This window comes from Epinephelus lanceolatus, chromosome 3 (genome assembly GCF_041903045.1).
Source record: "Epinephelus lanceolatus isolate andai-2023 chromosome 3, ASM4190304v1, whole genome shotgun sequence".
NCBI classification, from domain to species: Eukaryota; Metazoa; Chordata; class Actinopteri; order Perciformes; family Serranidae; genus Epinephelus; species Epinephelus lanceolatus.
The window spans coordinates 9,947,974-10,236,331 of NC_135736.1; the positions used below are offsets into that span (position 1 = coordinate 9,947,974).

The 288,358-nt window shown below is 41.3% G+C and overlaps 4 protein-coding genes across 15 annotated transcripts; 1 reads left to right on the plus strand and 3 right to left on the minus strand.

Annotated features, from left to right (window-relative positions):
* Nucleotides 1–5,190: 5,190 nt before the first annotated feature.
* On the minus strand, nucleotides 5,191–177,408 carry adgrl3.1 (adhesion G protein-coupled receptor L3.1). 11 transcript variants are annotated; one of them, XM_033624981.2, is made up of 26 exons: nucleotides 176,773–177,408; nucleotides 164,373–164,453; nucleotides 136,966–137,131; nucleotides 125,362–125,575; nucleotides 102,551–102,660; nucleotides 92,022–92,036; nucleotides 90,135–90,923; nucleotides 68,487–68,903; nucleotides 66,048–66,151; nucleotides 63,254–63,439; nucleotides 60,074–60,112; nucleotides 52,384–52,567; nucleotides 45,792–45,914; nucleotides 45,388–45,593; nucleotides 42,034–42,210; nucleotides 40,828–41,037; nucleotides 30,278–30,498; nucleotides 25,278–25,344; nucleotides 24,002–24,093; nucleotides 16,653–16,821; nucleotides 15,077–15,256; nucleotides 12,695–12,788; nucleotides 10,222–10,260; nucleotides 9,257–9,274; nucleotides 8,286–8,588; nucleotides 5,191–6,698 (listed from the first exon to the last, which is right to left on the minus strand). In XM_033624981.2, the coding sequence occupies exons 3-26, from the start codon at nucleotides 137,123–137,125 to the stop codon at nucleotides 6,055–6,057; spliced, it is 4,761 nt and encodes a 1,586-aa protein (XP_033480872.2). In that variant the 5' UTR covers nucleotides 137,126–137,131; nucleotides 164,373–164,453; nucleotides 176,773–177,408; the 3' UTR covers nucleotides 5,191–6,054. The 11 variants fall into 11 exon arrangements, with proteins under 11 accessions (XP_033480872.2, XP_078020924.1, XP_033480871.2 ...); XM_078164798.1 differs by having other exon boundaries at nucleotides 5,194–6,698; nucleotides 15,128–15,256; XM_033624980.2 differs by having other exon boundaries at nucleotides 5,194–6,698; nucleotides 10,222–10,350; nucleotides 15,128–15,256.
* Nucleotides 177,409–179,975: 2,567 nt separating this feature from the next.
* LOC117255555 (multiple PDZ domain protein) lies at nucleotides 179,976–243,332 on the plus strand. 2 transcript variants are annotated; one of them, XM_033624580.2, is made up of 44 exons: nucleotides 179,976–180,236; nucleotides 181,072–181,166; nucleotides 182,045–182,211; nucleotides 184,964–185,188; nucleotides 185,487–185,555; nucleotides 185,765–185,887; nucleotides 187,508–187,591; nucleotides 188,083–188,190; nucleotides 188,370–188,472; nucleotides 188,685–188,776; nucleotides 189,189–189,402; nucleotides 189,726–189,800; nucleotides 190,372–190,451; nucleotides 193,362–193,508; nucleotides 194,551–194,736; nucleotides 194,913–195,074; nucleotides 196,659–196,868; nucleotides 197,699–197,866; nucleotides 200,298–200,421; nucleotides 204,621–204,819; nucleotides 214,395–214,721; nucleotides 217,591–217,791; nucleotides 218,379–218,556; nucleotides 223,476–223,586; nucleotides 223,985–224,050; nucleotides 224,531–224,599; nucleotides 225,091–225,190; nucleotides 226,333–226,541; nucleotides 226,969–227,060; nucleotides 227,180–227,309; nucleotides 227,504–227,596; nucleotides 229,760–229,834; nucleotides 229,923–230,252; nucleotides 230,507–230,590; nucleotides 232,075–232,268; nucleotides 234,788–234,935; nucleotides 235,050–235,121; nucleotides 236,663–236,759; nucleotides 236,915–236,958; nucleotides 237,296–237,418; nucleotides 239,219–239,323; nucleotides 239,853–239,956; nucleotides 240,639–240,762; nucleotides 241,974–243,332. In XM_033624580.2, the coding sequence occupies exons 2-44, from the start codon at nucleotides 181,154–181,156 to the stop codon at nucleotides 242,118–242,120; spliced, it is 5,772 nt and encodes a 1,923-aa protein (XP_033480471.2). In that variant the 5' UTR covers nucleotides 179,976–180,236; nucleotides 181,072–181,153; the 3' UTR covers nucleotides 242,121–243,332. The 2 variants fall into 2 exon arrangements, with proteins under 2 accessions (XP_033480471.2, XP_078020953.1); XM_078164827.1 differs by lacking the exon at nucleotides 224,531–224,599.
* A 10,336-nt stretch (nucleotides 243,333–253,668) lies between these two features.
* tyrp1b (tyrosinase-related protein 1b) lies at nucleotides 253,669–261,107 on the minus strand. Its single transcript, XM_033624858.2, has 9 exons — nucleotides 261,006–261,107; nucleotides 259,720–260,078; nucleotides 259,330–259,438; nucleotides 258,343–258,556; nucleotides 257,753–257,957; nucleotides 254,868–255,035; nucleotides 254,449–254,628; nucleotides 254,218–254,364; nucleotides 253,669–253,972 (listed from the first exon to the last, which is right to left on the minus strand). The coding sequence occupies exons 1-9, from the start codon at nucleotides 261,017–261,019 to the stop codon at nucleotides 253,767–253,769; spliced, it is 1,602 nt and encodes a 533-aa protein (XP_033480749.1). The 5' UTR covers nucleotides 261,020–261,107; the 3' UTR covers nucleotides 253,669–253,766.
* A 421-nt stretch (nucleotides 261,108–261,528) lies between these two features.
* Nucleotides 261,529–274,247, minus strand: LOC117255711 (uncharacterized). Its single transcript, XM_033624856.2, has 6 exons — nucleotides 274,041–274,247; nucleotides 272,513–273,691; nucleotides 271,382–271,699; nucleotides 270,170–270,287; nucleotides 269,321–269,431; nucleotides 261,529–263,169 (listed from the first exon to the last, which is right to left on the minus strand). Exons 1-6 carry the CDS (start codon nucleotides 274,102–274,104, stop codon nucleotides 262,995–262,997), a joined length of 1,965 nt encoding a protein of 654 aa, XP_033480747.1. The 5' UTR covers nucleotides 274,105–274,247; the 3' UTR covers nucleotides 261,529–262,994.
* Between the last annotated feature and the right edge of the window lie 14,111 nt (nucleotides 274,248–288,358).

The window sequence follows — 288,358 nt, forward strand, 5'->3', positions numbered from 1 at the left end:
TCATCTGTTTTCTGATGGACTTGTTTTTTTATGTACAGCATACACCTTTAGAGTGCTAACAGGACTGACTTGGTTACAGACCACACCCTGTTCACAGACAGCTGCCTCAATTTTTGAAGAAGCCAACAACAGCAAGAGAACAGCCTCGTAAAACTGATTTTCCCATTCTTGGATCTATAATTGTAGCCAGCAATTCCCTTGAGTGTAGTCTGGGACAATACAGATTCTAGGAGCCCTTGAAAAAAAAGCAGGATTACAGGGGTTGAACCAGTGAGATGATGTGCCGACTGCTAACTGCAACATGTCTCAGAAATCTCTGACCTATTTGTGTAGATGAATCTCACTGAAGGTGCCCAAGGACCCTGCAATATCTCTACTTCCACCTTGCTACAGCTCAGAGGCCAGGCTCAAAATCCAAGTCCAACTTGCTCCGTGTCTGTAATAATAAGTCTTGCCAAGCTAGGAGGCCCCAGGTGGTCTCTGGTTTTCTCAGGATTTCTGAGAACCATGGCATGTGTAGTCAATACAGAGCTCACTTCCTCACTCTGCAGGAACAGAAAAAAAGGCATAGAAGTGAGACTAAGGCCATTGATGCGCCTTTCCAAGGCGAGTGCAGTTGTTTCCTAGAGAGAAGGATGGCTGACAGCAGTCTGTCCTTGCACTCTGGATTGTCCCTTCACATTGACCTCCACCAGAGATACGAACGAATCTTTGGGCCATTTTGCAGAGGCATGGGGGAACCTAAACTACCCTGCCTGTTGATGTTAGATGCTGCAACCATACTGTCCTTCCATTCAGACACAGAGGGAAATGGCAGAGGGCTTGCTGTATTTTCTTCATCTGCAGGACATATTATATATACTGCAGTCACAGAAAAAAGTAAAGCAGAATGTCCTCCTTTTAGATGACACAATCTTGTCCCTTGGCAGTACACCGTGCAGGTAACATATGGTAGCGCCTCTTTTTATAAGTGAATTTTATACCCTACCATTTGTAATTCTGGAAGGACAATAGTAATCTCTGTTAACAGATATCTGCATATGTATGGAGAATCTGTGGGCAGTGGGACAAGATTTAGGCATCAGAGACATTCTGGTTTCCGTTTGTAGTCCAAGTCATACTGACCAATGGTGGAACACATAAGCTGAAATGCAATCTTGAAACCCGTTGGCTATCGTCTGACTCTTTCTTTAAAATGTGTCTGCCTTCATATGCAGATATCTGCAGGAGAGAAAGTCTTGGCCTGGATATGCACTGGCTTGACCGGATCTCCTGAAATATTTACCATTGCCCCCAGAGACTCATCGTCATCAGACAGATAGCTGATGATTTCAGAGATTGGGACAATAGAAATCAGAATATAGGCTACCTTAAGGCAATAGTGTTATCATTTGGCAATATCGAGAGGATCAGAATGCTGTTTATTTTATTTTACCCCTTTTCACCTAATTTGGACTGACCTCTTCCCTCGGTCCTTGTTGCTATTCTGTGGTAACAACATTGGTGTGGACAGACCAACTAGCTTAATTGGCTAGCTGTGGTGCATGGTGACATGCTCCTCCACAATCTTCCCAGTACACTGCCAGTTATGTTTGCCAAACTCAAAGCACAGCTGCGGGAGATTTGACCTTTGTTTTTTGCACTGTGGTGCCCAAACCACTTTGTTATAAAAATAGATCATACCTCTATCATAAAATACACGTTCTTAGACAACTGTAATGTACAGGCAAACACAGAATCTTGTATTGTGATATCCCCTGTCTGTATCTACTTGTGTAATATCCCACTGTGGTAGTATCAAGGTATAAAATACATTCTGGAAGGGATCATGGTTCAGATTAAAGATCTTGAAGCAGGTATTTGACCCAAGTAGTAAAAGCTGTCCTCCAACACACATTTAATACAGCAAACTGATTTCAACCTAACCCTCAAGTGACTATTGAAGAATAGGTGCACAGGTGCTTTTATGATGTGCGTAGCCACTTCACAGGTGGTTTGTCTGAAAGTAATTACTTTTATCACCTGATCCTTGGGGGTCAGTCCTTCATACATGTGGGATAGGAAAATGGATAAGGAGTTAATCTCAGTGCAACAGAGAATTGGGGCATATGCACTTTCTAGCAGTGTTGTAGTACTTGACTTCGGTCTTGGTCTTGAAACTGGTCTCATGACCACTTTTTGAAGGTCTCAGTCTCGTCTCAGACTTTTATTTCAAGACAGACCAAGACCACAATTGTAGGAATATCACTAAATTGTCTGTGCCAAAATGGAGTGTTGAATAATAAAGGTTAACTTGATTTCAGCCCCATTTGCACGTATTTGTTCATGTAATAATAAATACTGAAAAATCATCTTTGCTATGCCTTCTGATTATTTTATCAACACACTTCTCCTGGTACACTAATACATACACACGTATCTTCAGTCTGGCAATAAAACAAGAAGTGGAATCTTTATTTGTTTTCGGTGAGTGTTTTTATGGGAATGTGGATCTGTCAGATCAATTTTAGGAGTGCCTATGGTTTGCATCTTCCACATTTTATCAAAAGTTTGCCATGCAGTGTAGGACTTGCACTGGTCTTGTCTTGGCCGTGACATGGTCACCACCCCTCAAAGTTTTGGTCTTGTCTTGGTCCTGATACACTCTTATATCCCCTTTTCGACAGTCATGGGCTGGCTTGGCTTGGTTATAGTTTGGTTTTTCATCAGCCCAGGGCGGCAGGGATTTGCATCTCCATTAAAACAGGTCTACCCTTTTGAAGGTGTGTCTTCACCATATGACAGCTTTTCTTGAGTGATAACGTTGAAAAGCAGCAGGCTGATCCACGGCTAAAGTTCACTGTTATTTTTGCTTCATGTTCTATCATACAGCACGGCAGGTAAAAGAAGTTTACCTGTCTCAGGTCAGCTGGTTGCGCCTGTTGTCTGTATTTCTTCTAACATCATTCATCTAACATCTCACTTTGGCTCTCTGCTTTCACTCTTCCTCCCTCCCTGTGGTATCATTATACTTGTTTTCATTGAAGAAAAGCTGCTAATAAAGTTCCACTGATTAAGTGATAAACACATTTATTTTCTATAGATTCTTCACAATAAAAGTCCTCTGTTATTTTTGTATAAAGATTAGTTATTAAGGGCTTTTTGCCTTTGTTGTGGGGCGGCAGGGGCCCAGGCCGCTGCAAAGGACTCGCCCTTTATGGGACGCACACTCCTTCCCCTCCCATTATTTTGTTAGGTAAAAGCTTTTATTGTGAAGCAGCAAAATAAGGAAATGTCGGGTTTTTATCAGCAGTAACTTAACACGACAGCTAAAAGTGGACATGCAACAGTAAAATAAAGCAGATGTCTTAAGTAAAAGCAGGATGACAGGAGACAAACTAAACTCCAAGCCAGTTAGAAGCTACAAAAGTACTAGAAGCTGAACACACAGACATTTAAAAACACCATTGTCTCTTCTCTTCTGCATACACAGAGGTGAGTTGAGTCTCGCAACACCCATGTTTGTTTCAGGGGGACAAGGGGGGTCGTCAGGGATTGGCTGCTGTCGGCAAGACGTCACTGCTACCTGCTTGGAGGCAGGCAGGCGCCATTTTGGCCCTACTCTAGAGAAGTCAATCTCTGGCATGGCTTGGCGTATTCAAACTGACAAAGAAAATGCAAATCAGCGTGCCATGGTTTGACTCAGCAGTCCATTGGTCATGAGATGATCTGAGTTTAGATGGTCTTGAATACAACACTGCTTACCACAGTCAAAGTTCTTCCAAAAAAAGCTTCATGTTGTTTTGTAAACTTTTGCCTTCCAATACAGCCAGTACACTAAAAAGCTTGTAGCAAGATGTTGGCATATCAACAGTATGTGATCTCCCTAAATGACTGGAAATGAATATTTGAAGTGAAAACCCTGTCTGGGTTTAACTCTGTGTTTGCATTTAATTTCAATGTAATAACTGATAACACTCAAGAGGCGGAAAACCGCAAAGCTATGTCAGTAATTTATTTGTTGGCAAACAACTTTCACTGTTACAACAAATATTAGTTATGAGATCATTCAACTTGGAACCCATACAAAAAGAATAAATAATTAGCAATAATATTGTAATAATAATCATGATCATAATAATTTAAAAAAAGAACCATAAAACAAACCCAGTGCTGTTTTATTTACTCCTGCCTAAAGCCTAGCTTTCTTTCCTTCAAGCTTGTTTTGCTGTCTTCAAACCAATAAACAGATAAATAAATAATTTCTCTCTTGGGGACATGGAGAGGGCTTGTGGGATACATGTGCAAGCTACACTTCATACACTTATGATTTTTTTTCTCTCCTAAATAAGTAAACATTGGCTTTCCACACTGGACAGTGCTGCTGTGTGCAGAGTTTTCACATCTTCAGTACACATATGTGGTGTAATCATGGCATTTCACAGGTGAGACCCACCCCTTCTTCAAATAGTGGAAATTCTTTTTTTTCTTTTCTTTTTTTTTAGAATAGAGAATGACATTTATTATTCTCAGCTTTCTTCTTCTGTACAATCTCAACCAGCACCGCAAGGTAATGTCAATTGGTAGAATATTTGGCAATAGAGAGGATACGCTTCATCAACCATTCTTTTGTAACTCCAAATATCTGATATCTTTGTAATTTTTTTTCACCCAGGCTTGTGCCTAAAGGAAGGAAACGCTTTATTCAAGAACAAATGAGATGAGATCCACTTCCAGCAAAGTCTAACACGTAGCATTTCCATAGCAACCATCTCCTTCATAACTTTGCCACTTCATTTCCCCTTTAATTTTAAATCTACACAGTGGTAAAGTATATAGTAACAATTGATTTGCAAAATGTAAGTGACAGTGGTGTTGCTATAAAAGGACCAAAATGAAGTGTGCGCAAGGTATATGCGTATTAATTAAGGAGTGCTTAACTGTCTCTGTATTTACGAAAGAGTGACATGACAGATTGTTCCTTGCTCGTTCTGTCGTCTACACGTGACCAGAACACATCATGACATTTCAGAACAGTTCCACAGACAAAAGGTTTGCAACTTAAAAAATTGAAAAATAAAAGACTTGGTCATATGCAACATTTGTATCTGTATCTGTATTCTGTACAATACATAGAAACAGTTTGTGATTTCTTTATAATCCTTTGATAACTGAAAACTTTTACAGAAGAAAGGAGAAGAAACGGAACCCATTGTTTTTTTTTTTTAATTCAGTCTGTTGTAATATGATCTTCCTTCTTTGTTTTCAGTGAAATACACAGTAGCCGCAGTCACTACAACTTGCAGGAATGTTACACCAGCCCAGACACAACTCCAGTTTAGCAGATACGAACAGGAAGAGAATTCAGAACATCAGCGTGATATGGTTACAGTTCAGTTGCCCAATAAAATAGTTTTTGGGATGATCGGTAGTGAGGGCATATATCATACATCCTCCACTTGATTGGCAGATAGTGGGGTGGGGCCTTTTTCAGGCCAGTTTATGGTGTGAACACCGGAGTTCGATATCCTGCTCTACCCTTTGGAGAGGTGGAAACATCATCCCAGTACGTGTCTTTAAGAGTGAGACAGAGAGACAGACTTACAGACGAACAGACAGGCAGCTCCTTTAACCAGGGCTGGGGGCCATGCCCCTGTTGTGGTGGTAGTGGAGACTATATGCTATGATCTGCTAGAGGTCCATATTGGGGGAACTTGTAGGGCTACGGTCGATCCAAGATTCCAAATTAAAGTTACAGGTAGGGTGAAATTACAGAATCCCTCCCCCTTCCTCTCCTTTCCAGGATAAAAGTTCCATTTCTGTTTGATGTTCACAAAAAGTCTCACAGAACCGCCCTTTCAGTCTGCACCATTTATGACAATACATTCAGTCCCTGCTTCATTTGACCTGCGAATTCTCGACCATATTGTCATGAACAATAGTTAATGTCACACACAGTACATCAATCCAGGGGTGGGCCAGCTCAGTCTGTCAGTCAACAACACAGAATGTTTTCATTGGAAGGTTGGAAGTGTGAGAATGGGCTGGGGAGGGATAGAAGTCTCTTGATTGGCTCTATAGACTGGTAACAAGGTGGGAAGGGTCTACGGGCGGCTCCTCAGGTGACGAATCAGACTCCTCCTTGCTGCCGGACACCATGTATCCATCACTGCCACCACGGCCCATGTGGTAGTAGCTCTGGAGCTCGTGAAGGTGATTCCTGGAGCCCAGGTTTGGCATGCTCTTATAGTAGACGTCATCCAGCTCCGGAGCAGTGGCACTCTTACAGGGCTGCAGCTCCCCAGAGCTGTCTTCCTCTCCATCTGTTAAACCATTCATCTGCCCATCAGGAAGGTCCGTCAGCACTGGCATGCTGGTGTACAACGAGTCTCTGTGGTTGGGTGAGTGCGTGTGCTCGTCAGTGTGCTCGTTGGTCAGCAGGGGGAAGAAGCTCTCGCTGGTCTCTTGGGGAATGCGCCGTGGCCGGGAGAAGCTGTGAGGGGGCGGAGGAGGTGGGGGGTGGCTGTCTGGTGGAGGAGGCCGTGGCGGCAGGAGCGGAGCGTTGGACTCTTCTCTGATAATCTCCAAGCCCAGGTTCTCCTCATGGGGGAAGGCTGCAGGGTTGTCAAGCACCATGGGACCATTGTCCTCTTTACTGCTGCCCACACATCCACCAACTCCACTGCTGCTGCTGCTGCTGCTGCCTCCTGCCATACTCCCTGAAAGAACCAGGCAGGAATAATGGTTATAGCATATTTCTAGGAGCGTTGCTATTGCTTGTGTGGTGTAATGTGGTGATGATTTCAGTATTTAAATAGTCAAAAAAGTTATTTGACTTTTTAAAGTGGCTTTATTCAATATTCATATTAACAGTGGATAAAGTGTACTGTGTGTATTGTGAGAAGGGGTTGCTTGTACAAACTCACAGAAACTCTTTCGGCATCTTTGATCTCATTGTTGTGATTTTCTGGCCCACAACTTTACTGTTTTGATTCAACTCACTGCTTTCATCAGCATCGTTCTCAGTAGCAGCAGGCAGCTGTTTTCAGCAAAAAAAGCTCTGCAAAGCCACTGTACACTCTCTGCCCAAGCACCAAACGGCAGGCAGGCAAATTCAGTAACTAGTTGGTGAACATACTAAAGCATTTGGAAGCTTAAGGGCCAGATATTTCTTTTTATAGTTGGTGGAGATCAGCTAAAAGGAGAGTGAAAATTGGACTTGCATTCACCAGGAGGCCAAAAACATGTCTCTAAACAAATGCTAATGATTCTCAGCGCCTGCTGGATTGTAAATAAGTGGCTAACCCTTTCACAAGTTCAAAAGTGATGCAGCCCTTTCTTCAGAAATTATATTTATATACAACTGATCTGAAAGAGCCACTACATTTTGGACCAATTACGTTTTCTTTTAAAGGTTCAATATGCAAGATTCAGAATGTTAAAATAGCCGCACATCAGTATTTCCTACGTGAAGATATAAAGAAATAATGGCTTCAGCAGAGAATGAAGTCATGCTACTTCTCTGTGTGTTGTAATCCAAGCCTCTTGCTGGTTTGTTGTGGTAAGCCAGTCCAGCTGCGCATGCATGTTTGTTCATGTGTGTATCCAACTGGCTAGCTCATCACCGCCGCTTTGCACTGCGCTCATATAGCGTTTAACACTGATATCGGGACGGTGTTAAAAAAGCGTACATCTAATGCTCTGGTTCCTCCCTGGTTAACACTGTTAGCACTGTTGCTGTTGTTAGCACTGCCGCTGTTGTGTAAAGCTGATTGTGGAGTTAGCAGGTTTAGCTGCTAGCTGCCGTCTTAGCCACCTCCATGTTGAGAACCATGTGCAGACGACTCATATGCTCTGAATTTTGCCCATTTAAAATAATGTGGAAATGTTGCCAATGAACACACTGGGAAATGCACAAAATGTTGATACTGAATGCATCAGCAAAATTTCACTAGCAATGTAGTTCACTTGAACATCATTCACAGGAATGATGTGTGCCAAAGTTTTGTCACCAAAACATAATTATGAAAACAATTTATTAACACAAATGTAATTTCTAGGAGACAGGGTTGGGGGTTGATACGTCAGTGTTGAGTTCACAGGTTATTTAAGCTGCCCCAAAGTGGCCAAAATATCAGTTACTGCAAGTTAAATTCATTCATATGCAACATATTTATATATGTCTATCAACAGTATAAATGTTGCCAGCAAAACACTTTTTGAGGCACATGTTTATGCACCTAACTTAGTTATGCGCTTTACAAGTAGTGTCCTAAACCTGAAATAATTTAAATCAAAGCGGTCACCTCCGTTGGCCATGCTGCTGTTGACCAGCTTGTTCATCAGGTTGTGGTTGCGCTCGGTGGTGGCCCTCTCGTGGTTGTTGAGGTAGGATGGGATGTAATTGGAGGTCAGCTCCTTGAGGATCTTCTTCTCCAGGGTGGTCTCCTTGTGGTTGCTATGGGTGCCGTAGCCGCCACTACGGTCCAGAATCTGCACGCAATCACTCAAGTACTCGCTGCTGGCCATGCTGTAGTTGTTGGCATGGTTACCATTAAGAGGGAGTGTATCCATAACACTGGAGTCTCTTGCGTTGTTCAGGATGCCCTCTGAGGAACAAATACATGTAAAAAAAAAAAAAAAAGAAAGAAAAAAAGTCAGAATTGTTAGGATTCTTAAATAAACTAAGTGGATTCCTCAGAAGAGAGATTTTAATTATTGTTTGATATCATAGCGTGTGCTGTGAATTGAGGATTAAAAAGTAGCAATGATAATTTTCTTGGAAGGAAAAATGCTTCAAGCAACCATAATTCATTTAAGAGAAACCTCTGAAGTACTTTCTTTTCTCAATTACTGCCAGCACTACAGCAATACACAAAGAAGAGTTAGAATTTCACTGCAACATAAGATAAATGCTTTGAAGTGACATTTAAAGTTGTTACAGTGCGAGTAATTTTAAGGGCAAACCTATTGCATTTGCATTATAACTCAATGTCAATATGCACATTTGATTAACAATATTTTAATTCAATGAGATCCAATGGTAATGCTTGTTTTTTTACACTTTGCCCTAAAAATATGTGACAAACCAAATAAGACAACTGTCTTGGATGGACTGACTAATGATTTGCACAAAAAAAAAAAAAAAAAGGTTTCGCCAACAAAACTACTGTTTGGATGTAGATCAGACTGAAAATGTTCAGAGCGCTTTGGAGGCAAGAAAAGAGAGAAGAAAGTCGATGTTATTGAAGTAGTTGAGTATTAATTTAGCCCATACTTGTGTCTCGGTACGGTGCTAATGGACAGCATGAGGGAGAAGAGAGAAAACAGACAGACGTGAGTTCATACATCGAGCGAAACAACTTTTAGCAGCTACAGAAAAAAATCAACAGTTGCACAGTAATTGGAGGCATGATGAAAAATGTCTAACAAAGAAACCCTGTCTGATACTCAATATCAAAGTCTGCTTTTCAGGGCCTTATTGTTAACTGGCTGCATTCGTATGCTTCGTTATTTATTTAACACAGAGAAAACATAAAAACACCTTACATTTAAAAACACAGTATATATATATATGTATACAGTAGCATGCAATACGAGTCCCAGCTGACACATACAAAATGACATTCAAAATGAAGCACGTACTGTGCAAAAGAAAACATCAACACAAACTAGTACAGATATTTCATGGCTCCCAAGTAGCTTATAAAAGACACAGTGAATCTGCAGCCAGTTACATATAGCGTGCATCTATAGCATACAATAAATCAGCGTGTGAACTTGTTATACTGTTTTGATAAATCATCACCAGAATTTCATCTCCACATTTATGTGCAGAGAGAACTGCCCAGTGGGTGTCCTTTGTGAGGGATTATTGCGGTTTGATTGATCGCCTCACTTGGGAGCCATAATAAGAATAGATCAGACATGCAGCGAAAGTGTACCACAGTAGCAAACAGTTTTAAAATGAAATAACCATGCAAAAATAAATTTAAGGTAGAGAAAAACAACTGTAAGCTTCGGAAGCCCCAAGGGGCAAGGTGAAAAAAAACAAAAAACATTTGCAGGCAAAGTTTATCTCCTATGTAGGAGATAACATCCCGTATGTAGGAGATATACATGTGAGATAAACTTTTTGGCCAACAGCGCCTGCAGTTTTTCTTTTTTTCACCTTACCTCTCAAGGCTTCCGTACTAATCTAACTTTCTGAATGTATGTTTATAATAGGAACATCAGGCACACCTTGGGTGTTGTACATGCCCACGGCTGGGTTGTTATAGACTGCCGAGTCCCCCAGGAGAGTGTTATAAGGATTGTTAGTACCATGGGGACGAAGGAGAGCATTAGTTATAAGATGATTAGCCATGGCTCCTGGTACAGGCAGATAGAGAAAGAGAGAGGAAGAGCAACAGCCAAGTCGAGAGAGGAAGAGAGAGGAAAAGCAACAGCCAAGTCAAGAGAGAAAAAGAGAGAAGCACTCGAGGAAATAAAAAGGCAGAGCGGAGAGACAAAGAGGGAGAGAAAGGGGTTGAAGGGGAGAGCATGTAGACGTTGCAGAGTGGAGGTAAGCGAGGAGGAAAAAAGAGGAAGGGAGAGTGAGATGGAAAGTGAGTGTGTGGAAGAAGGAGGGAGAGAAGAGGACAAGTAAATCAAACAAGCAAACATAGTTTGAGGTGAAAGCCAAGAAAAAAAAAGCTTGACAAGTCATTCTTGCAGCCGCTGCATACAGGCCGAGGGAGGGGACGAGGGTGAGAGACAGAGAGAGGCAAAGAGAGAGTAGCATGGCTTGGAGAAGATTGTGCTGCAGTTCAATACGCTTGAGCAGAGCAGCATGACTACAGGATAGTTAATGGACAAAGAGGTTACAAAAAAAAGTGTTCTCGGTGCATTTTCTTCCCTAGGTGGGAGACAGATCATGTACACATAAAGACACTGCAGAAAAACAGAAGACAAATGACCATGACAGTTCCTACACATTCATCCTCACATTGTATTCTCCACTGTATCAAACACACACCTCTACCATTACTCCTAAGTGTGTACATGTGTCATATAGCATCCAAACATAGGTGAGTGGGGGAAAATACAGAAACTAAAACATCTCTGGAGTGACTTTTTTTTTTTTTAAAGAAACACTGTGTCAGTGTAATTAGCTGAAAGAAAATGCCACATTTTAGTTATGTAATCTAATGTTTTAGGATACAACAGTTTAATAAGACTTCATTACTATTTCACAAAATGAGAAGCTGGCCAGCAGCCTGAACTTCGCCAATGAAATAAGAGCTCCAGGTAGAATAAATTAGAAGGAATGGAGAAACTGAAATGTGGCAGAATATTGAATGATTCTCTGGGCATCAGGGTAAATTTATTATAAGAGGGAGTATGACATTATTGAGGACAATACTGACACAAAATCATCAAGGTAAATATGTCAGGGTGTTACCAAATGCACCTAAATTGCACCCATAGTCCCAACACAACTAAAAAAACAGCAACAAATTAATATTAGACAAAATAATGTCTTCAAACTGAACTTTTAAGGTAAAAATGAACACATTCCTTCTCTTTTTTACTCTCCTCTAATTTCAACAAGTCAATCTCCAATCAGAATATCCAATTTATTCCATCCTATCCTCACTCACTAAGCTGCAGTACATAGTCATTTAAAACCTACTGGCTAAGTAGCTCTCTCTGCACCATGCTTTAAAGTGTGAGGGAAAGAGGGGGCGAGGGGGGGTGTCTTAAGCCCTGCCTCGCTAAGTGTGTGATAATTCAGGCGCTGACACACACCGTGTCTGCTTTAGCATCAATCTGTCATGCTAACAGCTTATTAGTGGCCTGAAGGAAGCGAGGGCCACACCTCGACTTAGAGACTAACAAATGGCAGTGTACGCGTGTGTGTGTGTTCCACTGTATGTGTGTGTGTCAAAACGTCTAGCCGTTAGGGTGTCTATGTCCTCATTACCCTAGCCCTTAGACAGCTATACTCGTGGAATCCATTCTTACAGTGACTTCGTCCTGAGGGAGAGCAAAAAACAGCTCCAAATACAGTGGAAATACAGTGAGCTAAGCCTGATGCCTTCATATAATGAGATGGACATACACTGCAAAACTGTGCTCTGCCACATTGCTAGTACTGTGGTGGAAACATACTCTCAGTATTTTAAAATCCGTAGCTTCACCTTGAAGTGAAACACTACAACATTTAGCTAATATAAAGCCTTTATCTAATGCAACTCTTCATAACTTAAAGTGTAATCATAAAGGGACCACTGGTGTTCAGCTCAAAGTTGCGCACATAGTCTATCTCAAAGGATTTATCTCCCACATATGCTTCAAAAGATAACTATCCTTGGAGAAGCAAGTATAGAAGCCCTCTGCAGCTCAGTCAACTCTGCACTTTGTAGATTTATAATGGGACCACAAACTGGTTGATGTTTTAGTTTTGACAAGAGTCTGCTCCTAACTCTCCCTCCTGTAAAGTCATCCTTTGAAGCAGCGCAAAAAAAATAAATAAATTAAAAAAAAGTAGTAAGTGATATTTACACTCAGCTCTGCTAATCTTCCTTTCTACAAGAACACAGTACCATTATCAGAAGTTTGGACTCCTACCACTTTACTAAATGACAGCGTATGCTGCCTGAGCCTCCCGCTATTAATAAAGTAGATATGGTGACAGTGATGAGGATGCAAATGGTAGGTATCCCGTGGTTACCTCTGTTGAGCGTGGCGGAGCTGTTGATGTCTCCAGTGATGAAGGAAGACTCCTGTTTCCTCACAGTGTCATTCCACATCCGCCTGATACGACTCTATACACAGGAGAAAAGAAGCAAGAGATAGAGAGGGGGGGAAGGAGGAAGAGAAGGTATGGGTGGAGGCACAGAGGAGTAGCAATAATGTAAGGGAGAAGGAATAAAAGGAAGGAGCGGGAGGGAGGACATGACGACAAAAGAGGGAAAGAAATATGGTAAGAAACGTAACATATGAAGGTATGATGTGCAAAAGGAGGGCAAATTAGTGCAGGAGAGGCCGTAAAGGAAAAAAGCAAAGCAACGACCAGCAGGAGTGGGACAGGTGGGGAAAAATAATCACCCGTCAATGCCATTTATACTCCATCTTCCTGTGTGTCAGCATCAATATGTGAAGGTGTAAGTCAGGGTTTGGGCTATCTCACTTTCCACATTTGAACTCTGCACATACATTGTTTTTTATTTAATCACATATTAACAAGTTGATGTGTTTTTGGGTCAAACTTGCCTAAAAGGAAATTGAAACTCTGAATCATGTTGAAAGTGATAGCCCAGTCAGTCGCTATAAGAAATGTTGGCACTGTAAGTTTCTGCAAACCCTGATTATGTTACACTTGGCCGTTTCATACCTATCATATCAACATTTCTAAAGTAATGTAGTATATGAGCTGCCTTTGTTATCAGGAAATGGAGGGGACGATGGATTCCGTGACACTGATGCCTGCCAAGCTGCAGACCACTGTTTGAGAGCAACAAACAACAAAATAGGCTGTTTTCTAGTGAATCAGTGACCACATTTATATGCACACTAACATTCCACTATTATTCTGAACATGACAATATTCTGAATTTGGAACAGGTCATGTGAACAGCATATTCTGTATATGCCAATATTATTGGACTTTTAGGAGCTGCCTTTGGCCATGTATACAGCTGCATTCAGAATGTGCATCTAAATTAGAGTTTTTATCGCAGCTTCCAACACACAGTCTCTTACTTATTTACATTCAGCACTATGTGTTGTCATGTCTCTGTTGTACCAACTAGCCAACATGTTGGTGGAGATTCTCGGTCATCCATGTCATAGTTATTCTAAGTGCTATATCATGGGCATCTGGACTTGCTTGTGTTTACTGAGGATGTTTCACCTCAAGTCCAGCTGCTTACGATATAGCACTTAGAAAGACAAGCCAACAGTTTGCAAGGCTGGTGTGGAGATGCATGCCCAAAAGAAAAGCCTTTCTGGTCGGAAAGAGAAACACACTTGGATAGATAGACTTGGATATACGCAAATATGACAACGCAGACCTTTTCAACAAGTTGGTCGAAGGTTTGAGTAGGAGGCTGTGTTTGCATGGTCAGAGACCGCCACTGGTGTAAAACTTTGAAAAAATCCTACTTTGATGCAAAGAAGCAAAATGGAACAAGTGGCTCCAGCCATTCTACTTTCCATATTTTGATATGATAAACACGTCAAAATGTCAACATTAGTAGAATATCCATTTTAGCCATGTAAACAGCTTCGTACGAATATTGTCCTTTTCAGATGAAGAACAAAAAACAAAATATTTTGTGCTTGTAAATGTAGACATTGGTATATTTCCAATTACTTTTTCAGCACCAAATGTGGGTGTTTTCAGGGACCTGTCACTGTGTTTTTTGTGGCTTTTTAGCCCCAAAACGTGGGTGTATTTTTACAGAGACATTGCTGCTTTTCCAGTGGTGACTGTGCCCCTAAAACCAGGTATTTAGGCAAAAATATGATCTTTTCATTACTACAACCAAGTGTTTTTTGTGCCTAAACCTAACCACTTGTTAACCACGGTTAACACAAAGAAATGTAAAGTTTTAATGTATTCTGGGTTTCACATGCATTCATTTACTTGGGGCAGTCTGCCACAGTTAGAAACATCTGCCAATGCGTTTTGATCTTCTATTTTCTAGCTTTTCTAGTTGCGTAACATTCTTGTAGCACAGAGTGCACGCTGGGTACAGACGTAGCAGCACAATATCACACAAAGTGAAAATGAAACTTGCACAGGGTAATAAATTACCCTTTACTCACAAACAGCTGCTTCTCTTATCCATAGATCTGATCTGCTCAGCTCTGATCGGACTGACTGATCAATTATCCACTCATACTCAAAACAATGACAGAAAAAAAAAAGTGGTCAGCTATTGCTGCTACACACACAGATACTACTTCTGGTATTTGCTACATAATAACATACAAATGTAATATAGTTTCCATGGTTTGCAGAAACACACAATGCCAACATTTTTTGTGGCGACTGGGTTGAAAGTGAACAGCGATAACCCAAAACCCTCATGGCGTGCTCCGGCCTCACCTGAGAGTCTGCTGTGCTGTAGCGTCCAGGTGTGCAGGCAGGTAAGCTCACCTGTGAGCCTGTGGAGTAGCGGCCCGGCGTCCGTGAGGTGGTGGTCTTACTGGAGGAGGAGATAGAGGTCTCTACGCTCTTGCCGCTGCAGCAGTGAGTGCGCAGGCATTTGCCATACTCTTTACGCACCTGGGGAGGGGGAGGTGTGAGGTGGAGAAAGTTACACCCAGACATGCTATGCTCTAATATAAAAACCACAAAGCACACATGTAGGGGGAGGAATTGACTGATGTTCTGCTTTTAACTTGCATTTATTAAAGCATATTTTTAAAATGTCATTCCGGGAAAGAAGCAGACTGGAGGGGCTTAACTTGATATAGTGTCCCTATTAACTTCTTCTTGTTCTCAAATTCCTTGTGCAAACACTAACTCCATAAAAATTTAGACATTAACGGATTAACTTCATAACCTTTTCCCCCCATCAGCATCCACCCCAAATGTTATTACTACCCACATATCAATCTGAAATGGACATATTCCTGAGGGAGACACATGATGCACTTGTACACACAGAACATCTGCATTTAGATCCCAATCAAGTTAGAACAAATAGGACTGTAATTGCTTTTTAACAAGCTTGTTGGACTGGCAGACGTGTATTGCCACATGCTCTGTTTGAACAGCTGTGTGGTGAGTCGCTCCATGCATCTTGGGAGAAACCATGTTGGGTTGCAGCCAAAGAAAACCTCAGCACTGTTCTGAGGACATCTCTCAAGATACCTGATCCCATGGCCTAACACATACTTAAGTACATTGTACACACACACACGCATGCACACACTGCACTTGTTTACTGGTCGTACACTTAAATCTAAAATCTCTCTGCGGGACTGCAGCCAGATGAGAGTATTAAGCATTTGATAAATTTTCTTTCCATATCCTACTCCCCTTCTGTACTCCCAGGCACTGACAGTGTGTGGGAGACTCTGTAAAAATATCCCAGGATGTGTAGGCTCTTCCTGGAAGCCACATATAATTCAAATATTTTAAAATAAGTGATCCATATGTACTGACAAATACCTCTAATCCTTAAGGCCAACCAAACCCAAAACATACATAAAGGAGGTCATCTTTTCAAAATGAAAAAGGGGGGCCGTACTGGGAGCTGTGTGTCAATGTGAGCAAGGTTGTTTTAAATCAAAGAAATCATCGGAGTATCTTTAACCACTGCCATTTAGACATCAGAATAGATATATTTTTCTTCTGAGTGTGTCCAAAATTTAAAACAAATGAGAGCTAAATATTATCAAAGTTTTGAACAAGCTATTTCAGGCTTCATGACCTCGCCTGATGATGACAAATACTGTTTGTTACCTGCTGCCACCAGGCGAGACAGACAGTGAAAGAGAGACAGCGAGGTAGTCAGTGTGAAAAAGTGAGACAACTGAGCAGCCATGGGGGTAACTGAATGACCAATCAAACCCCTGACAGCTCTGCAGATATTTTTGGTGTCCCTTCTCATCATTGCTAGCATGTGTGTGTCTGTCTATTTCTGTACAGCTTTGTCTCTGTTTGTCTCCCTCACCTTCTTCTGCAGGATGCAGTGAAAGATGAAGATGAACATGCCCTGTAGAGAGTTGAAGATGGTGAAGAGGTACGCCATGATGACGGTGCTCTCGTTGATGTACATCAAGCCGAAAGCCCAGGTCAGGCCCAGCAGACACAGCAGGGCTATGGCCCCGATCACCCAGGACCTAGAAGACGAGTGGAAATAACTGTGAGGGGGGGGGGGGGACTCTATATGTTTCTATCAGTTCAAAGTTCATTCAGTGTCATACATTCTTAACAACATCACTATTTGTTACGCCCAAGCGGCAAACGCTGAAGAATGAAGCCAAACGCGGAGGTGCCAAAAGCTGCAGTTCCTTGAATGGCCACTTGAGGTTGGCTCCAAGAGCGAGTCAGTCCTCATGTTAAAAAGCCCGACTTAACAGCAGAAATAAACATGTTGACAGCCTGGTACAAAAAACAGTTTTGTTCCCTCAACTGTATGGGAGTGAATTTTTATATAACTCACTCATTTGTATGTTATTAAGGCTTAAAGTCATACATAATTAACGGTGTGGTCACTCTGAGTGACAGGTGGGTGCCGTCCATTGACAAGTTCCTACCATGGGGATGAAGGTTTAATTAATAAACCATAGTGTAACCCAAGATTCACAGAGTAAAGGCAAAGCCCTAGTTGTCGCCATTTCAGTGTGTTTCAGTTTACCTAAAAAAGTCTTGTTCAGTGTTTGGTTGTTCTAAAAGACCCTCTACGGAGACGGATATTCAGTTTTTCCAGTACATACATTTTGTTTAATGGTTTTAAGCCCATTTTTCGCAAGCGAAAATTAGCATTAGCATTATCACAGTTAACTATAGCTGTAAATGCACCATGCTAACCAAGCTAGAAGGTAACGTCAGGGCTCATTCAAATATGGTCACCTCTGGCTAAAAAAATCCAAAATGGCGAAAACAAAATGCCGAACTTGTTGCTTCAAAACGGAAGTCCACAACCCAACCATTATTTTAGTCACATAAAAAAGTCTTGTAAAGCGTTTAGATGCACTCAAAGACCCTTTAAGCAGTTGGATATTGAGTTTTTTCAGGAAGTACATTTTGTTTTAATGGTTTTTAAATTCTGGGGGTTTTTTTGCAAAAAAAAAAAAACCAACAAAAAACAAAGTAGTGATATAACACCCTTTCAAAATACTATTTCCAGATGAAAGCCTTGTATTTTTTACAGTACCGCAGAGCTGTGTTCCCTCTTAATTAAACAATTTCTTGTAAACAGGAATATTGGTATTAATTTTCATTAGCTATGTAAACAGCTTAGTAGGAATACGGTCTTTTTTTGGGGAAAGGGCAAAAACCAGAAAATTTTTGTGCATGGAAACATACTCAAATGTGCTCTTGCTTAGTTAGGACAAAATACAGTTTTAAACTCCTAGCTATTATCGGGATATCCACAAAGATCGTTTTTTTTTTTTTGCGAACATTGACAGTTAACAGTTAGCATTAGCTAAGGTTAGCACTAGTGCTAAAACTTTTGCTTTCTTCATTGGTTTAACAATTGTAAGGGTGCCTCATCAATTTCAGCCATTTCCTCCCCTCTTGTTTATAGATAGGTAAGTGATAAAATAACAATGCCATCATTTTTTCTCACTCAAAACTGTTCAGTTAAAAGGGAACACAGCACTGCAATACTGTAAAAAATAAGAGGTTTGGACCTGGAAATAGTAATCTGAAAGGGAGTAACATCAGATTTAAAAACTGGATTGTCAGTCTCTTGTCTTAATATGGTCACTTACGACTCCAAAAATCCAAAATACCATTGAAAATGCCAAACTCAAGGCTTCAAAATAGGAGCCCAAAAACCAATGGGTGATGTCACGTTGGCTACGCTCATAATATATGTAGTCTATAGCCACGCCACATACTATGTAAAATATACTGTATATTGTAGGTTATATTGTAAGAAGGATAACATGAGAAGCTTGTCTCTTTTCCTGGATCAGAAAAGCCATTCAGCCAAGTTTAATGCATGTGGGATCATGAGGCAGGAGAAAGGGGTTAGAGAGGGTTCATTTGGAGTCCCAACACTGTGGGAGTGGGATGGAGAAAACAGTGGGAGGTTTTGCCTAAAAGAATTATACTCATACGAAAGCGGTGAGAGAATAGGGAGAAAGTGGATTTGCTCATTGAGATACCATCTCAAGAGAGGGAGGGGAGGTTATAAGCTAGCTGACGTCAGCCACAAGTATCGAGAAGGTCAGGCACACAGGACTTTTTCCAAGTTCCATCCAAACTCCATCACTCAAAGTGCATGGCAGAGGGTAAAAGACGTTTTCACAGGCAGAAGTGGCTGCTGAAGTCTGTTAGTGCAATTGTGACTGTAACACTTTAATGGAATGAATTGTAATAAAAAGTTTTCAAGGCTGTGAACCTCCTTTTCATATAAAGCCTATGCAGAAGTGAGTCATAAGGGGCCAAATGTCAAAGGAATGTGGTCGTGTCGAGGCATGTGTATGCATTGTAAGTTCTCGTCTGAGCGCGTGCATGCTGTCGTGCGTGCAGCCATGTGAGTGGCTCCACTGGGCAGTAAGTAGAGGGACATTACAGCCATTATAAATGACATTTCCCACTAAAGGTCACAGTTTCTGGTCTGCCACAGCCGCGATGATGGCTGTTAATTTGATTGGCTGACTGGACAGTGATCACCTCTCATGCGAGGGACTGAGACAAGGAAAGGGGGGTAAGGAAGGAAAGAGGAGTGGGGTGGAGGGAGAAAAAAGAGAGAGTTGAGGTATTAGAAGAGTTAGGAGGAAGGAAGAGAGAAAGAGGAGGAGAGTAAGTGAGTGAGACTGAGGTGATTGATTCGATGTTGCCCTCTGTGGCACCATTCAGGCGAGACAGAACCTCCAATAAAGCTCGTCTGACGACCCTCTTCAATAAAGGGTACACTCATCCCTCACTTTTCCATCCCTTCATTCCACCTCTTACTCCAGTGCTCCCTTGAGTCATAGTTTCTCTCTCAGACTCTGTTTCCCCCCGTTCACATCTCAACATTATAATATTTCAATAGCACATTAGGTCTGTGGGTCATAGGAGCTCACAAATCACACATCAACATGTAATCCATTTCACAAGGCGGGTTAATGGTTAATTGAGGGATATGCAGAGACTCTAGGCGGGTTGTACAGACAAACAAGACGACAAGCAAACCAATCAAAATGTCTCTAAGAAGACGAAAGGCATCCTGATTGGAGAGTGGCCTTACCCGAGCCAATCCACAACAAAGACAACTCATGATGGCTTGGAGTTAAAGAGACAAAGAAAACAAAAGGAAGAAAAAAAATAAGACAAAACGGCATGATGATGATTAACAAGTAAATGAACCACAATAAGACATGACTAATGAAGTGAAATAGATTAAAATCTATTCAGCCTTTAGTGTACTCAGAGAGACGAAGGAAAGTCATTAAAAAGGAAAAAAAAGATCCAAAAGCATCATATTCTAAATGGTTCTTTGATTTTCATCTTTCATCGAGCTTTTTGATTACATTCCCCTGAACTGCACTGAAGCAAAGATCAGCTGGTTTCGTCTTTTTTTTCTTCAGAAACGCTTCCCACTTGAAGTCCTACTTAAAACCGCTGTCATAAAAGATACATTGGCAGTAATATTTAAATGATAAATCAAATGAGCAAGCCATTTTGTGATTTACATTATAAATTCTGAGCTGCGCCTGAGTAAGGCGTTGAGCTCTGAGCCATGGCATATTGTTTGAATTAGACTGAGCCTTTTGTCTTGTGCTGCACTGGAACGAGAAATAACACAGTCCTGATTAGTTAGCTTAGTAGACAGAGTTTCAGTGTTCAGTGGAAATGAAGTCGTATTTCAGTGACGTTCTCTAAGGGCGATATGAGTAATGACATGACTGGGATTAATAATGTGATGGATTCAATGAGGAACATCTTGAAATGATGCAAGAAAAGAGTCCCCTTTATGTTGCTGCTAAACCAGTGATGAACATGGATTTAAAGAGATAGCTCAACATTTGGGAAATTCGCTTAGTTGCTTCCTTGCTGAGAGTTTGATGAGAAAATGGACGCCACTCTCAAGTCTGTAAGGTAAATTGAGATGCAGCCAGCACTTTTTATCTTAGCTTAGCTTAACAAGTGGCTTATACTTGAAGTGCAGAAACATGACTATAGAGTGCTCTAGGAATAAGTCCTAACACCTTGAAATGAGTTAGCATTTTAGCACTCCCGGTCTCCCAGTTCCCTTCGTCTTGAAGTCAGTGTTTTTCTTTTTATTTATTCTTTTGGTTAGATGCCTTAAATAAGATCTGTGGTCAACCCTCTAAGACCCACATACCGTAGACCCATTTTGTCCTTTTTATAGGGGGGGCAGGGGATCTTTGTGGGGAGATAGCAGGTCAGCAGTGTATGCCACATAGAGGTGGTATATATCATCTGAAAGAACCTGAAATAAATTTAAGATGCAGCTCAGCACTGTGTGTCAAGTCTTTCTAGTCATAAATCTGTATTAAAGGGCGCCCAGTAGCTCAGTGAGTAGAGCCGGCGCCCCATGTACAAAGGCATTTTCTGTCGCAGTGACCATAGGTTTGATTCCGGCTCCTATCTCTCCCTCTTTGGTCAGACGCGTATTTAAATTATGAAATTTAGAGTGTATAGGGGCTTAGAACATTATGATGGAGGTATCTGATGGCACTTCCCATGCTCAATTATGTCTCGTAAGTTGTTGGATCAATTTTTTCGGTTGATACCATTTATTACACATAGTTGGTGCTAAATTTAAGCATTTTTGACCTCTAGAAAATTGCAAAAAAATTGTCCAAAACCTCGCCAAAATACCACATTAAGACACCAAGACCTAAAGGAGCACCATAGAAAAATCCATGCTGTGATTTGGTATCAAAAACTTTTGATATTTGGAGATTTTTGTAAGAATTAAATTTTTTGATGATTGGATGGTGAGCACTTCTGTTCTGGAAGCTGCTGAGAAACACCCTTATTGTCAATATCCTATAAAATCCATCCATCTTCTGAATGCTCGAGGTCTCTAGTTTGTGGCTGTAAAGTTTTACGAGGCTGTGATTGTTCTAGAGGTCACTATAGGTTATTTTATACAGTGTCTGTTTCCAAAAAATGGTCTCACTACAATGAAATGGCTAACAGGGGGGCTAACATCATCACACATGAACAAAGCTGGGCTCACTGAAACCACAAAAGTCTCAGCCCTCCATTCATAAACAATTTATGCAATTCAAAGACTGTTTAGGAACCCCGGTATGCAAAAATAGTCAAATATAATAGGCAAAAATAACACATTATTAAACAAATGCCATTATTTTGAATTATTTTAACAAGCTACAAATTAGTAATGATAATAAGAGTGCTAAATGCAACCATTTCAGTATATTTCTTTAATGATAATTTTAACTAATTGGCAAGTCAGCATGAGGGTACTGCAAAAACATCAGTTTTATTTAGACAGCAGTCCATTGATGATCCCTATATCAGCCTGCAGTAGTAAAATGCGAGGGCTGGGAGGTGAGCTATTGTGAATGTTTGCCAAATATCCAGCATAAACTATAGTTTCAACTTAAAAATCTAGTTTCAAGCCAGTCGCAACCTCTGCACCTTGGTGAGGTGAGGTTTGGTGAGGTTATAAGGTGTAGAGGTCGGAACTGGCTTGACCGCAGTGATTTGTCTTTTCTGTCCATACATTGTCGATGTCTCTCCGCAGTGTTCTCACATATAAATTTGTTTTTCACCGCATGAGAAAATGGATGTTTAGCATGAGAGCGTGAGAGAAGTTTCCATTGTGTAGATCTCACGGTCAACGCGTGACAGTTGGCAGCCCTGTTTTTGATCCATACAAAAACCAAAGTGTAAAAAAAATAATTTTCTGAGGTTAAAGGCAGAAATATTTGTCTCTCCTGGCTGTGAAACAGTCTGGCACATAATCCACTGTAATACCACTGCTTGTTGTTTTGACACTTAGCTTTTGTACAGATAAAACAAACAAGATTTTATGTGTTAATTAGTGTGCTGGTAGCTCTGTGACCTTCTGACAGAGTTTGGCTAGCTGTTCCCCCCCACTGGATATATAAAGAGGACTAGATAGAGCGATGAATGTGGAGTTGCTCAATGGTGCATGAAGCCAAAATGGTTCAACTGCCGCATACAAAATTACCCGGTTGATCTGGAGGTTACTGGCACTACTTTCGCACTGTGCGGCCCATGCAGCATGCGCACTAGAGACTTAGTGCAGCCAAGTGTGGCTGAGCGGCTAAGTTCCATTTGCCAAATGCTCAAACTTTCAGTTTAGCGCTCCGCTAACTTGAATGGGGATAAAAATTATTAATCGTGTGGCTCTTCTAGACTTTCGATATGTTTTGGCCTGAATGCATTAAAGCCCAATAAAGAAATTAGTCATTTCATGAGGGCTGTAACACTAAAAAAAAAAAGTATTCACTGAGTTACACACATCTCCTTCCCAATGCAAGTCTATAAGAAAAAGTCTTTTTGGGCCACAGTATATCACGTGACAGACCCTGTAAATTGCAGTACCACTGTTCAACCACAACGAAAATTGGCTTTGAAGCCCGGTGCACTTCCTGGGGGCCTGGTTCCCCCTATTTCTAGTCTCAATGTTAAGCTAAGCTAACCAGCTGTTGACTCCAGCTACATAGGACAGACATGAGAGTCCTACCTTTCCTCTGATTTAAGAAAGCAAATAAGCCTTTTTCCCAAAATGGTGAATTATCTCTTTAACTTAATCCACACACACACACACACACACACACACAAGCAGGTGTGTTGAAATGGGGGGAAAAGTGGGACTGATTATCTAGCGCCCTGATGGAATGAGGGCTCTCAAAAAGCCAGGAATGAAAAGTTTGGATTTATTTACATTTTTTTATAACAAAATAATTAGTGCCACAAATAAATAAACATTGACTGAATAAACCAATGAACCTCTTTGAGGCCTCTCTCACCCCTTAAAGGTGCAAAATGGTTTAGTCCACCCCTGCGCTAGGATTTTTCTCTAAACTCAGCTAGAGCCGAGCGATTGACTGCTTTTGCTGCTCATCTTTCCAGAAGAAAGGGAAATCGGAGATCCAAAAAAGAAAAGAAAAAAAAAAGCAAAGGGAAAGAAAGCAAACTCACTTTGAAAAATCTAAAGGTGGATCAGAGAGACATGGATCAAGAGAGGAAGAGCAGGGGCCCCACAGAGACTGCTCATACCGAAGGCCCAGAATTTGGTGCTACACCCCTGCACACAAACGTGCATAATTAGCCCTGCTTTCCAACCCACGGTTGCTGGTGTGATGGCAGGACTGTATGCATACATGTACTTACTTGATGTTGTCTAGACATCCAGAGTCTGGTTTGAGAATGGCCGTATGATGGAACATCTTATAAAGAGCGATGCCGAGGAAGATTACATTCAGCTGAAACACATGCGCGCACACACACACAAACACACACACAACCAGACACACATACAAGTTAATATTCTGCAGCAACAAGCCTAATTAAAGACACAATGTCACCACAACAATTCACTCACACACAGTGCATATCATTTCATTTTCCCTTCCAGTAGTAATTGGCTTGGGGGACACAGTATCAGCCCACAATCAACATCCCTTTATGTGCTCAAAATACAGCAGCTTGAGCATCAGGGAAAATACAGCAGTCATTACATCCATTGAGGATCATTGTTACAATAGAAATCCAATTCTCACAGATGCTGTCTATTCTATTGGCCTGCTAACGCATAGATATGGTGGTTTAATAATGACTGTCTGGACTGTTGTACTGGGTCTCCAAGGCTGTATATGTTACCAGTGGGCGTAGAGTCATAACAGAGCAGTCCCACCTGCACCGCTCCCACTTACAGTCCCGGTTAGATCAGTGATAGCCTGCCTGACATTTCTAAAATGAGTACAGAGCATCAGCGTACATGCTGACATTCACCTAATTGGGAACATGTCCCATTGCTTTCATTCTCTCTTTCCCAAACAGTGTTTTTTATATATATATATTTTTTGCTTTTTCTGTCTGCCTAGTCGACAAACTCTATTTCTGTCTGTGTTTACTTGTTACAGGTAAAAGAACTGTTCCTGCTCCTCAGAACAGTTTCCTGACTGATGAAGCATCATTCAGTGACATTTCTCTATGAAGGCACTGGCAAAATGGTCAAGCTGAGTTCTTTGGCAGTCCGTGTTCCCATTTTTTTCACCGTGCAATGGACCGCATTGTAATAAAGAAGCTACGCCAGGAGGAAGCACAGTGCCTGGATCATCAAATAAGTGCTTAAGAGCAACATAACTTTGCAGAGTTCTTATCACAATCTGCGGTTTGTGCTCTGTGTCCTTCCGAAGATTTCCAGCTTGTTGGAATATGCGCCCACTCGAGAGTTAATCCATGAGTGGGAATTATCAAATTGACATGTAAAGTTCCTTCCGCTTTCACTTACGCTGCAGAGGAGCTCTGGCAAACCTTGTAGGAAGATTAACGAACACCTTAATGTAACCCGTCGTTCCCTGCGTGAACATGTGGCAGCTGGTTCTGCTTTGCACGTGTAGTGCTATGTCGAGTGTGTGTGAGCATGCATGTATATGTTTCTCACCATAATAATAAGCGTAGCAGGGCCTATAAAGCTCCAGATAAAGTATGTGTCCAATCGCAGCCAGCACCTAGGGAGACAGAGACAGAGATAGACAGAGAGAGGGAGAGACAGCAAGAGAGAGAGAGAGACATCATGCATGAGAAACAGAGGGAAGAAGAACAGGAGAGGAAAAGACGCATAGGGATTAAAAACATGCTCCACTCTCCAGATGGATGTAGGGTAGCAAGGATTTACCATCAGAGGACAGGACATGCATCATAGTTACACACACACACACACACACACATGAAAGGAGGCAAGAAGGGGGAAAAAAAGTAGTGCATTACATGACATACAGTATATCAAATGCATCACGATAGAGGGAGGACAAAAGGAATTGGAGGGGGATGAAAAAGCGAAAGAGATGGAGAACAGTGACGAAGGTGTTGCAGGATGAAGGAAACAGACTACACGCACGCCTCAAACATACATCACACGCAGAGGGGGGAGACAGCGAGGGATGAGCACCTGTGATAAATTCACCTTTACTTCCCCCTTAGGGCACAGATATATGACACGGCCACATCCTGTGGTCGCAGAAATATGACATGACTGTGTTCATTTGAATACTGAGTTATGGATGCAGCCCTCATAGCGAGCTATTTATGAAGTCTGGGAATGGCTGCGATTAGTTTAAAGGGAAGAGGAGGGACACACACACACACACACACACACACACACACACATAATAAATACACATAAACACAAGACATGCATGAACACACATAACCACACATTCATTTCTGACCACAAGGTTAGCATTGGTAGTAAAAGATATACTGCTCTGTGCTAAATTATATCACCCCCAAACATCTTCACTCGTCAATCGCAGCAAGCAGGGGAGGGAGGAAATAAATAAAAAAAAGCCCGTCCCCGAGTGCCCTCCACTGAGGTCAGACCCAACGGGTTGCAAAAAAAGGTGCGGAGAAAAAAAAAAATGCCGGAGCAAAAATGGCCGACTGATTCATGACCAGCTGCTTTTGAATTATTAATCTTTCAATTTCCAGCACATTAGAGAGCCCTCCATTATGGGTCCCTGACTGTGTCACTGCATCCTCCATTAGGGCTCCTTTGCTAAGTCACTGCCACCTTCATTATGGGAGGTGAATGAGAGTCAGTGCCACTGGCTAATATGTGGGAGAATGGGGGTGTGACAAGGTGACACAGCAGGGATGGCGGATGATATTTCCAGAGGTTTTGTCTCAATGTGTTGTGTCAAACATGATAAGCTGTGCTGTTTTCAAGGCTGGACTGATAAATGAGTCATGCAACTTATTTTTTTTTGCTTTTGATTAAATGTTCTTTGCCGCTAAAATAGCTGTGTCAATTTCCTTTCAATTCCATGACGCATGAGGACATGAAAAGAAGAAACACTGTTTGCTTTGGTGGATTATTATTTCGAAACTACAAGAAAGTGTTTCTTGGTGACACGCTCTCACTGAATTCAGTGTGATTTGGGAGATGTGGCTGGACAGTTATTTCACAAAACTCATCACGACATGTTCCATTTTCGCTGTTGAACCACGGCTATCGTCTCAAGGCAAGTCTCCTGGTCTGTTAGCTAATGGCATGCAGTCTGATTATTCATCCAGAGCTTGGCATTCAGACTCTCATGTTTTAATGATCATCCCACAATGAAATATTGATCTAAGTGGCATACGGATTGGCGTGGCTTGATGGTTAAACAACGTTAAATTCCAGCCTTTTTCCTGTATTAGATCAGGGATGTGGACAGACATTTTGAGGGGCTGTTGCTCTACCTCCCCCCGACCACCACCACCACCCCCCACCTAACTTAAGGTGTCAATCATTCATTGTACCTGAACATTGTAAAACATGGTCATTTAACTAACCACATATCCAAATTAAATTTGAGAGCTGTTTTAATTTCTAAGATTAGTGTAAGTTAACATAAAGCCTGTGTCTAAAGTAGACCAGGTTCATTTGCTGGGCTGCTGTTTTTTTTTTAAATTCTCTCTCAAGTGTTATATTTATTGTATTGTAGTGTATTGTATTTATTGTATTGTATTGTAGTGTATTGTATTAGAATACAAGAACATTATAGAACGTTATACAGGATTTCATGAACTTACTTTCAAGCCATACCATCCTATATATCACTAAAGCTATTAGAGGTATTTTACTTGATCACCAGGCTTTCCAAAGCTCTCTGAACGGGAGCTTTTAGGGTTGGGCCTCTAAAAAATAGCACTTTTCTAGCATTATGTTAAAGAGGAAAATTATTCACAAAACTATGCACTGATATAATATACTGTGTATTTGTTACCAATTGAAATATTACTTTTTAGTTTTTTTACTAGTCTACTTTTTTAAAAATAAGCCTACTTCCCATTAAATTAATTATGTAGGGAATAGCTGCTTGACATTTCTACCATAATGCTTCACCTGCTGGTTGTCTGATTCCAGCTCTGCAAAGTTGCACTCCTTCTGGCTGCCTCCCTCAGCTCTTTCTCTCTCTACTGTCTCTTTTTTGCATCCAGCCTGCTGCCTATATCTTAACCCACTAGATTGTTTCATGTGATAACATAATATAAGGCAATATTGCCAGTGGCACCCCACAGTTTTTTCCATAGGAGTGGCCAGCAGGGGCCACTGAAAATCTTTGGTTGGCACTCCAAACCCAGAAGTCAAAACTGACTTCTGGGTATTGGATTATGCTGTTGTTATACAGGATAGTTTAAACCTATGTCAATATGGAGAGTTAAGGGATCGCATAGTGATGTACTTCCGTTACTTATTTTACAGTCAATGCTACTAATTTCCTAATGTGCTTAGACTAATACCACCACAGTTAGAACTTTGAGTCTCAAATGCTAGGCTATTTATTTTTCATCAAATAGACTGGTTGTCCTTTGAAGGAGCACTTTGATTCTAAGAATCAAAACATTTATGGGAAACAAGCCTTGTCAAGTGTAGGGAAGACTTGTACTGTAGGTACTCACAGAAACCACTCTCATGAGAGGTCAAGGGACCCCTTTGAAAATGACCATGCTAGTTGTTCCCGAGACAAAATTTTGCCTAAAATCTGAGCATTATCTACACTTTTCCTGACCAGATATGCCATCATGGTCTATACAAATGGATAGCTTAAAAAGTGAGCATGCCACAGCCTCTTAGGGCCCTGAGACACCAAGCCAATGGTCAGCTATGACTCAATGACGAGCTGTCGCTGAGTGTCTGTCACCCTAGTTTTTGCAGTGTGTCCCACACCATTGGTACTAGTCGGCCAATGAAGAGAAGTGAAGAAAGCAAACAAATGACTAAGGTAAAGAGGGTGTGAGATTGAAACAAACTTGTCATATAAGGTAAGATTATGTTTTTAGCCACTCTTTGGCAGAAATGGTTTGTAATTGCTTGTTGTATTGTTTGCTGGCGCATAGTAAATTAAATTTGTTCTTTCAACATCAAGTTGTGTTTTTAATGTGCTAACTGGCTAATTAGCATCTTGAATCCATCCTGGCGGTCCTTCAGTTTCCCTTTTGAAAGATGAATCCAGATTACAACCACCTGCTGTTATGCTGGTGAGTTATTTCCTCTCACACAGAATGTATGTCCTGGTTGGCTGTTGAGTGTAGTCTTTGCCGTGTGTTCAAGTGCCACCTTTTAGCTGAGACACAGGTAACATGAGTTGGCCTTCATCGCCATTGGTTCTTTGATGAAGGTTTGATGTGTCTGAACCTTTACAGACAGTATTATTCACCCCTGGGGGGTGGGGGGCTGCTCATTGTTCCGATTCATATGTGAGGATTTTTTTTTTCTTTACAGGGCATCCCATTGGTTACACCTTGTAACCAAAGCAGCAAAAATTAAACCTTTTTTCCCCTGCAGCTCAGCCAAAAAGGGCAAACAGCCAGGTGCTCTGGCAACTTTAGCCCGTACCTGTGCACGTCCCTGTCCTCAAACCTCTACAATTTGATGTGTAGCTCATGGAGAGCTGCCAGGTCTTAACTACAAACGCCCCCAAGAGCAGCAGAGAACGTGAGCATTTGAGCATATGAATGATTTAACAGTCCTATAGTGTCCTGTCATTTTTCTCCTTCTATATCCAGCCGCTCATTTATAAGCAATTGAGTTTTTTAAACACGAAGACCACATTGTTAATGTCATCTTTAGTCCTCATGATTTCATACGGTCGCACAAAAGAGGAGAGGTCACGGACATGTATAGTGCACCATATGCATTATGTGCACATTATACACAGAATATGCATATGCACTGTATGAATAAAATGTTGGCCTTTTTTCAGAGTCCCACCATGAACGGAGTGGACAGGTTACGCATGTTAAAGTCATATTATTTTCACTCGGGTGTATTTGTGGGTGGCCTGTTATGCATATACTTATTATGAATGAGATGCTGGCTGACTTTTCTTGGAGTCGCCATGTGTCTCAGGTTGGACAAGTCAAGCATGCATGAATACGTTTCCATGTGCTTTTAATGTGTGTCCTCATCCCACTCACTACTCTGCACTTTCTCCAGGGGAAGCACGCACAAGTGCAAACCAGTATGGACGTGTACACACCTCTGACAGGCTACTCCATCACTCCCTTCTCCATCCTTCCACTCTCACACCCCCACACTCTAACCCCTCCCTTTTCTTCCTCAATCTGCTCCGCTGTGCACGCCCTCCATCCATCCCACCCGTTAAATCCTTCCATATTCACACATTGTCGCTGCTGTGCTCATGCAGGCACTCTGTGGTGCATCCTTCCCTGCTTGTCCCCATACTTCCCTCCCCCCTCTTCCTTCTTCTCTGCCTCTCTCTCCCCTCTCAACCTCTCTGTATTGACTCTTCAGAAGTGCCACAGCTTGTAGAGTCCACTGTGGCAGACGCAGCCAAAATGACAGCAGGCACTCCAGCCCTCCCTCCCTCCTTCCCCGGCCCTCATCATCCATCCTTCCTTCACGCTACACTCTCTTCGCCACCCCTCTATCCTTACACTCGGTCGGTGCCATAGCTCCTGTAGTCCACTGCAGCGGAGACGGCCACTATGACAGCAGGCACTCCGTAGCCTGCCAGGTAGAAGTACTTAGTCCTGGAGTGTTCGCTCTCAAACACCTCTACCAGCATGATGTAGAGCTGCACCCCTTCCAGGAACATCCAGGTAAAGGCTGCCAAGAAGAAGAAATGGAGCAAGGCAGCGAAGACTGCACAGGCAATCTGGTGAGGGAAAGAAAAGATGGAGAGGATTTAAAAATACAGTAACACAATAATGCACAGGAAATATTTAATCTGGTGGATGCTTGCATTGATGAGTTAGAAAGTGGAAAAAAAGACGCAAACAGTGCAGGAGATAAGGGTGTGAGTCAGACTTAGAAAGTAATCATTTATCACATTCACATAAAGAAGGAAATGTGAGGGATTAACAATTGGGCTGCCAATATTGGAATAGACAGCAGAGGGAGAGGATAAGGAAAATAGAAAGGGAACTCACAATCATAGTATACTTTAACAGCAATTACAGGCGACAGACTGACTCGAAATCACTTCAAGATAGCAATATTAGTCGAACCCCCTTCACACTTTATTCCGCGTTTACATCTACAAGTCATCTAAGAAGATAAATGAGAAAATAGAAGTGACAAGTCGGTGCTACAGCCTCTGCTGATTGTCCACATTTCAAACAGGAGCAGCAAAGCACTTTCAAAAGGGGCTGAGAGAGAAGAAGGGGGGGGGGGGGGGGGTGCTGACAGTGAGGAGGGCGAACGACTTGGCAACGCTGTTGAAAATACAAAATGATTTTTGTCAATGCCAACGATGAACAAAATGAGTAGAACTCCTGCAAAAAATGACTCAGCAGCTCGGCATGAAAGAGACGAAGCACTCATAAAATCTGACACATTTTAGAGATTGGAGAAAGCCAGCAGCAACATCAGTTTAGATACTGAATAGCTGGGGTTTTATGCCATTATTAGAGCTGAACTGTTTGCTTCCAGTGAACTACAGAGTCAAAATACTGTACGAGTTATTCATTCAGTTTCTTATGAAACTGTAATCATCCAATATAAAATAAAACTTATAACACTGGTACCCAAAAGCAGTGACGATCTTAGATTCTGGGGGATCGCCGGCAAAGAACCCGATCGTGGCCCCCACATCCCCACCAACCCCGTTCCTGCATGGGCCCCACGCCCCCATAAAAAGGCATTTTGAGTACACCTAACAATGGTCAATGACAATAAAGAACGTCTTTTATAATTCCACTTTTGAACCTGAAATTGAACAATATCTTAACTAATATATCTATAATATAATACCTTATGAATACTGTAAACGCTATTAACAAATTCACATAACATTGATGAAGATTCTCAGTCATCCAGGTCATGATAATTTTAGTTGCAGTCTTCAGATCCCTCCTCAGATGGCTTAAGGTGGGTCAACGACTTTCATTTGACCTGAACGCCTCTGAAACTCAGAGCTCACGTATGACCTTAACGGCTCTGTAAGGGCTCACACCCACACAGGGTTTAAAACCTGAGACTCTGCACCAGTCCGTTACAACTGAAGAGGCCTCTTGGATGAGAGGAGAAACGTCTTCAAGAGACTCAAGCTAGTCCAGTTGCCTATGATATAGCACTTTCAAATAACAAATTCACATAATGAATAAAAACAAAGCCAACAACAATAATGTAACACTAAATAACAATTAGTTCATTTATAGTCTAATGTTAGCTTTTTAATTCAGGTGAATTTATGCTCCAAATATCATAAAAGTGGTGTTCATTTGTCAAGATAATCTTGCTGAACTAAACATGAAAGTATTATAAACCTTTGTTTGCCACAGAGCTTATTTCTTATGAAGCTCAGCGTAAGTTCAATCATGCTATATTCATTCACAATTCTCTATCCCACTCCCACGGCTTCCTCCAATCAGCTGACTATGGGCGTTCCCTCTCCCGGTTAGCTAGTCAAACTTTGCCATGATCTCCTTCAGCCATTCATGTTGCTACTGCCAAACTTTAACTCTGTTCTCCTCTCTGCTCCTGTCAGCTGTCATTTAGGTTGAATCATTATTAAACCTTATCCAGAGCCCAGGACAAGCCCATCAAAAGCCCACTCCTCTTCACATCCAGATCCTCAGCTCCTCTTCATCTCATCATCACCACCATTACCACCACCAGCATCTAGACTCCATAGAGGGGTTCCCTAATCTACTATGTCTTTACCACCCTCCTGGAATGGATGACATCATGATGGGGACTGATCACCAAACACTGTTGTCATTTCTCATACTTATGTGCACATGTAAATAAATGTTCTTTCCTCTCAGACCTAGTCTCTTCTGATTGAACTGCAGTTATCCAAAATCCAATGGAAAAAACCCACAGGCTTTCTGATAAGGGAACCAGGGCGACGTTAACTTCCGAGTTGGCCTACAAAAAAAAAGTAATCTCTGCAGCACTTTAAACAAGACTATATTCGTTGACTTACTTTGGGGCGAACCCTGTTCACTTTAATCAGCAGGTGGCAAGCAAGACATTAAAACATGCATAACGACTACAATGAGACACAAAACGGCAACTAAAAGAGAGGCAAAACCACCACATAGTCTGTCCGTCTTGCTCCTGTCTAAGAAAGGTGGAGGGGCCTTTTGCATATCTGTGCCCAGGGGCCCATTGTCTCACAATCCACTCATGCCGGCACACACACACTGGCTGTGTCCAAAATCATTCACTACTCCCTACTCACTATGTAGGGGGTTCTATGGAGAGGACTGTACAGTGAGCTCCCTACGTATAGTGGGCACACTACTAAGGTGATTTTGTTGACGCCATTACTTATGTCATTGCTGTCGCAATATTAAAACATGTTATATGTCGGCTGGTCAACCATCAGTAACAAATACTGACATGCATATTTTCGATAAAACATGAAATTATACTGTGCATGTGTTCGCCAAATAAATAAATAATGTTACAAAGTACTTTGTGGCTGTTTGTGTTGTGTTGTGAGATGCTCTGCTCACATTAAATGTAGGCCTACTAATAATGTTACACTGGCAGACAGAGGAGAGGAGGGAGCTGCGCGATTGCAACCTGTCCTACTAAATGTAAGTATTTTCTCCTTTGTTGTGTTGAAGTTGGTTTTACCAGCCAATCATGTAATAACTTGTGAATTTAATGTATGATGTTATGCATTACATCATTACGGCACAAATCAGAACTAGAAGCGACTCAGCTTGCTAACATTAGCTAGCGTTATTAGCCCTACTCTGTACAGTAACTGTGAAGCACTAGAGAAGATCAGTTGCTGATTTATTTTAATCTCTTCAGGGGCTGACAACTACACATTAAACTGACAGTGACAATCTTTAACATGTCATTATAAGTTTAATGTGCAGCAGAGGCTAGGCTAGAGTAATTTTTACATTAGAAATGTGACCACATTCGAATGTAGCCTATAATCTTTTAATTCTTTAAGTCAAGAAAATGTGCCTATATTGGCCTATATGAAAAGTGAATGAGCACCAACGGCTGGACATAATTTAAATGTAAATGCAATAACTTAATGTTTGGCGCGGGTTGGGTGCAGGTCTCTAAATTTTAGAAGATAATTATGTCGGGTGGGTGGTGGGTGGATGATTGATGAGTGCACAAGGATTTGGTTGCGCTCAAACGCCATTCCCGCATCTCTAGCGTCTGTCCGTTCCTTTGGCGCAATGCATGGCATATATTGCTTGGTGAGTGACCATCAGTTGTACACTACTTTTCACGGTGCATTGTAGGATACTTTGAGTCCACTATATAGGCTATAATAATTCCCACTATACATTCGGACAGCACTACAAAATGGTGAAATCACTATAGAGTGGACTATTCTCTCTGTCTGTCTTTAGGGGCCCCGTTTATGGGCTTTATGGGCAGTGGCAGTGCACCGTATAGTGCTGTCAGGGAGCTTTAAGGGTGTTAATAGTTGTCATTGGTCCCTTTTTTCCCCAACTTTTTTGGGGGCCCCAAACATTTGCCTGATTTGCCTCTCCTTACAGTGCACCTCTGCCCACGCGTACCAGCCTGTGGTTATATACATTCACACAGAACGTAAGTAAATGGATTTTAAATCACTTTGTTAGTAGCTGGAGAAAAGTGACGGATGAAAGGGATGTAAAAGAGTTCGAGAGACAGACGATAAAATACTTAGAAAGCCCTGTAAGAGAGTCTCCTGAAAGTTTAAAAAAAAACAAAAGAGAGAAAAATGGAGCAGCAAAAGGATGAGCAGTGGGAAAATGAAAGAAGGGTATCAAACTTAAAACTGCATTAACAATTTAGGCAATAGGATGGGAAGAAAAGAGGGGTGCTTAAGAGAAAAAGGCGAGGAGAGAACGAGCGGCGAGATCTGGCCCGTCACGTTCGTGGCAATGTTCTAATCTAAAGAGTCACTCCTAAATCATTGAATGGGAGAGCTAACAGACAGACTTTTGTAATGGAGGGGTTTGCAGCGAGAGACAATTACCTAATGTCTGAGAGACAATGAGTTTAGGGGGCGAGGGAGTCACTCATTTCCATTTCTAATGATCGCACAGTGTAGCTTACACACACAGACACACATGCACACACGCATACACACACACAGGTAAAAAAAGAGTGGCTGCTTATGCAAAGTCATTTAGTTTTTCCTGCTGGAATTACTGGCTTAACCGGCTGCGAGCTAAGTGACGCTGAAGATGTTAATGGAGGTCACAAATAGTCACCAGTAATTAACGGCACACACAGATGCGGCGGCGCACATACATACAAAGAAACATGATCCCTCCCACACAAACATACACAAAGAGAAACACACAAACCTCAATGTCAAAACGAGTAAATCTTTTTCCCATTGAATGCTCAGCAGGATACAAAGGCCTGAGGCTGCTCTAAGGCTTCTTGAATACTATGGAGGGGATAAAGGATAGAGCCCTGAGCACTTCCTCCCCCACAGACATACACTCTGTAATGACTCAAACAGCTCACGAATAAAACTACCTAACACTGCGACGTTTACAAAGGCCAAAACTGCCCTGTGTACACACTTAGTGCGGTAAGACCATGACAGCGCACATCGAGGTATCCTACAGCATATGTTGATTATATTTGGGTGACCTTGCCACAGGGAATTAAAGCAGAATGTCTCATCTAAGAATCTGACCCATGCGATTTTTGTGCAAGTGCTTGCATCCAAGAGAGGTTTAAAGTCCTAATCCATGATTGGCGTATTGAATGCGGACCATATGGATTATACGAAGCGGGCTGTGACTGGAATGCAGACCATGTGGACCCCGGCAGTCGAGCCAAAACTGCACTGTGCATCATTAGGGATGGGGCCCGATATCGGTCGGTTCTTTTTCCACATGGCTTTAGATTTTGTTATTGTTCCTACTCTTCGTCGTAGCGCAGTTCCACACGAGCAGCAGAGGTCAGGCATCATTAACTGTAATAGAAAGTCCTAATCTGGTAAGGTTTGGGTGCGTGGGAGTGAAAAACAGAAAGTGAGCAATTAGGTTATAACTAGTGAAGTTATTTAAGCCGTGTTTGCACAAGCCTCGACAGCTGTAGAGACTCCACAGTTAGAATCAAATGGAACCCACTTGAGCCAGTCAACCTGCTACACTAAAGTAGGCATCACTGATATTAGCAGAGGGCCTATTAACTGCTACAGTGTGTCCATAGAGATGTAGAGTATGCTGCATCCATGAGCAGTTCTAACTTGAATGCATAGCTGACTCTGAAGAATAAGGGTCATTGTATTACTTACTTGACATTTTGATGCATACACCCAGTTCAGACTGACACAGTGACCCAGAATAAACCCCATGCTTGATCTGAATGTCAACATGCATTATGTGACCTGGCCTGGCTCTACTCAGGAGACGTTTATGGCACAGTATATAGTTATTCTCAGGTTTAATGTGAAGAACTGTTTCCATGCTCCGTAGGGGAAAGTACCTGCATGTCCTCAGTGCAGACAGTTCAGATCTTCAAGCAACAAGGACCAGCTTTTTCTTTAACCTCCAAGAAATGCTGGCCAACAAGACATTAGAGAGATTTACAATATCTTGCAAACACCAACAATCAAGATAAGAAGACCCTTTTTCTCCTACATGGCCACTAAACCAGCACACTGACCCAAACCACCTTTGACCTTACAAGATCTCTCAGATCTCCCAGAGCCACAGATGCAATTCACACCCCAGCATGAACTGTTAGTATGACTTAGATAAATATTCCCCACCATTGGCTTCATAACTCACCTCTAAGAGCCAGTCACCCGCTGGCACCAGCTTTAATCTCACGGTGAACTCTGATCTCTATTAAAATGTAGTTTGGATTTTGCTTAAGGACTATTAATATAGAGTATTAGTATGTGTGTGTGTGTGTGTGTGTGTGTATATAATAATATGTGTTTGCCTTAGTTAAGACTTTTGTTTCACTGCCTTTTAGCTGAGAAGTGTACCACTAACATAATACCACCAGCTTTGATAACGCTGCCGTTATGTTTAGAACCATTCTACGTGTTTCACTCTCTAAACGCTAAAGCTAAAAATACACAATTAAACAGCATCTAGAGGGGGAACCTGCCTGTCTGAGGACAGGAGGGAACAGACTTTGCAACCCAAGAACTCTGCAATCCCTGTGATTGGGTAGGATGCATCTTCTGGAAGGGCAGACCAAAACTTTACAATTATCTCTTAACTGAGAAACCAGGGTTTTTCCCATCTGGCCTTGTCTTTCTGTCCTCTTCTTACTCGTATCTTTGTTGTCCTGCCTTTTTTGCTGTGCGGGGTGGTGGCTTGCTCTTTGTCTGAAGATGTGATTTGGAACAATAGGAGGTGAAACCTCAAAATTCAAAGTCATGAGTTAAGAATCAAAACTAGGAGAGCCTAAACCAGGAGTTCTTTTCCAGTGGTAACTTTTCAAATCTGGACCGGCTGACTTACTCATCATTACAAGATCCACACTCCAGCTTCTCACCCAAGCACATCTAACTCCAATCTTCACAAGAAGCCACCCCAGGGAGCAAGCAAGTATTTCTACAAAACCTTCATCAACTTCCTTAAATCCTGGTGCTTTGTTAATTTGCAACTTCAACTGGCTGTTAAGAACTAAGCTGTTGTACCTGTTTTTTTGTAGCTGTTTTTGATTTGACTGGCTGCTTCTCAGGCAACAGTCACCTCATCTGTATATCAGGTCTCATGCCAACTACACAACAGATAACTGCATCATTCATCTGAGTCATCCACTAACCATAGCCTCGTGTACCAGTTTCACCTTTCCTTCTTGTGTCTTGTTTGTAAAAGTGTTTAGTCCTTGTAGCTGCAGCATTAATAATAAATGTGTATGTAACTAAAAGACAACTTGCTGATGTTTTCATGTGCTTACATCTCAGTCCCACAATCTTAAAAGACCTGTGCCCTCGCAAAATCATAATTAAGATTAATGACAACCATAATCTAATTGACCTCTCTTGTGTGGCCCACAAGGAGGACTATTTCCCTATTATCATACATACTTCCAATATGAGTTGTGTCGCTGGACGAATAATTCATTAGTTAATTTATTAAGCTATTATATTATTTGAGTCATGCAAAATAATAATTTAAAATCCCCCCCTTGAAATCATAAGACTATTTGAATGCAGAAATTCCTTTAACTCACAAATTCATGTAAATTTTCTACAACCATATTACCATACTGCACCACACACCTCTATTTTACTGATAAGGAGGAATCCGTGTCGCAAGATAACATCAATTCCGCTCCTCTCAATCTCAGATAGATTTGAAAATGATTCACTGCAGAGCATCAACTTTTCATGAGAAGGCCAAGACCGACACAGCACACTAATATGAGCGGTCGAATGCAGGTTGAACCCCTATTTACTATCCTGCCTCATATGGGCTTTGTTTGTGAAAGTTTTATTGTTCTACAAACATCCCCCTCACGACCAACAGGATTCCCTGGCAAAAGAGATAGACTGCAGCTTCTGTAGCCTGACGGGGGGGGGGATGACTAACAAAAGCAACAGAAGACTGAAGCACAGCATAAACAGCAGCCAAGCTAAAACAAAGCTAATACATAAGCCTTAATGCACTATCTAGCTGATTAGCATAGTCTATGTAATATGCATTTGTAAATTACTAATGTTGCAACTGGGAACAGACTAAAGAACAGACAAATTAGATTGTTTTTGTACCCTACATATTTATTAAATGTAGGTGGCATTGCCATTCAAGAGGTATAACAACCTTATTAAGCTAGTAGCCTAATGTTCTAGCAATTTTTGTCTCATTTTATGCTTTGGTTAGCAGTCCTTTCTGAATTAGCTGCAAACTGTAATACGACTAATCTGAGGAAAGCTCCAATGATCACTTTAGTAATGATGTCATAGGTAATGCCTTAGATTACAAGATGCAAAGTACACCATAATCACTCTAAAATGACAGTTTAATCTTTTGTACCAACGGTGTCCCAATCCAGTATGTACCAATACTTACTGGGGAAGTTATACAGTAAGGGGGAAACTTATACTGCTTGGCACATATTCTGTTATTACAGGGTATGTATGATTTACTGAGTAATCTTATCTAATAATCTGGACGTTTAGGAGGAATTTAAAGATTATTTATACTGAAGTTATTGTTTAACCACTGGGTATCTATTCTATTACTATTACAAGGTAAAGTAAGACCATTACATAAATTACCAAATACTTGATTGACATTGGTAACGCCTACATAGGGAGCCCCGGTAGCTCACCTGGTGGAGTGTGCACCCCATGTACTATGCTACGTTTTTAGCAATGGCCTATGCTTGAGGAATGACGCACAGTGCTATAGATTATAGCCCACATACCCTGTAGTTACCATGGATGTATAAAGAGACCTGAATACAGTGTTTCAGTCCCATGAAAGCTGGTCAGTAGCACATGAAGCCAAAATGGTTCAACTTCCATATATAAGACTACCTGGATGATCCGCACTAATTTCCCACTGTGCAGCCCTAGCCAGCTCTTTCTGGTTTAAGTGGGGATAAAATGATTTAGTCCTCTCAACTTTCCAATTGTAATTAAACCAAGTGTATCAAACTCCAATGGTGAAAAAAGTATGCTAAAAATAATTGAAAACTGATTTACAGAAATCTCTTTCGCCATTTAAATCAATGGGGAAATGTCTTTTTGGACATCATGTAACAGATCTGGCAATTGTAATTACACAGTTTGGCCACTACAACAATTGTCTTCAAGGCCTAGGGCACTTCCTAGGGTCCTGGTAGTTGCCCTGTAACTAAATGTAACAAGGAGAGAACTACCATTGCATACATATCTACCTTACTCTGTAACTACAGAGAACAATACTACAACAGTGTGTTTCAATTTTGCTTGCCTAAAAAAGTACACGAAAAATGACACTGACTGCACAGTTTGCTGTCAGAAGAGCATATTGACCAAAAGCAAATGTGTGGTGATTCATATGTTGTGTTTTATCTTGCTATATTTGTATTTATTTCCAGAATGATTATAAAGACACAATGATGCCTATTTATTCACTCAGTCTTACCTAAAACCTCTCGGTTTCTGCTCAGTTTTATGCTCATACTGTACCCTGTAATAGTAGTAGAAGAGGTACACAATAACTACAGGACAAATTCTCTCTAAGTTCCTTCCAAACATCCAGATTATTTCACCTCGTAATACTAGAACAGGTATCCAATTGGTTGTTTTTGTGATTCTTGCAAATGGCATTAGGAGCACCATTAGGAGGCAAGAAGCATAAAACATAACTATAATGTAAGTTCTTGTCAAGATCCTGAATTATTACCCCTTTATCACATAACTTCACATCTTGGTCTCCTGAACCTACATATATGTGTTGATTTGTACTGCACTGGTACAAAAGATTACTCCGTCCCTTCAGAGTGATTATGCTGTATGTTGCAAGCTGTGATAGAGTGTTACCATGGCATGGAAAACTGAGCATGCGCAGTACAAACAGTGCCAGTAAATTCTGTTTTTGCTGTTTTGTTCTCATCACATTTTATGAGAAAAACGTTGCACAATCCAGGCTGGTTTGAATACAAGGACATGGTTTGTTCAGCAGCCACTCAGAGAAATTCTCTGTTTTAGATTTATTCCGGGAACGCTGAATGTAACAAAAAAATCTGCTATTTCTTATTCATGTCGCTGCAATGTGGTCAACCACTGACAGCAAGTTAGTAAATATTTCACAACTTACTCTGCCAACAATGCAGCACGATCAGTGCTATTGGTCAGTGGACAGTTATGACAAGCCTGTGCCAAACACAGCATGAATAAAACATTTTGAAATTAGCCTGTGAAAAATATTTGTTTTCATTTATCTTCTTAATCCCCTCCAGTTTTGATGGACTGTCCATAGCTTCCAGTCAAAAGAATATGCATGCCCACAGCATGTTGTGCGCACACACACACAGACACACACACACACACACACACACACACACATACATACATTGAAAATCTCGCCCTTCTTACCGGCTGATCGGCCCTGTTGATCCCCACCAGGAACAGTGACTCAGCGATGAAGAGGCTGATGCAGAGGTTCTTGTGTATGGTATTGCGGTCACTTTGCAGTCCACGGAAGAAGCAAAAGGTGAAGATGCAGATAAGCAGGCACACCAGTGATAACAGGATCCCCACCCATGTGATGACGTCCAGGAGCAGGTCGTGCATGCTGTCTGCCTTCTGTGGGAAGTGCAGGAAAAAGTGAGAGACAAGCTTGAGTGGCTCATTTTATAGCAGTTTACAGCTACTACTGTTTAGCTATGTTTAGCTTCTGTTTGCTAGAAACATACATGAGTCATATTGTTGTAACATGAAACATACTGTAGGAACAGACACACATCCCCCTCCTCTCCCCTGACTGATGTGAGTCTGGCTGTGTGTCGCTGAGCGTTCAGGGCCACAGCGTTACGCTGCGTTGCACAGGTGTGCTGGCTCTATCCATCAGTGTCCTGCAACCTGGCAGCCAGAGCAATGTTCAACATAGCACTGCTGTGATGGATCTACTGCTCAAACCCTCACACTGTGCTCACAAAGGGGCTGCCAAGCTAGGTCTGACCATGACCCCTTTAGAAGTAACACACATCCTCTGGCCCAGAGGGAGAGATTGGGTGTCACACAATATCCAGAGTTACAAGAGCCGATTTGTGAGAAGGAACTTGGTCTTAACGTAACAAAAGGAGGGAGACAAAAAGTGCTTATCCCACATACAGCGGGACAATGAGGTTTTTATCCGCCGCCCACAGTGGCTCATGGATATCAAAATAAATGAGCCACTTTCACTTCCTGATCAGTCAAAGATTATTTTTGCAATAAAACAGGACCTGCAGCTTTTGTCTCTGGTGTAAGTCCATACAGTTGATTAAAATGCATCTGTTTTGGCAATCCAGAACTGAAATGCTTTTTTTTTTTTTTTTTTGTCAACCCATTGTCATCATCTGGCTTGACGAATCAATTGTAAAATTTCTCCTGCCAAGTATGATTACTCAGAACTGTAGAGTCTGGAGTGGTCTAATCTATTCTCCAGATGTTGTGGTCTTCCTCTCTTTCTTCCTTCCCCCATTTTTAGAATCTGTTGACCAGCCTTGCCAGCCCATGCTGATCAAATGATGAACAACTGACCCTTTGATCCTGCCCATCCCCGCCTGGCAGGCACTGCGCCGCAGAATAAACGCCTACCTTCACCTCCACGTGGGCCATGAGCACTGCAAAGCTGGTGAGGTGTGTGCAGGAGCAGCTGGTGTGTGTGCGATTGGTGGCCAGCAGACGACAGTCCTGGGTAGACCAGAATCCCGTCATGGTGCGCTTGGAGTAGCTCCAGAACGAACAGTTGGGATTGAAGTTCTCTTCCGAATGCTGGGGGCACGGGAGGAGGAGGAAGAGGGAGAGAGAGAGTGAGAGAGAGAAACCGAGACAGGGAGGAAGAAATTGAGAGAAAGGGACAAAAAGGAGGAGGGGTGGGGGAGCGGGAAGGCAGAGAACGGATACTTAGTCATGGGGAGGTGGGAGGTAGAAAGATGTAGTGTTGGGAGAGCCAACGAAAGTGAGAAAATGGTGGGAGGAATTATTGGAGGAAGGGATGGAGAGGAAGGAACACAGAGAGGGAGTCAAGCACACACAACAACAAAACAACAAACAGAAGGGACAGAATGCGAGAGTGCAGCAACAAATAAACATAGAGCGATGGCAGGAGGCGACAGTGCTGTGTCCGTGATTGTTGTGTGATATTCTAAAGTGTAGGAGCTGCTCGTGTTGTGTAAACTGATGAATTTGTGTGTGTTGGGTTTGTTAAGTTACTCTCAAAATGAGCAAGTGAAACAGTGAGGATTTCTGTGCTGCCAACAAGCTGGATCACCAACTGGATCAACATTTGCTTGTTGAATGAGCAACATAAAAGTGTGGCATTGAGCATCACAATTTCATGAGCAATGTGGAATCATACTCTAATTCAGTCTGTAATTATTGTTCATACTAGAGCTCTTCTCATGTCACTTGGGGCAAGTCAGCGTCAGTCAAGTCAAGTGTTGTCAAAGCAATTCGCAAGTTTTGTTAAAGAAGCTGTATATGCTGCACTCAGAGCATATCAATGATCCAGAGTCCGAGGTGAAATCGTCTGCACACGGTGCTTAACATGGAGGCGGCTGAGCTGGTGGCTAGCAGCTAATGGTGCTACCTCAATAAACAGTGCTAACCACAGCAACAGTGCTGACAGAGCTAATATTGTTACTCTGAGGGGGGTAGCCGTATTGACGCAGCACAGAGCGGCGGTGATTAGCTAGCCAGTAGGACACACTCACAGGGATTCACATGAAATGCATGTGGGGCTGGACAGTCCACAACATCAAAGAACAGAGAGGCTCGAATAACTACATAGAGAGAGGTAGCGTGACTTAACTCTCTGCTCAGGATCCCATTATTGCACAATGTCTTTTCCATGGTGTTATTTACAATGGGACACCAGGGACATGTCCCCTGCACTTTTTCAGAATGCAGTACTGGACCCCTCCACTTTAAGTTGTAGGAAATTACATAGAGAATGAATAGAGAGAAAGGTGGTAGTGCAGTGGTTAGCACCGTTGCCACACATCAAGATGGTTCTAGGTGGAGTTTGCATGTTCTCCCCGTGTCAGCGTGGGTTTTCTCTGGGCTCACTGGTTTCCTCCCGCAGTCCAAAGACATGCAGGCTAGGTTAATTGAGGACTCTTAATTGCCCTAAATAGTTTGTTTGTCTGTCTGTGTCTCTATATGTGTCAGCCCTGTAATAGTCTGGCAGTCTGTCCAGGGTGTACCTCGCCTCTCCCAATGTAAGCTGGGATAGGCTCCAGCCTGCCGCGATCCTTAATAGGATAAGCGGTTATGGATAATGAATGACTGAATGGAGACAATGAAAATGACAATAACCTAAAGACTAAGAGGAATTTTTAAAGTCTGTCAATAAAAGTTAAAAGTAGTAACAGTACAGATTATAGTGGAGCTTGGAGTGTGTAGTTTAAACAATGTAAGACCAATTTTGAAATTTTGAGCAATGAAATGCATTTACTCCTTACTTGACACATTTTGCTTTGTTGCACCACTTTTATTGTTTTTGTGCAAAGTTTCTTATTCAATGTGATGATCTGAGCTGTGCCAACATACCATCATTTACTACCCTTAAGTAAAAGCAACTTTCTTTATCTGGCTTTAGTTTATAGCAACTACATGTATTGATATTCATGTTGCTTTGAGAAGTTGGGCAGATATGAGTGCAAATCAGTGCCAATTTGAACTTTCTGAATTTGAATTGAAATTAAAAATCCAAGCAACAGGGGAGTGCTCTAATGAGATCACGTCAGTATGACCCCTCTCCAGAGTGGTTTTAGTTGCTGTGACCAGCAGTTCTGTAGCCTGCTCAGTCTGTTGGTCAGTTGGTTGGTCCACAAAAATTGCCCCGCCCTTTGACGGCCACAGTTTTTGCCCTAAGAGGCTGAAATTTGGCTTGGAGGTCAAAGCTATTGCAAATTCATGCTTGTTTTACCATTTTTATTATCTATGGGGTGAGTCAATATATTGTTCAATTTAATCATTTCTTTGTAGTTTTCTGCATATAAAATACTTGGTTATAATTATCCATTTCATAAAGTTACTACGAATAAAACATGGTCGTGTATTGATCTACCTCGGGTAAAGTTATACCACCCTTGAAATATTAATGCTCTGAATATCAAATATAGCCTTTAAGCAAAAATATCATATATATGAAATATCATTAAACATTTTCTTTTCAAAGCTGTGTAAGCAATTTCTTTTTTACAAAACTATGACCAATAATTGTACTTGGACATAAGAATTACATTGTCAAGTAAGTCAAGCCCACAGCAGTCACAATCCACTCATTTCTATGAGTCAGACAGTCTATAGTCTGGAGTCTATTTAAGGATAGGGCTTTTGTTATTCTGTTCTATAGACTTATTGTCAAAAAATCCCATGAAAAGACCAAAACCAACAGTGCATTGGTCCATTTCTCAGTGCTTTCTCACTTCCAGCCTGTCTGTGGCACAAACAACCCCACTCATTCCTAATGACGACGAAAATCTTTAAAATGACTCACAAATATATGTTTCCGTTTTCAAAGATGCCAAATAATTTCCAAAGACAGTTAGACACTGTAGATTTTAGCAAACATTGCTCAGTAAATAGCACATTTTCTAGGAACTATTCTCAGCTGTGGATTAACACACACTTGGTGCTCCAGTGGGTATTTATAGCACCAGAACAGCCTGCATGAAACTGAATCAAAATGAACTACAGCACCCATGTTCATTCTAATAATGGAACATGTCACCCAGTTCAACTAAGCGGTTCATTTGTGTGTTTTACAAAAGTTTTGGATGGCAGTGGAGGTCAATGGCACAATGGAATAAAGTAATTCAAGCTTTGGCAACACAGACAACTTCAGCCTCATCCTCTAAGCTCTGCTTATGTCCCATTATCTCACAGCAAGTTATTATTTTACTGTTTACAAAATTAGAAGTCATCACCTTACACCGTTTTTACCTGCAAGTGTTTGACAGTGAAGACCACGGGCTCAGACAGGTAAACCTTATTGCTCTCCTTGTTAATGGATGCTGTGATGACCGGGGAGTTGACGATAACAGAGTAATTAGGGTAGACCGCCTCGCTGCTCAGTCTGACGCTGGCGTTCTCCGTGGACAGGTAGGCCCCCAAGTTCCTGTACAGGACAAAGGCCATCCTGATCTCACCTGTAAGGGGACACGCGGGAACATTAATTGATTAATGATAATTGTTGGGTTAAACCGTGATGACTGAATGGTGGATATGAGAAGAGAGAGACTGCAAGCGGGAAAAAAAACATTGCAAGTGGGTTAGACAGAGATAGAGAGGGAGGGGTCATAGACCTCATAGTGAGAGTGAGAGAGAATGTGAGATTTCTCTTCTACCGTTTCTGCCGTGCTGCTTGAGAGTGCTGGCTGACAGCTGGATGGAGTTTCCATGTAGCTCTGACTGAGGGAATGTCAGGTCTGCTAGGTTCCCATCCGTGCTCAGCCTGGCCACTTCCAGCTCTGGAACACACACGCATCAACACACACCCTAATGTCAAGTCATAGCATAGCACGTTACATCAGGTTTGTTTTGCAGCCTCTTGTAATAACCATGTTTTCTCACTAAGTGCTTCACAGCAGAACACAGGCATGAATCCTGAAGCTGGCTTCTTCTAAACAAAGAAAATGAAAAAAAAGGCTGACACGCATCAAAGTGAAATAACTCAGATTTTTTTTTATACTAAAAAAGGCAATAATGTCTCTAGGCAACTGGTCCAACACATGGACGTAGTTAATCCAGCCTCTCTCTTGTATTGTGGGAATCTAATTTCACCATCCAGGTTCGTTAGCACATTCCCGATTACGCCTGTGTAATGTATTAGATAAAGTTTCTAATTAAGGACTAATTATACCTTTGCTGTATCGCTATCTTGTGCTTCTGAGTGATTTGGTGATTTAGACACCGCTTTCATGGTGGAAAAACAGCTCCTTGATCAAATAAACAACACAAGGACGTGCTCGGTGGAAATGAGAGTGGAGGAGGGGGTGGAGTGGGAGAAGAGGGTGAAAGGGAAAGGAAGTGGAGGAGGTCAGGGAGAAGTGGTGGAGAGAGGTAAAGCAGAAAGCACGCATGAGAGATGGGGAACGAGCAGATACGTCGAGAAGAGAGTGGCGACAGGCGGAAAGGAGATGTTCTCTCGCAGAGTAGAATAGATAGGGCACAAAGGCAAGAGATGCTAAGGTCTGGGCGAGAGGAAATGGAGGCAGGCAGACATAAACACAGACACTGATATGCAAATACTGGCAAAAGAAACGCTGGTTAAGTGTCCCTTACTTGCACAGGAGCCAAACTAAACATTCAATCTATGTACACACACACACATTACCCGACCCACCCACACATACATGTACACACACATCCACACCCACACACAGCGGCGGGGTATCAAAACACGCTGAGTCTAATCTAATTAAAGCATCCTTGTCATGACAATCCTCCTCCTAAGAAACACACTTGTTCATTATCGTTATCACACGCGCACGCTGTTACCGCTGTGTTATCCCTTCAAATCACTGTTTTGGTTCTAATAATAACACCATTTATTCATCTGCCTAATACCGCGCCGCGCAGTCACACAAACAATCTAACACAATAATATCACCTACAGAAGATGCAGTGGCTTCTTTAAAAATGTGTCATTCAAATAATTTATTCCTGTCGCTCACTCTCCTCTCAAAGACTTGTGAATTAAAAAAAAATAAAAAGACGAAGGGGGGCTTAAAAAGTGCAGTGAGGAGAGCAGAGAGGGAGGAGACGGGGAGAGAGAGGGAAGTGAGGATGGGAAGAGAGAGATGAGAGGCGGTTATGAATAAAGGGGAGAGATAATCACGGTGGATCTGCCCACTGGATTAGCTGGGAGGGAAGATTAACGGCACAAAAAGGAGAGGGATGCGGAGACAAAATTTTCCACAAAAAGATGATTTCCTGTTTTAAGTTCTTCAGAGAGATGTGCTAGCCTACATCTCGATGGCTGTTTATGTAACCACATTTATGTGGTGCGTTCAGGAGGAGGGGTGGAGGGAGAAGAAATGGAGGAGATACGAGTCTGAAATTACGTAAGGTGAAATTGTGTAGGATGGCAGTTGTTGGGAATGAACCGCTGTGCTTAAATTCAGGGGAGACAAAGTCATGCCGGAGGGACCGTGGCAGGATTCTGTGTCTAACGTCTGTCTGAGATAAGAAAAAAAGGGGTAATATGGTCAAATTGACTTGACTTACAGGTTCAGTGTGTAGGATTTCGGGGGATCTATTGTCATAGGTGGAATAAAATAACTATGTTTTCTTTAGTGTATGATCACCTGAAAATAAGTATCCTTGTGTTTTTGTTACTTTAGAATGAACGGGTTGCATCTACATAGGGAGCAGGTCCACAGAGTCTGCCATGTTCCTACAGTAGCCCAGAGCGGACAAACGAAACACTGGCTCTAGACATAGCCATTTGTGTTTTCGTATTGGCTACCGTAGTTCAGAGCCCCTCTGTGACAAGCAGCATTGCAAAACACCAATTTTTTTTTAACATGAAACTGCATTATTCTGTGTTTTTAGCGGTTTAAATCCCCAGGCCTGTTTGTTTGGGAGAGGAAGAGACCTCTAAGGATATTTCAGCTTCTGGTAAAAACCTTCTGAAAGTCTGGATCTTAAGTTATCAGAGAAAAAAGGTGCTCACACATTAGCAGGTGCTAGGCTAGTGGCCCTACTCCAATATGCCAAATGGTGTCATAGAAACACTGATTTGGAGTGTGAAACTGCTTTATTCATTGTTTTTACCGGTTTAAATCACCGGGTCTGTTTGTTTTGGAGAGGAAGAGATCTCTGCGGAAAAAGTGGCTCATGGTAAAAACCTCCTAAATGTCTGGATCAGGAAAAAGGTGAGTATCCTTTGCAGGTGCTGGACCAGCGGTCTGTCTCCAACATGCCAAACAGTGTTGATGACACACCGATTTGGAACATGAAAGTGCTTTATTCATTGTTTTTACCAGTTTAAATCACTGGGTCCATTTGTTTTGGAGAGGAAGAGATCTCTGTGGATAATTTGGCTCATGGTAAAAACCTCCTGAATGTCTGGATCAGAAAAAAGGTGAGCACACACTAGCAGGTGCTGGGCTAGTAACCCGGCTGCCACATGCCAAACTGGGTAAGAAAAACACTAATTTGGAACATGAAACTGCTTTATTCAGTGTTTTTACTGGTTTAAATCATGTGGTCTGTTTGTTTTGGAGAGGGAGAGATCTCTGTGGATAATTCGTCTACCTGTTAAAAAAACCCAAACGTCTGGATCGTATGTTATCAGAGATAAAAGGTGAGCACACGTAGCAGGTGCTGGGCGAGCAGCCTGTCTGCGATGTGCCAAACAGCGTAGGAGAAACACTATTTTTTAAAGTGACACTGCTTTATTCTGTGATTTTACCGGTTTTAATTGCTTGGTCCATTTGTTTTGGAGAGAGAGAGACCTCTGTGGATAATTCAGCTCCCAGTAAAAACGTAATGAACAATGAACACTGTAGGAGTTCTAACCCGGAGAAGTTTCAGCTGGTTGCAATCGTCACCGCTAAATGTTAAACACTGTTTCTTTAAATGATTTCATTGCTTACTGATGTGAAGATGAGCACAAAAAACACCCTCAGAGCATCATTTGACATTCCACCACCACCATCACCCTCAAGCATGCAGTCTTGTTCTTTACTCATCATCCTCCCGCTCCTCCTTCATGACTTTTCATCTCTTACTGGGTTCTACACAAGCCCAGTGAATCCCAGTAATGGGGAGATGAATTGTAGGAACTTTTGAAATATCACATCCAAAGGGGAGTAAACAGGGGGATAATCAAGAAAAACATGAGTGAGTGCAACTCGCTGGTCTGGCTGCAGATGAAAAGATGGCTCACAGATACAGTATATCATCAGCTAACGGCATGAAAGGCAAACAGGGTTTTTATGTTTCAGTATTTCTGCCTTATTCCATGGCCCAATGATGAGGGGATCAGTGGGAGAGGATGAGGAGCGATGGAAGGAGGAGAAAGAGAGAGGAGAGGAAAGTGATGTGCACAACACCATAATAACTAGCTTTGTTCTGCTTTGTCAATTCCGCCTACAAGCGGAGGGAGGAAAATACGGGAAAAATAAATAAATAAAAATTATTGTCTCTGGCAAACAATTTATCCCTGCCTTAGACGCCTCAAGGCCAGGTTTTTTCCCCCTCTTGCATTTTGTTAGATGATGATGTGTCTCTGTGGATTTGACCCTTGAAAAACCTCTCACACAACAACCTGGACCTCTTCATCATGACCTCCCTCTGACAGCTTTACAATCCTGCTCTACGTAATAGAACAGTCACGTACAGCTGTAAATATGTTTAGTCTATCTGACATGTTGCTTTGGGAATGCCACCAAAATGTTGAAATTTTTGCAAGTAGTTGATCATGTCTGGCAAATACAATCACAGCTATATTTTTGGAGTTTTTTCTTCTTTTCCCATTGATCACCCAGTCAATGGCGGCAGGCGAGAGACCGTGTTTCAGCAAAAGTGTGGTGAAATTACTCACCTCATCAATTCAAACTCCTATGGTTATGTTATTGTATTCATTCCATTTGCCCTTGTGACTCTTTATCGTACAATTTTGATATACAATCGGATGTTGTTTCAGATATCAGAGTGAGCCACTTCTGTTTTACACTCCGTTTAATTCAGATTTTAGACTGAGATACATGAAAAAAAGGTTGTTATCTTTGACATCCCTTTAATGTTTATTAAGGGATAACAGCTTTCTGTTCTGTCTCTGTTGTGTTCATTCATGCACACAAGTTATTAATTAATTTGACAGAGGGGTTTATGAGTTGCACACGTGGAAATTTGAAAACATTTTACACTGCGCAGTCGATCTGAATTTCTTACTGGCAGAAAAATATCTCGTTCCTAAAATCTACATATATACAAACACAAAATGCTACATATGGTAGGGATGGGTGACGTGATATCCATCAGTAAAGATTTGGCAGTACTGTTTCTACCATGGGGCAGGCTATGTAGCAAATCAGGACTTGATGCTCATGATCACGCAAGGTGTAATGTGATTTGGGCTGACATGGAGGAGGAGAGTGAAGTTGTAAATTGAGAAACCTGAAACACCTGCAATTATTAAATAACTAATTAGTTTAGATCTACTGTTTGATGATGTAAAGATATTAAACATATTGAATTACTGCTATTCTAACGCACTGTACAGTAAGATACAGCGCAACCGTGTCTGTGTGTGTGCACTGTATTACACCACAGATCAGCTGTTGGGGTCAGACTTTCGGCAGTTTATGGAGGAGACAACAAATACAAACAAAAAAGGCCAAGAAAGAGCACAAGCAAACTGTGAACTGTAAACGCATGCTCACAGACCCAAAGAGCGACTGCTGCCATGAGTGGGACCTGGTTACAACACAAAATTCCAAATCAGAAGATGAAGAAAAAGGGATTCACACATTGTTTGTCTGGTAAGTTGCTTCATTTATTCGTAGGTATTTATTTTACCCAATGATTGGGTACAGCAGTGCTCTCCAGCTGGTTTTACATAATCCTCTTGAGAGAAATATTCACTGCACACGCCGAGCTGTCTCAGCCTTGCAGGTGGAGTGTTGCTGTCTGTCTTCAGAGATGCCAGCCGCATTTTTTCATTTCTTTGTCTGAAATCTTTAAAAGTTTGAAAGTTTCGTTTCAGTCTGACCTGTGGCATAACACTCTGTGCGGCAAAGCTGCTCTTATGTGTAGGAATATCGAAGTTGTAGGGTTGAGAAATGGAGTGCCAAAGGAAAGGGCTGTCTGATGGCAAGGTAAAGTGGTGAAAATATTCTCAATGCAGCGTCCACTTAGACTGATATTGTTTTTCGTTTAGGTAGGCCTTTTTTAAGTGCCTAAAATACATTTTGCTGCCACCTCAGATCCACAGCAGGACATTGCTTAGCTCCTGTGGCAGTACTCCTGCCTGCTTCTTTAAACTGGGAGCTTGCTGACCACCATTAATTTTAGGTAATACACTGACCATTGACAAGTACCTCATACAACCACATCTGAAAAAAAAAAAAAAAATCAGAGCTATTCCTTTAATATGCAAGTTTAATGTTGTCTCTGCTTCACTATTAAAGTATTTTATTTTCCTTATTGAATCTACCTTGCATCATATTACTGTACCTTTTTTTATATGCAGTCAGGCAGTTGTTTAGCTAGTCATATGCATGGCCCCGGTGCTGTTTCAGTTTTACTCAGATAAACTACGACCTAATCTGGCATATGTTTCTCTCTTAACCGTCTGAGCAGTGAAACAAAAGCATTATTCTGCCCTATTTCCATTCATGTCCACTCACGTCCACTCACATGTACAGAACGTGTGTTATTGTTTAATTACACACATGGAAGATGATAATATTTGATGCACTGTGAAGTTAGATACTTTGTTTCTGGTTTGTATTATAAAACATAGAGGCAGTGGGTTCAGTAATGCCTGCTGTCAGCGTTGCCTCTTACTATGATATTACATCATATTCTTAGATCTTTAGCGGCCTGAGCTGGTTTACGTTATTAAAAGATCAGTAGAAAAAAAGAAGGAGGAAAGCACGAAAACTCTGAAATCTAAGAACAACGTTACTGCCAAAATAAGTGCACACTGTAATGTATCTCTCTACTTGACTGTATATAGGTAAAGTCAACAAAACGTACAACTTGCAACTGTTCCTGCCAAGCCATACCTTGCACGCCTGCAATTCAACACCTGGGACATGCCCATTTGCAGCCACAGCCTACAACACTTGGCCACTGTGTGGCTTCACTAGAGCAAATGGAGGTAAAGTGTCTTGCTTGAGGGCATCTCAACAAGCTTCTTGACAGTTGCGGGGTCCAACTGAGTTTGGAGGATGGGGAAGGAAGAGAAAAAAAAAATGTACTCACGGATGTTGTCAGTGGTCTCCTGCACAGTGTCAGTCTTGAGGAGGTTGTCAGCTAACATAAAAGCCCCAGTCTCCACAGTGTCGAGGAGCAGGGTGGCCGAGTGCAGCTGCTCGCTGGTGGGCAGCTCCCTCCACGCTGCCTGGGCTCGTGGCTGCAGCAGATTATTCACCGTCTCCACCATAGCCTGGGGCAGCAGCAGAGACACGGAGGTCACATGGAGGAAGCTAATGCTAACACTCTCATCCCTTTCAGTCAACAAGGCTAATGTGAAAATTAATGCAAATCCATTCATAGTGCAAATAACATTGCTACACCATAACTACTGAGGACAGCAGTCAGTGGGATGCAACAGTGAGAATGCAGTGGCTTTTCATTTATCATGTTGATAAATCATGACAACAAAAAATGTTAGCAATGCAAATGTAGCATTCCCATGCAGACATAACAAAGGCAAGAACACAGATGCTACTAAATAAAAAGTACATTTTCAAAATCTACTTTTTAATGTTCATCACCACCTTTTCTTTTTTTTTTCTTTCTAAATTCTCTTTATAAAAAGGATGTTGTGATAGAAAATCCATCACAGATGTTCTGAAAATCAAGCTAAGCTAATTAGCTGATTGCAATCACCATGTGTCCACACCCCCAAACCTGGTTCATTTCTCCTTTTTTTTCCCTTTAAAGCAACAGTCTTATCTTTAAGTTGGAAAACTTGTGCTTAAGGGGTCTGAGAAGAAATTAGCGTTTTATCAGATAATGTCTGCTGGGTCATATCCAGCCGCGCAGAGCAGTTATGAATCCAAAAATATTACCAAAAGGAGAAGAGTTGGCTCGTGTAGATGAATCGCTCTCTGTGAAACAATACTTATTTTGTCTCCAGCTCACATTCCTTTATGCTCTTAAGAATTCACCTCCTGATTTTCAGACTTGCACACACCACACACACACACACACACACACACACACACATACACACATCTTAAAAGACCCTGGGAGAGATAGAGAAACAGAGAGAAAAGGGAGCCGATGGAGGTGGGGGGGGAGAGGAAGGGGAGAGCCATGGGAGAGCGATAAAACAGTCCAGTGAGTCCATGGTGACAGGCGTCCGCTGGGAACAAGGGAGGCGGAAAAGCGAATACAGGTGCTATCAAACACACACATCTCACACTCCCGCCTGTCTCTTTATTTTCTCTTTCTCTGACTGTAAACCACCCTTTTCCGCAAGCGCGCTCCCATCCCTCACTTATCTCTCGCTCTTTCAATGCTTCTCCCTCTTGAGGAGGGTGGATGGGAAAGTGGGAAAAGGGATCGCAGGCACCATTATACAAGCAAAGAGGGTGTCCAGCGGGGAATTGCAAGGGCAGGGAGGAAAAGTGAGAGACATCAGTTTATTGGCATTCACACATCAACCATTTGACTCCCTCTCTGCCCCTTTCACTCAGGGTTAGGGAGAAGTGAGAGACCAGGAGGGAGGAGAGAAGACAGCAACAGCGATTGTGGAGAAGTAAAGAGTGTGTTTTCGGTGTGTGTGTGTGTGGGTAGGAAAAAGTGTCCTAGATAGATAAACACTGTAGATGATGACTCATGTGATGGCATGTGCTACAAAACGTGCAGTCGTCCTCTGGAATTAGAGCTAATCTACCTGTTTATTTTGGGGGTGTGATATCCACATGTAGATACAGTATGCTTAGCCAACAAGCTAATATGATAATATGATGTCCTCTTTTAGCGGTAGCAGCTAATTAGCTGGGATGCATATCGGATGAGTTTGGGAGGGCTACATGTAAACAAAAACTAATTAATCCACTGCTTCAGCAAACAACCAGAATAAGCAGGAGTGGATATGAAGCACACACATGCATACACATGCACCAGCAAAGCTGTTTCTGTCTCTTCATTGGTTGGGACAGATGACTACAAGCTTTAATGCTCCTTTGAGTTCCTGTAATATTAATATTCTCAGGTTCATTAATGATTGATTAATCATTTGAGACATTTTTTTGGGCAAAATCACAAAATATTCTCTGGTTCCTGCTTTTCAAACTGTGAGGATTCTCAGATTCTCAGTTTTTCTCACACATTTTATTGACAAAATCAGTAATCAGTAAATCTGGAGCATAATTAACATAAAAATCAATAATGAAAATAATCATCAGCTGTAGCTCAACAGTCAATAAAAAAACTGTCAGCAGTATTATAATGATTAATCATTTAAGTGATGTATTGAGGAACAATTCCAAACATTTGCTGGCTCTAGCTGCTGCTTCATTTCATTGTAAATATAATATTTTTTGGATTTTTTAATATTGGCCTGATAAAAGAAGAGATCTGAAGACATCCCCTTGTGCACTTAGAAATTGTGACATCCATTTTTTTTTTACACTTTTTTCTGTAATTTTACATCCAAATAAATAATATAATAAAGGCTGCATCTACCTTATTTAATTAATCGCTGGTTTTATGCACCACCCTGTGTGCATGCTCAGTGACCACATCCAAACACACCTACAATAGGTGCATACTGGGTCATGCTAAATACTGAAATCCTCATGGTGGATCCTCCAGCAGTGACTTCTGATTTTAAACTTTTGTGAGGTGTGCAAGCCCTTTCTGCTGTTTCTGAGCGTTAATCCCTGTCACTGTGACTGCAGAGCCTCTTTCTGCTCAACATGTTTGAAACCTTTAAGGAGCACAGTGGGACAGAGAGCCTGAGTGGGCTGGTTATAGTGTACTTGAAAGCATAAACGAATAAACAAGCAGAGAAGATGAACCTACAGCAGCTTGAGGAAGACACCGCATTGCACAAGACTCTCAAAATGATGTTTAGACAAGTGAGTAGGCCGCAACAACACGCTCATGATGGCTGTAATTCTCCAGAGGAGGATGTCAACGTAGCATTGTGTGTATGTGTACAGTATGTGTATGTGTATGTGTGTGTGTGCTACACATTGTGCAAAATCAGCGTGACTCTCTTTTTGCTTTAATAAACCACATGTGTTTGTGGCTTCAGCCACTGTGGAGTATTGTATATTCATCTCAGTGTTGTCTGCTTTGACGATGTTTTATTCTGCTACTGATTCTATAAGAAGTGTCAGGTCATTTCATTTCTGTAGCCTAATAAGGCTTGTTGTATTGGCAGCGGTGTTCATAGCTCTTTTTCTTTATTGTTGGTAATTTTAGTTTAATTGTCCACCTCTTATCTCTTTCTTGGTTGCGTAATTGATAATCAATTGTATGCATAGGCTGTAGAGTTATATAGAATTTGAATGTATTGTTGGTTTTGACAGCCTCAGTCACCAGAAGCAAATGTTGATATTGTGTGTGTCTGCAAACCACCCAAATATGCCACATTCGTATGTTTCATACCCATCACATCAGTGTTTCCAAAGTGACACAGTGTAAAAGCTGACTTTGTCACTGGAAGGTGGAGGGGATGGTGGATGGTGTGACACCCAGGCCAGATACCAACCAAGCTGCACATTACTGCAGACCACTGTTAAAAACAAACAACAAAACTGGTTGTTGTTTAGCGAGTCATCACTGCGTCTTCCAGCATCTTTTTAGCTACCAAACATTGGTGTTTTTTAGCAACCCATTGTTGTGTTTCCACTGGGGATAGTACCACAAAAAGCATTTTTTATTTTACAGAGACATTGCTGTTTTTCCAGATGAGGCTGTGCCATCAAAAGCTGTTGTTTTTACCAAGATGTTGACAGCTTCTCTGTGACTGTGGCCCCAAAACTATTTTTTAAGCTCAAATATGATCTTTTCCTAATCATAATCATGTGGTTTGTGTGCCTAAATCTATCCATACATTAACCACTGGACTGTTGAAATTTAAAGAAATGTGAAGTTCCAACATATCCGCTACATAATAACTTACAAATGTCACATATACATGGTTTGAAGATAATACAATGCGAACAATTTTTCTGGTAAATGGGTTGGTCTGTACATAAGGGCTCTGTGGACTGTATATGGTAATGAGTTTAATGCTTTTTAGTTTGTGGCCTAAATATGTTTTTTGATTTAATAGGCCTATCATAAAACATCAGCATCATACATTTTTCTTTACTCTCCCTCCACCCATTTCCCTTTTAAAAATGTAAGGCAGTGATGTTTGCTCAGAGTACACTGTAAGTGACCTACTTTTTATGTTAGTACAAAATACACAAGTCAATTGAACAACATTTCTAAACTAACAGAACTTCCACTTGAGTAAAATATTGTAGTTTCCATCTCTGCCCAAAATATTGGGTAAAAATCCCACATTGAGCAGAAACACTGTGAGCCCTCTCTGTCAGTACAGTAAGTTAAAGTTTAACCAGGAAATCAGTCTGTAAAGCATGATGGATGTCTACTGAGCAAGCAATACGGTAATAATTTTACAATTTGCCTTTGCAATCTCCTCTAAATAGCTTTGTCTAATTTGGGGATTCGTTCAAAACCTGTATGACTGTCTGACTGCTTGTGTTTTTTTTGCCCTGTTGGACACGGTGTTGTTGTGTTCCCAGATCTCTGCAATTAACTTGATGAGTACAATTATCACAGAATGATGGCCAAAAATTACAAAAAGTGGACCCAAGTTGTGTGAAACCAGAATTTCCTGTTAACTGTTTATACTGTGGGAATGATGCTGTTCTCTGTGGTCCTAGTGTTGTATGTGCATGAACGAGTCCACTTGCAGTGATATATATACATGCCACACATTCACTGTGGCAGTGCATTAATGTGCAGGTAAATGTGTTTGAATAGAGTGCGGGATGCATGTGTGCTGGCATCAAAATGTGTGTGTGAGGGTGTGCACAGGGGGCTGGGAGAAGCATTGCAGTGCATCATTCTGCTCCACTTGCTGTACAGTAGCAGTCCAGGCAACAGGGAGAGCGAGAGAGTGAGACAGACAGAGGAGTGGATGCTCTGTAGGCACGGCAGATATGACAGCGGTGGCTTTCCATTTGCTCACGCTGGTGGTGCTGCTCCCAAGCGCTCACTTTGATGTGTTTCAGATAACCCCCCTTTTCTACTCTCATTAAACTTTTCATTGCTTTTTATTGAACTTTTGATTATCTTGCATTTTCAATTTCATATAATTTTTTCATTGAGATTTAATTCGCTGGCGCCCGAGATTGGATCTGTAGAGGAGAGAGATAGGTAAGGAGAAGAAGGGGTGTGATTTCCTTGAGGTCCGGACATCTCCACATCACAAACTCAAAGATGGAATATATGTGTTTGTGTGTGTGTGTATGTGTGTCGGTGTGGGTGTGCCTGTAAGCTCTGGTGCCGTCGGTGACATTTCTATCCGCACAAGTATGAGGACTTGAGGGCTAAAATGGAGACAGGTTTTTTTAGAGGTCTTCAAAGAGGGGAGAGACTCTGCAGAGACAGATAAGGGTGTCGTTTGTGTGTGTGTGTGTGTGTGACTATGTGTTACAGGGTAGGCGTGTGTGCACGTAGCCGCGCACACGCACACGTACGCGCGCCAGTAAATGGGGCAGAAGTGAAATGCTTTGAAGCGTTGGGGTAATCCAGCGTAAACAGCAGCGGCAAGACAGACTAGAGCTGGGCTGTTCTACTACTCCCAACTACACAAGGGGAGCACACGCACAAGCACATGTGCATGGATGTACAGTATGTGCACACTCGCGCACAGTAGGACACACTTTGTAAAAATGATGGAGTTGGGATGTTCGAAGTATGGAAAAGGGGTGAGAGTAGAAGAAAGAATGGATTTTTTTCCCCCTTCTTTTAGTCGCTTGGCTGAGCTCTGAGAAAGTGCATGTTTTGAAAATGTTTTCATCAGAGGAGCAGGCTTATCTGTCAGTTGTTGTTGGGAGTTTGTCTTCCCTGACAGGATGAGTTTGCAGCTAAATCAGGCTTTAAATTCACAGCATGCCATGTTCTGACCCGCCATCCATAAATAGAGGGCAAATTAGACATTGTCATTGAGCATCACTGTCTCCTCACTGCCCCCTTTATTGTTTATCTCTTTCTCTCGCATTCCATTTCTGTTTCTGTGACTCTCTCGTCTCTTTCTGTTTAATTTCTACCCCCTCCCCTCCTCCACCCCTCTCTCTTTTTCTCTGTCTACCTTGCAGACTCTACCTCCCTCCATCAATCCACCCTACAGCATGAAAGCCTCTCCACACCACCAACTTCATCATGAATAAATTGCCAATTTAGTATACATGAAACGAGTCCCCAGTTCCCCAAACGAAGTGAGAGAGGAGGAGAGATGAAGTGTGAGGGAGAGAGAGAGAGAAAGAGAGAGAGAAGGAAAGAGAGAATTCAATTATTTTTTGTCTCTATTAAGAACCCAAACCTCCTGCCCACTCTCCTCACTTGGCAATTAGTGCTGTAGATAATTAACGAGGAGAGGGCAGCACCACACCACATCCCTAATCACGCACATTTCTATCTGGCAGAGTAAGGGACTGTTGGTATAATTTTGTTTCACATTACTAAGGCTAATTATATAATCGATCACTCCCAGCTCCATGCAGTACCCAAGGTGTGCGGTGGAACGTTTTGATTCGAACCTGTAACTATCTGTCTGCGAGCGACCGCTCCTTGAAAATGCATTGGATTAAAGAGACACGCATCAAAATACCCCGCCTGTTTGGATGCGACGGCATGAGATCATTGTTGAAAATATATTTATATATTTGTGGCGTGCATGCATGTGTGAGTGTGTGTGTCAGCTTGCATATCGTCCTAAGCCATGTTCTGTGATGTGACATTGCTGACTGGTGCTGACGTTAAGACTTTTCAGGGGGAGAGTGGGGGGGAAAAAGCCTGCATCAGGAGAAAAAGAGCTAGCCCATCAAGGGTGTGTGTGAGTCGGAGGATGCAGAGAGAGGGAAAGAGAGACTCTGCAGTCTATCTACAGCACATGGATGGGGAAGGTGGGGTCTTTTTTTGATGTTCTGAATAATGGTTTCAGCTGACCAACATGCCTAAACGATGTTGGAGTTTCTGTTCGTGGCGTGAGCCCGTGGCGTCAACATGAACAAACATCAATACAAGCAAGGCCAACAAGGACGGAAAAATAAATTAACACTGAGGCACAAACACAAGCTGGTATTATTTTTGAAGGCACCGAGGCCGTGACCAGGCAATATGCAACAGAGTATCCATCATACTCAGTTCTTTCTCTCTGATATAACAGCAGAGAGGACATTTCATTGAATGGAGATGGATAGCAAGTCATTTGGTTCCAGGCAGGCCTGTTTACAATTCTGCAGACAGAACTGCAAAATAGATGAGCTATTATTGATATTGATCATGGCCTCTTATCAGTGCCATTGATTTGGAATGCAAAAAAAAAAAAAAAAAAAAAAAGTGAAATTAAAAACAAAAGAATGTCAACCCTTTGAGGAGACGAAAACTTTTGTGAGCAGACACCAGTGGATGGTTTGCCAGCGATTCTGAGGCACGCTGTGATCCAGGAACAGAATACAGCAGATAAACGGCTGCCCTCCTCAAAGGGTTAGGATGCAAATCATGAGACAACTGCTGCAGCACAGAATTAGAATTCTACGTAGAGCGTTGTGATGTGTGATCACACGCACACACAAGCTTACTTTGCGGATTACATGCTGAGTGTGAAGAAAACAAAAAACATGTGGAATTACGGTGTGGCAAAAAAAAAAAAAAAAAAAAAATCATCTACGATACCAGGAAGTGGAAATACCTGTGTGAAAAACCTGCAGGACCTTTCTCTCTTCTGAAGCTGTGAATTCAAACAATTCAGCTGTTAGCAATGTAACACCACTCAGTCACACACACTCATGTGCACAAAGGCAGTCACACCCACACTCATTAACACTGCACGAAAAGACTTTGGTATACATTGTTATTCTCCTCACTCAGCCCCCTTTTTTCGTCCATTCTCCCTTAATCGTCTTTCTATGATTCCTTTCCCTTTTTATTTCCAGATCATTTTCATAATTTTCTGTTCCTTCATTCCCTTTTTCTACTCATTCTCTGCATCTACTGTCAAGTTAATTGATGGCATTAATTACTACGCCACTCGTGCGTGATTGGTCATATTCGATTTCCTAACAAAAATTAGCATAATAAGCTGGCATATTACTCAATTAGGTATATATAATTGGGTCATTATTGAAAACAAGAGGAATGCTTTTCCTCTTCTATCGAGGACCTTTTTTCTACAAATTCAACCTTTTAACAGGCCATGTGGTCAACAGCAAAACACAGATTAAATGATTCCACTTACAGATGCTCTGATATGTATTCACTTCACATGTGTAACCAAATTACTTTGAGGGAGCGGACAAAATGAAAGGAGTGTGACTGTGAAACAAAAATAGGCAGTCGTATAGGCTCAATCCTAATACACCCCTCCCCACTTACACACACCAGATAGCCCTTACACTAGGTGTAGGGAGTCCTGGTTGGAAAAGAGTGGTAGGGGTGTTGGGGTTACATGTCCCTCCAAATCTTTTTCAGAGGCACACTTCAAACCAAGCGTCATGAGAAATCATCAGCAAGATGGCTGCACAATCAACAGAAAAATCCACAAATTTTCTTAAATAAACATCCTTAATAAACATTTAAAAATGACCATAACCATCATATTATCTTGGTTTAATGTAGTTTCAATGTATGAAGGTCCTTTTCTTTATAACAAGCTTTACATGATAGCATGAAACTTAAGTTGTAAATGAATCATCACACAGCATCCATACTTTCCTGTCTCCATCAGATAAATGACAAATGTCTTTGTGATAATATCTACTGCCATAGTCATGTCTGTTTATAGAAACATCATCAGTGACAATGCTGATGACAAATCAGGGGCTTGAAGGGTTGTCCCTAGTGGTATAATGGAGGGTATACGCAGGTACATGGGTTATACCCATGTCTTTTTCTGGCTGCTTACAGTATACCTATGTATCAGCTCAAAAGCAATTGGAATATATAGAACAGAGGTGGAACCAAGTCATTGGTCTCATCTCTGTAAGGTAGTCACAAGTAAGTCTCAAGTCATTGCACTTAAGTACATAGTCAAGTCCAAAGTCATGACTCACAAGTCTCAAGTGAAGTCCCAAGTCAAGACTAACAAGTCTCAAGTCAAGTCTGAAGTCCTAAATTTTGAGTTACGAGTCTTAAACAAGTCATGATGTTGTCTTCACCAAATGTTGTGCCATTTTGACAGAGTATCAAAATATGAAATTTCTAAAAATCACAATTGCTTAAAAAATAAAAAAGTATTTATTTGTTAAAACACGTTACTTATGTGTTAAGCTAATGTCAGCTAGGCATTAGCTTGATAACTATTAGCCTCAATTTACCATTCTTTGTGCAAATTGTCGAACCAAGGTGGAAGTTGTTGCGTCTCTGTCTGCAGTTTTCAGCCCACGTTTTGCATACTGCAATTAGGTGTTTTTGTTGACCACCATGCGGTTTTTGTATGTGGTTTGAATGACTTTATGCAAACAAAATCCAACTGGCACTCACTAATGTAATGTTAGTCCGTCATGATTCTCTCCTGCAACTTGATAGGATGCTTTGGAATTGATTCAAATTAAGTGGATCTGTGGAAGTGTCAACCTGCTGGGAGTGTACAGTGTTAATGTTAGCTTATTTAGGAAATGAAGAGAAATTAGTTCATGGCACACTTTTAAACAATATACTTTTTAATCTTAAGGCTTGGGAAAAAGTATTTCAGTTTGGAAGGTTCAAGTCCAAGTGAAGTCACGGGTCTTTGGTATTAAAGTCCGAGTTGAAATGCAGTTTTTGAATTTGGCAAGTCTAAAGTCATCAAATTTGTGACTTAAGTCTGAATTGAGTCCAAGTCATGTGACTCAAGTCCACACCTCTGCTATCTAGTGATACACCCACCTCACTAACTACCACAACACCACTGGGGCACTCTTAAACGATGGGTAGGGGTAAAAATAAGGAATGGGGATTGGGCCATGGTATATTATGCAGACATAGTGACTCAGAAGCTAAAGCTAAAAAAAACAAGCCAGTGATTGTATAAGAGGTAGCAGCAGCTGTCAATCTGGCTGCTAAACCCCGCCTATCAATGTTGACCTCGACAGAGATGATCAAGAAACAGTCCGCCAGTCACTCAGTCAGTCAGTCAATTAGCCGGCCAGTCAGCCATTCCCAAATGATTTAACTCACTTTAATTGAACACCTACATGAACAAAGTAAAGAGCTAAATTCTTTCCTTGTCTACCGGAGTAGTAAAACAGATCCTTCGCATATTCAGGATCGAGTTTCCATTAATGTAATCCTGAAGTAAGCACTCAAGCCCACTTGTCGACAGCATCTTCATAGCCATAGCTCAAAGGCTGAAGTTCATTAAACAATGAGCTATGACGTAAAGTGTGTCCCAAGCCTGTTTTCATCTCAAGTACAGTATGTTTTAATGAGAAGAACTCCCAAGGTGAGACTGAGTTTTTATTAAATTTCAGTCTTGATCTGAAAAGAGTGGAGGAACCCTGCCAGATACTAAAAGCAGTTATCTATCACCCATAATGTTGACCAAAACTTGTTACGAAGACCCTCAGAAGAGGATAAAATACTGTCTACAAGCAGCTATTTATCATCTGCAATTCTACAGTGTTGTGTATGGTTCTTCATCAAACTCTGCACATAGAGACTTTTCTAAACCCTGAAGAATGAGTACAAGACAAAAATAGTAAAACCACTGACGCTATTCATCTGTTTGCTTGAGTTTCTCTATCTGTTCCCTTTTCTCTCCCTCAACCCTCTTTCACTTAATTTTCTTTCATTTACCTTCCCCCATAGCAGTGCCTGCAAGAAAATCATTCCTCTCACTCAATCACTCATAGTACATTGACCTCCCTACACGAGGGGTTTTGTGAGGCGTTACCTTGGTAAGGCTGCGGGCAGCGCTGTCTTTGCCCCCGGGGGTGAGGTTCCTGAGCTGGACATCCAGCAGTTCGACCAGTTGGGCCATGGCCCGCACCGTAGATGGCACATCGCCAGGGCGCAGAAGCCCTTTGGTCTGCTCTGCCAGCTCCCTGGCCACAATTGCTGCTGTCTCGCCCGAACGGAGCTGGAAGCCAAACAGGGTGACGGGGCGGAGAGTGGAATAAAGTCAAAGAATGAAAAAGACGGATGGAAGTTAAAAAAGAAAAAAAGAAAATGTCAGATGAGGTGAGAAGTGAAGTGAAAGTTGGGAAGAAAGTTAGTGAGAGCATGAAGAGGAGGACAGTGAGGGGGCGAAAGAGTACAGCAAAAGACAGATGGAAAAATGAAAGGACAAGAGATGAAGGGCAGAGAGGTAAAGGACAGATGGAGTGAGAGAAGTACATGTGGAGGAATGGGCAAGACAAGAACAAGGATGGGATGGGGGGGCATAAAAGAGGACAAGAGTGATTAGGTTATTTGAAGGGGCTACAGGAGGTTTTGTTTCCCTTCACCTTATAACTGTTATAAAAAACATTTAAGGATACTTTATAGAGACGACTTCTGCTTTAGCACCTCTGCTGCAATGCTGATTTCACAGGGACCATTTTCCCTTGTTTTGTCTTATAAAGAAAACCTTAAAGCCTTGTGGCTCCATGTGAGAACAGACACAAAGCATTAAATTGAAAAATGTAGGAAGTTATAACTGGAGCAGCAATTTCCAGAAAAAAAGTATCTTGAAGACAGGAACACAATAATGTTTTCCATGCAAAAGAAGCCAAGTAGGTAGCTAAATAAAACATTAATCTTCTAAACAAAAATGGACAAAATTTGAAGCCATTTAGAAAAAAACAAAAACAACCAACAACTCAGTGATGGGCAAAACAGACAATATAGGTAGGGTGATGACAGGTAGTGCTGGACGCTTTTTGATAGATTACCAGGAAAACCACCTAAATTTCTGAGGACTACCTTAAATATTTATTTTAGAACTTGTGTATCTCTGCTATATTTCTATAAAGAAAATGTGTTGCCAACTACTTTAGAAACTTTGGACCTTCAAATCATAGGCTGTATAAATAATGGACGTAGCAACAGTGATGTCACCCACTGGTTTTAAAGATTCAAGTTCGACATTTCGGCCTTGGTCATCTTGGTTTTTTGGAGCTAGAAGTGACCATATTTGGACGAGAGGCTGGCACGTGGAGAAGTGAGGGGTGGATCCGGCTGCGCAACCAGTACCAATGCCACGCAGACAGCCTATCAATCCAGTGGCCCCACCCTTTAATATGCATAACTTTGGCCCTTACTTAAATTCACCCCACATACAGTTGTCATGAATGTTTAAATTAGCTATAGAGACCAAAATGAGTTTTGCACCAGGCTGTAAAAATGTTTAATTCTGCTGTAAATATCGGCATATTAACACAAGGGTCTATGGGAGTTTACTCTGTTTGGGAGCCAGCCTCAAGTGGCCATTCAAGGAACTGCAGTTTTTGGCACTTCCACATTGGCTTTATTTCTGAGCCTCAGGGGTTGCTGCTTGCCTCAAATTCACTTCAGAAAAATGTCCCATTTTATCTTAATTTCCGTCCCACGTTACTTGAATGCATTAAGTGCTCACTCAAAAGCTTTTACCATAAAAGTGTACTGTGAAAATATATCGAAATTCGTCATACAGGAAATAAAATGCAACATCCTACAGCCATTTCTGTTGTTACACCCTTTTTGTTTTAGCTACAGCACTACAGATTAAAAAAATAAAAAATAAAAATAAACATGCCACATGGATTTCTTTGCAAGTTCTTGGACCAGTGATTTTTTTTTAAATCTTTGCCTTGCCCATTTTTGTTATCTCAGACCAGTCAAAATTATTGTTTCATGTAAAAGACACCTGTAGTAAAAATGCATGAATATGTTTTGTGACAGGCTGCAAATATACAAAGAACCCAAGATGTAAAACCTTATTTGTCTCATTTTACCTGACGTCCAAGATTGCCTGACTTTACCCTGGGCTATTGAAGTAATTTACTGTCCCCTAAGCACTCCCAGGATTCTGTGGTTTAAAAAAATATCACATTTTGTGGTTGTATTAGACATAATAAGTTAAACAAAATTAATGAACAAGAAAAGAACGAAATTCAGCACAGATTGGGATAAGTATCTTCACAAGCTATTCTTTGACACTTTGCCAGCACTGCAGCCTGCGATTTAAGTTTAATAAATTACATTTGGAGATTGGTTTAACAGGACCTTTCACAGGGTTTGGGGGTAATAGATAAATACTGTATTGAGTGTAGCCTATTTAAAGATAGTGTTGTTGTTAATTGGTCCCACTTGAGTCTTGACACGCTTGTTTGTACATCATGTGTGCTACTGATATACCGATGCACAAGGCTGTTCAGTGCCATATGAAGAAGCAACACATTACAATGAGGGAGCCCCAACCCAAATCTTGCTTGGGGCTCCAAAAAGTCTAGGGCTGACCCTGCACAAAAGCAATGCAAATTATGATGATAGCACGGTGTGAGTGACCTTATCGGACATTTCCATTCCCCTACAGCTCTCTCAGATCTCAAACACAAGTTAGGGTTAACAAATAAAGATGGATACATGGCCACAATCTTCCCCTGTAGTCAGTGCGTCTTCATGCGTGAGAAATTGCTCCAGGACTATATCCATAACACACACCCTTACACCCTCAAACTAGGACTCGGTGGGAGCTACGAGAGGCCAGCAGCAGCGTTCAGACTTACTTTCTGCATGATGTGGTTGACCCAGGGCGACGTGCAGTTGCTGCGGTCAGGGCCTTGGGGATCCCAGTAGCCCAAATGGGCGACGCACACGTATGTGGCCACGCCTGCAAGACAAGCGAAACAAACAGGGTAAGACAGCGTTGACATTCACCAGGAGACACAAAGACTCTTGAAGTGCCTGAGGTTCACTCTATGTCTAGGGTGTGTATCTGTGTGCGGATGGAAGGAGGATTGAAGAATCATGTTAGCTAATTGATTAGGATAGGAGAATTAGTCCTAAGGAAGTGTGTGTGTGTTGTGAGAATCCATACTTGTACTCCCCAACATTTTCAGAGGGGATTGTACATGTTGTAGGTATACATTTTACTTTTGTAACAGCCCCTACTCCACCTTCAGACCCATTACATCTTACTCTTCTCCATTCCACAATTCCTGTCAAAATCAATGAGTGATCAAGCACTGTTCATCCTGAGCACACATGATCATGTGTTCCTGTGTCAAGTCAATTTATTTATGTCATGCATTTAAAAACAACAAATGTTGACCAACGTGCTTTGCAGAGATATTTAACTTAAAACAATTAAAATAAATTGAATGTAATTATATTCTTTGGTATCTGTGCTGCACTTTATTCAACATCCATTGGTTTTAAATGTGTGGCATAAATACACTGACGTAACTTAACATTTAATTGTTACTTTAAAGAGTAAGGTTTCACATGTAAGTACACACACAGCTCATAAAATGTGACGCACTATTTGAATTACTAGCCAGCAGCAGGTTGAGTATCAGCCCTCTCCAAGAAATTACCCTTATATACAACTCATTTGAAACAGCAAGTGTGTTTTGGGGGAAAATGTAATGCCGAATTACATTTTTACAAAGTGATGTTACTAATTAATGTATTGGGCACGAACCCAGAAATCCGGTTGTCACAGCTCTGCGTTTGGCACGCCTGCCATTCACCCCAACCACCTCCTTACGAATTCACAGTAATAAATTTACCTTTTCCAGTATCGAGTGGTGTAACTAATTACTAATGAAATTTTAGTGATAATATTACAATTACTCCAAAACCAAACAACTCGTTACAACGTGACTTTTGTTATCACATCACTACTGACTTGAAATACAACAGTCACATCAATGGACCTACTCTAGTACCCATGTTAGCACGTCACTGAGCAGCAAGCTAACGTTAGTTTGAAACTCTTACCTTAGCGGCTGGAAATATTCCCATTACTTCGGTTTTGTCAGGAGGAAAGATGACAAGAACACTGTCTCTGTGTGTAGTCGGACTAAAACTCTTTCCACTGCGAAAAACACGTCCTCAAACCTCCGGTCTGAAACACCTCGGAAACTACCACCGACAACTCAACAACGTAAAGCTCCAGGAAATACACCCCACCAAAGGTGAGCCCTCCTCGGCCGCGGAGGTCGGCTGTAGCGCCGCACGAGCTGAACAACCTAAACTGGATTTTACGGGCGAGGAGCTGCAGCTTCAACGAAGTGATGAAGCTTGTGGCTGGATATGTGTTGGATAAAATGTTTCTCCGTGAGTGTCTCTCCATCTTTCGGGCAGAGCCTCGGGAAAATACCGGTCGCAGGCAACTGATAACTCCCAGGTAAATAGAAGCTAACTAGCATTAGCTACACTTACTGGCGATTACCCTGACATTCACACAGAGGCACACGTCTGAATTTTGGGGAGATAGCAGTTACGAACTCTATGGGGTGTAACTGAAAACTAAGGTTACGAGTGGTGTAACGAATTACTGTTGGCAGGGAGTAATTAGTGAAGTAACATTACTTTTGAAAAGACTGACGACTGACGAGTAATGAGTTATTAATTTTTTAAAGTAATGAGCCAAACATTGCATATCAATACCATGATATGAGACCATAACGTTATATCGTCTCTGATTTTGGATACGGTAATATTGTGTTGTGTTTTTAAAGGCTGCATTACAGTAAAATGATGTAATTTTCTGCAGTAACAGACTGTTCTGGCTGTTCTTTTATCTGCCTTTACTCACTCAGTCTTATATCCACATTACTGGTGACTGTATATGAAAAATCTCATTGTGTGAATATTTTGTGAAAGCACCAATGTCGAAAATATTATAATAATAAAATATAATAATATATAACAATAGTAATATCAAAAATATCATATTTGATTTCCTCCATATCACCCCAAACCTAAGTGATGGTGATGCTGTACTATTTCACTTGGTTTCCAACTTTACCAGTGAAATACCTCCAACATGGTTACTGTTGTAAATACAGCATTTTGCAAAGAAGAACAAGTACAACATACACTAAGACACATTTCACTGGGCAAAGCTTTTACACACACTCTAGCCAACAATTCACTGGTCCTTTCATGTCAGCTCCTCTATACTTTATGCTATTCACCCATCCATGCAGCTTCCTTACCCAGTGTCCCTACAGGGCAGGGCTGCTTGGCTGTCTGGCCTTGTTGTGTGCGGGGCCATGATATGTCGGACATCACCCTCGGATTGCAGAAGTCTTGGGGAGGCAGGACAGGAGGCTGTGGTGCTGCTGGTGGGACCTGGACCGGAGGGGAGCGCCCTCCAGCTTTCTGGTTGGTGTCGGGAATCTGGTTGGTGTCGGACGACGAGCCACCGGCAGGGATCAGGATGGGCTGACGGACGGTGGTGGTGGTTCGGTAGCGCTGGCCAGGGGAGGTGGTGAGGAGAGGCCGTGGGGTAGTGTAGTAGGGAGGAGAACGAGTAGTGGTGGTGCGGCTGGTGGATGAAGAGGAGGAACTTCCACCACCGCCTGGATTTCCCCCTCCTCGGTTGGGAGGCATCATTGGAGGCGGGCGGTAGTCTAAAAGGAAAGACAGAGGGTTTAAATTCACAGGCCTTGGTTCTTAACCCAAAAAAAAATGTGTTGTGTAGTTTTGTGGTTTTCAACATGACTGGAGTCTGCATGTGTCTCTGAGCTCCGCATGCCTGGACAAAAGTTAAAAACTTATTCCCAGGATGGAAAACAGAAGAACAACAGAGTTAAAAGAACTGTGATCAAGCAAACCGTCTGTGTCAGCACCAAGTGATGTGAGCAATGGGTCTACAAGCGTAAATAATATTACAGTGACCGACACAAACACATTTGCAGGCACTCATTTACACAGCACTAAGTAGCTGTGACAGGGAGTAGCTCATGTTTCTGATGACTACCCAACATTAGTGTTTCATCCCTCGTCACTGTAGTCATATGCCAGATCTGTGTTTTTGTATTTTTTTTTCTTTATCAGTTACTCCCAAGTTCAGGACATGTTTCCAAACAACAATGTGTGTGCTGAAGTGGAATGTAAAAATTCAAAATCTCCCAGCAAGAGCAACAACTGGTTTGACCTGCAAACATGCACAAGGTTATTGGTCTTTCCTGTGGGACTGGTACACAGTAGTGGCTCTTGCTGCCTAACCTAGCAGAAAAAAACATTTCTTTCAGAGTCATGCATGATTCATAGCAGTATGACATCATGCCAGGCAAGAAGGTCACTTAAATGCATATGACACACTCTATTATTGTCAATATTTCATTGTAAAAAGGCTCAATTATTCACACTGACCCTGTTCAGGGGACAGAAATAAAGAATGTATGGATGAGAGGAGAGAGGAAAAGAGCACGTGCTTATGAAGTCTTACAGTGTCCTCCTCTTGTGAACATACTATATAGCAGCGTGTCTCGGCTAACCTCTGTGGCTTTCAACTGCACGTGGGACAAATCAATATAGCAGGATCGAAAGTTGGATAGGAGCAGCTTTCCCTCACTTTCTCTTTGAATTATTTTATCAGTCTCAAATCGTTTGGAAGTCATTATGTATAATATTGCGTACAGGTGGGCCCCATTTTATAAAGCCACTAATTCACTCATTCTTTAACAACGCAGGGAAAAGCCTTGTCTCTCACTGCGCACACTAAGTACACAGCTGAGATTGCCTAAAACTATTTTTGAATAAACATGTAAATTATACTCAAGAATAGTTTTAGGAATTTGTAACATCTTGTGCATTATGTTTGAACCTTCAAATTACTTTGCACAGCTACAAACTTTTTTTTATACTTTGTAAACTACATACATTTGCTCTGAGATACAACCACAAGTGAGTGATTATGTCAAGTCAATACAGCACACAATAGTTTGCTTGCGGGCCTGTACAGCTGATAACAACAGTGCTTTGACTTCATCTTCCTATTAAAAACCCATAATATGTGGAGTGCCTCAAGTGCACATAAAGGCAAGCGCACAAGCAAACGGAGAGGCAAACAGACATGAACACAAAGGCAACTCTCCTGGATCACAAAGCTACTCAAATATGAATTCTCACATTTCCACGTGATGCCACTTTTACAACAGAAATATATATTTAATAATCTCAGGTTCCCTGTGTAGTCGCTGGCTGAAAATATTTTCTACGCACAGTAAGAAAACAATCTAACAGTGCAATGCTCTGTGCAGGGAAGGCTCAACCTGACTGAGCTTGCCTAAAAAGGTTTTCCTCACCATCTCCACGCCAACCAGCAACTATGAATAAGATTTCTTTTTTTTTGCTGAAGAGTGTGTATCACGCTACATGATTTCTGGGTGATGGAGTCCTTCAAGCTCTCAAAACATTCGGCTATCGCTTGATGCCAGTTGGAGTGGGAAAAGTGTGAAGTTGCCATGTGCGGCTTCAGGTCTGCCCTGATGTTAAAGGGACATATTAAATTTTGTGTCTAATATACAGTATAGTGTTACAATAAAGGATGTTCATATGAAACGTGGCAAAAGTTTCAAATAATTAGGCTAACATATGTAGAGGAATTCCCTGTGAGCAAAAATCTTAAACTTTTTTTTCTTCTCTGGCTCCGGTGTGACATCATGATGTACCCAATTTCGTGGCCATCTGCTCAGGCACACTACTGCAAGTGTTTACATTATGTGGCTTACACTGCTAAATGAAGCTTCACGCTAATGTCTGGGAAACATGTAATCTTGATCACCAATGTTGTAAATTTCTCTCCAATTTTAGATCATATTCCTGCTGGAAAATGTCAGGTTGGGTTTGGAAGCTTTTGTTGGTGATTTTTCATGCTAGAAATTGCCACTATTCTCTGTTACAGTCAACCAACTGCAAGTACACTGCTAATGCACATGTAGCCACATGCTGAAGTCAAGGAAACATGTAATGGTTGCTAATGTTGCGAAGTTCCCCCAGATTTCAGGTCATATTCCTGCTGGAATAAGCACTTTTGGGTTTAGAAGTTTTTATTGGTGATTTTTCAAGGTAGAATGTGCCACTATTCTCTGTTACAGTCATTCAGTGTTCAATGCTTTAAAGCCAATTTTAGTAGTGGTCAAACAGTGGCATTGCAACTCCCAGTCCATCACGTGATGCTATTGGGTCCACAAATACTTCTTCCTACAGTCTTACATTGTGAAAGAGACGTCTGTAAATGAGTGGATGCATTCTTTTGAGCATCACCACCCACCGCGAAATGACTCGTTTCACTATCAGGATTTAATCCATTGGGTCCGATAACATCTGTTCTCTGTTCATCTGTTCAGTCTAGAAAAGCAGCAAGATTAAATCTTTTGATCACATTTAAGTTAGGGGAGAGTTTAACAGGAAGTGGCTGGAAATGCAGCGCCGATCATTCGGGTCCTTTCATAACATAGAACCGGGGCTTTTTTGGCTTCATGGGCCTTTGACCAACTTCCATAGGAATGAATAGAGTCCTGCCTTCAACACTGTGCCGAGGTCTCTTAATACATCCATGGCAGAGACACTAAGATACGGAAGACCCAGAAACACTAACCAGTCAGAGCAGACTGGGCTTTTTTTGGAGTGGAACTTAAAGAGCAGGTGGTAAATGGAGCCTTCTCAGACAAAGGGTGAATACAAGTACTTCAGCACAGAGTATGAGGAAAATAAATGAAGCATGTAAACACACTCTTGTAGAAATCCAAAATACTAGTATGAACCTGAAAATGAGCATTATAGGTCCTCTTACAAATTAATGATTCCATGATTTTCAGGACAAAAGGAAAGCACAGGCACTTGTGTTTCTCGGGGTCGGTGCACCTAAGGCCATAATACGTACTACATGCTGGTCACTGACATTGAAGGGCTATAGAGTATGTTGTCTCTCAATGGGGTTGTGTGTTTTGCTCAGGAAAGGGGTGTGACTGCACAGGCTCGCATAATTGCATGTATTTGAATGGGTTTTTGTTGTGCTGTGTATGCACTGTATACTGCTTAATTTGGGGTGTGATGTGCACGAAATTAGTTTCCTGCAGTGTTTTTGTTAATGTTGTCATGTTTTGATGCTTTTTTTGTTCCTTTGGGGGTGAAGGGAACGTTTGAGTGTGGAGAATGAAGTGTATGGACGTGTGGGTTTTAGGAAGTGTGTGGGTGTTTATATTATTTACTGTGAACTGAAGTCGTCCCTTCCTGTGGATTTTAAGTTTAATCAAAGACACAGCACTCCTCTCTTCCACACTCCCTCTCTCTGTCTTTCTCTCTCTCCTTCTGTCTGTCTGTCTGTCTCTCTGGATGACTGACAGCCATGAAACATCCCGCTCCTCCTGTACGTTCTGTTCTCTTCCTCCACAACCCAATGGAGTGTTTCCGTACCTAAACTGTGCTGCTCCCCGTTCCTGAATCACCGCCGCCCTGCCTCATGCATTCTCCACGGAACATTGCCATCAATCATGCGTAGCGGCAGTGGCCTAGGGACTAGCTGTCAATCTGCGTGTGTTTGTGTTTGTGTGTGTGTGTGTGTGTGTGTGTGTGTGTGTACTTATGAAACGGGGAGTGAGTGTGTGTGTGTCTATCTGCACTCAAACGGGAAGCTCCATTAGGGGCTCTGCCACAACAATAGAAGAGTAATGGTGTGTGTGTGTGTCTGAGGTTGATGTCTGCTGTCATTTGAGTACAGGGCAGAAGACACGGGGGCTGGCAGCTTTGGGTGAGGTAACACAAAAGCCTGCAAGCATCACAGGCAAGGGGCCACCACAGCACTTCACAACTCTATCTCTCCGCTGTTCTCTTGACATTTTCCATCTGATTTGATCGCTCACTCATAACTTTCTTTCCCTTTCTGCCACACTTTTATTCTACCTATCTCAATTGCTATATTTCCCCAGCACTCTCTTTCAAGTGTGCTCGCCCGTGTCTTTATATCGTCCTCTTTTGCTCACTCTTTTGCAGCATTTAGATGGAGAGAAAAAAAGATCTTGTAATGTGATGAATTCATCACTGGCATCACTCAGGATGTTGTGAAAGATGCTGTAGGGAACTACAGGAACATGACATAACAGCTTCATGAAACATTTATAGTGAAAAAAGGCTAGAGGTTGTACTCATGGGGACTGATATATCTTCCTGCGTTTAAGCTTAGGAAGCCTTGAGTAAATGCGCCGTGACAACTTCACAATGTCAGCTAACCTAAACGTTGCGCTCTTTGCCAAGACTGATGCCACAAGAACAAGTGTGTGACACAAAACTAAAATACGGTTACAACTTCAGTTCAGATTTTTGCTTTGTGTATGCCTACTACATGCACGTGGGTGACATTCTGACAGATGTGTTTTTATTACATGTCTTTGAGTACCAGTAGTTGTGAAATAAACATGTCACAGCCACATTCCACCACAAAAATATAAGAAATCGTTACATCCTTTCTGCTCTCTCCTGCTGCACTGGCAGTCTGCGCTCAGCATTAAGTCCTCCCACAGCATTAACTATTCTACTAAGTACTGGACAATATGCTTGAAATCAATAGCATGATAATAAGCCTGCATATTACAATATGTATGCAAAATAGAGGGAGCAGTTATACACACATTACATGCAGATTATGTGATGCTGAGAATAAAGGAAAAGATGGCTATGAGGGTGGCAATCAGCTTTTAACATTTTGACGTGACTGAGATCCAACTGGAATTTAAAGTCTATCTAAATAAATTTGTGGTTTGCAGGTTGTACTGTATATGCATGCAATATGACATGTAACTTAGAGAATAAATAAACTCAAATATATCAAACTAACTCTCCAGTAACTTTTTTAAATTACAATTTACTTGGAATAATTCATTTTGACAAGATTTTTGCAAAACAATATCACAATTTAAGCATATCATAATGATGCAATACCATTACTAGCCTACTCCAGAGTCACATGTCACAAGTCACATGTTGTTATATTTTATTTTTGAAACGTGGTTGGCTGATTTCTAGTGCAAGGCGCCCAAAATGTGGCTACCTAGGACACAACAGAGCAACTAAGGCCAACGCACAATGCAGCTAAATAATAAAAAGAATTGGATTTGAGGATTATATTGTTGATGACGGTCGTAAGAAGAAAATAGCAGGATGAAAGATGTGCAGCTTAAAAATCTGTCACATGACCAGTATAGCATCCAACTTCATCTATCATTATCACAAAGCAAGTTATGTGAAGATGTGTTTTAAGCTAATGCTAGTGCTTCTTGACTGGTCAAATGTTAGCTAGTTAACTAATGCCAAGTACTTGTTTTAATTCTAACTTTTCAAACCCCACTCTCAATTATTGTTCATTTAGGAGACATATTATTATTTGCCACAAATGTCAAGTATCAGTAAGGTTTATAAGGTGTGCTGCAAAAGTATTTGTTAATGTTGAAAATAAAAACTCAACTTTTCATGACCACTGTCGGTGGAACTGATGTTGTAGATGTTGTGTAAATGTCGAAACTTGTGTAGATCATCAGAATTTCACTTAACTTGACTTGTGACTTGTTTGACCTGAACAAGAACTCGACTTGCTTGATTCTTACCACAGTAACTTTGGGCTTGCTTGAGACTTGAAGGTTAAGATTTGAGATTTGCTTGTGACTTGTACATGTGTGATTCACTCCCACCTTCTGTCTATTCTATTCTACTGGTCAGATTCCACCAGCTAAAGAAAAAAAGTTGGCCTGATATCAGATAGAATTTTCAACTTGTTTCATTCCATTTCCATCTTTAGTTAACTCAGTGGAGTGGGTGGATTCAAAGGTCTGGACCCAGGCAAGAAGAAAGTGTGACACAACTTAAAGCCCCAGAACTACTAATGGAACCTGTGTGAGATTGCTTTGTCCTCTGCTGTTTACAAGGTCAAGAACAAACTTTCAGTTTCAACTTTCTACCTTTCAACTTTCTATAGCTAACATGAAGTCCTTAAAGTGCTCACAAAAATATGGCAATTTGAACTTCTACTATGACAACTGGCAGACTCCTTAGCTAGGTCCAGACCTTGGAATCCACCTACTCCACCATGATGACTGATTTGTCTTGAATTGTAACATAAAACAGCAGCTTCAAATAAAAAACGATCCTATAGCATCACAGGGGAACTAAAGATTAGCTCATTAGTGCCACGGGACTAATGCTATTGTCAAACTGTTGTCAAATGTTTGAGGAGTAATAATAACAACAATGGCGACTGGCATAGACAAGATAGACGCTGCTATCAATGATGTTCTAAATCAACATGTCTTGTCAGTACTGCCCAACATCATACTTGTTCACTCGTAAAGCCCCAGCAAAACAGTATGCTGGCATGGCTTTGCATCAGTGTAGACTTAAAATGACATTAGATTCAGGTGGATACATTGGTCTCCAGAGATTGATTAGGGAAAATCAAATCTGCCTCACCTACTGAAACCAATCAAAGTGGGTGTCAGAAGACAGACTGAAGATGAAAACGGAGCATAGCAAGTTGACAAGTCTATCATATATCAGGCAAGCAAATTCAAGTTAGCCTGGTATCAGACAGCGTTCTCAACTCCATTTCCATGTTCAGTCAACTCAGTTGAATGAACAGATTCAAAGGTCTGAACCTAGGCAAGAACAAAGTGTGATACAACTGAAAGCCCCAGAACTACTAATGGACCCCGTGGTGATACTGCTCCATCTTCTGCTGTTTTCCAGGTCAAGGACCAACCTTTGGTTTTAACTTTCTAGCTAACATGGATGAGAAGTCCTTAAAGTGCTCACAAAAAAATGGCAATTTGAAGTTCTACTATTCCATTACGACTGCCGAACTCCTTGTGTGCGTCCAGACCTTAGAATCGTCCCACTCCAAAGACTTTACTGATTCGTCTGGCATTGCAACATGATATCTTAGTTGAAATAAAAAGCGCCATGGGAATTAGGTCATTGTCAAGCTGTTACTGAACACTGAACCAATGAGGAGTAATAACAACAATAGTGACCGCTATGGACAAGATAGATGCTGCTATCAAGGCTGTTCTAAATCGACATGTCTTCTCAACATCACCCAACATCTTAGTTTGTTTTATTTTGCTCCGCTCCACTCTTAAAACCTTGGTAAAACAAGCATGTTAGCATGGCTATTCATCAGTGACAACGTTAGATTTAGGCGAATATGTTGGTCTCTAGTGATTGGTTTGTGAAAAATGTATCATCAGACTGAAGATGGAGACGGACTGTAACAAGCTGACAATTCCATCTGATACCAGGCAAGCAAACTCCATCTGCTGAGGAAGATTCATTTGGGATGACTGAAAGCTCTGAATCAGTTGGAAAGGTGAGACCATTCTATTCTATTCTATTCTATTCTACTCTATTATGTTTGTTTTCCTGACCTGTAGCAAGCCTGGGGGAAGGTGAGACAATGGTAGGCTGGCAGTAAACTTGTTCCTGGAGTTGTCTATCTGTCACCAAACTGGAGGGGCCACAGAGAGAATCTGTCAGTCAGCCTGGGATGCCGGCACATGATCATCTGACATGCAGACAGATGTGTGTATGTGTGTATGCATGTGTGTGTGTGTGTGTGTGTGTGTGTGTGTGTGTGTGTATGACTGTGTGTGGCAATGTTTTTTCTGTGTGGGTAAGACTGCCTGTCTCTTCCTCTGCTGAGAATGCTCTTGTTGACTTCTCGCTCAGTAAACAGAGGGATCGTAAATCCACAGCACAAAAGGTAGAAGTAGAGAGGAGAGGGAAAATGAACTTCCCCTGGCAAGTTTCCCACATCGTCAGAAAAGCAGCAGACGGCAAGTGAGGGGGGAGAAGAGTGAAACGGGAGCAAAGAGAAGAGGGATTTGAATTAAGACAGACGTTTCACAGAACTGAGCCAGAGTGTCTATTATACTCGTACGGTCCACTTAATATGCAAGATGATTACTTTCTTGCAGTTTCCTTAAAAGTTACTGCCTGCACACACTCTCACACACACTATCCTGAACAGTATGAAGGGATGGATCCAGAGGGGTAACAGCAAAATGATAATCTGACTGGAGGGCACAAAGCTTTCTAGGTTGGATAGTAGCACAGACACTGAATAGGGCTGCATACTGCGATAACGCACTGCCCCTATAGCTGGAGTGCACACACACCAACGTCCACACACTCACTTGTACTTTTTGCTCAGTTGTGCACCAGGCAACACACACAACTGCATGCAGATACACACACTCGAGCAGAAATTTACTTTTCACTTACTTGGAACACACACACTCGTACGCACACAGAGCTCGTGGCGAGTGGCTCGCGCCTGCTGATAAGACAGAACAGAGCACTTCAAAGCAGTGATACTTGGAGATAGAAAACAACCTCAACTAATAGAGCCTCCCTCAAAATGGCTGCCGGGCACCGCCACGTTCCACAGCTAATGTTTCCACATACAGGCACATCATTGCTCTGCCCTGTTGGCTTACCAGTTGCATAATCATGTCATCCCTCTGCTGAGGTTGGAGACACCTGCAGCGAGTTTGCCAATTACATGCTTCTTTCTTAATCGGGGGGAAGTTCCCTTGTTCAAAGCAAAAAGCTAATGGTACAGGCCAGCTTTTTTTTCTTGTTTTGTTTTTCTGTTTAGTAATAGAGGGAATCATCAGCATATTCCTTTTAAAGTCCAGACCTTAGCATTTCCTATTTCAGACATGCACTGAATTTATGTCAATTCTGTGAGGACCACTGGTATGAATATATAGTAGGCATTGAGCAAAATCCTATTACTGTGTTAGAATGAGAGCTGTAGCCTGTAGCAAGTGACCCTGCGGCTATTCGATATTTTGCTCCCCATAATTTATCACCATGGCCCATCATTTGGAAATTAAGATTGTATCCACTTTGTTGCCCCCATGCACATTTTGATATATTTCATAAATGAAATCTGAATGGAGGGCACAGCTATGGTGGCACGCTCTGCGCGCTGTCTTCTCTCTTTACTTCCTGTGAGGCTGTGGGTTTCCCTTCCACCCTGTTGTCCTGGCTAGGCCTGCTTAATTTGGCATCTGCTTTTTGGCAGAAGGGAAGCAGCGCGGAGGCCAAATGCACGCAGAGGGCCCGGCTGGGGCGATCCAATCGATAAGGACACACTGCAGGCAAGGAACAGGTGCAGCAGACTCTGTGAAGCAGAGTTCAGTCTCTGCTGAGACGGCTGTGTCGTAATCTATTTGGGGATGAGGGACATGGGCAGGGAGGGAGAAGACGAACAAGGGAGAGGGCAGAAGTGAGAGCGGGAGTGTAGACTAAGGTGTGAAAGACATTATGTAGTCATGTTGCCTTGTAAAATACAGATTACTGGTGATTTTTTGTGTAGTAGTTTGACTCTGACAATTTTATTGTCTCAGCTAGGTGTAAGCCTGGAGGGGATCATGCATTTTGTCTTGTGTGTGAGTGTGTTTTTACATCTGTCTGCAGTTAATCTGGCATACTACTGGACCAATTAGCCTAATATTTTGTTTGCACATTTATGACTGTTTGCTCAAAGACCTCTCATGCAGTGATTCACAATTGTTGAAAAAATCTGTTTTATTGACAGTTTTATATCGTCATTGACGGCTAACTCCTCATTCGTCTTAACTGGCCAGTTGGGGCCACAGATTTTTACGAAATTGGCTCAGCTAAAAACAGTAAGCATTACAGTCTGTTGCAGGCCACATTTTGGCCTTCATCATGGCTCAAAAACGAGACCCATAGAAAAGTTTGGTCTCATTTTGAACTGGACCATCTGCACATTAACAATACGATGCGCTCAAACGCAGGCACGATATGCGATAAAGAAGTCAACTGTTTTGGTTATCTTCGCCACCATCTTCACTGTAATGGAGCTGGGAGGGACAGTTCTACCAGGCAAAATTGGCTGCCACCTGCGCTTCTACCATAAGTAGGCTAGGTAGTTAAATAGTTTATTTTTTGTCTATCTTATTTGTGTTAATTGTTATTTTCCCTTTTTCTGTCATGTATCCTACAGAAAAAGTTAATACCGTTAAAATTTCAGTTATAAATGGCATAGATCAAAGATTTGTGGCTGTGTTTCAGTTAGTTAAAGTGCATTCATCCTCATATATTGTGTTTATATTTAACATACAGTGCATTTTAGCAGGAATGCTCATCACAAAAAAACAAAGCGTGTATTTTTATTCACTTTTAGGACGCTGTGTCTGCTGGAATTACAAGATTCGTCTGGAGTGGCTGCAATCAGCCCCAGCAGTTGCTTGGAGGTCTAGCGGACATCTGCGCTCTACTGAGTGCACTTTTTTTGTTTTAGACATTCATTTTACTTTTCTTTTTTTTTTAACATACTCTCCCAAAATTGGGTGACTAACATTTTGAATTCAACAGTTTATACTTTGCAAACAATCATAAAATATCCCAAGAAAACCTGCCTTCATTTTCACAGAGCCAAATCATCCTAAGTGGTGAGCATTAAGGTCTGTGAAGGACTTAACAAACAGACAGTATGCACACTCACACACACACACACCATAACTTTGTGTGACAAGCCAAAAATGTGCTGAGGGTCGCTCTAATCAGTGATCTGGTGAAAGAGGGTCCCCACTTCAACCATTAACTCTTGTTATTCCTTCCACTTTAGCTTGTTTCCAACATTTCCTGCACTACTTCACCACGTCGCTTGATTGCAATCTGGTGCCAAGGAAGGCAAAAAGGGAGAGGAGAGAAGAAGAGCGGGGGAGGGGAGGGAGGGTGGGTGTTGTAAATAAGTGGAGAGGGGGTAAAGACAATAGCAGCTCCATGCTTGACTTCCCTAGGAAATGGAACTCTGTGATTCCATCCATTAAGGGTTCAAAGGTGAACCTTTAAATTTCCGTAAACTGACAGAGTGGCGAGAGTGGCAAATAGAGGTCATCTCTTTACAACTGTGTATTTGATAGATTAGAATAGAATGCCAGCATTTGATTGCTCTCTAATTAAGATTGAGGATATCACTTTAGACACTTTAAATATTTGACTGAAATAAGCAAACAGGCTAGGATAATTGAGTTTTAATTCGTGGTTACATGGATGTCACAGTGAGTTAGAGTTTTGACTTTTTTTAGAACTGCGCACACTAAAATAATGCCTGAGCAAAATGCACTCAAGCTCTTAAATCAGTGTAGACAAATGCAAAAACAAACAATTATTTTTAATGCTGTTGGGCCTCTGAATATCTCTTTCTCTTAAGAGGAAAACTAGAGTGTTTGAGATATTTTTTGCTATTAAATATTGTTTAGTACAGCATTATTTGGGTTGGAAAAAAAGAGCTGTACAGTTAGGCCTGTCACAAGAACTGCTTTTGTTGGACAAGATATTCTCTCAGAAATAGTTACAATAAACAATATCATTGTCATTTCATGCCACTGATATAACAATAATATAATAGCATAATAATGCATGTACACCCTTTCAAAGAGCAATGAACTTTAATTTTGAATATGAAAAAAAAAAAACAACAGAATTTAAAAAAACAACAGGAACACCTTAATGGGGTTAAAATGTACAAGAACGTTTATATATGATTAAAATACCTTTATGGGAATAGCTTAAAATCTCTAAGTTTAAGACTCGCCCACTAAAACAAAACCAAATGATGCCATCTGCAACAACTAGACAAGCTTAGTGAAGTTGCGGGAACACTACCGTTACCTTCAAAATCCAGTGTGCTGCAGTCAGCTCCTTGGATGGGTTAGTTAGATGGCTAGTGGATTTACAAAGTGAAGGTTTAGGGTTAAGGTTAAGGTTACAGAGTGAAGGATGAAGTTGTTGGGGGGTAAAACTACAAACAACAGACTTTTTGGCTCATTTCCAGGGGTTGGCAGGCCAACTACTATCAGGACTGCACCTCTTTACTTTCAGTAAGCTTTGCTGTGTCGTCCCTCTAGTGTTGTTTTATTTTAAATTTAGACTTGCGCAAGTATGCCAGGTTGGAGAGAGACAAAAAAGGGAAAATCACTGCACCCAATTCTTATCGTGGTCAGGAAAATCCAGTTGTTTATTCTGGCATCATGTTGGCTGAAATGCTGGTGACATTCTTATGTCAATAAATATTCATTTAAACACAGTGGGCAATATTGAGGTCATGTCCACATAGGTATGATAAGTCGACATGGTAATTATTGTGACAGGACAAGTGGTTGATTTTGAGAAACAGAACTGTAGCAGCAGATTTAATACTGCATATTTATGTAAAAACATTGGTATGATCTTGCACAGAGCAAATATCTTGCTGTTTTCAATCAAGCTGTTGTCATTAAATGCACATAACCATTTGTAAAACAGTGTGTTTTTGTCTCCTCCTAATTAACTTCTTTAACACCATGTCTATATGACAGAACAAAAATACCTGCAGGGTTGCTAGGGAAACTTCCACAGTTACATGCCTTTCCTCTAACACCAAGTTGTAAAGGTGCTAATTCTATCTTGCAGTATGTGCAATCAGATTATCTCACCTGAACTCAAGTAGATAATCACCTTAAGGTTCTAAAGTGAGACAACACTAGCAGAACATGTCCTTTTCCATACATATTTTGGCTTGACTCTGTTTGACTCGCTGTGTCAGCCACGAGTAGCAGGGATTTGGGTCTCCATACAACACTGAAAGTGTGTCTTTTACTGAGGACGTGCTCATCTGGATGGGATGGTGTTCAAAGCAATGCCTTCATTAGCCCTGTTTACTGTTATACTGTGCAGTGGTTGTAGGTAGCCAGTTACTTTTAATCATGGACCTTCAGGTTGTTGCTACAATTTTGTTTGGCGTCTACCACTTATTGCTTGGAAAACTTGTCTAGCAATAGCACCAGAGGCTGTTTAAACATGTTGCTGAATTGTCAGTGAATAATGACAAAGTCCATATGATGTCAGAGCAACCTGTTTAATGGTGGTTGGGAGCACTTTGACCTTACTCTGGAAATAGTCCAGGTCAACGCAAATCAATGCAGCATGGTTGGACTGGGAGTCGTTAGAAGAGCCAGTGGAAAACCCCTAAAAGTAAGAAGTGGGGTAGCTGGGGAAACTGAGACCGAAACGAGGAGAGAGAAAATAAGGGTAAAACAAAGATGTGCAAAAGCAGCATGTACAAGTTGAAATCTATTTAGTTATATCCCTGTTTGCCCCTCCCTTCCCGAAGATGCAGATAACATGAATAATTTTCGACTTTGTTGGGAAAACTTTCTAAAGTGTGGCAAGGCAGACTGGAGGTGATAAATTATTCAAATGTTTCATCGGAGCCATGCCGCTTGCGTAGGGCAGGCCTCTATAATATGCATGTAAGAAGACATGATGAAACAACTCCATAAACAGTAGAGAGTGAGAGAGTGTTTGGGGAGTGTGGTGCGCGGGGGGAGAAAGGGGTGATGCAGAGACAAGTGACTTTGACTCTTACTCTGTGTAGGCATTCACGCACTAGGCCTCTATAATATATACATCTAAGGACACTCGATGAAATAGCTTTGTGTGATGTGGGGAAGGGTTGGGCACAGAAAAAAGAGGGCAGATTAAGAGGGAGATAAGGACAACAGAGAGAAAAACAGTGGAAAACACGGAGTAAAAGGAAGATATACGAGAAGGGGAAAGGGGAATATTGAGATACCTGCCATTGTGAGCGCATGTGTTTGTGTGAGAGATGGGGAGAATGGGTGTTTAACAGACAAAGAAAAAACACAAACAGACATGGGAGACAATAAATGTAGAGAGGCAATCCACTTTCTTCTTGAGTACCAAGGGAGGAAAAATATGCATTTCAAAAAGATCATTTTCTGCTGCATGCTGCATCAACAGTGTGATGGAATGCATGGGAGTAAACCTTTTATATTATCTGTTGGCCTAAGGTGAACTAAACTTTGCCTTTTTATTTCTTCCCTGTGATATTTAAATTCTTATGATTAAAGCAAACCTCATGTGATATATAATGCTGGGCTGGATGTTTACATTTTTCAATACAGGGGTCAACTCGATACTTCTTTCATTACCATATACTTTGGGGGATATAAACACTTTCTACACACATTTTATGGCTCACTTAAAAAAACAAGCCAAACTCCTCAGACACAGAAGTGTTTAATGTTGGCTTATCATCACAAACACCAGAACAAAGGTTACGATATTGTAACCCTAGTTGTGTTAGCACGGGCGTAGCTCTCTACTGGTGCAAATTAGTGTGTCCTAGAATGGAGAAGGCATGCCGCACCCTACTGTCTGTCTGACTGTCTAAGGCTCATTGCCTTCATTTGTTAGGTTGGTTAGGTTTAGGCAAGAAGACTGAGATTGGTTAGGGTAAGAATATCAGGGTAAGCCAATCAGAGGTGGAGTAAGGCAGTGTAGGGCAAGACGTGCCTATGCTAATGTAGGAAATGCGAATTTGCCTACTAGGGTACAGTGGGTGGAGCTCGATGAATGAACGCTGTGTCACAACATAACATAAAATCAGCCACACAAAACGAGTAGCTTCATGATTATATTCAAGACATCCTCTCTGTTCAGCCCACGAATGTATGCCATGTATCTACCATGGCAACCAGTGTCATCAGGCCCTCCAGCAATAACAGTGTTCGTTTGACATCTCATTATTATTCTATGTGCTCTAAGTATTTAAACCCAGCAAGACTTGTCTGGGTAGATTAATTGCATATTAGAAATGTAGCATTGTAGGCTAAACAATACGTGCGTTTACATGGAGCCATGTATTCCTTTTGCATTCGGGTTGGAAGCCCTACCCGAATAGAAATGCTCCTTGTAAACACCTCAACCCGAATGGTGCACAGGGGTGGAATATTCCTTTTCATAACCCGAATGGAAGAATTTTTCTGTCTTGTATACACCTCCTACCCGATTCCAGCCATTCCGTTGTTTCTGCGCATGCTCGTTTCCTTGCCCTTCTGGCGTGATGACGTAGCGCGCATAGCAATGGGCTGAGATAGAGGAGTTGGACTCGTTGCACTCACTGATTTCCATACACCAAAGCACGGTCTTCTACCTCCCTTCTCCTCCTCAACAGACGAAGCATTAGCAGAACAAGATTGTTGTCGTACTGCTGCTTCAAGAATATAAGCAAAACAAGCCCGAAAAAGGCACTAAGAATGGCGTCGTCAAGCATCTTGTTATCCGGAGTAAGGACTACAGTGTTTTCTTCCGGCAAACGTAAACACGTAACATCCGCCCCGCCCCTATCCAATCAGAAACCTTCCCTGCCCCAAACCTTGCACAGACTTGAATAAAGGCGATTAAACTGATCTCCCGTGTAAACCCTCATTTGGAATAAATATTTCCCATGTAAACTACCTGGAAAAACTTTAATTACGAATGATTTCATTCAGATTTATTTCATTCTGAATGAGAAGCCATCATGTAACCGCAGCCAATGACCTACATGGTACAATGACTGACATCATCAGCAGCTTAGCTTTTAAGTTAAAAAGTACCCCCCAAGCTCTAATCCAAACAGTGCAAATGCTTTAGAATGACCTCTTCCAAAGCGTCCAGTGAGCTCCCTTTGTTAGCCAGTTGGACAGACAAAACAGTAATTGGTGCTTTCTGCATTGTACCTTCTCAGTCCTCAGTGGCCTTTTCTTACTCCACGGCCCATTTCCTGTCTCATTTTATATCTTTTAAGAAGTCCATATGAGCTGAAACAAAAACAGGGCGAGTATTACGCTACATCAGTAACAGGAGGAAACCCTCAGAATGGCCCCTTTCCTTGGCCTGTTTCCTGAACCGAGTATGAGAAAAGAAAAAAAAAAAAAAGCAGCAGGGCTGGAACACAGAAAGTTTACCTTACAGTGTATGCTTAATATATTTATAGTGATCTAAACTGAAAATCACCTTTCATAGACATGTCCATAAGGAATGAAGAGCAAAATTTAGGGTCTGCATACAACAACAAAATCAAACTTGAATGAATCGACTTGTCGCCTCATTTTCTGAAGAACGAGAAAATCATGCAGTTAAGGTAGTTAATTTATTCCTTGTCTTCATTGAGTGAGGGAGCAGAGCGAGGAGGGGAGTAAAGGAGCGGGGCGGCATTGATTGTATGTATTTATCTCCCGCTGGTCAGCAGTCTGGCTTGTTGCTGTGCACTGGAGGTCATTCTCCACATTGAATCCCCATTGATCTCCTCTTTAGAGCCTCCTGAGACACCCAGAGCTCCATTATGAGAGTGATCACACTCTCAAGCGTGCTCCAATAAACACACATGCACACTCATGAATAGAGGAACACAAACTCATACCAAAAGTACATTAGCACGTTAGCACACGGGCATGCACATTATGCATGCGTAAACACACACACATTTTTACAGCAAGGTCTCGCTTCCCACACACACACTGATCGGTAGAAACCAAGTTTAACACTGTCTCTCTCTATAATTCCTTGTACTGCGCCTCCTAACTGCGTGTAAGAGCATGCATTAATTCAGACATCATTTAATAAGACACGCAGCCAGACTGCCTTGACCACTCCATAGAAAGGTGCTGAAAGGCAATTACGCTGGGCAAATAGCCCTTCAGGCTCCAGGGGCCTAAGCCCTTCCATCCAGAGGAGGGAAGGAGGGGAGGAGGGACTCTAACCTCACACCAGAGTTGAAAGAGAGTCACCCTGGGTTACACACTTTTCCTCTAGATGGACAAAGCAATGCTCGTTAAAACACGCATTGGTGCTTGATCAAAATGAATTAACCTTCAAGCTGGATTCATGACCCCTCTGACCCAAGCTGGGAATGGGTCAGGCACTATACAGCTTAGATAAACAGACATATCCATCAATGTCATAAGTTTTCACCCCTTTAACCTTCATTTGTACTGATTTTCTGATTCACATGTGGCAGTCCCAGTGTAAAGAAGCGGTTCACCAGAGGCCTGAACTATGAAGCAGGATTTTGGGTTAGTGAGGTAACCTCAGGGTTAACCCTGGGTTTTAAGTACTGTGAGGCTGATTCAACTGTGAAAGATGCGATCGCAGAACTTTACTTTGAAGACCAAGTTCATAGACGGGTGTGGTCCAAGCAAGGCTGCCAGAAGTAGAGGGGTAGGAAATACGAAGAGGGCTATTGCTCCTCCACGTAACGTCCCTGGCCCTCATTTGTTTGAAGTCACAGATTACTGTATCGCAGCTGGAGTGATTCCATCCCAAGATGGTCTCTAGGAAATAGAGCTTCCAGCAAACCGAGATATTGTTTACAACACTAAACACATAATGATGTTTTCAGTTGCATTTTGTTTTGTGAAGTTAATTTTATCCTTGGATTGATAGCTGAAAGCATGGCTGATTTCATCACTGCAGCTCAGAACCTCACCTGTGCGATGAGAATTGGAAATAAAAAGATTGTCTTTTTATTAGAAAAACATCCACACACTATTAATTGGCTCCCTTGATTATAAATGCAACATTACGGTCAGATAGACTCATCAGTCATTAACTACTTTTCCACTCTTCAGCAGCAGAAACAGTCTGGAATTACTTTGAAGTGTTTTTATGTGACATCTTCAGAGAGGTTTCTTCATCATCCAACTAAATAGCACTCAGTCTATACTGAAGTGATATTTAATAATACCTACATGTATTTTAAGCCTTGGCCTACTTTTTATATTGGAAATGATTTCTAGTATTTCTACATCTTCTTACTCTGTTGTAAAATTACAGGCTGTTTACATTTCACTCCAATGAATATGACTTCTTGCTTTCCCTAAAGCAGAATACCCCTGCAGGTAATTAGTGTTATTGTTTCATCTTAATAACACTGTCCCTTTCACATTAGCATGCTCATGGCTAGATGGGAAAACCCAGAGATGACTGAGCCAGTCGCTAACCAATTTTGTGATAACCGTTAACCAGATGGCCAGTGTCAGGATTAGCGAAGAGAGTAACGTAAAGACATCCTGCTTCATAGTGCAGGCCCCTCGACTATTTGTATTACCTTACTTACCCCTAATTGTAAATAATGAAGATGATGCTTTGTGGTGCTCAAATGATTTAAAAGTGTTGCTTTAAACAGCAATAATTGACTCATTTGATCATTTGGTGGCAGAACAAGCTGTAAATACAAAACTGACACAATATCACCTTACTTAACCTTACTTATTTACATTATCACCCACCCCTTAGGGAATTATTTGGCTTTTAACAGCTAAACGCTCCACTCTGTTCACCAGCTAGTTGATAATCTTGCCATGCTGCCTGTGTAGCACCAAAAAGCAGACAATTTATCAAAGCTTTTTGTTAAAAACAGCTGGCTGCTATCATTGATGCTGCACTTGTGTTGTTCTAGTGGTAATATGTATGCGACTAAATTTGCAGATTTGGGTCTCTGTGAATGGTAACAGCCAGAAATAAACCTTTGACAGCAGCCTCTTTTGAATAGGTCAACGATAAAACAAAAAAATTTCAAACACAGGTTGAAGTGTCTTCAGATTGTCATCATAAGAGGATGTCCTGTATGAAAGCGGTATCAGTTCCCCTTCCCTCCAGACACTCCTGGCTCCATTGTCGAGGAATGCATCGCATTTGTTAAGCAGCTGAGGAATCTAAAGAGATGGCGGACAAATGGTACAGTAAAAGGCAAGAGGCATTTACAGTATGTAAGGCTCAGCATAGCACCGTTAGAGATATTCCTCTAAAGGTTCAGATCAAGGTATTCTTCATTGTTTGTGAATTATTCTTTGGCTGACTAGTGCAGAAACATGTCCACAAAAATAGCAACCGTACAGACATTTACAGTTTAAATGACACTTGTATATGCAGGACCAGCTCTAAAACTATTCAAGTTTCTTTGTTTTAATTGTGAAAACATGCTGATAGCATGGGTGGGGTGGTGGGGGAACAGTCATAATTGAGAACCGTGACGGCACAGATGGCGCTTTTCTTTTTCTTCCTTTTTTAAGTCATTTTGCAGAATTAATTATTAGATGAAGATTAGTGGCTGTAAGTATTCCTTATGTCACATCAAAAAAAGCAAAAGAAAAAACATTATGAATATTAAAATGAATGAATATTAAAAGCATTACAGACATGCCAAGGTATTCCATGTGAAGATTTAAAAAATCACATCACAGCCTGTTGAATAAATTTAGTGGGGAAAGTACGCAAACCTGCATCTTTTTCCTTATTAATACACATGGTGCTAATTAAGCACTAGAATTACCACCTTGTGGTTGTATGCCTCTGCAAACCGGCCAGTTGCAGTTAGAATTGATATCCATGTCTGTCCATGAAATTTTCCTGCAAAGTAGCTGCATATTCTAAAACATGAATGCTTCACACACATCTTCAACCCAGTGGCACAGAAGATCTACAGTATACAATCAGCACAGTTTCAAAATGGACACCCAAGATTAGTGTCACCAATTTAACAGGGTTTCCAACACATTAATGTTTGTGGCTGCCCACCACGAAAACATCTGAGACCATGTTTTGATTTTCTTTTTTTGGAGGCGGACTGTTCATTAGGTGTGCCGTTGGAATATATATATATATATATATATATATATATACATATATATATATATATATAAAATTAATTGTACCAAACTTTCAGAGCGCAGAGTGTACTTTGATACAGACAGAGAAGCAGAACACCAGGTGCAGTGAAAGTAAAACTTAACTTTTACTCAAAAACAGCTGGTTCTCTCTCTGATCGGATTGACTGATCAATTATCCACCCCACGACTCAAAACTCCACAAACTGCCACTGAGGGGAAAAAAAAGTTCCGCCTGTGCTGTGTTCACAGACCTGCAAAAACCTTTCAAATTTATAGAGGGGACACAGACTGGTACACAAGGACCCAGACAAAAACAGAAAAATAAGGAACGTTTGAGCCCCCATGCCACCCTTCCCCCAAGATGTCCGCTGCCACACATAGATTCTAATTCTGTGAGGAACAGTGATTCAGTATCTGACCAAATGTCTCCCCTTCTGCTCCTGAGTTATGATGTTGAGTAATGGCCAGAAAAGTGTTTTTGCAGAACATTATGATGTCACAGTGAAGTTGACCTTTGACCTTTTGAATATGAAATGTCATCACTTCATCATATCAATCTATCAGATATTTGTGTACAAATATCTGATAGATTGATATCAGATATCAATCTATCAGATATTTGTGTACAATTTTGTCAGTTAGTCTATGAATTCTTGAGTTATGGCCAAAATGTTTTGTGTGATCACAATGACCTTGACCTTTAAGCACCATATTCTAATTAGTTCATCCTTGCATCCAAGTGGATGTTTGTGCCAAATTTAAGGAAAATTCCTTAAGGCCTTCTTGAGATATTGATATCATGAGAATGAAACAGTCGTAAGGTCACACTGACCTTTGACCTTCCACATTTGGACATTTCAGCCAAATTTGAAGAAATTCCCTCAGGGCGTTTTTGAGATATTGTGTTCTCAAAATTGACACAGATACAAGGTCATAGTGATGTTTGACCACCAAAAGTTTACCACCTCAGTTTACCAATGAGTCCAAGTGGAGGATTATTTGCCAAATTTGAGCAAGTTTCCTCAAGGTGATTTTGAACAATTGCGTTCACAAGAATGAGATGGACTAAGGTCAAAGTGACCTTGCCTTTTGACCACCAAAGTCTTATCAGTTTATCATTAAGTCAAAGTGGACATTTTTGTCAAATTTTGGAGAAATGATCTGATGGTGTTCCTGGGATACTGAGTTCCTGAGATTGGGACAGATGTATGTAAGTACGAATGGACCACCCGAAAACATCATGCCTCTGGTCATGGCTATTACTATCGGCAGAAAAGACACTAAAAATGGTGGGAGGAGGGAGGAGGAGGAAGATGTGAAGAAAGCGGGACCTACCATTGTTGCCGAAGTCCAGCGAGTACTTGACCACGTGGTAGTTATTCCACACGTACAGCAGGTTGTCTCTCGGGTTGTAATCCACTGCCGCGATGTACTGGTAGGAATTAGGGAACGGTATGTTAACTGTCATCTCTTTGCTCTTATCAGTGTTGTACATGTAGTCGATTTTGTTCCCCGTCCCTTCGTTGTCATCATCTTCATACACAGTTTTGACCACATACAGGACTCCGCAGATCATGAAAGCGTTGGAGGCGGAGCGTTTGTCGTAGCTGGTGTCCCAGGAGCCCTCGATGCGTAGGGTATAGGGGTTTAGCTGACTCACCACGATGCGCCCGTTGTTCTGCTCCGTTGCATAGATCACCCACAGTCCATTCTCGTCTACCGCCAGGTCAATGTCTGACTTTCCCCCCCAGCGGTACGGCGAGGTGTCATGGTAGTTGGCGTTGGCAATAATGGCCTCGCCACTCTTGATGCGAGTGCGCAGGTCAAACTTTACAATGTTGCGGGTTCGCTCCTTGTTGAAGAACAGTGCACCATCATAGACGACAAAACCGGTCCCATCCACACGATGTGGGAGCTTGTAGGTGGTGGTGGGACGGCCTGCGATGAAGTCCTCTTTTGACGAGTACTCTGTGAGTGTGTCTGTGCGGTACGGCGTCCAGGGCATGTAGTAGATCTTGTCCGAGGCCTGCAGCGGGTCTTTGCACCATGCACCAGACTGGTGATCTGACTCAAAGAGATGCTCACTTTGGTAAACTCCTCGTAGAATGCCGGGGCAGAGAAATACTGAGGAAGGAATGATAAAATTCTCACATTAGATATATTTTTATAGTTGCTCTAAAATGTCAACTATTCTCTCTAGATTTTCTGACAGCGCCTGTGAAATGTTTGCCTCTTTTCATAAATGTTAAATTGTGTTGTAACGCAACCTTAACCACCAGTGAGTGACGATGACACGATAGGCTCACTGTGTTGTGATTTGGATGTTGTATAGTTACTGTCATTCTTACGAACGGCAGCAGCATGCCTCCCATTCAGCAGATAATACCCTGCTCTCACAGCTAAGAGAAAAAGAGAAAATGGCACATTTTGTTCTACTTCCCTCCCTTTCCCTCAATTCCCACTTCTCCCTCCCTCCCCGGCTCCTCATTAGTCTCATAGCTCTTTCTTCCCTTCCCTCCCTTTCTATCTCTGTCAGGAACAATCAACTGTAGAGCCGAACACGTCTTTTATCGCCTGCTGTTTCTGCAATTGTTACAATAATTCATTTCCCAATCCATTCTTGGTATTCCCATCTTTGAATACTGGGGTCATGTTTTATGAGGGATGTGGGAGACGCAATAAATTCTGGGAAGCCAGTGCGACCAGTCATAGGGACCTTTGTAATTTAATTGGAATGTTGTCGCATACACTCACATAGCAGATACACACAGAGATGGGGCCAGATGTGTGTTGCGGTTTCCTGTTCTTCCCTTTAACAATTTCAGATCCCAAGCAAAGGGCCGGGAATATTGATTGAATTTTCATTGGCTATTCAAAGGCCCAATTTTCATATCTCAGGGAAGAAATACCAAATGTCAATGTAATCCTCTGTTCATTGGCTCCTCGTAAAAACGTGCTCGACCTGTGGAGAGTTTGTTAAGTGACATTCTATGCAATGCCATGAAATAATATGGGCCCAGAGTGTGTCTAATGAGAACCAGTGTTCCCAAATTGCCTCTATATGCTGAGATCAAGCTGTCTTAAAATAGCAGCAGTGACTTTGAAAGAGATGTCATTCTGCCACGAGGTACAAAACGCTTCAGGCGCTGGCATCAAAAAGTGACACCCAACCCCGGATTTTGAGCATGTGTGAATGTGGGCGTGCTTGTTTCACAGACTTACCTTTTTGTTCCACTTCTGCGTGAGCCATAGGCAAAAAGGTTTGAAGAGAGAAAGAAAGAGAGAGGAAGAAAGAGATGGAGACAAGAGACAAAAATAGATTAATGATGCAATAATAAGGAAATCATGATAATACAATCTCCGATCTTCATAATCATTCTCATATTTCATCCTAACCTTGTGAGAGTGCCAGGATGCTCTCCATGTGTGATTGGTAATAACATTACGTAAGCGTCTGAGGAGACTGCACTGCAACGAGGAAGCTATCTGACAGTAATGCATCTTGCATATGTCACACACGCCACACATATGGGGGAACAGACACACACGTGCCATGCAGACACAGAGAGAGGCATAGTGAGAGCACACAAGAGCATGACACTGCATCGAAAAGCACACAGATTCCCAGTATCCATGGCGGTCCTCTGTGTAGCGCGGGACAAAACCCAGCAATGCAAAACGACCTGAGATAATGAGCTCTTTAATGTATGCTAATAGCAACCGAGCAATGAAAACCAGAAAATTGATTTGATTACTGGGATTGCATTTCAGTGGACCAGCCAAAACTGCCACATTAAAATGCTTTCTGATGCACGGTGGGTGAGCTGACGCTTTGTGTATGTCACCTACTCTGTGTACGAGTGCGCAATCATCTGTGTGTGGAGGTGGGAGCATACTGAATGCACTGGTTTGCTTCAACCTCAACACCAATTCCCTGTCTATTATATCCAAAGCGTTATCCTTGGAGCCTCGATGGAGGTTTGCTCACGTCGCCCCGCGATGAAATGTGCACACTTGCTCGGAGCCTCTTAAACATATGAATTCCATTCCACCTCGCTCCCAGGGGGACTGAGTGGAATGTGAACATGGCAGAAACCTAATCCTGCAGGCAGTGCCCTTGTGTCTTTCAAGACCGTTAGAGACCTGCTGAATGGAACTGGTCCCCCGAGAGGAGGAGGAGGAGGAGGAGGAGAAGGAGAGGGAGGGAAGGAGAGGAGAGGAGAGGAGAGGAGAGGAGAGGAGAGGAGAGGAGACAATTCTTAAAGTAAAAAATATTTGGAAGGACTTCCGGATGGCACATGTTTATATATAGCACACTACATCTTGCACAGTAGGCTACATGCATAAATTCTTTAACACATTAAAGCTAAAACTCATCAGCAACCACAGGACATACACAAACACATGTGACACACAGAAACACACACACACAGGCAACCATTAAATCTGAGGCTCATGAAAAATGCATGGTAACTGGTGCGGCTTAGCACAACTCCCGATAAATAAGCAATCTCTGGAAGGAGATCGTGTTAAACCTTAAACAAGTGTGTATGTGCCAGTGTGCTTGTGTGTGTGCTGTTGCTAGTGAAGATATAAAATGGTTAACCACAAGGAAGCAGTTCCCTTGTGAGAAAATCTGGGGGAAGAAAGCAGATAGTGAGTCCGTGCAGAGCAGGGTGTGTGCGATAGAACGACAGATATTGATGCACCAAACACACATTTAAACAATACAAAGAGACACATTGGTGCTGAGATGACAGGGATTAATGATGCCGAGCAACAAGGACTTCGCATCACCTGAGTCTCTTACACAACCGCCTCCCCCAGACACAAAGGAAAACACGTAGAGTTCAAGGTTGCCAGCGACTAATAGATTTCAAATGAAAAAGTGTGGCGGCAACAAGTACACCAAATGGCACACAAAATGTCAAGCAAATGTCATTCAATTTGCAGCGCGGTTCGTTGTTTCACTAGATTAGCGGACGCCTCTGTCGGTGACCTCATTGCAAGATTTTTTTTTTTCTAGGCATCTCTGGTTTTAATCTCCATGTCAACTGTGAGAAATTAAAGTTTTTTTGTTTTTTTTCCCACAAATCGCAGCCATTCATCTTTCAGCGCGCAGGATTTGACAGAGTGAATATAGGTGGCCAAGACGTTTGTCAAGCGTTTTTTCTCAAGATTAGCTCCAGCGTGCGAGGTGATGCTAGAGATGAGAGGTCTTTTGTGCTGCTGCTAATTCAGCGCCGCCGAGAGTGGAGAGAAAACCGAGAGAAAACCTATGGACTACTTGCCACAAAATGTCCTTGTTTCCAAGAAAAACGTCAACAAGAGAGCATCGCCTTTTTCTATTCACTGAATCCTGCAGAGGTGCGGCATGTTTTTATCTACCCAGTATCTTTGACTGATCATTTGCAAAACCACTTAGACTGCACTATTGAATAGTTAGCTCTGCAGCTAGAAAAAAAAGCTCATTTATTCCTAGCAAGGCTTTGAATTGATATTAGGAAACAATAGCAGAACAATAACACTAACAGAAATGCTCTGTTGTGACAATGTGTCGCCTGTCTAGTTTCATAATTATTAAAAATCCTCTAAATATTCATTAATATCTGTGTTCGTATCTTCTCAATTCTTTAACTTTCTTTAATCACATGAGCAGCTCTGACACTACCTTCTGTCTTCTTTCCCTCTCTCTTCCCATTTCTATTCACACACACACACACACACACACACACACACACACACACACTGAAGCAGTGTTAACCTGACTGTGGTGCAGTGTAAAGATAATTAGCATTTTTATTGAAAGCATATGGTTTATTAAGGAGGTATTCGTCTAGGAGGAAAGACTGTGTGTGCTTGAGAGCGTGTGTTTAAGCGTGGGTGCGCCCGCGTGCGTGTTCCTGCAGACGAGTGGCGACAGCAGCCTTACCACTACTATCTCTGATCTCCAATCAGCTCAGCCGGCTAAAGCCCAAGGTCATTTATGGACACAGACAGTTTTCTTCTTCCTCCCTCCATTATTCTATTCTTTCTCCACCGTCCTCTCATCCTCACCTGCTGCCATTCTCTCACATCATCTCACGCTGTGCCTTTTTCTCCCCGCTCATTCTCTCAGTTGCGTCCTCTGTATTTCCGCCATCCCCTCCCCAACCCAAACCCTGTCCACCTCTCACACTGTGTCTTTTATCAGTTAATTCATTCTTTCTGTTTCTCGTCTGCTGGCCTCGTCTAACCTATTTCTCTCTATCTCTGTTTCAGCTGTCGCTCTCTCGCACCCTCACTCCGTCTCTCTCCTTCTGTCTCTTTGGTTGCTTTCCATCTTCCCCTCACTCGCTCTGGGAAACACGAAATCGCCTGCATATGTGTACACACAAACACACACATACAGTATACTGTACATGCACATACAGAGAGAAAGAGACACACACACACAAGGACAGAATCCCGGCTGTGAGCAATTGTTTCCACGACAACACACACACACACACACACACACACACGGCTCTTCTCATGTTATCATGATGAAGTTATTCCAAGGGTCCAATCTGACAGAAGTCTTTAATTGGACAGACAAGAAGGTGATTTTATCTTTTAATTAGCTCTCCTACTGAGCCACGTCTATTGTCTAAAATAGGCTGCATGGGTATTGCATAACATATCACTGGCTTTTCTGATTAATACACTAAATGTGGTAGTAGGCTAATTGCTTCATAACGACAGTTTGAGAGCCAGGGTCTGCTGCGTGAAGATGAGGAAACGGATAAACATAATCCCAAGTGTGGCCAGCTTTCTTTCTTTTTTTTTTTAATAACACATGATCACAAATGAAACCATGTAAATCATGATACATCTTTTTCTGCAGCAATAGCATATTTGTAGAAATTCAATGTATCCATGCATAAAAGCCGCCTCAGAGAAGCACTTTGTACAGTGTGCTAATGTATGGATATTTATAGCCCGCCTGCACTGCAATGAGCAAGTATACACAGGTGGCTAATTACTGCCAAAGCTAGCTGGCTAGTTTGGCACACGACTGCCACACACTCGTACCACAGAGAGCCAGAGAGAGAGAGAGAGAGAGAGAGCACTTGATTTTAGCTTTGGAAAAGCGCCAAAAACCTGCGGTGCAGGGAGGAGAGATGAAGAGCCGTGAAGGTAGGAGCGAGCCAAAAAAATCTTCAAGAAAAAAAAAGGAGGAGAGGTGGAGGGCCGAAATTTTTCAGAAAACTGAACCGTACATAATTTAATTACCTGTTTTACAACCTACTTTGAGATTTGTTTACAGTATCTATGTGGTGGGGGAACATAGCCGCTCTACTTGAACACCAGTGCTGAGGAAAAGTACATCTACAGTGTGAAGTGGTGTCTCTTTGGAGCTCGGCTCATTTTCTTTCCATGCAATCAGTTTCTGATTACCCGGCCTCAGAGGTGATCGCTTGGGGTCAGGTGTTTACACTCAACAGCCAGCGGTATCAGTGCGCTTAATGTTGAGGGACCCCTACTTGAGTTATAGATGTCCCTTGATGTTGCAGCCATTTGAGTGCACTAAAACCAATCCTGCCTTTCTAATGTAAATACGATGATTTGTTAAAGTTGTTGAGTGTTTCAGGAATGTGACGCTTTGAGTACACTCTCATATATTTCAGAAAACAAGGCTCCTTTATCGATCCGTCGTGATTTATGGCAACGTTTCGGAGATATATCACCGCTTAATGTCTTACAAAATGTATCTTTCACAACAACGCAGCTGACAGCATTGATTTGCTATGTCAAGCACGCCAGCTTGATCGCAGACGGCTGGATCTCCGGCCTGAATGTCAGCAAGCAATAGTATCTTGTTCTCAGGTTCAGACATTATTACGCCCCTTCAAAAAAAATTGATTTCATAAATATTTTTAGGATGTGATATGAAGGCTCTGCAAAGGGTTTTGCCACGTTAAAGGGATTGTTCAGTTTTTTTAAGTGGGGTTATGTGAGGTACTTATCCATAGACAGTAGATTACATACAGTAGATGTCAGTCGACCCGCCCCCAGTTTGGGGGAACAGTCTGTCATAATACCTAAGCAACAAAAGGCACTTTAGCCACCTAAAAAAGTCTAAGCTAAAACAATCAATATCATTTTAAGTGTATGCTATACTTGTAGCCCTTTTTAAACAGGAATTGTGCAAATTTGCAGGAAAGCCCAATCAGTCTTTTTTGAGCATTGGCAGTGTAAAAACAAAATCAGGGAGTGTGGCAAAATGCCGCCTACCTACTTTTGTTTATACAGAATGCACCTTTTTCGGGGCAATGGGGGGCGTGAGCAAGTAACAAAACGTGTAGCTCAGCGTGTGACGTAAACAGTGACGTGGGAGGGAAGCCGTGGCGATAGCCAGACGGCGATTCTCTCGTAAATCGGCCCGTCCTTCACCGTCCCCGTCATCTGACAGTTAATGGCCTCTTCATTTGCGAGGGCAAGGAGGGCGCGCAATTCCTTGTCTCCCCAGTTGCTCATCTTTACAGTGACGATTTGCGTTTCCCTCTTGCTACTAGCTGCTCGCTAATTCCTGCTATCAGCTGTTTCCTGTTTATCCACTGCCAGTGGCTCACACATGCGGCGTCATCAACAGCTCCTCCCACAAGTCATCAACAGCCCCTCCTGTTGCGGAAGGCCGCCTCGGTCTGTTTAAACTAAAAGGGTTCCACCAATATGTCAACCCTACGAGGGGGAAAATTGGGCGCCGCGGATCAACTCGCCAATCCGGCTCTGTGTGTCTAAACGCCCACAGCTGGCCGGCAAAACGGCCCAACATTCACGGAAAATCTGGCAGTGTAAAAGGGGATAGTGATTTCCAGCAGGAAAATGAGGCTGATCTATTGCTCTCTTCAAAGCCAGACTCCATTGAGAAAAACAATGATTTAATGTTGCTGAACACAGGAGCTGCTGGTCCACTGCTGCCCTGATCACTTCACTTCACTTCACTTCAACTTTATTATGTCCCAATATGGGCAAATTGGGTTGCCGCAGGCACAGGCATTATAAACAAATTGCAGTTCAGTTAGTTTGCTTGTGTTATTGTGTGACTTTGGTGTTTAAAATGGTTAGCTCAAATTCACCAAAGTCAAACAATAACAGTATCTAACCAACTGATGGAAGCAGTGGTAGACCAGCAGCTCTGGTGTTCAGCGAGTTAAAGTTTCTGTTTTTGTCAATGGAGTCGGGTGGCTCTGATGAGAGCAGAGATGGAGAACTGAAGCTGTTAATGGCATCCCTGTCGGACAGAAAGACAAAGCAGTGAAAATACTCTTGATATAGCATACACTTAAACTGATTTTGATTTTTTTTTTTTTTAAATGACTAAAATAGGTTTTGTTGTGGACCCCATCCACAGCAGTACATTGCTTAGCTTCCATGTCAGACTCCAATCTGCTTCTCCAAACTGGGGGCGTGCTGACTGACATCTACTGTGTTTAATATACTGTCTATGGATAAGTATCCTATGCAGCCCCACTTCAAAGAATCTGAACTACCCCTTTAAAGCTCAAGGTATTCTCAGGCAAAACAATGCAAAGTGCAGAGTCATGGTATCCGAGGACTGTTTTCACCTTTTACATCATATTTTTCTCTTGTGCAACATTTCTAAACACACCCGCAGGATTCAGGTAGTGTATCACAGCGCCACCTGATCCAGCCTGAACACTTAGTCAGTACACGAAAACTGCTAATGTACTGTCAAAGGTTCTCTATCTGTCTCTCTCCCCTTCTCTATCCTTTCCTCCAATGCTCCATCCCTCCCTCCGTGTCCCTCCCTCTGTTAGCTGAGCTCTCTAATGACTTTGGTTTCAGATGCTGTCTATTTTTGCGGGCGGGGGGACGTTACCCTGGCAGACCCATTGTTTATCAGATCAGCATGCAACTCATCTCCCTTTGTACTCGGGTGTGCCTGAATGACTGCTCTTTCCAGTGATTAATCTATGAAATACGTAATGCTGTGTTTTCAAGTGGGCGTGCAGTTATAACAAAGATGAAAAAGACAGAACATGCAGACAAGTTTCAAATGAATGGATGAGATTAGAGTAAAAACACACACCCTGTTTTGATGCCTACGGTGTGTGCGGCGTGCGGCGTGCGGGTGCATGCGCGTGCGCTCGGTGGGGCATTAAGCAGGTATCAGGTTGTGTTTCCATCTGCTCCAGAGAGGGCTCTGATAGTCCTATTATTTAATCTGCTGGTCATTCTAGACGCCAGGCAAGAGCCGTTTAGCCAGACATAATTGAATGCTTCAGTGTGGGAGATCACCTTGGCCGTCTGTATGGACCGTGGTGCCAAAGCTGCACACTCAGACGATGTTAGTATCTGTGATCTGCAGCACTTTAGGAGGAACTGTGCCTAAAAAACTGAAGTTCAAAACGCTTGTTCCAATCTGTCACCTTTGTCCATTGACAGAAGTTCTTAAAGAAAAGCTTATTTACTTTGTTTCTAAAAAAGAAATGACAATAACATGAAACAAGGCAGCTTAACAAGATTTCACTCTTTTTTTGGGGCAAAACAGACAAGCCTAAATTGACTTTGGAGATGGACTTTGTTTGCTGTAAATAACCCCTAACTATCTCAACTGCAACTCTGCATGTCCTCTTATCTTTTATGACTTCCACCACAGGGATGTTTGTAGCCAACAAAAAATGATATACAGTGCTTCATGTGTACCAAAATAGACATTTTCATTTCACAACACCCACGCTGCCTCTTGTACTATGTTTCTGTGTGCTTTACAAAGGACACCATGCACGGTGTAAAATGGAGTACTATGAAGTATTCAGTTCAGTATTATATTCATAACAAAAACTCATTATCATCTATTTTAATCTGAAGGTTATGTTTGGAATCTACCACGTAAGTGCAGTAGGTCTATCAATGGACTGAGTAACTTGTATCTTCAAGGCTGTGTGTTTTCGACTACGTTCAGGGACTGTATTCTATACTTGTTAAGCAATGTGTTTTCTTTCAAAGCGTTTTAAATATTCAATTAATTTTCCATTAAAGCTTCAGTTGGTACCTTTTTTTAAAAATAGTTTTTTGTCAAATTTGCTGAAACTGTCACCACACAGTGGTACATGAGACAGATAATGTGTTTCTAAAGGCATTTGCCAGAATCCACCACGTGAACAAAACAAACAATCAGAGCCGAGAGAACTCTAATACAGCTGTCAATTAGGTCAATCACTGCATGTGAACTGTGGTCAAACTGTCAAACTAGGCAGCGCTGAGCAGATATGAATCAAGATTCTGCATTGCCCGGCCAGCATATTGGAAATAGTCAAGCCAAAAACGAAGCCCCGCCCCATGGCCAGGGCAAACTTTCTCATCGTACAGCATTTTACATTACACTAAAATATGTTTCTGAAAACATCTGAGGCAAGTAATAGGCGATACAGTAACAGAATTATGGATTAAATAACTGATTAATATTCAATCGCTGGTTAGTTGTTTTTTCTTCATTCACAGTGGAGTCTAGCAAATGTCATTAGAAGCACCAAGAGGAGGAGAAACATGACTTCTTTAAAGATTATCTGTCTCATGCACTACTGTCAGGATACAGTGACATCTTCATCAAATATGATAAAAACTTGAATCAGACACAGAAGTTGCATTTCAGCTTTGCTTTTGGACAACTCCTCTAAGCTGGAATGCAGTGTAAAATAAACATCAAAGATAAAAATATGTCTTTAATCTACTAAGTCTCCACCCTGAACCCTTGTGTATTTATTATGTAATGAGCTATGACCTAGATTTTGGGGGTAAACTATGCTGGTTTAAAAAAAAAAAAAAAAAAAAGTTCCACAGTTGTTGGCATATTTAGCGACCCCTGTCCCATGACTGCTTCACTCCAGTGAATACGACCTCCCAGTCTGTTATCATGTGGTCAAAGGTCATATCACCATCTGCCATCGTTGGAGCCTTTCCTTCTTTCTCATCCTTCCTCCCTTGGAGTTTCCCAGTGAGCAGTGTCATCATAGCCTCCCATAAAAATGACTGTAGCACTCATATTCTTTTTTATTTTCTATGTTAGTTCATTCTGTTTAAACCTGGTTATTCTGCACACTTGTAGATAAAGATCAGGCTTCTCTAATATTAGTTAGTTTTATACTATCTGTATAATTAGATTTAAGTGGTTTCTGCGTAGGATTGTGTCTGACTGGTGTGATCAAACATCACCAAAACCTCCAGAATATCCAAAAGTCAATATTTATTGAAAAATATTATCATTTCCAAAATTCACCACATGTGAAAATTCTGCTTCAATCCATATTGTTAGTGTTTAGCTTTCCAAAAACAACATTTTCACTGCAGTCAAAAATCTGTTTGCTCTCCTGATTGCCACACACAAAGGGAGGCACGCACCTTTATTAACGGGGCGGTTCCAGCAGCAATCTAACAGCACCATAAATTACATTTTTTCATAAAGCTGCAGTTAGTAAGTTTCTTGAAAATAACTTTGTGTCATATTTGCTGGCAATATATACTGAAAAGGTACATGAGACAGACTGGGAAAAAATCATGTCCTTTCTCCTCTTTCTACTGCTTCTGTTGGCATTAGCTTTATCAGACCACTGGGCACCAATAACAACCATTGAGAGCCAAGGAGTCTGTAACGCAGCTGTCAGTCATGTCAATCACTGTCCGTGTGCAGTCAAACTAGGCAGTGCTAAACGAATATGAATCAAGATTCTGTTACTGTATTGTATATTTCTCACCTCAGATGTTTTTTAGAAACATATTTTTAGTGTACCATTTAGCTGTAAAATAAGAAAGTTTGTGACCTGGCTGCCATGTTGTAAAAGGTCAACTTAAAGGTCCCATAGGTTCACACCTGTATTTTGGGTTCCTACTAGAACATGTTTACATGCGTTAATGTTCAGAAAACACTTTATTCTCTGCATACTGTCTGCCTAAATATACCTGTATTCACCCTCTGCCTGAAAAAGGCCAGTTTGCTCTGATTGGTCACTGTTACCTGTATTGTCACTGCAGCCGGGGAACAACTGTGATTGCACTTTAGTGGCACTTTCTATTGTTACAGAATGTGTCACTGGAATTGCATTGCTAGGTAGCAGTTTGGGTCCCTGTTTACTTCTTCTCAGCTGATGTCATTAACATGAAATGCAAAACATTTCAACAGGAAATACAAAGAGACCCATTTAGAATCTTTATGTGTAAGTGTGAAACGGTCTGTTCAGTTGTGACATCACTGTATAAAAGATAACCACCCACAGCTTTCAAGTGTATTCAATTAAAAAAGACTAACACATTTAATCTCATAAATCACATCATTTAAATCAAGGATTTCTTTTTTTTTTTTTTAGGGTTATGCCATAAAATACTATGACAAACATTCAAAGTATCTTTCACCTTCTTTCATTTACCTGTATAGAAGCTTCAAATTTATTGAAAAGTGACATTCGGTATAGTCCTAGTTTATTTTGGAATCAAACAGCATGGTTTTTCTTTTTGATAAATCAGTATGAAAAACTGCAGGCTTTTCACAGTCTAACTTTAGAAAACAGAAAATGTGTATTCAGATCTAAATATGAGATTGTTTGGAAGACTGTCAGTATTTCAGACACATGTCACTGGCATCAACAGTATGTAGATGAATATTGTCACCAATTACGCAGTATACTCAAACATACAGTATGACTAGTGCTGTTACACAGCTAAGAGGTTAAAAAACGGTAAAATACTCTTGAAATAAAAAGGGTACTTACTGTATGGGACACACTCATATTGGACTTCCAAGTACTTGTACGTTCCAGGGCAGGGGTCAGGGAAGACGTCAGGCCCAGCCACCACCGCACATTGGGTGCGGTTGTTGCATCTACATGGGAAAGAGGCAGATATGTTAGCTGAATACATCCAGATGAACAAATATGTTCAAAAACACCCACTGAAAAATGCACACAATGTGGCTTTTAAGTCCAAAGAATTGTGCAGAACTCAGACTCTAATAGATGAGATGTTGTATACAGTGAGATGTGTTTTATCCTCTCATATAATTCACTACATTCACCCTGAAACTCCAGAATCATCTGTGTTTAAGGACCCTTTAGATTGACAAGAGAGCAGACAATACTGGTACGGCTGGAGTGGACATTACACTAATGGAATCGTTGAGTTCACTCGTATACAAGGTGGTACACAATGGCTATTGAAGAGCTGTTGCGCAAGGGCACTTCTAATGTGAATGTGTATGTCTAAGTGTGTGTGTGTGTGTGTCTGTGTGCAGCAGTGAGAACAATAACCTATGGCTTTAAGAGTATTTCGCCCCAGACTCCAGATAATTAATTTTAATTATCAGGGGGGCCCTCTCCTCTGACACACTAAAAGTAAGTATTCCTCACACTTATTAACACAGGCTATGTAAGGTAGCGCACTATGTATATTTACCATGTGCCGGTGAGCATGGGATGTATTACTGAACGGTCCTAACAGGGGCCCAAAGTGTCAGGGGCCTCCCTGGCCTTGATCTGTAAAATGTCCCTTAAATACTGACCAGGAGGAGACCCAAAATTACCGGGGAGGTCCTGAACCAATTTCAAAGATCGGTATCAGAGCTAATCAAGGCATTTTTTAGCTGATAAGGATCGGCTATATTGAGCAATATAGAGCATGATCCGATCATTTGTTTTTTTTGTCAGCTGTCACTAGGGTTGGGACTCGTTAGGATTTTAACGATTCTGATTCCTTACAGATTCCTTCTTAACAGTCCGATTCCTTACCAATTCCTCTTACCGATTCCTACATTATATTCATTATACTTGCTATACTTAAACAAGTATATAATAAACACAAATACAATCATACAAATACAAAAACTTTATTCTAACTGTTCCACAGTACAATTAGATGAAAATACACATTTGTGTGTGGTGTGTATTTCAGATTTAGAGCCTGTATCATCTCCCTGAGAATGTATAACAACAAAAAGTGATTCTCTGATTTCTACAGTAACACAATTACCTCAAATTAACCACAGCAATGTAATAAAAAATACTTATATGCATTCATGCTTGGGCACTGTTATTTACGTGACAACACCTGAACATAACACACACAGACATACATTGGCTGTTTGTTTCTACCTCTCCCCTCGCTGGAAGCGGACCTCCAGCCGCCCGCCTCCGCCTTGATTAAACGCTGAAAATTAAATAAAAGAGGGAGAAAGGTGTCTCCTATTTTATCTTATTTTGTTATATTTCTCCCTCTCCCCTCTCTGGAAGCGTCGGACCTCCCGCCGCCCGCTCCCGTCTCAAATACGGAGGTCTCTCTCTCCGGAGCACCCACGGCGCACGCCCGGCCTGTTAAATAGCCTGTAACCATGACAACTGTGTGACACAAACTCAGTGCTTTAGTGATTAGATAATGTCGGGCTCGGTCGGGTTCGGACAGAAATATGTGGCCCATGCCGCACTCTAATGGAAATGTATGTGATGTTTTTTTGTTGTTTTTTTTTTACAGTCTATGAACCATTTGCAGTTACACCAAATGTGATGGAACCGGTTCCGGAACCTGAACTTTGGACCTGGTTCCAAAAAAGAACCGGATCCGGATCCCAACCCTAGCTGTCACACAGGTGTTTTTACTCGCAAAGCTTTCATATTGCAACGCACCTCTCCAACTTGCCACTGTCTGACTCTCCTAAACTCTGCTGAGCTCTTGTGAGTAAGAGCAGGGGCTGAGCCCTGCCCGCGGTGAAACACAACACGCCATAAACTACAGAAAAATGCAGTGTGACACTTTTATTTACACCAGTTACCGAAAATACAAGAAATCATTTCATTTCAGCTCAGTGTGACTGTCCCTTGTGTTTTTCTGTCATATATAGCGCATAGTGTTTCCCTGTCCTGCTCAGAGGAGAGAGACAGTGGTGCTAGGCTTACAACAACTACGTACATTCACCACGTCACTGCAAGTTCAACAAAAGCCCCACGAGCAAAAAGCCAAAAGAAGTGATATATTATTGTAGCTATTCAGTTATCAAACATAGGCTATACATTAGAGTGATTTTAATAACTTTTGAGTATTTAAGATTATACTGCGCAGCTGTATAGGAAAACAGCAATACTGGATCAGGACTCAGCATCAGCAGATAGTCAATACCAAATGACTTGGAGCAGGATTGGGGGCGAAAAAAATTGCTGCTTAATGCTTAAACATTAGGGATGCATGATAATATCGGCATGTCATCAATATTGGTCGGTATTGGCTTTAAAATGAACTTTCAGAATCAGCCAACATGCTTTCTCTTATTTTGCACAATGAGTAAATATTACATACATTGAAAAGTATTCTATTTCATGTCTCCATCTGCTGCTGGGCCATCAGGATAAGAGTATGCATGCATAATATGATGTTAATTCCACTGCAAAAGAGACTTGATGATCACTAAAATTAGGTGGGGAAGAAAGTGAATTATTGGCTTATTGGTACATGTCGGTATATTGGATATTGGCAAAAAATTCAATGTTGTGCATCAAGGAGACACAAAACATCACAAAAACAATTCAAAACCACCACAAAGTCTGTGCGTCTTGCTCCTCTGAAGGGGAGGCAGGGCCTTTTACATATTAGTGCCCAGGGACCCATTGTCTAATAATCCGCCCATGCCTGTGAGGGTTTGTGTTTGCATTCATGTCGCTGTGCAGCTATAAAAATGCATACATGACATTTATGTGTAAGTGTCTGTAATAATTAAACATGCTATAAGACCCTTCCTCGCAACCAAAGATGATTTGTTGGGGGGCGGTCGGAGCCCATATATTATCATGATAGATACATGTACTAACATGAAATGCTACCCCTCACTCAAGTGCCACTTTATCTCAATGAGGCCTCCTGCTTTAAATAAATTATTGAAATAACGTGAATGAGGAATATATATCATGTGCAAGACTGGTGTGAGACAACACATGAGGAAAAAAGGCCTGTTTTAAGAAAGGCAGATGAGCCATTTCTCTTCTCCTCTGAATATTTTCTTTCAATTAGTACAACTGTTCTGTCTCTCGCTCTTTCCCTCTCTGTGCACCTGTCAAACAGGCGACATTTACATTAAAAACATTCCGATTCTCCCATTGAGATATTTTTAATGAGCATGCCAAACCCCTCAAGTCTCTTTTCTTACAGTATCATTCAACAATTTGCATAATGAAATATGCATGAGGGCTAATTTAATTTTTGGTTCAATATTCACTTATTATAGCACAGAAAACCAATGCAGGCTGCACACCCACTGTGACGTATATTAGTGTCTATTGCTGACCAGCGCGTCTGTGGTCAAGTGAGGGGTTACTGGAGTTTAAGAGGTTTAAAACTCTATGTGTTGCGCTGTCTGTCATATTCTAATAACAATACCCGCCAGTCTTCTCTCCTCTCTCCCTCCCTTCTTTTTTCTCGCCTCCGTGCTTTTTAATTTCTTGCCCCGGTGCCTTCATCATCGGTCACCTGTCATCAGTGCAAGTTGTGGACTGGGGGGTGGGCGTGGGGGGGGGGGGACACGAAGTGACACGCCGCCACAACTTTGCTCACAACTCCAACAAATGGACACGACTGGCTGGTCCACAGTGGTGAGTAAGAGCGCAAAAAAAAACCCCATTTAATGACTTCACATATTCGCTACGCCAAAAAAAAGTCCAGTATCTGTGATGTCATCATGCTGGGAGATGAAGTCAAGTGATTAGAGCTGCATGTTTGACTCAAAATTTACTCAATAAAAGGTGCTGCCCCCAGTGTAAGTGTGGCAGTAATTATTACCACACACAAACTTTTAGGGGAAAAACCTTTTAAAAAGTTTCTATGTGGGCTTAAAGGAATAGTTCAGATTTTTTGAAGTAGGGTTATAATAAGTACTTATCCATGGACAGTGTATTATGTACAGTAGATGTCAGTTGGCACGCCCCCAGTTTGGAGAAGCAGGCTGGAGTTTGAAATGGAAGCTAAGCGACATACTGCTGTGGAAGGGGCAGTAACAAAACATATTTTAGTCACCCACCTCAATAACAGTATAGTGTACTCTATATTGAAAGTATTTTCACTGCTTTACCTTAATGTCAGACAGTGACTTTTAACTGGAAAATTAAGCCATCACATAGCTCTCTTCAAAGCCAGACTCCATTGAGAAAAACATTGATTTAACATCACTGAATCCAGGAGCCGCTGGTCTACTGCCTTGAATGGTTATATTGTTTATGTTATTGCCTGACTTTGGCATTTTAAAGGGTTTATTCAGATCCACCAAAGTCACACAACAAATACAATATAACAAACTGATCAAAGCAGCGGTGGACCAGCAGCTTGTGTTTAGCAGTGTTAAATCAATGTTTTTCTCAAAGGAGCCTGGCACTGACAAGAGCGTAGATGGGGAACTCAAGCCGCTGATGGCTTACCTGTCAGAAATGGCTGTCCGATGGAAAGGTAAAGGCATGAAAATAATCTTAATATTGTGTACACTTAAACTGATATTTATCTTTCTAGGTGTGATTTTTTTGTAGGTGGCTAAAATCCGTTTTGTTGCTGGCCCCCATCCACAGCAGTACAATGCTGAGATTCCATGTCAGACTCCAGCCTGCTTCTCCAAGCCGAGGGTGTGCCGACTAACATCTACTGCCTGTCATACCCTGATTATGGATAAGTTCCCCATACAACCTCATGTCAAAAAATCCGAACTTTACCTTTAAAAAAATGTCTCAACCCTAAAGAATAAAGGGTAAAAAAATCCATGTGATACAAAGAGATGCTAGTGAACTGGGCAGTGAAACCACAGGACATCAGAAAGTCATTGCACAAAGCCGACAGAATGCATAAATAAGTGAAACACAATACATTAAAAAAAGCCCCGATGCAGGGAACAGGCTGTGTATAATAAAAAAAAAGATGCAAATTTTCAGAGAGAGCAAAAGGGAGAAAGTTTTTCACCAGCTGTAGGTATGTGTGTGCCTTTCTTTCTACTTTATACTACTGCAAAAAAAGGTTTATTTCTTGGGGACTTTCACGGCTGAGTCATAAAGCACTGAAGGTTATTGACTGGTATTTTAAATAGAGGGTATAGAGCAAAGATTTGACATAATCTCTTGCGCGCACTATCTCTCCGCTATCACTCCCTCATTCTCTGTCTATTTTTGTCTGCTCTACCTTTCCTTTCTCTTCACCCCACACTCTCTAAGCCAAGATAATAAAACCAATTTCTTTCTCAGCCTTTGTCTTCATCCTTCCCGCCAAGGAATTATTCCTCACCGTTCCTCCTTCTTTGTCTCTCATTCCGACTGTCTGTTTTTTTTCTCTCCCTGTCTGTTTATCTGTCTTAAACCCACTTAGCTGCAGTTTCCGAAGTCACACCCAGATATATGTGGTAGGCCTCTTATTGCTTGCTCCTTTCTCTCCTTCTCTCTCTCTCTCTCTCTCTCTCTGTCTGTCCTTGCTCCCTCCTTAATATCTTTCTCATTCCTGCCTCCCTCAGGGCGTCATCTCCAGCCTCCCTCTGTTTCTCCCTCGATCCCTCCATCCTTAGTAAAGCCGGTGCTGACGTCACCGTTCTGTCTGAGCCAGTAGTCTGAGTCAGATCCAAAAAAGACTCCCTTATGTCCTCAGCACCTCCATCTACTTCTCCTTTTTCCCTCTCTCTCTCTCTCGTTCCCTCTCTGCCAATGTGTTTATCCAGCAGCCTAACAAAACATGAAAACATCAGCAAAAATTCACAATTCACATCCTCTCCGCATCCTGACCCATGATGAATGTAAATGCAGAACATGCACATACCGCCTCGCACGCACACACCTTTGCAACCTTTTTATTTATTTATTTTTTTTACATTCTTCCAAACACTGAAATAGCTCTATATTTTCCCTGTGTGTTTTTCTTGGTGTTGGCAGAAAAGCTCCTTTTTTTAATTAGCATGACCACATCAAAACAAGGCAGTGGCCTGGATACCGCCTTGCCTGCTGGCTTTCTTCCCCGCGACGTGCAACACGCACGCAAACACACAAACAAACTATTCACTAACAAAGCCGAGCTGTGGCAGGCAGGCAGGGAAAGAGAAAGCTGCGATGCTGCAGTGGGTGCTGCTGTTGTTATTGTCTCTGATGTTTTTCACTTTGTTTGGCAGACCTCCCTTCACTCCGTCTCTGTCTCCATCCCTCATATAAACATAACTGACTGACTGATGATTTGATGAGGCTGACGCTGGCTGAGTGTGTGCGTGTGTGGGTATGTGTGTGCTTCTGTGACAGCACATGTATGTGTCTGCAAGCAGATGTAAGACGGAATAAATATTTGCGAGTGTGTGTGTGTGTGCACACGTCCGGCTGCGTGTGTGTATGTGCTCGAGTGCAGATGTGTTGAAGAACTATATAATTACAGAGCAAGTGAGAGCTGGGAACTAATCCTCATGAGTTGAAAGAGGTGTCTGAGAGTGAGTGACGCACAAAGCCGCAGCACAGTCCTCTGGAATCAACATTCGATTACAGTCAAAACCGCTCCACAACACTAGTCTGAATCATCTACCGCGCTGTGAACACGCTTAACACATACAAAGGTTCTGGAACGGTGTGTGAGAATCCTGCACAGTATGCACACAATACACTGTGCTGCCTGGAAATTCAATAAACATACAAACATTCCAGAAGCAAACTGGAACATTATACACATATACAAGACATTCCAGGACCCTGGCAGTACACGCAGTTAATTAACATACAGATAAACATTCTTGGATGCTGCAGGGACATTCAGATCTAATGGAATCTAAATTACTAGCATATTAATAGTGTTCAATGATAACCTTGATAGTTATACATATTAAATTGAGCATTATGGGCATCGGTGCCTTGTTTAAAAACACTTTTACATATGGACAGGACCACCTGTTTTGCCAGTATTGTGTTGCTAGTAGGGATGCATGACATTGGATTTTTTGCAAATATCCGATATGCTCATCCTAACAAATTATTTGGCCGATAACAGATACTGATATAGTTATATCCACTTTTTTCGCTACCTAATTCTAGTGATCATCAAGTCTCTTCTATAGTGGAATTAACATCATGTTATGTATGCATACTCTTATCGTGATGGCCCACCGGCAGATGGAGACATGAAATAGAATACTTTTCAATGTGTGTAATATTCATTCTTTGTGCAAAATAAGAAAAAGCATGGTGGCGGACTCTCATATTTAATTTTAAAGCCGATATTGGCTGAAACCAATGATGTACCAATATTATCAGCATGTTTGCCAATTTTGATAGTTCATTTTAAGGCCAATATTAGTCAACACCGACGATGTGCCAATAGGGCTGCCCCCTACTAGTCGACCAAACGTTCGTCAACCAGAAAGGTCATTATTTAATTTAAAAGGGCAGACACAGGAAGTGGCCACGCTCAGCAGTCAGACAGGAGTCACATTAATTTACAGGGCTTGCACTTGTGATAATTACACAGGCTAGTTAATAACATGTCAGGCATTAAATCCAAAGTGTGGGACCATTTTGAAGGACAAACTCTGCAGGCGAACATTTGCTTATCATTCATAGACTACAAATATGAAGTATCATCTGAAACATGTCGGTAGCTACATGCCCATTAGCCACTTAGCACACTCATTACTTCTTTGAAATCACAATCCTTCCCTAGCCTTAACCAATGTGCTTTTGTTTTCCAGACCTCAGATGGAAGTTTGGATGCCATCCTTAAGTTCTGGTGTCAAAGTCAAAGGCAATGCAGTGCATAAATGTAGTGTTTCGGTATCTGAAATAAATGTTGTCTCTGAACATAATCCAGATGGCAATTATATTTTCACAAAACCCTAATTAGGAAAGCACAAAACATACAAATGTTCTTTCTCAGGAACAGGGTCGTACAATTACCCCAAAACAAGTAACTAGTTACAACCTTATTTTTGTCGTCAAATCCCTACTGATTTGAAATCCAACAAATAATCACATCCCCAGATACACAACATGCTGTTGTAGTAGGTGTAGTAGGTGGGGGAAATAATGAATTCTTAGATGCATTGCGATGTGGACTTGGATTCATCTTCACAGACGTTTTACATCATTACACAGAGACAATCATTGCCGGCGAGATACAGCACAGGGACACAGGCTGAAATCAAACCCATGGTTGCTGTGGCAAGGATGTTGCCTTTGTACATGGGATACCCGCTCTACCCACCGAGCTACTGGGCGCCCCAGAGGTGTCGAAATTTTGAGGTGAAAAGATGCAATTACCAATATTGTGGGTTGCAACAGAAAAGTAATATAACAAGTAGTTTCTTTTGGCAGGGAGTAATAAGAAAGGATAAACTGTTAATTTTAATAAGAGTGATAAATTACAGTTTCAGAGTAATGAGCCCAACACTGAGGACCACTGACATTCTGATTAATAACTAATTTGCCCTTCATCATCCAAGCTACAACTAATTTGTTGTTCATTATACTGAGCTGTGAGGAATTAATAAGTTAAAGTAAAATTTCCACTGGTCATGTTATAACAACTGAACCAACATGGTGGTAACAAAGTAAATTCCATTTGCATATGAAAACCATGACATGTGGTTAAAATTCCTAGTAAGTAGCCCTTGAGTTAAGGATATTTTGTACAAGTCAAATATCCCCCAAATCATCATAACTTTGGCGGTCCCTCAGCTCCCCCATGGACTCGCCTCTTTCACAAGTTGTGACTTAGTATGCAAAGGTCTAAGGCTTATGGGAAATGGTGTTCATTAATGGCACCTGAGAAACCTAAACAGAAACATCAAAAAAATAAACAAAAACATTGATTGTTTTTCGTAAGTAGTAGATGTATGAAGCAAACCATACAACATGTGAGACTTATGTTGTTGCAAATGTCTGTGGGATTTTGAATTTTGTGGATGTTGGTTATGGTTAATAAATACTGTGTAGTGCATCTATACACACCAATTATTAACCATTAAAAAATACGTAATGTTAAAAATGTTATAATGTTTGCAACAATAAACTGTAAAAATACTACAAATTATAGCATTACTGATAATAAACATAACTAATTATCATTTCATTGTGTGTTAACAGTAAAATAATTATTAACTTAAGTTTAATTCACTAAAAATTTCCAAGCTATCAATTATGGTTATTATAAAGTATTACCAAATCAGTATTAAACATCATCATCATGACATTATTAATAAAACACTTACACTATTAATTATACACTATGAGAATAGACATGACAGAATGTTGTGTGCGACGTTGTGCTGTCTTACAATTCCTTACACATTTAATGAAGAACAAACAAATGCTGTCTCCAAAATCCCTCCTTATTTACCATGTAGTGCACGATACAGTATTTAGTTCTGAAAGTGGAATATTTGCACTATTTGTTCCACATTGTAACACAAAAGACGTTCCTATGAAACGTATACAGCATTTTAACAATCCCACAATGCAATGCATCACTTTTTATAGATGTGCGAATTACAGTACAGCGGTTTGACTCTATTGAGCGTCCACAGGGAGTGGTGAATGAGGGCATTTTGGACAGAGCCAAGATATTTTCTCTTTCCTTTCTTTTTAAATCTTATTTTTACATATTGAAGAAAAAGAGATATTCGATGAGAGAGCTCACAATCCCTGAACTACTTTGCAAGATGTTTCGTAACTGCATTACCGAGCATCCTTTGGCATCTCTTTTCAAACCAGCAGGAACATTGATGGTTCACAATACTGAGGAAATCTCTTGGTAGAGCTCCCTCTGAGAGTTGTGCAATGGTCGGAACATGCAATATGGACTAATGGCGCGCATAATGTGGCCATTTTATTATTCCTCTGCTTGCTCACCCACACTGTGAGGTAACTTGCAGAAAACAGACTGGAAAAACATTTTCTGCTGTTGACAGTTAGATTCATACATAAACCCAGAATGAGGCAGGCTATGGAGGAAATGGTGGGGATGGTTGGGATAGCTCGACACAGGCTGAAATTATTTGAGGCAAAATACACAGAATGGAAGATAACACAGTTGATGTCAAACTGCATAGTGATATCCAGTTATGTATCACATGAATGTGTTTGCCTTGTGATCCAGTCCAGTCGGCAAAAGAAAATGAAGCCGTTGTAAGTTTCTGCAAACCAGGAATACATTACATATGCATGTTTCATGCATATATCTCTAAAGTGACTTAGTATATGAGCTGACTTTGTCATCGGAAGGTGGCGGGGACGGTGGATGGTGAGACACCTAGGCGAGACGCCTCCAAAGCTGCAGTCCACTTGGAGACCACTGTTAAAGATAATCAAACAACGAAAACAGTTGTTTTTTTTAGGGTGCCATTGTTGTGTGCAATTGTTTCTTGCAGAGATATTGTTGCATTTCCTCCCGTACTAATGGTATGAAAGGCAATTATCCGTTGATTGTTTTTTTTTTTTTTACAGAGAAATCACTGCATTTCCTGCAGCAATAGTGGCATGAAAAGCAGCTATTCAGTTGTTTGTTACCAATACATCACTGCATTCCCTTCCGGAGGGTGGCATTAAAATCGGTTGCTTTTTCCTCTGCTCTTCCAGCTGGGATTGTATCCCCAAGACTGTGTGATGTGTGATCATGTGACATGATCTTTTCCTAACAGTAACTAGGTGGTTTTTGTGCTTAAACCTTACACACAACCACAGCAATTTAACAAGTTTCAATGTATTGCTACGTAATAACGTGCAAATGTAACGCATCTGTGGTTTGCAGAAATGTACAATGCTAACATTTTTCTGGTGATTAGTTGGTGTGTTTGACGTTTGCCTTTAATTGAGAATAGCCTGCATTTTGTTATGCTTTCTCTTGCTGTCTAAAATGCAGTGACCTTGAGACATTATTTCTCTGTAAACAAAATCCCATACATATTTCCTCCACTGTTTACAGTCATTAAATATTGCTGCGGTTTGATAGGAAATAAAAAATGCCTTCAGGCAGCATTTAGTTCCACAAACAATCAGATTAAACACTACTTGACAAGAATTATTGCTAGATAATAGCATTATAAATTGCACTGTACCAGTATTCCAAATGATCCATAAAGATAAAATGAATATAGTATTGTAATAAGCCGAAAAATATTTCCCATGCTAAAATAATGATAGATTTTATATGCTTGTAACACATTCGGAAAAGGAATTAAATTAAAATCCCCAAACTGGGAGAAATTAAGCAGAGGGAGTTGAGCAGTTGGAAAAACATAAAATAAAAAAGACAGTTTGTGGAAACAACAAAAGGAAGGAGGGGGGAGATGATTTCATGGGGTTCTTTATGTCCTGCGGGAGTTCAGGAAACCCATTTGACAGCAGACAGAGCACAGTTACTGTATCTCGCTACAGGATAAAAAGCTGTTAGGCTGGCCATACACTCTCTCTCCTTCCCTCTTTCTCCCCCACACACACACACACACACACACACCACATATGAGATTCCGCTGCTACTGGCCTCGTTTCTGCTTTATTAGCTCCCTGATGTGGTTATACACATATACAGTAGGGCTGTTTGGAGGTGGACAAATGGAGTGATGGGAATGGATGTCCAAAAGGAAGAATAAAAAGAAGAAGGTGGGGACTGTGAAAGGATGCAGAGGATACGAGATGTAGTGAGTAATTGAAGAGCGATGCAGGGGCTTTGATTGACAGAGGTAACAGAAAAGGAGCAAAAGACAGGTGTCTGTGTGTGTATGTTTGTGGGAGCAAGTCTGTGTATATGTCTACCATGGGGGTATAGTGAGGCAGAGATGCATCGCATCCTCTGCCAGCAACCACCACACCACGCTTATAAAGAAATGACAGATCTGTCTCTCTCTTTCTCTTTCTCCCACACACACACACACACACATATACATACACGCAAACACTCCTCTGCGGCCCCCGAATGCGTTTCTGTCAGCTCTCGAGCAGCCTGTCAGACAAGCCACAGGTAAAATAATGTTGTTTTCCCTACTGGGAAAAGGCTTTGAAATGTGTTACATTATTAATATTTGGCTGGAGGATGTCATTCTCTCCTATTTTTCTCCCATTCTGTCTGAGCATGTCAAGTGTCATTTTTGACATACAACATGCAATATATCCTGTGTATACCATGAATATTGAATAATCTGTCCAATATGTACTCTTATTTAACAAACTGCACTTTCCTGGCAGGAGATAATTAACTGGGTATAAATCCTAACTGGATAGAAAGTAGATATGTGATGCTTGTTAATTCAGCCTTAAAAAGTGACCTATTTTGTTTGAGATAGAGAATCATATATGTTTTATTAATCTACAGGATGTTATCTCACCGTTTTACAAGATTAAAGTGACTAATAATATTGTGTGTCTTATGGCACGCACATAATGCACACACAAACACATTATGGCCTCTTTCTTGCTAACAGGCTCACGGCCAAGTACAGTTTCTGAGCTCCGCCATCTCTCCTCTCCTCTCCTCCCCTCTCCTCTTCCACCGGTAACCATGGCAACTTCCACGTCGTCCGATTCCAGGACACACTCGGGGAGTCTTCCTCCCGATTCCACCTAGCAACATTCCTGTGCTGACATCCCTGTGTTTCTCCCTGCCTCAAATCTGTGTATGTGTGTGTGTGTATGTGTGTGTGTGTGTGTGTGTGCATTTCTCGATGTGACACCTCTCTCCCCACAGTTTAATCCGAGACCACCTGCTCGCACAAACTCCAAATCCTCCTAAAAGCTAAAAGACGAGCAGCATTTCAGACAGTCGGCCTGTCTCTCTTGGTCGGTGAGAAAGCAGAGAAGCGTGCAAGACACGATCGCCGCCAAGACGATGGAACCCCGCCACACCGCGACACTGTCTTGTAGGATTTAGTCACCTCATGATTCACAAAAGAGAAAAAAAAAGCATGCTGTTGTGCGTATGCATGTATGTGCATGGGCAGGAATGCTGTTCCTCGTGTCCTGGTTTCGTTTTGCGCTTCAGCGTCAATGTCAAAGTATGAAGTCAGTCAGGAAGTCAGTCTCTGTCTACATGTCAACGTGTCTGAGGCTCTGATTCACATGCTAGTCTCTGGATGTGTCAGGCTTTGTGTGTGTGTGTATGTGTGAGAGAGAGAGAGTGTGGTGTCTAGACCATTCTCAAACCATTCTCAGGCAGTCATGTAGCTTAGGTGCTCGGTGAAGCATGATAACTAAGGTTAGCAGAGTTGTGGCGACAGGAGAAAAGGGTCAGACAGCGAAGACTTTGACATATGGAAATACAGTGGTTTTGGGAGAGCAGCACAGCTGTCACTCACTGTGAATGTACATCGGTGTGTGAGTGTGTGGATGGAGAATGCAGCTGTTTGTAAGGGACAATAATATTATGTGATGACGAGCTTACAACAGAACATTTGTGTTCATCGCTGTCACATATCTGAGGCAAACTTTCGGAATATGTGTTTCAGGACTGACTGTTTGCCAGAATCTGTCCATCTTTGACTGTAGCTTCACTTCTGAGTTCTCTCTGGATATATGCATCCATCTATGTGTGTGTGTGTGTGTGTGTATGTGTGTGTGCATATACATGTATGTGTGTGGGCCCTAATTACCGCACTGAGCAAGGGTGACAGTTGGGCCCCCAGGGTGCCGCAGGGCATCTCCTGCAACGGTGGTGACTATATGAGGGTGGCAGTGCACACACGCACACATACATACATACATACGCCGACACACACACACGCACACATTAAGTAGGACATTTCCAGATATGACCTCATTCAGTGGGAAGCAGGGTAGTTAATGGAGAGAGGACAGAAGAAGAGTGAACAGACTGAGACAGAAAAAGTCGGAGATAGATACAATAATGAGATGTAATTGTAAATATCCTGGTGAGTCCACCTCTGCAAGACATCACATAGCCTCACTTGCCTCAGTGCAGAACTTCAATTTAGCAGATAACATTGTTTTTGTTCTCAGAGTCAGTGGGCTGTAATAATGATCAAAAATGTAAGATTTATGTAGGTTTAAAGCATTCATTTATCTGTGTCTCTGTCATTATCTGTCCGCCTCTCACTCCCTCTCCGTCTGTATTTACAGATATGGATCAGACTCAAACGGAGAAGACAGATGAACTGCAGGTATGCCTGAAAAAAAAAAAAAGAAAAAAGAAGTGGCAGCCTGTATGACAGTTCACTAGTTCCATAGTCGTGGACTGCAGCACATGGCTAGCACTAGATTGCAGTCTGTGATTCAAGTGGTTTTCTATAATTCAGGGAGTCGAAGGAAAAGAACTTCAGAGGTTTCTTTACAGTCTCCCGCGTGAATGGTTCAAACGTGCGGGTGCACGCTCGCTAACACGCACGATCCCATACCAAAGCATACAACCACAGATGTATGGTATTTGCACATGCACACACACACACACACACACACACACACACACAGGCACACAAATGTGTTCACACACTAGCACACTAGCCTGGTGCTTTGAAGGCTGAGACTCCGTTCTAAAGAGACAGGCTGCCAGAAGAAGTTGACCGAGCTCGGGAAGTGATAAGCAACTCTCTCAATTTCTCTGTGTTTGTGGGGGGGGCGAGAGAGTGTGTGAGCATGCATGAGCAAGTGAGCCTGTTCATGAATGCATGCATGTGTATTCATTGGTGTGTGTGCACACAGGGCTGGTGCATAGCTGTGTGTTTACAGCGATTGTGCACCTGGGTTTCCCTGGGGCCACCGAAGGCTGGGGTTTGATCTAGAGACTTTGTGTGTCTTTCTGACTCCGGTGCAAGATTGGGTTAAGATATAGAATGCATACTGTAAAATACAGGCAACGTCCTGCACCCCATTAAGCCCCTGCACTTCAGCCTCAACCCCACCTTTCCCCCTGAGCTGGGGAAAGAAAAGAGTGAATGGAAAAACAGGAAAGGGCGATGAAAACTAAAACAGATGGCAAGGGAGAAAGGAAAAGTGACAGAGAGGGTGAGAAGTAGGGGGTGAGAAGCAATTTGAGGAATGAGAATTGGGGAGAAAAAGGAGTGGAGTGACAAAAATGGAGATATCAAGAGAGTGACAGATAAGAGAATAATAAATGAAACATGTTATTTAACACTTCCAAAAGCGAGAGAGAGAAGGGGAGCGAGGGAGAAGGGGAACAACTCCCTACCCTTGTCTTTCTTGTCAAAGTGGTTTCCCTTTGTGTTGAGGGACTTCTTCAAGAAGGATGGGAAGGGGGAGAAAAGGGGGGAGCAACAAAGAGAAAGAAAGGGAGAAGGGCAAACAAGGTGACAAGGTGGGAGAGGTGTCAGGGGGGAAGTCTGTTTGAAGTCCAGAAGTAATTTTCTAACATGGAAGCTGTGGCAGAAAAACAAAGTTTGTGTGCATCGTCTCTAGACATTCTTCAGTGTCCACACTCAAGTGCCTGAATGCATGTGTGTGAGATCGAGAGAGAGAATAAGGGAGAGTGCGCTGAAAGGTACTCGGTCCTTGAAGCACTCAAATATCAGTAAGGGACAAGGAGTGCATTGTGAAGCATCTCCGTAGAAGCCATCAAGTCACTTTTATGTCAATGGATCGCTATAACTCGCAGGCATTCCACCATTTTGGCTCGCAGCACTCTCCCTGTGCAGAATTGAACAACCCAAACCTTCAAATGCTTCTGTTGTACTGATATAACTCTCCCCAGTGACACTTTAATGTATGCTCAACCCAGCCACACCCTGGCTGCAGCCAACTCGGCTGCTTTGAAAAATACAATGAAATTGATCCTGTTTTTTAGGAAAACACATATAGAGTGTGGTGAAGGTGACTTGAGCCAGTGGGGCGTGCCAATAAAACAAAAATAATGGAAACGTACATGTTTCTCATTAAATAAAGATAAAACCTGAATAAAATGGAAGTAAGCTGTAACTACTTTTCATGTTCCTTTTTCAAGCTGTACATTTACTCTTTACTTAGGTACATTTTTGAGCCAGTAATCTGCTTTTTACTTCTCTACATTTCCCTTTTATTACTTCTTTAACACTGGTAGATTAATTAATGGGTGTGTTTGTAAATCCAATCTGAAGCCCTACACTAAAATGAGAGCGCTATTGTATGAAGGAATGGAGCGTTCTATTTCAGTCCAGTTTGTGCAACTGTGCGCTCATTACAATAAAGCTGATAACTTTTTTAAAAATAACTTTTTGTCACATTTGTTGAAATTGTCACTGTGTCTTGAAAACAGTATGCAAGACAGAATCATGTCACATTTCTCTGCCTACTCTCACGCCTCATAGTGCTTCTAATGGCCGTACTGAGCATGAACTAAAAAACCAATAAAAGCTGAGGAGTCTCCAAGGCAGCTGTCAGTCATGTCGATCCAGGCTTGTTAACTGCAGTCAAACTGTCAAATTAGGAAGGGCTGAATAAATATGAATCAAGATTCTGTTACTGCATCACCTATTTCTTGCCTCAAACGTTTTCAGAAACATCATTTTGTGCACGGCTTAGCTGTAAAATCAGAAAGTTTGCACCAGCCAGAGGGCGGTGCTTCATTCTGGCTTGACTGTTTCCAACATGGTGGCCAGGTCACAGACTTTTTCATTTTACAGCTAAACAGTGCACTAAAATTTGTTTCTGAAAACATTTGAGGCAAGAAAAAGGCAATGCAGTAACAGAATCTCCATTCATATTTGAACAGCGCTGCCTAGTTTGACAGTTTAATTGCAGTTTATGAGCAGTGACTGACCTGATTGACAGCTGCCTTTGAGACTCCTCTGCTCCAATTGGTTGTTTTCCAACATGCCATTGGAAGCCAAATGAGGAGGCAGAGGAATATAATTTTCTTTTCCTGTCTCATGTTTTCTGTGTGAATGCAGTGATAGTTTCAGAAAATACAGCAAAAAGTTAATATTAAAGTTACCGACTGTAACTTTGCACTGGATATTTCACTATAAACCTCAAGGTGTGCTCATTTGACATCAGACTCAATAACATACACCTACAGATAAATGTAGCCTATGACAGTAGCTGGCCTGCGGGAACATGTAGACCAACACAAAGTAGCAAGCTAGTGTGCAGGAAGGTTTATATGTGTTGCTTGGCAACAGTTGAGTTGCCAAACTATTTGTGTCGGCAGAGCCAAATAAATGGTTCAATAAATAAACAAACAAATGAGCTGCTGTTCCTTTTTACAGTTAACTAATAAATAGTGTTGGTAGTGCAGTTTTATAAAGAAAACCAAAGCACACCTGAGGCTGTGCCGTTGTACCCACATCAGCAGGGCTGTGATAATCTACACTCCCTCTTGTGTATCTGCATCGTTGATATATTAACTGTTTGATTAGCCTACCTGCTCAACACTGTTAGCCTTTGCTGTAAGTTTTGACTGTTAGATACAAGAAAATTTCAGATAAACCCACCATAAAACATATTTACAGTAAAGCTGTTTTACTGTAAAACATCATTACAGGAAAGGTACTGTAAAAGGGTAACTGCTGTAAGCTGCTGGCAACAGTGTTGCCTGTATGTCAAAGCAACAAGTGTTGATTTTTCACTATCTTGCACTGGCCCACACAAGCTTAAAGTCAAAACTGGAAAGTAACTTTGAGTCCTTTGATTAATATATTAACTTGGTTCCTCTTTACTTGAGTATGTTTGTCAGATGGTAATTCTACTTGAGTACAATTATTATGGGAGTAATTATACTTTTACTTGAGTATAGATTTTCAGTACTCTACCCACCACTGCTTAAAACAAAGAATGCTCAGTAGCCATTTTGAAATAGAGGCATTTCAGTTCAAAACACGATAAAACAGAGTGAGCTATTGAACTGAGGCCAGTGTATCGCTAAAACAGATTAAGCGTAACTTTCATGGCCACGGCTTCGTTTCCCCTTCAGCCCAGTGTATCCCAGTGGGGAGATAATCTGGGAAATGCAGCGATATCAGGTCCTCTCTAGGTTGCCTGAGAAGCCTTGTGAGACCCTCTGGAGATATGAGGCTTTGATATCAAGACCAATTATGTGGTATGGGAGCACACACGCACACACAAACATACGTGCACACACACACACACAAACACACACACACGCTCCTTGGCCTTGGAGAGAGGTATAGAGAGGAAAACAAAGAGAGAATGTGATACTGAGGAAACACTGGGCAGGCGGAACATGCTCTGATTTTATCAGCCAGTTGAGCTCGGCTTGAAAACCAGAGACGATACAGACATAGAGGGAATGAGCGAGTGGAAACCAGACAGGCTGAAACAGACTGAGGAAGAGGTGTGTGTGTGTGGGTGAGCATGGGAAAAGAGCTAAAAACGCATGCACGAGCACATGAACCCACTGCAACGTGTGCAAAAAACTCTGATGCAGCCTTCAACAAGCATTAACAAGTGCATGCACATTAGACATGTGCATGAGCACACAATCAAAGATTCACTGCGTGCATTAATGTGTAACACTGATGCTTTTAATACACACTGTGTGCATGTCTTTGCACATACAGCACTGCACACACACACACACACACACACACACACACACACACACAAAAAGGCTCACTAACAGTTTCTTGCAGCAAACACATAGTCTCACAGAAAATATATGTGATAAACAGTTGTTTCCGGTCTGAGTCACCTCCACAGAGGATCCCTCAAGATTAAGTTTGGCCTCTGGCTCTGCTAATTGGAGCTTAAAGTCTGGTGTAGCCCCTGGGCAGTGTATGCTGTGTGTGGCACATGCTGTGTGTATCCGCGTCTGTGTGTGTGCATGTGTATAAATTATGGATGGCAAGGGCTGTAGGAGACTGGCCACACAAGCTGCAGCTGCCAGAGCGAGTGGAGAGACCGATGCCAGGCCAAAGCAATCGCAATCAGAGCGCCGCCGCATGACACAGACAGGTGGTTTGATGGAGAGACAGATGAGCATGCGAGAGAGAGGGAGATGACAGCAATATTGAGACAGAAAAAAGATGAGAGAGGAAATAATGGGACAGCAGGAAAGAGCACTCAAAGTCAGGGGAACACGTGATCTGAAAAACTGAGATACTAATGGTGACATTAATGAATTATTTATATCCAGACATTCTCATTACACAGAGCATTGCTTTCCCCTCATTGCTATTTTTGTTCTGCTATTATTTTCCAGTTAGTGCTCATCATCATACCTGCCTGATACTAAGTTGGCACTGAAGGGTGTAGAGACCACAGCGGTGTAAGAGACTAATACGACTAGCAGAAAACCAAAACACTTCTTCTACATAATTATAGTTAGTACCACTAAAACTTAACATGAGAACGTTGTTGACCGAGTAAGTGTTAATGAAATGTTTATCGAGATCAAAATTCAAATCGCTCAAAAAGTAAAACAGCGCTCTATTTCTTGTTAATAAATCTGTAATTTGGGAGAAGAGCAACCGCTGTGCAGACTTAAAGGGATAGTTTGGTTTTTCTGTTCCCCAACTATGTTCTCTTCAAAGCCACCAGACTCCATAAAAAACAAACAAACAAACAAACAAAAAAACAGTAATTTTGGATCACTGAACAGCTGGTGATCCACAACTGCCTCGATCAGTTAGTTAGTTAGTGTTATCACAGGGGTCTTCAAACATTTTCAGGCCAAGGTCTTCTTAACTGAAAGAGAGAAGTAGCAGGAACCCCTTCTACATTTATTGTATTAAATTAAGTTGGACTTGAGATAATTCTCTCAGTATTTTCAGGTCTTCTGTTTTGTGCTTCCCCGTAGCTCTTCAGTCAGCAGCAGTTGTAGCATGGCTAGGTGTGTTAGCCTCACACTCTGCACTTTCACCAGTGGTCTCTGAGGTGAACTGTGTTTCAGAGTCTCTCGCTTGTAAAGTTACAAAACGATCCATTGTGGCTCATAAGACTGTCTTTACATTTGGAATAGTAATACAGCTAATTGGCCAATAGGTGAAAAGAAAAAAAGGTGCCTCACAGTGATTTGGCATTAGCTAGCTCACATGACTGCACAAAGATTCATGAATAACAGTTAGCCCATCATTAATGTTGTGTGCTGTAAATTAAATGGGCTTCATGAATAGGCCAGTTCATCTTTGCAAATAATATGGATTCATGTTAATGTGTATTTTCAGACACATTTTACTTTTTGGGAAAAAAACCCACTTTAAATCAAAACAAACTGAATTACGAGGAGGTAATTTGGCGGCCCCTCAGCAGTAACTTTGAAGACCCCCTGGGGGTCATGGACCCCTTGTTGAAGACCCAGGTGTTATTGTGTGACTCATGTGATTCCGAACTAACCCTTTCAAATGCAAAACTCACACGACAACACAAACAAAATGTCTAGTCGGCAGAAGACCAACTGACACATAGAGACAAACAACCATTCGCACTCACATCACACCTACAGCCAATTTAGAGTCACTAATTAACCTGCATGTCTTTGGACTGTGGGAGGAAGCCGGAGTACGAGAAAACCTACGTGACACAGGAAGAACATGCAAACTCCACGAAGAAGTGCTCTCCCACCCTGGGTTCGAACCAGGAACCCTCTTGCTGTGAGGTGACAACGCTAACCAATTCATGCTAAAATCCTACTGACATGTTCTGAGAATCAGTTAGTCAATCTTAAACATGACTGGAAGCCAGGTTATAGTTAGATAACAAAGCTATGATACCTTACTCCTATCTAACTTAAATTGTGAGATCCAGGTCCTCATGGCTTTGTCGGCATCTCACAGCAGTAAAAGTGAACATCTCAGGGATCGCTATGCTATTAAAGAAAAACCAAATTTAACCTGTATTGTAACCCTGGTTCAATGATAAACTGCTTATTCTGTTAAGCGCTCCTCGTGGCTTCAGTTACTCCTCACAGCACTGTCAGGAGAGGGAAGCTATCGCACTGGCCAGCTGTAGAGGAAGTGTTACCTGAGCAATTTCCATTGTGTGATAAGGTTCTACAGTTGTATGGCATTGTACTGCATGTACAGAAACTGAGAGCAGCAGAGCTGCACAGGGTGGGGCTCACAGGTTACACTAGTTTCCACAGATTTTCCATAACCTTTTTCTGTGACACCACGTCTGACAGGTGTGCTGCATCGTTGTGTCATTTTCATGCTGTTGTTGTTTCCTGTCAACTTTGTGAAAGTGGGTTAACGTGTGGGTAATGCAGAACTTGACATTGATACTTTACCGGGATGAATTCTAAATGAACAGTTGATACTGCACACCTACAGTAGCTGGGATCTCTGGGACTGAGAGATGCCTGTCTCTTCTGCTGTGCAAATAACTGAAACAATTCCAAGTGTTCCCATTTTGTTTGAAGCTCATTGTGCCATGAGTCAGTGTTGTATATTTTGCACAAAGGCATAGCATGGGACAACATAATTAACAAAGCAATACCAAGCCGATGAAGCGAACGCAAAATGGAAAAAACTGCAGTTCCTCAGATGGCCACTTGAGGTGGACTCCAATAGCGAGCCAGTCCTATAGCTAATTTTCCCATTCATGACAACTGTGCAGGGGTGAATTTTTATAAACCTCACCCGCTTCAATGCATAATTAAAGGCATGGCGTCTTTGAATGAAAGGTCAGTGCCATCTGTTGAGAAGTCACTACCACCACGACAACCATACATACCGTAACCTCAGAGTAGAGGCTTAGCCATAGCTGTTACTATTTCAGTTTTCAGTTCATGAAGGTAAACTGTAACATTTATGTCGCCTAAAAAAGTCTTGTTCAGCATTTGGTTGTACCAAAACAGCCTCTAAGGTAGGAGTGTCCAAACATTTTTGAATGGGGGCCAGATTAGATAATGTGAAAATACTTGCTTCTCGCATCATATAGGTTATCAAAAAACACACACACACACACACACACACACACACACACACACACACACAAATGAGACCGACACAACTGTTCAATAAAAAAAGTATTCAACTTTCCACCGCTCCTAAAAGTGGGCATCCCTTGCTGTAGACTTAACCCTTCTTTTCTGTCTGTCTACAAACTGTATGATAGTCCTGCCATCATTAGATGAACATAAAAAATGCAATGTCAACTTGCTTGCCAATATTGTGTGGCGGGCCACATATAGCATATTTTGAAAAAACAAGCCGAGAGCCATTTAAAATCGGCTCAAGAGCCACAATTGGCCCCCAGGCTGGAATTTGGACATACCTGCTCTAAGGAGTTGGATATTTAGTTTTCTGGTAAGTATTTTGTGTAATGGGTTTAGGCTAGGTGAAAATTAGCATTAGCACTATCACAGTTAATAGCTGTAAATGTATCCTGCTAACCAAGCTAGCAGCTAGGTTACAGTTATCTCCACCTTCTTGTCCAAATATAGTCACTTCCTGCTCCAAAAATCCAAGTGGGTGATGGCCAAAATGCCAAACACGAGGCTTTAAAACAGGAGTCTACAACTCAATGGGTGACGCCACAGCGACTATGTCAACTGTCTATGAGCAATGCACTAAATTATTTTTTCACTGTGGGTGTCCAATTTTATTCTACAGTACTCTCAAAATTAGAGACTTCAGGAAAACTTTTTTTTTGTAGCTTTGTAGAAGCATCAGACACATGGCAGGACTCAAACGCAGGAACACACACACACACTGCGTACTGACCTGAGTGACATGATCTTGTATGCATCAGGCAGGTAACACCGAGTGTTCTCCATCTGGGCGGGGTCCGAGTCGCAGATCTTGTCATCGGTGCGGCCGTAGTTGGCGCTCTCAATCATGATGACATCTGTGCCCGGGCAGCGCAGCTCGATGGGGTAGGACTCACAGGACAGCTCCCTCCGCACCACCGCCATGGGGATAGGGGCACGGCCATAGGCTGGACACACAAACACACACACACACACACACACACACACACACATAAAGATGTTTGATATAATGATACTGTAGCTGTCTCCTCTGCCTACTGAAATACGTACAAACTAGACTTATTTGTTGAGCTGTCTTTAAAATATGTTCACTGGAGGACTAAATTGTACAAGCACAGATTGTGTTCAACTAAGACTGCATTTGTACCCTTGTCATATAGACTAATTATCCACACTATATGAAAACAATAGCATCACAGAAGATTATTCATAAGGGCATGTCCACTGTCGCAAGTGAACCGACTTGGTAATTACTGTTTTGCAGTTAGCAGTTTTCGACATCACTCTAGATAGAGAGTAATTGCCTGGCAATTTCAACAGGCATTTAGTGCTGCAGAGATTATTCAAAGATGGCAATGCCTAATTATTCTCAGAAGTTGCAAATTTGATGCATACATCCACTCTCACTATAGTGAAAGAGGAAACATGTCATTAATTCCAATGAGACTGAAGCTAGTGATCTGTCCCAGATCCTTTTGCTGTTGCGTTGCTTCCTTGCTTGTTTAATGAGTAGAACTGATGAAGGCTCTTAGATGATGAAACATCTGCAAGACCAAACAGCAATCAAGCTGCCATTGACTAATTATGTCTGGATATCCTATAACCTGAATGTCTGGCAGTCTGCACAAAGGGAAACAGCAGCAGCTTTTGCACCACATTTCTCACCTGTGGTGCAGAGAGACACGGCATATGATGGGGCTTTTGATAGTCCCATCAAATTCCAAGACACCACACTGTGCAGCCAAAAAATACATATATATGAACAGAGCTGCATGGTATGAGGAAAATATGCGATATGCAATAACATTGTTGAATATTATGATAACAATATTACTTGAAAAAATGTTGTATTACTATAATTGAAACTTGAAATCATTTTGTTAATGGAAATTTGTGTAAATAGTCTCACCTTAGAAAATAACTAAAATAAAGGGGAGATCATTGTCCAATTTTTTTTTTTCAATATCGTAAGCAAATGTACACAGTATGATAACCATCCACCCATTTTCTAACTGCTTATCCTCTTGAGGGTCACGGAAAAAATGACGATCCTCCTCCTTGTAGTGCTTCGAATGGCATTTTTGACCCAGCCACCATGTTGAAAAAAGTTGAACCAAAACAAAGCACCGCCCACCGGCCAGAGCAAAACTTTCTCATTTTACAGCTAAACAGTACACTAAAATATGTCTCATCTGAGGTAAGAATTAGGAAATGCAGTAACAGATCTTGATACATATTTGATCAGTGCTGCCTAGTTTGTCTGAACACAGTTCCCGCATGGTGATTGCCAGCTGTGTTCGAGACTCCTCAGGTCTGATTGATTGTTTTTCTTCAGTGGATTTGGTGGATTAATGCAAATGCCACTACAAGACAGAGGAGGAACATCATTTTTTCACAGATCATCTGTCTTGCATACTACCGTGTGGACATAGAGACAGTTTCAGCAAATAGTGAAAAAGTTATTTTCACAAAAGTTACCAACTGTAGTTTTAAAGTGTAATAAGTCCTGCCTTGTTGCTGCTTTCAAATACTGCTAAAATACAACAATTCATTGAATTTATAAAAAAATGGAAGGACACTATTTCCAGAATTCTTTTATTTAACAAATTGGACATTGAACTAAGCAGAAAAGGCACCAATAAAAAATAACAAAAATAACACAAGGATGATAGTTCCATTTTAAAAAGCAGTTTTCTACTGATACTTTCTTTCAACTGACTCAAAAAAAAATTCCTGAATGAAATATCACAGTGCTTCCTGATGATTTTATTGCGGAAATTGACATTGCGATGATGAGAAAATGTGCAGCCTTTGACATAAATAAATAAAATGTGTGCTTCAAGAGAATATGAGCTTGCAGCTTTGCCTCTGCCTCACACTTCAGATGTTTTTCACAGCAGAGATTTTTTGCTTTATATCAGGAAATATTGATCTCATGTGGTCAGTCTGTTTTTCATTTTTTTGTATTTTTCCTGTATGTGGTACTTATTTTATTAGAGTATTTGTCCTAAGAACATGATCCTTTGCTATTTTTAATAGTATATTATTAATAAATTATTTAATTTATCTAACTAATTCAAAACAGAGGTTTGTATTACTTCTTGTTTTTTTTTAAACTGATGAATGTGTTAAAAGATATTGCTAGAAAAAAAAAAGAAATAAAATCCAGCCCGTCTTCTTTCTTCTCCTTCTTTTTTTCTTTTAAGTAATGACGCTCCACACCTTCTCTGTCAGCCTATCATCTCACTGCTCCTCATTTTAAATATGGTTCTTTCTCTGCCGTAGTTCTTTCTTGCTGCTGTCATGCGCACCCTCACCTCCCCATCACCACCTAGTCTTTCATTCATCAGCCTCATCGGCCTCAGCAGTCAGCAGCCTCAGAGTCATCAGCCACCACCACCATCGGTGTCTGGACTTTATGGAGGGATTTATCTTGCTGCCGCTCAGATGTCCCTCGATCACAAAATATCCCCCTAGTGTCCAAGCACCAAAGACTTCTGTTGAATCTTAATTTCCCTCATTGGCTTCTAATTTGAAAAATAATAAATTTAATCCTCTAAACAAGGGAGGTGGTGGTGGACAAACCCCCCTCCCAAAAACCTATCTTTCCAAAAAAAATTTAAAAAAATCTACAGATCTACTCAACCAACATTCTGGCATCCTGATATATCCTGCTGACAATTATATGCTCCAACAGCTGTCCCATAAAAAAGCCATTGTTACCCAAAATCTAAAAAATGCCACCTGCGCTGATTCTACATTCATAACGAAAGAATATGTCACACAAATGTGTCTTTTTTATGTATCCTTGCCTGTTCAATTGTGTGTTCATGAACACATTAGATACTAGATATATATAGTCTTATGATTAGACTAGGTGTGTGAGGCTGGATGTTTCCAGGGATTGTAGTTGTTGTGGTGTAGCTTGGATGTTGTTATTCTCTGTTCCTGAGAGCAGCGAGCCCTGGGAGCATCAGCCATCATCCCTTGATAGATAGCTTATCAGCTGAGGTGTTCACTTGTGTTGTTCGCTTTTGTCATCACCTCGCCCTACTGTAATTGTAATGTAGATTTTATTGTGTTTGATTTCACACGGCTTCATATTGTGCGTCATTGGCTACTTCTGCCCAAGGGCTTCATCTGAGAATGTTATTATCAGATATATCCGGCGCAATATACATAATATGCATTGTCCCAGTCGAATAAAGGAATATATTAAGTCTGTAGTTTGTGGCCACAGACGCGGTGATGGTGACTGCTTGTTGTTCTGTCACTTTTATTTTTACTTTAGTTGACACACACATGTGCATGTATGACCACACACGTTCAGTGAACGGACAACTACCTACACACAGACCTACAACATCCCTTAAAGTGAGGCACAGCACCACCTTCCTTGCTCACCCTGTCAGGATAACCATAGCAACCCTGTCCTCCCTCCCTTGGCTCTCTCATTGGCTGGAGGAGCGTCATGGTTACACGAATGCAGCAAAGAATCTGAATGAGCTCAATGACACTCTGCCCGGGCTCTACTTAATACTGCCCTTCACAACATCACGCAACAACACACACACACACACACACACACACACACACACACAAACGTGATGAGTGATGACATGTAGAGGAAGAAATCTGTGTGCTGCTGGTACCTGAGGGCACTACATTGATAATGGCAGGCGCTAGCTTAGAGATAAGACTGATATATAAGTGACATTTACCGAAAATGTCCTTTCTAATGAACACACACGCCTGCGCGCACACACACACACACACACACACACACTGCAGGCTATGATTAGACTTTAAGCACACATTCGGATAGGATGTGTGTCTCAGCGGTGGACGAGGATTTGAAGGACTTTTTTATGTGTGGGAGAGCCGAGTGCTTAGGGCAGTGGGTCATTATTGGGTTAATATGAGTGTTGGTTTATTAGTTTCTCAAAAGCGGCATCATGTCCGCCTTCGTGAGCACGAATGTAAATTTTGAAGAGCGGGTTAATTGAAGTGTGAGGGGATCAATACACCGTATTGTAAGGCAGCTGTCTAGACTGGCTTTGGATCAGATGTCTTACAGTGTTGCCTTACAGGCTCCCCGCTGGGCATAAAGAGAGCATTATGACACAAACACACACACTAGCACACACAATTCAAATAGGGGGTCTATCTGTATTCCAATTAAAAAGCTCCTCTGCCTTGATAAGCAGCAGTAAATGGTCTGACTGGAGTGCTGCGTCCTGTCCTGTCTGTCACCGCCTAATTCATCTATTTATATCAGCTGCCTATAAAACATGCACTGGTTTAACCTGCCTCACTCCACACATATTCTGTCGCCTTTTTTTTCATGCATTTTCATTTTTCATGTGCAGCAACTCTTGGTACAGACACATAATCCGCACATAAACTCTCGCACGCGCCAGCATTTAGCCCTTTGTCTTTGCACACATGCAATAACGTGTGTGAGCTGGCAAGTGCATGTTAATGTGCCTGTCATTAGTTGTGTAAGTGGTGACAGAAAGTTGGCAGCCGCAGACAGTACAGACAATCTTATTCAGACACTCTCATTGCCTCAGGGGGCTGAAACAAAAGGATATCGATTTTTACATTTGGGCCAAGAACAAGAGAGTGGCGAAAGAGGTGGATAGATGGAAAGAAGGAGAAGGAGAGGGTGAGAGGGACGAGGAGAGAGATTTAAAAGGTGATCTCTCACTTGAACTGCCAAAGCATTTGGCCGGTGCCGGTGTCTGCAATGTGGGTCTTGTGAGTTAAAACAAAAACACCACATTTTTTAAAGCGTGAAAATCTATTTTAAAGGATAAGGCTGGCGATATTCTTTGTTTTTCTTGCAGTCAATAAAAAAAAGCAATACTGTAGCCAAAACCTGATAGCTTTCCCTCTATGCTATAAAGCTCCATTGTTGTTCAAAATCTATTTATGTTCAGTATATAAAGACCCCCGCTCACCAAATGAAGGCTTGCTGGACTCGATGTATGATAGGAAAACCACCCACAACTTCAAGTCTGTGCAGTTTTATTGAGGCAACCTTTTGGTTAAGGACGCCCTTCCCTTGGGACTATAAAAAAAAAAGATCCAGACTGAAAAGTTTCCTCAACAAATGAATATTGCTCGGATCAGAGTGTGCAGATGTTTCTCCTATTATCGTCCAGAAAACTATTAAAAACACATAATAGAGGTACACCGTTGCTTCGGTTGACATGTTTCATTATTAAGATGGAAATGTTCTTTACTTTGCGATGTATTACTCCACTGCTAAAAAATAGTCCCCAACAAATGCACCATTTACTCCTGTTTGAGTAGCATTTCTAAAAACTGCAGCGCCCAGCTGCTTTAAGGATTTACTCTCATTAAAAACATGTTTGTTTTTAGTAGGAATAAACAGCTTTGGGGCTGAGTGCCACAAACAGGGACAGAAAGTATTGAGAAATGGACTAATATGTTGTCTGTCTTTTCATGGTATTTGTTGACCATAAAAATATAGAATGACAACAGCCTGGACATTTTCCATTAAGAATTACCTACTTATTTCCACAGTTCTCTGTAGATTTTTCACATTGGGTTGGGCCAGGTCAAAAGCATCATGACTCTGGGTGCAGAGGATGCTGTACCAAGACAACAGTGCTTTTTGCCCTTGCATATGGTTCATTCCCACCTCAACTATGTTGGAGATGTCTAACAGTTTTACACAAAGTTTTGAATCTATGGCTTTCTTTTCCAATTTGAAATCCTTATCCCTTTGAGATATTCAAGCCAGCCTTCAGAAAACTTGTATTTACTCATTGTGGCTGTTCAGTCCAAAATTCAACATGGGAAAGTTGGACAACATTCCACTGTCAGACTGTGCCCAGATAAAGAGTAAACAAACCAGTGCTACCTTCAGCTGTATTATTTCCCCTTAACATATTGAATAAGTAATAATGTATTATTGTTTCCCACATATTTTTCAGTAGTCATAGTTTAATCACCGTGTTCATGGAAACAACGATGATCGCAATTATAAAGGTATGGTTTCCTTACCCAGCAGTGTAGTCTGTGTACTTGTTTGATAATTACAACACTGCATATCTCATAAATGTTCAGACAATCTATATTTGGTTATTTGTAATGCTATATATTTATACAATTCAAAGATATTGCTGCATTTTCTTTCTGCATTTTCAAACTAATTTTGTCATGGAAGTCCAGATTTGGTTCAGTCATAAAGCATTTGGAGCATAGCTGTTTTGCAGGCTATGAAAAACAGGTAAAGATGCAGTTCTGTGTACTTCTTGCCTTGCTTTCACATCAAACTTGCACTCTCTCACAAAATGTGGTCAACATTTTGGCTGCACTAGTTACCTGCTCCAAACACTGAAAAATGCTCTGACTGTATGAGCAATTTATTTTTATTTTAAATCTGAATGTTATATTGTAGGGGCAGGCGGCAAGGTGCAGTGGTGGTTAGCATTGTCGCCTCACAGCAAGAGGACTCCTGGTTCAATCCCGGGTGCGGAAGCCCTTCTGTGCGGAGTTTGCATGTTCTCCCTGTATCAGCGTGGGCTTTCTTCAGGTACTCCGGCTTCCTCCCACACGTTGGGGATAGGTTAATTGATGACTGTAAAAATTGTTCATAGGTGTGAATGGTTGTCTGTCTCTAGGTGTTAGCCCTGCGATAGTCTGGCATAGGGTGTACCCCGCCTCTCGCCCCATGTCAGCTGGGACAGGCGACCCCCAAGAGGATAAGCAGTTAGAAAATGGATGGATGTTATATTGTAGAAAAGAGAACTGTGACAGTAGTGTAGAAATACAATTATTTTTCTATGCTCTTTTTTTCCATACTTTTCCAACCTGGAAATTACTAAAATCGAATTCCATACTCTTTCATACTCCGTAGGAACCCCGCCATAAACAGCACAGCACACTATTTGTCTGTTCCTGAGACTGTTCATGTGGAAGTGTTTTAAAATGTTACGATTTTAGCAAAAATGCTTGGGTACTGAGCATACAACTAGATAAAGGAGACATTGATTTTACCACATACAGGCATTTTCACTAAAAAAATAAACCTTAGTAATGGAGTCTGGCTGGAAAGTTTCACTTTCAGTTCAGCATGCATGTGTTTTACTGAGCATACCACTGGATAAATTAGACATGGATTACACTGCACAAATTGTGTAAGAGTTTGTATATGGGTGTTTTGCTATAGTTTTGCTGTTGTTAAGCATGGACCCCAATGACTTCAATATATCAAGAATGTTCACATTATTTTTATTCTTCGTTTACGGTGGAGGCATGTGACAAAAACAAAGTTTTCTTCCTGAATTCAAAGTAACAGGGGGTGAATAACTGACATGCAAAGGATCATTCTTGGGCTGCAGTATTCCTTTAATACTGTGAATTGTCTATAGTTTGTATGAGGTCTTCTGCAGCGACGTTCGCATTTTCACAGCATTTTTTCCTGCGGCAACATGATCAACAAGTCCATCCCATCAGGGTAAACAGTGTCCGTGCCAGAAATATACTCTAAACCCCAGAAAAAATACATTTTCTGTGATTTTTGTTCAAAAAAAAATCCATGCTTTCCTATTCTCCTTTATTTGTCTTCACATAACCCTGAAATAATGACAAGACACGGCTCGGTGGAAAAGATGGAGTGCTTGCTGCTGTGTGTCCTCAAGCTAAACTGTCTTTGTTTCAACTAATCCTTGCTAAGTATAAACAGCGTGATTTGCATATGTCGACTTATTCTTTAGACACTGATGCAAATACCTTTGACTGAAACTCATCTCTTGGTGTTAAAGCAAAGCCCTTGGTGTTTGTGTGTCTAAGTGGCTGCCTTTGAGCACTTCCTGTGTGTGCTGGAGTGTGTTTATGCACGTGTGTGTATGTGTGTGTGTGTGTGTTTGTTTTTAAGGAGGATCTGTATCCCTGTGGATGTACAGTATTGCAGCGTTTAAAGTATATCTTGTGCATATGCATGTCAGCAGGCAGTACATAACTGAGTATGTGCGTGTGTGTATGAGTGTGTGTTGTATGCATCCGCACGTGTGTTGCAGTTTTTCCTCACAACAGTGTGATTGACAGCAGCCATTAATAGGATTAAGTCCAAGTGGGCCAGAGCTCCCTGTAGGAGTCTTCAAAGCCCACCGTCACAGGGGAGAGGAGGAAACATACAGACAGCCTACTGGGGCTGCATCTGTACTGAGCGCGCATGTTTGTTTGTGTGTGTGTGTGTCTTTGTGCAGTGTGAATGTGTGTGTGAGAGGCAACTTAGCAGAGCTAGAGAAAGATATAAATGTGTACTGTAATAAGATAGAGGATATGTGTAAATGAGCCGGAGTTAGTGAGTTAAGTGTTTCCTTGGGTTTGCAGCTGCAGTGTTTCTAGCAAGTGCTTGGGTGTGTGGGGGTGAATGAGGAGTCCAAGCTGTGCGATCATTACTTCAATTTGTGGTTGCGGGCCTATAAAGTAAATCTGAACATGTGGAACGTAAACTTATTGTACATCACCACATGTAAAAATGTACTTCTAAGTGGATTCATGCCTGCTAGCGTGTACACACTCATCCAAAGTTAACAGAAAAAGAAAGGCAACTTGTTGGAATAGCGCTGCAACAAACACCATCTCTTTTTAAATAAAAACTCACACAGTAAGCCTTTATCTCAGCACACATCTGAACTTGTCATAGTAGGAAAAGCACAGATGTTACTAATGACATTAAAGATGGCTCTGTTCTGATCAAGCGTCCCAGTAAGCCATGACAGCCTGACAGTGAGCCAGCACAAACAATACCAGGACCCTGAAACTGAATCAGATAAATGGATTTCAGCCAACATTAATTCTATTATTTACACCTGGTTTTTTCCTACTGCGACATGTCAAAAATCCTTCCATGAAGGATGGGGTGAGTCCCATGCAACTTCATTGTGAGCACCTGACTGTTGCATGCACTTTCTGGAGCTAACATTAAGCTATGTGTTGATGGTCAGTAGCTACTTGGCTACAGGTGAAACCACAGTGTCTCATCGTCTGTTACTGCATGAGTGAGAAGATGAGTTACAACTTTGGACTTGCAATGTAATTACTTTTCCATTGATTGATATGTAATGAGCAATTGATTGCATTTTCTCAAGGAACTTGCCCACACTTGTTACTAACATTTTGTCCACTCTATACAGAGAACATAAATATTAGCAACACTGTACAACATGTGACCTGCTCCATCATTTTCAGTCACATTCACCCTGAAAACGGATTTTCATTTTAGAGTTTTCATCACAGTACATATTAATGACAGATTTTGACAAAAAAAAAAAAAAAAAAAAAGCCTTCAAAGTTTGCAGTACGGTGGCTGCAAAGATACATGACAGAGCTCACTGGTATTCCAAACTGGAAGCACATGTTGTAATCTAAGGGTTGTCCTAGGGTAAAACTAATACACAGAAAAGCTCAGGGTAGCCAACAAGTAGACTTGCACTGATTTATCGCCAGTGCTCGGAATTGGGTTGGTTTTCACGTGATCGGCCATGACCTGCGACTGACCAGTCAGTCTAAAATATGCCGATTTAAAACGCCGGTCAAATTCCCGCCGCGCCGATTGACATCGCGTAATATCAGCAGCACGCACACACACGCACAAGTGCAGCTCAGGCTTGAGCGATGTGAGGAAGGAGACCTCAGGGACACACTGGTTTGGGTAGGATAACTATGAAGTAAATGATTCTGGCCAGAGAATCAGGGTCAAGAGGATACTTTAATTTTCAATGCAGGAGGTTCACAAGTGTAGCGTGTGTGTGTGTGTGTGTGTGTGTGTGTGTGTGTGTGTTTCTGAAATAAACAAAAGGAAAAATAGCTTTACACTCAGTTCTTACAAATATGCATATACAATCTGTAAACACGGCTTCTCACCGTAATCATTAGTGCACACACATAAAAAGAGAGAAGGTGTAAGTTGTTAATTGTCTGTGTTAAACTTAACGGAGTGGAGCTCTCGCTGCCGCACGGTGCCGCTTGAAACTGACTAGGCGCATGTCTGCGTGCCAAAGATGCACGTGTCTGCGTCTGTGTGCTTACCGACGGGAGCATTCTCATGGGAGCGGCAGCCTGTTCAAATGTGTACCAAATATGAATGTTCCATGGCAGCCTGTTCTCGTTGTTAAAATAAGAATGTCCATAACACTGCATTTTGTAGATGTAAAGCCCTGTGTGAATTTTATGTTTTTTCCTGTTAAAATGTTCTAATAAAGGAGAGAGAGAAAATATTGCAATATCTTGTGTGCTGTAAAGTGGTTTGAAAAAAATTAAATCGGAATTGGTCAAAATCGGAATTGGCCATCCAAACACTCTGCAAATCGGAAATAGGTATTGGCCAAAAAAATTGTAATTGGTGCAAGTCTACCAACAAGGTAATGAAAAGAAGCATACCTGACAACATGGTGCAGGAAGATGAGAGAATGTTGTTTATGTTGGTAAAACTACGGTCCATTTGACGAACGAAGTTAGCCAGCTGTTACCACTGACTTTACATAATAATATTCTTAATTTGGATTACTTTTAATGAAAAATCATTTTGAATATTTTGATTGATGGACCCTTAGGGACTAAGGGAATATATAATCCAGAAATGGACACATATTCGGATTTCCTGGCCGCTTCAAAGGTACGGAGTCACTCTAAATCTTAATGAATTATACTTTGATGCTCATGGTTTTTTTAAAATGAACTGAACAATTGAATTATGGAGACTCTAACCAAGCTAACAACATGTTAAATGTCCACATTGACATTTTTAACATTTATATTTTGATGTGTGATGCCAAGCCACTTAGAACTAACATTAGCTTAAGTGGTGGCAACCCGGTGGGTTTTAATATTCTAGAGCCAAGACTTTGTTTATGTAATATCAGACAAAATACCACTGTTCTGGACCCAGCCTCATTACTATAACGTTAAGCCTTTATTTCTAATTTCAGGGATACAAAGAGGGAGGGAGGGAGAGCGGCAATGAACAGGACCAAAGTGCAGTTGACAAGAGTTCACTGCTAGCTTTATATCATGCCTTTATGGGTTAAAAACATTTAATTATTGTGTGAATTTAGCAATAGGAGTTTTGTATTCTGAAAGCCGAGACTTTGTTTAGTTAAAATCAATCAAAACTCCAAAATGACCAAATATCAGGATATTAACATAAATCCATGTTTATCTAGAAACGATTTTGATAGAGCAGGCCACATATATCACAGTCCAGCAAAACAGCAGCCTCTGTGACACAGCGTCAAAAACACTGTCCTGGGTGTAAATGTATGTTTACTCCTGCACTGTGTGTGGTCTTGTTTCTTACCAATGGCAATGGGAGCAAACAAGGTCGAGACGAAGAGCAGGCATCTGGTCCACATGACGTTTGAGGTTGACCTGGAAGTAAATATGGAGGTACTTCCTGCTGAGCCCAGACGGTCTTGTGGTGAGCTGTTTTTCTCACAGCTCAGTGTTCGTGACACCATACAGGCCTGCAAAATTGACACACAGAGAGGATTTGTTCACTTGGATGCTGAATCTAAATAAGTCAAGATGCCTTATCTCTGTGTACTGGACATTTACACACCTGTGCACGTGCCTATGCACTCTGTAGAACACACACTATTTATATCTCCTAGCTGCTGATGCAAGTATCATCAGCCACCATTAGACCTCTAATTATTCCATTTGCTTTTACACTGTGAATGAATTTTCACAATTTCAAAGAAATTGCACACATTTATTAAGTTTATCCAGCACTTTCAGCAGAGAAGCAACAGCAGCATTTGTGTCTGTAAAAATCATCTTTTAAACAACAAATCAGCTTCCTGATTGTTACAGATAAATGACTTAAACAAAAAACAATTATTACAAAGTTTACGCAGCAAAGGAAAATATCTCCCAGACATCCTGTTACTCTATTTACTCATGGCAGATTGATGCTTTAACAAACAGCACTTTACTAAGGTCAATGCAGCTTCCTGCAGCCATGTCACAGTAGACTAGACAGTAATCAATAATTATCTTAAACGGTGCTGAGAGAAATACAGAGAGCATGGAATGATTAAGAAGCGTAAACGGTTGTTGTTATAATAACAACACCAGCCCAACAAAATATGAACCAACATTATGGAATATGTAGAGTATCAGGAAATGTAAAATTAGAATGGTGGACAGAGCCTTCCTATCGAGACTATTTATAAGTGTACTATCTATAGACATGTCAATCAATGATAAGTATGAGATGAGGTCAATAATCGTCAAGCTGATCCCTTAATTATGCATGTGTGCACACTGCTAGATGGCAAACAATGTGCTTTACGTAACTCACAATAGCTGAGGACCTATTTCTGTTTCCACAGGCATTTGTTTGTGATACAGCCAAGTAGTTCATCCATCATGATTTGTTCTTAAATCATGTTTTAAAGTATCAGATAATCTCCAGGCTGTTCTCATGCTCTATTCGTACATAGACCTGTGAAAAGTAATGCACCGCTATTGGTATACATCCCAGGAAATCATGAGCCAGTAATTTGTATATAACCCATGTGATTGGAAAGGCTGCAATCATGTGACCAATGTTCCAGAGGTAGTAAAGAAGGAAGTAGTCCCTGCAGTGGTGTAGTGGAGGGTACACAGGTACACGGGATATACCCACCTCTTTTTCTGGCTGTTTACAGTATAACCACTGATCAGCCAAAAAGCCATTGGAATACATAGGAGAGTATACCCACGTCCTTCCTGCTAACCTACCCATCTATGTCGTGGTACACCCACTTTTTCAACCAGCAGGCAGGTTGGGTTGGTAAACTGGTGTTTAGAACCATGTGACATACATGAACTTTGAGTCATTTTAAGGTAGACTACGTCGTCACCATGGTTCCTTTCCTAAACCTAAAGACACCTAACCATGTTTCTTTTCCTAACCCTAACTTAGGTAACTTTACTTGCCGAAACCAAACCTATATAACTTTATGTCAAGTACATAACTCATGGGGCGCAAGTTCCATAGATATCATACAAACAGTTGTATCAGCATATGTTGTTATCTCACATTATGCTGTAACTGTTTCTAAAGGAATCAAGAGCTGTTCTGATTTTTGTAGCATTTACAGCTCCAGTACAACTGAGATGATACTGAATATGAAACACTGACAAGAACAGAAAAATTTGTATAAATGTATAAATGCATATTTCACAAGACAACAGACCATATGCTGAATAATCTGTGAGCAACAAATCTGTGAAGGAAATTAAAGCTAAATGCTAAATGTTGACCTTGTAGGGGAAAAAAATAGAAAAATGTTTGCATAATGATGACACTGTCTGTATTAGGTTTCACTTCACTTGGAATTCCGCATCAGCATCAAAGTGTGAAATGTATTGATGTTCCAATCTAATTGTTCATTTCATGGTCTATCAGCGATAAACAATTAATAAGCGGATGGTCTGTGAGATTAGTTATAGCAGTGACACACTGGTCTCCTCCTTTTTTGTAGACTGATTAAGCTGACCAGCATTGTTTAATCACTCGCTCACTCATCCAATCGATCAACCGACAGTGAACTCAATCAATTTCTTTTTGCTCTCCCAAATTCACTTTTTAACTATGACAAACAAGAATGTTTACCCATTTTTCTGTGTGACTCCAAGTTGTGTGTTTGTATCATATGTTTGACGTCTACAGAGGGGTCATTGCACATTTAGTCATTATGCAATCGTCCTAGTTGATGTCGAATAAACAGTGTTTTTCATGTGAGTAGTTCAAAGGTAACAGCAGTCGTGTTTTGTGCCTAAATGTTCACTGTTCTCAAGGGAACGTAAACCCAGCTCCAAATAAACAGGCATGTAGTGTTTGTGTGCATGTGTGTGTGTGTGTGTGTGTGTGTGTGTGTGTGTGTGTGTGTGTGTGTCAGACTGAAAGAGAGCGAGAGAGACTGCAGATATTTGCAACAGCCGGGGACAGATGGAGTAAAGCTGACAGCCAGAGCCACGGGAAATACATCATGTGTAACAGAGACTATTGATCAGTGTGACCATATCATTTTGGCCCAGCAGAGACTAAGACAATAGCCAGCTATCTCCATCATGCCATGTTGTGAAGGCAAATAGCTGCTTTGGTACAGTCTCTCCCTTGGATATTTTTGGAAATCTACAACTACTGCTATAAGAATATCAGATTTTTTTTTTCATTATTTATAGAAACTGTCAAAATGACACAGACCTTCCCGTAACCACCGGAGACATACAAGATATGTTTAATGCATCCTCTGAACATCTCCAATGACAAAAAGCCTCATGCTGCAGACAGGACAGATAGACAGATATACCCAGAGGCATATGTACGCTGTAGAATGTGAATATCAGGGAACAGACTCATATCAGAGACAAACAGTATGATAAGAGCTGTGTAGTCATCTGGGGGTTTATTGAATCTGTTCTTTTTAGGATGTCAAAATAAATCAATGAAATTGAAAATCTACTTAAAATTATTGTGATAAAAAAGGCTCAAAATTAATTGGAGTAAAGTCGGAGCGCTTGTAGGAGACAATCCTTCCGGCATAAAATAGTCAAATACAATTTTATCCGCTCAGTTCATTTTCATTTTCCAGACTTTTAGTTCTTAATAGTGTAAAATATATTTGTATTAAGCAGGGTGGCAACTAATGATTAGTTTTTATTGTTGATTAATCTGTTGAATATTTTCTTGATTTATTGATTAGTTGTTTGGTCTTAAAATGTCAGGAAATAGTAAAAAATGTCTTGTTTTGTCCACAACCCAAAGACACAAGGACAACTAGGCTATCTGAAGAACAATGAATCGCCTCACGTTAATACAGACACATAACACATTAAGACATTATTGTAATGTTAACTGTACAGGTATTAGTCTATGTACTTCAGATAATTAGTAACATTAACAGTAAAATAAGAAACCAAAGTATATTCATATGTGACTCCTTAACTCTCTACTGACCTAATTTTTAACAAGCCCATACTGCATCAACATAATCATGTTCCTTGTTCAGCCACCCCATTAAACATTTTTTGATGGCGCCACTGCCCAAAGATCTTCAGTCATAGCCTCCTGTGACCCAGCGATTCACATTTTCCTCTGTGGTGGACCTGACAGTAAGGCCTTTATTTTAAACACCATGCATGCAGTCTATTTAAGTCCTGATGTACTGTGAAACATCCTGGACCCTCTAGTGATATAACACACATGAGGCTGTGACCAACAAACTATCCTCTGTCTTTTCAAAAAGGATGGAATTGCAAAAACACACAGCATGGCATTTAGGGACAGTGATCAAATTTTCAAAGATATATTGTTTCTGTTTTTCATAAGGATGTTGTTTTTTTTATTATTAGAGTCTTAGCAATATTATATTAAGATTTTAGAAGTCTATGTTAAATTTAAGCCTTTCAAAATACACATTTTAACCCATGTCCTATGTAAGGGGCAGTGGGACATGCTTCTTTTCATTTTCATTCCCCAAACTTCAGGAAACAGGAAAAACCCCAGAGCCAGGCGCTAGAGCAGGATGTTAATGCTCAAAAGAGGACATATCATCTGACGAGGAGCCTGGGGGAAAAAATAGAGACAGCCATGCAGCACCCATTTTGGATTAGAAGTGACATATAAACTAGGGTTTTGAAGTTTTGGTTAGTCAACACAGATTCAAAGAAGGGTAAACAGATTATTTTTCTTGTGCACACGCACACACACATACGCACTATGTATAATCACTTAAAAGCATGCACAATACCTTCAACATTAGTGAATTTAATCATATTATTTAAATGTACTTTACTGGAATGTCCTGCGGATAAGATTGACCTAATGTTCACAATAAGGGACACGTTTTAAACGTTGATTAAAAAACATGTTTTAAAAATCGTTGTGATATCTGACATCCCAAATACTTTAATCTTGTAAAAGAAAATCTAAATATTCCGACTGTTTTTTTTCTCCCCGGTCTTAAGAGGATAAAAGAGTAAAAGGACCAGAAAATATTCACATTTGAGAGGATGGAATCAAAGAATTTGGACTTTTATTTTAATTAAAAACATACTCAAACTCATCATCAAATTATTTGGCAAGTCATTTATTAGTGAAACCTAATCCATTAATTACTGCAGCGCTAGTATCAAATGGAAGCTAATTCTTTTGGTTCATGCTCGAAATACAACCTCTGATTTACTGACACACGTCTCTACAACCCCATTTGTCTGTAAAGGACTGAACTCCGCTGAGAGGAGGAAACACATTTTATCTACCATTTCTTCTCATGAGTTTAACAATCTAACAACGCTGACCTGTGGATTGTGAGAAACGCCATGGAAATGCTGTGCATCTTCAAAATCTGAAGTTTCTCATATTTGTACGTGACCTCTATTTAACCAGGCTGGTCCCTTGATATCAAAATCTATTTTTCAATAAAGTGCTGGTCAGAAAGGCAGCATAGTTTTGTTCCGCAAACCAAAACACAACCAACAGAAGGAAGAAAAGTAAAAAAAAAAAAGAGTAAGAGTAAGGTCTTAATCCCACGATTCAAAACTGCCAGTTTGGATCACCTCGGGCTTTCTATCAAACCCTCTTCAAAATAACCTTGCATGCTGCACTCACAAACATATTCCATTTTCTCCATATCAGCTGCTGTAACTGATTCCATGGAGGGTGATTTCATATCTGCTAACAGTTTCTGACAAATTTGTAATGGCACCAAACTGGTAGAATCACAATAGACTTTATTCCTTCCCCCACTTAAACAACTCAACAAGCTGCCCCGTTTTTGATTGATTGGTCCCTAACTCGGTTGAACATGAGCAATCTGACCAGCTGTCCCCAGCTAGACACAGGAGGCATACACTGACATATGGCTGGACGCCACCAGCCACAGCATTCCACTGTTCCATAATTCAAAAGCTATTCCATCACCCTGTATGCTGCACCACCATCTCACCCATCAGTTAATTAACCCTCTCGTTTCCAACATGCTCGCAGTGCCTTTATCAGACAATAGTTGCGTGACAGCCTGGAGCAGACCAGGACCAGGACTAATCTAAACTCAAATCACTCAAGTTATGTTCATAATTCAGCAGCCTGCGTGCTCCCATATGTTCAGATAATGACGTCCACATTGCAGAGACAATGCTGATCGCCTAAAGCATTGCCCTGTGTCTCTAACCTGTTTCCTTCCATTATCTCAATGTGTTGATTGGTTAATATATTATACATCAACAGGCAGCAACGGTGCTAATTATCAGGACATATGCGATGTGTTTACACCCCATATTCATCAGATGATTGTGCACATAAGGTTTGGCAAACATGATATCATACCCCGTCTGAACCCACTCACTGTTGAAATGATGAAATAATCGAGCCATATATTTTAAATGAACTCAATATTTCCTATCCTGAGCCAGTTACATCCCTTCGGAGACCCTCCCCGGCAGATAAGCAGCATCTGCATAAAACTGAGCAAAACATCAGCGACAGTAATAAGCAGGATCAGACCAAAACAAATAGCCGTCCCTGGATCAAAGTCCTATACCTGCTGTTTCTATCCATCTCAGTCCCAGTTCTATCTGCTCGGCAGACTCCTATTAATTACTCCAGAAAGACAAACATTTTTGTTCCTTTCAGAAACCAAAGTTTATCGTTATATAAAATTCAAAACATCTGTGACAAAAAAGAGTTTTTAAATTTAGATTAGATTAGTGTGATCTTATCAAACAGCGAGTTAATTATTTCTCAACAAAAACCTATTATTTAGCACCACGAGGACAATCTGCTCCCCAAAAGCGACTTCAGTGTTTTACATTTTCCTGCCCTGAATCTTCTTTGCTACAGGGTCGGCATTAACAGGGCTGTTACCGGGGCCACAACACTCACAGACTATATTGCATGCATCCATGAACTAATTGATGTTGGGCTGATTCTGTGCACCGAGGCAGCCTGACCTTACTTGTGTGTGTGTATGTGCGTGTGTGTGTGTGTGTGTGTGTGTGTGTGTATAGTCCCCTAACGAGAGAGTCCTTCCTGTCACAGCACTCCTCATTCGGGGATTCTCTCTTTCACTAATGAGTGCTGACCGGACTGGGCTACCTTGTCAGCGTCTATCACGCGCACATACACGTGCACGCACCCTCACACACCCACACGTTTGCACACACACACATGCTTATCACTAGGAGACCAGATGCCCTACTCCCTCAGCCTCCAGGCAGAGACTCTCAAAGGTACCCATGCTGCGTGTGGAGTCTACCCTGTGTGTATGCCTAAAAGAATATCATGGGCGTGTGTGTGTGTGTGTGTGTGTGTATAGAAGTCAGAAAAAAATGTAGATGCTATACAAATTTTAGTGTTTTGTACTCCATCTGTAACTATGCATGTTGTCCCTAATTAGCAGTGCCGGACCTAGCACATCTGGCGCAAGTACCGCCAGCCCCCACCCTACCCTTAGCCCCCAAAAAGATCTAATCAACACAAATAAACAACTTAACTAACACACTATGACAATAAATATCAAATATTAAGAGAATACAGTATGTTCAAATTAGCAAATTTTGTCCTCCACTTGTTTTTGTATTGCACCATTGCCTTTTCATTTTCTCTAACTGTAATGCTCTCCACATGACCCCAACCATTTCCTGTATGTTCGATTTTTTTTAATTTAAAAAAGCTACATATAGCTGCCATGTCGCCTACAGGAAGATCTGACACTGCTAATTTGACTGAAAGCAAACAAGGTGGGGTTCTTCAGTGCTGACAGTTTTTAAATTCAAAATGTGCATCATTAGTTTAACCCCACAACTGACCCTTCGTTAATCCTGTCTTCAAATTCAGGACTTGTGGAATTCGAGTTAAACGCCTTGCCTGGGGCACATGTTTTAATGATACCTGTCATCTTGAGGGGTTGGAGGGAGATAAACACTTCTCCCTAATTCTAAACCGAAATCGAACCCTGAAAAATATAGGGGTAGCTACCAAGCTACTGAAGGTATAGCCTACTGAATGTGAACACACCCTACATTTTCTTTTTAATGATTATAACAGTGAATAAAGGCCTACCCTGTGTTACAGGAGGAAGTAGAGGGAAACAGGAACACTTTGCCGATATTCAACCAGCTTTGTGTCATCGCAGTGTGTGCAGATGTACGATGTTTAGTTCCTTGTCCATGTGCCTTGGTGGAGTTCTGGGCACTGGCGTCATGGAAGCACACACACAATGTGATGACACTCAGCTGGTTAAAAATCACAGAGGTTTCATTGTCTTCTTCCTCGATCACCAGTGATGTGGTGGTTCACTTTTACACAGTCCTCTGTAGCCTATAGTTCGGCTTTTGCTTCCTATCTTTATCTTTTTGACCTGTTTTCACTGCTGAGTGAGTTTGACATATTGGATTTATCCTTCAAACACATATTGTAGACCCCTCTGTCTGCTTCTCTCTGAAATAGCTTTTTAGTTTTCCCAAAAATTTGATAATAATTCTCCAGGGAGTGCAGGTGGTGACAGCGTGGACTCCATGCTCGCTCCAACCATACAGTTGTACGTCATATGGCTCCAACAGTTTAGCGAGGGGTTTATTCAAAGAAATTATTTGGTAAAATATTTGTTATTGAAGTGCAGTCAGAGAAGACATTTGATGTGTTTTTACAAAAAAGAAAGAAATCAAAATACGCTGATGCATACATCTTCAAATGTTCTCTTATAAACATACATATTTAGTCACACCAATTTGTCTTGCAGTCGGATTTAAGTGGGGAAGCTCAGCAGCTTATGCATTCTTTTTTTCCCTTGCCATTTTTCTTCATTTAGTTTTTCTTCACCTGTTCTTTTCTTCCCTCTATTTAGTCTCCTCAGTTGTTCATTCTTTGCTCTGTTGGAAAGAACTCTGAGCGGAACAAAGCTCAGGGGGCCATGCAACGTGTTCAGTAAAATGGCATGTGTCCGCCAAGCTACGGTAAATTACCTTCAGTTGGCTTGCTAGGGTAGGTTTAACCACCATGGACCATTTCTGTGTTTGTGTGTGTGTGTGTGCGCCTGTGCGTCTGTGTGTGTGTGTGTGTGATGGAGAGGGCTGGAATGAGGCTGTGTGGGTGACAGAGTGTGAGTGGGAATGGGTAGTGTGGCAAATTATCATCAGCTCAGGTAGACGGGCTGGGAGAATTTTGATTAGAGTGACCATGCACACACACATGCATAACCACACACTTTCAGGTAGCTAATTTGGCAGTGAGGAGCTGAAGAGATGACTAATCAGGATAGAACCTGGTGGGAGTCTGGCCTGTGGCCTATAATGAGAGACAGAAGACACAAGTACACAAACAAACACATACGCACACACTCATACCATGCAAGGCTGGGCAATATGGAGAAAATCAAATATCAAGATTTTTTTTGACCAAATACCCTGAAATCGATATTTTGATGAGATTGTAGGGTTGACGGTTGGTGCCTCCACAAAATATTTATACAATGAGATTTTTGATAAATAAACATCAGAAGTATGGATATAATGACTACGTGGGTAAAAGCACTTCATAGAATAGCGAGAACAGTCTTATAAGCAGTGGCAACCCTACACTATTTTTAAAGAGGTGGTCAGATGGTGCTACTGAAAATTTTGGGGTAGTACACCAAAACCGAAACCCATAACTGAATATAAGGAATTCACTTACACTGTTGTATTATATACGCTTGTAGAAAACTATACCAATATGGAGAATGAAGGAGTCGCCTGCTAACATATTTTGGTATCTTAGTTTGCAGTTAATGTTGCTAATAATGTGGTGTGCATAGATTAATTCCAGCACAATTAACATTTTGAGTTCCACAACAATCCAGTTTCAATGTGTTTGTATCTGTTTTCCATGTTAGGCGATTCATTGTTTTTCAAAATGGCTGGTTGTCATTTTCCTAAAGAAAAAAGAACAAAAAACAAACATGTATACAGCTTTAGCTTATAAGAGTACATGACTGCTGCTAGGATGATGTTTTTTTTGTAGGCTGACACTGAAATTAGCATCGCCCCGGATTCCTCGTCAGAAAATCAATAGGATTTTCCCATTGAATTTTGGATTATTGCAGAAAATAAGCTCTGCAACAGACAAAAGCTTATGATTCTTACACTTTTGCTCAGCTAGATAATCGTCACACTATTCTTGAGTTTTGAAGCGTAAATTCACTCTCCAGAAGGGAAAGCTAACGTTTGGCTATAAACAAACGACATCACATAAAAGCTTCAAAATCAACAAGTGAGGTATTCACTGACATATTTTATATCATAGAACAAAACTCAAAACTTTCCTTATTTCAGGCATCTAAGCAAAAACCCACTGACTTAGAGATGAGATAACTGGGAGTGCTAAAATGCTTACTCATTTGCGAGTTTTAGAACTCATTCCTGGAGCACCCCATTCATTGGGAACAAGCCTTACCAAGTTTAGGGAAGACTCATGGGTACCCATAGAACCTGTTTTCATTCAGATATTCGAGACCCCTTTGTAAAAGGCCATGCCAGTTGTTCTCTTGCAAAAACTTAGCCTAACTGTGCAACATTTTTTATCCCTCTTCCCAACGAACTTTGCAAACATGGTTGGTACCAATGGATGCCTTATGAGCATTTCACAGCCTCTTTAAAATAGTATTTGGAGGGCGGGGGCAATTGTATTGGGGGCCCATGACTATGGCATGGTGCCACTGCTGATAAGTTCAGAAAATTACATCTCACTTTACTGTAGTACAGCCTTTAAAACCCAGAAAAGACAGCACTTACAATATTATGATATCCACATTCTAAGATGATATCTAGTTTCATATCCTGATATCAATATATATTGCCCTGCCCTAATACCATGTACAATACCACCAAAGACCCACACATACAACATGCATACACATACTATAACAAGTGATTTTGAAAGCCCACCCTCTTAATTGTGATTAGCAACGAGTGGCCCCTCAGTGCGACCAGAGGCTGCAGGGAAAACATACTGTCAACTCCCGACAATATGGATGTCTTGACATGTCGACCACAACATGTATCTGTACTGTTGCATGTGCTGGGCTGTTTTGGGGAGTGGGGGAGAGGGGGAGTTTGCGTACGAGCCCCCTCGGACCACATTAAAATCACAATTAATAATGAGTCAATGTCACATGTTTGTGCTGACCGAATCTTAACTCAACGAGACAAACAAGTCACATCAGCTTATGTCTCTTATTTTGAATCTATATGTTTGGCTGGTGCAGCCAGATGCAATATGGCTGCTCCCACCGGCGATTTTCTAACATACAGGATATTCACACGGGCAAATGCACACGTGTGTGTGTGTGTGTGAGTAGGTGGGTGAGGGGCTGGTTCACTGTAGGAATGTGCACAATTGTCACTGTGCCCTGAAGACAAGTGGCCTGGCTGGCAATTTATTTCATACAGCGCTGGTTGTAAATCCTTTGTGCGGCTTCACAGCAAAGAACTGCAGAGTGTAGCCTTAAAGGTATAGGTCACCCCCACATCATTGTGACATGTTTTGGTCATTGTGGTCTCAATTCAATATCCCCAGTGAAAAATGAATTGCAGCAGTTTATCACTGTCAAGCCCTGTGTCATATAATGGTTAATTTTGTAATCCCCCTAATCGTTGGTTTGAAATTGCGCCTTGTTTTTTTTTTTTGCTTTATAAAATAATTTAATCAAAGCATTTATTCTGTTTTAACATGTCGTGATCGCAGATAATGGACTGTGACAGAGCAGAGCAAGGCTGTATCTGTACTCCTTTGTATTAAGCATGAGAAACATTTTTATTTCAAAGAGAGCTATCCCTTTAAAATCATTTTCCACACTAAAATAGTTCAAAGCTCTTGGCTGAGCACCTCATCCTCTCCCTCCATGTTAGACATTCTATGCCCGTCAGAAAATTGCGTCTGGGGAGGCTCCGGCTTTGACCGGACCACTGCTGTTTCCGCATGGCTGCCTCTGGCTGCTCTGAGGACGCTCCCAGAAATCCGATGCACCGAAACCACCCTGAAAATCCACCGCCGACGACCTCGTCTGTAAGGCACTGCTGTTTTGATTCCTCACCGCCTAGCGGCTACACACCACGCTCTGTTCTGCTCTGAACTTTCTAATGCTCCAGTCTAATCAACTCTACGCGCCCTCCCTCCCTCATGAGACAAGACGGGATAAGGCGGAGATGTGCAAAGGAGAATGGAGTGAGGAGAGGGGAGGGGTGGGGGAGATGAAGGATATGAGAGGGGGGAAGAAGATAAAGGAGGAGATACATGGATGAGGTCAGGAAGAAAAAAGACTGAGGATGATAGAGATGGAAAGATGGGATAAAGGAGGAGTTACAGAGGGATGGAGACAGAAAGGATAGAGGAAGGCAGCAGGAGAGAGAGGGAGTGCCAAAAGCGATCACAGTGAGTCGAGGAGAATTTTAAAGCAAGTTAATAACCTAAGGCATCTATCTTTTCCCTCCTGTACCCTCAAATACTGGGGCGAAAAAGCATAAAACAGAAAATGCGGACATCAGATAGTGGTATAAAAAGATGAAGGGTCAAATGTGACTCGAAACTATACTTCCCTATGAAGCCAAAATGTGATAACTAGCTACAGTGGACATGTGCTCAAGTTTGAGCTGAGAATAGATTGCGACTTTTTGACCTCTGTTTCACCATATACCAATGATCATGTCATGAACGATAAAAGAAAACAGCCATAGCCTTAACTAGAGTTAATTTACAGGCTTTTTCTGGCATATAATTCCATCATTGTAAATAAATTAAATTTTGAAGCTCCTTAATGTTAGTAATTGGTGTGTTATACCCAGGCCCCATCATCACGTGGTGCCCTTCGGCCCAAAAATACTTCTCCCATTAACTTATATGGCAAAAGAGACATCTGTAAATCAGTAAATAATTTTTTGGAAGCATCAAAACCCCTGTGAAATGACAATAATCAATATCACGATTGAATCTGTTTGGTCTGATAACAACTGTAAAGATGAGCAGAGCCGGACAATTGAATCATTTTGTTCCCATTAAAGTTAACAGAGCCCAAAAGTGGAAGGAGCCAGCTTGCTCCCTTGTGCGCCTTCTGTATTGGGCGCACAATGTGGAAGCATTACCAGTCATCCAGGTGATTTTATACAAGGCAGTTGAACTTGCACCAGTTGCACCACTGAGCAGCTTTCCTAGGGCCACACCTCCAATCCTGTATCCAGTTCTTTTAATACATTCATGTCTATAATAAATCAAATCAATAAATAAAAGAGTAAGTAGCCTAATTTTATATAATAATGGAGAAAAATAACTCCAAACAAACTAGTTCTGCCAAATGCTAACTAGCGAACATCAGCATTCCTTTGTTTGTCCTAACAAGTGTTGGGGGTTATAATAGTTTATTACTTTTTAGCAGTAATGAAGTAATGATTTTTGGGTAATATGATTACATTTTCAGTGTCTCGTAATGCGTTACCATCAAATAAACTGTTTATTGTTTTTATTTTTCATTTATCCAGTCACTTCACTTCAGCTAGTGCCCCTCCTGATCAAAACATCTCCTGAAGGTTGTTGTGTGTTGTCATTCATTTTACGCTACATTATAAAATGGTGCCGGTGATCGCATGCGTTATCATGTCCAGTGTGTTTCCATATATATATACCTACAATTTGTCCCGTTCTGCTTTTGCACCCTAAGGTTGCTTGAAAGTAGCAGAATAAGGAGTTGGCCTCTGGTTTGTTTTTCCTTGTCCCAGTGATCAACACATCTGGCCTGGGTGATGTTAGTATATGTTGGATGTGTTTCCATTCACATCCCCTACAACTGCAGAGCAACTCCGGCACACAGTCCCGTTCTTATGCAAAACTCTTTCTCCAGTGCTGCTGTAGCTGACCGGCACGCTGGGAACCAATAGGTGAGTCCTTCAGCTCTGCAGTATTAATTTTCACTCCTTATAGTGACTTGATCGCATGCCATTCTGTTTGTTGTGCTAACCTCGACATTTGTTTGTTGTGTTTCATATCGTATGCCCACAAATATTTATCCATATCTCATAATTATCAGACATTGATCCTCTGCCTGGCCGTCCCTGTGTCCAACTTCTTTAAAGCAATCTAGACAATTTGAACTAGTAATATCTAATACATTACATTTTGAGAGTAACTTGCCCAACACTGGTCCTAACACTGATTTTATCTCATACATTTTTTAGTTTTCACACTTTAGACCCTTTTTCCCTCAAATTCCCCAGAGCGCCTTCACAGCTAGCCTCTGCTAAAGCTAATCTGCAGACGTTTTCAGACACAATTCCTATTATTTAAATATACATTTCGATGCTCCATGATCTTGGTTTTGATTGATTGATTGATTGATTTCTGGAAGACAATAAGACAGTAATCCTAAGGATGACATGCTAAAGTAAAATACTTACTTCCAGCATGGTTATTATTTTGTTATACCACATAAATGAGGTTGTACCCTTATCTTCAGTTGTAATGAAGAAAAAACACAAGATAAACTACTCCCGCTAAACACTAACCATCCCCACGTCAGCGCGCTTTAGATTGTCCAAACACAGAGTGCAGCATCTGATTTTTCTACTTTTTTAGCCTTCACACTTCAGACCTTAGATCTCAACTTAACTCTTTCTCTAGTTACTGTTGCCTGCCTTTAAGAGGCACTATAATATTTCATTGTTATTATTATTGTTATTATTATTATTATGTTAAGACAATTCAGTTGTAGCAAATAACTGATTGTAATTACCAATCATCATTTGTCATGTTAGAGCAGGTTGATTAGTGCAACGATTTGCAGCTAATGGCAAAGCAAGAAAAACAAATCGAAAACAAATAAATGAATGTACAAAACACATGAAAATACCCACACAAGCACAGTCATACTTATGCCCACACACGCATGTGCAGCCTTTCAGTTGTGCGTGGCAGTGCAGCAGACTAACCCATAAGGGGGGAGTTAATGGTTTACAAAACTGCCTCTGATACAATCAATTATGTCAGCTAGAGATGCAGTGATGTTGATTCCACTGCCACTGCTGTTGTTTTCCTCCCTTTGATTCATCTGTCTTCTCCTTCATGCCACCCTTTTCTCTCCCCCGTCGCCATCTCCCTCTCCTCCTCTCTGTCACTGCGCTCTGAACCCAGTACTGTCACAATGGATCCGTCAAAGCCATGCCTTAAAGCCAGCAGCGAAGTTTGTGTGTGTGCGTGATTGTGTTTGCAAGAGAGAGAGAGTGTTGTCCTGTACAGTACAGAGAACAGCCACCTCAGCAGCGAATGATGCTGCATCAAAGAGGAGGCAGACAAACCGGCAGGATACGACACTCGTGGCCTAGATTTAAACCCTTATGAAAGGGCCGGGCTTGGTTAGCAGGAGAATACACAACGTTCACATGTATCCCACTCTTGTTTTTTTTCCCAGCCTTTTCTTTAATTTATCATTATTTTTTTCAGATCCAGCCTCTTCCTCCATTCATTGTCATCCCCTATTGTTATCCTCCATCCACTCTTGTTTACTTAAGTGCTTTTAACTATTCTTCCCTCTGGCTGCCTTTTTGCGTCTTTTCTCTCATGCTGCCTCCTCTGTCCCTTCTATCATCCGCCCCGTCAATCCAGCTCCCTCCGCTGCTCTGAAAAGAAGATTAAAAATGTTTGCCGTCTTCAGGTCCTCTACGCTCATTGTTCTCCATTTCAAACTAACCTCACATTAAAGACTACGTAAGATTGTCAGGACCTAGATAATGAGTTTCCTACTGAGGCGGTGTATCTTTTTGTTCCTTTCCCAAACACTAGATAGAAGCCAATACTCTCCCAGATACACACAAATTTCCCAAGATTTGTTCTGAATCAGCAAGTTCAGAAAGTCTGAATGTAGATTCATATTTATAAAAAAAAAAAAGAAGTAATTTCTGCATAAGACATTAGGACCAAACCTTTGCCTCTTGCATTACAGAGCAGATATGAACTGTGTGTATCAGAGTCGTGAAATATTTATTCAAAAAGGCCTTTCTGAGGCGCTTACTGGGCCCTGTTCATAATTTAATAATGCATAAGCACCAACACTGGTATATAAATATAAAAGGAGGCACTTAACGCTGGATTGTCTTACTGCTGAGAAAATTGCATTTAAAACACAGAGAGATCTACCTAAGAGGAGAACACATTCATTTGCACACTGTCACCTTGACTCCTGCATAAGGAAATGTACTGGTGAATGCAATAAAAAAAAAAAAAAAACATTTCCCTCGCAGATTTGGAGTAACATTAACACTACAATCTCTTTGAGTCACTTTGGCGCCTGAGCAATGATGTGTGTAAAATGTCTCATGACAGATGTCCACAGTGATATGGGAGTATTTGTCAGCAAACATTTTTGTTAGATATTACATTTTCGCTGTCTCTCTTTGGAAACAAAATCGAAAAAATCTTAAGTGAAGAGGAGATTTTCTTCAAAGCTTACTGGGATTGAAGAGGTACAGCTGTGGTGATTCAGCGAGAGGAATGTACCTGGAACATTAAAATATAAAAAATGAAGACTTATTGCTGTTCCCTGCTGGGCTGGGGCTGAGCTTTACTAGTTTTCAGCGTGCAGGGTGAGGAAAAGGTTCGGCATATCATCGGATTTAGGTTCAAACCTTTGTCAGCCTCATGAAGAAAGCTATAAATATCACTCATGTGTCATCAAACATACATTCATGACCTATTTCAGGGTCACCCCCCCCCCCCCCCCCCCCCTGCGCTATCTCTATGATGATATTCAGTGGTGTTTAAAATGCAAGCCTCTAAGAACCACTGTTCCGTGATTGCGAGGCGACTAGGTTATTCTCTGCCGCCGCACAGACCACAACTGTTGCATTTTTGATAAGCCGTATCCATCAGTTTTCCAAAATAGCATAAAAACTGACGATACAATGAGCTCCGGCAGGATGTATGGGTGGTGATTTTGAAGCAATCAATGGAGACAGCAAAGGTAAACACAGTGCTAAATGTCAGCGATGGTGATTGCGCTGCCACAATATCATCTCGGGGCGGGAGACCCAAATAACCAAAATCAATAATCTAATCATTTCATATTCAAATCACGCACGGTAGAGGTCTGGATCTTATTGCAGTTTCATATCCCTGGTGTGCTGATGTATTCCAATCAACAAACCAGAGCAGCCAGATGCATTGAAAATACAGTCATTCAAAGGAGCGGTGGGCGGACCACAAATGTTACTGTGTATTTCCATTCTGTAATAGATTTTTGAATGTTTATGGTTTTCTGTATCTGATGCTGATGTACATGTAATATGCCATAATTCATACACAGCACGTGTTGTTGTTGCTTTATATAATGCTACTGCAATAATACCTAAAAGGGCATTGCATACATATATCTATTTTACATTGCAATGGCATGTACAATAGATATATTTGATGCACTTCAAATAAGTTTTATACACAGCCCCTACAGCCCAGAGAGGGGTTTTTTTCGAACTTGTCAAACAAGATAATTATCTTGTGTGCACTGGATAAATAATTTGTTTGCACAAGATAAAATATATCATCATCTGGACTTTAAAGGCTTCAAGTGACAAATGTTTTCATTACATTTTGTGTCTATATTACAAAATGCTTTAAATAATGCTATTGCAGTTATACCTAAATGTACAACAGCAAAACAGCATGTTTAATAGATACATTTGATGTGCCTGAATAAGATTTGTACGGGGCCCTTCAAGTCCCAAAAGGTGATATTTTTTTAATGTTGTGCAAACAACATAATAACTCATGCGCACAAGATACTAACTTGTGTGCACAACATAATGAATGTGTTCGAACACACCCATACAAAACAAAACAAATCACATTTTGGCACATTAGTGGCTCCCAAGTTTTGTATTAAAATGACATATACAATACATTATGTTACATTTTGTATTTATACTAAGTGCATTATATAATGCTATTGCAATAATACCTAAGCACCTGTGTTCACATGCTGCTTTTTTCTCAGTGTTGGCCTCTTCTTTCAGTTGTTCTCTATGAGGAGCCGCACCCAGCGTCTTTTTTCAGAGCGCTCTGCCTTTTTTGTGCGGCCGCTCTGAGTGCTTTAATTTAAAAATGTCTGCTGCTTCTTTACCTAGGCTACAGCCTACTGTCACAACTAAGACAGAAACACTCATTTTTTGGGAGCAGATTGGTCGGCAGACACTGGATGTTACTGGTGAGTGTTGTGCTTTTATCACCGTTATAGCTTTGTATGCTTGAAGTGTGTCAACCCTCTGTTATTGTAGCATTATGCTAGCTACCTGGCTAATGTTAGTGTCAAGATATTGTTGTCATAGACACAAATCCTATGCCCACCACGTCATTAAAAAAGGCGCCAACAGTTTTTTTATGAAGTGCTGGGATGAAGCACTCCTTAGCGCCCTGTCACCGCTATTCTGCAAAAAAAAAAAAAAAACACTATGTGGGCACAAGCCACCCCGAAAGGTGGTACTAAGGTACCAACTTGTGTGCACAAAATCAGAAGTAGTACCTTTCCAGACTTGGAAAGGTTTCATAGTTTTGTATTAAAATGACATATATTATATTATATTATATTATATATTACATTCTGTATTTATATTACAAAGTACAGAAATAGTGAGAGAATGTAAAGTTACAAAGCCCAAACAAAAGAACTAGGGTGTGCAGAACTATGTACACTCCTTGTCTCATCAATGCTTAATTGAGTCAGTGAGAAATATTTGATCAAAAATTCATCTTAAGCTGCTCAGATCTCATATTCGGGTTGTAGCCAGAAGTCTTGAACATCGATTCTCTTTCGAAATTGTAATTCTGGATAGACTTCAGTTCCAATAACACAAGTTGAACGCAAGGGTCACATATAGATGCCAGTAGAGGTGTGAATCTTTCCTTACAATAACTGAGAATGCACACAGAGAGAACATTCACAGGATTTAATTCTCCAGGATGGATTCATTTATTTACAGTACAGGCCAAAAGTTTGGACACACCTTCTCATTCAATGCGTTTTCTGTATTTTCATGACTATTTACATTGTAGATTCTCACTGAAGGCATCAAAACTATGAATGAACACATGTGGAGTTATGTACTTAACAAAAAAAGGTGAAATAACTGAAAACATGTTTTATATTCTAGTTTCTTCAAAATAGCCACCCTTTGCTCTGATTACTGCTTTGCACACTCTTGGCATTCTCTCCATGAGCTTCAAGAGGTAGTCACCTGAAATGGTTTTCCAACAGTCTTGAAGGAGTTCCCAGAGGTGTTTAGCACTTGTTGGCCCCTTTGCCTTCACTCTGCGGTCCAGCTCACCCCAAACCATCTCGATTGGGTTCAGGTCCGGTGACTGTGGAGGCCAGGTCATCTGCCGCAGCACTCCATCACTCTCCTTCTTGGTCAAATAGCCCTTACACAGCCTGGAGGTGTGTTTGGGGTCATTGTCCTGTTGAAAAATAAATGATCGTCCAACTAAACGCAAACCGGATGGGATGGCATGTCGCTGCAGGATGCTGTGGTAGCCATGCTGGTTCAGTGTGCCTTCAATTTTGAATAAATCCCCAACAGTGTCACCAGCAAAACACCCCCACACCATCACACCTCCTCCTCCATGCTTCACAGTGGGAACCAGGCATGTGGAATCCATCCGTTCACCTTTTCTGCGTCTCACAAAGACACGGCGGTTGGAACCAAAGATCTCAAATTTGGACTCATCAGACCAAAGCACAGATTTCCACTGGTCTAATGTCCATTCCTTGTGTTTCTTGGCCCAAACAAATCTCTTCTGCTTGTTGCCTCTCCTTAGCAGTGGTTTCCTAGCAGCTATTTGACCATGAAGGTCTGATTGGCGCAGTCTCCTCTTAACAGTTGTTCTAGAGATGGGTCTGCTGCTAGAACTCTGTGTGGCATTCATCTGGTCTCTGATCTGAGCTGCTGTTAACTTGCCATTTCTGAGGCTGGTGACTCGGATGAACTTATCCTCAGAAGCAGAGGTGACTCTTGGTTTTCCTTTCCTGGGTCGGTCCTCATGTGTGCCAGTTTCGTTGTAGCGCTTGATGGTTTTTGCGACTCCACTTGGGGACACATTTAAAGTTTTTGCAATTTTCCGGACTGACTGACCTTCATTTCTTAAAGTAATGATGGCCACTCGTTTTTCTTTAGTTAGCTGATTGGTTCTTGCCATAATATGAATTTTAACAGTTGTCCAATAGGGCTGTCGGCTGTGTATTAACCTGACTTCTGCACAACACAACTGATGGTCCCAACCCCACTGATAAAGCAAGAAATTCCACTAATTAACCCTGATAAGGCACACCTGTGAAGTGGAAACCATTTCAGGTGACTACCTCTTGAAGCTCATCGAGAGAATGCCAAGAGTGTGCAAAGCAGTAATCAGAGCAAAGGGTGGCTATTTTGAAGAAACTAGAATATAAAACATGTTTTCAGTTATTTCACCTTTTTTTGTTAAGTACATAACTCCACATGTGTTCATTCATAGTTTTGATGCCTTCAGTGAGAATCTACAATGTAAATAGTCATGAAAATAAAGAAAACGCATTGAATGAGAAGGTGTGTCCAAACTTTTGGCCTGTACTGTATGTTACTGAAAAGTCAAAATCTAAGCCAACACAGCCTCCATCAAAAGTTGCCACAGCAACACAAATGCTTTCACAGTATTTACCAGCACAATAGATTCTAATCTTTGACCAAGTCATACATCTTTTCTTGAACTAAATGTTGCATAATGAAGTAAAGTGCATTTATGTTTTGACATTTATAGTTTTTCTTTCATTCTCCCAAATGCATCAAATAAACAGTATCTGACTCACCAGTGCCAGCAAGAATGGAGTTAACACACGCTTGTAATACTTCACTAACTAGTGTTTTTCCTGGAATCTACGCTGAAGCGCCTAAATAGAACAACAAATCTCTACAGTATGCGATAGGGATAATTGAACTGGTAAACAGACACATGGAGGAAAAACATCTGCGAGTGCATCTGCTCATCACCACACCAGGCCCATCGGAAATCTACATTCACAATATACCGTACTCCACTTTACACAATTAGCACCGGTTCATAAGCAGAACACCACAAATATGAGACGACACAGTGGGAAAGAGAGAGCGATGGCAACTGCCGTAACTTGTTTTGCTTCACACAGGCTCTTCACACAAATAAGATGGCTAACCCTTCCAGGAATACAGTGGCCCTAAATAGCTGCTTTCTTCCAAGTTGTTGACAAAGAGCATCTCTGTGGGCTATTCCCTATTGTCATATGTGTGTGTGTCTGTGTTGTGGAGTGTGTGTGGGGGTTTGGATGGCTGCACTCAGGTGGCGATGTATTTGTGTTTGTAAGTGGTGTACGTGTGAGTCTTTGTTTATGCATTTACGTCACTGTGTATGTGTGTTTGATGAGGTTTGTGTGTAGGTGTGTGGGTGTGTGTGTGTGTTTGCTCCCCTGGTGCCCTGTCTCGATCCAAGGAGGGGAAAAAAAAGAGTGCATAAAAGACAGACTGGTATCTTTAGCACAGTCAACAGGATACTGAGCCACCAGGCAGCAGCAGACAGGGTAAAATTGCATGTATCAACAATAAACAGCAAATCTAAGATCAAGGGAATTTACCCTGACTGTCACCGATGCAGTACACCAAATTAGGAATGAAATCGTTAACACTCAAAGCAACCGAAAATGCCGCACATTTGTAAGCTATCAAGTCATAAGCCTCATTTAGCGTGGCTCATTGACTAAGAAAGAACACATTCATGTTTGCATGAATGGCTGAGGGGGAGTAGCTGAGAGGAAGGAAGGTCAGGCCATATTCACACATTAACACAGTCACACCTGGGAGCTGCGCGGCGCAGCCACACAGTCTCGCACTATTGGGCACCGAGCTGCTCCACTGGAACAGTTAAAGGTTAAGTGCCCAGAGGTCGCAGCCCTGATGGTAGTTGTTGAGGGATTTAAACTGCCAAGGATTTTCACAGCTACTGTACTACTCAGATTTTAAACTGTGACCTTTCAGTCACAAGCTCATTTCCTCTGAGCCTATCTGTTACTGCAGGTCAATACATGACTGGTGGGGCTAAGTGTGGCGATGTTGTACTGAGATAGTCAGGTCGTTTTATACTATTGTTTATGAGCAGAGATTTGTACCCCTTTAAGACAGAGAGATAGAGAGACAAACCAACAGTGTGAAACAAAGAGCTATCAGTTTATCAGTATATTACAAAGAAAAACATCAAGTCCTCATATTTTGAAAAGCTGTTGCAGATCCTTTTCTGTTTGACAAATCAACTCAATTATATTTCAGCTTTAGATGATATTGTTACTGCAATAATAAAGATATCTTGCAATAATAATATATTTAATATATAAATATGGCAAATGTAAAATCACACATCTTTGAACATTAGTTTGATTACACACCAAGTGGCACATTTTAAACATATAAAACAAAGGGCCCTATCATACACCCAGCGCAAAGCGGCTCAGCACAACTGTCATTGTTAGTTCCAGTCCGACGCAGTTGTCATTTTTACAGCTAGTGCCCACATTGTGTGGGTAACAAATATACTTGTGCCTATCTGTGCATGTGCGTCTTTCAATGAGGTGTGGTCAGGGGCACTGCTATTTTAAAAGCACATTATTCAGATAGTAAGATGCCCCTACATAGGCGGGTTCAAAGTGTGTGGGATGTGTGGATGTGTTGCCTGTGGGTGAGATATCATTGATGAGAAAATTATTAATGACATTCTCTAATATGTGAACGTAGCAGAGAGTAGAGCAGAGCTCCTGTCCGACACCCATTAAGAGAAATACTGTTTGCATTTACACACGAGGAGCTGTGCGTCTTCATTTATTAATTTAGAATAGGGTTGCAACGGCATGACAGTTTCACGGTACAATAACTGTCTCAGGAAATTACGGTTTCACAGTATCACGGTTATTACAGAACTAATATTATTATCAATTAAGGTTTTTGTTGGTTAAACAAACCCCACTACAGAAGTCAGGTTTATAACTACAGTTTTTTGTTTCGCTACTTAAATGTTCCACAATATTTGCTCCTGTGACATCACTACTCTTAATGCATTACGCTCAGCAGAAAACTGTTCGCTTTTCCAATTTGCCGAATCCGTCATGTAAATAGCACCACGGCAGGCACAGGAACCACTGGCTTTAGGGAATGGCAGATGACACTCTCTTCATGTTACACCCAGAACACTCCTATGATTAATTAAGGGACTAAATACAATCCCTTTGCCAACTACGCATTACTTTCAGTGCAGATTATGTGCCGTTTAACTAGCAACAGCAGAAATGGACACGCCCTAAATGCACTTGGACCATGTGCTATATAGTGTTTAAATGGTCCAAAAACTTCAATAACTAATGTTTTAACTGTAGTATGTCTGAAATCAAATTGACAAAAGGGGTGTAAATCACAAGTTTTATATTATTATATATTATATATTCCTCGGACAATACACACTATCTGCTGATATCACAAAGTCTGCCATGATTCGATTTCAATTTGATTTAATTCAGGGGCGTGTGATTGATATGAGAAAATGTCAGTAAATATCCTCATTGTCTTTTTCTTGGCTGCCTACCATTGTCTGTCTAGTGCTAGGCTGCTAGCACTGTCTCGATGTTTAGGAAGGAAGTGCACTTGGACGGAAATGGTGACAAAGACATGCAATGGGAATTTCAATAGAAAGGTGTATGAAATGTCCCACAATATTTGCTGCTGTGACATCACTACTCTTAATGCATTATGGACTAAATACAATCCCTTTGCCCCTTGCGCCTTACTTTCAGCCCAGATTATGCACCGTTTAACTAGCAACAGCAGAAATGCACTTGTTGCTAAGTGCACTTAGATCATGCACTCTAGACCATATGCTATATAGGGTTTAAATGGTCCAAAAACTTCAGTGCCTAATGTTTCAATTGTAGTATGTCTGAAATCATTAACCTTGACAAAAGGGGTGTAAATCACAAGTTTAATTATTTTTTTATCATATATATTCTTTGGACGAAAACACAATATCTGCTGATATCACAAAGTCTGCCATGATTCGATTTCAGCTTGGTTTAATTCAGGGGCCTGTGACTGATATGAGAAAATGTCAGTAAATATCCTCATTGTCTTTTTCTTGGCTGCCTACCATTGTCTGTCTAGTGCTAGGCTGCTAGCACTGTTTGAATGTTTAAAAAGGAAGTGCACTTGGACAGAAATGGTGACACAGACATGCAATGGGAGTTTCAATAGAAAGGTGTATCTTATATATTAGGATACGCATTAATGGTTTTACTTTGCATCGATCGTATGGGATCGTTGATCATTTAATCGATACATCGATTCAGACTTGACAACAGACAAATTTGCTGAAAAACAAAACATAAATACCCCATTGATTACAATAAAGGTAGGCTTCATGTGCGCAAAACAAAAAAGTAAGTATGTAATATTATTAGTCTTTTATTACAGCTTCTTCATAATATTTACCTTAAAAAACAACTCCATTATGTTCTTATCATCATTAAATGATTCAGTTGAACGTCAGTATATGACAGTATCGATTTAATACCCGGCCATGATAGATAGATAGGTGGATCATCTTTTTGACTGATGTTTAGTGGTTACCCTAGCAACTCTATTCTCATTTCTCAATTTCCTCCTCCATTACAGTATCTTCCAGGTCTAGTGTTTCAGAGACATCTGCCTTATGCCCAGCCCTGGGTGTGTTTGCGTGTGTGCGTATGCTTGTGGCTGTGTGGGCTTGTGTGTGTCTGTTTGTGTGCACGCGTGCATGTGTGCACACAAGGGAGGGAAGGCTGAGTCTAATTGCACAGGCCCATCTGCTGATTCTGGAAAACAGGCTTGCATCTTACAGACACAAACATTAGAGACAAAAATACACAGGCTCAGACAAACGCACAAACAGACACACACACAGACACACACACACACACGCCACAAGTGCCTGCCTCAAAGCCTTCAACTTGGACCCCGAACAATCTGCACCCATTCTCTGGCAGCTGTGTGGACGGCATTGACTGGCATGGTTTACAATATGGACTCTATTGTCTTAGGACAAAGGCCTTTCCACTCAAGGCAAAGGTCACATTATAAGACAATAAGCCTGTATTCATGGGGGGTTGCGACAGGGGGGCAAAGGAGAGTGTGTGTGGGTGTATTTGTGTGTGTGAGTGTTTGATATCAGGTGCAATTTGCGTAAAGGCTGCAACAGCTAGAATTTTAATTATTTTCATTGTATTATGCTCCAAATATCGCTTTAAAATGAATTCTATCTCTTTTTTTATCCTTAAAGAGACAATTACATTAAACATTTCTTTACCGCTTTTATTCAATGATAGTTTTACCAGTAGTTTAAAAAAATGTTCTAATTCAGTTTCCACCCAGTTTTCAGTTGCTGTATTTGTTATATCAGTATGAATACACCATGTCTAGATGAACTTTTATCTGCGTACAGTATCTGCTCATGCATATGTTTATTGTTCTGCCGTGTGACTCGCTTTACACGTAAACGCTGTTTAACCAATGAAACTGATACATATTGTATTTCAATCTGCGCTCTCATTAGTAATGTGGCAAATGAAGGTTGTGCGTTTGTGCATGCGGAGCGGGAAACACCTGTTCCACACATCCCCCCATATGAAGAATGATACATCCCCTTTCCTGTTGTTCTTTCTTTTCACTCATTGTTACAGAGAAATAAAGACAAAATGCAGCCCTGATATCACAGAATTAGATTTCAAAGCAAGCATTCAGTTATGAGAGTCAAGGAAGGAAGGCATGCCGAGTGACACACACTGGGACAGGAAGTTCATTTCAAATGGACACACAAACTCTTAGCTTCAAGCTCACTAAAAAATAATGTAAAAAACTAACCACAATGACACGTGTACAGATTACTAATCAAGGTTACTGTGCACAGACCAAGGGCCCTGGCCTTCATCTGCAAAATCTCACTCAAAATACCGACAAGGAAAAGACTCAAAATTACCCCATGCCAAAGAGACCACAAAGAAATGCAAAGGAACTGCAAAGAGACACAAAAACTAGCAAATCAATCACAGAGACACAGACTAACCTCGAAGACAAAGAAAATGATCAAAATAAGACATGAAACAACCACAAAGAGACACAAAGCTACTAAAAAGACACAAGATTAAATTAAAGAGACACAAAATGACTACAAAGAGACACAAAACAACCAAAAAAGACACAAAACAACAACACAGAGAAACAAAAAATGACTACGAAGAGGCAAAAGCTACAAAAAAAGACACAAAATTACATTAAAGAGACACAAAAATACCAAAATAGACATAAAACAACCACAAGCAGACACAAAACCACAAAAAGATGCATATCAACAAAAGAAGAATGCAAAACAACAACAAAAAATATGCAAAACCACCACAAAAGTCTGTGTCTTGCTCCTGTGTAGGAAAGGTGGTGAGGCCTTTTGTATATCTGTGCCCAGGGCCCATTGTCCTCCCATGCACTCACATAACCTCAGCTGCAAAACCTGTTCAAAAAATAATACTAAAACCTGGTAAAAACTACGCTATCTCCAAACTAGTTGGCCTTTTGATACAATTAATATTTTTTTTAAAGTACTTGTCCCACACATGTCCTTGTGGATTTCTTTTCATATTTTATTAACGTGGTACGATGCTTGAGTGAAACGACCTTGGCCATTAAATAGATAAAGCCTAACTAACTACACAGCGAACTTTCAAACCACACAGCAGAGGAGGGAGAGAGAGAGAGAGCGCACTCATTCACATTACTATCAGCCAGTTCCAATCAATTAAGAAGAGGATCCCACATGAAAACACAGCCTCAGGGTTTTTACACAGCAAAGATGCAACATATTTCTCCTCTCACTGAAAAACTGATACAACCGGGATACTCTGTCTGGCTGTCAATACCCCCAGAACTGCGCCCTCCTCTCTATCGTCGATAAATTGAATGTGCAATTCATCAGCCCAACTCTAGGAGACAGTATTTCTAATTAAAAAGGAGCTCGTAAATTTGAGATTTTACAGGCCCAGCTCAGCTTGTAAATACACTGTAAATAAGTTGTAGCGAGTGGCTTCATGGGCAGATGAAGGTCCGGGTTTGTGGTTAAACTCCTGTCGATGCCTTCACGGGACAGCAGGCTGATTGCAATTAATTTGATGTTTGTTTCAATTTTGCGCTCTGTTTTTATCCTCTCTGGGGCCAACACTGTCTTTACACTACCTGTTGTATTCAACTCTGTTCTATTCTGCTGCATATTGCATGCTGCTCTGTATTCTTTTTGAAGCTCGCTGGGTCATATGTGATTGGATTAGCAGTTTGAGAGGACACATTTGTCGGGCCAATTAGAGCACTCCCTGGCACAGATGGAACCCAGAGATCTCCGGGGAGAACGCTGGGTCATATTTGGGTTCTAAAAAAGCATAATGCATACTGTGGAGTCGGCAAAAACAACACACCAGGTGTGTGTATATATTTGCATGACTATCCCTGCAGGCCTAAATAAGCCTGCTGTAAATAAGAATGCATTCTGAGTCAACACCCCTGGTTAAATATGTTTAAAATTACCATGGGGGGGAGATACTATTTATTCAAACTTGCACGCACACATTCGGGGGCATGTATTCTTACCTGTTAGAATGTACTTCGCTTTGTCAAAGTGAAATGAAACCCCAGAGAATCACATCTCAGTGGCAGCTGGATGTCCTAGTCCTGGAGAGGCAGAGAGGAAGAGGAGACAGAGGGGGAGAAAGGGTGGGGGTTATTCAAGCTCAGTGAACTGAAGTCCCTGTCATTGTTCACAATTGAGACAGATAGCCATAATATGTAGTGAATGTGGGGTACAATGTGAATAATGGCCCCCTCCACATAGTGTGAATAGCCATAACCCACTCAAACACAAGAACCAGGCAGTTCACAAGCCACTTCCGCTCGTGACTGCTTGTTTAGTGTTTGTGCGCCCGCACACGTGTGTGAGCCGTCTACGTCGTAATGACCTCTTAAGTGTCGGGGTATCAAAGTCTATAATGGTCTGTCTCTGTGCTCGCTGGCAGTTTACAGCTAAAAAGCTCTCTCATGCCATGATAACTGGTTTATATGGGTGGCATTTCGCTGCCAAATGCCAGAGACACTTTTCAGAAGGTGAAATTGTTAGCTCTGTTACTCGAATGCAGAGTGGCAGTTATTCACTGTTAGAATGTCTCTTATATCTTTTTCTATCTGTGCCTTGTCTCCTTTCCCTATCTCCCTCTGCATCTTCCACCGTTTTCCATCACTATGTACTTTTTTCACAATATCCCCCTTTTGTTTCGGAGACACCCTCTCTGTCACCTTTTTTCTTGCTCTCTCCCCAGCTCTCTTTTCACCCCCACCTTCTTCTCTCGAGGGTAAACTTTGCGGCCTCATCTCACCAGGGTCAATCTCAATGTGAGTGCACGTACTGTATTGTGACTGACATTGGGTGTGGGTTCGTGTGTGCTCCTGTTGCCTTACAACAGTAGTATTTTGTGTGATGGGGCCAAGGAAATGGCATTTATCTGTTTGGCCTTGAATTTTCCTTCCACAGTCTTTGTGCCTTGCAAGATTTTCACAGGCACACAAAAACAATGCATCAACATACTGTAACACACACACACACACACACACACATTCATACAAAGTGTCAGAGCCTGGACCTCTGTGGAGCTCTAAGGCAGGGCTGTGCAGTAATTGGGTCTATTAGCCAGTACAGGAGGCCATGAGCAATATCTGTATGGCTGGGTGGGCAGAGGCTGCAACAAAAAATGGATTCACTGCACTGCCTTTGTGTACGTGCATGTGTTTGCATGAATTCATGTGTATGTACTCATGTGTACAGTATGTGTGAATTAGTGTATACCCCCAATATCGTATGTATGCACTACAATGCAGGAGAACTGCGAGAGGCAACAGAGCATTGGAGAGAAATAACTTAGGTGCTAAGCTCCCCCATACACAACCTTCATTCATGTCTCGCTTGCCTCTCTCAGAACACGGTATACATTATTCACACAGAACTGGTCAACAATGGAGGGATCAATGAATGAGGAATGGAGGAAGAGAGGTGGAAAAAGAAACAGGTTCGGAGGCTCAGGCGAGGTGGCGAAGGAACAAGTTTGTAATAGGAGCGGAACTAGGCGGGGAATGAGATTTTTCATTAGGACTCATTTACGTGAACAAGCGGATAAGGGGAAAGAGAAGATTAAAGATGCAGCCATTGCAAAAGTCCATGCATACATCAGCGGTGCACCATCGCTTTGTTCCATCACCAGAGAGGAATTCTTCATTAAATCCTAATTTGTTCTCTTTTCTGCTGTCAGAAGGCACAGGTCAACAGCTTTCCAGGGAACGGTCTGCTAAGATGCAACCGAATGAAACAAGTGTTTTATTTTGCCTACAGACACACCCGCCGGGTATCAGAAGGAATTAAGTTCATATTGGATGATTCCATACTTTGCAATCTTATGTCCAGTGGTGTGATTCAGTGCCAATGCAGGAAGTAGTGCACCCTTTAGTGAGGTGGAAAGTAAGGATATTAAGGTTGGGATGAAGATGGGCGTGAGCAAATGGGGGTAAAAAATAAAAAAAAAAATCATTTCCTATTATTATCCTATTATTACAACTAAGAATTAAGAACCCTTTAATATCACAAAGAACCATATGACAAACATGTAGCACCATCCACTACACAGAATGGTTCTTTAGTAGGATATGGTTCCTTCTGGAACCATTCAGACTTTTAAACTAGAACTACTCAAAAACCATAATGTTTCTTTGTCTGTACAGTATATTATTGGTATTTCTTAGTGGGGTAATTACTGACGTATTTCATATCATATAACGAAGCATGAGAGTTTCTTAGGTTTGTGTGAACCATGGACCTTATTTCAGGCATCTAACCAAAAACCCATTGGCTCCAAGACGAGGGAACTGGGAGTGCCAAAATAACCCGGTAAGTCATCAAAATCCAGCACTTGGTCAGTGAGTTCCGGCATCAGACACTGACAAAAATAGCAGTCCTTGAACACTGGCATGATACGTGGCCATTGGCTGTATAGTTTAACGGCATCTGGTAGCATCTGGGGGAAACATGGTGGGACAAGAACAAAAGTTAAGGTGGCGAGTAGCGTGGGCAGGAGGAGTGGCAGTTGGGTCCAACAAACACAGATTATCTCCCAGGAGAGCGGTGTTTGCGTCCTGTAAGATTATAAAGCCAAATCCTGTTCTTTTTTCCTAAACCCAACCACGTGCTTTCGTTGCCTAAACCTAACCATGTGCCCTTAGTGTTGAAGGAAAAACAAGGTCAATTCCCTGTGTTGAAATAAACTCACAGTGCAAACGAAAGTGGAGGACAATGCATGTAACAGGCAGAACTTGACATGGCGTCCCAGAACATCAACAACCAACACACCCAGAGTACCTTGCACGTCGTATCTGGACATGGAAAGTCCATGACCAAACATTGATATGTGACAAGGTCGGAGTGAGAATGTGTTGGCTAAAATGCTAACTCATTTCCAGGCTTAAGGACTCATTCCTGCAGCCCCAGAATCATAATAATAATGGTTTGTTATTCAATTTATGATTATAATCACATTTGCTGATGATTATTTCAGATATTGGTGTGTGGGTGCCTATTGTAGAAGGGCAATTTTTTTAATTCAGTTTTTTCTAAATATACTGGGGGGCATTGGGGGGTGGGGGTCCCCAGTATATATTATAATTACTGCCTTGTAATCTAGGGTTTTGCAGAATCATCCCATATCTTGACGTTTTTCTGTTGCTGCTGCTGTTGATCACTTTGCTAACCATGTCAACATTTGTATAATGTCTATACTGATATCACCACTTAGCTCCATTTCCAATGAAATCAGCTGCATCTGCATGGGCCAATTACATAATGTCAGGCCTTCTCTACATTTTTCAGCAGCTGTAGTAGCACACTAACACTTTGAGAGCAGGGTTAAGATTTAACACCATTTGAGTGCATTAGAGCAGATAGAGGCAAGATTTTTGATCAAATGAAGGTGAGAGGACTCCTCTGAGACCAACCAGCAGTGCAGCAAAGACGAGGACAACAGACAGAGAGATTCAGTTGGGAAAATGGTGAATACTTCAATGGCTTTCACCACTGTAAGAGCTTGGGAGGGGCACTGGCTGAGGGGGTTTTTGACAGCGAGTGGTTTAGCCCAACTGAACAATAGATGGACGTGATGAGGAGAAGGAAGTAAGTTTCTGGGCACAATATCATCCTGAGAAGAAGAAAAAAACATAAAAAATAATTCACATGATAGATGCCGACCATTTTCTCACAGTAAAACAATGGTGTTTTCTATTATGAGAGGCAGTGGCTGTACTGATGTCCCATGTCACCCCCCATTACTCATGCGCCCGCTGTATGTAATTAGGATGACTCCACAGTATGGTTTTATGATGGTTTTTCATGTATAACCCCTTTGTAATTATGCTTCAAACAACGGATTGCGTTCCATAAGACACCAGGAATTGTGTTGATGCCTCTTGGTGGAGATTTATGGCGCTTCCAAATGAAGCAATGGGATAGCTTCCTTTAAAGGGTGGAGTCCCCTATATGTTCATGTTAAAACCACAATTCTCCCCCTGGGCTTCGACAGATTCGATATAAGCGAGAGGAATATGGAGCAATAGTGTAGATGGTCTACCCAGGCGTAAAATTAAAGACCCTTGTCTATGTGCCCCACATAAATCTTTGGAAGAGAGGGAGAGAGAGAGAAAGAGGATGAGGAGGGGAGGTGTATATGATGGAACAAAAAACTGTTTGATTTGTCCGCTGATTGTGAACCGTTGAGCTGTAATCAACTGCACTCAAGCCTGGACGTTAATATGTTTCAATACATGGGTGCACACACACCAACATGTATCATTCTACCCATAAACATAGCTTATAGTAATTGCCTGACATGGGTTTTACCCAAAGATTGGTTTTAAAAATACCAAATATCATTCATCACAGGCTCTACAACACCCAATCCCCCCTCATCTTGATACATGTGATGGATACCGTCTCATCTATCATACATATACCGTCTGAGCGAGAGCCAATCAGGGGGTTCAAAACGCACGTAAGCCCACTGCAGGAGAGCAGGCATACAATTTCTTACATGGTTAGAAAACAGACACGTGGTCCATGTAAGTTATTGCTGTAGGCCCACAGGCCAGAGCGCTGCTCATCTGTCTTGGTGTGACACTATCAGCCTCCCTTGCAAAAACACAGAGGTGGTAAAATGGTTTTATTGCAAAATGTGAAAGATACGTCGGGGGACAAATTGACGGGTGCTGATACATGCCAAAGGGGCACAGCGCTTTTTTATCTCAAACGAGTTGTAACGTCCTCTGCAGAAATTGAACCTCTTATTTCAGAGACACACTGTTGAATGTGTTAAAAGTAACCCGGCGGATTAAGGCTCACACCGAATTATTCACCAGCCAGTCAAAGGGGATTAAACTTTGGGCAGAGTTAGGTGCTGTATTTACACTTGAGACTAGTCAGCTCAAACACAAAACAGCACAAATGATGTAAACATACATTATCAAGCCATTGATCACTACTACATCTGTTAATATCTTTGTTCCATCAAGCATAACCACCTAGTCATCCTCGCCCTCCTTCAGCCTATCACACTGCACCATCAACTAAGCTCCAGATCAATACTCTCTGGCACATATTCTCACTCTCAAAGACTTGGAATGAAAACGCCATTCGATATCAATCAAGATCACAGCTGTGCCACTGAACAGGCACAATAAATGACAATATTATTTTTTAAAAGTTTACCATCAAACGGCCGGCAGTCACATCAGAGCGCCCCATGTAAGATCTTTCAGGCCAGTTTATGCTGAAAGGAACCAGATGAACAGGGAGTGGAAGATGTATGTAATGCAGTTAAAGTAAAAGCCCAGTAAGCAGGAAATTTAAGAGGGGCCTGGGGATGATGGTATTACAGCAGACGCTGATTGTGGACAATCTGCTGAAGAAGGAAAAGATATGGAAAATATCATTGGATGCAGTATGGTAGATATAAGAGGCGTGCAAACACTTGAGGGGGGAAGGAGAAAAATTGCAACAAATTAACAATCTGCAAAGAATCTTTTATAGGCAACTGTTGTCAGTGGAAGTAAACAGTACAAAGAAACAATGTCATTGCAATCAAACCAGAATTCCCCTTCCATTGTCTCACTGAAGTCAACCAACCCAGTCCTTTATTTGCAACACTGAAGCAGTCCCTCAAACAATACTGCATTTTTTGAACCCTGCTGCAGTTTCCTCCATTGATAAGAAAGGCAGCGTTACACCAAGGCACTGGGAGATTTATGCCCCCAGCCCTGTGATGACCTCATTGTTCATTGCCCCATAATTCAAATCTGCTCCGCTGTGTTGCATCACATTGTGTATGACTCATTTCCAAGCACCCCATTCTCTAAACAAGCGAGGCCTTCCTCAGCACGCCATAGTCACAAACAACACAGCAAAGAATGTCCCCATCAATACTGTGGCGACTGACTTTAAGACTAAGACCGTACTGTATGCACAGCCACTCACACACACGCAGCAACACGCTGTTTAAATGGAGTGAACTGGGTAGAGGAGAGCAGGGGGGTGAGTGCTATTGTAAATGATTTCCTGTGGAGACCAAAATAATCGCCAGACCTTGGAGTGAGCTTCTTACAATCACTCCGGCCTTGTACGCTGATTCTCGATTCAGCTCCCTAATGGCAATGTGTGTGTCACTAAATATACAGCTGCAGGCAGGCGGTGTCTATGTGTGGCTCTCCGTGAGTGTGTGAGCTCATATATGTGTCCGTCTGAAAACGCGGTGGTAATTGATGTGCACCAGCACCGCATTGATGTGTGTTCAGAGTATCTGTGAGAAGACATGCATGCATGCGTGTGTGTGTTTTTCTATTGAGTGGTGACAGCTTTGAGTGGGGCGCAGGGAGGTGAAGGGCACAGAGGAGACGTGTGGACAGGAGATGTGTTGACTGAGAGAACAAGTGTATGTTTTTTTCCATGTGAAATAGGGATAACAGCTGCTGAGTGAGTGAGGTTTGAAAAGAACAATGAGCTGTGGATGCACTGGCTAACATGAAGGCAGCTGCTTAAACATGTAGTTCAGACAGAGACAAATCGAGTGCTGATAGTCAAGGCTGTTTGCAGAATAGGAGAATAAGCCTGTAGACATAAACACAAACGCTGAGACTTTTTTTATTGTATTTCACAGCTTGAGTTGCAAAGTTTACAAGGTTATTGTAAACAGTGTAGCGCGTGATTTAAGTCAAAATTAGATAGACAGGCTAAGATGAGCAGTTTAAGAATCAATAGTGTTACATATGGCCATCTTTCTCCGATTGTTAGCAAGAATAATTGTATAAAAGAATGACTTAAATGTACCCTTTCACAGCCTCCTCACTCCACTCCAAAATGACACAATAATAACCTTCATCTTCACTTTATATAGCCCACGTCAAAACTGTATTACAAGGTGTTTTGCAACCAATAAAGCCACAATAAATAAAAGTCAATGATGACATAAAGCTGGACATGAAATACATTCAGTGGCTACCCGGGAAACAAATTAAAAACTGAGGCTGGTCATCTGGTCAAAGCAAAAGCAAATAAAAATCTGTCTTTAAAAAAGCATTATTGTGAGATGTGACATTGATTTTACCCGCCTAAGCCTCTCAGATTGATCACTCTAAGGGAAAGGCAACGAGATGCTGAAGTATAAGCCATCAGTGTTTAGTGTTAACGCTGGGCCATTCATTATATTCAATATTTTGTTCTCTTTGGGATCTTAACGGTAGGAAAGTAGCGAGAAATATAATTCAGGGAAGAGCCAAAGACATCATCACATTGGCACAGTTTTGATGTCCTAATAAATGGCTGGTAGTTTCAGAATTAATTTACACTGATTGATTTCTCAATAAATTTTTTTATCCTGTGTGAGATGGAGCATAACCCGAGGTCCTTAGGCTTCTTTAATTTGGCTGTTACAAAACGCTGATTGGAAAACAGGATGCAATCAACCTTTGAGGAGGTTTTGGGACTTTTCACTTCGTTCAACAGCTTTTCTTTCACAACTTGTAGCTTCATTTTCAGGAGTGCACCATAAGAAAACATATCATTATTATCATCAGAAAATGGGGAAAAATTACCATCACAGTTTCCTCACCCAAATACATTCTTTTCACAATCAAATCAGCAGCACTGGAGAGTGGTGGACTACATGTCTTTAAACTAGTCGTTTAACTACATTTGCAGTAGCTTGTTGTTAGTTCAACTACACTTCTCTTTGCATAGTGTTTCAAGTAGTAGTATTTTTTTCCCCATTTTTCTTGTGTAGTTAACTACTGAAACAACAAACAGTTTCAATTTCACACAATTTCATGGCCCCCTGATACAATTGCTAGCCAACTGACAAACTGTCTTTAAGAATGGCACTCTCATTTTTTAAGCTAGGTACTGGTATCTTGTGAAACTGGATAACCTAAGACATCCATTGGTACCGACCATATTGGCATAGCTTACTGGAAGGGTGGGAAAATAACACTCCAAATTTAGGCTAAAACTTATTTTTTCAAATGGTTGACCTCTCACCTTAACATATCTAAATAAAAATGGGTTCTATGGGTACCCACGAGTCTTCACTAAACTTGAGAAAGCTTGTCCCCGGTAAATGTTTTGTTCTTTACAATCAATGTACTGTTTCAAATTAATGCTGTATATTTGTTATTTTAAGGAGAAGAACAACCAGCCTATTTGAAGAACTATGGATCGCTTTACACATCTATACACAGGATTGTTGTAGAACTCAAAATATTAACTGTGCCATCATTTTCTAATGCACATGAGATCATTAGTAACGCTAAATGCAAAATAAGAAACCAAAGTATAGCAATATTCAATTCCATAACTCTCCATATTGACATAGTTTTCAACCTCAATAGCATGATCAAATTCCTGAAATTCCATTGTGGCTTTTGGTTTTGGGTGTGCCACCCCAGAATTTTCAGTGGCACCATCTGGCCACCCCAAGGAAGAATTTCTGGGTGCACCACTGGATGGCAGGTGTCTAACTGATGGACATTGTATACAAAACCAAAGCCGACATTCCTTGCTTTTCCCCATGACTGGTAGGGTATTTTATTTTTGTGGTTTATGTACAGCATGTACAACCTGTAAACAAGTGGACACTTCCTGTAATAAACTCAAGTGAGTGACGTTTTTTGCTATTATGTGACTTTTTGTATCACATTTTGTTATAATTCATATGACATGTACGTTGTCAATTTGATCATTTTCTACAAAGTTGTTTAAACTGCTGTTTCTAATTAGCTTTACTTATCCAAGCTAGATCTCTCCCAAGGGTGGCTTTGCTGTAGTTCAACTTCTTTCCTTGTAAAGTAATTGGTTGCTTGAAAATCTATGTTTCCCTAACAAATAAGCAGAAGAGGAGCAGCACATTTTCAGAATGCAGATGCTAGGACTAATTAATCACTTATCAAAAAGAATGCTGGTTAATTTTCTATCAATCCACTGATCAATTAATCAACCATCTTTTTTTTACCTATAGTTTTGAACATTGATTCAGAGCCACTGCTGGTTTGGCATCACAGCCCAACTGATATAATGGTATGATTACCACTTACAGCTAAGCAATGCAATAAGAGGGATTACAACGTGTATCATTTTCAGCCATACACACAAACAGCCCAGTTAACAGACTGCACAAGCAGTCAGGCCAACAGTGTACATTTCGTCCAATCGGCCCCAAAATGCAGACAGATAATAGGCTGTGGTGGTTCGAGCAGAAAGCCTTCCAACAGTTCCATATTTAGGCAGAGTAAGACATCTATCTCTGGAGGGCTATTCTAGTCGAGGCCGTAGGAGCAATGAGTCAGTGAATGCCCAGAGATCTGACAGCCGGTCGTCTGCCACTGGTTTTCCCCTTTCCTAAGCATATATCTAATCAGGTAGCAAAGTAACTGCGCAGTCCTCTCGCATGGTCTGTAGCTCTAATAGGGTTGAATGATATCGGAGGCGAGCTTTGCACATTAAGAGAGGTGAACTGAGCCCATAGCTCCGGATGATGGTGGAAAAATGCAGAGGGTTATTCTTTGAGGAAAGCAAAGGGTTAGGAGGAAGGATGTGTTAACACATGACCGAGTGCTTTACGTGGATGAGGAAGACGGGCAAGGATCTGGCCTCATTATTTCAATACGGGGAGAGAGATGTCGTCCATGGGCAGGAAAAGGCCTTTGAATTAGGTTAAACTTGGCACACAGAGCGGGGTTGAGACTAGGAATGTGAATCGCCGTTGCATTAGGGGAACAGCGCAGTCAAATTAAACAGTTCTGCTTTCATTGCAACTTAATATTATTATTGCAGCTTTAAGATTTGTTTTGCTTTTCCTCACAGCTTAAACCACAAGAGTGACAATTTATTTATGCAGGATGGTTGGTTGTCTCAGTGAGCACAATAAACACCACCTTCTGTTTATCTACAAGGCTCTCTGACACACAGACCTTTACCTTGCTGTGCATAAATTAACCAAGAAAGACGACTAGATCCCAGAAAGTGCAAGTTCTTTACGAAAACGCTTGTTAAAATGGTTCTGGGGAAATCAGCCCTTAGGTTCTATGTGCCCACTAAACAGAATTAATTGCCCAAGAGTTGAAGTTGGACTCTCTAATAACCCTTGACGGTGGAAATAGAGACTTCAGCAACAAGCACTTGCACTTGTTCCAAAACGGATTATATGCCTGTTCGTCTTAATACACAACTGTGTATATGTGTCTGTTATTATGTGTCTGCTATAGATGATGCTGTCTGCCGAGATATATTTTCATTATCTCGAGGTTTGGACTGTGCACACATGTTTAATTTATATGATCCCTTATTTAAATCACATGCTGCTTCCATTTCAGGGTCAGATATTGTTTTTGGAGCCATTCAAATCCAAAGCAAACACTGTGTTACATTAACAGCTCTAAACAAAGAAAGTCAGCCCCCCGGTCGATCAAGCAGAACAATCCGAATTAGCACAGCCGTACTAATTTGCACCCTGCTTTCTCCCCAACAAGGAGCTTTTTTTTCTCCTTTCTTGTGCATCATAACAAGTGGAATGAATCAGTGACCCAATTATGGGAGGACAGATAGACCTACTGTCAGCAGAATGCTTGATTGCTGCTGTTGCACATTATACAGCTTCAGGTGCTTTGACAACATCAGTGCTGCGTGGGTGTCATTGCTTAACGTGACCCAAGATGCTCCTTGACACAACTTGCATTCATGGTGCGATGTCTGACAAACATCCCGCGGCTCTCCGGAGAGGCTACCCGAGCCTGGCGGAAAAGTAAACCAAAAAACATCCACTGCAGCAGATGTAAGTTTGGACAGGAAAACACAAATACTATTGAGGTTACATGTTTTCCCTCCACTGTTAAAAACAAATAAACAACTTGTCAGACACCTACAACCACCAACTGCAGAATTTGGACGAGGAAATACTTTTTTTTTCCCTGTTCGATGCTAAATCTTTCTCAAACACTTAAAACAAATTATCAAACTGGCATGGAACTGTAGGATCACTTAGACACAAACAGATGCACTGATGACAGATGACTTAGTGATATTCATCTCATCCACAAACATAATAATCTCCTTGGAGACGGGCCTGTGCTTTAACAGATGCTGCCAAAATGGCAGCCAAGCAAATCTATGTCAAATTACTCCAACACACAAACGTACAGATGACTGCCTACACTGACCATGTTCCCACCTGCTCAGAAGGAGACCTTGGAGAGACTTTTCTTACCTGCAGCACTGACAGATGAGTCAACATTTTGTCAACCACTCCAACCTATAGAGCCTATATGCACCCTTTATGTCACACTGAGAATTGAGCTCTACACACAGTATATTTGCTGATAGCTGTTTGGATGTGGAGAGCAGTGATTCCAAAGGGCCACCCAAGAAGCAGACAGCAAATGACTGATTGAGGGGTGATTGCCAGAATTGTGCATTTATTTGTGAGGCAGGGCACTTGTGATTAATCATATAATTTATCATCAGAATGGAGGCACAAAAAGGGCAATTTCAAAGTGGAGCCTGCTGATTACAAAGAGCTCACTGTATGGTCCCACAGATCTGAAGCAGGGGTTTCAGTTTAGGTCAAGATCCTGCAACCTTCAGTAGTTTCCAGCAGCACATGAAGGTCATCTGCAACCCCTGGACTGCCTCCTCTGTAAATAAGAGCTTTCACTCATGAATCCGCATGATTGACGTATCCTAGGGGTGCACTGGCCTGCCGGATACTCCTTTTCTTCCAGAGTAGCTGGATTTACTCTGGATTTTAGACTGCGGCTGACAAAAGCAGCTCACAATAAGCTAACTGCATTCCAATACACTCAAATGACAGCCATATAATATAGGAGGGTGGGGGGGTGGATGGAAACCTGAGGTGAACACTTAGTCTATCTGTCATCCATCATGCCAAAGCGTGTGATTTGTCATTGCGCCCTGCAGTGAGGCACATCCACGCGGCCACAGAATAATAATTATGTGTACAGCCCGGCCGAGCAGCCGTCACGGGATAATATGATTGCATTGATTATTTGCCGGAGAGGTAATAGGTATCATTGCTTATTACTTCGCCTTAGCGACATCTCGCATCCGAGCGACGCCCATCCAGCCACAAGTCGCCGGACCCTCATCTGTACAAATACGCCAACTATATTACATTTTACCCCCCTTTCGTCCATTAGGGCCAGTTTCCGCGCCCCTTAAGTACAATAATCGCAGGCCACATTCCCATGGGCATCCGTGAGAACCAAAGTCAGCGCTGCCATATAGCTTTCAGAGCAGGTCAGTGACAGACACACACTGGGTGACATATAACCAAGAGGTTTACTGACGTTCACCGAGGATGTCTGCAGGAAAACATCATTCGTGCAGGAATAAAGAGTGGCTCCTTACCGTATCACCAGTCGCAGCGATATAGGCGCATATATACACATCCAGCGCACAGTGGAGTCAGGAATAACCTTTTCTGCGCTCTTGCATGCAGTCCCCACAACGTAGATGTTGGATAGAAATGTATCTTCCCAGTCGATAAATAATTTCACTGATTGGCGCCTCGTCTCCGGCTCTGTGGGTAATTCTTGCTGCCGCAAAAAGAAAGAAAAAAAAAACGACGCGGTTAGATGTTACCGAAAGAAGGGATGGAGATAATAAACCAATAGCTGCGTGCTTAGTATCCCGATCAGCGCGCACACAGGAGGAGGTATCGCCGTCCAAAAGCACTAAGTCCAGTGGAGTGCTGGAGGAGGACAGAGGCGTATCTCTCCCTCTATCCGTCTGTCTGTATCCCGTCCTCCCTCCCTCCCTGTCTCTCTCTTTATCTTTCTCGACTGCCTTTATGTTCTTACTGACTTGTGCCGAAGTCCACAGGCGCAGAGCGCAGCGGAGCAGAGGACCGTGGTCAACACACGGAGAGAGAGAGGGGTCAGAAATGACAAACCAATTTGGAGGCGCGGTGGATGCTCGGTTGATCGAGCGCAGCCCGGCGAAAGGAGCGTTGCGTTGCAGGCGGGCGGGGAGCCGAGGGTGGGTGGAGGGGCTGGGGAGAGGAGGGGGTGATGATTCCTGCCTGGGGGATGCAGAGAGAGAAAAGAGGGAGAGATGAAGTGGGGTGTCTGGTGGAAAACGCGGAACTGGATCTGGCTCCTAAATCTCTGGAGCGAGGGCTCCACCTGCCGTGTGAACACACACAGGGGTTCCCAAACTTTCCACGGCAAGGACGTTTTTACAAATTAGACCCTCCGCTGGATGTGACATTGACCCAAGAAGCCCCAACTGAGAGGAGGTTTTTGTTGTTGGACATGACTTGGTGGATAACTGCATAATTGGGACTTTGGGTGGGGGCGTAGGTTTCCTTTCAACGCTGGGGGGGACAAATAATAAACGGAGGGTGCGGTTTGGGGGCCCTCAAGAACATCAAGAACATCAAACACACAATTTCTAATTTCTTCTGCATTCTGGTGAATTTTCAAGCATCACTTTGTGCTTTTTCTTTATCAGTTTATGGATTAAATGCCTTGTATTTTGTCAAGTATGAGCCCTCTGCTACTGTCATGGTTTTGTGTGTGTGTGTGTGTGTGTGTGTGTGGGGGTTAGTTGGGGGGGGGGGCAATATGTAGTCACTGTTACACTTTAAGCCATATGGAGAATACAAGTAAAATTGTAGTCCTTCTTTGGGCTACTTACTCCTGGATCCCATTAAATGACTGTCGTCCCTGTACTCCAATTTTTGGGTTTAGGGACCCAGAAATGAAACGTTGACTGCAATAATTCAGCATAAAGTGGTTTGTTCAGTGGGGGACTGAGCAAACCTAACAAGATCTATCCTATCAAGGAAATGATAAATTCATAGAAGCAATGCAAATGTTAACTATTGGAATAAAAGGCGAATCACGCATGAAAAACAGCCTCCTAATTGATAAATGTTGAATTTTACATATGTGTAAATCATAATTAATAAATATAGAAATAAAATAGGCTATCACTGTTGCAGTTGGAAAAAATGTTCTGAAAAAATAACTTGCACCAAGAGTTGTTAACTAACAAATGATAGCCTAATGTTTGAGAAAGTATTATTTACACAATAAGAAAACCTACATGGCAATGTAAATATAGAAGACACAAATGTGCATCTCCAAAAAAAAGTAACATTGGGTAAAAATAAATAAATAAAAAATCCCTCTAGCCTACTGGTTCTTAAATGATGCAAAATGTGCAGCTGGGATCAGCAACTTCAACAAATTCTTAACACAGTTTTCTCAAAAGGTGTCCTTTCTCGCTTTGTTAGCATGATAGCAGACATAAGCTAGTAAGGTTCAGGGGCTTATAAATGAATTAAAATGAATCAATGTGTCATTGACATTACATCATCAGGTGCAACATGCACATTAAAGAGGCTGATTCCCCAAACAAAAGACACAAATGAGAACTAAAGAGTTAATCATACGCAGCGATAAGATTGCATGAGAATAACTGATCTACAGAAAAATAAATATTTATCTTTTTATATTTTAAACTTTGTCTTTTCCTTGACATAAATACACCCCCCCCCCCCATGCTTTCTATATATGTGAGCTGTCATTTCTCCACCACTCTTCAACACAAAGTGAGACCCTTGTCTGTAAGCCTAGGCAGTGATTCTAATATATATTTGAGCCTACCAAAATATTCAAATATGCTCAAAATGTTCCCCCAGTTTGTTGATAGAAAATATAAAGAAAGGAATTTTCTATGCCACAACAGGCAACCATGCACCACCATCCAAAATAGTTATTAGCAAATGTAATTATCATTGTAAATAAACCTACTAAATTGCCATCCTTTCTGTTTCTATTACAGTGTTCTGCAGTTCTTTGTATGGTTTGTCCAAGCACTCCAGCAGAAGCAGTTGCTCTACTGCTGTGGGTTCTATCAGTGTCAAATAATGTACTGTCCTCTCTACTTTAATACTTTCACATGTACTGAAAAGTGTAAAACTAGAATGTAATATGACTGATGATTGAGTGTTATAGCCTTTGTAGTGTTAGTATGTCATAAAAAAGTTCATAAAAAAAAAAGTCAGAGTGTGTGCACTTTTCCTGTGTGGCTGTAAAATGGCACTCAGTCATCAAAACTTTGAGAACCCCTGATGTGAGATTTTTGTTTCAAAAAGCCCTAAAATGATCAGATCAGCTGTTAAGTTTCTAGAAATTTCTCCTGGGGGGATTTTTCTGGGTCGGGCTACAGACCCATGATTAAAAATGGCCCCCCCTCAATGTTAAATAGGTGATTACGGCCCTGCCATAAGCACATGTAGTTTCAGTGTAGTTTCATGTTTTGACTGCAGTTTGAGGGTGGCAACTTGATTTTTTAAAATATCTATATATTAACATGTTTAATAACTTTTTCTTATGATATACTCACAGTCTTGACACTGTTTTATGTAGCCTAATTAGTAATGGTTTTACAATAATATGTTCATAAGGAGGTTTGGGACAGGTACTTTAGAAGTTAGCTATGAGTTGAAGTCACCTAATATCATTGTTTGCAGTGTCTAAGTGAAATGTATTACAGGATTACTGCGGGCTGCTTCTCTTTCATTAGGGATGAGCCCTCTGTGACTGAAGATCAGAGGGTGACATGCGCACTGGCACGGAGCGCTCACAAGCCGCGGACACAATGCTGGAAAATAAAGCGCGCAGCTTGCTTCTTGGTATCTTGCCGTCTCTCAATACGTTGTTATGACTTGTCCCATCAGGAAAGTGTCATTCTCGTTATTCGGCACTGGTAGATTCACCCCGCGGACCGGTGGAGGAGGTGGATGTGCTGTTGTTGGGAGCTCAGTGGGGACCTGTTGATAGCCCACCGGCGCTGCAATGGAGGTGAGAGGAAGCTTTTTCTGCAACAAGCGATTGTGAAACTGTCCGTGATGTCCGTCCGTTCGTTACAGTGATAGCTCTAATGTGCCCGGGTCATTATTAAAGAAATTAACACACTGTCTTGTTGATTACACATTAGACGCTAATGGGCCTAATTGCTGTAAATCATTCATCTGTAATGATTCATTTTTATTCTGAAGCAGTCAGCATCGCTTTAATATCAACAGGTAGAAGCTATAGATTTCATTAGGCTGGCCGTGAAGGGCATATACGTACTGCGATATCCCTACTGCCTATCAATGCCCACTAATTAAATCTCAGATGAGGCGTTGTCATTTCTAGCCCATCGTTTTTGCAAATCAAATCATGTCATTGGTATCATGCTCTGATGCTATACAGGCTTCCCCTGCAGTCAGAATGGTCGGGAGGCCATGTGTCGCTGTTAATTACCATCACTGGCTGATAAAGCCTTTGGAGAAGATTTAAATCCTGCTAAAGAGCATTAGTTGACAAGCAAGGCGCTTGCAAACAAGCATGGCACAGGCCTTGGAAGAGAGGATGTAGAGGTGAAATGATACACGCCACGGAATAAATTTCAAATATAAATGAGTGGACTAATTATTCCTTTGCTAATTGACAAGAGGGGAGGCTAAAACACTGAAATAATTGTAATGAAAATGAATCAGCAGTGGAGATACCTTCAAGGAGAAACCTCACCTTGGCACTTTGAAACTGTCAACTCCCACAAGTACACTGTCACAGAAATGGAAATACTATCTGTGCAAGGTCGTGTTAAAGCAGAAAACTTTTGTTTGTGTTGTTGTTATTCGTGTTGCAGGTGCCAAACGGAGAAGAATGACATTTAACTGAGACAGAAAGCCACAAAGACGCAATTCATCCCAACAATTTGTCAGGCGACGATGGAAATCATGGGTAAGTGTATTCAGGCGATGTGGAGCAAGCTGTTTAAAGCCAAACACGTCCCAGTAACCTCAGAAACACTCCGCGCCACCACCATCTTCAGAGGCTTACAATTAAGGTGTCAGGCAGGGTTGCTGCAGCCAGACAGGAGGGAATGGTCACATGTGCAGGTGGCACAGTCTGGTCGGTAGTCAAAACTTTGTGGTGAAGAGTTTACAGGGTCTTAACCTTCTGCCATATACGATTACTGCAATTGTGGCTTGTGCTCATTAGCTCCTGCTCCACTAAATAAACAAGGGCGATATGACCTGACGCAGCTCCTGCCCCTGCTTTTTTAGTGCTGCAGAATGGACAGCACATCCTCCCTCAGTACTACCATAATGATTCTTGATAAAGTTTTGTGGTCCCTGATGCAAAATAACATTTTCACTCAGGTTTTGAGCACAGTTGAACCCAAATTTTGCAGTTTGAAACTTACAAACTAATTAGGAAACTGAGAGGAGTGGAAAGTGACATTTGAAAGACTTTGGAATTGAAAGAACTCGAGCTCTAGCAGCCACGGTTCAGGGATATTTCTTTCAGACAAGCACTGTTCCTCAAACTTCCAAAACACAATTGTTTTTAATACTTATCACGCTGTAGATCAGTGCTGACAGAAGTCATTTTGGATTCTAGAGACAGATCTTAACAAAGTCATTTTGAAAGCCTTGAGAAATCTCCTTTGTATTCCCAGCCGTCCCCATTAAGCACTGACATTTCATAGCTTATTATCAAAGGTCTGAGTTTGTGTCATGGTCGCACCGCAGCTGCTACAACATCAAGAAACACAAAGCCAAATGGGAGAAATCCTTTTTTCCGAATGACACAAATGATATACAATCTCTCTGCAGATACTCAGCGTGCCTTGGAAGCTGTGGAGAGACTGCAAGCCAAACTAAAGGAGAGAGGAGAGGCCCCCACACAGGAGAAACTCTCCCTGCTCAAGACTGTCCTGCAGAGCCCCCTGTTCCATCATATACTCAGCTTACAGCAAGCTCAGCGGAAGCCCCCAGCGAAGGTACAGCGCGAGCGTGAGTGCGTGGGCGTTTGGTGTATATTGAATGGTGGGGAAGGAGCCGGAATCATTCCCAAAATACTGAATGCAGGAACCAAACTGGATGAGTAATCAGCTTACCTAAGCTTACCATTAAAGCCCTGAGAAAGAGAGAGAGGGAGAGAGAGGAAGAACGAGGGAGGGAGGAGGAAGTGGCTATATATCATGTCGAGGAGTTTGCAGAAGTCATCTTTAAGATTGTCATAAGTTTTGAGCTTATGTGTGGGTGTGTGTTTGTGTGTGGGGGATATTTATTCACACAAAAGCCCACACACAAGTACAGTGTCAGTATTGTTGTATGACATGTATGACATCATCAAGGCATTTAACCATAGACTGTATACAATAATTGACATAGCCACTTGGACGTCACCATTGGTTTGTGTACTTCCGTTTTGAAGTCTCGAGTTTGGCATTTTTGGCAATGCCATCTTGAATATTTGGAGCCAGAAGCGACCATATTTGGATCAGAGGGTGGAGCTAACCCTATAATGTTAGCTGCTAGCTTGGTGAACATGGTGCATTTAAAGCTTTTCCTAAGTGTGATAATGCTAATGCTAATTTTCATCAGCAAAAAAAAAACAGGCTTAAATTAGAAAAAAAAAGGAAAAAGTACTGACCAGAATATTAAACTCGTCAGAGGGTCTTTAAGTACAACCAAATTCTAAACGAGATATTTTTAGGCGCCCATTACGTCACAGTTCACTTTCATGAACTGAAACGCACTGAAATAGCAACAGCTACAGCTTCACCTATATACTTTGAATCTGGGGTTATGCAATTATGTTACATAACCAGTGTTGTTGCTGTAGTAGAGACTTGTCAACAGTTGGTACCTATCTGTCACTCAAAGTGACCACGCCCTTAGTTATGCATAACTTTAAGCCTTAACAATATGTGAACATACAATGTGTTATATAAAAATTCACCCTCTGTACAGTTGTCATGAATGTTAAAATTAGCTATAGAGACCCAAATCATTTTTTAACACAGGCTGAAAACATCTTTATTTAAGCTGTAAAGTTGGGCATTTTAACATGGCTCTCTATGGGGATTGACTCACTACTGGAGCCAGCCTCAAGTGGCCATTCAAGGAACTGCAGTTTTTGGCACTTCTACGTTGGCTTCATTTTCAGCTCCGGAGATTGCCTTTTGTATTTAACGCATCTCAGTCATTAGTGCAAAGTAACTAAATACATATTTTCACGTACTGTACATAAGTACAATTTTGAGGTACTTTTACTTTACTTATATATTCACTTTCTCCTTCATTCTACAGCACTACAATTCAAAGGCTAATGTTGTACTTTTTACTGCACCACATTTATTTGATAACTTAAGTTACTCTGCATATTGAGAATAATGACACAAAATAGAACCAATAAATAAAACATAATTGATCATTATAGGATAAGACTTAATTGATCCCAGGGGGGAAATTCACAAGCTGCCTAGCAGTCTATAAAGTAATTAAAATTAGCCCCGCCTTTACCAGCTGCACCATTAAAGTGATGTACCCATAACTGCATCAATAATTTTAAGCCACTAACAGACATTATTCTGAAATAGGCCGTTCTGCATAATGAGTACTTTTACCTCTGGTTCTTTACGTATATTTTGAGGCTAATACTTTTGTGCTTTTACTATCTAAGATTCTGAATACCTGACTTTTACTTGTAACAGATTCTGTAACAGATCCAAATACTTCTTCCACCACTGTTGTCAGCGGTAATCATCGTGGCTTTGTAATTGTCTGTTGTGGTGTACTGTAATAGGCTAACCCCATAAGCACCACGGTCTACACACACACACACACACACACACAAGGATTATTACATTATAGCTTTGTGTGGTGTGAGCTTGTAGTTGTTTAGCATCTCTGCATTCCAGGAAACACGGCACTGGATCATGTCAGTGGTTTCTGGATTTTTATCAGGATAGACATTGGCACAGTTTTTGTTAGTTCAAGTTCTTGTTTCTTTCAAAGTTACAGTTTATATATATAGTATAGAATTAAGAAGTGCAGCTCAAGGAGTGTGGAGGTGCTTATTAGTGTTTTGATATTGTTCTGTCTTTTATTCTGCTACTACTATTTCAACAGGTGTTAAAGTTGTTAGAATGGAACAGAATACAGATCAGATATAAGCATCTACCGAAACTCCCTTTTAAACTTTGAAACGGAAACCTAAAAGACAAAAGGGAACAGTTTTGTGGTTATGTGGTATTGAGCAGAAGCCTTTATCTCAGATCCTTGTGTTCCTGCTCTCCTATCTGTTCCCTCCCTGCTCCATTTAAACCTATCTTTCTGCATTTTTTTTTCTTTTGGCTAACACACATTCACCCTCCCTTCCTCCCTGCTCTCCCTCCCACATCTCTCTTCATTGTATCACAATGCCCTCCTTTCTCAATTTCTTTATCCTTTCTATTTCCCTCCATCACTCTCTCATCCTATTCCTCTCTGTCTCCATATCTCCGTTCTTCAATTAATGCCCCCACCTCTCCATCAATCCCCTTCCCCATTTCTTTATCTACCTCATCCATTTCCCTCCCAATCTTTCTTTCTCCCTTCCCCTGCATCCCTCAATCCTTCTCTCATTCATCTATTCTCTCTCTATCCTGCTCTAACCATCTCTTTTACATGCATCTTCTCCTTTTTTACACTTTTATCATCTGTGTCCTATCTATCCATCTCTTATTGCTCTCTCAATCCTACCAGGGGAGAATTTCCAAATCAGTGTCCATGAACTGTGGCCCCTGCCAGGGCATGGCGCTGAGCCTGAAGACGCTGAGCCACAGCGACTCCTACACATGGGCCATGGAGAACCGCAGGCCCAGCAATGCCAGATCGATCCACAGGGACGGCAGCAGCTCTTCTCTGGGCTCGCAGGATCTGTCCTTCTCAGACATGTACCAAGAGAATTGCATTCATGCTGAATCACAAGTACGTAAAACACCCGTCGTAAAGGAGAGGTCATTTGGGAGGAGTTTAGTAATAGGAGGCTATATATTATTTAAGGCCATGAGCCAACCAAATATTTTTTCTTACAATTGTAAAATGTAACACATCACCATTCCATATGTCACATTATACATTTGGGAATATTACATTGCATTATAAAACTCAAGCACAGCTGGATAGTACATTCTGAGGGGTTTCGCGCTGATCATAAGAGGCAGCTCAGCTAACTCGATGTCATTTCATGTTTGCCTTTGTTTTACACGTGACATTTATTTTTTAGTACTGCACTCCCCCTCGAATCTCCCGCACCATGTCGATGGGGAGAAACCTGTCTGCTATTGCTCATGAGGTACAGTCAGCTTACTGTACATGTGAGGTGTTACTGTAGAGCTGGTAAATGTATGTCTGTGGATGTAGATTAAAGAGGGAGTCAAATGTGTTTAGCTCTTTAACCCGTTAATGGCGTTATACTTTTTTTATAACAGTTTAATTGGAATAGATTTTCTCTCTTTCTCTCCCATTTCTGTGTCCTTCCCTCTTCTTCTCTGCCATGTTTAGAGGCGTCATGTAGAGATGATAGAGCTGACCAATGATGGGAAAGGGCTCGGTTTTGGTATCATAGGAGGGCGGAGCACAGGAGTTATGGTCAAGACCATCCTTCCTGGTGGAGCTGCTGGACGGGTAAATCCACCTGACAAACCCTAGATAGCTAGTTAAAGGAATATGTAATAGCAAAACATTGTGGGGAATACACTTTTTTACTTTCTTACCTAGAGTAAGATGAGAAGATCGACACCACTGTCATATCTATTCGTTAATTATAAAGCTACAGCCCAGAGTTGGTCAGCTTATTTTAAATCCCCGCTCCAGCTGTTGTTACTTCCTGTTTTTCAGTGAAAATTCTTAGAGAATGAGGGTGAGGGTAATAGACTATATCACTATGATGTCATGGTAACAACAACAATCACTTCCTGGTGGACAACTGGCAATTGATAGAATTGCGGTGATATGTAAAATCGGTAAACTTGTTTATTTATGTTCATTTTCAGCCATAACTGAATCGTTTAAAATATATAGTTAAACAAACAAATTCTTTTATCCAAGCCAACATTTGTATGTGGGACCCATGTGTGTGGTAAATGGGGTGAAAAATGGGCCCTATATGGGATTGACCATGGGTTGGCCCCATGCCTGTTGCCCACATGGGTGGGTAAACCTGTGAGCCCCAGATAAGATGCCTATTTTGGGCCCATACCCACCTGGTACCCATGTAACCCTAGCATAACCTATGTGAGGCCCACTTTGGTAAACCCACCCAGACTGGTGTTCTATCATAGCCTACATGTCAAGGTCAACATAATTAGCAAGGATAGGGATAATCAGTCTAACATAACTTGTGAAGGAAATATGAATGAATACAAATCTAACGTTAGCAAGAATTCAGCTACTTCTGAATGATGACTTCTTAGCCTATAGATTGGGGCAAATAAGTTTGTTGTTAGCTAGTTTCTGGAACGCCAACAAGTTTTTACATCAATATTTCCTGTAATCGTATTATTATCTTTGAAAAGTAAATAAGTCATACCGTGCATTGGCCACTTGTATCAAACAAGGCTTCCACTTTTGGGTGTTCATGACCCTGTGAGCGTTATTTTCGCCAGTACCAGCTTGCTATTGCTTAGTAACCTAGAACCTAGTCACCAGTAACCTTGTAACCTAAACCAATGATGTTTGTCAGTTTGCCACTCACAAACAAAAAGGCATGACAGTGCACCTGTGCAAGCATGGAGCATGATGTACGACCTACTGCTCTGATAGTCACATGTCGTCTCCCAGTTTAAGCAACACCCTTCTTTTTTATAACTTTGAGCAAAAAAATGATTTGTCCGGTAATACTTGCCGAAAGGTGTGGCTAATCAACACTGACTGGAAATGACTCAGAAAAATAAGGTAGATCATAAAAATACCAAAATACACTGGAGTGGGGCTTTAAAGACTGGAAGTATGGTTTTGCTGGTGAACTGGCAAACTGAGCTAAGCATTCAGTCTCCCGGCTGTGGCTTCAATAACACACAGAAATAAGAGTAGTTTAATTCCTCTCATCTACCTCTCAACAGGGAAAGGTATATTCCCAAAATTGCAGTCTGTTCTCTCCTTAATGTTGAAAGACATCAAAACGAACAAACAAACTGAAATGTAGTATTAAAGTGAAGTGTGTTTAGTATAATCTGCAGAATGTATTTAAAAAAGTAAAGTAAGCTCACACACTCTATTGTCCTTTGTTGTAATGGGGCTCCCTAGGATAAGCGCCTGCGTAGCGGAGATCAAATCCTGCGCATTGGGGATACGGATCTGGCGGGCATGAACAGTGAGCAGGTGGCACAGGTGAGTTAGGCTACCATTTAAAAAAAAAAAAAAAAAGACTTTGTATGTTATGATGTGTGTTTAAATGACAGCTAAATCTGACTCAGTCACTGTATGTATCTATTGTCAGGCCATAGTTAGCTCAGAGAAGTGTGTGGTATCTCTTTATCAGAAGTGTTTTCTCACAATATTTTTGGCTTTTACAAAAAAAACAAAAAAAAAACATCAAGGATGAAGACAAACTGGTTGATTTGGTAAATGTATGTCTAGTTAACCTCCCCACCTTGTTAAAGACTATTGCACAGATGCCTCCCTGAGCTTTTCTCTGGAACTATCTGGTTCTCTTTACTACACAGTGGATGAGACAGTCCCAGATGCCACCAATCTACCGTATGCCATACTGCCTTTCCAGGGCAGCTGTCTCTTAACAGATTTTACAATTTAACATATCTATTCATTAAGTGTCACACACTTTCACTTTTCATCTCTTCACAAATGACCACCTGGACCAGGTACTGCGAAATGCTGGTATCAAGGTGAAACTGCTCATCGCCAGGGATATAACCAAGGACAACCACCTTTCCTCTCCTGTCCTCAGCCAGAACAGCTTGGATGGCAAGGTGTGTGTGTGTGCGTGCCTGTGTGTGTGTGTGAAGGATGACAGCACATAATTTAAGTCAAATCAAACTTTTTATGTAAAATAATTGGCTTATCAGTGATGTTACATGTATATTACAGTATTCCCTAACCCCCTCCCCAAAAGGTTCATACATTTTTTTTTCACTGTGCCTCTTTCCAGCTCAGCGACTCTAGTGATGACTATGAGTTCAGTGTGCAGTTCACTAAGAACAGTCGGGGCCTGGGATTCACCATTTCCAGCTACATAGGTGACCTAAACTCAGGTAATGATACCTACCAAGTTTAAATTTGTAGGAAAATGAGCTAATTATCATTATTCCAAGCTAAACTGAAGGAAAGGAACTGGAGGAATAGCAGAATAATTATGAATAATACCTGGTTAATGTAAGATGTTTTTGGTGCATGAGTTCAGTGCTAAATTTACACAGGCAATATTAATTCATCTTTATCCCTAAATATATCTTGCTCTCCTCAGTCTACAGCGCTGGCGTGATAGTGAAGAGCATAGTGAAAGGCAGCACAGTCGATCAAGATGGACGCATCAACATCGGAGATATCATCCTATCTGTGAGTTTCAGTAAAAACACAACAGATGGCGTTTTTATTGTGCCCTCTGAAGACAAATACCTTGTTGTCTCAAATATATTCTCTGCTGAATCTTAACGATTTCAGCATCTCCAGATCTGCACAGTTGGCAACTTTTAGTAGTTCCATACAAACCACTTAGGGTCTTTTTAAGCTGATGAAGGAGAATTCTTCTAGTTTACTTTTACTCCCATCCATCTCTTCATCATCTTGTCCTTACCTGTGCCTTCCATCTTTCTCTGTTTTTATGTTTGATTACTATTGATTTCTGTGTGTTTTTCTGTTTAATTTACCTGCACTTATCGCCATACCATCCACTCCATCATACCTGTGTTTCCATGCTGGCTCAGTTCCCAACTCTGCACTTGTACACATCTCTCGTCCTCTCCCTCAGGTGGATGGGGTGAGCCTGCAGGGTTGCAGTGAGCAGCGCGCCATGGAGGTGCTGCGGAGGACAGGTCCCCTGGTCAGGCTGAGGCTTTTGAGGAAGGCTGTCCGTCTGAGTCACATCCTGCCCCCAGTTCCACCCCTGCATCCACTTCGACACTCCCACAGCTTCCACGAGGGCAACCCCTACAGAGTGGGCCTCAACAAGATTCAAGAGACAGGTGCTTTGTGTTGTGAGAGGGGAACATATTGGCTCAGTGGTATCAAAATGGGATTGGTTTTGTTGTAACTGAGCAAATGGAGAACCTGTGATTTGACAGCATGCACTACCATAAACTTATGTTAATATGTATGCAGGTAATCACAGGTGACACCTGCCCTATCTGGTTCAATCTTGACTGAACTGACTTTCTGATACGCGTTCAAACTGGAGCTATGCTTGCTGGAAATTTTTACACGTGATCTTTTTTTTACCTCAAGTGTGTGACCATGTTTGTTTGGATCCCTGTATGTGAGCTCAAAACGTGTTTCCCCTGTCTCCCAGGAATCTGTTCCCTGCGAGAAATCTCCCGGCGAGCAGCATACGCCAACAGAAGACCCCGACACGATTCCAGAAACGGTAAGCTCCCCTTCCCATGCTGCACTGCAGTCTGGAACTGGATCATGGGACTTAGTCTGATATGCTGATTGGGCTCAGGGAACGGCGATGTGGCAGCGAAGCTCGCTCTTTGATGGGAGTCTATTTATAGTGTTGTTCAGTCATGTGTTTATCCAACTCATTCAGCTCATTCCAGATGATTTGTCTCTCGCCCCGCCTGCATGTATGGCTTTATTTAGACAAGGATTTTTGGGCTTGATTAGAGAGCACAGCCAAATAAGCCCTGATTGCGCTGAGGCTTTAATAGATGAACGAGAAAACATTAGTTTGCCAAGAAATCATAAGATGGTGGGTGTGAATATGCATGTGTGCCTGTGGCGTGGGCGTGTGTGCCTGTCTGAGTGGTTGTGGTTGACATCCTGCTTTGCGACAAGGAGAATTATGATGTTTTCTCTCTATAAAACAGCCAAAGTGATGTTTTTTTATTTAGGATCACATTCTTTATTAATTCGATCACCTCGGGCCAGGGACAATGTAAATGGGAATGTGTGTGCATGTAAGCTTAGGGTGACTGTGTGTATACATTTTACAGGTTGGAAACTGACACCAGCTGAGGAGGAAGACCTGAGGAAGAGGTGGCAGCATGCAGTGGGACAGCGATATGAAGTTATTGTATGTCTCTCTGCAATTAAAATAAGCATTAAATATAAAATACACAGGAAAACAGCCAAAAAATATTAGTGTTGTATATAGCTAAATGCTATATTATTTGTATTTACAAGTAACTGCCCATTTAAAGAGGACCTGTCATGCTATTACTTATTTTCTATCACATATATAATGTTACAATGTTCATATTAAACTAGGGCTGGGGCAAAAAATCGAAACAGCACAGTATCGCGATGTTTTCGTATCCCGATATCGTGTTGTATCATTTCACAATATTGTATCTTTTCACACAGTGCCATGTATCGAATTTTTTTTTATCATAGAAATTATTAATATTACAAATACAAATTAAACTTTAGATAGCCAACTAGTACAATATGATACATTGCTTTTTCAGTCCACTAGATACATTTTGCTGCTACTGCAAAACTGGCTGAAGTGAGATGAACAGACTGAAAACTTTATCTTATTAGATAAAACTGATATGGACAAAGTTTTCCTTTTGAGACATAATTTACAGTTGAAAAAAGGTAATAAATTGTATTATATTTTATGGCAATACCTAGCGTATCACAACATATTTAAAATAATATCATATCGTGACTTAAGTATCGTGATAATATTGTTTTGTGGATCCTCTGGTAATTCCCACTAGGGTTGCCACCTTGGATTTGTGAAAAAAAGGGACACTCGACCAAATGTTTGAGGCGGAGGGCTCGGCCATTATTACCAGTTCAGACTGACCAATGAACATGAAATTCGGACATAGGAGACCAGATTTGCCATCATTTCATGTCCATCTATGTGCCTGTATTTTATATTAATTTGTGTATCAATGAAAAAAACATCCGTGTGACTAAATTCTTACATTTTTACATGTATCTCACCATAGCAAGTTGGAAGTTGACATATTCTGCCATATATGAAGAGGGGAGACTCTCTGTAATCTGGCAATATAAGAACCATGATGCTGGGACATTCTGTCACTTCACAGCTGTCCAAAACATGTTTGTGCCAGGCGGACATGATTGCCAGTATTTTTTCATTATTGCAAGAAATTGCATTGACTCATTCACAAGTCAAAAATGTGTTTTATCTGAAAGAAACATGCAATATTTACATCTAAGATCATAGAAAAATAGTCAACCAAGTGCAGTGATGTCCTCCAAGATAATATTTGCCACTTTGATTGCAGTAAAAAAAAAATTGGGCAGGGGGGGGCACATGTCCCCCTCAATGTATATGGTGACTACTGCCCTGTCAGCATGCATAATTAGGCTGCAGTTGTCTGGGTGCGCAAAGGTGAAGTAGCTGGCTGCAGTTGTCTGGGTGCGCAAAGGTGAAGTAGCTGGTCAATTCTGAGAATTGTTCTCAGAATTGAGAACAATTCTGGGAAAAACGGGATGGGTGGCAACTCTAATTCCCACCCCTGTATTAATCGTGGCCAACATTTCAAATAATAAGATAAATGTATGTAAAGGTAACCACTGTGAGTAAATACCTCAGGATTAAGACTGTTTTGAATACATTGTTCTGAACTTTCTACTTTTGAGACAAGAGAAAGTGCTGTTGTACACAGATCTTACTCAAGTTACTCTAAGCATGCCTCTGCAAGGTTTTACATTACTTAGGCTATACTGCTACATGCAGCCACATGCTAGTATCAGGGAAACAAGTAATCTTGGTTGCCAGTGTTAATTTCTTCCTAATTTCGGATCATATTCCTGCTGGAACATGTCCGGTTGTGTTCAGAAACTTTTATTGAGGATTTTAAACAGGAAAACGTGCTGCTATTCTCCATTACAGTCATTCCCCAGCTGCTAGTAGCCTACACTGCTAAATGTAGCTACATGCTGTTGTCAGGCAAACATTTAATCTTGGTTGCAGATGTAGCAATTTTTTTCCTAATTTTGGATCATATTCTTGCTGGAACACATCCACTTGTGTTTAGAAGCTTTTATTGGTGATTTTTAATGTTAGATAGTGCTGCTATACACAGTCATTCCCCGGCTGCAAGTAGCCTACATTGCTACATGTGGGTAAATGCTAACTTTAGGAAAACATGTAATCTTGGTCGCAGGAGTTGTTTATTCCTCCCTCATTTTGGATCAAGTTCTTGCTGGAACATGTCTGATTATGTTTAGAGGCTTTCACTGTGATTTTTCACAGTAAAAAGTGCCGTTCTTCTTCGTTACAGTCATAGAATGCTGCAGTAATCACGTTTATTTGTTGACCAGTTGATGATACTTACATGTTTTTCTTTTAAGCAAGATGGTGTTCACAAATGAATACCACTTTTATGATTTTTGAAGCGTAAATGCAATCATCAGAAGTAAAAAGCTAACATTTGTTAGCAAGTGGCTAAATAAGACACATAAAGGCTTCAAAATATACTGACTTATGTCGTAGAACAAAATATCAGTCTCTTACTGTAAGCTTGTGTTCACCACAGACCTGTTGTCAGACATCTACCAAAAACCCATTCAAAAAACCACTGACTTCCAGGTGAGGGATCTGGGAGTACAGACATTCTCACTCATTTTCGGGTTTTAGCCCTCATTCCTGCAGACGGAGAAACAAGAAGACCCAGAAGCTCTGACCAATTAGAGCAGACTGGGTTTTTTTGACAGGCACTAATATGGATTGATTCAGACAAAAGGAAAATACAGGTGTTCCAGCAGAGCCAGTATGAGGAAAATAAAGTGGATTTTTTTTTTTTTTGTCTACGGTTAAAGCATGTAATCATGTTCTAATAGAAACCTAAAATACAAGTATGAACCCGAAAATGAGCATAACAGGTCCTCTTAAAAGAAGAATAAAAGCCAATACCTAACGTCTACACCCTTTTTACCCACCAAACTTTGCCTTTCTTTGTTTGTTTCCCAGTGGCTTAAATTCACATCGCTCTTTCAGGTGTGCCAGCTGGAGCGTTTCAGTGAGACAAGTGGTCTTGGCATCAGTCTGGAGGCCCGAGCAGGACACCACTACCTGTGCTCCGTCTTACCTGAGGGGCCTGTCGGGCAAAGCGGCGAGATCTTCACAGGAGACCAGATACTAGAGGTAACCGACTGATGCTGATCCTCACAGCCAGTTTTTCCTACAACTCACTCTTCAGTCATTTGATTAAGATATGAGATCATTTTAAGTTAAATAAGATATGATCTGTGTGGGACAGATTATTTTGACACATCTGTGGGAAGTATGTGTATGACTAATAAAGAGACTCACAGTTCACAGCACCATACTTCCTTTCATGTTTCTGCCTTTCATTAATGCAGTTAGCAAGATAGCCTGTTCTTTAAAGTCGTTAGAGCAGCTAAACCTGGAATGGGAGGCATATTGCATTTTAAAGACTTACTCATATATTTGAACCACCACCAGTAAACACTACACCGTTTCAAGTACAGTATGCAATAAAAGAAAGTGGGTGTGAGTGTGTGCCTCTGTGCATTTATGCTTGTACTATAGAGGGAGAGCTTGCCCTCCTCCCCCTCCACTGGACAAGTTCACGCACCCACACACATTGTTCCTCATGAACTCTCGGACAATGTACAGTAGCTTTACTTGAAACACAGAGAAAATGCTCCAAACTGGCTCGTGTCCTTTGTATCGTTGAGTATACAAATGAACATCTGCGTCACAGCTCAACCCTTTGATCCCCCTCAGATGACATCAGCATGGTTAAGCCATTGTTCCTCTCTGCTTTTAAATGAGCCTCGCTTGGTTTAGTTACCGCTCGCAGCTTTAATTGTTCTTGCTGTGACTTGATGTACTGTGGCCACTAATTGCTCCACGACACCCAAAACTGAAATATCACCAAAAAATATCCAACTTTTGGGCTGTCTTTCAGATTTAATCATGAACACTCATACACACACAGTCATAGGAAAAGTTACAGACAGACATAAATGTACAATAATGTTCAATACTCTAAATATTGTTGTTTTCAAGTGAAAAAAAATAACATATTGCATCTTTGACCTCTGATAGCACAACTGTTTTTGGGGTGTTTTTCAAAAGCTAAAAGCATGACTCAGCCAAACACTATCGATAGGGATATCTATTTTGGAAATGCTGTATATATAATGTATCTTCCTGGCAGGTGAATGGGATCCCTCTCATTGGAGAGACACATAAGGAGGTGGTCAATATTCTGAAGGAGCTGCCAAAGCGTGTTTGCCTGGTGTGCTCTCGCATTGTACCCCCTGTAGTTCCCGACAGTGATGAGGAAGATGAGGATGATGTCCATCTCACCCTGAAAGAGCTGCTGGCTGAGTTCAATGACAAGGTGAAGCTGCACGCTGATGAAAGGATGAATGGAGGGATTAGTGTTTCAGTCTAAAACAGCATAAACCACATTAGAATTCTTACACGTCCTCTGCATTTGAAAAGACACTGACATGCTCCTCTCTTGTAAACTGATCTCCTTTCCTGTGTCCTCTCCGTCCTCTCTGCTTGTCCCAGTTGGACCAGGGTTGTGTCATTCCCTGTCCTACAGCTGAGGACATCACCAAGCGTGGCGTGCCCCCCATGTCACCTCCTCTGGCCATGTGGGAGAGAGAGGCTCAGGTGGTCGAGCTGGAGAAAGGCGAGTCGGGACTGGGCTTCAGTATCCTGGACTACCAGGTCAGAGACATGCCCCTGAGCCTTTCTACAAATAGAACACACTGGAATAGGCTGCAGTCTAAGAATATCAATGTCGGGTTGGATAGGGTGAAGAAAACAGAGAAGCATGTGGACTTCTTATATTCTGTATATCTGTGCGCTAAACTGTTTGGACTGGAAAATGCTCTGTCTGTGGCTGTTATAAATATTAGATTAAAAATACATGTGTTAAGGCTTTCAAGACATGAAGAGAAATAGTATCTTCACTGCAGCTGGTTGATCTTCTGTGAGACCATCCAATCCATTTACTTTGACACTAGTCACTTTTATTCTGTTGTTGAGTTGCATTCATCTTGTGTACAATTCACTATAATATATATATGAATACATATTAACAATATCCAGAGGTGTGGACTTGAGTTACATTACTTGGACTCAAGTCAGACTCTAAGTATATTATTTGATGACTTCAGTCTTGACTTGACAAAAAAAGAAGACTTGCAACTCAACTATAACACCAGTGATTCATCACATCACTTGGAGCTCGAGCCTTTTGACTCAAAAATCTACAGCAGGTCACATTTGCTAAAAAAAAGTTTAAACAAGTAAATACAATTTCCTAAAAGAAATGGCACTACATTTGGTGAAGACAGCATTATGACTTGTTTTGGACTCAGTGCTTGACTTGGGACTTGTCAGTCCTGACTTGGGACTTGTCTGTCTTGACTAGGAGCTTGACTTGGAATTTTCAGTGTTAACTACGGACTTGACTTTGGACTTGTCAGTCTAGACATGGACCTTGACTTGGGACTTGTCAGTCTTGACTTAGAACTTGACCTGGGACTTGTCTGTCTTAACTTGGAACTTGACTTGGACTTTTCAGTCTTGACTTAGGATTTGACTTGGGGCTTGTTAATTTTGACTTAAGAGTTGTCTTGGGACTTGTCAGTCTTGATGTGGACCTTGACTCGGGGCTTGTCAGTTTTGACTTAGAACTTGATTTGGGACTTGTCAGTCCTGAAATGGGACTTGTCAGTCTTGACATGGAACTTGACAAGGGACTTGTCCATCTTAACTTGGAACTTGACTTGGGACTTGTCAGTCTTGACTTGGGGCTTGATTTAGGACTTGTTAGTCTTGACTTAGAACTTGACCTGGGACTTGTCAGTCTCGACTTGGAGCTTGACTTGGACTTTTCAGTCTTTACTTAGGATTTGACTTGGGACTTGTCAGTCGTGATGTGGACCTTGACTTGGGACTTGTCAGTTTTGACTTAGAACTTGACTTGGGACTTGTCAGTTTTGACTTAGAACTTGATTTGGGACTTGTCAGTCCTGAAATGGGACTTGTCAGTCTTGACGTGGAACTTGACAAGGGACTTGTCAGTCTTGACTTGGGGCTTGATTTGGAACTTGTCAGTCTTGACTTGGAATTTGACTTGGGACTTGTCCACCTTGACTTAGGACTTGAGTGCAAAGTCTTGAGCCTTACTTGTGACTTGCAAAACAATGACTTAGTCCCACCTCTGTCAATATGTAATTGATTTCAGATTGTCCACGTGTATCTTCAGTAACCCTCCTCTCCATCCTTACTGTCTAACACTAGGATCCAGAAGATGCCACTAAAACAGTTCTGGTAATCCGCTCCTTGGTACCTGGAGGCGTAGCAGATCGAGATGGTCGCCTGTTGCCCGGTGACCGACTCATGTTTGTTAATGAATGTGACTTGGAAGGCTCCAGCCTGGATTATGCTGTACATGTCCTCAAGTCCACTGGCTATGGCCCTGTCCGCATTGGAGTTGCCAAACCACTGCCGGTATGTGAAGTGATGTAAATTTAAATACCCAATTTGGAGTGAATTACATCTTTGTGCGGAGCACTTGAGTGAATTTCATTTAGTTTTTGTGACATAAAATCTTTACCCAAAAGATTCTAATCTGCATAACTAGAAGTGGCCGATATGGATAAAACTCTCAACCTGACATGTTATTTTAAGTTGTCAAGTACATTTTTGTGAATCAAGCACAAACTGTTCATGGATAAAAAAAATTAAACAAAGTACCATGACTGCTTCAAGGAATTCCTGCTCAAATATTTGAAGCATTACCAACAATTCCCCAACACAGCCAGAGTAATAAAGGGATGAATACTATGATATAAATGGTACTGTATGTCTCTGGAAGTTGACAAATGTATATTGTCATACAGTATATATCATCATATATTGAGCTGCAGCATATGTATCCATACACTCAAAAGTGGATTTTCTTTACAAGATTTTTTCCAAAAAAATTATATTTTTTGGAGAGAAACTCATAAAAAAGACATTTATTCCCACAGATATGCAAGACAATTGCTTAAATGTTTTTTTCTTGAGAGTACAGCATTTCTTCTCCTTTCTGTTGTGGACTGTGGCTTAGTAACAAGGAACAGAGAATCCAGTTACAGGCCGTCTGAATTTTTAATGCAGCTGAGAGATGAACACAATGCTCGACCACACTACAGATGGAGAGAGAAGGGGAGAGGAGAAGAGGGTGTCTAATTCACAGTCACCTTCTCTAGCCTGTTTGCTTTCATGTGAGTTTACTCACTTTAAAGTAAACTCCTAAACTCCTTAATTTCAACTTTGGAATTTTGTGTTCTCAGCTGGAACTGTGCGGCGGCTTAACGCCCATCTCAGAGAGGAGCTTGCGGGCTTCCTGTGATGACACTGACAGCCACACTCAGATCAGCCTAGCTGAGGCAGCGGAGGCTAACACCAGCACTTGCAACTCTGAGGACAACAGCATCATCCAGGCGTGTTACGCAACAACGGTATGTTGCACATCACAAAATGAAGTAAAAACATGATTTATTGATACTTCTGGACAATTTTTTGTAGATACTTTCTCCTGACTTTTTGTGCTTTAGGAGAACTTTGGCTTACAGGAGAGCAAATGGCAGTGTTTGTCTCCTACATTTGGCTTGAGAAATTGTTAGGTTAGGGACTATACTGTACAGTTGTTTAAAGTGCAGGGCAGATCTGAAATAAAGAGAATTCTCACAATCCTTGTTCAAAGTCATCAGTTTAAAATGTGTTTTCTGGTTCATAAATCTAAACTCACTTGTACAGTATGTCGTATAATCATGCACAACGGGATCCTTGTAAATGAGCATTGGCTTGATGCTTTAGACTCAGCAGGAAACATCTTTGCAGTGACAGTTACAGTAACACTGCAGCAGTCTGAATCATGTAGTCCATCACGCAGGAAGCATTGCTCATTACCATGCAAACCTGAGATTCTGTGGGTAGCCATTTTAGCTGCTCTAAAAGAGATTACCATGACGGCATCTGTTTGCTCCGTTCATGTTCTATGGTGGGGAGCTTAGAGCCGGCTGTATCAGTATCACTGGGTCAGGTATAGAGAAAGTGCTCAGTGTCAAAGACTTGTTCCTTCATTGTGGCCTCGACTCAATCCTATTGAGGCAGCCTTTTGTAGTGGCTTTTGCTTAATTACCAACAATTGCCTTTCAATGAAAAGTGCTTACTGCCTGCACGACATTGGCACCTGGTCTAGCACAAGGGCATACAGTACTGCCTTAATGTATCCCACACATACACACACAAAGAGACCCAGAGCAGCAAGTGTCAGTGTGTTCTCATCAAAGACAGGCTTGTTGCAAAGGTAGCTTCAGAACTTCAGTGCTTCTTGTACTTTCTGTGAAGGTTCAAAGACGATCTCCTCATTGCCCTTTTTCTTTGTGAAGTGCCCGGAGGGACCGAAGAAGTCTACCTTTCTGCGTGTTTTACATCTCAGAATTACTCCAAAGGCCTTCACCCCGGAGAGTTAATAGTTGTTTGAAATCATTTTTGTCACATCAGAAATCTGATTGGTTGTGATGATAATAGCTGAGGATTCAAGTGCCAGGTTATCTTTGCAATATGAGTTACTTTTCTAGAGATTGTAAGATTTGCTGCATGTAATGTGCACCAAAGGTTATATTGCAGGAAATCTACAATGGCAGCGTGGCTCTTGGGATGGCAATGACTGTTTGCTGGTCAGTAGGTCCACCCACTTAGGGCCCACTTTGTTGAAATATGTCAATAAATACCTCAACAAATAATTGATGAACTGACTCTTGCACCACCATGAGGTTGATATTTGTGGTTCAGAGTAAAATAACTTAATAAATCAAGAGTAAGGCCAAATCCCATGTCTTTTTTATACCCTTACCCCTCATTTTTGAGTGCCCCTTGGCCATTTGGAACATAGGGGTAGTGGTTTAAATCTTTCTCTATGAAATCTATTAAATCTTTCTCTATGGGACAACCCTTCAAGACCCTGATAAGTCATCTGTAGTTGTGGATGGCGTTTACATTAGCAGACGCTTCCATGGCAATAATGGTATTATCACAATGATATTTATCTGATGGAGATAGAAAAGCACGGATTCTTGCAATTTGCTCACAGTTTTAGTTTCATGCTATCAGTCAATCAAATAAGCAATTCATTAAAAAAGAACACTGCTTCATTACTTTAATACAGTTTTGGGCCTCTTATGCCATGAAAGACAGGGAACGGGACATGGAAATATGTCCAAATGCAAGACTTCCATAAAGAATTCAGCAATAACAATGTAACTCTGGCTAGTTAGCGAGTTAGCCAAAGCTGCTGCTTATAAAACAAGGGCCATAACACACTGAAACAACATTAAACTAAGATAATGTGATGGTTATTGTAATTTATAAATCTTTTTTAATGAAGAAAATACATCTTTAGATGCAGCTATCTTGCCAAAAATTGCCAAGAATTTCTCATAACACTTCATTTGAAGTGTGCCCCTGACAAACCTCCATTCGGAGGGCCATGAAGCCCTAAGACTTGGCCCTATCCCTCTAACCCAGCAAGAAACGAGACCTCCTACCCCTAGTTGAGAACACAGAGGGGATGGGCTAAGCAGTGCTTTGCAATGCATGCTAACAGGCTTACAATGCTAACATGCTTATGTTTAACAGGTATGTTAACCATGTTTGCTATCTTAGTCTAGCATGTTAACATGCTAACATGCTAATTAGCAGGAAAGTACAGCTGAGGCTGTAGAACTAGAAGTAAAAGTCAGAGGATCAAAGCAGCCATAAGACTTTATCCTTTGGGGGCCATGACTGTCTGCAGAAAATGTCATGACAATCTATCCAATAGCTGCATATTTGTCAGCCCACCTTCATGCTCTCACTCACTCATGCCCTCTGTTGCCTCTGTCATAGGAAAATCGGCTGCGGCATCGTTTCAGCATCATGGAAGGCGACGATAGGCAGCAAGCGCCGCCTCTGCCTCCCCGCACCAGCTTTGAGAGGACAATCACTGTTGTCCGGGGCAACCGTAGCCTTGGTATGTTCTCCGTCTTTCTCATGGTAATGGTGTCTTGGTGTGTGTACGTCACTGGCATGGCGATAATGGCGCTAATAGGTGGTGGTGATGACGACTGCCCTGAAGAGGAGTGGTGAAGTGATGCTCTCCTCACACCTGAGAGAGGAGATGATTACTGTGTGTGTTTGCGTGTGTGTTTATGTGTGGGTGTTTGTCCGAGAGGCTAGTATGAGGGTGCATGGAAGGTCAAAGTAATGTGAAATAATAATAAGAAGTAATATGACTTTATATTAGCTTGAATGCTGATCTATATGTTTTTATACTCCAGTGTTGAGAGTACATTGGTTATTCAAACATGACAGGGAGGAAACAACTGGGTGTAAGGTGCTCCTGCACTTTCATCTAAGGGCATTGTGCAAAGCATAATGAAACAAACTCATTTGTATTCTGGAAACATGCTCTAATAAGGCGCCACACTACTTCTGTGTGTGCGTGTGTGTGTGTGTGTGAAACTTTAAAATTATGTAAATGTTCATAGGTAGAGAAAATCAAGGTCATGACCTACAGTCTGTGTGTCACTGCATTCTTTGGTTTTCATCTGTTTAAAATATTGTAGGTCTTCTTGCTGAGATATTTAATGTAGCATGGTTTCTGGCTGGTTTACAGATTCTCTGTGTTTTTTTGGTGATTCAAATGTATTTGAATTGGGCTGAGTTATGGACTGTATCTGTAAGGCCTGAATACTGGAGATATTTTTCAAACAATCTTATGGTACAGTTCTATTTGCACTACTTTACAGTTTTCCTATTATTAGGTGCCATGTACAATTCTATCCATTGTGCAACTGTGACTTTATGCCCAATTATGGAGATGAGATATGCTACCATGTACAGCATGTACAGCATATTGTTGGTTTGTACTAGAAGGACTGTATGGATTTTAGAGCAGGTTGTTAAAGGAGAAGGTTTAAAGTGGAGATGAAACACTGAACAATACGACTTTGGTTTGTTTGATTTTTACCTTAGGCAAGATATGGTACTAAAATCAAACTTGATATTCACCTAGATTTCCTAGAAAAACAGATTTCACTTTTTCACCAGTAGGGCACAGCCATCTCTCAACAAGCTAGTTGGTGACATCACAAGAATGGTTGTTTACTGGGAGCGCTGAGTACAAATCTCTACCTCAGACCAGTTAAGTGTCGATACAATGGAGCTTGAGAGTTTTGATGAGAAACAAAGAACTACAAACAAGAGTCAGAAACCAATTGCCAATGCTTTTTTGAGCCAATAAGACCAAATATAGTGCTAAGACCTGTTCACATGGACTTGGATGACAGCAGAGAAAGTGACAGGATGCCTAAACTTGAAAGGCAGTGCATCGGGTGGTGCATGATTAACCTTACATTCAGTGGAAGGTTGCTTCAACTGACAAACCACACAAAAACTAATGTACACGAAATATGTACTCTACCATGGTCTCCATCAAGTTGTCCAACCACAACAGCAATGTGAGACACTTATAATGTTAATGTTATCATGTCGCAGCAACCATAATTAGCCTAACCCAGCGGTCATGTCCATTAGCCACCTGATACCATGATCAACATCATTCCCACATAGAAACCAAGTCAAATGTGAGCATTTCCATATCACGAAGCATCGGCAAAATACACCAACTGTATGGCTCACCATCAGGGGGGCTGTTGGGGTTAAGCGCTAGTTGAACTTCCCCAGTTTCCCTGTGTGTGTTGGTCAGATAGCTGGTGGTGCAAGTTTAGTTTTGCGTTCATGTGCCCATCCTCTTCTTGATGTACATAGTAGATGTTTATCATTGGCATGGAGAATCCATCAATATCTTGGTGGTAAGTTTAATTTTGAAACGAAGAGCTCCTATCTCAGTGACACACTGGGCTTATAACGTTAGGCTGGTTGATGATGTTAGCCTTGCCTTAGATCATAAACCGAAGGTTGTACTCTGTTTACTCCTTTCCTGCTTTTGCATATCCATATAAGTAATAACCAGTGGTGTAGTGGAGGGTATACTCAGGTATATGGGGTATACCCACTTCTTTTTCTATCCAGTTACAGTATACCCACCTATCAGCTAAAAAGCCATTGTAATACATAGGAGATGCCCACTTCCTTATCGGTAACCTACCTATCTACCTAGTAGTACACCCATCTCATCAATTACCACTACACCACTGGTAATACCAAACTCCAGTTCTTCCATCAAAACAGCAATTAAGGTTCACATGCACTGGCAATGCAAAGTGTGTTCCTTCTGTCAGGAACTACTGCTGAAAAGTGAGTTCCTGTGCACTACTCTACTCAAAATATCTCATACACTAGCTGTAAAAACCCTAATGTCAGAGAAAAAAACAGTTCTACAGTGCCAAGTTTACCAAGCCTACTTCAATAACTCCTACTGGCTAACAAGCAAACAACAGAGAGGAACCATTCTTATGACGTCACCATCTAGCCAACATATCCTCATACAATAATTCTTATGATATCCTACGAAAATACACACACAATGGTTTGTATGATATCCTATGAAGTTGTGACATTATGCACTTAACGAATAGTTGCTTAACACAAAGTTACACTTAAGATAAGGTTACGGTGATCATGTTTAGGCAATAAAGTAACTGTGGTTAGGTTAGGAATAGAAACATGGTTGGGTGTCTTTAGGTTTAGGCAAGTGAAGTTGCTGTGGTTAGATTTAGGTAAAAAAAAAAAAAACATGGTGAAGTTTAGTTTTTCACTCAAATTTCACATAGTTTCAAGCACCAGTCTCCTGGGAAAGTCCTGGGGGAATGTCCCGTGGTTTGTAAACCATCCACCACCCAAATCTAAATCCTTACAGGACCACTTTCTTCTTTACTCCCTTAAGGGCTTTAGTAACATAATCCCAGCCTTCCAAAATACATGGGTTGTACATGAATTAGCTCATGATAACATGGACTATGTACCAATTTCGGTGCATTTCTTTTTTGTAGGAAAATGTATGAACAGTTTATGAGAACACCCTGAACTAGCTTGTTGAAAGATGACTGTGCCCTGCTGTGAAAAAGTGAAATATCCAGTTTTCTAGCAATCCAGGCGAATATCCAGTTTGGTTTCAGTGCCCTAACAGGCCTAAGGTATAAATCAAGCGAGCACAGTCATATTGTTCAGCGTTTCCTCTCCACTTTAATGGACTAAAATAAGGTCTGTTTTTTTTCTTGCCTTGCTCATCTCACAACATGAATATAAAGTCTTTGCGCTTACTGTAAGTTTGTGGTACCATAAAGATTTTTTGTTGAGGTAAAAACTAATAGGTTTTCATATGGAAATTTTAATGTTTGAATTTACCGTGAATCATTATCAAAAGTTTTTGCCTCAATTTGTTTAGAAAAATGTATGTTAATGCCGTGTTATAGTAACACCTGAGACATTCATCATTACTACTTCAAACTTCCTCTCATGTCTTTGAAATGTGTGACTTCTGTCTGTCTTGTCAGCATCAGTAGCTGTGTCTGCAGTCGACTGTATTCCATGCACTATGATTGTATTGTAATTTGAATGTAACACCAAAAAACAATAAACTATTTATTTGATCAAAAAATAAGCACAAAGTCATTTCTTTGACCAACTTCAAATTATGTACGACCATAGTGTTGTGGATGTGCGTAGTCCTCCATTAGATGGCAATGTAGTATGCAGTCGCCATAGACTAGACTTCCTAATTTGTCGTGGCCTTCCCTGTCTGCAGTGTGTGTATGTGCGTGTATGAGGTGTGCGCGGTTTGTGTGTATGTGACACCTGATTTACCTGCTTCTGCCTGTTTGCATTAATGAAGTGTTTGTGTAATCCGCCTAGTGTCCGGTTTGATAATGCCAGAGTCAGGTGTTTGTGCGACTGGCATGTGTTACCCCTTGAGTCACCTGTGCCCTGTGCCCTACATGGGTGTGATTGTGTTTGTGCACCTTATGCGAGTGTGACTGTGAAGGATGACGCTGTGTAAATGTCAAGCATGTGTAGCCATGTTTGTGTGCTAATCTGCCTAGTGTCTGTCTTGATTATGCTGATTATGCCAGGTGTCAGGTGTCAGGTGTTTGTTTGGGCGACTGTCTGTCTGTTTGGCATGCATTCAAAGTAGCCTAAGCCAACCCTCCACTCACCTGTGCTCATGTGTGTGTTTGTGTATGTGTGTGTGTATGTGCATGTTGGCAGGGATGTCGGTGAGTGCTATCAAGGACGGCTCAGGCATGCTGGTGCGCAGTGTGGTCCAGGGGGGCTCTGTTAGCCAGGATGGCAGGCTGGGGGTGGGGGACGCCATCTTGGCCATCAACGGAGAACCTACCTCCAATCTGACCAACGCCAGGGCCAGGGCCACGCTCCGCAGACACTCTGTCATAGGGCCAGAGATGAGGTGAGGAGCCAGTCACTGTCCAACAGCATCACATTATGTAGAGGGTTTTGTTCTGGGCTGAAAATAAGAACAGGTGAGGCTTGCTGTTAAATCATGGTGTAGCTCGCACAGCTCCATGAAAGCTCTTCTGAACATTTCAAAGTTTTCTCACTCTACATCATCAAGCTCCCTCTGAATCACCTGTTCTCAATAATCCTCAGTCTGGGTCCAGAAACACTGGGTGGCTGAATGTGCGTCACCCTCTTTACAGTGGCTCAAGTGCTGCTTCACATTTCTTAATTGTTGTAGAGAAGGACCTATGACTCTGACGCACCACATGACATCATCAAGTACAGTCACAGCTAAGAATAAAGTTTTGCTCATTTTAAAAGTAGCAGCCTAGCAGTTAGGCAGTTTTTACTGTATGCAGTGATGTTAGGAGGCCTTTTCCACATCAGACATTTTACTTACCATGTACAGTAAAAGCACAGGTGTTGGCAATAACATTAACGATGGCTTCATTCTAGTGTCCCAGTAAGTCATGACAGTGTGATAGTGATCAGGACGCAGAAAACGAAGAAGCGAAATAGAAGTCAGCCATCATTAATTTCATTGTTTACACCTGTGATTTTCTCGCCGTGACATGTCAAAATACCTTCTGTCAGAAAGGGCCTATGGCTTAAAGACCCTGCCAACCCAGAGAGGTGTTTTCACTTATTCTGACTAATTAGACATCTGCTGAGGCTGATGTTGGGCACAACTATGTTGGATTTATGTGAGAATGCAAAGCCAAATGATAAAATTGTGACTATCCAAGCATTAATACACTGTAAAATCTGACAAGCTGATCTTACTTAAAAACAGAATCTAGGAAATAAATTAATTGATTTCGTTGAATTGATGATGATTGAATATTACTATTAGTCATTTTTACTTTGTATCTAATTGTCAAGTTTACTTAAAATCAGGTTACATTTGCTTAATTTTGTGAAGTTGCTGCATCTTAAAAATAACTCGTTGTTTGTGAGTGTTGACAGCTTCACTGAACAGTTGTGTTTACCCAATAGAATTTAGGAAACTGGTTGCCTTGGATAAATAAAGTAAGCACAACAAAGAATGATGAGTTCACAGGTTTTTCATTCTGAGCATTGAAAGACAAGGCCAGTGTTTGTGAAAAACAAATTAAAGTCTACAATAGAAACAAATCCACTTTTAAGCCTTAAAAAAATCTAGAAATATTCAAACTAAATTTTTCTTTCTGACTTTACTTAAGATTCCGGGAGGGCTCCATGGCACAGTCTTATCACAGATAGCAATATTGAAGCTAAATGAAAATATTCTTAGACACGTCTACAAGACAGAACTTGCAGATATCCTAACTGCACCATGTGCAAAATCCTTTTTTTGTCATGATCAAGTTATGTCAGACTAACTTGGTTTTGTTATTAAGTTGCTAGCACTTACAAAGTACAAGTTTGTTTCACTTGTAATTTTTAAATTGCAACAACTTCACAAAATTTTGTTCAAACTAATTAACTACCACTGAATTTTGTGAAATTTAACAATTAGATTTGAAGTAAACAGCACTTAAAGGCGCTGTATGTAAGAATGTGGCCAAAATGGTTACAGCACTGAAATTCAAAAATACTGCCGCAAGTCGTGTCTTTGGTTTTCCAGCGGACCGTTCGAGCAAGTCCAGCTTCTCTGCTGCTAACGCTGCTACCAGGATACAGCAGAGGAGGAGCCGGCTGCTAATGCTATGTACTGGGACACTGCTAATGCTGCTTGCCATGCTGCTAACGTTTGTTTCTCAAAAAAATCAGTCAGGTCGATGACCCACCTGCACATGGGCTACAATGTATGATCGAAAATGAATAACAGTTGAAAGTATTCGAAATGTCCATCCCCGTCTAGCTATGACGCTAGTTAGCCAACTTTGGTCAAAGCTTACCTGTCGAGGAGAAGAGTAGTCACTTCGACATCCGATTTCAGATTCTTCTCCGCTTTCAACGGTCTCCACTGTTCAAAAGCATCTCCTATATAGACCCTCGCTTTGCCTCGAGTTTTGTCTTGGCGTTTTTGGGAATCATAACGAGGTCTTTTGGGTTTAGTCGCACCGTCAGCCACTGTAGCTCAGTCGTAACTGTAACTGATCCTGAGACTCTACTGACTGTGTAACTGGTAGACGGCAGTGGGTGGCGCAACAGGCCAAAACACAAGTTCAAAACATAAACATGATTTGCAGACCACAAAAATTTTTTTTAAATGCGAATATTCTGGCTGTACTATTGTTGTCGGTGAGATCAGTATGTTATATGAACATTATTCCTTAGTCTCTGTGACATATTAGGATGATTTCACGACTATTTGCTTTAGATTTCTTACATATAGCTCCTTTAAGACTAACAGGTACTCACTTTTTTAAGGCAATTTGTTGCCTACTTTGTTTGTTTGTTTGTTTCTCTTTGGTAAGGGTAACTCAACCAGTGGGAGGGTAAGAGAAATTTATGCTGCATTTCATTTACCTTGGAAGTCAAAGCTGGAAATTACATCACACCTGAGTTGAACGTGGTCATGTGCAAGTTGGAAAACAAAGACAATACCAGTTCTAGCCATTGTTAGCAATACCAGTTGATATCAATGCATTGCACTGCGATTTGTGCATAAAAACATGTAGTAACATGTCCACAATTAGAAGCTGGACAGTACTTGTAAACAACTGATTTAATGAGACACAGGTAAGACAGAAGTGCTAATATATTACTATAACTTTTACTACTGTTGATGTGGGAGCAGCCATCTTGGATTTTGAGGTTGGGGTTGGTGACATTCTTCCTACTTTCCTACACTTCAGGGTGGAGTTCCAGTTGAAATGTCTGACTGGAAACTCGGAAATTCTGACTTCCCAGTTCAAAGGGAAGGCACCATGAGATCAAGCACTGTTTGTAGCCAATATGTCCCCATCGTTTACAAGAGGTCTTATCGGGCACAATGAGTGAAAACATCTGCTTGACAAACAGGAAACTCACAAAATTGAGTTTTATGATATAGTTATTATTTATTGCTGTTTCTTGTATTTTTTGTACACTTTTTGCATGCCTAGTTTGTTTTACGTTTTTAAATTTTGAAATCTTTAATTTGACTCTTTCCCCTTGACTGCTGTAACACTGGAATTTCTCAACTGTGGGATCAATAAAGGTGTATCTTATCTTATAGGCCACATTTTATTACTCAAAAGCTACATCATTTCACACAGAAAACTTCATGACTGTGGCTTCAGTATCTCTGGAAAAGTGAGTTCAGTTTAACAAGGGTCATGATCTGTCCTATGCCAAGTATTGCCACTTTTTCATATTTAGGTTTCCATATTTATCTGTGACTTGCAAAAATCAGTTCTCTCCTTGGAGATTCCAGTCTTGGCTCAATATTAGGAAACCATCAATAAGCCATCACAGGAAGTGAACTGCTTTCAAAAGCAATTAGAAAACAGATTTGATGATGATTCCCAATCCCCTACACACCCAATGAGGAGGATCCTCCTAATCCAATGCATCTCTTGCTGTGCCAGAGGTGTGATGCAACCCCCTGGCACAAAATGCATGGGATCACAAGATACTCATATATATGTGGCATGCTCTGATCAAAATCAGTTGGATGTCGCTATGGCTCATTTGTAGATAATTATGGATTATGTCAGCATCTTGATTTTTGGTCATTTTTGTTTGATTTAAAATGAACAAAGTCTAAAAACATTAAATACAATTTTGAAGCATATTACTGCATGACAACGAGCTAGCATAACATCAAAATGTAGCGTTAACAACATAAATTTTTGTCAGTGGGGAAATACCACACATTGTTAGCTTGGTTAGATTCTCCACAATTCAATTGCTTGATTTATGGACACCATGAGCACATGCCAGATTTACTGGAGACAAAACACAGTGGTGACGTCCTAACTTTAAAGTAGAGGTCGACCGATAGTGGATTTTTAAAGGCCGATATAATATCGATAGTTTGGAGTAGGAAAAAAACGATAGCCGATTAATCGGCCGATACCCCCCCCCATGACCCATTGACGTGCTGGAAGTTGTTATTTACGTGACAACGCCTGAACGCAACACAGGCTCTGCTCCAACTGAGTGTGGTACAGTGCCGTGCTGCACTGCTGTGTGAGCAGTGTGTTTGTCTGTGCGTAACAGCAGTCTGTTGATGGTTATTTACACACTGTCCATAACAATAACTATGTCAGGTAACAAACTGCGCCGGGCTCGGGTTCAGTTTGTTCAGGAAAATGCGGCCCGAGCCGCTCTAGCGTGCTCACCTGTGTGTGTGGCGGAACTCCACCGTGCGCGATACAGAGAGCAGAGGAGAATTGTTCACGCCTGACCATGTAGAGACAGAAATGACACAATGACATAACACGATAAATAGTATATTGTTATGTTATTATATGAAGCGTCCATTGGGCAAAATAATATAACGGTAGCTTCGAAAGAGCTAAGATGAAGAAAAAACAAAAAACAGCAGCAGCAGTCATGTTTCAGCAGCGGCGGTGCTAGTTGCATATAGGGGAAACACTGATATAAAGTCAATAATACCTGGAAACAAATCTTAACTGTCAAAATAAATATTTCTGACTCAAATTCAAAAATTCAAAAAACTTCCAGCGTACACTAGAGCATAGGATTGACGCGTTTCACATGTTGCTTCATCAGATTTGCAGCGAATCTGATGAAGCAACATGTGAAACGCGCTGTTCGTTTAACTTTTGATTATAAACCTTCTGTCAATCCTATGCTCTAGTGTGCGCTGGAAGTTTTTTTTGAATTTTTGACTGTGATTTATCCTGCACCAGCTGGCACCTAGAAGAAGCACTTAGTTGCTCTGCACGGGACTTACAAACTTTTTGTAAATATTTCTGACTATTCACTACTGTTTTTTGGCTTTTTAACTCGTGAAGGTTTTATTGCACTTAGAATCATGTTTACCGCTTATCTCCAAGTGGACTCCTCACGCCTCCTTTCCCCTGCGGCATCTACACACACTGGGCCTGCCGTCTCACTCTCGCTCTCTTGCTCTCTCTAGCAGCCCCTCCCCTCAGCGAAGAGAGCGAGAGAGAGCAGGGGAGGAGAGGAAACAGCTTGTTGCGCTACAGGGAAAAAAACTTTGCAACCATCGGCAACTATCTGAGCCTTTTTTCACCGATAATGATAGTTTGGAAAACGTCCTATCAGCGCTGATTAATCAGCCAAACCGATTAATCAGTCGACCTCTACTTTAAAGATGTCATAAATGTGACAATGTGTCAATTCCGTGGGTAAGTCTTTATATTTCTTTAGTCCGTCAGGGTCCACTGATCAAAATAATCAGAATGACTTTCATAAATTTACTCCACATTGTGAACACTTATATGTGAAGTCTTTTGCCAACTGCATGCTAACTTTGTTTGTCAAAAGGGCTTCAGTTCTTCCGATATAAACAAAATTTTCTGATCTTCCCACACCATGCTGTTAGGTATGCTTGTTTTGGTTATCTTGCTGGCTACAAAATAAAAATGTCCCCGAGCTCTTCTGTGTGTTTTTCACCCCAAGGCAGCCCCTGGAGTGTTACTTTGGGGCCACTGTACTACAAACTTTAAAGGCCTGTTGCTCTAAATCTCGGCTTGGTGACAGTCATTATGTGAAGTCTTTATATTTAAAGCACAAAAACAATACTGATATCACTATAAAGCTAAGAATCTCCTCTTTTCAACAGTGTATAAAACTCAAACTGTGCTTAAGGGTCAGTGTGACTAATATTGATAGAGCAACTCACATATTGAAATTTGTGACATACTTTAAAAAATAGATGAATGTTTGACGAATATTATCTTCCTTAAAATGAATTCAGGGTTCCCTTTGTTATCTTAGGAAAGTGTTTGAAAGTGTACAGAACTGCATCTCAATCAAATGCAACTGTCATCACGGTTAATACCACACACACATCAATTGTGTAGGTAATGATATAGCTGATAGTGTGTGGCTGTTTCTAAACACATAATGCTTTAGTTGTAAGAACTTTGTGACCTGGTGTGCTTGGCGGCCACAACCTATGGCACAAAACAAGGCTCTGCATTGGGCCCAGCATTAAAGTAGGACACGTGGCACATTTAAAACAGATTCCAGTCGGTTATATAGCACAGTTATTTATATTACAGTCATATGCACTTCCCCTCATGTCATAGTTTAAACATGTCTTTGCTTGAAAAACGAGAAAGCCAGAGTTTTTACTTTAGAGAGAATGTAGAGACGTCCTTTGGGAATGCAGAGAACAATCAACCACTGCAAGAAAAAAAAAAAAAAAAAAAAAAAAGTAATTGAATACTGCTCACATTTTCTAGATCCACCCATGCAGATCTTGACAGTCTGTGTGACTCGAATGAGTGAGTATATGTGCATCATAAATATAAATATGTGCTCTCCGCAGTCACAAACATGACTTTCACTGCATCATCACGTATAAACGATCTCGTCTCACTTTGGATCTCCATTACTACCTTGTTTTTGACACTGCAGTCATAGTTGACTGAGGCGCTGCAGTCATGTTAAATTAGATTAGATGATGAAATTTTAAAGATTGCCTGAGGGGAAATTGGGTAAATTATTACTTGTTCTAACATCAGCAGTTATGGCTTCACATTGACAATGCTTGTTTGGCTGATTGGAAATGTGCCCCACCTCCACCACCGTGCTGCCCTGCAAAACACCCTCTCTCTCTCTCTCTCTCTCTCTCTCTCTCTCTCTCTCTTTTGCTTTTACCAGCACACACACATACACACATACACATACACACACTAACACACACACACATACACAGCCTTTCAATGGTCTAACCTCCAAAAACACCTTTTTCCTGCTATGGGAAATATCTCTGAATAATTCATCGCTCATCTCACCTTGAACAGTGCGCTTCTGAATAAAAGAGCGTTTTAAAGAGCCTCTCATAGATGCACACCACAATACACACACAGATGAACACACACATGCATTTTGTCTTCCTCCATCACTTGAACACACGCACACCCTCGCCCGCACACACATGCTCACACTGCCTCCTCCTGACAGCACTGCAGACAAACTAACAGAGAGTGGAGGCAGATGAGTTGCTTTGGCAGCCCTAGAATAAGACAGACATAGAAGGGTGAGGGCTTGTCACTATCAAACTGCCTCTGTTGAGACACGACAGGCTGTCCACATGGCTCAGTCACAACAGCTTAGCGTGGAAGACCTCAATATTCAATCTGCCACCATGAGTGGAACAGAGAAATTGGCTCTTTCAGCGGATTCAAACAGCATGTCTACTGGTAGAGTCACACAAGAATGGAAGTGGGAGGAGGGGGGGCCTTAATGATGTCCCTGACACTTTATTTAAATGACGTCGTTTACGGCATAGCTTAGATAGATCCGGGCTTATGCAAAACGCATTTTTTATTCTAAATGTTGTGTTTCAGAGACTCTTAGAACTGTCTCCCATCAGAAATGCATCTTGAAGTGACATTAAAATATACATTTAGTTTCTGCTTTTCTTCTCATCTCGTACCAGCTGCAGCAGAAGCAGTGCTGATGGAGTGGGGCACATCTAGAATTTTAGAGCACTTAAAAACATTTGACATGGAAAACAGCAGCCTTAAAGTTAGTGGCTGTTTATCAATTGCTTTTCAGGTCTGAGATAAAACAACAAACAAACTAATTAATTATTCATTTCTTATTGATTACTAATGATAAATAGAATAATTTAGCATTATTAAAGTTTAAACTGACAACTTTTCAACTTGAACCCCTCAGGCATTTCCAAATGGTGTTATTGTTGACGCAGCTGTTGCAAAGAGAAATCCCTTTCCGTTTTCTCTCTAAGCCTAGCAACGAGGCTCTTTTTCTTTTGCCGGGTAGAGTCTCCATAGTTACTTTGTTACGTTGTTCATTCATTTCATTCATTCCACCGTCCGTCATTTCCGTTACTGGGGATAATAACTGCAAAGAGCCTACGCTGATGCTCTTTGGCAGCTGATAGCTGCAGAAGCACAGTAAACACAAGCGCTATCCTCCTCCTGTTTTGGTTGCGTAGTGGTTGACGCACTTTCTTTGTGCCTTAAATGGAGCTTTCATTTTCCCGGAATATGGGACCCAGTGGCAGAGAGAACTGCATAGTGAAAGCGAAGCACCAATCTAAAGGCTGATGATGTCATTACTCTCTAGCCATTACATTGTGCCATCAACTTAACTTCATAATCATAAGTCAATGCATAAAACATATCTGTTTCTTCTTTAAACATTGCTTCAGGTGCTTTTCCTTCTAATATTCATGGGTCCCTGCTAAAAATTGGTTAAACATTGTCAAATGGTAGATGTTAATATGTGCCCACCAAATGACTATTCCCACCTTACTGGGCTGTGATTGGCTAGTACTCATCGATGTGTCGAGTACTAGCCAATCACACCACAGTAGGGCAGTAAAAGGGGAAATGATCTCCTGGTTCAGAGGTTACTATCTAGCATCTACGCTTTCAAATTGCCTGATTGATAGGTCTGACTTCCTGAAGTTTCCTAAACCTGTTAATATACAGTAATTAACTAATAGACAGAGAGGGATTAAAACACTGACATTTTTGGAAATATGGTTATTTGCTTCCTTGCTGAGAGCTAGTTGAGAAGTCTCACTCAACTTCATGGTGACAACAAGACTCGAGGAAGTCACTGAACCTGGCCATGAAATAGTCCAACACATAACCCACCCATAAAACCCCAACGTTTCGATATCAAACTTTTGATTTTAGTTACTGAGCTTTAAACCCATTTGCCAGAATAAATATTGGCAGTAAAAAACAACATTTTTCCGTGGCACCATCCTTGGTGGAAACACAGCAACAGGTTGTTAAAAAAACACCTGTGTTTGGTTGCTAAAAAGCTGCTGGAATTGCAATCATGACTCACTAAAAAACAGTTTTGTTGGTCTGTATTGGTCTGCAGGCATCTAGCCTAGGTGACACACCATCCACCATCCCCCTCTCGTCACAAAGACAAAGTCATCACATATTAAACATACAAATGATATGTGTCCAAGGTTTGCAGAGATGTACATTTTTATCTGGCGACTGGACTGGGCTTTTATGGTGCTGGTAGGCAGATTTTTGTACCTTTGCACAGAGCCAGGCTACCCTTTTCCCTCTGTGTCCAGTATTTGTGCCAAGCTAAGCTAAGCTAGCTGACTGCTGGTTGCAGCTTGATATGCACAGTACAGACATGAGAGTGGTTTCAATCTTCTCATCTAACTTTGGATAAGAAAGTGAATAAAAGAATCTTCCAAAATGTCAGACTGTTCCTCTAAACTACAATATTTCATTATCCCCTCCTTCACTGGCAGAGGTAATAATCCATTTATCATGTATAGGATCCATTCGCTAAGTGCCATGTCATTTGTGCCTTGTCATTCTATTAGTCATTCTTTGGTTGTGAAAGTTAAATAAATGTGCAGATGTGAAGTCTTATGTCATATTAATATCTAAAATGTTTTCACCCCACCCCCACACTTCTTTTCCCACATGCCCCTCCCCTCAGCATAACCTATGTCCCAGCCCATCAGGTGGATGAGTACCGTGCCCGTCTGTGTTTACCTCCTCTGGCATCCATCATAGCAAACAGCACCTCTCCCTCACCCACTCCACCAACCCCTTCTCCAGAACCTGCCTCGGCCCCGGCCAGATCCCCCGGTCCAGTCAGAGCTGCAGCTTCAACTCTGGCTTCATCCACCCTCAGACCGTCTGCTTCAGTCAAATCTAAAACCGCGGCTCCAGATCCATCTGTTGTCAGAGCCTCTGCTTCTTTCAAAGCTCCATTCAAAGGCCCAGCCGTAGTCCCTACCATCACCCCGGCCCCAGACTCAAGGTAATGTAAGATCCAGAGGTCTCGGACTATTATTTACGGTCACCTAATCCCCACTCAGGCCCTGGGGCCCAAGATAAACCTGTCTCAGGGTTTATTAGACTTCAAGGCTCCAATTTTATTACATGTTGATGTGTCCGCTGCAGAAAATTCAGACTATGAAATACCTTCCATACATTCTGCCTGATATGTGTCAACCTTAGGCTTCAGATTTTTTTATAGCAGCCAGGGTTTTATTACTGTAACACATCACACACTTCAGTTACCCAGCAGCTTAAGTCATACTAATGATCTGAGTTATTATCTGACAATTTAATTAACCGTATCCATGGAGGAAACAATGTGTTTCAGTGTGCAACCAGCTCAGTCTGAGTCTCTTCCAGTCCGTATTTTCTCTTCTCCATTCTTCTCCGTGGTAAAGGCAAAAGCTTCTCTGAATGTTGAATCTCTGAGTTATATTTAGCCGTTCGCTTATGGATCTCAGTGCTGACTGTCAGCGAAAATGAATTGTTTCGCTTCTGTCTATCCCTGCTTTCGCTCCATCTTCTTGCCTCTGCCTTTCTCCTCCCTCCCTCACTCCCATTTCTCTGCGCAGCCTTTTCTTCACTCTTATCTTCCAATGCGTTGTCTTTGTCTCTCTCTCTGCTAGACTCCTCTCTTGACTCTTTGTGTCTACATCTGCCTCTCATCTCTCTCTCTGGTCTTTTTCTGATTCCCTCATTTTCCCTCTTCTCCCTGCATGCCTTGGTCCTATCCCCCTCTCCTGGCCGTTCTCTTTCAGCCCTGGTGGAACCATTTGTTCTGCCCTCTTCTGTAACTTAACTGGCTACAGGCTCCTGCTGCGCAGATAGCACCACTATCACTCACCTCCATGGGCTTATTACAGCCCTCCACCGTTAAATATATTCATGAAAAATTCTCTCCTTCTCTACCTCTTTCTTTCACACTCACTCACACACACATATAGACAGTGTATATATACAGAGATATTGTATATATATTAAATATATATATGCTGTATGTGTTACCACACACACACACACACACACACACACATATAGACACTACCTTACTGTGACCTCGCTGGCAGAAAATGTGTATTTTCAGGGCTATTTGTGCCTAAAGTAGTATATCTTTTCAAGGCTTGCCAATATAAATCGCTATTGGCCATGTGTCACAGTGTGTCAGGACTTAAAAAATAACAAAGTACGCCAAAATACCTTGTTATCCACTGCAATTCTGCTAGTAGGATGTAGTCAAATGCCATTGTGTTCACAGAGTGAGAGCTGCAACTAACGATTATTTTCACTAAGGATTCAGTGATAGATTTTTTTAAAATTTTAATTGTGAAACCTGCTTGTCAGAGCTCAGAGTCATGTCTTCAAATATCGTTTTTTTTCCTCCCAGTAGATGTTTGATTTACAATGGCAAAAAGACAGAGAAAAGCAGCAAATCCCCATATCTGAGAGGCTGGGATGAAAGAATGTTTGGCCTTTTTGCTTAATAATTGACTTAAAGGTCCTGTGTGTCAGATTTAGTGGCATCTATTAGCAGAAATGGTATATAATTATTATAGCTATTTTTCATTAGAGTATATTCACCTGAAACTAAAAATCGCTGTGGTTTCATTCCTTGAGAAAGAGCTGTATGTCTGCATACAGAGCAGGTCATCTTCCATGGAGTCCACCATGTTGTATTACAGTAGAAATCACAGACAAATCAAACAATGACTCTGGATAGGGCCTTTCGCATTTTCGCATCGGCCACCATAGCTCCCCTACACACTCAGGCTGCCCTCGTGCACTGTTTGTACGCTTTCCTACGAAAAGCAAAGCACCAAAATTCATTATCCTAAGCAATCTTGAGCCAGTTATATATGTGTAACTCATTATGTGGTAAGGCTGCTATCACGTGACCAATGTGTTGACAGGAGTAGGCTGGGTCGCCAAACATAGGATAGTGTTTGTTTGGAACCATGTGAACTTTGAGTCATTTTAAGGTATGCCATCACCATGTTTCTATTCCTAAACCTAACCATAGTAACTTTATGTTCAGTATGTAGCATCACTTGTGGGGTGCTTATTTAAAGGCTATCATACAAACCATTGTATGAGGACACACTAACACACTTGGCACACGAGAGAAGTTTCAGTTTGCAACTTCACCACTAGGTGCAACTAAATTCTACACACTAGACCGTAAAACACTTCATCAATTAACAAGATATTGCCAGTTCCTTTTCTATAATTTGACTTATTGATAAATCAGTTAATTTAATTCATATTTTTCTGAGTTAAACACTCACAATTAGTTGATGGTGGTGAACAGGATTAACATAAGTATCATTTCCAGCAGCACCCAGAGAGACTGCTGGGTAAAAATAAAAGAGACTGCAAAAAAAAAAATGCTGGATAGGTATAAAAACAGCAACAACAAACAAAAATTAGAAAAGATCTTAATCAAGCATTGGCATATTCCATATTGAAAGATATGGCAACATTTTAAATAGTTGAGAGGTGTGGCTCTTTAAGAGTGTTTGTTTTTCACAAAAAAGGATGTGCGCTAAAAAAAAAAAAGAAAAAAGATGTGTCCTTTCTGTAATGTATTAAAAATATTTTTTTTACCAAAACTGTGAGGGAAAGTGATTTAGTATGTTTTAGTGTTATTTTGAGGGTTTTGTGTATATTATTGAATTATTATTATTGAGATAGTATCGTGAATTAATTTTGTCAGTTTAATTGTGACATGAAACTTTCATATCCTCCTCTGCCTACTTTGAACACAGACAATAGTGTATGTAATTGTCAGTTTTTTCATTCCACATCACACACTGGTTCATTGTTATTAATGTTTGCATGTTTTTCACCATCAGTTGGCAGATTCCAAAATCTCGACCTTACATGAAGAAGCAGGAAGGAAAAGAAGATGGAAAGATTGTGAAGGAGAAAAAGGACAAGAGTAGTGCAGATGGGAAAGTACCACAGCTGGAGGTGGAGATAAAGGTGGATGGTAAAGAGGAGGGAGATGAGGAGCTTCATTCTGGTACCACAGTTTCTTGGGACCAGCCTAGAAGGTTAGTGAATCAGCAATGCAAGTAGCAATGTGATTTTTTTTTTTTACCATTAGATTTTATTCAGATTCTTTTTTTTCACTCTGCCCATGATGCCCTTTATCCTCTCTCTGCCAGAGAAGGCTTAGTAAAATCCTAGTGTGCTCAGGTTATGTTCACAGCAGGGGTAGAGCAGCACAGCACAGACTCAACACGCTCATATTTCTTAGGCCCGGAGAAACCGACTGCTTTCACAACCTGCATTTATCGCATTTATGACTGCATCCCGCTCGGATAAATCACATAAGCCACACTGCATGCAAAGACCGTCTTTTGTGCGTCTCTCCCCGGCAGGTATAATATTCTATTGTTTTGACTTAATCTTTGAAACTTGATCCGCAGCCCTAAGCAGCGGACAGGGACTGAGAGGAGAAAAAAAGCACACCCATTGGATTAATTCTCTTTCTTGTGCAGTAATGTTTCAAACCAAGTAGGTCCTCATCAGGCATACAGAGGACATGCATTTATCATCACTGTAACCCATACTGTAAGAAGGATTCTCAGCTCCACAATATATGTGGATGTTCCTTGTATCCTGCTTTGTGTTCCAGTGTGAGGCTTACTCGAGCGCCAGGCCAGTCCCTGGGTATCAGCATAATGGGAGGCAGAGGCATGGGCCGGAGACTGAGCAGTGGAGAGATGATGAGGGGAGTCTTCATCAAGCACATCAGCCCCGACAGCCCGGCAGCATATAATGGCACCCTCCGGACTGGAGACAGGATACTAGAGGTATGTGTGTGTGTGTGTGTGTGTGTGTGTGTGTGTGTGTGTGTGTTTGTGCCTGGCTCTGTGTGTGCGCACCGTAGACAGAAATTGCAGGAAAGAAGAGTGTTGGTGTGTTTATGTTCATACTGTATTTGAGTGATAAAGGATAAAAAGGACTGTATGTATTGTGGCTTCTTATGCACTAAGCTCGTATTGTTTGTGGCATCTGTTGTATTGATAGATGATGATCTGATGATAATGTTGTAGTAATGAACAATCCTGTTGCCTAAATAGCCATAAAATGCAATTCACACCAACATACGTATTATCTACTGCAGGTCCAAGGTTAAGCTTTATAGTCATTATACAATACAGGATTGCACATTGCAATGCAATTGTACACACGGGTGTTTAGGTAGGCTACAGTAGTCCTTCACACAAACTAATACAGCACACACTGTAATACTACAGTGTATCTTACTGTGTCTCTCGGCAAAAAATGTATGTCGTAAAATAATGTATATTTAAATTAATGTGGAACATCTGTTAAGAGTTTAATTCAAAGTATCTGCCATTAGAAACCTCACCATTAAACAGTCACCATGACTCACCCATTGGTTTGTGGCCTCCTGTTTTGAAACCATAAGTTTGGTATTTTGGCTGTCTGTTTAACTTTGATAATAGTAATGCTAATGCTAATTTTGCCAGCGATAAACTAGTCCACTGTGTTACTAGTAACGCGTTACAGTAATTACTTATCACTTTCCAGTATCGAGTGGTGTAACTAATTACTAATGAAATTTCAGTAATAATATTAGAGTATCTCCAAACCAAAGAACTCGTTACGAAGTTACTTTTGTTATCACACCACTACTGACTTGAAATACAACGGTCATATCATAATCTCATCATCATAATCATAATCATCGTGCTGCGTCACTGAGCAGCAAGCTAACGTTAGTTTGAAACTCTTACCTTAGCGGCTGGAAATATTCCCATTACTTCGGTTTTGTCAGGAGGAAAGATGACAAGAACACTGTCTCTGTGTGTAGTCGGACTAAAACTCTTTCCACTGCGAAAAACACGTCCTCAAACCTCCGGTCTGAAACACCTCGGCTACTATGACCCCCAACTCAACAACGTAAAGCTCCAGGAAATACACCCCACCAAAGGTCGGCTGTAGCGCTACACTAGCTAAACAACCCAAACTGGGTTTTAGTGGTGGACAGCTGCAGCTTCAAAGAAGTGATGAAGCTTGTGGATGGATATATTGTGGATGAAATGTTGCTCCATGCGTGACTCTCCGTGTTTCGGGCAGAGCCTCGGGAAAATAACGATCATAGGCAACTGATAACTCCCAGGTAAATAGAAGCTAACTAGCATTAGCTACATTTAACAGCGATCACCCTGACATTCACACAGAGGCAGACATCTGAATTTGGGGAGATACGCAATTACCAATTTTATGGGGTGTAACGGAAAAGTAACACAACGAGTAGTGTAAAGAATTACTGTTGGCAGGGAGTAATAAGTAAAGTAACAGAATTACTTTGTAGAGACGAATGAGTAACGTTAATGAATATACAGTCAGGTCCATAATTATTTGGACAATGATACAGTTGTTGTCATTTTGGCTCTGTACACCACCACAATGGGTTTTAAATGAAACAATGAATACCTGCTTAAAGTGCAGACTCTCAGCTTTCATTTAAGGCTTTTTTCAAAAATGTAGTATGAACCGTGTAGGAATTACAACCATTTCTTCACACAGTCCCCCAACTTTAAGGGCTCATAAGTATTTGGACAAACTAACATAATCATCAATTAAACAGTCAGTTTTAATACTTGGTTGCAAATCCTTTACAGTCAATGACTGCCTTAAGTGTTGGACACATAGGCATCATCAGATGCTGGGTTTCTTCCCTGGTGATGCTCTGCCAGCCCTTTACTGCAGCCGTCTGCACTTCCTGTTTGTGTTTTGGGTGTTTTGCCCTCAGTTTTGACTTCAGCAAGAGAAACGCATGCTCAGTTGGATTCAGGTCAGATGATATGACTTGGCCATTGCAGAACATTCCACTTCTTTGCCTTAAAAATGTCTTTGGTTGCTTTTGCAATATGCTTCAGGTCAATGTCCAACTGCACTGTGAAGCATCGTCCAATGAGGTTTGAAGCATTTGGGTGAATCTGAGCAGATAATGGTGCCCCAACACTTCAGAATTCACCCTGCTGCTCTTGTAAGCAAGACAAGACTTCACTAGAATAAATACAGAGGGTTTATCACAAGATGCAAACCATTGGTTAGCCTTAAAAATGGAAGGCCAGATTAGAGTTTGTCAAAAACCATCTAAAAAGCCTGTACAGTTGTGGAACAGCATACTATGGACAGATAAAACAAAGATCAACTACCAGAATGATGGGAAGACAAGAGAAGGAAGAAAGGAAGGAACTGCTCATGATCCAAAGCACACCACCTCATCAGTGAAGCATGGTGGAGGTACTGTTATGTCATGGCCATGTATGGCTGCCAGTGGAACTGGTTCTCTTGTATTTATTGATGATGTGACTGCTGAGAAGAGCATCAGGATGAATTCTGAAGTGTTCGGGGCTACATTATCTGCTCAGATTCAACCAAATGCTTCAAAACTCATTGGACGATGCTTCACAGTGCAGATGGACATTGACCTGTAGCATACTGCAAAAGCAACCAAAGACATTTTCAAGGCAAAGAAGTGGAATGTTCTGCAATGGCCAAGTCATATCATCTGACCTGTATCCAACTGAACATGCGTTTCTCTTGCTGAAGCCAAAACTGAGGGCAAAACACCCAAAACACAAGCAGGAAGTGCAGACGGCTGCAGTAAAGGGCTGGCAGAGCATCACCAGGGAAGAAACCCAGCATCTGATGATGCCTATGTGTCCAACACTTCAGGCAGTCATTGACTGTAAAGGATTTGCAACCAAGTATTAAAACTGACTGTTTAATTGATGATTACGTTAGTTTGTCCAAATACTTATGAGCCCTTAAAGTTGGGGGACTGTGTGAAGAAATGGTTGTCATTCCTACACGGTTCATACTACATTTTTGAAAAAAGCCTTAAATGAAAGCTGAGAGTCTGCACTTTAAGCAGGTATTCATTGTTTCATTTAAAACCCATTGTGGTGGTGTACAGAGCCAAAATGATGACAGCTGTATCATTGTCCAAATAATTATGGACCTGACTGTATATTTTTAGAGTAATGAGCCCAACACTGTATGCAGCCAGACCTATCTTGTCAGTGCTGTGTCAGTGCAAGAGAAAGGTCTAGAATCACAGATTATCTTTCTGCTATAGGGGGAAAAATACTTTATTTGTGTTTCTTAAAAAAAAAGTCATAGTCATCTTGGAAGGAGCTAAGCCCAAGATGCAGCGTTGGTGCCCTTAGAAAATACTGTCTGGAGTAGCTTTATTTAGTGGAAATGTAGATGTGAGGAAGCAAGCACTGTCATTAAAAAAAATGCCACAAAAAAAGAAAAAAACAAAACAAAAACAGATGTATGTCACTAAATGATTTTATGATTTTGACTTTTAGTGACAAAAAGGACAACCAAAAGTTGTTAATCAGTACCCTAGAGGTGAAGCATGACTATTCTTTAGCTCTGAAAGAGCTCACTGGACTGGTTAAAACACAAACAATTTGCTCTATGTGGCTCTTGTAGAACATTATTACAATGCTATTACAGAGGCTTGTGTGAAGTGGATCACATCAGTACATTTGTGAAGTCAATGTCACTGGCACATGCTGCTGCCAAGGTAAGAAGATGTGGCAGATCATATCATACTGGCCATGTTAGGAAACAGGTCAACAATGGGCATTAGAGTCCTGCGAGACGGAGTCCGAGGTGTGTCCACAAGTTGTTTTACTCGTTCAAGATCCTTTTTTAGCAATCCTCCGAAAAAACAAAGCAGGCATGCCTTACTGCACAATCCAAATATTTCTTAAAACTTGCTTTTTTCAGCATTTAAGTTGTTAGCTTGGGAGTTATTGTTGTTTCCCACAGCAAAGGGGAAATGAAAATGGTAGGCCTAATACACAGATAGCAAAGGCAAGGGAGAATGTCAGCCTAAATCTGATGATTCTACATCTGACTAGCCAAAAAACAGGCTTAAAATCATTAAAACTAATGGTTTTAAGCCTGTTACTTCCTGAAAAAACTGAATATCCATCTCCTTTGAGGGTTTTTTAGTACAGCCAAATGCTAAACAAGACTTTACCACTTGTATTTTTTATTGAAGCATTTCTGAAATTTTGAAACAATACATGGCAGCAGGTTCATTTTCTGAACAAGACATTTTTAGGAACGGAAAACACAATGAAAAAGTGACAGCTACGGTGACATCTACACCTTATGATTCTGGGGTTACGCAATTGTCATCACCTAACCAATGTTTTTACCATGGTAGCTGCTTGTCAGTGGACAGCACCCAACTGTCACTCAAAGCAGTCACAACCTTAATCATGCATAACTTAAAGCCTTAATAACATTTAAACGGGTGAGTTGTATAAAAATTCAATCCCCGCACAGTTGTCATGAATGGAGAAATTAGCTATAGAGACCAAAGCTGTTGTTTTTGTACCAGGCTGTAAACATTTGTTTCTGTTGTAAACGTGGGCATTTTAACTTGAGGTTCTATGGGGTCTCACTTTTGGAGCCAGCCTCAAGTGGCCACTCAAGGAACTGCAGTTTATGGCACTTATAAGTTGACTTAAATTTTTTAGCCCTGGAGGCTGTCGTTTGGTTTTGTCAAGGTAGCCATCTCTATACAGAGAGAGAGATGTGTATGATTGTAGATTTACAAGATTGACAGAAGATTGTGACTCCTGTATTTTACAGGTAATTGCACAAGATAAGTGTAACGTCTTTTGGCTCAACATTTGCTGTTTTATGTGTTGTTCTGGCCAAGGTGTGTGGTGTGGACCTAAGAGACACCAGCCATGAGCAGGCGGTGGAGGCCATCCGCAGAGCTGGAGACTCTGTGGTCTTCCTGGTCCAGTCTGGACAGCACAGATCTCAGGTACTGCATCTCAGAAAACAGCCAAAAAATAATGCATGTCTGCCACCTTCAAATACATTGTGCAGTGTATATTCAGGTATGCATACATTACATTGTGTAGCAGTTGAGTCCCTCGTGGCTCCAGATTCTTTCACACTGAATCTCAATACTCAGCAACTGCAAAGAAAAGGTGCAGTGTATATTCTGTTCCATCACAAGTTTCAACAGTGTTGTGCGTGGGAGTTTGTAGCATTACAATATGATGTCCTCTGGACACAAAGCCTATTGAACAAAATTATCTTTGACTGAAACCTATCTAGTATGTAACATAACATATTGGATGAATTATTTAAAGCATCGGCAGTATGTTTCACATAGATGTTCATCTGATTTCTCTGCATCTTGTGTTTCACCCACAGTCCCCTATGCTCACCAACCATGAGAGACTAACTCCAACACCACAGTCTAACTCACACAGCAGCAAGGTAACACTGGCCTACCAGATACTTGGAGCTTTACAAGGCTGTTTGCTCTTTTAAAGAGAGAAACGTGGTGTAAAATTTATTCCAGCTTTGAAATAATGATTGTACAGTATAGAAAATTATATGCACTTAATGTGCAATTTTGACCAGTCCTACAAAGTCAAAAGCAGTAGCTACTTTTTGTGTGTGTGTTTTTAAGGTCGTGACCGCTACTTTATATTTGATTGGAACAGATGACAAGCTGTGAAATCATTTTTTCTCAGTTTCTGTTCCCACACAGTTACTGATGTTTGGCTGTGTACGGCTGTAGTGTATAGAGGATGTTATGTATACACTATCTTATATATAGAGTGATGAGTCATTAACACCCACATGGTATTCCAAAAAGAATGGAGGAGCTTTAAAGGGTCTTTTGAGAGGTAGATGGCTGTTCTAGTGGTGATGTGTACAGCACTATATCTGTGTTTCCCCTCATGATCGTAGGAAGCAGAGACTCCCAGTCTGTTCCTTAGTCTCTCCCCTACAAACCCCTTCACACCCACTCCCTTTAAGGTTGGTACATTGCCGTGTGTCTGTGTGTGTATGTGTGTTTGCATGTGTTATCCTGGGTATGCACCATCTTAAAAGCAGCCTTGCATTAGCATTTGCACTAAGCCAACTTCCAAAAAACTTAATTAAAAGTGCATATTTGTAGATAGAACCCTTGTAGTTCAAAGTCCCTTGCAGCTACCTTGTTTGTTTAAACCCTTTGTTTTTCTCTTTGGTGGAGATGCATAACTCTCTAAATAGACAGTGCATTCTTTTGAAGTTATTTTTCCATGCACTGTAAGTTGGTTACAAAATAATGCATGATTCTGGTCATCTTTCATGTTATTTTTAGCTGACATTAAAACTGTGTTCATTAATTCATCTTGTTCGTCAGTTTTTCCCCACTGCTACATCAAGCACGTTCAACAAGCCTCAGGGGTAGTCCAACTCATGCCCGAAGGACCCCTGAGGCATCTCCAACTCTGCCTGTTCAATAATGCAAAACTTCTCCCAAGGTACCTTCGCCAACATGCGTTAGAATGGATCGGAGAAGCCCTGCAACTGTCACAACACCAATCACAACGGCTGCTGAGGATGAGAGCGATACTGGCAGGAGTAAGTCTGCATTATGAGGACGTCACACAGACTCACACAGGGATCCTTTAAAGCACCCAGGAACAGGAGATGTGTGGCTATTTTAGTGTAGCAGCCATTTCCGCACAGTGCAGGTCACTTGATGTCCTCTGGCCAAGGCAGACTTTGTGCCAGGAGTCTCACACATTCAGGGATACTCTTTGAATGATCACAATTTGGACATGTATCGGAAGGTCCATTATCTGAAAGCCACGAAGAGCAATATGAGCAGTACTAGTGGATGCACTAGATTATCTAGTTTCACAAGGTACCATCACGCTAGCTTAAAAAATTGAGCATGCCACTCTCAAAGACAGTAATATCAGCCTCTAATGATTATCATGGGGGTGGCAGCAGTTGTATCAGGGTGGCAGTCATGTGTGGAGCCACTTGTCCAGGCTCAGACTTTATTGAGAATGCATTATGAGCCAAGGATGCAAAAGCTTGAAGAACGTGTATCTGCAGTATGTTCTGCAAGAGCAACTTTCATTTGTATGAATAGGATGGATATTCAGATGAGAACTGCTGACATTCCAGTCTTTTATTTTGCACAAAGAAATAACTCTTATTCAAGTTCTACACATTCTTTTATTTGCATTACACACTTATAGTGGTAGACGTGCCCTGTGGAGTTTTCTTGTTAACAAACAAAATTTCTGTTTTCATTCAGTGTTACTTATACAATGCACTGTGTGTATCCTTGAGGTCTAACAAATGTGTTGAATACAGTCTCTTTTCTCATAAAGTGTTTTGGTATATTATTGTTGGCTTCCCATGGATCAGTATGTGCCATGCTGTTGCAAAGTTGTCCTTGTGCACACGGACACAAACAAACATAATAGAGACCCATTCACGGAAACATTGATCCATGGTGCTACTAGTGGTCTACAGGGTGCCTCTAAGGGAGTCTGTGACTATTTACACATATAAAAATTTCAGTTACACAAATATTTATGAGCATGAGTAAATGCAAACGGATGTAGGCAGCACACAGACAGATTGCAGCATCACACGCTCACACAAGCTCTTTAGGTTGTACTGCTTCCTCTTCACATGAAGTGTCAGTCATAACATATAGCATTCCACACTTTCCTCCTCCTCCTTGTTAACTCTGTCTCTCCTAGAAAAGATGCTTCAGCGTTATGGCAGCCTGTCTGGGAAGCTCCACATGATTGAGTTGGAGAAGGACCCTGCAGCTCATGGCCTGGGAATCAGCCTTTCAGGGAACAAGGATGGTTCCAGGGCCCGCATGAGTGTCCACGTGGCGGATATTGACCCTCAAGGACCTGCCGGTTTGGATGGGAGGATACGGGTCGGAGATGAGCTCCTGGAGGTAAGGAGGAAAGTGAATGGGGACAGTAAGGGACAGTCATTTAGGAGGGTTGAGAATAGAGTTTTTCGGTGGGGTAAGGATGGTTAGAGTCCAAGAGAGACAAATTGAGAGCAGCAAAAAGAGAGCAGTGGGTTGTGGGTAGGAGGCATGGATGAGTAGAGAGCGTTGAGTGTGCCTGCACTAGAAGATTTATCAGACAAATTACCATTTGAAGGATGGTTGGTGCTGGGCTGGATTCTCGCAATGAGCAACCGTGTAATAGACATGATGAGGAAAATCGAGGTAGAGGAGAGGCTGAGAGGGGGAGGAGAGTCAGAAGAAGATGGCAGAAAGACAGATTTATGTGGAGGTGGATGGGAGTGGAGGTGGATGGGATAAAGAAAAAGATCGGTGGAGACAGAACACGACGTGATTTTTTTTCTTCCAGATCAACGGTCAGATCTTGTACGGTCGGAGTCACCAGAACGCCTCCACCATAATCAATAATGCTCCATCTAAAGTCAAGATCATTCTCATCAGGTAACATGCAGATGGATTTACTGGTGGCATTTGCATTTCTCTCAAACTTTAACAAAACAGGACGTAAGTGTTAAATGACCAGCTCAGGGATAACACCAGATTTGGTTTTGTTTCACCAGGAATAAAGCGGCTCTGGGTCAAACGGCACAGGGATCCACGACAGAGTGTGAGGACACCATCGGCTCTGAGACAGACTCTGCAGAGCGTGGAGGATTATCCAGAGACATCCAGCACATCATCCTGCCTCAGGTGCAATACCTTCAGTAAATCTTGGCATTAACCATTGTCAGGCCTCCAGCTGCACATATCTTAACAGCTCGAGCAAACCACTTGAGTGATAGTAGCAAAACGCAGTAAAAGATATAGTGACTTTCCCACGTTATTTTAAATATATTAGCTGTTTGCTTCACTAACTGTTGGTTGTTATCTCAATGTCCCCTCAGGATCACACAGGTCTTGGCCTCTGCCTGGCAGAGGAGGAGTCCAGTGAAGGAGTGGTGATCAGGTCCCTGATCCAGCACGGCACTGCCAGTAAGGTGTGACATCACCACTAGCATCATCATAATCTTCAACATCTTCATTGCATAACATTATTCTTTCATGTAGCCTCAACCATTTTAGTTTCACTGGTCCCTCTCTTATCTATAATGTGTATGAATTATCATCACTTGTTCATTTATTATGCATATGGCTCCCTGTCAGAGTGCTGTGTTATGTTATTGGATTATTATTACTGGTGCATTAAGATCTAAGCAGCTTTTAATGCTTAAGACAGGCAAGGTGGAGCCATGTTAAAGTTCCTGTGTGTAGGATTTAGAAGCATCTATTGGCAGAAATGGTATACAATGTTCATAACTATCTTTGCACTAGTTTATTATCACCTGGAAAAAAAAGAATTGTGTTTTCATTACCTTAGAATGAGCTGTTTATAACTACATACAGAGCGGGTTTGCATCCACAGAGTCCGCCATGTTGTTTCTACAGTAGCCCAGAATGGACAAACCAAACACTGGCTCTAGATAGGGCCTCTTGTGTTTTGCCATTTTTGTGTTGGACACTTCTACACACTTGGCTCACGGGACAAGTTTCAGTTGGTTGCAATCTGCAACTTCACCACTGGGTGCCACTAAATTCTAAACACTGGACCTTTGCACAACTTTATCAAATGTTGGGTAGTTTAATCAACAGTGCACCAGATTTTATAAGATGGGCATATATTTTGTATGTAAAATCCTAGGGCCAGTTGCACAAAACACCATAAGTTGAGATTTTCCTCAAAGTCCTAGTTCACTTAAGTATTTATGGTTTTCTCCTTCACTACTACTCTATCTTAACTGCAACATGGCAGAGTTTATGGTGATAAATGAAAAAAACTAACACACCCTGAGAAGAGTGTTCTGTTCTGTACACTTTTGATTTTACACTTATGATTCGACTGAATTTATTTTCCTTGCAATTTCTTCCTTTTTCCTGTTTTCTGGTGTTTGGGGATCAAATTTACTCTGTGGTGTGTGCTTTCTATGATTGCATTCCTCCAGAAGTATAATCATTTTCTCCTCTGACCAATATGGTTTTCTTGTCATCTTTTCTTCCGCCATTTTTTCCTTATCTAACTATAAGCCAACTCTGTGAGATGATAACCGGCATCACAAGCACGAGCCCAAGCAAACAAACTATCTCAATTGAAACTTTTACCACTGTAAAATAACGTTTTTTTTTTCTTAACTAAGGAAATCTTTTAAAGGAGACATGACATGTTATTTATGTTATAATTATGACCTTCCCCACCATCGCCATGTTTGTTGTTGTGGGAAACTTTTGACTTTGCCCTCTTGTGCCATCTATTGGATGTATCTATACCAGCACAAAGGACACATGGAAATATGTAGGCAATGATGCTCACAACATTTGAAATGAATGTTTCTATTTTCATATGTAAAGGGAGTTTAAATTAGCTTCAAAGCTGTATATTTGTCTTCTTACTGGAAAGGACAACAAGCCTATTTGAAGAACAATTAATCGCTCAACACATATTCATGTATAGACACATAACACATTATACCAGGATTATTGTTGAACTCAAAATGATAACTGTACCACTATTAGACCATGCACATCAGATAATTGTAAAAGAAGAAACAAAAGTATTTCAGCTACCCTATAAACCAGCTAAAGCGTTATAACAGACTTGCTGAAATTCAGTTATGACTTTTGGTTTTGCTGTGCCACTTCTAGATTTTCAGGTGCCGCATCCACCCACCTCTATGAAAAATGTCTGGAATTATTCTTGGAATTATCTCAGCACATGGATTGCACATAATTTCATCATATTTTTGCATGTACAGTATTAAGCCCCAATGGTGTGACTATAACTTTGTCAATCAATAATCTATTAAATTTAAAAGGGTGCCAATCAGCTCTACATTACTGCACACTGTGATGTGATAGCTTTAATCTCTTGATAATTCTGGTATATCTAAACCATGGTAACCTTGAGATGATGGTTCCATGTTTTAAAGTGATGTCGTCATGTAACAATAAGCTTTCACGTAGGCCCCTAGGCAACAGTTATTCAGATATTTGTCCAGAGGGTGTGTTTGGTTTTTGATCTCACTTCCTCTCCATTCTTGTGTTATATACACTTTCATACAATTTTGCTTATCTTCCTTTTTTTAATTCATGTTTCTGTCTGGGTGCAGGATGGCAGGATTAAGGTTGGAGACAGAATCATAGCAGTGGGTGATGAACCTGTGGCAGGACTGTCAGTGGACAAGGTGCAAACACACTCAGAGACAAACACACTGACACACAAGGTCAAGCTGATTTGATGATTTATGACTCACCTGTCTCCTCTGTATTCAGGTGTCCAGTTTGATTCTCAAACACCAGGTCACTGTCAAGCTCTCCATCAGCCGCTCCAAGAGTCTCCCGTCCTCTTCTTCACTACCTCCCCCGGTGTCTCTTTCTCACCCCTGCTCTCTCTCTCCTGCCTCCCTCCCTGTCTCCTCCTCTTCATCACACAATACAATGCAGACCTCTCCCACAGGGCGGTCTGATTTGCTAGGATCAGCTCCCACGACTTCTGATCCCCTGAGCTGCCCAGTTGTGGCTGGCAGGGAGACCACCATAGAGTTCTGTAAAGGAAACATAGGCCTGGGCCTCAGCATTGTAGGAGGATGTGACACTCTGCTGGTGAGAGCAGCCAATTGATATTTGACATCAACATTTAATTTCAGCACATATCAATCATAATTTCCTTGATAATCCTAAATGATTAGGCATTATGGGTTTGTGTATGTTTTCTTCATGATAAAATGCATCTGCAAAGGCATTGTCAGTGGAAATAATGATGCTGTATTGTGAAAAAATAAGTATTTTCAATGCTGATTGAATTTAGCTGGATTGGATTCTCCATAATAATAAGTGTTTTATGACTTTTCCACCAGGGGGCAGTAATAATCCATGAAGTAAATGATGGAGGAGCAGCACAGAGAGACGGAAGGCTGCAGGCTGGAGACCAGATATTGGAGGTAATGTGGGTACACACAAGCACACCATTATCTATTCAGCTGGCTGAATCTGTGACAGTGTTTCTTCCAAATGTGTTGTGATTAGATCATAAAACATAATGCACTTTGGTCAGATGTAATCATTTATTATTTAATTTTGGTGATGTAAATTTGCCAGTGTTAGCTGGTCAACTAATTTTAATATGCAGTCCTTTAGATAGATATGCTAAAGCCAATGGTGAATGGACTACATTTGTATAGTAATACTAGTCTTAGCAACCACTCAAAATGCTTTAAAACATAAGCACCATTCACCCACTCTCACACACATTCATACACTTGTGGCCAAGGCTGCCGTACAAGGTGCCACCTGCACTTCACATAAGCATTCATATGCATTCACACAGTTCAGTATTTTGCCAAGCGCTACCTTGACATTTAGAGTGCAAGAGCCACGGATCAGGCTTTCCGATTTGTAGATAACCACGTTACCTTCTGAGCGACTACAGAAATGCAGACAAAAGCAACACATCCTCATTCCCAACTTGTCAAATACAGCAGCTTGGTCAATGGCTCTGCACTTCAAACTATGACGCTCAACCTATTTCTCTGGCATCAGTTTTGCAGAAGTCAGCTTCTGTTTGTTAAATGCATTCAATGTGTTTTCAAAGTTACCTTCCAGTTAGGTTTAGGCACCAAAACTACTTGGTTAGGTGAGGAGAAAGATCATGGTTTGGGTTAAAATATTCACGTTTTTTACATAATGTTTCTAACATTAAGTACATGACGTAAGATAAGTTTGTTACATGAGGCAACTTATGTACCTCAGGTTAAAGTAAGTCAGCATTGACTTTTGGTTTCATACGGGACACAAACATTGGTCTCCTGGGGGAAAGTCCTGTGTTTGTTTGACTCATCCACAGACTTTGTCGCTCTTTATACTACATCACCTGACTTCAGTCTTTGCTCCCTTCATAATTACTACAGCCACGTAGAGCATCATAGTTTGACGCATGGAGCCACTGACCTTCCTGCCGTATTTGACAAGTTGAGAGTGAGAATATCTTGACAATGTTATGCTGAAATGACAATGACAGCAACAAAATCAGCATGCACAAGACAGTGCACAAATTATGCAGAGCAACAGGAAGTGGCCAAACATCGATGGTTCGAAGCAATAAAAATAAGACACAGCATGCTCAACTCACAGTTAGACCTTGAAGAGTGGGTGCTTGATCCTTGATGTAGATAATAAGACAAATGAAAGACTAGAACAGCACTCCAATTTGACTTTTTAATATTACCAGCAGGGCATATTGCCCGAAACGTCTGTGTGGTTCAAAGCAATAACATGCTTGCAGATTGATGCCATGGCCCTCACTGTAGCCATTAATTTACTCCTTGTCATTAGATGTAAAATTCCTCTGCTGTTGATATACAAATACAGTTTCTCCTAACCTCCGTCAGACAACTACAGCATGCATCTCTCTTACTTCCTCTCCCAGGTAAATGGTATTGATCTGCGGCAAGCCACTCACGATGAGGCCATTGGCGTGCTGCGTCTCACCACCCAGCGCATTCGCCTGTGTGTCTACAGGCACCAGGAGGCCTACAGGGAGGAGGACCTATGGGACGTCTTCAGCCTGGAGCTGAGGCCTCGTCCTGGAGAGGGGCTGGGTTTCATCACCGTGGGGAAGAGGTATATTGATAGCGTTGCTTAACAAATGGGAAACATCAAAGTTTTTTGTACCATCATGTGTGCGTGTCGGACCAAATTTTATTGTAGCTTAAAGACATGGGACACGTAGTTCAAATCATAGATATTCAGCATAGCGGTAGTTCAGGCAGGACACAATGCCAAGCTCAGCTCACATCCCAGCTACATCAGCTGATCTCAAACAGCCAATCAACTTATGGAGCAGCTGATTGATGGAAGGGAGTCAGCTGATAGATCACATGAATCCTTTCTATGCAACCAATTAGCAAATCTCATTCAGGGCACCCTATTTAAACCACTTTGGCCTGCCTACTGTTGCTGCTTCCACTGCAAGCCGCTTTGCAACCCGCCTCCACCCCAGCTCCTCCTTTTCATGCTGTGTCTGACTTATCAATGTCATTTCTGTTTGTCATTGATGCTGCTCTGTTCTGTTCCTGGGGGGTCTTTGCTGTGGCTCTCCCTGCCTTAGGCTTTCCATGTAGATGCATGGAAAGGCAAGAAGGTTTGTGCTGTCTGCCTCAGCTTTCCTTGTATGCGCATGGAAGGGCAGAGAGGTGCGCTCTCTCCACCTCAGGCTTTCTGCGTAAGCCTGACAAAAGGCAGAGAGGCCCCAGACCAAAGGCATACCACCAAATACAATACTGCAATGGAAAAAAAGTTTTCTTTGACGTACTGTACATGGTCCTAACTGAAATAGACTTGTGGCGCCAGCCTAGATCTTTCAAGGCCAGTTTTGCTATGAGATATAAGTTTGAAAAACAGTCACAGGGAATTTTCCTGTTAATTGAAAGCCAGACCAATAGAAGAGGTTGATACGATATTAAAGAGCACTGTGATGCCATCGTCACCATCATATGTGACATAAGTGCAAACATATCACCAACCATTGCAACTTGTGAGGATGAGAAATAGGTGAAAAATAAAGTAGGCATTTGCTAAATCATGCCACTCTATAACAAAAGCAAGTGATTTAGCAAACATATGGTGTCTTTTTTCCCTCAAACTGAACCAGAAGTTAGTTGTCAGTCAAAATTTGCTGTGTGCAGAATGGTATTATTGCTATAATGGGACAATGTTTTTATAGTCAGTAAATCCAAAAACAGCTGGACTTAAAGGTACACTATGCATGAATTGTTGGCCCTTCCTCCCTACGTTGCTCTTAAGTACAATCCAAGCTACCATTATAGTAATGTTACTTCTGTTGTACTGGAAAAGTCAGTACTTTAGCAAGCTAATAAGCTAACTGTTCCACCAAACAGTCCAACAGAAAACAGGCCAACTCCACATCACTCTTAATCTTCTCCTTCAGAGCTGACCAGCCAAACAGAAAGTGAAAGCCAACCCCAGATTCACTCTAGTTTAGGAAAGAGCTTAGTCCACTTGCCGTTTCACCTCACTACATTTGCGTTTTCCTCCACTGATCCTGTGATTCTTGTAGCTCCACTTTGGCACCTGGTTACTAACCTTTTTCTAAAGTGCCATCCTCACCAGCACGCTGTTATTTGCTGGGGGCTGCACATCCACCAATGTCCCAAACATGGCAAATATGAAGAAAACAAGAAAATCCAAGCAGAGGGTAGAGTCTCTGCAGATACATTCACCAATACACACTTCTAGTGGGTCAAAAGTAATGATTAAGGGGAATTACTTTTATATCAGTCTATGCTTTTTTTATCAGGAAAATCCTAAATGGTATACCTTTAAGCAAGAAGGGTTCTTCCTGATGTTTCAGCCAGACTTCTGTCACTTCTGTCACTAAAACTAATCAGGTGGCCAACAGTGTCATTTTCATGTACACCTTGATAAAGCCTCTGAACCCAGCAAAGCTCACCAATCAGGTTCACTGTGGTTTGCAGGGCTGGATATGAGAGTTCAGCTTTACCATAGTTAGTCGTCATCCTAATGTTAAACTTTTTCTTTTCTTCATTTCAAAATATCAAACAGACTTTGAAGCCCGCTTCCTCTCCCCTCATTTGATAAGGAAAAACAAGTCTAAAATGTATATCCAGATTCATATAATTTCATTTATTTTTCTTTTTGATGTTGTTTTGGATGGTATAATTTACTTTTATACATTTTTGAAGTTGACTTTTTCATGGTGTTCTTGAAAAAGCAATGCAGTTATTTTTGCTCTCTTATTAACTGACCCATGTCAGTGAGAAAAATGATAGTTATCCATACTTTAGAGTCTTTTCACGTGTTTTGTCAAGGGTGTATAATAATCAAAGGTCTTTGGTAATTACAGGCTGTAAAGTTAAACTCCCTTTTACAAGTATCAAAACAGCAAAGTGTTCTTGACTTCTGAGGCATTTATCCAGTTAGAGGTCGCGGACTGTGTGGCATCAGGGATCATTATTGTAAAAAAAGAGGTTTATAATCATCACATCATAATTTGCACAATCAAGTGTGACGTTATGCAAAACAGCAGGATTACAGGTCACATAATTCAGTCTATAAGCGTGGAACAGACACAGTTTTTGACCTCTGTTTTCTTTCAACAGTAATGACACGGGCATCTTTGTGTCAGATATCATCAAAGGAGGCGTAGCAGATTCAGATGGCAGGTTGTTGCTAGGTGACCAGATCCTGTCAATCAATGAGGAGGATGTCCGGGCAGCATCGCAGGAGTATGCACACAAGCTTCTGCGGGTCAGACACATTAACACTTATTCATACAAAGTCCATAAACAAATTAGTAATAAGGTTATGTAATTTTTCTGACAGATTCATAACTTTATGTGAGGTGTGTTACTTTGCTCTCAGAACTGCTGTGGAGTCGTTCACCTGGAGGTGGCTCGTTTTAAAGCTGGGCTTCAGTACTCAAGGCAGAGCCAGGTAAGCTCTTTCCAGTGGCTTGCTGTGTCTAATCTGTGATAGGCTTTCAAGGGAAGAAGCAAAAATGTATGTTTACAGGTGTTGAATTTACAGGGTTCCCACAGTCATGTAATTTCTGGAAGAGTTATGAAATTAAAAAAGCTGTTTTCCAGGCCTGGAAATGGTTTGGATTTCACAAAATGTCATTGTTTTGGCTATTGATTAAAATATCTCTAGTACTACGCAAATTACATTTCTTGTTTTACTATTTGAAAATGTTGTGCTGCACTGCATGACCGTTTAAATGTCACTAGTATCAAGTGATACACATAAACCAGATTGACATTATGTCATCCCAAAGACCATGTCCCCTTTGGGGGAAAAATAACAAGGCTTCACATCCGTTAACCATTGCTTTCACACAGAGATATGAGGCAAATAAGACACATGAATATTCACTCTAAGTGTGGTAAATGACTAAATGATGCTGATGACAGTAACTACTGATGGATAGTTCGCTTAAGTGGGAGACTGCTACAGTACAGTCATACAGTACTGCAGCATCACACTGTCCCTCAAACTAACTGTTTTTAAAACAAGAAATACATACAGACGTGTCAGCAATATAATCCAAACACATGGCAAATTGCATCGCCATCTTCGATTTTCTATCTCCCAAAAAGGGGCTTGGCCTTCATATTAATAAAATAATAAAATCATGGAAATGACATTGTGGAAATGTTAGTGAAGTGTTTTGAACATTCATTGGTAAAAATGTGTGGGAACCCTGAATTTGGCTTTTTAAAAAGTGTATTATTGTATTAAGAGGCCAGACAGATCAGCTCAGTTTAAAGTTACAGTTGGTAACTTTCAGAAAAAAGAACTTTTTGTCATATTTGCTGCAGCTGTCACCACATGTGATCAAAATCAATCAGTCAGAGCGGAGGAGTCTCTAACACAGCTGTCAATCATTTCAGTCATTGCTCATGAACTGTGGTCAAACTGTCAAACTAGGCAGCAATGATCAAATAGAATCAAGATTCTGTTACTGCTCTGCTTACTTCTCACCTCAGATGTTTTCAGAAACATGTTTTAGTGTACTGTTTAGCTGAAAAAGAGGCAGCAAGAACAAACAGTACACTAAAATATGTTTCTGACAACATTTGAGGTGAGAAATAGGCAATGCAGTAACAGACTTTTAATTCAAATTTAATCAGCGTTGCCTAGTTTGACAGTTTGACTACAGTTCATTCAGCCATGATTTACATGATTGAAAACTCCCTTTGAGATACCTCGACTCTGATTGGTTAATTATGTTTAGCTGTGGTGGATTTTAGCAAATGCCATTAGAAGCACTACAAGTAGGAAGAGAAGCATGCTCTGTCTCATGTAAAACTCTGTGGATATAGTGACAGTTTCAGCAAATATGACAACAAGATATTTTAATAAAATTTACCAACCTTAACTTTAATGTTGTCTGTGATTCAACTTTTACTCATTTGTACCATTTTAACAGTAGTACTTTGTGAACCTAGGAGTACTTTAAGTTGTGTTTTATCCAGAGCGAAGACTCTGACTGTTCCACCCTGACCCCCTCGAGTGGATGTGATGCTCCTTTCAGCCACCAGAGGGAGACAGATAACAAGACAGGGAGCTTTTGTGAGTGTCCCTCGTGTTCTCCAAGCATATACATGCTTATTATTCAGACTTTAATCATGGATGCTGCTTTTTCAGATGTTAAGTTTGACTGGAAAGAACGCTGATAACATCTTCATGCTTATTAAGCAAACATGTATCTCTTTCCCCTCCCACAGCATTTCAAGACCACCCTGACATCAGAAAAGTAATAATACAAAAGGTAGGGCACAGAATCTTGAAATAATAATATAGGTGTTATTATTAGTGTTCCACACAATCATGGAGTAACAGTTAATGACTAAAATTATTTTTATGTATATTTTCAGAAAGTAGATATTTGGTTGTGACTGCTGAGAGCGTTTGTTCTTTCACTTCAAATGTCAAACTCCAAATTTGAGATATATATAGCCTGGTTACCTGGCTGGACCCCAGGCTTACATAACATTAGGTGTTTATCTCATGTGCAGAATCTGCCATGTGATTCACAGGTATTGTCTAACAGGGTCTATAATGCGTGCGTGTGTGTGTCTCTGTGTGTGTGTGTGCTATCACCACAGGGTCCGTGTGACTCCCTGGGCATCAGTGTAGCAGGAGGAGTGGGCAGTCCCCATGACAACGTACCTCTTTTTATTGCTACCATGGATACCAATGGACTGGCTGCCAAAACGCAGAAATTACAGGTGGGGAGTGCCGATGTATATGTGCTTGTGTTTGTGTTTGTGTGCATGTGCTTGTGTTCGTGCGTGTGTGTGTGCTTGTGTATTGTGTATTCATCACGTTGTGGAGATAGATCTGTAATCGTCATCCCATCTTAAGGACCCTCCTCCTGCCTGAGGACAATAAGTCATACCTAACAAAGGTTAACTGTTCATTTAAGTGTAATCACTTGATTGTAGGGTTAAGATTTGAATCCTGACTGTGTCAAACCACACTTATTATCATATTTGCAGATGCACATTTATTAGAAAAGAACTATGTTGCAGCAACACTGTCTTTGTCAGGGTTTAAAAACCACAGTACGGGTTGACATAGCTCTATAACATACTGAAATACTGTATAAAACATAAAATGTATGGTACATTTTTCTGTTTCTACTGTTTACTTATTATATTAGTTTGTGTTTTTTACTGATGCTTCTTGTTTTGCACTATCCCCTTTGCTGCTGAAACAATGCAAATTTCCCCCGCTGTGGGACTAATAAAGGATTACCTTATCTTATCAGACATGCAAGGATGAGAAATACATTCAGTATATATAGCGGCCGTCCCAATTATAGATTAGGAAATGTAGCCTACTTAAAGTTTCAAAAAAGAAAGGAGACTTTATAAAATCATAAAAAGGGGGGAAAAAGGGACAGCTCACCCCAAAATCAAAAATACATATTTTTCCTCTTACATGTAGTGTTATTTTTTAATCTAGATTGTTTTGGTGTGAGCTGCCGAGTGTTGGGGATATCGATTGTAGAGATGTCTGCCTTCTCTCCAATATAACTGAACTAGATGGCGCTAGGCTTGTGGTGCTCAAAAAGTGCATTTGAAAAACTCAACAGCAATGTCTCTTTCCAGTAACCATGACCTGGTTACTCAAGATAATCCACAGACCTTGTTGTGAGCAGTTTCATGCAGGAACTATTTTCTTCCTACTGAATTACACCCGCCAATCATATCACTGCACAGAAGGAAGCGTGCATCTATTCATGGACGAGAAGCTTGTGGTCGTCACAGCATGAGATGTAAACAGTAATGCCGTCCTCCTTGGCTGAGCCAACGTTAGCTAGCACAGTGATACTAGGTAAGGGTCGTTGCACACTTCCTTCTGTACGGTGATACAGCTGGTGAATGTAATTAGGTAGTAGTCGTGCTAGGGATGTCAACAGTTGCTGAGAATATTTTTGACTAGTTACGCTCATCGGTTTATAAGTTAATTTTGCTACTCTTCAGTTTACTGATCTGTGCACCGCCCGGGTCTGGTGGGAGCTAGCTAGCATTAGTGATGTGGCTCATACGTTATAGCCAGGCGGGCTAGCAGTAGATGCAGGCTTTCTTCTGCATAGTGATACAGTTGGGAGGTGTGATTTGGTACAAAGAAAATAGTTCCTACATAAAATTGCTCACAAAAAGGTCTGTGGGTTATCTCGAGTAACCACATAATTGTTTCTGAAAAGAGGCATTTGAGTTGAGCACCAAGCTGAGTGCCATCTAGTTCCACTATATTCAAGAGAGGGCAGACATCTCTACAGCTGATATCTCCAACACTGCAACTCACACCAATAACAATCTAGATTTATAAATAGAACTACAGACAAGAGTAAAGATAAATGACTTTGCAGTGAACTGTCCCTTTAAGAGTGGGTACGGATTGAGGTTAGTTATGTAGCCGTGGCCATGTTGGTAAAGGTTAGAGGATGTCTCCGGGGAATGAGTGTTCTGTAAGTCGATAAAAAGTGCTCGCTGATATGGAAGTTTGTGTGTGTCAATTAGACAGGAGACAGGATCCTCAGTATCAATGATGTGTCCGTGGAGGGGATGACTCATGTCCAAGCTGGAGTCCTGCTGAAGAATGCCACCGGAACCATCAGTCTACAGGTAATGTCACAGTGAGACGTACAGTAGTTAATTTATAATGCCTGTGAGGCACTAAGTTGCAATAATGTCAGCAAGTTTTGGTTTAATGAACCCTAACCTGCTTCCTCCAGGTCGTTATTACCTTTATAAAATTTGCCAAGACATAATAACATACCCAAAACACTCTTTAACGAGGAATAAAAATGATTTCACGCTGGAGTTTCAGACGTCCACTCATTTTCTCATTTTCTGTGTTTTGCATGTGAACACTATACTGTAATTTTAAGACAATAGTGTATCCGACACTGATTTCATGCTGTTTGTCTTCATGTTAATAAGCCTCTGCAAAGATTTTTGTTGCAACAGAGCAAAGAGGTATTTGTAAGAAGCGGGATTTCAGTTGTTCTTGACAAGTACATTGTGTGTGTAAAAAAAACAACCAAAAAAAACATCAAAAGGTTTCATATTTTTAGTACTAACACAAGGGCAGGCGTGATGGTGTTATTACAACAGTAGGATATCAGATTAGTGTCAGATTGTTTGTAACCAGGTGGCAGCGGGTTCGGGTGGGTGCAGCACAAAGGACCACAATGATGTGCACACGCAGTCGTCAGGCCAGGCCAGCAGCCTGCCCCGCTTTCACAACAACCTCTGGTAAGATTCAGTTTTCTGACAGTCTCCTGCTGTTGTACTTTATGATCTTACTTTGGCTGCCTCCTGGTTCATTCACCGAATAAGGACAAAGGCAGGCAATCTATTGACGATAATGAGAAAGTGCAGCCACTGTGTGAGAAGCATTGAGACGAATGTTCTTTCAGACAGCATGAGCTGTAGTGTTTCTTGTGATTTGTATGTTGCTTTGTTCTCGATTGACTGTTTTCAGTGTTGTTGTTTTTCCAGGCAACTTTTAGTTAACAATAGCAAATACCAATTTCTTTGTTATTTATTTGACTGTGAAAATAACACTTTTGTTGGTTTTTTTGACAGCTTATCAAACTAAATAATACTCTACATAATACATTTGAAGATAATGTAAAACTTCTCTTGGAAATTTTACAAGAAAAAGATGAATTGAAGGAAGTAGATTACTTGCTTGTAAAAAATAATTATTTGTAACTCTAATTTATTTCTTATTGAATAAAGTTGAGGATTTGTGGTCTTGAATATTACACTTCAATACTGAAAAAACAGAAATTCACCTCTTCTCTCACCTCTTGTCTGTCCTGGTGAGATGAAAAACTTATTTTACTAACACACAGACAAACAAACACAGAGCTAGTGGAGCACGAGCATACCCGGCAACACACCTCCATTGTTTTGCATCTTATTCCCGCAGTGCTCGCACGTATAAGACCATCACTCTAGAGAGAGGCTCCTCGGGCCTGGGCTTCAGTATCGTAGGAGGGTTCAGCAGCCCGCACGGAGACCTGCCGATCTACATCAAAACTGTCTTCAACAAGGTGAGAGGACTTCCTCTGGAGGGAAATCTTTCAAAGCAAACCTGGTTCAGAAATCTGATCTTTTCAGTTACACTGGCAAAGTGTCTGTGTTCATAGACAGTGAGAGACAAGAACACAAAAGTTAGACGCCACAATTGAAAACTGCAAATGGCTTCAGATTTTTAACATCTGGTTTATGATGATAAATATTTTGTAACCAGTGAGTAATCTAAGTATTTTTACTCCAAGTACTATACTTAAGTACAATTTTAAGGAACTTGTACTTTACTAAGTATTTCCATTTTCTGCTCCTTTACAAGTATTCCACTACATTTCAGAAGTGAATATTGTACTTTTGATTTCCAACATTTGACAGCTTCAGGAAAATATAGATGAAATATAGATTCTTGGAAAATAACACCTCAACAGGTTCAGTCAATTTTTTAGCAAGGTGTGTAACAAGAAATCAACAGGGCCGGTTGGGTTGCCAGCCATGGTATTGAAAAAATGCTCCACTGAGTTAACTGCTGCCTGGTGCCCCATCTTCCAGCGGTCCCTTGAGAGTGGCATTGTTCCAGCCCTCTGGAAGAAATCCATTATAATACCTGTTCCAAAAGTTCAGTGCCCAGGTGAAAACAGAGATTTTAGACCAGTTGCACTAACATGTGTTGTTACGAAGTATTTTGAGAAAATAATGGTGCGCATTTTGAAAGTTGAAGTAGCATCTCGTCTGGACCCGCTCCAGTTTGCGTACCGGGCCAGGCGCAGCACGGAGGATGCGGTCATCAGTGTGGCTCATCTAATTAACAAGCACATAGAGAACTCAGCAGCATATGCAAGAGTTCTCTTTGCTGATTTTAGTTCAGCTTTCGATACTGAATGCACTCAGCTGTTGATTAAGAAGCTTGTAAACTTAGAAGTCAGCTCTTCTATCATAAAGTGGTTCCACTCTTTTTTAGTTAACCGATCACAACAGGTTAGGGTGAACAGCACCCTTTCAAATACCACAAGGGGCTGTGAGTTCACCCATCCTGTTCACATTATATACTAATGATTGTAGAAGCTGTCATCAAAATAATTACATCATAAAATATTCTGATGATACAATCATTTTGAGCTTACTAAAAGTAGCAGAGTGTCCCTCCTTATACTACGATGAGATCAAATCCTTGTTATGTCATGGTGCATCTTGTTACCTTGCATGGTGATGGACTAGTCTTCTTCCTCTGCAGGGGGCGGCCATAGAGGACGGCAGGCTGAAACGTGGAGATCAGATCATTGCTGTGAATGGACATTGTCTGGAGGGTGTGACTCACGCTGAAGCAGTGGACATCCTCAAGAGGACCAAGGGAACTGTAGTCCTAACAGTGCTCTCTTGAGTCGTGGCCGATTGTGTTAGAATGTCTTAATGTCTTTGCTAAGTAGTGCATTAAAGAATGTAGCCGTCTACCTTAGCGCTGCCTCACATAAACCTTAGAAGGCAAATGTGGACAGTTAAAGTGATATAGTTTTCTATTAAAATTATAAGAAGAGTAGATGCTGTAGGTATAAATGTACCTGAATTTAGTTTGAGGAAGCTACCTCAAACTCAAACTGCAGCTGGATGTATTAACGTGAACAATTTCCCCAATATAAACTCTTATTCCCGTAAAGGTGTTACTAGTAATTATGTGTTAATGTTATAGGAATCTCCATATCCTGATCATGAATATCTGTGTATTCATACAGAGAGGACATTTTTAAGGTTACCATAGAAGTGATGCTCATAGAAACCAAAGCACCCAAGGCATATATATTAAAGAGGACCTATTATGCTAGTTTTCAGGTTTATTCGTGTATGTTGAGTGTTTACAAGAACATGTTCACATAATTCAATGGTCAAAAACACTTTTTTTCTCATACTGTCTGCCTGAATATACCTGTATTCACCCTCTGTCTGAAACACGACATGTTAGCAGCTGTCTCTCAACAAAAACTAGTCTGGTCTGATTGGTCAGTCACCAATGAGAGCTTCAAAATCAAAATTATCACAACTGGCCATGTTTTAGTAGGAATATTATCCGAAATCTGGGACAAATAACATCAGACACCAACATTACATTTTTCCCTCACATTAGCATGTAGCTACATGTAGCAGTGTACTTGCAGCCAGGGGAAAGACTGTAATAGAGTATAGTGGAGCTTTCTACCTTCAAAAAAAAATCACCAGTAGAAGCTGCAAAACCAAAATCTTTACAACTTAACATGTTCTAGTAGGAGTATGATCAGCAATCGGGGAGAAATTAACAACATCTCAAACCAAGATTACATGTTTCCCTGATGTTAGCATGTAGCTACATGTAGCAGTGTACTTGCAGCCAGGGGAAAGACTATAACAGAGTATTGTGGCACTTTCTACTTTGAAAAAATCTCCAGCAGAAGCTTCAAAACCAAAATCTTTACAACTCAACATGTTCTAGTAGGAATATGATCAGAAATTGGGGAGAAATTAACAACATCTCAAACCAAGATTACATGTTTCCCTGACGTTAGCATGCAGCTACAGTACAGGCCAAAAGTTTGGACACACCTTCTCATTCAATGCGTTTTCTTTATTTTCATGACTATTTACATTGTAGATTCTCACTGAAGGCATCAAAACTATGAATGAACACATGTGGAGTTATGTACTTAACAAAAAAAGGTGAAATAACTGAAAACATGTTTTATATTCTAGTTTCTTCAAAATAGCCACCCTTTGCTCTGATTACTGCTTTGCACACTCTTGGCATTCTCTCCATGAGCTTCAAGAGGTAGTCACCTGAAATGGTTTTCCAACAGTCTTGAAGGAGTTCCCAGAGGTGTTTAGCACTTGTTGGCCCCTTTGCCTTCACTCTGCGGTCCAGCTCACCCCAAACCATCTCGATTGGGTTCAGGTCCGGTGACTGTGGAGGCCAGGTCATCTGCCGCAGCACTCCATCACTCTCCTTCTTGGTCAAATAGCCCTTACACAGCCTGGAGGTGTGTTTGGGGTCATTGTCCTGTTGAAAAATAAATGATCGTCCAACTAAATGCAAACCGGATGGGATGGCATGTCGCTGCAGGATGCTGTGGTAGCCATGCTGGTTCAGTGTGCCTTCAATTTTGAATAAATCCCCAACAGTGTCACCAGCAAAACACCCCCACACCATCACACCTCCTCCTCCATGCTTCACAGTGGGAACCAGGCATGTGGAATCCATCCGTTCACCTTTTCTGCGTCTCACAAAGACACGGCGGTTGGAACCAAAGATCTCAAATTTGGACTCATCAGACCAAAGCACAGATTTCCACTGGTCTAATGTCCATTCCTTGTGTTTCTTGGCCCAAACAAATCTCTTCTGCTTGTTGCCTCTCCTTAGCAGTGGTTTCCTAGCAGCTATTTGACCATGAAGGCCTGATTGGCGCAGTCTCCTCTTAACAGTTGTTCTAGAGATGGGTCTGCTGCTAGAACTCTGTGTGGCATTCATCTGGTCTCTGATCTGAGCTGCTGTTAACTTGCGATTTCTGAGGCTGGTGACTCGGATGAACTTATCCTCAGAAGCAGAGGTGACTCTTGGTCTTCCTTTCCTGGGTCGGTCCTCATGTGTGCCAGTTTCGTTGTAGCGCTTGATGGTTTTTGCGACTCCACTTGGGGACACATTTAAAGTTTTTGCAATTTTCCGGACTGACTGACCTTCATTTCTTAAAGTAATGATGGCCACTCGTTTTTCTTTAGTTAGCTGATTGGTTCTTGCCATAATATGAATTTTAACAGTTGTCCAATAGGGCTGTCGGCTGTGTATTAATCTGACTTCTGCACAACACAACTGATGGTCCCAACCCCATTGATAAAGCAAGAAATTCCACTAATTAACCCTGATAAGGCACACCTGTGAAGTGGAAACCATTTCAGGTGACTACCTCTTGAAGCTCATGGAGAGAATGCCAAGAGTGTGCAAAGCAGTAATCAGAGCAAAGGGTGGCTATTTTGAAGAAACTAGAATATAAAACATGTTTTCAGTTATTTCACCTTTTTTTGTTAAGTACATAACTCCACATGTGTTCATTCATAGTTTTGATGCCTTCAGTGAGAATCTACAATGTAAATAGTCATGAAAATAAAGAAAACGCATTGAATGAGAAGGTGTGTCCAAACTTTTGGCCTGTACTGTACATGTAGCAGTGTATGTTAACACTTGCAGTAGTGTGCCTGAAGCACATGACTATGTAAAGATGTCCATCATGGGTTGACATCAGCTTGTCTCAGAAGTAGAAAAAAAAATGTTGTAAACAGAATATTAATAACCGTCAGAATCCTGAAACTTTGCCCATGTTTAAAATGAACATCAGGTATTGTAACGTTATATTCATGACAGAAATGCATAATAGTTCCCCTTTAAATAAGCCAATACAGCAGTGTCCTGACTGATGATATATTGTGTCTTAGTTATTCCATTCAAGGTACTTATAATATAGTCATGCAGCGATACGCATCATTGCTCATGTAAACACATTCATGAATAAATTACCATTCCCAAACCTCTGAATCTGCCGACCGAATGCAATAGAGGCATCTCTCAAGACACAATGTCACGTGTATTACCTACTGTCTATTGACTTCTGTTCATTCAGAGTTAACTACTGTGATCAGCTCCTAAGACCCAAAACATGCCAAGTGCTTCTGCCAATCTTTTTTATGGCAATAAGGTTTTAGGACAATTTTTCTTGTATTCTTCACTCTCATATTGTAATCATTTCAAGTGTGTCATGATTGCTTAAATAATCAAAGTACCTTACATGTCTTTAACATTTTAAATATCAGCAAGTATGTGCGATTTATTTATTATTTATTACTGTTTTCATATCTATAACTTGATCAGTTTTCTTTTAGGAAGTATTGTTAAATGTGCAATCTTTATTTAGAAACTGTATGTTTTATATGAATTAATTTATACTATGATATTTGTTTTCCTCGCAGTCATTTATTTGATTTCATTTATGTCGGTAGTCGTCAGAGCCACAACACACGTGTGTTTGAGATTGTGTAATATTGTATTACTGAATGTACTGTAAGTGATCTTATTAAATGTTCATTTGCTAGAGTCTTGTATTTGAAACTTTTTTATAGTTCAGGACGTCTGATGCTCTGCTTACTTAACTGCCTGGTGCACTTCTGTGTGTCATGTTGCAGTGAAAGTCACCTGACCATGGTCATATTTTAATCAGGAATGACAACAACACAGAAATCTTTCTTGATGCTTTGTGATGTCCCTCCGGAATAATACTGAGTAGGATAAGCTAGTGGATATCACATTGTTTGACTTTCAAATCCCACAGATGCAAACCAGAAAGAAGTATCTGAGAAATCTGAGATTCTTGAACTGTTAAACGAGGACGTCTGTGCCTGCAGTTACATTTTTTAAGGATAGATGCAAGATTTTTTTTTTTTTTACGCATATTTTTGCATCTATTTTCAAACCAGTGAACTGAATCTTGCCTTGGGGGTGTTTTATTGTCGTGGTTATGCTCTTTGTCTCTCGCTTTTTCCCTCAGTCTTTGTCAAACATGAATACATATTCAATATCACTCAGGTTCAGTCAAGTGAGTGTCACACCGTATATCATGGAGTGACAGGGCAGCACTAAATCACAGAGCAGGTGAGTGACAACAGGAGAAGCAGTTGTGAAAGAAGTGCTCAGATCTTTCACTTAAGTAGAAGTAGCAATATCACCATGCAGAGATGAATTACAAAATTTACTTACAGTGCAAAAAGTAAAGTACTCATTACAAAGAATGTCCCATGTCAGAGTAATTATTGGATTATAATTATTGATGCATCAATGTGTACATCACTTAAAGGTGACTTTAATAATTCATCCTCATATTTATTTATTATATTCTGTACTATCAGTCTGAATTTACACATTTATACAAGTAGTGTCAACCCAATTGGCAGAATAAATGTTTGCATTGTACATTTCTCCAAACCACAGATATGTTACATTTGTATGGTTTTATGTGGTAGATACTTCACGTTTCAGCAATGCTGTGGATAATGTGGTTAAGTTAAGGCACAAAAATTATTCGGTTATGATTAGAAAAAGATGATGTTTTGGGTTAAATTACCCAGGTGTGGGGGCACAGTCCCTGCTGGAAATGCAGCAATGTCTCTGTAAAAAAACACCCAATTTTCAAGAGACTATCCCCAGTGGAAAAATAGTGATAACTTGCTTAATACACCTACGTTTGGGGTTTTAAAAAGCTGTTGGAAGATGCAGCAATGTCTCGGTAAAAAAACAACCACTTTTATGGTTTTACGCCGGCTGGAAATGCAGAAATGTCTCGGTAAAAACCAACCGCTCTTCTAATTAATGATTCAATGTAGCACCAAACTAACGGAGAGACACTCTTGGTGAAGATGGTAAAAAGGCCGTTATCCTTTTCTCATATTCTGAGCCAAAAACTTTAACTTCAGTGGCACTTTAACTTGTTGTCTTTGATGGTGACAGCAATGAGATGCGGTTCACAAGCGTACACTGTGACCTGTAAATTTTGGCTTGTAATTTAAGCTTTTCATCGACCTTCTCAACAATAAAATGATTAATATATCCCTCCAATGTGTAGTTTATGCCCTTTTGGTTACTTCTCAATGACATCTGATCGTTATGTCCCCAAAAATCATCAATTGCCTCCTGGGAAATGGAGTGTACTGTGACACCTGCCAAAGCGCCGGTCACAGAATGTTGATAGTTTGTCTGAGTGAGTGGAGGGGGGCGTGGCTTATCCATAGGTCAACTGGGAGCTTAAAAGCTGCTGGAAAATGCAGCTATGACTCTGTAAAAAACAAATGCTTTTTGTGGCACTATCTCCAGTGGAAAAACAGCAACGACTTAGTAAAAAACCCTCATTTACAGTAGGTCCTGAAAAATCACTGGAGGATGCAGCAATGTCTTGGTAAAAAACAAACGCATTTCGTGGCACTATTCTGGCTGGAAACGCAGGGATGCCTCATCAGCTCATATACCAAGAATTTAAGAAATGTTGATATGATATGTTTGAAACTTGCAAATATAACACATTTGTGGTTTGCAGAGGAATACAATGCCAACATTTTGGCTCTGAATTATAGTGCAGTGGTATTATAATGCAGCAGAAAATGGAAATACCCAGGTAATGTATGAGTACCTCAAAATTGTATTTAAGTATAGTACTTCTGTAAATGTAAGTAGTTACTTTCCACCAAAGAGAAGAGAAGAGGAGGACTATTTTGAGAAGTACAACATTGTAGAGGAAGCTGAAGAAATTAGTCTCAGTTAGGACTGAGACATTTTCAACCTGAGTCAGAGAAATGCCGAGGGAGAGTAAACCTGTGCCATTTCTTTGTGAATGTACAGAACTTTCACTTTAATTACCGGAGTTACTGGTGACAACTTGACAAACAATACATTTGCACACAAATGTCTCATTTAGGAAATAGGAGGCATCTAGGGAGATCCTGTCTGGAGCCTCCGCATTAATCAAAGCCATCTGTTCACATTGCAAGCTTTATTGAAACCCAGCCATTGCAGTCTGGTTTATCCTTCTCCAGATGAACAATTGCCTTGCCTAAAGGCTGGCGTGAAGAGAGTTTTAAGATGGAGAAATGGCTAAATGCTTTTTTGTGCATTTAACCAGAATTTCTCCAACAATATAATGGTTCTTTTGTGAAAGATAAAACTCATATATCTGCTACTTGTTTGGCATCCAAAAACATATTTTTAATACTGTATTTTCATCATGTGAGCTTCAATGGATTTCCATACAGCTCTTATGGGAGCCGCAGAGGGCAGATGCAGTGACATCTCCCTTTTTTTCTCTTTCATTAAGCAAGAAAACGGATCTGCTGGTTTTCACAACTAGGCTCAAATTCCCTTTCCTTCAAACATTTATGAGGAAAATACCAGCGGGCCACTGGACCTTTTCGACTGCATGGCCCTTCTTACCCTCTCTCCCATTATGTATGAAACCTACACTGGGGCCTATCCACTGTGGCTGCAAAACTGCGATGCATTTTTCCACGGCTGAGGATAAGAGGACTTCCATGAGAGCGCACTTGACATGAAAGGCACTAATGATCTACTCTCTCGGGAGGGTAGCAGTGGCCAAATGATTGTTCTGTGTGTGTGACTGTCGCATCTACCCATATTAATAAATCCAAATGCTTGTCTTTTTGCTGTTAGTGTAACCTGCTGGTACAGAGAGAACAGCCAACTGAAGGTGGATCCAAAAAAATCAGCTCTCCCTTCCCATTCATTCCCATGAGATTCTTTTTCAAGATACCTGCATGCGCTGCAAAAATGCCATTCCTAAGCAATTTAGTCCAGTGCTGAGTCTTACAATCTTTCCTTAAAGCAAGATAAAAATATCCCGACAGCTGCTGTTCATAGAGTAGGTCTCCAGTAGTTACAGTAAATTAACAGTTATAAATTTAAGTGCCACCAGTTCCAAGTCATTTCCCGATATAAATCTAGGCTGTCACAAGCAATTGAGCTGGACTAATGGCAAATTTGGTGCAGGGAAGCATGCATGCTTATGTCATGCGGTTTTATTCAGTGGCATAGCCTGAAGCAAGAAATAATTAGGCACCATCATGCAGTTTTCGCAGAAAAGCACTGCGTGACATGCCACATCTTCTGGTTATGAGCTTTAAAAGTGCTGAAAATGTTCTTTTTAATTTTGTATATTTTACCCCCTTTATCTTTTTTATTTTCTTGTGTAAAAGTAATTCATTTTAAAAAAAACACATATGTCTCAAATCCAATTTCAAAGCTCACTATGTGTAACTTTAGATTAGAAAAGGTTAACTGCACTTCAGTCCTCTGAATGTTAAAGCCTCAGTGTGTAAAAATGGTGAGTAACAGTGACATCAGCGGTCACATTCTAGATTGCAGTGCTCACTCGCGCTCACTCGCTCACCCCTCCCGTCGGGTAAGTGACGGTGGCCTCGTAGGACAAAAAGCCTTGCGCAGACAGAGATGGCATCATCCACGAGTTTTTCAAGTTTTTCAGGAGTAGGCCTATCTAGCGATGAGGTGAATATTTATTTAGGAATCTAAACCATGTTACGATATTGTAACGACCCTGCAGTAAATATTCTGTTATAATGTCAATGTTCTGTGAGTTAATGGCATGTTTGGGATTGAATGAGTATAGGTAGGGGGGCGGGTTGCGAGTGTGACGGGAATGAGGGCAATGTGTGAGGGTGCTGGTGTGTGTAGGAGCGAGCTGGAGGAGAGAGCAGGAGTGCACAGTTGGAGTTACAGCTAAGTTCTTGTTTGTTGGTTGTTTTGGCGTAGTTACGGCCAACAGTAACCTGTACTGTTCAGTAATAAACGGTGGTTTGCTGAATAACTGCGTCATCCTTTCCACACGTCCTGGCGGACGCTACAATATGCTATAGCTTACCAGTGAGATACAGGTTATCTGTGAGATACAACGTTATGTTAGGAGTGTTTTATTTCTAATTGTTTTGGTAACACAAGCAAACATTATCACAGTAATGCTAAAATAACACGTTTATGTGATAGTCACGGCACAGTGCGGCAAATATAGGTTGGTACGATTATATGTGTTTCCAGAGTGTTCTTCCACAGGAGTTCTTTCCACCTGGAATAAGCAACGCCGATATTCACTCGCGTTTTGACCCGTCTGGGCAAAACGTGTGGTCCTCCATTTAAAGTGCGACAGAATCATAAAAGTACAAAGCAGGTTCACGCAGAAGCGCCCCGGATTGAGCTTCACCTTCTCTGTCTCCAGTGACGGCAAGTTCTAGGTAAACGCAAAAGGCGAAGCGTGTATATCCCTTTCGGCCACTGTATTCAAAAATGGCGATGCAAGAAGGCAGCCTCCAGCATACCGCGCCCTGCCTGTGTATATATAGAGAAATCATTCTAAGCCTAGGAGAAAGCTTCCATTTGTATGTGAATTGCATTACATTTTAGTAAATATATATTTATGAAAGCAATAGTTGATATTTGCTAATAAACAACCACGTAAATTACACATTGTAACTTTAAGAAAAGCAAATACTGAGGAAATGACCTCTCAAAGTACAGCCCTGTTTTATCCCCAACAAATGCAACATGGGATCTTAAATAAAAAGTACATGCTTTGCATTCGCTTTTGTACGTAGGTAATTACTCACAGGCAGGTGGCTGCAATTACTGAGTGACTCCAAGTAAAAGGCTCAGCATGGCCTCTCCCTGCATTTGAAAATGTCTTAAGGGCCATAACAGGACAGAGCACACATTAATCCATAATGCACTATGTAACATTGAATCTACCCCACATTTCATTGGTGTTGGTGAAGGCAAGATGCGGTTTATAGAGGAAAAAAGTAAACTAAAATGGCAGAGTTGAACCAAACTCTACATGCAAGAACAGAATTCCAATGAACAGCGTTGAGGTGAACACGATGGAGCATGGCCTTAACACAGAAATCGTAACTAACAGGTGCTCCCACCCTGCTCCTCGTTTTAAGAAGACTTTATTAATCCCTGAAGGGAAATTCAGTTTTTTGCACTCTGATGTCATATACACACAGGCCCAAAATACACACACATGCACACGTGGGACCAATACATGCATTAAATGGAGAGATGTCAAGGTGAGGGAGCTGCTGTGGACAGGTGCTCCTAGCAGTTGGGGGTTCAGTGCCTTGTTCAAGGGCACCTAGGCAGTGCCCAGGAGGTTAACTGGCACCTCTCCAGCTACCAGTCCGTGCACCATTCTTGGTCCATACAGGGTCTTAAGTCGGCAACCTTCCGATTCCCAAGCCAAAGAAAATATAATTAGTGTTTTCTTTAGTGTATAAATACTTGAAAATAAATATTGTAGTGTTTGTACAGGCTGTTCTCACAAACTGTTTTATGTTTTCCTTATCGTCCATATCTTATGTATTTTGAAAGGCCGCAATCACATGACCAATGTGCTGGCGTGTGTCTAGTTGGAGTAGGAAACGATGAGGCAGTTGTAAAGAGGCAGGTTGGGGTGGTGGATGGGTCACAAAACACAAAACTTTCTCCTGGAACCATGTCAACTTTGAGTAAACATTGAGCCATTTTAAGATACATCACCATTTTTCTTTTCCTAAACCTCACCTCGGTAACTTGATTATGTTGTTTAGTTGCCTTAGAATGAGCCTTTTACATCTACCCTACATAGGGAGCGGGTCCCTCTCCACAAAGATTGCCATACTGGACCATCATGTGTGTATAGTAGACCAGAAAGTGACACATTTTCACACCAGCCATTGTAGTTAGCAACTTCACTGCGAGAAGCTGAACAGTGTTGGAAAAACAATGATTTTTAATGTGAACTGCTTTATCCAGTGTTTTGTACTGGTTTAAATCCCCATGTCCATTTGTTTTGGAGAGGAGGCTAGGAACTCCTTTGCGATGAGCCTAACAGCATCAGAGAGACACTGATTTATAATGTGAAACTGCTTTATTCAGTGTTTTTGCTGGTTTTAATGACCTTGTTTTGGACAGGAAGAGACCTGTTGATAATTTGGTAAAAGCCTCCTGTGCAATGAAAACTGAAGGAATTCTAACTGGGAGTTTATGCTTGGCACCAAGAACTTTCAGCTGGTTGCAATCTGCAGTCCTCACCACTGGATGCCACTAAATGCTACACATTCCTCCTTTAATTCTTAGTTCAAACGAGGGGGGGCACAGGGGACATGTTCGGAGGGGCGTATTGGAATCCTCCACTTTTTACGGTCCAAAACATATTTAAACAGGAGAGACTGCATGCACTATAACCATGTTACTTTACAGATATTCATATTGGAATATCAATTTCACTTTTTCTAAATGTCTTCAAGTTAGCTACATGTAGTACATGGCATTGTCAAAGTGCTCTTATTTTAACATGTTTCAAATGAGCTCACTCTCACACCATTCAGTATTTTTATTTTTTGGAGTTTATTAATTGTGTCTGTAACTCAACAGGAATAGCTGCTCCAACAGCTGATGGGCAGGGAGCAGGGACTGTAGAAATTGGAGAGGTGAGAGGATTATGAATTATAGAATAAAGCAATAAGGAATGAGAGGCTGTGGTACAACTGTTGTCCAATCAGCAACAACAACCACACCAATCCATTTTATAATTAACTGTGCCTGTACTAACTGGCCCCCTTACTTTTGAAATCAAAATTCCGTCCCTGGTTTACTCATAGTTCAGTTTTTCCTTTTTGATTTTATTCTCTACATGCAGCAAGATATTTTGCTCTTAATCTATAATATATGAGTTAAATTGAGGCTGTGATGAGTTATGGTTGGGTTGCGAAAAAGTACATGACTTGTAAATTGAATTGTCTCATACTGTGTGCAGTAATGTCTTAAATCCACATGGGGGCGGCGTGTGTGCTGTTATGAAGACGAGCATTTGCATGGACTTGATCTGACTCATCGGTGAGAAGCCACATTACATCTAAGTGGTGTGCTGGTAAGCCTCAGGCTTCAGACAAGCAAATTCACGCCTGCAGCAAAGGCCTCTAGTATCCAGGCCTTTCTGTGGTCTGTTCACACCATTCAGCATATTATTCACACAGTAATGGGACTAGATTAAGTGCAGTATGAATGTAATGAGAACATCAAACCAAATAGGATGGTTGCCATTTATCTTACAGACAGATGAACTTTGACTTCATGAATTAGCAACATGTAACTGGGAGCTGAAAAAGAGACACTGTAGGGAAGAAACGGTCTTATATATTGTCTACCAACAGCAATTTGCCTATTCAGTATACAAGCTGCTCCAGGTAGTCTGACCTCTTGGCTGCAGTCTGATCTTTTCTGCTGTATGGATCAAACAAAAGATTCATTGGACTCTGCCAACCCTGCAATTTATAGAGAAAAAAACTGACACAGACACCAGGACTCTGGGTTCAAAACCAGTTCAACTTTATTAGAAGAAGTAGGGGAATAAAAAAACAAAAAAAAAAAAAGCATGAAATGTTAAGGCCTCTCTGGAAAGGCATGGATTTAGACAACGGACTGTGATTTGTCCAACCTCCGGTCGTCCTCTGAGTAGCGTCGGAAAGTCTCTCCCAGCAGTGGCTCTAGGGCCTCAGCTGAGCGGTAGGAGCGGGCACGCACAGCACAGCCAATGACACCACCCACCACAGCCACCACCAGCACGGCCGCAACGATGGCGATGGTGATGATCTCAGACAGGGTGTAGGCACGAACTATGGGAAAGGAGAGGAAAGTCATGAGGGCCATAAGTGCTATATCGTAGGCAGCTGGACTTGCTTCTTGAAGACGTTTCGCCTTTCATCTTGGATGAGAGGGAAAACATCTTCAAGAAGCAAGTCCAGTTGCCTACAATATAGCACTTATGATTACCATGACCCGGATGACTGAGAATCTTCACCGACAAGGTCATGAGGGGCTTTGTGAATGTGTGTGTCCATGTGTGTGTGCTGCTACTTACCTGGCCACTGGACCTCATAGGAGTATCCCAGGTTTTCTGGGGCAGAGACGAACATCTCAGCATTGGTGACAGGAGGCCAGAAAGGAACCATGTTGAATCTCCGGTTGTGCCCAATGGGAGCATTCTCCTCAGGGTAAACTACTTCACCTGCAGGATGAGGAAAAAATAGGTGTATCTTTGCTTTCGCCTGAGTGAGTGTCAGTATCTGCATCTAGTTCAGCCTGTGTGTACCTGGCTTGTGCCTGCTGAGCCACTCGTCGAAGATTGCATCGGTGAACGTGTGCAGCAGGACAAAGATGGGATCATTGGGTGAGAGGTGAGTCTGTCCGCCCGTCCCATTGAGGAAGAGGTGGGCCAAGTTGTGGAGGCTGCGGATCACCGGGTCGTACATCCCCTGAGGGGCGCTGTAGCCTAGAAAATACAAAAGAGAAAGCTAATAAATTTACCATAATTAGGATCAACAAATGCTTTGTTGAAGCTAACCATATGTGCGTGTGAGTGGAGAGTCTAGTGTGTGTGTGTGTTTGAAATCACACACTGCTTCAGCAGCTCTGCAGTCTGGGTCTGACTGAACCTGAATATCCTCCAGTGGTTAATTGGAGGATGTTAAGTCTTAGGTGCTGATTTAATTCTGACCCATAATCGTGCACCTTCAATGGTGTTCCTGAAGCTCTCAGAGGAGGTGGAGTAATAAGGCGGGGTGTCGAAGGCATTGAGCTCCAGACAGTCCAACACATCCTGAGGTGCTGGCAGCCTCTGCACCATGGGACGTGCCACGTTGCCTGCTGGGTTCCTCCGGATGGGACTGGTCTCTGTGTCTGAGTGATAAGGACAGAACCCAAGGTGAGATAATATTATCTGACTGAAGTGCAAGCTAGAGACTAGCTTGGGCGCTATAATGGTATACCTGGGCATTTAGAAATCCTGACAATATGATTTTTAATACCACCCAAAATACAGACACTCCTCTTTCCATTTCTCATAAGGAGATACTGTATTGACCAAATCACAACATTTGTTTACAATAACTTCCAGGAAAAAAAACCCTTGCATCAAATACATTAAATGACATGGCGCTGGGCATTTGCTGCCTCAGCTGGTTAGTTTTTAGCCACCTAAAAGAGCCAATCATTAAAAAAAAAATTAAATAACAGTTTAAGTGTATGTTATATTAACAATATTTTCGCTGCTTTAACCTTGCTGTCAGACATGCCTTTGTAACAGGGAACTGATGCCGTTGTCTCAAAGCTACCAGACTCTGTTCACAAAAACAGTAATTTTACTTTGCAGCACACAGTTTGCTGGTCTACCACTGCCTTGATTGCTTAGTGTCCAAGGTAAACCATAGAAAATATTCCAAATAGACCTATAGCATACACTTAAACTGATATTGCTTTTTAGGTGGCGAAAATACGTTTGGCTGCGACCCCTGTCCAGTACAGCAGTACATTGCTTAGCCTCTGTGCTAATAATTTGGTTTATCAAAGATACTAGCAAAGCAACACAAAATAAGCACAGCTTTTATCTTTAAATGTTACAGCTCAAAAATGACAGAAATAAACAAATTTCCTGATTTTGCTTATCTCTGCAATTCAAATCAATTGCCAGTTGTCTAACGGAAGTGGCTGCTGCTGTTAGCATGACATCACAGTGATTCGGTCTGATAAAGATGTTTTGCATGTAGTTTATATCACGTGCCACCAGAGGTCAGTCTTTATTGGTGGAACAGGCAGCTGAGCTAACAAATATGGTGACTGCAGGTAGCGGGGATAATGTTACAGGACTGTAAACAGTTGGGCAGCAATGGTAGGATGGAGACTGCAGAGGAGCAATATAACTTGGTGAATTAAGGGTTTACTTTGACCCAACCACAGGTTGTGATTGTTGAAACAGTGGACTAACTTACCAGATGACTGACAAAACTAAGACCGTCTTGGCGGGGTTTTTTTGTTTCTGTTGAGTTTGAATGAAGTGTGCTTTACGATGAGTAAGAAGGCAATTAAGCTAACGTTAGCCAGAAGGTGAACAGTTGTATTTCTCTGTTTAATAAGGAAAATAGATGTAATATTATTTCATTTCTTGACCTTTTTACCATTTTTGTCAGACTAACAAAGCTAAGAGAGCTTGCAGAATGTAGCGAACTGTCATGAGGGTAGGTAGCACAGCACACAAATACCGTCACATAGGCAACCTTATACACAAGTGACGTTTCAGTAAAGTATGAAAAAGTAGATACCACCCAAGCCTAATATTTGAAACAAAAGATAACTTAAACGATAGCAGTTTTTTGGTTAGTGGGGCATTGTGGTTCATATTCAGGCCAGCAGTCCCTACAGAGATGGAAAGAAGGATGATTAGAAATGTTATGTTATTGAACTACTTTCTAATTCTATGTGGGAGACTAGACTAGTTTGATCAGTCTTAAACATGACAGGAAGGCAGTTTTCTTTTTTAATTATTCACTAAAAGTCAACAGTAGTGAGTGGGAGCTCTGTGACTGAACACAAGTTGTTTTTGTTTTTTCTTCCCCTTCTCGCATGCATGATCTCTTTCTTCCTTTCTTTTTTGTTCTCTCTCTCCCACACATACACATACACACAAGCACATAAACAGAAGGCTACATAACTGAGTTGTCTGTCTGTTTGAAGATTATTCCCTCAGATCAAAGGAACCAGTAGACTGCTAGATTCCTGTCTTCAACAAGCACATGCACAAATGAGGCAACCCCCCCTAACCCATTTAAGGAGACGTTGCTTGTTGACGCAGGAAATACCGGGCCTGTCATGACTCTCTAAGGGGATTAATGAGACAGATCACTGACACGTTGGCCACTCACATGTTCTACCTGTTACAAGATTTTTTCTTTATACATGTGCAATTGTTCAAAAAGAGACCCCACCACCACCCTCCCCTTTAATGTGTTTGTAGTAGGGGACTAGGCCTACGCTAAAAGAGGATTGACATTCTTCTATTATTCCATAATACGGGATAAAAAAATATTGTATGAATAAGTTGTATTGGAAAACTAAGGCAAAAGTAGTGATTTGTAATCTGGTGCCAGCGTGGAATGAGATCCAATCTCCGCAAATCTGATCACGTAAAGTCTACCTTATTACAGTGTTACACAGAGTTGCCTTATTCTAGTCTAAACCGATTGACCCAGTGGGAATTAACACTTGAAAAACTGTGCGTTCTGATGTCTGCTATAGAGAAATTAGGCTCAGTGAGACGGGAAAAAAAAGAATTACAAAATCCAGTGTGCAGTACTTTGGATGCATGCAGAAGAAGTTGTTTAACAAGTCGAGTAGTTTCAAACAAACTGTTAGTAATAGCGAGCAATATCAAATGCGGCACAACAGCTGTGAGGCATTATTTATAGCAGCTTATGTTCTACATGCTCTCTTTATGAGCTCTTTGCCCTCTTTTCTGATGCAGCTGAGACTATGCTGTATATCAACACCACTCTCCTGCACAGTGCGGTATAGTGTGTGTGTGTGTGTGTGTGTGTGTGTGTGTGTTCTGCGACTGGCCTTACTGTTGCAGACAGTGCCCATAGTATCGTAGTCTTCTACACTCTCACAGATAACCCTCCACTGGGAGAAGATGGAGTTGGAGCTGATGGAGTTCATGTCGAAGGAGCTCCTGGCTCCAAGCAGGTCATCGGTGCAGATGTCGCACTGGCTGCCTCCGATGGCGAAGTTCCAGTAGGGCAGAGCAAAGGTGGGGTTGCCCAGCATGTCCTGCATAGATGGAATAACTTTTTTTTCCCACACTATTCTTATTGTATCAAGAGTTGCTGCAGTATAATATTGTATTCCATTGTATTTTCACTTTCAATGCCTCGTTTTTTTCACCTTTCTTTATTTTCTTACCATTTTCCACCTCTGTGTCTTTTGCCTCTGTCTGTCCCCCTCCCCCCGCTCCCCCTCTCTCCTCCAGGATAGCTATCTGCTCTGTCTCCATCTCTTCAAATCCCCACACTCTTTCCTTCCTCCTCTTATGATCCCTTCTCCCATCCTCACTTCCTTCATCACTTCCTCAGCCTAAAAGCTACCTTTCCTATCCCTTTTTCTTGTCACTACACCCCCGTCTTTCTCTCTCCCTCCCTCCCATCCCTCTTCTCACCTGCATGTCTCTCTCCAGTTGCAGCAGATGAAAACGGTGCCAGGTGACAAAGCCGGGGCCCTCGTGGGAGAAGTCTACGCCTCCAAAGCTGGCCTGGCCCGGCCCCAGGTATGTTTTACTGACAGAGTAATAGTGGCTCCAAACAAAGTAGTTGTAAATGGTGATGTTCTCAAACTGCGGGATGTTGCCATCGGGCCCAAACACCTCCTGGTACCTACAGATGAGGGGAGCAGCAGGGTAAATGTCACCTTGTGTTTTCTCCTCCACATTGCTCTAAGACAGTCTGTTTATCCTCTCATTTTTCAGCACAGAAAACATACTGCTTGATTTGATATGTGAGAATATATCCCTTCAGTTGAGCTACAAACTGGTCGACACTGCATGTACATTTCATTTTCACGTGTAGCTGCCGAGGGAGTACTTGGCTTCAAATATGAGGCTTGTAGCTGAGATCCTGGGTGTGCCCATTAATACAGGAGAAATTTAATTTTTTTATTAGGAGGTTAAAAGGGTTCTTCTACCTGCAGCTGAGAATTGCTTCAAAAAATTAATCTACTATAATCCTCAACTGACTTGGAAGGAGGTTATTCACAGATTTATGTACTGTTACTTAGAAGATTATAAATCCCTTTACTCCTGCCTAAACTGATAATTTGCACTTCCACCTGCAGCTTAAACAGAAAGCTGCCATAAGAAATTTTATGATTTTACTGATAATGTTCAAAACACAGCACGGGTGCACCATAGCTATATTACTGAGCTTTCAACTATCAGACGCAGCTAGAATGAGCCTGCAGGTCTTTGGGCAAAGCTGGGCTGTCTGTTCTAAAGTCTTGATACAAGACCAAAGACTGGCTGAATAAAGATCATTCTTCCTTTGAAATTACTTAATTAAATACATTTTTAGATATGCTTAGCATCAGTTTAACATAATCAAGTCCACAGAGAACAGTTGGAGTAGTGTGATATATATCCTTATGTATATACCGTCGTGTACAGATGACCAGGTCAGGGTGGACGGTCCTCTTAGCTCTGTCCAAAGCATTCACAAATGCCAGCTTCTCAGCTGCACTCATCTGCATGATATTCCTCCTTACTGGAGCGAGGTTAATGGGGTGGAGGAAGACAGGAGGGCAGGAATAGAGAGAACAAGGGGATGGTGAGGTGTGGGAGGAACATAGCGAGAGAGGAGGAGAGAAAAATGCCATTAAAAATTAACACAGACATTGCCTTTCCCTAACAATAAATGCTGCCCTCATTCCATGAACTGATGTCTTTTTCTCCGTCTTTGAAGCCCACTGAGATCTTAAAGTGTACAGTCAGAGACAGAACTTTTAGGTCGCCAATGCTGAGTTTAGACTGCATCCATTCCCTTACCCACAGAGATTCTCTGATCACAGTTCGGTCCAGTCAGCCCGTGTCGACATCGCCCACAGTCGTAGCCACTGAAATTCCCATTACACTGGCAAGTGCGGTTGAAAAATCTCAGCGGCCACCTCTCTCTGTCATCACGCCCAGCATAAGGGTACTGGGGTCCATGGCGCCGGTTGTCTGCTGCAATGGACACACACTGCCCCCTTCCCATGCTGGAGCCACACTCATCCCCTGCTGCCCCTGTGGGGGACGGGCAGCACTGACCACTCTGTAGCCCCACAGTGGTGACACACACCCGGGGAAACTGGGCCAGTGTTAGGGTGGCACACATGGTCACCACCAAGACACCCGCTCTCCACATGCTGCCAAAATTCAGAGAGGATAAAGATATATTTTGGGTACATGTGGTGGGTAAGAAGGGAGAATAAGGTAAAAAGTAGGTTAGGAATTTTAGAAACACAAAGAGACTAGAGAGATTTTACATTGTTGCTTCACATCCATCCATCCGTCTTTTTCTAAACCACTTATCATGTTGAGGGTTGTAAGGGGCCTTTCCCAGCATACATTTTGGTAAGATGAAGACAAAAAAATTCAATACTCTGCAGACATGCACTTCAATTAAGCTCAAGAACAACTCACTCGGTTTGTGTTCTCTTGTTAAAGCCAATTGTCTTAACATTATTCCGAAACTTCACTTCTTACACGCCCCTGCAGGCAGTGCGAGTCATTATTCATAATTCACAAAGCCATTAGCTTTCAACTCTTACAAGTTCAGAAATGCTTTCAACAACAGACGGCAAGAGATGATTTGCTTCAACCTTTTTTATGTAGTTAGATTTGCTTGTCTTTTGAAGCTTGTTGATTAGGAATGAATGAAGGAGTGACTAATAGTTTGGCAGCAGCAATTATTTTTCAACAAAACAGTGATAACAACCATTGAAGAAAAGTTACAAATTTAAGAAAAAAAAACTTGGGGGGAAAAAAAAGGGTTTTACGTGTTGCGCTTTTTGCAGAGATACTGTACATTATGAATGACTGGATGCATTGCTCAACCATAATGCTCAGCCAGTGCAACATGGGCTGTTATGTGGCAATCTGTCTTATAGCCATCATCTGAAATGAAACTTGGTTTTCATTTTTTAATTTTGCCAGTAGCTTAATTGTGCATTAGTCTCATATCTGCTTTTTAAATGGAACTGAAGCAATCATTCACACTGTTAATTTTCAAGACTTATTATATTCTACAGTTCATTATGTGAAAAAGCATCAGCGGAATGTGTTTCCCCTACCTCTGACTGTGCATGCTGCTCCTCTCTGTCTGCAGAACTGAAGCCCCCCAAGAGTCGGCCCATTTCCCTCTCCTGGCTTAAATAGCTATTGAGCGCATGACCAGAGCTCTCTGGGGCTTGTGTAAGCGCACACACACACACACAGTACACATGGATACACTTGAGGGTTCAGCTGCTTTTTTTCAAACACTCATTCATATGCCTTGTGATCATAACCCAAATGACGCCAGTCTGTGTGGTCACTCGCACAATAAAAGACTCAACTGTGAGATAAAATTCATATTGAAGTCATTATTTTGTAAATTCAGTCACTTGGATATGGTTTGTTATCTGTGTGTGTGTGTATGTGTGTGTGTGTGTGTGTGTGTGTGTGTCAGGTGTCTGGAGAAGAATTTCTAATAATTTGTGGGCACAAATTACTCATTTGTTCCTTCAATTTACTTAATTTGTGTGCTCAAGTAATCAAAAATTTCAAACTGTGCCCTGCAGAATACAGAGAAGTCCATACTGGGAGGCAAGAAGGAAATATTCAACATTATCATTTTAATTTGCTCAAATCACAAATGATGATACAAAGGTCAGAAATTATGTCGAATAAAAATCAAATCAAGTCAATAATGGACATTTTGTCATGTTGGCTAGTGTTGTACATTTTAATGAGACTTTGCAGAAATGGTGGTCTATGGTGCCGCTCAAACACTTTGTGAATTACACATAAAACAGGAAAATTGGTTGTAACCACTGTACCTTTTATAACATTTTCAACAGTGGTGGTCAGTATGAAAAACATTTCCTAACAATTTCATTGTATGCTAAAGAGCTTACAGACATCAAACTAGATTCATATCACTTTTGTCACATTTACACACACACACACACACACACAGTATTTTAAAACACACACTTCCTGTTCACTCATTCCCACAAGTTTGCGCATGCACACCCTGACTTCCACACGCTCACACACATCAAACGTATGACAGTATCTTTTTTTTCTTCTTCTTCTTTTTTTCAATTTACACACACAGACGGACATACAATAAACACCAAATACATGTGTGTTACATATACAGTAGTTATCACCAGAGGTGGGACCAAGTCATTGTTTTCCAAGTCACAAGTAAGTCTCGAAGTCCTAAACTTTTGGTTTTGTGTCCTAAACAAGTTATAATGCACTTTTCAACAAATGTAATGCCAATATTAAATTTACAAAATTAATAAATGCTTTATTTGTTGTTAAGTTATTTAACTGTTAAGTTGGTGTTAGCTAGGCATTAGCTTGCTGACTATGTTAATGTTAGCCTTAACTTACTGTTCTTTGTGCAACTTAAAATGTTGAACAAAGTTGGAAGTTGTTTTGTCTTTGTTTGTAATGTTTGACCTGCAATGCATACTGCTATTCAGTATTATTTACTACTGCATAGTTTTTGTAAGTAAACAAATTATCTTTGATATTTTTTTCCAACTGGCACCCAATGTTAGTTCTTCCTTGTTCTCTCCTGCAACTTGATTTGATGCTGTTGGATTTTTCAAACAAAGTGGATCTGGGGAATGAAGTGTCGACTTGCTGGGAATGAAAAGCGTTGATTTTAGTTTGGATCAGCAAATGAAGGGAAATGAATTGATTCCTGGCACACTTCTAAGTAAAACACTTCTTCATCTTCGGGCTTGGGAGAAGATATCAAGTAGTTTTAAGTCAAAGTCAAAGTTAAGTCAGGAGTCATTGGTGTTAAAGTCCATGTCAAGTTTCAAGCCTTTTTTGATTTTGTCAAGTCCAGTTTAAAGTCATCAAATTTGTGAATTGAGTCGTCTGAATGAGTCAAACCCACACCTCTGGTTATTACAGTCAGAGTCCAAGGCAGTCTGTGTTGGGTTGAAGAATTTAGGGTAATTCATTGGGTAGTGTGAGTAATTTGGGAGTAGGGATGAAGAGTGGCTTTTTGAGTTTTATTGAGATACAGTTAGGAACAGATAAAAACAGTTAGACCTCTAGAGAATGGAAGTCCTGAGGTCTTGTGAGGAGTCTGGTCCTGGTCCAGTGTTGGCCGACTCCTCTGCGGAGCTCGGAGGGAGGTCGGACATGGCTATCGCATGCTCCTCTTCGTGCATCTCTTTGTTTTGGGCCAGGGTTGAGGCCACATCAGATAGGTCAAGTGCTGCTATCCTGGTAGAGAGGAGGACAGTAGGGCAGTTGACAGCCATTTAACAGTTGGATAAATTGCAGGAATAATCCCTGACAGGGTGCATGCATTAGAAGCTATTTGATACAAATGAGGATAAAATCTGTTTTGCTTTACATGAGAACAAAGACAAGCTCATTCTGATGGGACACTCAGAGTACCAGTACAATACAAACACCACTTAATTTGGTGTTTTCATAATGGCTGTCGAGCTGCTGTTGAATATGGTGCTGCGAGCAAATGCTAATATTTTCACTGCAAGGTCTGTTTATTTAATGACGCTCCAGATGGAGAAGCTAACAAACTGTGGTGGAAGGCGATACGCTGGGAGGTAATGACACACCCAGATATAAATAGATCACTTGACATTATTGACTAATTGCAGGTGACAGTGTCCTCAATGAAAGAATTTCTAAAAGTGCTGCATGCCCCGGTTGATTTACCCTCAAGGGTAACCAAACTGCCATCTTAAGTGTCATTCCAAATGTGAAAAGCATGCGTGCTGAAGGACTGCATCTTACCCAGAATGCATTTTGGTCATTCATTACTTCCTCAGCTGTAATCTGGCATGGTACACAAGAAAATTCTGCTACCTGCCCGAACCTCAAGGGTCCTGCTAAAGTCCTTGTTTTTTCTGGGTCAGGCTAAGGTTGGTTTGTGATGTAAGGCTTTGGACTTGGATCGTGCTTTGGTTTTCTTATTTTCAAATGTATTTTATTAGGAAAGTTCAGTGTTTACCATCTCCGTCTGCACCCAATGGGGCTGGGTATTGTTTAAAATATCACAATACCAGTACCAAAACCAGAACTCAAACAGTGATACCTTTTTTTTCTACAAATTTCGATATCCATCATGTGAGTGAAAGCATTCAGTGGTGTAAAATGCAACCAGTCACCACAGGTAATGTAATGTAGCTATACTTTCAAACATTTGGGTGGCACCTGGGCAGGCTAAACTGCCAACTTTGTCATATACACAAAGCTCAAATTCACCACAGACTGTATGGGTTGTAGCCAATCCAATTGTGTATGGGTGGCCCAATCACGCGTTGCATTAAATTATAAAAGGGTTGCAGTGATTGGCTGTGAGCAAAACCATATAAATAGTCATTTTTTCTTCATGTGGGTGAAAAAAGGATCAAAAGCAGGTACCATTTGACTGGAGAAGTTCTAATATTGCTTGATACTAGGTTATTTTGGTTGATACCCTAAAGGTATCAGTACTCAGTACCTTAAAGGTATCGACCCCAGCTCCAGTGTCCAATGTGGTGAGCTTGTGGATCTCACTTTTCTTTATTTCAAATCTCAGTCCTGGCCAGTACTTCCCATTTCCAATCCCTCTCTCACCTGGAGACCTTGCCTATCTGCTTTCCAAGTAGCTACATGCATGCTGTATGATGCTACATAACACCATGTTCCAAGAAGAAATGAAAGAAGGCTTGTTCAACAGCTACTGGAGTATGGATTCGGGTTGACTATAGTAGTTGTCTGGAGCGTCAACCACCCATCATGTCCTATATCGCCACTACAGGTTGCCTCTGTGTGTGGGTGTCTGACACCAACTAGCCACTAACCAAGTGTCTGCATTTGACGAGTTAGGAATGAGACTGGTCTGGTGTTCAGCTGGTCTGCCTTAGGATTGTAGAGCAGTCAAAGTCAGATGCAGTCCTTCTTTGTCATTACAAAGCCACCATTTTGCATTGCAAATAGTGTACACCAATTTCAAGAGTATCATGATTAGCCTATATTGAAAAAGTGTGTGAATACTGATCCATTTGGCTCTATTACAACCATTTACCTGCTGTACAAATCATAGTCGCCTTCATTTTCAAAATGCATGTCTTGACGTTAACATCAAGCTAAAGTCCCAAAATGCTTCTGACCTCCAAAATGGCTTTATCTACACTCTCTGAATTTGCTTGCTTTGCACCGTGGCTTCTGGCGTCCTTGTGTGTACAAGGAGCAACACTTGGTGCATTTATTGCTGAGATGATACTGCTGCTAAATTTGTGACTTAGAGAGTATTCTAAGTGACTTTTGTTGTTTGTTGGCAGCGTTTTTAGTGATTCCCTCTTCCACTGACAACTGGATTGTCACTGCTGCTATAAAGTCTCTTAACAAGGACACATTTCAAGATGACTCTGTCGACTGTTTAATAATTCAGTGTTGCTTTGTTATCGTCTGTTCTAGGCACGCATCAGTTTTCTCTTTGTGTCTTGCACGCTTTCACTGGCTTAATCAACAGACTCATTGGATCACATACACACAATGCTGTTTGTGCAATGCTATGTGAGTTTTGATTCTATACACAGACTCTCTCAGTCTCTCAGTCTTGTTTTTTTCCCCTAAGTTTTTACACACATCCTCACCCCACACTTTTACATGGTCACTCCTCATGCACACACCTTTGGCTTATTATTGATTCAAGCCTGCTAGTCTGATTAGGAAGAATAGCGGTATTACCCAGTAATGCTTTGGGTTCACGGGACTCACACTCTCATGTGACCCAGCAAGCAGCCTCCTGAGCACATAGCTTACCAAACAGCCAGGAGGGAATCAGCTGAGAAGCACACAACTGGTGGTTCCTATGAACCACAAATTTTCAGGTCAGTGAGCAGCATTTAGTCGGCTGACAATGGGCAAGCCTGACATCCGGCTGGTGTTAGTGACAAGGAAACTGATACTGCAGAAGTCAGTTTGGTGGTGGCAGAAAATCTGATTCTAAGAGAGAGACAGAAGAGCCGAGAGATCATATAACTGAGATCATATAAACCTTGAAATGAAACCTTGAAATGGTTTAAATCAGACAACAGACCAATATACTGTACTAAAGGACCCCTATAAATCTAGCATAGCAATGTTTAGAAATCTTTGTCCTTATGTTTAGTCTGTGATAAAGACTGGTGAAAGATGACAATGAGATCTTTGTCTCGTCTTTATTAGATATATGGGAGCTATCAGTGTGCAGATGTTTTGTCTGATTTCTACCTTAGGTTTCCTTATTATATTCAGCAAAAGTGAAAAGATAAAATAAGTGCTCCTGTACACAGCTTAAACAATTGTTAGAAAAGTAATCCAAGAGTAATCAAATGTAATAAGTAACATTACACTGACAAATAAATTTAAATAGTTACATTACTAATTACAATTTTTAACAAGGTAACTGTAATCTGTAACCTGTAACATTTCAAAGGAACCCTCCTAACAACTCCTCCTAATCAACTAATTTGGTGGTCATAGGTCAAGGTCACCGTGACCTTGTCAATCTCATTCTTGTGAATGCGATATCTGAAGAACGCCCTGAGGATTTTTTTTTTTTTTTTTTTTTTCAAATTTAGCACAAAGGTCCCTTTGGACTCAAGGATGAACTGATCAGATTTTGGTGGCCAAAGGTCAAGGTTACCATGACTTTGCATTTGTTCATTCTTGTGAAAGCATTACCTCAGAACCACCTTGAGGGAATTTCTTCAAATTTGGCACTCACATCTACTTGGACTTACTAATGAGCTTATTAGCTTTTAGTGGTCAATAGTCAAGGTCACTGCAACCTGCCCATGTCTAATTCTCCTGAACCAGATACCAAAGAACACCTTCAGGCATTTTTTTCTTTATTTTTTTCAAATTTGGTGTGATTGTCCATTTGGACTCAAGAATGAACTGATTAGATTTGGGTGGTCAAAAGGTTAAGGTCACTGTGACCTTGCATCTATCTCATTCTTGTGAATGCAATATCTCAAGAACTCCCTGAAGAAATTTTCTCAAATTTGCCACAAACATCCACTTGGACTCAACAATGAACTTACTTAGACTTTTGTTGTTGAAGGTCAAAGATCAAGGTCACTGTGACCTCACAAAAGACGATTTTGGCCACAATTCAAGAATTCAAACACTAATTATGACCAAATTTCACACAAATGTCTAATAGGATATAATGATGAAGTGATGACATTTTATATTCAAAAGGTCAAAGGTCACCTTCACTCTGAAATCATAATGTTTTCTGTCCATTAGTCAATGTCATATCTCAGGAACAGAAGGGAAGACATTTGGTCAAATACTGAATTGGTGACACTAATCTTAAAACTGTGCTGATTGTACAGATCTTCTGTGCTGCTGGGGTGAAGATGTGTGTGAAGCATCCATGTTTTCACAGACTGTAACTGCAGTTTCATGGGTTTTGGATGTGTGCAACCACGAGGAATTAATTCTAGTTCTCGCGTGCCTCCACTGTGAAAGGAGAATTCAAAAAAGGCAAAAATTCTTTGTGAATTGACAAAATCAGGGTCCACATTTAATAGCATCTGTTTACAAACTCTCATACAACTAATGTGGTATAATCCAAGTCTCATTTATCTCAATTGTATGCTCAGTGCTTCCCAAACAATTGCCTTTCACTGAAACGATTTAAGACACCAAACAGTCTCACGCACAGGAGAGTAGCATGCCTGGGTGTGCACATTTGTTCGAATTCTGCTAGCAGAACTCAAACACACCCAAGTGCCCAGGCACACTGAGGGCATGTTACACGTAAGCGGAAGTGTTTCATATTGTCAGGTTTTAGCAAAAATGCTTGTGTTTGGGAAGCAATGAGCATATGACTGGATAAATGAGACTCTGATTATACTGGATGAGTTGTTAGATTTTGTAAGCTGTTGATCTGATATAGTTTTGCTGTTGTCAAATGTGAACTCCTTTTACTTCACTTTTCATGAAGAGTTTTCACCTTTCTTGAATTCTCCATTCAACCTGGAAACATCCATGAAAAACCAAGTTTTCTTTACACATTCAAGGTAACATTCATACATTCATCTTCCATAACCACTTATCCTGTCGGGGGTCGCGGGGGGCTGGAACCTATCCCAGCTGACATTGGGTGGTCTGGTTGCCAGACTATCACAGGGCTAACACAAAGGCCCTGTTTAGACGACAACGGTTTCTCTAAAAACGGAAAAGTCTGTCCTTTGCGTTTTAAAAAAACTTCTGCGTTTATATAACGACATTATTGAAACAATCCCCGTTCACACGGAGCCACAAAATCTACTGGAAACGCCGTAGTATGCATGCCAGGCCAATGGGTGGCAGTGTAAATTTGCAAAGCAACATCACGGCATGACGCCATGCGCCTGCGCTGAAGCGCCTTCCTCTACAACGCGGTGATTACAAACCAAAACAAAGAAGACACAATGGCGAAAACATGCACAGATAACTTTGTCTGGATGAACGACGAGGTGGAGTTGCTACAGTAACAGATCTACACTTCACTTCAAATCAACAGGGTGAGCAGCACAAACAGAGCTCGCCATTGTTGTTGTGACGGTCGGCATGCCTAGTGACTGGAACTGTAATGCGCATGTGCGAAAAGTCTCCGTTTTCAGAGGAACTGCGTATTGCAAGTTTACATGACAACGGAGATGCTGCCATTTCCAAAAAGCTGCACTCTGGAACCCGTTTTCAAATCATTGCATTTTCAGGCACCCAAAACGCCGCTGTCGTGTAAATGATCGGCCAAAAACTAAAGTTTACCGTTTTCAGTTGAAATCGTTGTCATATAAACGGGGCCATAGAGACAGACAACCATTCACACTCACATTTACACCTACAGGCAAATTAGAGTCACCAATAAACCCAACCTGCATGTCTTTGGACTGTGGGAGGAAGCTGGAGTACCTGGAGAAAACCCACGCTGACATGGGTGGAAGATGCAAACTCAGCACAGAAGGGCTCCCACACCCTGGATTTCAAACCCCCAATCCTGGGTTTGATCCAGGAACCCTCTTGCTGTGAGCATACAATGCTAACCACTGCACCACCGCGCTGCCTTCAAGGTAACATGCAGTCAGTAATTAATACACAAATGGTCATTTTGTGGGTGAAGTATACCTTTAAGAGGTCATTGAATGTGAGCTATTAGACTGATGTGTTAGACAGCGCTCTTTACCAACATCATCAAACACCAAAAGAGGATATATCTTTTGGAAGAATAGTGTTTATCCCTCTAAATACATGTAAAATGTATGTCACTGAGCACTGAAGCAAAAGCAAAAGGTTTTCCTTTAATTTATTACCTGTATGTATGTATGTATTATTTATGTAACCACTATAGATGTTAGATAGAGGTTTATATATGTGAACATACTGTTGAGCGTCCCCATTGCCTGCAGGAAGTGTGTCATCACTGCAGTCACCTCCTGTAGCTGCCTCCGGTTCAACACACCCTTCCTCACATGCCCGCTGCAGGGCCGGGGCACTGCATACACACATGTACACAAACAAACACAAAATCTCAGATATTAATGTTGTTGCTGACTGTTACCCGTCTACAAATCAACTACATGCTGCATCAGGCTATGTGGAGAAAAAAAACTAGTGCAGCATATTACAGATAAAAGGCTATTCTCTCTTTTATTGAGAGAAATACTGAACCAATACTGGGCACATTCTCCTCATGTCATCATCTATCAGTGTGGAAATGTTAGCTGCAGCTTGGGCAACATCAGAAGCAATCACGTACCAGCACTGCTGTAAGTCCCATCTGTGATTGTAGCGCCGTTGGTACTACAGCTAGCAATCAGATGGCTTATTTCAGCTATTAGAGAAGAAGCACTGTGATATGGTTGGTACAAGTGCAAAGGCAGACTAAGTATTATTCTGATTACCATTCATAAAAAGTAAATACAGGAAAAGAGTCTGTTTTATAAAGACTGAGCCAGAACAAAAAATCACGCTACAGTACAGTCAGATTAGGGTTGTAATGAAAATCTATTTTTGTACGAGGCTGTTGGATGTATAATGTAGCTCAGCCTTCCCAAATTTATGTCTATGGATGGCAGGCTACAGGAAATAATATTGGCTAGGAGCTGAGCTGTATTAGGTAAAGGACATTTGATTTGTACTTTCAGTCCGTCAGAAAATTATGGCCTTCAGGATAACTTTTTTTGACCAAGTGTTCCTGGAGATTCAGTGTACAGAAATCGGTGCTACCTACCTGTTTTTGTTACGACATTTGAGGATATAGATAATGATGATAACAGTCTCCAAGACCAGGAAGGCTGCAGCAGAAATAGCCCCAATCTTCCATGCCTCCAGGCCCAGCTCACTTGTCTCTGAACAGATACATTAAGGCAGAGAGAGAGAGCAAGAAAGGGAGGGCAGGAGAGGAGAAAACATGAAATGTGATGCACTACGTTTTGCTACAACTCAATCAACTGTCCCTCAACTGCACATAATGGAAGCTGTACTCTGACACCCTATTTATTTCACACTATTACAGTTTAGCAGGACAAAAAGAAAATACCTGTTTTTCTGCTGTCGTGTCATTTTAACAATCTTCCTTCCAGCGATTTATAGTACACCAGCTTAAAGGTGCATGTGTGTGATGCATAGGGTCATAGACCCATAGTTCTAGTGAGGCAGAAAATAGCACATTATTATATTGTGACGGAATGGTCCCAACTTTCTGGTCTTCCCCCACCAGTCGGTGTGTAGTAAGCCTGCTCCACTGTTTATTCAAATGGAACAACATCAACTTGGCCATCTGCATATTTTTCTGGCAGAATCACGATGATGATCTGTTTTCTTCTTCTTTATTCTACCCAAGTTTTAAGCTGCAGAAAATCTGCTGTAATATATACACAGACCCATTTATAGCCAGATATGCTAAGTTCTGAAACTGCACTTGAGAACTACAGTATATATTACTTTAAGTTCAGTTCCTCTCATTTTTTCCTAATTGGGACATTAAGGTCAAAGCTAATTAATTACATATGAGCCCAAGGGGTTAACAATTACCCCTTCTCCACCAGATTAGCTTTGGTTCTTGAGCTGGTTTCAATCAGGACTCTTGGAATCTTGGCACTATGTAGTGAACCAGCCTGCGGTTCCACCTAGTGTTGATCAGAACCAATTAGATCAAGGATACGTCATCAAGACAACACTATTTGCAAGACTCTTTCCAACTTGTAGAGTATGATACACGACTATATATTTTCATGACTTGCACTTCAGGTTAAGAAAAACCTGCTGTTTTTTTTTGTCCCAGCTGGGAAACAACTTTCTGAACCTATTTTTTTTTTTTTGGCTCTGAACAGTTCAAAATTTGAAACTGAAACCGAACCTGTTCCATGTTAGTGGAAAAGAAATATGTAATATATTGTATTTTTCTTTGATATTTGGATATCTTTTCTACTTTACATTTTACCTGTGTTTCCAGCTGTATCTTCCACCAGCTCATTGGCCTCCCCTAGTTTCTCCCCTTCTGCCTGAGGCGCTTCAGCGAGACCATCCTTCACAAAATTATCCAGTGTAGGTTGGGCCACGACAGGGTCATGTGGCAAAAGGTCATCAGTAGGCGTGATGATCTCATTGCCATCGCTGGATTTCTCATCACCGAGGGTGTTTTCTCTGGCCTCCACCCCACCAAGGGATGGGCTGGGGGTGGGCACCTGAATCTCAGGGATCTGCTCTATGGAGACTTCATCACTGTCCTCTGGCTCTGGGGCAGAGATCACCAGCACTTCTAGAAGAGGGGTTTGGTATGTGACACACACATGAAAATGAAGCAAAGAGGTCAAGGTTTAGGGTTTATCGAGTGGACCTATGGAATGTAGAATAATGTATGGATGTGCTGCAGCTAAGATTGGAAGTTGGTTCATGATTTGGATGCATTTGTAAGCTTACTCACAGTATGTTTACAGTGCAGAATAACATATCAGTCTTTGCATGTGTCACAATAATCACTGGGCTTGAAGAGAATTTTAGAAGTTTCTACTGATAAATGATTAATGTCTATGTCAGGATTTTCTGAGTAAACATTTTCTCAAGCTCCTTCTACCAAAAAGCTTGTTGATAACATTTCAAAACCAGAGCAGCTCGGGATTTTTTTTACCACGGTTTTTCAGGACACGGGCTGGTAACCAATATTATTGTAAAGTGCATTAAAGGGGGTTTATAATCTTCATTTAAGAGCTTTCTTCTCTTAAAGTAGGTTAAGATGCAAACAATGCGAGCTTAACCAAAGCTGCTGAGTCTAATGCAACTGAATGTTTAAAGACAAATACCATTGCAGTTTTAGGTTTGTGTGACCTAAATTATGAAGAGGTTTTACATATTCAACATCTCAGATAGTTATCTGATGAGGATGTACTGGAAGTAAAGTGAATGGGGCGGCTACAACATGAAGCTAATGGGAAGAAAGTCGACGAGAAGATTTGCTGGGAAATTTTGACTTTGTTTGTATGCTGAATGGGGCATGGTGCCAGTCAAGCCACCACGCTGAAGCCTAATTTCTTTGTGCCAGCTTTTAATTCTATTGCACAAGCACATATCTCACCTTGATCCTCCTTTTCACTGCTGTGTGAGGTCTCCGGAGCAATGTGATCCTCTTCTCCAGCTTGGTGGTCACCCCCCTCATTTACCAATGCCACTGATTCCTCCTTGCCTACACCCTCTCTGTGTCTTTCACCCCCTTCTGCTTCCCCCACTATTGTACCTTCTGCTTCTACCTCTCCAGCAGCTCCTCCCTCCACCACTAAATAGCCTTGTTCGTCCTCTACCCCCAATCCTTCAGCACCCTTCATTACGTTTACCTCCTCTTCTTCTACTGGTTCTCCCACTACACTTTGTGTGCTCTCTATTTCATAATTATCAGAAGAGGGTACTATCACCTCACCTTCAATTTCATCCACAATAGTTTCTTCATTTTTCCATGGATCTCCTGTCTGTTCCACGTCAGACACTGCCAGGCTAGGGTCAGACTCTACTGCAGCCTCCACAACTCCTGGAGTTTCCTCTACCTCCTGTGTTTCTGTTTCAGCTGCTCCGTTTTCTTCTGACAACACAACCTGCTCCTTGCCGTCCTCCGCCTGTGCTTCCTCCGCTGCTAAATACCCCCCTGTCTCCTCTAAAGCAGCTCCAGTTTCCTCTACAACCTCCTGACTGACTTGGGTGTCTAGAGACTCATCAATAACCTCCACCCCCTCCACCTCTCTGTCTTCAGTTTCTACACCTGCTGTAGTCTCCACCACAGATCCAGCTGTAGCCTCCCCTTCGACAACCCCTTTGCCCCCCTCAGCTACATCCTCAGATGCATCCACCTCAGCTACCTCCTGCTCCTCTCCAACATCAGTATCTCCCCCCTTGGCGCCCGTATCCTCACCCTCCACCTCCTCCTCTACCACCTGCTCCAACACCTCTGCCTCTGCGTCAGCTTCGAGGGCATCCTCCTCAGCGGCCTCCTGTGCTGCTGCCTCATCTGCTTTCGCTTCACCTCCTCCTTCCACCTGCCCCAAAGCTGCCTCCACCACCCTCTCCAGCAGCTCCTTCAACACTTCCTCTGCCCCACGACCTTCCACCTGCTCTGAGGCCTCCTGCACGGCCTGCTGCACCTCCTTCAGGCTAGGGGGGGCCACCACGGGTACCACATCTGCAGGAAGCAGCTCTGGTTCAGGGGGTAAGGCCTGGTCATCTTGCAGGGTGACCGCTGTGGAGGACTGGATGGAGGTAGACAGACCTAAGGAGATATATCAAATATTTTGGGTCTTTTGTAGCAGCTGTAAGTAAACCAACCAATATATGACACATATACACATATATGCCATATGTGTCAACATAATCACTGCAGATCACTCCATGAGGAATACAGCAAAATTGTGTTTCTTTGCCATTGGTTGGTTGATTATGTCATTATTCAGTGATTCAAAATACAAAAACAGCAGCACATCACATGTAGGTGCAAGGCTATTGGATATTATCAAGCAAAATTGTGGTTTGGAGTCAGTGTGCAGGTGTTACTCCTTTCATCCAAATACAAAGACATCATCACATAGATAATCAAAGCTATTTGCATAATGCCACCCTACCTTCAGACGTGCAGTGTTGTATCAACAAAACCACCAGGAATCCTTTTAAAAAGCAGTACTCCATGTTGTCAGAGAAAACATGAAAAATATAGTCCAAAACAATCCCCAGTCTCTCCCAGGAAAACACTCTTTACTTCCTTTTGTTCTTTGCTCAAACGTCAAGTGTGAGTGTGTGCACCACCACAAGACATACACTGAGTGTGTAGACTCGGGATGGTTGGACAGTAAATTGGGCCCAGGCAGGGAGGGTGATGTTAGCAGGTGACGCTGAAAGGAGGGAGGGTGAAAAAACGAACATCGCCATGTTAAATATTGCCACCCCGAGGTGTCTCTGTACCACCAGGTGTCTCTATGGGAGTTGGGGGTAAAGTAGCACTTGAGTGTTAAATGCTTATGAGACCCTTGCGAGGGCTGTGGTGAAATTTGGGCGGCATGTCACACACACAGTGAACTCTGGAGGAGCAATTATAGGTGGGCTGTGAGATTGGGGCATGAGTGATGCTACCATTAAGGCCTGACATAGAGCTACAGAGAATAGATCTGAGTGTAAAACAAAAGTGCTGCAGGCATAAGTTCATAATAATATCACAATGCACCTGACGAAAAGTACTATTCTCTTGAATAAGGTTTTCATTCAGAAGATGTGAAATGGCTCTCCTTGTGTGTGTTGCAGGTGTTTTATGAATCACTTTATATGGCTCTTCTTTCTACTATTACACTGTACTTCTATGTCACCAGTCTTGTGTACATAGCTAGGATTAGAACAGTGATGCCTCGTGGTTTCTAACTGTTATCTAACAAAGACATCCATGTCCATCATGTTATGTAATACATTACAAATAGTGTCTATGTTACATGGATGTCTGGCGTGTGCCTGTTCGGTCTCACAATGGCATGGTTAGTATAGGGATACACTGAAATTGGAAGCTGATGTTACATTAATTGAGATCCATCTGTAAATGTACAGTGTCAGCTGCGGTGTATTGCTAGAGGCAATGAAGAATCCCCAGTTGAGTTTTTCTGCAGCAGTTTATTTATATTCATATCCAGGTTAGCATCGATGACACATCCCAAGAGTACACAAAAAGCACTTGGACTGAAGTGTTTAAATTTTCTCTGCAAATGCTGCCATGTATGAAACTGAGTGCCGTATAATGGAGGTTGTAGGGGCTGGGGAGTTGCTGAGTTTGTTGTAAAGCTAGCTTTGTGGATCTCTGTCCACCACATTGGTCCATCCTGAGTCACAGGGTGTAAACTGTACTTATTAGCTTGCCATTGACTGTCTACTTCAGACAGAATTCTACTCCCCTTCTCATGGATCATGGATGTCTAAAGACAACTGATTAGGCACTGGAGGCAGGGCCCCGTTCATTCTTATGAAAATCGTTCAGTGGTGCACAAGGGAAAGAAAGTTCGAATTCCTGGGTACCCGGTCTTCCACATCATGGGGCCCACAGAGCAAGAACACTAGAAACTTCACCAGCCTAGTGGCTAAAACTCTTGAATGGGGATAAAATTATTATCGGGCCAAATTGATCACATCACGATAGTGAAATAAATCATTTTGCAGGGATTGTTAAGTTAAAAAAAAATGTATCTGCTAATTTACAGACATCTCCCTCCCAGTGTAAATCTATGGGAAAAAGTCATTTTGGGCCCAATGGCATCAGCCTAGCATGGCTGTTTAGTGTTGTTTAGAGTCACTTGACAAAACTTACATATTGAGAAAGTTATATTGTGTCTTTCAGGTTGGTTTAAAATTGGAGCATAATTCCTGAGTAAAGACAAATCTGTGACGTTGAAATCTTCCCAGTTTACTTTACTATTGGATATAAAGTGCCCAAGTTATTGTGCCTCGTGCAGGAAGTAATATAGATATCATACTTCCTCATATTCTTGATCAAATCTTAAATTTGTTATTTTGTTAGTACCCATTGATTTATGGGATTCACTGATGTTTTCTCATTTTCATTCTTCTTTTAGAAAATTGTACAAGTGGCTGCGACCACTCTTACCAAGGTACACACACAAGTTTTTAATTTGAGGAACATGCATGCATATAATATTGTCAAATTGGGATTATTATATATTTTAGAATAAGGATGGGATTATCAGATTAAATTTTTCATAGGTTTAAAAAATAATATTGGTCCAGCAATCCCAATTAAGACTATAAACACCCTTGGATGCATCTGTCAGCTTCTGATTGGCTTACATACTGCTCTTAGATGCTTTGGCCATCCAAGCCGTATGCAGAGAACACATTTTTAGAGATCACACAACTCTCTTTGATAAACTTTGTTTATGTTTACTTAAAGGCACATTGATTTCACTACTTAAGTTCTTCTTACAGCCTTTTTGAGGCATCTCCTCAATACTTTGGCATGAGCTAGAGTATTTGCACATCGCACAACGCCAGCCCTTGTGTAGTGTTTAAGGGGGCTAATAGGTTACTTATGATCAAGTGGGATTCGTCATTCAGCACACCTGGTTAAGAGCAGATTTGGATGGTTAAGAAGGTTTGGTCCATCTGGAGTTGGCTTCTCTTATTTTTTGTCTTAACGAAAAATTAAGAGAAAATATCAGAAAAATATCAAAGAGAATGTTCCTGCGTGAGGCCCACTGAGTCATAATGTGGTGAATTTTGCACCATCTATCTTTACACTTAATATTCAGCTGCTTGATTCAATTCTGATATTGCCATTTTAAATATGTTGTACCATCATTTCCAGCAACACAGATAAAGCATTCAGTATATGTAGCTCTATTCATTGATGGCTGGGTCGTGGGAAACCTACCCAGCCATTTACCAAAGCAAATGTGTTTAAGGAAGTTAATGTTGCAGGAAATGTGAAATTCACATTCTTTTTCTCCTGGTAAAGACATCAGTTCTGTTTGATATCTGTCTGTCCTCCACTTTCTCCCTCCCAGTTGAGAAAAATAATATGCCTTTGAGAGGTCATACATTGTTTCCCTGTGATCTGCCCAATAATAGTAGCCCCTCTGGGAGGCTTTAATGTAACTCTCCTTTCAATGAAATCAGCTGATCCTGACCAAAGGCTCCACTAACTCTCATGCCAAAATACCAGCGTGACAAAACTATAAACCTGTGTCATGGAACCAATGTGAATCCGAGACCTACAAGCTTATCATCCTGCTGGCCCCTAGGCAGGAACACTGACAGTCTGCTCCAAGCTATAAAACTAGCTACGGAAATAATAGAGACTTTTCTGCTGTCAGTGTTGGTATAAGAACATGTCAGTGTTATTCTCTGTGGTCTTTGTGTTGCGTTTGAAGCCACGGGGGTTGTTGCACAGTGATCTCTGCTTCAATTCGATTTATTTGACAATTCAGTGCCAAATCTGCACTTCTGCATATCAAGAGTCTCTGTTCTCCGTCTCAAAACAAACCGTAGATAGAAACCGAGTCTTGAGGGCTTCAGAGGAGCAACAAAACATATCTGAACTGTTTTCTTCTCTGCTTACTTTGTCACATTCCTTTGAAATCTCTCTAACTTTAAAGTTTCTCTCTCTTTCTCTCCTTCTCTCTTGCTTTCTCTCATTCGTGACTGCAAGAGATTAGGTCTGAAAGGTTAATACAGTCACATGAGCTTCACATTGTGCTTTGTGCTACCAGGCAGTAGCACTTCATACTTGGCTTGTGACTGGGCTGGAGAGGGGGATTATTACTATGATGCATACTGTATATTGTCCACATACATGGGCCCGGCCACTTCACCGTCTTTACCTCCACAATCAACACACACACATATACACACACATACAGTAAGTGAACAATTACACACACATAGGAACACTAAAAAGTATACACACTGTGTTACTGTACTGTACTGTAGTAGTAAAAACTGAATTAAAGTGAGAGAGAGTTTAACACACAAATCTTCCTGTGGCCTATTTACATCTGAGCCTTTAACACTGATCTGTAAAACAAATGCTCTCATTCAGACAAAAGAAGAAGGAAAAAGTGTTTGAATTTCTTTATTAGGATACGTAGGAAGAAACGTGAAAATGAAATCACATATTTCTGTATAAAACCATCAGTGACCAGTAAACACCACTTTCTCTCTAAGCAACAGGTTACAACCAAGCACCTACCAGTGGTTAGATCAACCTTATTACATGTTATTTGATAAACCAAAATGACCATTGTGACGGTAAAACTGTTCCATGGTTGTGGCTGGTCTATGTTTAGGGCTGGGAGGAGCAGCACCCTGTGCAGCGCTGTGAGGCCATAGGAGTTGCTGTCTGTATTTCACATGTCAATGTTGGAATTTCAGATGTGCTCTCCATGAAAAGAGGGCGGTGGAGGTGAGTAACCAGCACTAACCTCTACCCTGATCTGGTCCACTCTCCATACTCACCAACACTAACTACTGCAAAACATGGCACATCTAGTCGCTTTGAACACAAGTATTTTTACATAACATACAGTTTAAGGCTCCTTAAGTAATTAGTACAAAAACATTTTATTCATCCTACTGTATCAGCTTGAAACTTAACATGAGAAATAAGTGGACAATTATATAATTATAATCATATAGTTGGCAGAATTGCCTTTAAAATGTGCAAATGTGTGTCACATATCCTCTTTTGAAATGTTGCAGTCGGATGCATGATGAAGTAATTATGTTCATTTACAGCAGAGCTAATCAATTACAAATCCAAATGGGCTGGATTTTAAAACCAGTAATTGTAGATGGGGCAGAATTTTTCAGCAGCCTGTTTAGAACATTTCTTAGCTTTTGGTAATGACATTTTTCAAACAAATGCAAATCAATGAATTTTAAAAAGGGTTGCTTATTGTTTCACTTTTGAAAATAAAAAATAAGATTTTTGGTCACATATCTGACCCAGGTACACCACAGTGCAGAGTCAGAATAAAAAAGAGCTATTGAGGCAATGAATGCCGTCAATGCACAGAACCATAACAAGTGGCAATAACAGTAACCAATAACACACTCTGTCTCTCTTTACCAGTATCTACCTCACTCCCTCTCCCCTCTTTCTCTCTCTCTCTCTCTCTCTCTCTCTCTCACACACACACACACACACACGCACACACACACACACACCTCAACTCATGACGTTTTCCATCAAGGTCAAGGAAAAGACATATAAGGTACTGTCACATGAGATTTGTGAAATATTGATTTGTAAAGGATATGATTGGCGGCATTGCTATACCAATCCGTCCTGCCTGATCAGTGCAGCACATGTGCGACTCAACAGAGTTTAAAAGGAGGTGAGATGGCTCACTCATTGGCTACTTCCAGGCGTTATATGTCATTTACATATTTTGTCATACCAGTTTATCAGATTTATGTATGCTGGGCCACTTGTTCCTTCTGGCTGTATATGCCCCGCAGGTGGCCAGTTGAATAGGCTTGATTTACAAGAGGATCGTAAAAAAAATTTCTGTGTCAAAATGTTTAAAGTCTCAAAGAAACTGATCGTTCATGTTAGGAACCAGTGTTTCATGTTCATATCAAGTGTGTAAAAACACCCAAGAACACCCTAACCTACATTTCTTGATTTGCAGTTCCAGTCTTATGCCACTTTAGGCAGGAAAACTAACAGCAGCAGCAAGGGTGGAAGTAAAAAATCACATTTACATGTTTTTTTTTTTTTTTTGTTTACTTGTACTTTTTTGAGCATTTTTAGAAAATGTTACTTTTACTTAAACTTAAGCATTTTTTATTTCAAGTATTCACTGCAATTCAAGTTGCATTCATTACTGAGTAAAAACAAGTCAATTGAATCAGTCATGATAAAATGTTTGAGAAGAGAACAAAAGAAAGGAGATAAATCAGCGGCTGCAGCAGAGACGAAGCTGCAGGTATGCCTGTGGCCACAGGAGGGCAGAGCAACAGAGACCGGAGGTAACACTCTGCACTCAGCTAACACTCCTGAAGAAATGCACATTGTATATTCACCGGCCAAGCGTCAGGGGCTAGGAGGAGTGCGCAACAGCCAGACCTAAATGCACAATAATGCAATCAAATTAAAGATTTCGTCCTTATGGGTCATGGTTAGCATTATTTAACCTCAGCATGGTAAAAAAAAAACCCAACATGCTGCATCTACTCTTATTAATCACTCATTCAATGTTCCACCCTGTGAGTATGCTAAGCGACCCAAATCAAACACACTAACAATGTTGCCCATGCTAGGTCAGGCTAACATGCTACAATGCTCAAGATGGCTCAAGGTGACTTTGGTTTCTACTGAGGAACTTTTACCTTCAGTGAGGTGGTGTGAGGACTTTCCACTGTTTTGACAGCAGTCCCTTGTGTGACTCCATTCAGCTCAGCATGTTGGAAAGGTTGGATAGGTGCAGTGGGACAGACTGGCCAAGTGTACTGGTTTGTCACTCCTGGGGAAAAGTCCTGTGCTGTTTCACACATCCAACGCCCTAACCTGCCTCCTTACACAGACTTTAGGTCTTTATACCTGTTCTTTCTTTACCCCTGTCAGTGTATTGGTCACGTGATCGCAGCCTTCCTGATTATGTGGGTTATATACGATTTACATAACTTTTCGTAGATATACAGTACAGGCCAAAAGTTTGGACACACCTTCTCATTCAATGCGTTTTCTTTATTTTCATGACTATTTACATTGTAGATTCTCACTGAAGGCATCAAAACTATGAATGAACACATGTGGAGTTATGTACTTAACAAAAAAAGGTGAAATAACTGAAAACATGTTTTATATTCTAGTTTCTTCAAAATAGCCACCCTTTGCTCTGATTACTGCTTTGCACACTCTTGGCATTCTCTCCATGAGCTTCAAGAGGTAGTCACCTGAAATGGTTTCCACTTCACAGGTGTGCCTTATCAGGGTTAATTAGTGGAATTTCTTGCTTTATCAATGGGGTTGGGACCATCAGTTGTGTTGTGCAGAAGTCAGGTTAATACACAGCTGACAGCCCTATTGGACAACTGTTAAAATTCATATTATGGCAAGAACCAATCAGCTAACTAAAGAAAAACGAGTGGTCATCATTACTTTAAGAAATGAAGGTCAGTCAGTCCGGAAAATTGCAAAAACTTTAAATGTGTCCCCAAGTGGAGTCGCAAAAACCATCAAGCGCTACAACGAAACTGGCACACATGAGGACTGACCCAGGAAAGGAAGACCAAGAGTCACCTCTGCTTCTGAAGATAAGTTCATCCGAGTCACCAGCCTCAGAAATCGCAAGTTAACAGCAGCTCAGATCAGAGACCAGATGAATGCCACACAGAGTTCTAGCAGCAGACCCATCTCTAGAACAACTGTTAAGAGGAGACTGCCCCAATCAGGCCTTCATGGTCAAATAGCTGCTAGGAAACCACTGCTAAGGAGAGGCAACAAGCAGAAGAGATTTGTTTGGGCCAAGAAACACAAGGAATGGACATTAGACCAGTGGAAATCTGTGCTTTGGTCTGATGAGTCCAAATTTGAGATCTTTGGTTCCAACCGACGTGTCTTTGTGAGACGCAGAAAAGGTAAACGGATGGATTCCACATGCCTGGTTCCCACTGTGAAGCATGGAGGAGGAGGTGTGATGGTGTGGGGGTGTTTTGCTGGTGACACTGTTGGGGATTTATTCAAAATTGAAGGCACACTGAACCAGCATGGCTACCACAGCATCCTGTAGCGACATGCCATCCCATCCGGTTTGCGTTTAGTTGGATCATTTATTTTTCAACAGGACAATGACCCCAAACACACCTCCAGGCTGTGTAAGGGCTATTTGACCAAGAAGGAGAGTGATGGAGTGCTGCGGCAGATGACCTGGCCTCCACAGTCACCGGACCTGAACCCAATCGAGATGGTTTGGGGTGAGCTGGACCGCAGAGTGAAGGCAAAGGGGCCAACAAGTGCTAAACACCTCTGGGAACTCCTTCAAGACTGTTGGAAAACCATTTCAGGTGACTACCTCTTGAAGCTCATGGAGAGAATGCCAAGAGTGTGCAAAGCAGTAATCAGAGCAAAGGGTGGCTATTTTGAAGAAACTAGAATATAAAACATGTTTTCAGTTATTTCACCTTTTTTTGTTAAGTACATAACTCCACATGTGTTCATTCATAGTTTTGATGCCTTCAGTGAGAATCTACAATGTAAATAGTCATGAAAATAAAGAAAACGCATTGAATGAGAAGGTGTGTCCAAACTTTTGGCCTGTACTGTATATATATATATATATATATATATATATATATATATATATAAACCCTGCATGAGAACAGCGTGTTCAGAGGAATGAGCAGGGTCTAAGGGGAGCTGCAATTCTTAAATGGAACACATTTGCCCTAGTATTTAAGAATAGTAATAATGAGACAAGAGAATCACAGGTAGCTTAGACAAATTAGCAATTTGCCTACTTATACTTATGTCTCACTTGATCTTCAATTGCACATTGTGAAGCTATCGTGAAAGCTCACAGTGGATTCTGGGTAACATTTGCCTCTCGACCTTAAATTTCACACTGAGGGGCTAATTGGACATAAGACCAATTAAGTTTCCAGAGCAATAAAACAATATTAAAAATGGCAGTCAAACTTTCCCAGATGAAGGGCTTAGTAAAACCACAATCCTTTCCCAAACTACCCCCTACTCGTTATTCCTACCATAGACTGTATATAAAGATGGACGACATGACAGCTCCCCAGAAGTGGAGCCGGAACATTTTGATTGCCCCCTGGTCACTGGCTGCAGTATAGGTCATAAAGCCCACCCTCTCCATGTTAATGAATGGGACATGGGCAAACTAAAAACTCAAAGTACTAATTTGTTATTTGTCATTTCATTTTTATTTTATTTAATGCTACAAAACAGGGATTTTACAACATGACTGACAGCTGTGTGAGCCAATTGGTGGGCTAGCATTCACTGCCGCTGCTCGTGATTGGTTGGACGGGTGTACGGGTGGGAAACTTGATACAGATGGCAGCGGTTATATCTGTGATATTTTAGCTTCACTTCTGTACAGTGGGGGTAAGTGGAGACGTGTCGTCCATCTTTATATACAGTCTATGATTCCTACCCACTTCACTCCATTCCAGTGTTTAGTAAAGTGCTGTATGTAGGCTATTTATACGGACTGCTAGCTCCTATTTACTTATTTATTTTTATGACAAAACTATTTACAAAAATCCAGGTAAACAATAGCAGCACAAACAGATCAAATAAAAGTGATATAAATACATATGAAGCACATAGAATGTGAGTAAGATTTATTTTTTCCATGGTTACGAAAGGTTGCAATGGTTCCAATGGAGGAGAAAAGTTTGTCCCGAAGCAAGCCGCTCTATCCATGCTGGTTTCAAATGAAACTCATGTTTAAAACATGGGAAGCCATGTACACTATATGCTTGGTGTTCAAGTGGATAAGAAGTTAGAGCACTATTGTTAGACAATGGCAACATGGACACTACTGTTGGTGTCTATAAGCCACCTAAGCTAGCAGTTCGGCAAGCTAGCAAACTGGTGACATAATGAAAGAAATGCAAAGGAGAACTGACAGAGGAAAAAGATAAGGCCATTGTAAATATCAACATCTCCTCAGAGGGCTGGCAAACATTTCACAACTCTTTAAGTCTGAGCTTTCAGAAAATGTCCTCTCATGATAGGCTGACCAAACATCCTCTTTTGCCCGGACATGTCCACTTTTCACGTCCCGTCCGGGGCGTCCAGGGGATTTTTATAAACTGATGATAATGTCCAGTTTTCCGTGTGTTTGTGTGTGTGTGTTAGAGTGCGGCACGGGCAGCATATTTCTGTCCGAACCCGAACCGAGCCCGACATTATTTAATGACCAAAGCACTGAGTTTGTGTCACACAGTGGTTACAGGCTATTTAACAGGCCGGGCGTGCGCCGTGGGTGCTCAGCTGCGGAGAGGGAGACCTCCGTGTTTGAGACGGGAGCGGGAGGCGGGAGGTCCGACGCTTCTAGCGAGAGGAGAGAGAGAAATTAAACAAAATAAGATAAAATAGGAAAAACCTGTCTCCCTCTTTTATTTTATTTTCAGCGTTTAATCAAGGCGGAGGAGGGCAGCTGGAGGTCCGAGACTTCCAGAGAGGAGAGAGGTAGAAACAAACAGCCAATGTGTGTCTGTGTGTGTTATGTTCAGGTATTGTCACGTAAATAACAGTGCCCAAGCAATAAACAGGACAGACAATAGGGTTTTATTTATTTTTACACTATATTTTCACTGAAAGCTGACTGAATCCGACTCGAGCCCGAATACAATTTATAGCTACATTTTTGACCAAACCCGGCCCGACCCGTCAGGTACCGTCGGGCTCGCATCGGGTAGCCACACTCTAGTGTGTGTATGTGTCCCCTATTGGGGCCTATCTGAATTTCTGTCTTTGAGAGATATTATTTTGTAATATAACTGCATTTTCTATCCATACATATAAATTTTAAATATATTAAAATTATAAGGCATCTTTGAGTAAGCTGCAAGTATCATTTAAGTAGGCTATGTCGTGGCCGGCCGAGTGTCCTCTTTTTTGGAATTCAAAATATGGTCACCCTATCTCATGAGGTTGTGAACACCACAAGAGGGGATCACTCATAAGAACTCATCTGGTTAACATGGTAAACACGACCCCTTTTGAAGGCAGTATTATACCCTATACCTTAAAGAAGACACAAACAGAGTTGCACTCTGTGACAGAGTAGAAGTGGGGAGGGTCTGATTTAGGAAAGGCCCCAATGGTGAGAGGCTCTGAGGTCATTGCCATATGCCAGCAGAGGGGGCTATCTGCTTTAAATGGGCATAAATACTGATGGCTAGTCAATCATTTTAAACATATTGAGTACTTAAACATTTCAAAAACTAAAACAAGGTTTTGTAGTAAAAAGAGAAAAGTGTTTTTGACTGATTACAACAATGAGGTGTTTGAAATTATATGTCATTCACTATACAGGAAGAAGTCCCATTTCATTTAACCTCTCTCTCTCTCTACTCTTTCTTCTCTCTGTCTTTCCTCCTCTCCTCTCTTTCTCTCTCTCTTCCCTTCTGTGCTCCCTGTCTGTAGTTTCAGGAATTTTTCAAAAGGATGTTCCCCAAATATCTAGGACATCTTTTTGGGTCACCATTAAAATGATCCTCCAAACTTATAAAACATGCAGAGAAGTTACCTTTTTTTGCATATATGGAGATCTGAGCCTTCCTGCCGACACAAACAACAACAACAACATCAACCAGTACCAACAACAGAAATAATGTATGCTCTCATTATTATTCCTATTTAGAGTTCTAATTTATTCGGCCTTAGTGGGGAACAGCAGTTTCAAAGGAAAAACCATGAAGAGTGGCTTGTTGATAAGGCACGAAAGTTAAGTCGAATTATTCAGTCTTCCCCTCTGTTTTTCCCCTCTCATTTTCTCTCACACATGAAAAACACAAACACATACTCTACATGCACACATCACTCAGCATCCTCTCTTCAAGCAATGACAATTTACAATTAATTAGAGAGGATCCATATTTCGTTGCTTGTTTATGCCTTTTGCAAAGGCTCTATGATCTGCAGCTCAAAGCAGAGCAGTGAAGACAGAAGCCCAAAACCTCCCCCGTCAGCTCCATATGCTTGGAACAGCCTTTATCACTGAACGATTGACAGCCGCATATGAACTGCCAAATAAAACATCCCAGTCACTCCCCCTCATAAATGTACATCCAACACCAGAATAGAGCTCCAAGAGCGGTGAAGTCATCGCTCAGTTTTTCTTTCAATTGTGGTGTTGTTGTTTAGATAACATGATAATGATATGTTACAGTTTTCTCAGAGACTGATCTGTGACTCGCTGTTAGTTATAGGTGTTTGTATGCATGTATTCTTCAGTGCGAGCACTCAGTGTGAGAGAGGGAGCTGGAGAGGGAGCAGATTTGTCTGACCACTTTCAACCACTACTCTCATATGCTCACTATTGTGTGCCAACATACAACAGTTTCTTTCTTTTTCTGTGATGTTAAAAAAAAAAGAAAACAATACCTCCCTGCACATTTCTGCTTCTCCTTGTAAAATGGAACACTTATATAAGGCACCATTGTGGATTACATAAATGTCTCAAAGTTATCAATATTTCATCCTCTGTGCGTTTGATGTGTTTGGTAATTGGATATTTATGTTGTGGGCTTCCTCTCTCAAAACCCCCATTGCACTTTGGTATTTGTGTATGTGTCTGTATTCATAGTATATATATAGTTGCAAAGTGTTTGTGTGTGTGCGCATTCATGCATACAGTATGTGTGTGCATGCTCGTGCACCACGTGCGTGCTTTTATTTTTGTGTGTGTGTGTATGCGTGTGTGTCTGTGTGTGTTTGTTTCTTATTTTGCTTTTGCAGCTTTCTTGGAAAGACGATGACAGCAGTCATCATATTGGTGGATTCATTCAAAAACAGGAATGCAAAGTTGATGTGTGTATGTATGTTTGTGTGTGCATGCATGTCTTCCTGTGTGGTAGTTCAAGCCCTTTGTTACACGGAAAGTCAAGGTGGGCCCCCCACAGGAGAGAGTTAAGAGTGCTGGAGCGTGTCTTTGTGTGTGCGGATGGAACATTGCCGCTATTATTACATTTATGTGTGCATATGTTTTTTCTCCTCACCCGGGGATGGTCAAGTGGAGTAGAGAGCTGGGAGGTTTTGTCTGTCTCGTTGTGATGTCTCCCCTGGGCTGACAGAGCTGGTGGTTCTTCTTTGATGAAGACAGAGAACAAGGAGAGAAGAGAAGAACAGGAGAAATGAGGAGGAGCACTAGTATGGGACTCCTTAGTGGGAATTTGAGTCTAATAAATTTTTCACGTTTCTGACAGTTTATGTGACAAAAGAACTGTCTGTGTCTAGAAAGTATCTGACAAACCATTCAAGGAGCGACCTGGGTATCGTAGCGTGGCGACTGGCGACTGAGCAGAATAACATCAAGGCAAATGTAGGAGAGAGGGAGGAGGAGTGCACGCCATATTTATGGAAGGAGATGGAAAGATGGAGACACAGTGGGGAGCGTGCAAGCAGCAGCTGACATCTCTGGATGTAGTTCCCCTTTGTGACCGAGCGAGGGAGCTGTTGGGTTTTAATTCAACGATCCCAAAGGAGTAGAAAGAGAAGGCTGCCAAGACAAAAAAGAAAGAGAGAAAAAACAGAGATGGGAACAGAGAGGGGAGGGAGGGTGAAATAGTGAGACAGAGAGGAGGAGGGAGCGAAACGAAGGAGCCTGACTAGTACCTTCACAGTCCATTACATCACTGTTCTGTATGAGAATACTCCTCTCCGGCTTACGTCAGTGGTAAAGACTCCAATCACACTGTTGGTACAGGAGCAACACCTTCATCATGCTATAACACAACAACAAATACAGTCCTACCAGCTCCTAGCGCTGCAGAAGACGTGTGACATTTAGTGAGTTTGGACTTACTTCACATTACATGCTTTGAAGGTTGAAGCGCACATACTGGAGATGTTAAATGCAGTGTAGCATAAAGAAGAGAGAGCAGAGTGGCTTTTAGGTCGACAAACATGAGAGCAAATGCAGCTCCTCATAGCTATTCTGGTGTTCTAGACAGCTTTACTGCTCATCAGACTAACAGCACCTCTGCCCCGCTGCTGATGTGCCTGCTTACCTGCCTGCCTCCTCAGCAGTTCAGCAGAAAGTTGTCTCAAAGTACACGAGAGAAAGGGAGAGGGAAAGGGAGGCAGCAGCACAGTGCACAAGAGTGCTGTGTGCACATGAGAATCTGCTGGCATGTACGGGCATTTGTGCATAATTCTGTGCCCAGGTCTGTGCATGCATGTGGATGTGGGTTTGGGGGGTGTTACAGCCCTGTGTGTGTGTGTGTGTGTGTGTGTGTGTGTGTGTGTGTGTGTGTGTGTGGGCTAATGATCCCAAGCCCTCTTCCTTGCCATGTGAAAGCAGCTCAGTGCCTGGAGGTCCCAGATAACCTGTTTGTGTGATTTTGCTGTGGCTGCGGATATTCCGGTCTTATCATCAATCATTAGACTTTCTCGCTAGCTGTTTGAATCAGGTTTACCCTGCTGTGAACACATTTAGTGTAACAGGATCTGTGTGGGTGTGTGTGTGGGTTTGTGTGAGTGTGCGCGTGTGTGCACATGTCCTGCTGTGAACGCAGATACAGCAACACTCAGCACTGGACATCGCAGCAGGCAGCACCTGAGAGAGATTGAGAAAGGAACGTGTGTGTGTGTGTGTGTGTGTGTGTGTGTGTGTGTGTGTGGTGGGAAAATGCTGCTCTATAAAAAGATGGAGAATGGAGAAAGAAGACAGGAGGAGGGAGTGAGTGT

What these genes read in the sequence shown, in the direction of transcription:
- LOC117255711 (XM_033624856.2), bottom strand. Translation starts at nt 274,104, where the DNA reads ATGGAGTACTGCTTTTTAAAAGGATTCCTGGTGGTTTTGTTGATACAA. An exon ending in CAGTGAAAAGGAGGATCAAG is followed by an intron (nt 271,700 to 272,512) that starts GTGAGATATGTG and finishes CCCCTCTTCTAG; the next exon opens with AAGTGCTGGTGATCTCTGCC. An exon ending in AGATACAGCTGGAAACACAG is followed by an intron (nt 270,288 to 271,381) that starts GTAAAATGTAAA and finishes GTATCTGTTCAG; the next exon opens with AGACAAGTGAGCTGGGCCTG.
- tyrp1b (XM_033624858.2), bottom strand. An exon ending in TATGGGCACTGTCTGCAACA is followed by an intron (nt 255,036 to 257,752) that starts GTAAGGCCAGTC and finishes CTTATCACTCAG; the next exon opens with ACACAGAGACCAGTCCCATC. An exon ending in CTATGAGGTCCAGTGGCCAG is followed by an intron (nt 253,973 to 254,217) that starts GTAAGTAGCAGC and finishes CCTTTCCCATAG; the next exon opens with TTCGTGCCTACACCCTGTCT.
- LOC117255555 (XM_033624580.2), top strand. An exon ending in GCATTCATGCTGAATCACAA is followed by an intron (nt 185,189 to 185,486) that starts GTACGTAAAACA and finishes TTTATTTTTTAG; the next exon opens with TACTGCACTCCCCCTCGAAT. An exon ending in CTGGAGACCAGATATTGGAG is followed by an intron (nt 230,591 to 232,074) that starts GTAATGTGGGTA and finishes TTCCTCTCCCAG; the next exon opens with GTAAATGGTATTGATCTGCG.
- adgrl3.1 (XM_033624978.2), bottom strand. Translation starts at nt 137,125, where the DNA reads ATGGTGTCACGAACACTGAGCTGTGAGAAAAACAGCTCACCACAAGAC. An exon ending in CAAGCAGCACGGCAGAAACG is followed by an intron (nt 45,594 to 45,791) that starts GTAGAAGAGAAA and finishes GTCCCCTTACAG; the next exon opens with GTGAGATCAGGATGGCCTTT. An exon ending in CTGCTACGCTTATTATTATG is followed by an intron (nt 24,094 to 25,277) that starts GTGAGAAACATA and finishes CATGTGTTTCAG; the next exon opens with CTGAATGTAATCTTCCTCGG.